General features: G+C 34.8%; 32 protein-coding genes and 1 non-coding gene across 53 annotated transcripts; 14 read left to right on the forward strand and 19 right to left on the reverse strand.

Annotated features, from left to right (window-relative positions):
• Positions 1-6,543: 6,543 nt before the first annotated feature.
• On the reverse strand, positions 6,544-8,864 carry LOC18052161. Its single transcript, XM_006449142.2, has one exon. The coding sequence runs from the start codon at positions 8,501-8,503 to the stop codon at positions 6,791-6,793; it is 1,713 nt and encodes a 570-aa protein (XP_006449205.1). The 5' UTR covers positions 8,504-8,864; the 3' UTR covers positions 6,544-6,790.
• A 6,023-nt stretch (positions 8,865-14,887) lies between these two features.
• LOC18052162 (protein TRANSPORT INHIBITOR RESPONSE 1) lies at positions 14,888-18,491 on the reverse strand. Its single transcript, XM_006449143.2, has 4 exons — positions 18,416-18,491; positions 17,139-17,799; positions 15,949-16,441; positions 14,888-15,843 (listed from the first exon to the last, which is right to left on the reverse strand). Exons 2-4 carry the CDS (start codon positions 17,627-17,629, stop codon positions 15,088-15,090), a joined length of 1,740 nt encoding a protein of 579 aa, XP_006449206.1. The 5' UTR covers positions 17,630-17,799; positions 18,416-18,491; the 3' UTR covers positions 14,888-15,087.
• LOC18052163 (protein TRANSPORT INHIBITOR RESPONSE 1) lies at positions 18,387-23,780 on the reverse strand. 2 transcript variants are annotated; one of them, XM_006449145.2, is made up of 4 exons: positions 23,059-23,780; positions 21,157-21,649; positions 19,917-20,690; positions 18,387-19,415 (listed from the first exon to the last, which is right to left on the reverse strand). In XM_006449145.2, the coding sequence occupies exons 1-3, from the start codon at positions 23,565-23,567 to the stop codon at positions 19,935-19,937; spliced, it is 1,758 nt and encodes a 585-aa protein (XP_006449208.1). In that variant the 5' UTR covers positions 23,568-23,780; the 3' UTR covers positions 18,387-19,415; positions 19,917-19,934. The 2 variants fall into 2 exon arrangements, with proteins under 2 accessions (XP_006449208.1, XP_024045949.1); XM_024190181.1 differs by lacking the exon at positions 18,387-19,415 and adding an exon at positions 19,422-19,725.
• Positions 23,781-32,428: 8,648 nt separating this feature from the next.
• LOC18052164 (external alternative NAD(P)H-ubiquinone oxidoreductase B2, mitochondrial) lies at positions 32,429-38,228 on the reverse strand. Its single transcript, XM_006449146.2, has 10 exons — positions 37,841-38,228; positions 36,726-37,002; positions 36,359-36,565; positions 35,941-36,191; positions 35,214-35,433; positions 34,938-35,042; positions 34,529-34,801; positions 34,285-34,406; positions 33,031-33,150; positions 32,429-32,915 (listed from the first exon to the last, which is right to left on the reverse strand). The coding sequence occupies exons 1-10, from the start codon at positions 37,927-37,929 to the stop codon at positions 32,828-32,830; spliced, it is 1,752 nt and encodes a 583-aa protein (XP_006449209.1). The 5' UTR covers positions 37,930-38,228; the 3' UTR covers positions 32,429-32,827.
• A 7,528-nt stretch (positions 38,229-45,756) lies between these two features.
• Positions 45,757-46,994, reverse strand: LOC18052166. The gene has a single exon (XM_006449147.2). The coding sequence runs from the start codon at positions 46,737-46,739 to the stop codon at positions 45,936-45,938; it is 804 nt and encodes a 267-aa protein (XP_006449210.1). The 5' UTR covers positions 46,740-46,994; the 3' UTR covers positions 45,757-45,935.
• A 2,943-nt stretch (positions 46,995-49,937) lies between these two features.
• On the reverse strand, positions 49,938-54,532 carry LOC18052167 (heterogeneous nuclear ribonucleoprotein U-like protein 1). 3 transcript variants are annotated; one of them, XM_024191570.1, is made up of 10 exons: positions 54,321-54,532; positions 53,102-53,865; positions 52,810-52,998; positions 52,600-52,708; positions 52,419-52,477; positions 52,168-52,342; positions 51,984-52,081; positions 51,393-51,798; positions 50,921-51,014; positions 49,938-50,468 (listed from the first exon to the last, which is right to left on the reverse strand). In XM_024191570.1, the coding sequence occupies exons 1-10, from the start codon at positions 54,478-54,480 to the stop codon at positions 50,435-50,437; spliced, it is 2,088 nt and encodes a 695-aa protein (XP_024047338.1). In that variant the 5' UTR covers positions 54,481-54,532; the 3' UTR covers positions 49,938-50,434. The 3 variants fall into 3 exon arrangements, with proteins under 3 accessions (XP_024047338.1, XP_006449211.2, XP_024047339.1); XM_006449148.2 differs by having other exon boundaries at positions 49,938-50,471; XM_024191571.1 differs by having other exon boundaries at positions 50,464-50,500.
• A 1,243-nt stretch (positions 54,533-55,775) lies between these two features.
• LOC18052168 (F-box protein At1g61340) lies at positions 55,776-57,148 on the reverse strand. The gene is made up of 3 exons (XM_006449149.2): positions 56,589-57,148; positions 56,418-56,492; positions 55,776-56,330 (listed from the first exon to the last, which is right to left on the reverse strand). Exons 1-3 carry the CDS (start codon positions 56,844-56,846, stop codon positions 56,091-56,093), a joined length of 573 nt encoding a protein of 190 aa, XP_006449212.1. The 5' UTR covers positions 56,847-57,148; the 3' UTR covers positions 55,776-56,090.
• Positions 57,149-61,773: 4,625 nt separating this feature from the next.
• LOC18052169 (telomerase Cajal body protein 1) lies at positions 61,774-67,127 on the reverse strand. The gene is made up of 14 exons (XM_006449151.2): positions 66,791-67,127; positions 66,626-66,688; positions 66,383-66,438; positions 66,076-66,156; positions 65,850-65,923; positions 65,500-65,582; positions 65,064-65,170; positions 64,831-64,973; positions 64,703-64,750; positions 63,930-63,982; positions 63,005-63,089; positions 62,813-62,879; positions 62,567-62,671; positions 61,774-62,077 (listed from the first exon to the last, which is right to left on the reverse strand). Exons 1-14 carry the CDS (start codon positions 66,991-66,993, stop codon positions 61,953-61,955), a joined length of 1,293 nt encoding a protein of 430 aa, XP_006449214.1. The 5' UTR covers positions 66,994-67,127; the 3' UTR covers positions 61,774-61,952.
• Positions 67,128-67,848: 721 nt separating this feature from the next.
• On the reverse strand, positions 67,849-71,624 carry LOC18052170 (bifunctional riboflavin kinase/FMN phosphatase). Its single transcript, XM_006449155.2, has 10 exons — positions 71,291-71,624; positions 71,010-71,196; positions 70,466-70,596; positions 70,264-70,333; positions 70,084-70,149; positions 69,193-69,347; positions 69,017-69,112; positions 68,601-68,752; positions 68,402-68,485; positions 67,849-68,297 (listed from the first exon to the last, which is right to left on the reverse strand). Exons 1-10 carry the CDS (start codon positions 71,358-71,360, stop codon positions 68,157-68,159), a joined length of 1,152 nt encoding a protein of 383 aa, XP_006449218.1. The 5' UTR covers positions 71,361-71,624; the 3' UTR covers positions 67,849-68,156.
• Positions 71,625-91,766: 20,142 nt separating this feature from the next.
• On the forward strand, positions 91,767-91,838 carry TRNAD-GUC. The gene has a single exon. It is a non-coding gene; the product is annotated as a tRNA-Asp (tRNA).
• Positions 91,839-91,906: 68 nt separating this feature from the next.
• Positions 91,907-99,442, forward strand: LOC18052172 (anaphase-promoting complex subunit 4). Of its 2 annotated transcripts, XM_006449157.2 has the most exons (19): positions 91,907-92,097; positions 92,227-92,338; positions 92,440-92,531; positions 93,088-93,171; positions 93,409-93,648; positions 93,824-93,904; positions 94,043-94,173; positions 94,368-94,528; positions 94,617-94,717; positions 94,809-94,883; positions 95,302-95,481; positions 96,102-96,184; positions 96,264-96,362; positions 96,921-97,025; positions 97,621-97,753; positions 97,934-98,152; positions 98,239-98,391; positions 98,768-98,849; positions 99,188-99,442. In XM_006449157.2, exons 1-19 carry the CDS (start codon positions 92,029-92,031, stop codon positions 99,280-99,282), a joined length of 2,295 nt encoding a protein of 764 aa, XP_006449220.1. In that variant the 5' UTR covers positions 91,907-92,028; the 3' UTR covers positions 99,283-99,442. The 2 variants fall into 2 exon arrangements, with proteins under 2 accessions (XP_006449220.1, XP_024047395.1); XM_024191627.1 differs by lacking the exon at positions 98,768-98,849.
• A 275-nt stretch (positions 99,443-99,717) lies between these two features.
• On the reverse strand, positions 99,718-104,920 carry LOC18052173 (calmodulin-binding protein 60 D). The gene is made up of 8 exons (XM_006449159.2): positions 104,286-104,920; positions 103,362-103,437; positions 103,153-103,211; positions 102,310-102,803; positions 102,047-102,207; positions 101,760-101,963; positions 101,123-101,360; positions 99,718-100,928 (listed from the first exon to the last, which is right to left on the reverse strand). The coding sequence occupies exons 1-8, from the start codon at positions 104,384-104,386 to the stop codon at positions 100,375-100,377; spliced, it is 1,887 nt and encodes a 628-aa protein (XP_006449222.1). The 5' UTR covers positions 104,387-104,920; the 3' UTR covers positions 99,718-100,374.
• A 1,427-nt stretch (positions 104,921-106,347) lies between these two features.
• Positions 106,348-108,862, reverse strand: LOC18052174 (ribosomal RNA-processing protein 17). Its single transcript, XM_006449160.2, has 4 exons — positions 108,471-108,862; positions 108,265-108,370; positions 107,293-107,416; positions 106,348-106,785 (listed from the first exon to the last, which is right to left on the reverse strand). Exons 1-4 carry the CDS (start codon positions 108,587-108,589, stop codon positions 106,535-106,537), a joined length of 600 nt encoding a protein of 199 aa, XP_006449223.1. The 5' UTR covers positions 108,590-108,862; the 3' UTR covers positions 106,348-106,534.
• Positions 108,863-118,153: 9,291 nt separating this feature from the next.
• Positions 118,154-123,819, forward strand: LOC18052655 (sphingosine kinase 1). 3 transcript variants are annotated; one of them, XM_006449163.2, is made up of 10 exons: positions 118,154-118,753; positions 119,337-119,459; positions 119,566-119,666; positions 120,298-120,370; positions 121,106-121,192; positions 121,343-121,420; positions 121,593-121,663; positions 122,059-122,346; positions 122,998-123,120; positions 123,479-123,819. In XM_006449163.2, the coding sequence occupies exons 1-10, from the start codon at positions 118,435-118,437 to the stop codon at positions 123,668-123,670; spliced, it is 1,455 nt and encodes a 484-aa protein (XP_006449226.1). In that variant the 5' UTR covers positions 118,154-118,434; the 3' UTR covers positions 123,671-123,819. The 3 variants fall into 3 exon arrangements, with proteins under 3 accessions (XP_006449226.1, XP_006449224.1, XP_024046906.1); XM_006449161.2 differs by lacking the exon at positions 121,343-121,420; XM_024191138.1 differs by lacking the exons at positions 118,154-118,753; positions 119,337-119,459; positions 119,566-119,666; positions 120,298-120,370 and adding an exon at positions 120,379-120,667.
• A 5,210-nt stretch (positions 123,820-129,029) lies between these two features.
• LOC18052656 (B3 domain-containing protein Os07g0563300) lies at positions 129,030-140,594 on the forward strand. 2 transcript variants are annotated; one of them, XM_006449164.2, is made up of 14 exons: positions 129,030-129,492; positions 131,010-131,091; positions 131,223-131,321; positions 132,009-132,348; positions 132,503-132,845; positions 133,058-133,154; positions 133,815-133,989; positions 134,290-134,369; positions 134,798-134,845; positions 134,942-135,205; positions 136,189-136,238; positions 137,025-137,138; positions 139,106-139,176; positions 139,349-140,594. In XM_006449164.2, the coding sequence occupies exons 1-14, from the start codon at positions 129,374-129,376 to the stop codon at positions 140,125-140,127; spliced, it is 2,661 nt and encodes an 886-aa protein (XP_006449227.1). In that variant the 5' UTR covers positions 129,030-129,373; the 3' UTR covers positions 140,128-140,594. The 2 variants fall into 2 exon arrangements, with proteins under 2 accessions (XP_006449227.1, XP_024046942.1); XM_024191174.1 differs by having other exon boundaries at positions 129,403-129,492; positions 131,010-131,086.
• Positions 140,595-142,926: 2,332 nt separating this feature from the next.
• On the forward strand, positions 142,927-144,080 carry LOC18052657 (syntaxin-124). Its single transcript, XM_006449165.2, has one exon. The coding sequence runs from the start codon at positions 143,142-143,144 to the stop codon at positions 144,057-144,059; it is 918 nt and encodes a 305-aa protein (XP_006449228.1). The 5' UTR covers positions 142,927-143,141; the 3' UTR covers positions 144,060-144,080.
• Positions 144,081-146,322: 2,242 nt separating this feature from the next.
• On the reverse strand, positions 146,323-147,912 carry LOC18052658 (vacuolar protein sorting-associated protein 28 homolog 2). Of its 2 annotated transcripts, none has more exons than XM_006449167.2 (2): positions 147,710-147,912; positions 146,323-147,267 (listed from the first exon to the last, which is right to left on the reverse strand). In XM_006449167.2, the coding sequence occupies exon 2, from the start codon at positions 147,112-147,114 to the stop codon at positions 146,485-146,487; it is 630 nt and encodes a 209-aa protein (XP_006449230.1). In that variant the 5' UTR covers positions 147,115-147,267; positions 147,710-147,912; the 3' UTR covers positions 146,323-146,484. The 2 variants fall into 2 exon arrangements, with proteins under 2 accessions (XP_006449230.1, XP_024047591.1); XM_024191823.1 differs by lacking the exon at positions 147,710-147,912 and adding an exon at positions 147,625-147,698.
• Positions 147,913-151,783: 3,871 nt separating this feature from the next.
• LOC18052659 (pre-mRNA-splicing factor SYF1) lies at positions 151,784-158,149 on the forward strand. Its single transcript, XM_006449169.2, has 5 exons — positions 151,784-153,798; positions 154,361-154,545; positions 154,642-154,812; positions 156,358-156,810; positions 157,518-158,149. The coding sequence occupies exons 1-5, from the start codon at positions 152,307-152,309 to the stop codon at positions 157,965-157,967; spliced, it is 2,751 nt and encodes a 916-aa protein (XP_006449232.1). The 5' UTR covers positions 151,784-152,306; the 3' UTR covers positions 157,968-158,149.
• A 2,400-nt stretch (positions 158,150-160,549) lies between these two features.
• Positions 160,550-162,017, reverse strand: LOC18052660. Its single transcript, XM_006449170.2, has 2 exons — positions 161,390-162,017; positions 160,550-160,962 (listed from the first exon to the last, which is right to left on the reverse strand). Exons 1-2 carry the CDS (start codon positions 161,931-161,933, stop codon positions 160,580-160,582), a joined length of 927 nt encoding a protein of 308 aa, XP_006449233.1. The 5' UTR covers positions 161,934-162,017; the 3' UTR covers positions 160,550-160,579.
• Positions 162,018-166,783: 4,766 nt separating this feature from the next.
• Positions 166,784-172,370, reverse strand: LOC18052661 (probable ADP-ribosylation factor GTPase-activating protein AGD5). Of its 3 annotated transcripts, XM_006449171.2 has the most exons (11): positions 171,935-172,370; positions 170,464-170,522; positions 170,230-170,320; positions 170,051-170,105; positions 169,856-169,946; positions 169,520-169,751; positions 168,740-169,028; positions 168,408-168,580; positions 167,788-168,024; positions 167,650-167,708; positions 166,784-167,175 (listed from the first exon to the last, which is right to left on the reverse strand). In XM_006449171.2, exons 1-11 carry the CDS (start codon positions 171,983-171,985, stop codon positions 167,010-167,012), a joined length of 1,503 nt encoding a protein of 500 aa, XP_006449234.2. In that variant the 5' UTR covers positions 171,986-172,370; the 3' UTR covers positions 166,784-167,009. The 3 variants fall into 3 exon arrangements, with proteins under 3 accessions (XP_006449234.2, XP_024047123.1, XP_024047122.1); XM_024191355.1 differs by lacking the exon at positions 171,935-172,370 and having other exon boundaries at positions 170,460-170,526; XM_024191354.1 differs by lacking the exon at positions 171,935-172,370 and having other exon boundaries at positions 170,441-170,524.
• A 1,771-nt stretch (positions 172,371-174,141) lies between these two features.
• On the reverse strand, positions 174,142-177,441 carry LOC18052662 (transmembrane protein 184C). Its single transcript, XM_006449173.2, has 4 exons — positions 176,839-177,441; positions 176,631-176,753; positions 175,747-176,037; positions 174,142-174,704 (listed from the first exon to the last, which is right to left on the reverse strand). The coding sequence occupies exons 1-4, from the start codon at positions 177,100-177,102 to the stop codon at positions 174,495-174,497; spliced, it is 888 nt and encodes a 295-aa protein (XP_006449236.1). The 5' UTR covers positions 177,103-177,441; the 3' UTR covers positions 174,142-174,494.
• LOC18052664 (beta-galactosidase 8) lies at positions 177,129-183,625 on the forward strand. Its single transcript, XM_024190979.1, has 21 exons — positions 177,129-177,185; positions 177,700-177,739; positions 178,255-178,409; positions 178,506-178,601; positions 178,877-178,989; positions 179,148-179,214; positions 179,331-179,423; positions 179,517-179,660; positions 179,758-179,846; positions 179,944-180,049; positions 180,173-180,260; positions 180,446-180,564; positions 180,699-180,863; positions 181,139-181,338; positions 181,430-181,524; positions 181,773-181,882; positions 182,189-182,296; positions 182,413-182,523; positions 182,652-182,863; positions 182,941-183,268; positions 183,434-183,625. The coding sequence occupies exons 1-21, from the start codon at positions 177,129-177,131 to the stop codon at positions 183,551-183,553; spliced, it is 2,616 nt and encodes an 871-aa protein (XP_024046747.1). The 3' UTR covers positions 183,554-183,625.
• Positions 183,626-183,816: 191 nt separating this feature from the next.
• On the reverse strand, positions 183,817-186,840 carry LOC112100767 (quinone oxidoreductase PIG3-like). Of its 2 annotated transcripts, XM_024190268.1 has the most exons (6): positions 186,475-186,840; positions 186,051-186,230; positions 185,336-185,417; positions 185,153-185,260; positions 184,867-185,025; positions 183,817-184,233 (listed from the first exon to the last, which is right to left on the reverse strand). In XM_024190268.1, the coding sequence occupies exons 1-6, from the start codon at positions 186,724-186,726 to the stop codon at positions 184,037-184,039; spliced, it is 978 nt and encodes a 325-aa protein (XP_024046036.1). In that variant the 5' UTR covers positions 186,727-186,840; the 3' UTR covers positions 183,817-184,036. The 2 variants fall into 2 exon arrangements, with proteins under 2 accessions (XP_024046036.1, XP_024046037.1); XM_024190269.1 differs by lacking the exon at positions 184,867-185,025.
• Positions 186,841-187,962: 1,122 nt separating this feature from the next.
• On the forward strand, positions 187,963-191,749 carry LOC18052663 (endonuclease 4). 2 transcript variants are annotated; one of them, XM_006449176.2, is made up of 10 exons: positions 187,963-188,052; positions 188,246-188,361; positions 188,963-189,137; positions 189,257-189,367; positions 189,470-189,525; positions 189,602-189,685; positions 190,250-190,342; positions 190,499-190,566; positions 190,949-191,022; positions 191,273-191,749. In XM_006449176.2, the coding sequence occupies exons 2-10, from the start codon at positions 188,266-188,268 to the stop codon at positions 191,389-191,391; spliced, it is 876 nt and encodes a 291-aa protein (XP_006449239.1). In that variant the 5' UTR covers positions 187,963-188,052; positions 188,246-188,265; the 3' UTR covers positions 191,392-191,749. The 2 variants fall into 2 exon arrangements, with proteins under 2 accessions (XP_006449239.1, XP_006449238.1); XM_006449175.2 differs by lacking the exon at positions 190,949-191,022 and having other exon boundaries at positions 191,273-191,360.
• Positions 191,750-192,635: 886 nt separating this feature from the next.
• Positions 192,636-193,407, forward strand: LOC18052665 (beta-galactosidase 8). The gene is made up of 2 exons (XM_006449177.2): positions 192,636-192,971; positions 193,137-193,407. The coding sequence occupies exons 1-2, from the start codon at positions 192,636-192,638 to the stop codon at positions 193,254-193,256; spliced, it is 456 nt and encodes a 151-aa protein (XP_006449240.1). The 3' UTR covers positions 193,257-193,407.
• A 138-nt stretch (positions 193,408-193,545) lies between these two features.
• On the reverse strand, positions 193,546-196,525 carry LOC18052666 (quinone oxidoreductase PIG3). Of its 2 annotated transcripts, XM_006449178.2 has the most exons (6): positions 196,160-196,525; positions 195,732-195,911; positions 195,018-195,099; positions 194,835-194,942; positions 194,549-194,707; positions 193,546-193,949 (listed from the first exon to the last, which is right to left on the reverse strand). In XM_006449178.2, exons 1-6 carry the CDS (start codon positions 196,409-196,411, stop codon positions 193,753-193,755), a joined length of 978 nt encoding a protein of 325 aa, XP_006449241.1. In that variant the 5' UTR covers positions 196,412-196,525; the 3' UTR covers positions 193,546-193,752. The 2 variants fall into 2 exon arrangements, with proteins under 2 accessions (XP_006449241.1, XP_024046038.1); XM_024190270.1 differs by lacking the exon at positions 194,549-194,707.
• Positions 196,526-197,645: 1,120 nt separating this feature from the next.
• Positions 197,646-201,425, forward strand: LOC18052667 (endonuclease 4). 3 transcript variants are annotated; one of them, XM_006449183.2, is made up of 10 exons: positions 197,646-197,731; positions 197,926-198,041; positions 198,642-198,816; positions 198,936-199,046; positions 199,149-199,204; positions 199,281-199,364; positions 199,877-199,969; positions 200,126-200,193; positions 200,647-200,720; positions 200,971-201,425. In XM_006449183.2, the coding sequence occupies exons 2-10, from the start codon at positions 197,946-197,948 to the stop codon at positions 201,087-201,089; spliced, it is 876 nt and encodes a 291-aa protein (XP_006449246.1). In that variant the 5' UTR covers positions 197,646-197,731; positions 197,926-197,945; the 3' UTR covers positions 201,090-201,425. The 3 variants fall into 3 exon arrangements, with proteins under 3 accessions (XP_006449246.1, XP_006449245.1, XP_024046039.1); XM_006449182.2 differs by lacking the exon at positions 197,646-197,731 and adding an exon at positions 197,736-197,815; XM_024190271.1 differs by lacking the exons at positions 197,646-197,731; positions 200,647-200,720 and adding an exon at positions 197,736-197,815 and having other exon boundaries at positions 200,971-201,058.
• A 100-nt stretch (positions 201,426-201,525) lies between these two features.
• Positions 201,526-204,250, forward strand: LOC18052668 (endonuclease 1). Its single transcript, XM_006449184.2, has 9 exons — positions 201,526-201,736; positions 202,527-202,707; positions 202,793-202,900; positions 202,994-203,049; positions 203,157-203,240; positions 203,366-203,461; positions 203,573-203,637; positions 203,732-203,805; positions 203,913-204,250. The coding sequence occupies exons 1-9, from the start codon at positions 201,620-201,622 to the stop codon at positions 204,035-204,037; spliced, it is 906 nt and encodes a 301-aa protein (XP_006449247.2). The 5' UTR covers positions 201,526-201,619; the 3' UTR covers positions 204,038-204,250.
• Positions 204,251-206,471: 2,221 nt separating this feature from the next.
• Positions 206,472-210,842, forward strand: LOC18052669 (internal alternative NAD(P)H-ubiquinone oxidoreductase A1, mitochondrial). 2 transcript variants are annotated; one of them, XM_024190522.1, is made up of 9 exons: positions 206,472-206,808; positions 207,873-208,523; positions 208,890-209,103; positions 209,363-209,523; positions 209,615-209,680; positions 209,760-209,923; positions 210,061-210,175; positions 210,278-210,460; positions 210,554-210,842. In XM_024190522.1, exons 2-9 carry the CDS (start codon positions 207,936-207,938, stop codon positions 210,704-210,706), a joined length of 1,644 nt encoding a protein of 547 aa, XP_024046290.1. In that variant the 5' UTR covers positions 206,472-206,808; positions 207,873-207,935; the 3' UTR covers positions 210,707-210,842. The 2 variants fall into 2 exon arrangements, with proteins under 2 accessions (XP_024046290.1, XP_006449248.1); XM_006449185.2 differs by lacking the exon at positions 206,472-206,808 and having other exon boundaries at positions 207,642-208,523.
• A 6,229-nt stretch (positions 210,843-217,071) lies between these two features.
• Positions 217,072-220,257, forward strand: LOC18052557 (PAP-specific phosphatase HAL2-like). Its single transcript, XM_006449188.2, has 3 exons — positions 217,072-217,621; positions 218,909-219,596; positions 219,703-220,257. The coding sequence occupies exons 1-3, from the start codon at positions 217,192-217,194 to the stop codon at positions 220,004-220,006; spliced, it is 1,422 nt and encodes a 473-aa protein (XP_006449251.1). The 5' UTR covers positions 217,072-217,191; the 3' UTR covers positions 220,007-220,257.
• A 2,740-nt stretch (positions 220,258-222,997) lies between these two features.
• Positions 222,998-223,754, forward strand: LOC18052558 (ctenidin-3). Its single transcript, XM_006449190.2, has one exon. The coding sequence runs from the start codon at positions 223,061-223,063 to the stop codon at positions 223,517-223,519; it is 459 nt and encodes a 152-aa protein (XP_006449253.1). The 5' UTR covers positions 222,998-223,060; the 3' UTR covers positions 223,520-223,754.
• A 572-nt stretch (positions 223,755-224,326) lies between these two features.
• On the reverse strand, positions 224,327-229,644 carry LOC18052559 (secretory carrier-associated membrane protein 3). Of its 3 annotated transcripts, none has more exons than XM_006449193.2 (14): positions 229,497-229,643; positions 229,290-229,361; positions 228,431-228,496; positions 227,958-228,074; positions 227,791-227,853; positions 227,500-227,533; positions 227,097-227,219; positions 226,795-226,857; positions 226,591-226,684; positions 225,598-225,643; positions 225,440-225,507; positions 225,071-225,119; positions 224,836-224,901; positions 224,327-224,693 (listed from the first exon to the last, which is right to left on the reverse strand). In XM_006449193.2, the coding sequence occupies exons 2-14, from the start codon at positions 229,344-229,346 to the stop codon at positions 224,607-224,609; spliced, it is 933 nt and encodes a 310-aa protein (XP_006449256.1). In that variant the 5' UTR covers positions 229,347-229,361; positions 229,497-229,643; the 3' UTR covers positions 224,327-224,606. The 3 variants fall into 3 exon arrangements, with proteins under 3 accessions (XP_006449256.1, XP_006449257.1, XP_024046808.1); XM_006449194.2 differs by having other exon boundaries at positions 229,290-229,366; XM_024191040.1 differs by lacking the exons at positions 224,327-224,693; positions 224,836-224,901; positions 225,071-225,119 and having other exon boundaries at positions 225,436-225,507; positions 229,290-229,366; positions 229,497-229,644.
• A 946-nt stretch (positions 229,645-230,590) lies between these two features.
• LOC18052560 lies at positions 230,591-237,048 on the reverse strand. 3 transcript variants are annotated; one of them, XM_006449199.2, is made up of 16 exons: positions 236,705-237,047; positions 236,159-236,248; positions 235,968-236,075; positions 235,536-235,571; positions 235,161-235,271; positions 234,841-234,924; positions 234,645-234,763; positions 234,249-234,350; positions 233,439-233,555; positions 233,287-233,352; positions 232,938-233,004; positions 232,600-232,653; positions 232,175-232,267; positions 231,408-231,434; positions 231,278-231,313; positions 230,591-231,057 (listed from the first exon to the last, which is right to left on the reverse strand). In XM_006449199.2, exons 2-16 carry the CDS (start codon positions 236,210-236,212, stop codon positions 230,923-230,925), a joined length of 1,209 nt encoding a protein of 402 aa, XP_006449262.1. In that variant the 5' UTR covers positions 236,213-236,248; positions 236,705-237,047; the 3' UTR covers positions 230,591-230,922. The 3 variants fall into 3 exon arrangements, with proteins under 3 accessions (XP_006449262.1, XP_006449263.1, XP_006449261.1); XM_006449200.2 differs by having other exon boundaries at positions 231,408-231,443; XM_006449198.2 differs by lacking the exon at positions 233,287-233,352 and having other exon boundaries at positions 231,408-231,443; positions 236,705-237,048.
• Between the last annotated feature and the right edge of the window lie 1,662 nt (positions 237,049-238,710).

Here is a 238,710-nt window from a genome sequence, read left to right on the forward strand (position 1 = left end):
ATATATAAAATAATAATAAAAGATTAATATTGCAGCTCAATTTCCTGTCAATCATGAGATGAGTCGGTGACCATAATCACTGAACTCTGCAAAGAATAACTAAATAGTGGTCATTGTCTCATTGAGTGTTGACACTTAAAATGGACATTTCAGGGAGAAAAGTTGAACAAAGAATCAAACAGACGGTCCATGCAGAAGACATTAATCTTCATTACTCAAGTGGTCCATCTCTTTATTTGAACCCATATCTGGGAAATTTCTTTGATTCTCCTCCTTTTCACAACTTTATTTTTACATTTCACACATCTAGTAACAATGAGTAAAAATTTAGTAGAGGCGAGTGATAGTAATACTATTTAATTAATCTACAATTTAAACACTAGTTTTAAGAAGTCATTAATTTATGTTAGTGTCCAAGTATTCACTATATAGAAGGTATTGGTATTTACTAATCATCTTCAATTAATCAATTATGTCCACTTTGTGCGGCTCCTATTCTTTACCGTTCGAATACAAATTTTTACCGCCGCTTGAACTGTCAACACTGTTACCGTAAGTCCGTAACATTAATTTTGGTTCCTAGTAACCAAGTTGTCTAGTTGGGGTTAGTTTTTGAATTACCAAACAAGTCGCCAACTTGTAAATATTCTATAAACATGCAGTAGAAACCGTGTATAGCAAGTGGTAAAGATGCATATAACAATAGAAATTGAAATTAATGATTGAAAATTAGACCAAAGAAGAGTACTTTTCTCTGCTGTATAGAATAAAAAAATCCAGAAGAATCTACACTTTCTCATCTTTATGCTTTTTCTTGGACACATTATGAAACCTTAGAAAATTGAACTAAAAATATTCAACAAGATATAGATGACCCCATCAATTGTGATTATAGGGCAGGTTAGTCAAGAACTTGGTGATATTGTAATGAATATGACCTTTGATTTTGAAGGTTTGTTTTTTTATTTTCTATTTTTTTAAGTGAATGATGCAACGATTGCTCCCCACCCACCAATAGAAAGAAAAAGGACTTTCCATCTCAATACCTACAATTCCACATGCTAAGACCATCGATTGATGGTTCCATTGAAGTTGAAGTTAAATAAACCAATAATAGATTAGATTATACGTTTACACAGCTCCAACTTTTCTACGGAATTTAAAGCAAGTTGGACCTATGATTATAATTTTCAGGTATTTCATTTATTTATTTTTGTTCACCAATTGTTCTCGCTGGCACTTAGATTAGCCACTGATGATATGCTGCTGCAGCAGTTTGAGCAATTTGTTTAATCGCATGAATTGAAGTTGTTCGGTTAGAGGAAGTAAATTTGTTTAGCTCGAACGTGTAAGCATGAGCAGACTTAATTCCAACAGTACATAAATGCCACTGCCAGACCGGACAGGGTTATGAGGAGAAGCACGTTTTGAACAGGCTGTGATATTGTTATTTATTATCCAATTTATAAGATCCACATTTTAATATTTTAATATTCACATTTCTATGTGAATTAAAATATTCACATTTTAATATTTTCTAACTCACCCATATTATATATTTAAAGTTTTAAATCCTTTTAACCTAAATTTTAAAGCCCAGCTTGAGCCGGAGATTTTGCCCAACTCCAGTTATGTGTTGGCAGTCCTATCTTTTGGACATATTATGTAATGCGTAGAAATGGAATTAAAGGATAGGGAATTGCATGCCTTGATTGGGTTCTGGGCCCGATGTGAAATAAGAAAGCCCAAATACTTTCATATGATGACTGGTTGATGCCGTAAGTAGTGATTTTAACACTCCTTCAATGCAAATGTACAATGATAGAACCTCTTATTCCATAGACACTAACTATGTTCAAGGACAAATACAAATCTAATGAATCCCATACATATTTTCTCTCTTCCATCTCCTTTGCGTGCACAACGTATGTCTTTTTTTTTTTTTTTCTCTCTGTTGCTGCAAAGTGCAAACTCTTCAGATTTACAATTGATCTATTTTCTTTATTTTTTATTTAATTTGTAACTCTCAAGTCTCATCTATTCAATTGGTTTACAAAAGTCTAAAACAACCCATTTCTCTTTTTCTTTATCTTTTAGTTAGATTAATTATATCTATTCTTGAGAAGATAGTACTTTTTAAGTTTGTCGAGAGAGAAAGTTTAAAGAGAAGAATAAGGATAACAATACTTTAAAAAATCTATCACCCATCAAATTATTTTTTTTAGATTAATTATACACACACAGAGATATATAGGGAGAGAGTCATTAAACAACAAAAAGTTAAAGATAAATATAAAAAAAAATAATTAGTTTAGAGAGAAAAGGGTGTTTTCGGTATTGAAAGAAATATAAATGAAAAAAGGGGGTTCTAAATTCTAAAAGGATAGATTAATGATATTCGACCTACTCAAATTGTCTCTATAACCCCCACTTTTTAATTTATTTTATTACTTTTCAGAATTTCTCTTATTAACTCAAAAAAATTATTGTTTTATTTTATTCTCTCTCTACCTCCTCTCACTCTCTTTCTAGTATAACTATATAACCATTAGCCCCATCGTTTTATCAACAATAAGTCCATCATTAGTACCGTCGTCACTTATGTTTTTCGGTCATTAATCTATCACCTCTACTACGATATGATGAGTTTCAATATTAAGTTTTACTAAATTTTATGAACAAGGGGTGAGTTTTGTCATTATTGATGATATTGATTTTGATTTTGTAAGAAAATCTTTGATTTTGTTTCATTTCAATTTGGGATTTGATTAGGAGTTAATATTTGATTCAAATTGTCAATCAATTAAAAGATTATAGAAATGAGAATTTAATTGAGAATGTAAGAGAGATTAAAAATATTTATGTTTTAATGATTTTTATTTTTCAATAAGAATAATTTTAAAATAAATAATATTAATTAAAAAATAGTAGCTAATGAAATAAATTGAAGAGATCAATATCACCACTCAAAAAGATAATTGAGAGGTGTTTACTCTTATGTCGCAGGCCCATTACATTTTTCCAATAAGCGGAGCTTAACAGCACATTACATTTTAATAAGCTCATAAAAGTTAATGCATTAACGGCCCGCGTTAAGTTTTAAACGAAAAAGAGCATGTGATTCACATTTACTTATTTGTTTTATTTCCTTAATGCTCTATTTGCTTTCTAAATTCGGAATCGAAATCTAGAATGAATCATTGATAATATTTACTTTATAAATTAAGATTTAAAATTGGAATCGAATGGTGAGCCCCATCTAAATTTGGGATTAAAAATGAAAGACTGATTCCCAGTTTAAGAAGATCAAATTTGCCTCTATTAAAATTTCAAAATGCCAAAGATATCTTCCATTCAATTAAAAAAATATAAATATAAAATGGAAACAATTTGAACCCTTGAAGCCACTATCACAACTAAGAGGAAGCCTCCATCGAATCCTCACAAAACAAGCCTCCATTGTAGCCAAGAGGTAGCCTCCATCAAACCCCTGCAACAAGCCTCTATCACAGCCAACCAAACATTTTTCACCGTCATCGCTGGTTACATCGTTGGAGGTCACTGTATCACAGCTTCGGATCAAGATCTAGTTCCATTGTCGCCTCTATTTGGGCATGTCTTCACCGTCACTGGCATCTCTTCATCGTTTGTCTACCCCCATTTTGTTGTTGTCGCTGTTGTTGCAATGATGATGATTTTGATTATTATTATTTGATTATTATCTTTTTAAAAATGGATTATTATTATTATTATTTAATTAAATAACATATTAATGTGAATAATAATAATAATAATATTATTATTAATAAAAATAATAAATATTATTATTCACATGAATATATTAATTATAATAGTTTTGGAGTAATAAAAAATACAATAATGAAAAAAAAAATAAATTATAATAATAGGTAATTAAAGATTTTATTAATTTGTAATGATCAAATTCGTTTCGATTATGATTCCAAGATAAAGTAAATATATCATTGGTAATATAGTTCATTTTAATTATGATTTTTATAGTTAAAGTAAATAATTTATTCTAATTTTTATTTCTTATTTCGATTCCAGCCTATTTTAATTTCCATCTAGTTAAGGCACCATAAATCTCAATGAACAAACAAGCAAGCTGGTAATAGTAATTTTCATCAACTTACCAAAATCTTTGAACTTGAATGAATTGAATACAAATAGTTTTGAAGTAGTTTTATTTTTGTAACCTGTGTTAAAAGATTGAATACTAAAAAAATCGATTTGCCCATCCCCCTTTATTGGGACCCAAAAAAAAAAAAAAAAAAAAAGACATTGAACAATGCACAAAAGATGATATGCTACCAGATGAAAATGATAAAAGGAATAAGAATGAACCGGATACAATGAAAACAGATAACACAGAAGGAAGGGACCAAGCATGAGTAAAAATATATCCAAGTACGGATTAAGATGGCAACAATGGATTGGTGGGTCATAGTAACTTAAATCTGGGTAACATGTAATTTGAAAGAGACGAGACAAATAAAAGCATATAATTAAATGCACAGAAGGACAGATATGGCATAAAATAAAACATTTACTCCTCCCATCATAGCATTTTCCGCATTCGCACCGATATCTTTCTTTATCCTCAATATATTTGATCAGATTCATATAACTTCCGTATCCATAAATCTGGTATAGTCCAGACTCCAGATACACTCAACGAGAACCATGGCACAGTTTGACAGATCATATCATGTGAAAATGATCATTTCATTAAACAATTAAATCATTTCACAGACACCTTCGCTGAAAAAATGGGGGGGGGGGGGGGGGGGGGAAAAAAAAACTTACAACAAGCTCGCTGATTGATGGGCTTTTGAAGTTTGGACTATCCTTTGGTCGAAATGTTATTTAGTGTTCACTTGGGCCAAACAAAGGTCCAACTCTCTCACTCACTGCAGTCATTTATAGAGCTTTTTTGAATCCTACAAGGTAGTGCTTAACATGCGGCTAAATTTCGCAGGTCATGCAAATCATCAATAGAAAAATGTGGTTTCATGATCGTATGGTGTCCTGCAATTATATATGTTTGCACCCACACACACACTAATACCAGTGGTATTATTTGAAAGCCCCCAAGCCTTGTGTGAAAGAATATAGCAATTGAAAGGGGAAAAGTGAGAGCTGAAGGTAGCCTATTCAATAATATCCACTTGTCATTTGATTCAGTTTCCTCCAGCATCTCATTCACTAATTTCTTTAATCCAGTTAAAACCACCTTTTAAAAGTTATTTGTTAAGTATGAATTGAGTACAAGTTTTCCATTTTCAACGTCGAATGTAAGAATTGGAGGAACCTAAATAGATTAGACAAGTGCACTCTATTTAGTTTCCTCCAACATCTTATCCCGGGCTTATAAATTCAAATGCAACGTATTTTCTCTACTCTTACAACTCATTAATAGAATTGTCTTTACTGTATTTGGGTCCCAGTTCCTTTCTAAATTCTCCAGCCGGTAAATCTTAAGAGTCTCAGAGCTAGGGATAGGCAGGCCTTCATGTAATTTTCCATTTAAGCCAATTCTACCGAAAATCATTTAACTGTACATTCGAATTCGGATTTAGTACTATAATTTTTGGCCTGCTACCTGTGAACTTCTGATGGTCCTAGGCTGAAATAGGAAGTGTAGATACTCATGCCACAGCCTCGAAAAGAAAGTAGCTAGAAGACGAGTATCACTCTTTTGGCACAGAATTATGGCTACTGTAGAATTGCTCTCTCTTTCACTCTCACATAATTATACAAGTCCTCAACTAAAAAGAAACTTGGTAAAAAGAAAAAAAAAAAAGGGTCCAGACCCACAAAGAATTCATTGTTAACAAGGATGCAGAACATATGGGTGCCATCTCTGGTTCACAACAGCAACAACCTGTCAAGAATTAAAATGAGACTTCATGGTCCACATACTGTCCTTGGCTTGTAATAATGAAGTTTTGCGTACCCTACAAAAGAATGGCCAGGCTTGCACCAATAAGCAAACTGGGAATCACTCTCTTTCTGCCTAGCTGTCAATTAGCATAAGTCAATTGATTATAGTCACTATTTTGAAGTCCCGTTATGCCCAAACTCTGTTTCTCAAAGTGCTTGTTTTAGGAGCTGTGATTATTTTGCAACTTCAAAGACTGATGACAATGCAGCATAATATGAATGAATCAAATCACATCCTTATTAAGAGTATGGGAAATGCCATTAAAATTGAACAGACAGAGTTTTGCTAAAAGACAAGCAAAAACACAAGCAACTTTCTTCTGTCAATATCTTCTCTGTCCATAATGTTAGGTATACAAAAGCTTGATTGCCACTACTCACATGCTCATCTCTGTTACATGCCTCTACCCATGTGCTACCTTCCAAATGCATCCAAAATACTATTATAATAGCACACTTTTATCTCAAATTGAATTTAATTAATTGTAATAAACTCTCTTATATAACTACTTAATTTGTTCAATACACACAAAGTCACTGTGGTTCCAATCAGCAATATAATGCCACAATATCACAAGGGAAATCTACAATGAGTGGCAACAGCTTTTATTAGATATCTTTTTTTTTTTTCCGGATAGAGCTTTATTAGATATCTATTCTGGTTTACATTAAACAAAAAGCTGTTCTAAAACTGTTCTTACAAAGTGGAAAAAAGTGAAAACAAAAGGAAAATTAGAAAGAGAAAGAGATTAACATTTTGAGTGTGAGAGAACTTGGAATACACTTCTGTAGAAGATATACAAGTGGGAATATTTAAAGATTACATTCAAGAATGCCAGATTCCACTTAACATGATACGGAATCTGTTTGTCGACAGTTTCCTCACAAGTCTCTTGGCATCAGAAACTTCTGCTTCTGCAAGTTTCTCTATGATTTTCAGATACCCAGAATTTGCAATCTTTCTTCTTGCGCTATTGCAACTGGTCAATGACATCAATATAGAAAGCAAGAACTCTTTGTTACCTGAATTTGCCGCTTCTTTGTCGAGCAGCTGTAGAATAAATCCGATGTTGCGGTCATCTTGGATAAATCTTTTTCGATTTTTAGGAATTGAAACCATTCTGTATAGTGCCTCAGCCGCCATTTCACGTATTTCATATGATTTTGCGTCAAGAAATCTCACAAACTCTGGCATAAACCCAGCATCCCCCATTGCCTTTTTAGCTTCCTCTGAGGTTCCACAAAGCTTAAATGCTGCCTTCAATGCCAATTCTTGAACCGAAACCTCTCCCTTGCGAAGAAAGTAAAGTAGTTCATCCGTAAACCCACACTTCATCAAAATATTTATAGCATTTGATGAAGTGAAACATAATTTTTCAATAGCTCTTAATGCTGTTTCTCTTGATTTCGAAGAGAATGACGATTTAGGATCCAAAACACGCACTAATGCCCGAATTCCTCCCTCTTTAATCACCATTTGCCTAATTGATTCATCCCCAGAAGCTATATTTTGAAGAAACTCAATTGAATTTATCTGCACAACCTCGTCTTTAGACCTTACAAGCTTGATAAAAGTGGAAATTGCATCTTCTTCAATCATAAATCTCTTTATTTCTTCAACACCAACTAGATTTCTCAACACCCCACAAGCCGGACCAAAAATCTCTCCTCTGAATTCATCACCAGAACAAATTTTCAATAGGGCTGTGACACCACCATAAGCCGAAACTGACCATGCATTATCAGAATTCTCGGTCAACTTCTGCAAACTCCTTGCAGCTGCTTCTTTACCGAATCCATTGCCACTTTCCAAAACCCGAATAAGAGGTCCAATAACCCCAGCTCCAATCAAAACACTCTTACAGAAATCAAACCCAGAAATCACACAAACCACCTTAGCCGCTGATTCTTGAATTTCAATAACCAGAGAATCAAGAAACTTTACCAGTATATTCACAATCTCATTGACTTCAAGTACAACTATTTTGACATACTTTTCATCTTCAATTACCACCTCATGCAGATTGAACAAAGCCTGCTTTTTCATTTGTGTATCGCCAATCTTCATTCTTGTTAACAAATCCCTTAAGTAAAACCTCATATCATCTTTGCAAGCATTAACACCAGGCCTTGACACAACAATTGCAAAACCTTGAGTCAGAACACCCGCTGTGTAAATCCCAGATAGATTCTTTATATGTTGATCAAATTTTGATGACAAAACATCCAAATCACTCTGCATCAACAACTTGCCACCGTAACAAAGATCCACACATCTTCTTGCAAGAACATTACATTCATTCACAGTGAACAAAATAGCCTGAACCAGGCTAGAAAGACCTGAGCTTTCGGAAGAATCGCAGTTTTCAACAGCGATCAAGCCAGAATTCAACTCTTCAAGCTTGTTTCGAATCAGCTGCCATTTGACAGTAAAGACTTTGATAGAATGAGAAAGAGAAATCAAAGAAGATATAACTTCAATGGCTTGTCTGAGACTGCTGGCTGAGTTTTGATCTTGTGGATATTTTGCTTCTCCCATTTTCGGCTAATCCTTAAGTTTGGACCAAGCTCATTCTTTTTTTTTTTTTAATTTTATTTCGTCCTAGATGAAGAGATGAGGCAAAGGCGAGGCAACTGACTGCTGCACTTCGTGTTTTCGATGGTTATCTTCTCTTTGTTGCTGAAACAGAATTGGGCACTATTATTGTGCATTTACAGGTCTGACCTTTTGGGAGGTTGTGTAATAGTGACAAGTCAATGGAGTGAAGATAAGGGTAATTATGTCATATTGAATGAAGGATGTAATTAAATGAAAACTGAAAAGGAGTAGCTAACCAAGCTAAAGACTGTTGGATGTTGGAAGTACATTAAAGTCACAGATTGTTTAAAGGACAAGGTGAGTTGGGTGCAAGGACAACTGGTGACTGGAGGTTGAAATTTTGGGATTTTATCTCTTCTCTAACGAGATTGTTTGCATGTACGTGAAAGAATTTATAATGGAAGCTCTCTCGTTTGAATATTGAAAATGTTAACGGGGGGGAACACGAGTGTGGTAAAAGAAATGCACACATCATAGTGGGTATTAACTAGTTTATTCTCACTTTATGGCACTTTTTGTGGGGAGTTAATAATTAACTGTACATTAATTACAAAATATGGAGGCAGCAGATGCTGATAACCCTCCTTCACTGTCCATAATTGATATCTAATTATCGATAATTTGTCAGTTCAATGATGGTGAGCATATTAGGATTGAGTGATTGTAAAACTAAACTTCGGAGATCAAGTAATTTACTTTTTATTTATTTTTTCAGATAATAAAGTCAACTTGGCATGCATACATGTAACGATCTAATTTCATTTTATATAAAAAAAAAAAAAGTTGCGTGTAGCGTTTTGTTCAAGATTTGGAGAATGTTAAAACAATCTTCGAATATTTTTATTATTATTACTATTATTTTTTACTTTTATCAAAGCATGTACTTTTAACTTTTAAGGCTCGCTTGAAAATCACTCTTGCGAAATAAAACAAACGGTTTCTACAGATGATGTGGGAAATGGGATTTAAGGGTATTGAGTGAAAGACAAAAGCTTTGATGATGGGATCATGGACCACAACTTAATAAGGAGTGAGGACACTCGTTTCAATTAGATGAAAAAGATGAGAAAAGGTTTAAGCTTTCAAAATTTACTAGCATGGAGATGACACAACACCCCCCACCATGTGAAGGGCTTTCTTTGTTGGATGCCTTGAGCTAGCAGTCACCTTTCTAAATTGCAAGTTGGAGATGAACCTCCACAGCAGTAATTAATAGAAAAGTTGCTCTGTCTTTTCTTTTCTCTCTATTTTCTTCTCTTAACCTTTAGTGAGTTAAAGGGGTTTAAAGTGAGATGCTTAAACAAAAGCCAAAAGCTGCTCATACGTCAAAACCATGTATGCGTAAAGGCAGCATAAAGCTTTTTGACATTCCCTTCACATTAACTTATTTAATTAAGAGGATAAACTCTACAGGATTCTATGGAAAAATTTGATGGCAAGAGCATCATTTACATTAAAATTAACCTGGAAACTGGGACAAATGAGATGAGATTGTACAAAAACCAAATGACCCATGATACGATTAGTTGTCTTATTAGCACATGACAATTTAACCTTATTGTTCTGCTTGTCACGGACTCACGGATGGTTTATTTTATAATCTTGCTTCAATGAGTATGCTTTATACCCATTTCAAGGATGATCTGGTTTATGTTTTTTTCCTAGATAAGAAAAGAGAACTTTAAGTAGTGGGGAATCGATCGTTACATTTTGCTTATCTCCACTATTGAAACTTTTTTTCCCAGGCCACGCATACACACAGCAGCATGCTGGCAAAATGGCATTTTCAGAAAACTTGTTTGTTGCATCCAATACCGATCCCTTCTTCACTTCTCAGCATAATCGTATGCTGCTCCTGCACATGGACACTCCATCCATCATCAGGGGCCGCATAGTATATTTCAACATTTTTCTTACAAATTCGCCAGCATATCTTTTGTGGGTCTTGCTCTATTTCCATTTACATGTATGTATCTAGTGAGCAGCTCAATTAATTACCACAGAGCGATTGGAGTGGTGTAGTTTTAACTTAAAACTTTTGTGATTTGAAAATTGTTGACCAGATAAATCTTTCTTTTGTTAGTTGATATAAGCTTTCACCCATTTCAGGAAATATAAAAGCGATTTGTCGCTAGGTTTGTCGTGGCTTAAGTGTTAGGTGCAATTTAATTCTGTGCAAGAATAAGAAAGTACTGATGATACGGGGCACCTTTGAGTAAGGAAGAAGGGAAATTAAACACACAACTCACAAGCATGGGAACAAAATACCTTCGCTTCGAAGAGAAAGGTACATATAACAATATTTTCTTGCTCGTCTACTTCCAATAAGAGGCAATATTGACAAAATAATGAGAAAAATATCATATAAAGAACAAAGAGAAATTGAGATTGCTTGATGCGGACATCTGGTTTTGGTGTTTATCAAATCTACATCTTCGATTTTTGAATTGATCGTACAATTCGATATTAAAGTAGTATCATATATCTCATAATGGTCAGAGAAAGAAGTAATATTTTTATAGTTTTAGCAAGCAAATTGATTAAGCTATTAAAAAGAGAAAACTTCAGCATCTTAACCACCTTATTATACGAGCCATTAAATTAAGCTCATTGATGATGAATAAAAGATGATAATACAATTTTCAAATGGAGCTTATGCTAAATTTAAGTAAAAATATTTGAAATCTGCTAGATTTTGACCTTGATGTGATGTAATAGACAATAGTGCTGATAATGGCTTTGCAAAAATATTAAAGTCCTTCCAATCTTGTGTTAGCCAACTAGGCTCGACTCTTACAAAATTTGATCAGATATAAGTATAATGGAAGGAGGGCCTGCAGAGTGCGATGTGCCAAAATTTTATTGGTTCGGCGTTTTAATTTGGCTATCTTAATCATGGGCCAGTGGACCATTAATCGTGACTAGTCTATGACTACGAGAGGAAAACATATCACTATCTAACATATGAAATACGAAAACATATGATTATATGTATCTCAGCCCAAAATCACAATGACTAAATCCCTAAACGACTCAATGTTGCTTTTCATTAATCCTTATACTCTCGAAAACGAAATTCGCGGAATCTTTAATACTCTTATTTAAAAGTTTTTTATAGAGTGATTTTATGTTTATTTAATTAGGATCCTTAGAAGGTAATTGGAATTGTTAGAGGGTGTTTGTTGATTGGACTTAATTTATTATATTAATTAGAGGTGTTTGTTTTTATAACTTAATGGTTAGATAATTTTGACTTTACAAGGTTTTTTACTAAATGAAAAAATTTGAATAAGCCACCCAATTTCTAATATAAAAAATATATCTACTTTATAATTTATTTTTCATGTTTATCCCAACACCCCCATACATGTTTATCCCTAATAATCTCATCTTATATTATGTACTATTATTGATAATTTGTGATAAAAATTAAAAATTATTGTATTTTATATATTATAATTCTAAAATCATTATGTTTTTTTCTTGAATGTGGTTTTGCTTTATATATATATATATTATATTTCATATTCAAATTTAATAAAAAATATAAGTGTAAAAATACATGTCACCATTTGAATTAGAAATGATAAAACTTAATAATTAATTATCACTTAAGTAAATTAAATAGTGACATATTATTTACCGCATCATTTAAGATACAAACTAAATCTCAAGTATAGCATTATTCTTTCTTATATTTTTCAATCATAATCTCGACATTATGTACTGCATAGAGTGTAATTATTGAAAACAATAATTAAACAATAATTCACATTCTTAATTTTTATCTAAAATGATGTGACATGATATGTCCGTGTCATTCATTAGATAGATTTTCATAATTTTAAAACACATTGAAAATATATTTTATACAATTAATAAATAATTTCTAACATTAACTGTTGAATGATTAACGATAGTTTGAATCTGCAATGGCATGCAGCTCTTCACTATGCCTAACATCTCATCAATCTCTCGTAATTATCATGAATCATTATCATGATATAGTTGAAATAACACTAGCTTAGTTTTCACAACTTAACGTCACAGCTGGAAAAGGATGTGCTCGTGCTAGCTAGCCAGGACATGTGCCCTTGCCTAAAAACTGATATAATTATTGATGGCTTCAAATTTTGAATCGGACAGCTCACCAATAAAACCCTAATTGCATACAAATTGTGATTTCACTTTAAAAATGTACAATGTTTATAGAGTTGGACAACTAACCCACGTCTAGACAGCAAGAAGAAGAGATTTTTAAATGTAAAACAAGAACAGACCCTTTACCAGAACCTAACCCTCAAAGTTGTAAGTATTACAATCACAAATGTTTTCGGGTATGAAACGGAATCATGCATGTTGATACAGCCATTGTGTGAACCATTAGTAACCCTATTAAATTATGACAATTATCGTATCAAACCTGAAAATGTGATAAAATTAAGCATTCAAAAGCATCAAGCAATTTACCAACTCATCCTCAACTTGATTATGATGTGTTGTTGTTAGTACGCCGAAATCTTTATAAATGAAGAGGGACCAAACAGTCTAAAGTTCCATGGGAACATATGATTTTAGTTGCATGTAGTTTAGTTGGTCAAGTGTAAAGATTAGAAAAGAATGACCGGTTCACGGATTCCCTGCTCGAAGCATAATGCATTAGGACTGATCATATTGATAATATTCTTAATTTCATTACCGATGTGACGCCTGTGGCATAGAATCATTTTCATAAAATATATATGATTTTACCTTCTTATTTTTTCCCTTTTTTAAAGAAGATAATTAATTAATCTGTCCATATTGTTGCTATTGGGTTACATGTGAAGCCTTCTCATAGGTCGAAAAGTGGGACAACTGAAGGTGGGCCATCGACAGACAAGATAAAGTGAAGGAGCTAGTGCGGACTAAAAATTATGAGGAATCAATCGAAAGAAGAAGAAACCAAAATGATGAAATGTGAATATGTGATTACTTGCGAAGTGAAGTCTTAGAAGCAACTCCAGAACTGCCAATGGCGTTGATGTTCTTTTGAAGACCTGTGACACCACAGTGATTTGTCTTATAGCTAAAAGCATGAATTAAGGACAGCTAGCTAGGATTCTTTATTTTTCATTTTTCTAGAGCACGTAATGACGTAATAAAGAAAGTGGCCTTTCCGGGCCTCTTCGAAAGAAGCCCACTCTTTCCAGGACGAACGAGTAACGCCATTTAGCACGCATCCATATTCTAACTATAACTAAAACCTTTCAGTTGATTTCAAGTTCCAAAGCAACAGGCATCTTCGATTTCCAGTCTGTTTCAAAAACTAAGAATCCCAGCTGCAGCTTATAATTGGGTGAGGTTATTTACACTCTTAAAATTACTTTGAACACTCTTATTTTAATAAATTATTTTATTATAAAAATACCCGTCATATGAATTACTATTAAGCACTCTCTCTGATAAATTAACATAATACTCAATATATAATTCTCTTGCGATAAATCATACAAATTTCAAATCCAATCTCTTAACAATATTTAGTTAAACAAGGAGCAAATATCGATTCATATACTTGGCAAATTCAATAGGTAGCTCGGCTTTTGCTTCTTGTATCAACTTCACCATATCAACATTCGACGCCTGTGTAAGCCAATCACCTGTTGTAGTAATAGTCACAGGAAAGAAGCAATTGCCGTAGAAGCCTTTAGGCAACGGAGTGTTCAAAGGTAAGGCAATTTGCAAAGAAAACGTTCAAACAAGCTTGAGTTGGGTGTTTGGCCCAAAGGTATTGCTCTTGTTCTGTGCCTTCAGAAACAGACGGCTACAATTTCCCAGGCAGAGCATTTTAGATTTTTAGGCCTGTTGAGTCGTAAAATTGTTGCTTGAGCTGGTTGATTTTATCCATTCGAATGACGATGTCGGCATGCTCTAGCCGGTAACTGGGCATTGGTGGTTGTAAGGAATTAAGCAGTAGTCTGCCATTTTCCAATTGAGTTTGAGGTGTTCGTGGAAAAAAGACCTGTGCCATACTAGTGCTACGTTGGGATGTTAAATATTGGGGTGTAACATTCAATATTGAAATTTGAACATATTCTTTAATAGAGAAAAACTAACAACTAAAATTTATGTTAAAGAATTTGTTTAGAATATAATTTGATTCCATTGTTGTATATATTAAATTGTTATTAATTCATTTTGAATGTGCTAAATAGTTTGATTGGTGTTTTGAGTAAATTAGTTTAATTAATTTAATTAAGGTTTTTTTTAGTATTTTAAAGAGTGTAAAAAATAAAATTTAATTTTTTAAATTTAGTATTTGAGTGTATAGAGTAATAGAGTACTCAGAGTATTTTTTAGAGTGCAAATAGCTCCACCGCTTATAATTTTATCGAAATCGAATAAACTAAACTATCATCAATGACGAGTCTAGTGGAAAATTATACCCCAACTAGCCAGTGCACTGAACAGAAATCTACTAAACCATGCTAATTTATTTAGTTTTAGTTTATGAGGGAGAGAGATTATCAATTAATTCTCTATTACAGGGTGATTACAGAAGGCGGGGCATCCTTTCTTGGTCCAGCAACAGTGCGGTAAACATAAACCTTGTCAGCTTGATTGTCATCACTCTCGGCTTCCTTAATCACCTCAACATTCAACCTTGGCTTTTTGCTTGCCAATAACTTACAACCATCCATTGTCACATTGCATGCTGACATCCAAAGTGACCTCATTGATTCATACTTGTCCAATCCTGAGAGTAGAGCTGCGTCCCCAAATGGGCAATCCCTAATCTCAAATTTCCTCAGCTTTGGACAACCTCTTAGCACACATTGCATACCCCAATCACTGCTCCCAGCAAAAGCTACCGATAGGAGTTCCAAATTTTTGGCATACTGGCCAATGTACTCAAATGTAAGGTCTGTTAAGAAGCCTGAAAGTGAAAGCCTTTGAAGGTTGGTACAAGTCTTCACCACCGCACCAAAGGCCTCATCCATGGGTTCATTTGTCACGTAATCTGGCTGTCCCGGATTCATTATACAAAGGCGGAAGCAGGTGAAATTGGGGCAGTTCCGCACAATTGTTGCCACAGCAGCATTGGTCATCGCCTGACAAAAGTACAGAACGTACTGAAGTCTCGGACAGCCATGGGACACGGCTAAAAACCCTGCTTCTGTAACCCCGTAAGTAATTTCCTCATCAAAGGGATCAGCGGGGAAAACGCGGAGTTCTTCAAGCAATGGACAACTGGAACCTACTGCCTCCAGTCCTTTGTCTTCTACTGTGTCCAGGACCTGTTTCAGTGTCGATAAAATGATCATGAGATTGAACATTGAAAATTTGAAGTCAACAAGCAGTGTTGAAATTATGTGAAAGGAAAAGATACTAGCGGTTCTTACCCAGAGCCGCTTAAGAAGAGGGCAATGCATAAGAAGCTTGACAAGTTCACTACTCCCCAAAGTCGCATAGCTCAAATTCAAGAATGTCAAATTTGCACAAACAGGAGATAAAGCTGGAAAATACAATGCCGTTGCTTGCCATAAACCTGAGAGCTTATGTATATTCTTGCACTTATTGAATGCACTCTCCAGCTCAGCGCGCTGGTCGTCAGTTAGTTCTTGCGAGAATGAACCGGTACCAAGGTCTACTAGTTGAGGAGCAAGAACAAGTAGCTTTTGTAATTGCTCCAAGGAAATACTTTTGTTGACTTTCAAATCTTTCAATGACTTGCACCTGCTTACGAGTTTCTCAAGTGCATCAAAATCAACTTCAGAGTTCACATTGGCAAAGTTGAGTACTTCCAATGATGTGAAGCTTTCAGGGAAGCAGCTCAGCCAGCTTCCGCTTATATCCTCAATACCATTCTCCTGAATGTCAAGCTCAGTCAAATTCCTGTATACAAATTGAGTTCAGAAGTTTACAGTACACGATGGGCAAAATCCCGCATGAGAAATAATGAGAAAGCCAAAAACAGTAGTCCTTCTACGGTGCAGTTGCGGGGATCACTATTGGGTCCGTATTGGGTTTTACGTTAATTTTAGTGATTTTGATAATTTCTTGAAAAGAGAACTGTTGGGAGTTTCAACCATCAAGATAACCATGTGGGTGCAATGTTGGGATGTGTTGTACTGGCGTACATGAACTTCACAGGAATAAATTAAAAAATAAAAAAGAAAATTACAATAATATACCAAATGAGATATGAAGTAGTAAACTAATTCTTCAGAGTGTTTTTTGATCCAACAAGATGAGATGTGGATAAACTTTTGGGATGGAGGATTTTGGATAGAGTAGTGATATTTGAATTGAAATTTCTGACGTAATAAAGATAAAATAAAGATATACTATCTGTAAAACTATATATATGATGTTATAGTATTATTTTTTAATTAACACCGCATGGTTTACAGTTATTTTTTTAATTTTTATTTTTTTACCAAATAAGTGAATAATCCTATGTTATTCAGTACTTGGAATCAGAATCCGAAATTATGCATTTTAGGAAAAGTAAAGAAAGCTACTAAGAAAAAATCTCAAAGAATTTTGGAAAAAAATTAACGTAGGGAGGGGACGAGCGAGAGGAACCTACTTGCAGTTAGTAGCAATAGCAGCAAGACCATCAGTACTGAATCCATCACAACTGGAAAGCGAAAGAACCTTGAAATTGGGAAAACTGACAGCCAAGAACTCCAAACTCTCATCACTGACACTCATTCTCTTCAGCCTCAACTCCTCAAGCGACGGATACCTGTCAGCAAACGCTACCAGCCATGGGTGAATATCGGCGCCCCAGTCTTGTGGAACCAAATTGAAATCCGAGAATCTCGGCTTCCCTTTCAGCGTCACGCTCAGAATGTTAGGAAACCGGCGCGTTAGAATCTCGGGTGAGACCGCATAGCAGTTCCCGATGAATACGTGAGTTCTCGACAACCGTTCTGCCTCGTACCAATCTTTGCAGACCAGGGAGGCGGAGTTGTGATCTTTATGGGAAGTCAAGAGTGCCAGTACTTTTGTAATGGCTTGCTTGACACTGTCTACTTCTGATGTGTTTTGGTCTTTTCTATGTCTTTCTTCTTCCATCTCTGCTGGTTGTTAACTTACCCTGGATTATGCTTTCTCTGAAGCAAAGGCAAATTCTTTTGACTCTCTTTGATGGGAGAAGAATGAAGCAATCAACTCGGATGCAGATCTGTTTTGTTTGCGGATGAAACAAGAGTTGGTTGCTTTGAAACTTGATGCATGTGATGCTGCTGCATTAATTAAAGGGTGCATGTTAGGGGGACAAGGGTTGACCGTACACATTAAATTTTCAGTATTACTGCCCACCAGCTCAGGGATGGATCCAAATAATTCATTTAATAATAATATAAGATAAGAGATCTAATCTAGAGATCTAGTTTTTTTTTTAAAAAATACATCTAAATGTCTAGTTCGTACAAGATTAATGTGGCTGGGATATACAAGTACGAGTATGTAATCTTAATATTAGTAGGATAACAATATTTTCCAACACAGACGTTCAAAATTAGTGAAATCTATGGTTCTATGCCTACATAGATACTGAGTCATTCGCCTGGGTACACTAACAAACTAGTCTGATGGGACAGTTGCGTCTCTTCATACAGGAACGATTGCGGGCGGGGTAATTGAGCAAATAATGTAGAATATTTGCATGCTCAATCAATCATTTCATGGCAAATTCTTTCAAATCGTTTTCTCACTGCAACAATAATTTAGAAGTATAAATTAGCAAGTGCTGAACATTCAATAGACCAATTAGTGCAAGGAGCCAAAGGTCTTCGAATCAAATAGAAAGAAGATAAAATATGCAAAAGCATAATCGCAAAAAGACAATTCATTATCAACCTTAAAACATCCACCGGGAAATTCGGGGCATAATAGAAGTCTTAACAGCTAGAGCCACAAACATCCCACACCCCCAAGATAGGTCGGACCCATTGTCGTTTATGCTATCACCACAAGGCACCCATTGATCTAGATCCATTTGCGCACGCATCAGTCACCTCCAATCACATGGGTCCTAGCTGCTTGCATAGGCCCCGCAGACACCCTGCCTTTATCCATTAAATTTGAAACTGTTTGATGACGCCATCTGAACTCAAGCCTACTGATCTGACCAGAAACCACCCATTTATGCACTTCCGGTATACAAAAACCAACCACCGCAGCCTTCAATCCTCACTGCATGCACCCTCATCATCAAAGGCCGTTTCCATCTATGCTAGAAGGCAAAGCAGTTATAGGCAATACACATGCTTCAAAAAATGCAGCAGGATGTACTTAATTTGGCTGCAAGGACTCTTGATCTCTTTGATGTCACAGTCTACTGATGTAGCCCGCTTCATAAAAACAGTGACAATCTGGATGAATCTGGGTCTCCAATCCTCAAAGAAAAACATGTCTGAAAGTTCACCTCTTCTAAAATCCGTATTGTTTATTTCTTCTAATGCAGGTTTGACAGGGTTTGTGGACATGGGTGGCAATGCATAAAAGGGACTGAACATGGTTCATTTGTGACCCACAGCCATGGAATGCTTCACTTACTTTGGAATTGGCAGTCCCGTAAAGTTGCTTTCCAAGGGTGTGGTGAATCAAGCAGATGAAGCTAACTTGATTCTAGCCTTGGAGACTATAAATGCATAAGCATTGTTTCTTGTATCTTTTTAGCTTTTCTTGTTCAACCTTGGCTGCATTAAGAAAATAAACTGTAGTTGAAAAACCAACTAGCAAGCTTTGCAGTCCCCGTCTTTTCCTTTTCCTCACCCTCATCATATATTCAATAGTATGAACTTGACCCCGCGTCTGGATGAGGGAAACTTGTACTCCGCAAAAGCTGGAAAGCCGACTGTATGAAGTTCATTATGAAAGATAGCATTAACATGACAGAAATGTACATAGATAAATTACTAGCATGTTATAGAAATGTTCAATTGACAAATTTTAGACAGCATAACCTTTGGTTGAAAGTAAAGTAACACACAGAACACCCTAAGACACTGTACGAATGATTCCGTGCTCAGACTATGTAAAGCAAATGCTAAACATCAAATAACACATTACTGTCTGTGAGGAAAGAGCAATGGTTGCCCAGTAGACAATGTGCCTAAACCATTAAACTTTGTCAAGATGCAGGAACCTGCTAAAGCTTGCCCCTTCTGCAAATTCAAAACAAATGCCCAAAGTTCACTGCACAACATTTGAAGTCCCCGATGGAAAGGCTAGTATTAACCTAAGCCACATTTTAGTCAGGATCCTACCAGTTGAAGGAATCTATGCATGGCCACATTTGTGAGTGTGTGAGAAAGAGGGAGGGAGGGAGTGAGTCATGGTAAAAGAGAGAAATTACCTTATTATTTCTGATACATCAGAGAGTGAGCACAGATGGAGGGGCATCCCTTCTTGGCCCAGCAACAGTTCGATATATGTAAACCTTATCAGCTTGACTGTCATCACTTCCATCTTCCTTCATCACCTCAACATTCAACCTGGGCATCTGCTTTGCCAATCGCCTACAAGCATTCATCGTCACATTGCAGGCTGACATCCAAAGTGATCTCATAGATTCGTACTTCTCCAAACCTGACAGCAGTGCTTCATTCCCAAATGGGCAATCCCTTATCTCAAGTTTCCTTAGCTTTGGACAGCCTTCCAGCACACACTGCATCCCCCTATCACTCCTCCCAGCAAAAGCTACTGAAAGGGTTTCCAAATTTTTGGCATACTTTCCAATGTACTCAAATGTCAGGTCAGTTAAGAGACCTGAAACTGAAAGTCGTTGGAGTTTACTGCAAGTCTTCACCACTGCACCAAAAGCCTCATCCATGGGTTCATTGGTCAGGTAATCAGGTAGTCCTGGAGTCATTATGCAGAGACGGAAGTGGGTGAAATTGGGGCAATTCTGCACAATTGTTGCCACAGCAGCATTGGTCATCTGCCAACAAAAGTAAAGAACATAGTGGAGTCTCCGACAGCCAAAAGAAACAGCAACAAACCCTTCTTCAGTAACCCCATGGATGATTTCCTCGTCAAAGGGATCAGCAGGGAAAACACGGAGTTCCTCAAGCAAGGGACAATTAGAACCAACAGCTTCTAGCCCTTTGTCTTCGACTGTGTCCAGGACCTGTAATAAGGGAATAATCATGAGATTAAGCAATGAAATGATGAAGTTATCAGGAGCAATGTGTTAAAGTTCATAATCAACATATGCATAGTGTCACAAAAGTTTTTGAAGACATTCCTAGTGCTGTTCAATAACTTTGATCAAGTATGATTAATGCATGACAGCAATCAAATATTTTCCCATAAAACTTTTTCGAGAGGTACAGCAGAGAACCATTAAGGCGGCAATAGAAGTAATCTGCCAGAAAATTCGGCATGTTTTGGCCATTAGTAAATGGTGATTAAGTTATAAATATAGTCCTACACAAATTTCGACCAAAACAATTGAATTAAGTCCTAGAATTTCTGTAACACTGAAAAGATTAAAAGAACTAACACACTTCTTCTGATCCACCTTGTCTAAGTACAAAATGATTTTCCAGAACATAATAGGAATGGAAAATAGGGAAAAAATGAAAGAAACTTACCCAAAGGCGCCTAAGACGGGGACAGTGCACAACGAGCTTGGCAAATTCACCACTTTGCAATGCAGTGTAGCTTAAGTTCAAGAACGTCAAATTTGCACAAGAATTGTATAGAGCTGGGAGATATAATGGTACTGCTTCCCACAAGCCAGAGAGGGTATGTATATTTTTGCAATTGTTAAATGCACTCTCTAAATCTGCATACGGGCGAGCAGTGAGATCTTGCAAGAATGAGCCAGTACCAAGCTCCTCTAATTGAGGAGCACGAAAAAGGAGCCTTTGCAATTGTTCCAAAGAAATGCTTTTGTTAACCTTCAACACCTTCAATGATTTGCACCTGCTTACAAGTCTCTCAAGTGCATCAGTATTAACTTCGCTAGTAAGATTGGCAAAATTCAGTACTTCCAATGATGTAAAGCTTTCGGGGAAACAGCTTAACCAACTTCCACTGCTATCTTCTATACCGTTCTCTTGGATGTCAAGCTCAGTCAAATTCCTGTAAACAAATTAGAACTTAAGCAATTACATTTGTAATTTACACCCAATATGGGAAGTAAATTTTTAAACAACACTGGACTAATTTATATAGTTTTAAAAAGTATGAAACAGCAAGAACTAAGAATATATAGAACTCCAACCTACAGGAAAAAAATAAAATGCATAAATAAACTAACGAAAGTCAATCTGTGAATAAGTCATTGAAAATTCTTCTGCAACATTTCACAAATATTTTCATAAAGCAATTTTGTTTCAAAGCTCCACGGAAGAGGATGAAGTTACACCTAATTGATTACACATATGAAGTAGGAAACTGGTAGAACTATTTGTTATACTTCACTGTCAGAGACAACTTGATGTTGAATTAATAATTGCCTTGAGGAATTGATTTAAGGAATCAACTTTTAGAAAGAGTACATGTAAAGGGAGGGATTCTCCAGGTTTTCGTAGTAAAATAATGTCATCTCACAATATTCTCAAATCTCAAGCGAGGGAACCTTATCAGTAAATATCTATTCATTTTCTTTCCAGCCAGAAAATAATCAAACATGATTCTCCAAGGATTAACCATAAAAGACTACAGAAATATATATATATGAAGTCCACAAACTAAAAAAGAAAATGAAGAAGTAGAAGAAGAAGAAGAAAAGGGGAATGAATTTGGAAAAAGTGGCACTTCCATTTCCACTAAATCCACAGTTCAAACAGTAGAAGAAAGAAAAAAAGAAAAAGAAATATCAAAGTCAATTCTCTTATTCAATATACACATATTACTGAATTGACTACATAAGTCATAATCGTGCATAAAATTAAAATAGTACCAAGAAAACAAAAAGCCATTAAAACCAACAAAAGTCGAAAGTCTACCTTCAAAATGAATTAGTTAATTGTTCAAGTATCAAAACAACAACAAAAAAGAAAAGGGCTAAAGTTCAGCTATCCACCTCAAAAGCAATTCTATTTTCTATTTTGTTAAGACCTGTATGGAATCTACTAATTGAAAAACAGTTACTCATTTATGTCGTCAGATGAAATTACTCCCACCTAAAAAGTTAGTAAATGAACTTGTTTTCTAATAAATAGGTGTTTTTTTTTTGCGTGGGATGACATCAAGAATATGCGATCCAATTTAAATGCGACTAACAGGCCGTAAGTCACATCTAGCAATTTGAAAAAAAAAAATTACTTTTAACTAAGAAAATAACGAAACAATGAAACTAAGAAGTTGATATTATAACCTCAAAACATAGCAAGTTCTGAGCTTTTTAATGAAAGAACTGTGCGGATCTCCTCTGAGCAGAAGGCCCCATCTTATTAAATAAATAAATAAACAAACAAACACGAAGGAATGAATAATAATTAAAACAGAAAATTAAAAAAATTAAGAAAAAAGGGGAAAAACCTTACTTGCAATGCGTAGCAATCGCAGCAAGACCATCAGTACTGAAGCCATCGCAGCTCAAAAGCGAAAGAAGCTTGAAATTGGGAAAATTAGAAGCCAAGAATTCCAAACTCTCATCACTAACAGCCATTCTCTTCAGCCTCAGCTCTTCAAGAAAAGGATACTTAGCAGCAAACGCCACAAGCCAAGCGTGAATATCGGCGCCCCAATTAGGTGGAACCAAATTGAAATCCGAGAATCTCGGCTTCCCCTTCAACGTCACGCTCCGAATATTAGGGAACCGGCGCGTGAGAATCTCCGGGGAAACAGAGTAGCAGTTGCCGATAAATACTTGAGTCCTTGACCACCGTTCCGCGTGGTACCAGTCCTTGCAAACTAAAGAGACGGAGCTCCGATCTCTGTGCGAAGTTAAGAGAGACAGCACTATCTCCAGTACTTCGTCCGGAAACGACGCCGTCACGGCTAACTCGGCCGTGTTTGGAGATTCCTTTTTCCGTTTCGATTCGGACTCCATAAAAAAAAAAAAACTAAAAATAACTGATAATGTGAGAATGAAAACAAATTTTGCTAAATATAACGGTAGATTCAGGCTATTGAAAAATTGGATCTACCGTGGGAGAGGAATCTCCAAAGCAGAGAGCTTTCTCATTCACTCTCTCTCTTGAGCTGGAAAAGCTTGCAGCGCCAAAGAAGAAGGAAATAGAAGAGCTTGAGTACTTGCAATCATTTAAAATTCATTATTTGTTAATATTTTTATTTATATATACTTTATTATTATTATATTATTATTGTTGTCTGAAGTTCGGTCCACCTTCGCTGAGGCTGACATGGACATGGCAATTTAGAGAGTGAGAGAAGCCGAGAAGGTCGTATAGCCCACCACCACACCCAACCTGTGCCTGAGTGCGCAGTAAGCACACCCTCTTATCTTGCGACACGTAACCAGATTTTCACAAAACTGAAGGGGGTGCGCAACGCGCGCAGGGTGCAGGCTAGAGTTAATACGTGAGATTATTAAACCTAAAACGGTAAATAGGAATAACAATAATATTCATTTAGTTAATTACTGTTACCGACGCGACGGTTCCTTCGATCAAATGATTTTATTTTGTTGAACCCGCCGTGAATGAACGAGATGAGCCGTACAACCTCCACATCATCATTTCGAGATTTCCCCGTTTTTATTTTATGTTCTCGTTTACATTTTTTGACCTTCTAGTCTCTCTGTAAACATATAAATTTATTTCGTAAATTCAAATTTTGATTGTTACCACAGATTACCGGTAGGGTGCCTTAAAATTACTCGGAAGCAAATCAATGCTAAAAGCTCATATTATGGCCATAACTTAATCAAGCACAAATTGAAGCTTATCATCTCCCACAAGATGAGTCAAATCTTCATAATTCAGAAATCAAACCTCTTTTGTTTGTTTGTATGTTTTAAGACTTTTCTGGGGCCGTATCTCTCTCACTCTTAGCCAGAACTTTCTTCTACATTCTAACACGTCAAAATAACTTTATTTCAATTAAAGTCTGACTTGTGTCTCGATATACTTTACAAACAGGGTAAAGCCTGAATTTTCTGTCAGCTAGCTTTACGTGCAAAAAGAAGATGTTACATTACATGCTTGTTTGGACCAAATTTTCCAGAAATGGTTTCTAAGCAACACCCAATTTTCCCATTTTGACGGCGAGAAATGGTGCGAAAGTCTCTTGAGCTTTTGTTTTGACATTGGCGTTTGACGAGGATCCAAACCACCTTATCATCAGATATCTGAAACATGACTCATCATCTCACCGCCATCAATGAATCACCTGACCAATCAGCTTTTTTACTGAAAACAACGTCCGTTTTTTCTTCAGAGACTTTGCTACCCTAGGTGATTATATGTCAACGAGATATCCGATGGGGGGAAAGAAAAAAAAAAATTTTAGACCCTACTGGAGTTTTTGTCTTCCAGTTTATTTCGTTGCCTATTTGCACAAATCGGTGGGACAAAGGAGAGGGTGGTCAATTAGACATGTAACTTTATTTATTTGCATTAATGCCACTGACCCGGATGCTGTAGATCTGCTAGGTAACCTGAGGCTGAGAGACTGTATTCACTGAGATAAAGCGATCACTGAATAAAGGAGAGCCACGTGAGAGTTTCAGCTTTTGTCAGGAAAGACTTGCCTTGGTTTCTGCGATCAATTATCATCCCATTTGTTCAGGGTTTTTTTTGTAATTATAATGAAAAATGAGGCTTTTTACTTTTCAAAAAGTTAATTGACACATTTGCCCCTGTTTCGTTTTTCATGATTGGATAATTGGATTTAAGCCAAAGTTGGAAAAAGATCGAAGATGAGAGCATGATGTGATGCGAGTAGTCTACAAAAAACCAATCGCGGCACCCCGGATTGTGAGATTAGTTGAAGGTTGTTTCGCATTGTCAATTTTACTACAGTGATGCCCCATGAACTATTCAGAATGGCAGAAAACTCCCCCGCATTCTTAATGTTCAATTAGTAACTTAATATACAATGAATTATTTGTTTGTAAATTGATACTTACTTAGAAGTTTGAATTATTTAGAAGGCAATGACTCTTATGACCTATTAACTTTTCACTAAAAAGCATCATCTATTGGCATTGATTTTTCAAGTTCAAAGGTGTTTTTATTTAAACTTCATTTGTATAAATAAAATTAAGTACCATTCATTTTTTAAATTTGATTGGAAATATTGAAAAGTAGAAATATTGAGATTGAGAGTATAAAGTGAGAATGAGAGTATGTTCTTTACTTACAATAAAATGGAAGTATGAAATAGAAATTAAAATCTCATTTATGTGTTTGCTTAGTTTTAGATTGTGAGTAAATTATTTTAAATTATAGTTTTACCCTTAATTAAGGAATTGTAGTTTTTAACTACAAAGTGAATAAAAATAGATATTTCTAAAATAAACTTTTTATTTTATTATTAATTTTAATCAAATAAGTTAATAATAATAATTATTATTATTCTTAATTATGTAAATCACTAGTTTTTAATTAATTTTAATTTTAATTATGTAAATTAAAAATTATTAATAAGAGAAATAAAAATGAAACAAAATTATTAATAATATAGTACAAAATTAATATTTTCTTAGATTGAACTATTTATTATTATTAATTATTAACATTAAATAAACATTCTACTATTAAAAAATAAATATTATAATATTATAATTTCAAATTAAATATATTATATAGTAATATTATTTAATTCTTTGTTACTATAATAATTTTATTTTAAGTAATTTTAACTAAGAATAAAAATATATTATTATTTAATAAATGCGATATTATTATTTTAAAAAATATAATAATATTTTATTTTAATAAAAAATAATTATAGTATATTTAAATGAAAAGATAAAAAAAGACCCACTCCCACCTCTCATGGGAGTGGGTATTCTACTCCTCACTCCGAAAGTAGATGGAATCCATTAAGCTGTATTTTTACTCTCACATTTTAAATAAGTATGTTAATACTAGAGTGAGAGGACTCTGCACTTCTCACTCCACTCTAGTAAGTGAACACATCCTTAAAAGTGCAATATGATACAAATATCATATTTGCAGTTGCATAATTTAGGTGCGTTGTTTGTATTCAAGCAAAAACACTTAATGACGTAATTGATTTGAAGAAATGAAATGAGAGGAGAAGAGAGAAAAGGAGGAAATGAATAAAAGAAGAAATGACGATTTGATGTCAAATTAAACAAATAAAATTAAGATGAACTCTCTTTTTTTTTTTCCATTTTCTCTTCCTCTCTCTTATTTTTATTCCTCTTCTCTTCTCTTATTTCTTCTAACCAAACATACACTTGCAACTAAGTGTCGTAAAATTAGCACATTAATGATGAACAATAAAATTAAATTATTTATTTTACAAATTAAAATTTAAGTATTGAAAACATATCAATTAAAATATAAACTATAAGTTTTAACTACTTAACTGTGGCAACATATCACTTAGAGAATAAACGATATATATTAATGCTGCATTTACCTTTTAGATTGGAGTAGGAATCCTAAGGAGTGGGAATCTTTGGATTAGAAGTGTGGAGTGGGAGTGAGAGTAGAGTGTTTACTTAAACTAAATGAAAGTATGGATTGTCAATCAGAATCCCAATTATTTGTTTACTTTGTTTTGGATTGGGAGTAAATTGTTTTAAATTACAATTTTATCCTTATGTAAAGAATTATAATTTGTAATTAAAAAATAATAAAAAATATATTTGGAAAATAAAATAAATATTTTATTATATTTATAAATTAATAATAATTAATAATATTCTTAATTATGTAAATCATAATTTTTTATTAATTTAAATTTAAATTATGTGAATAAAAATTATTAATAATAGCAACACAAATGAAACATTATTATTGATAATATAGTACAAAATTAATATTTTTTTAGAATAAAATATTTAATATTAATCAAATAATTAATATTTATTATTAATTAAATAATTAATATTTATTATTAATTAAATAATTAATATTTATTATTAATTAAATAATTAATATTTATTATTAATTAAATAATTAATATTTATTAAAATTAATGTTTAATATTATTATTTTAAATATAATATTTATTTATTTCTATTTTATTAAATTTAATAAAATAAATATGTTATAATTATTATTTTTAATAAATATGATATTATTTATTTTATTTATTTATTTTAATTATGAGGGTAAAAAAGGAAGAGGGGGAGTGGATTCCCACTCCCACCTCCCCCCATGGGAGTGGGAATCCTACTCCCCACTCCAAAATTAGGTGAGACTTATGGAGTGGGAATCCCACTCACTCCTTAAAAATGGTAAGTAAATACTAGAGTTGGAGGAATTCACACTCCACACTCCCAGTGCAGAAAGTAAACACTACCTAAAACTATTTCAATGTAGTAGTATTGATATTTTCACAGCTAAAAATATTTTACAGTTTATTTTAAGAAGAAAAATTAATACATGGAAAAAAAATTGTTTTATAAGTTTCAAAAAAGTGAAAAGCAACTTTTAACTAATTTAGTCATTTTTATATAAAAGTTAAATGTAAACCAAACATAAAAAACATAATTTGTAAAATATGTTTTCTTTTTCTTTGGCAGATTTTGCTTTGTCCGAGCGAAGTTGTCGAAATTTACCTGGGAAAAGCAAATTCAAAATGACACCTGATGATGTCGTTTTGAAATTTGCCGCGTCCGAAATTTATTCGGACAGTTCGCTCAAGCGGAGCATCTTTTTCCCTTTTTTTTTTTTCTCAATTTTCTGTGTGTTTTAAAATGAAAATGGTTTTTGCCAAAAACAAAACCAAACGACATCTCGCTGACGTCAACTTTTAATCAATATTCAGCATTATTTGCACTATTCAACAAACAAGGTGACTAAATGTACTTGAACGCTAACATGAACATCTACTCCTTGGTAATAGATTGTGAAAGTGATGTCAGAAGTAGATAAGTTTGATTACCGACCGACGGATCGCGTGACATGACAGGAGCCAACAACGTGCCCAGCATAACACGGTGAGGATAAATCGGAGCAGCATCTAATCATCACTGCCGCGTACATAGTTAATGTCCTCATATCTCTATGAATGAAAAAAGATAATGATGGAATGATTAACTTGGTAATATTTATAAATTAATTGCATTAATAATTACTACTTTGAAATATGCTGGGGGTAAAAAGTTTATCCAATCATGAATGCTCATGCACTAAGAGATGCTCACTAAAAATTACACGGTAGGTGTTAGTGTTGTTGTTCTCTCATAGCATGGAGTGCTTAAAATTTTGTCTCCAAAGTCGGAAGAATCACTTCTAAATGCATTATTTAAGAAAAATCTTCTTCACATGATGATTGGAGGATCTTTAACCCTAAATCCCTAGTATGTACACAGTATTTTCTCCAGCAACAGAAAAATGCACTGACACTTGCTCATCTAGTCAAATATCTATTTTCTCCAAAAGATTTACTAATTTTATTCTTCAAATATCTATTTACTTACCTATACGATAAATAGTAGAGTGAAAAAAATGTTATATTTCAAATAATAATAAATTAATATTATTTTAATCAAATATCTATTTTTATTTTGAATGAAAAAATTAAATAGTAATTAAAACACTTCTCTCCCTCTCCAATACAAAGTAATAAAATATAAATTGAAAAGGGAGAAAACACTCAACAAAATTAAAGAAAGAAAAGCATTTTCTTATTTAAAAAATCTTAATTGGATTTTTTTTTAATCTTAAATGCTCATGCGACTCTTCAAATAAGAAATATCATTTTATTTGAAGAGTTTTTTAGTAATGTTCTCATATTTTGGTTTTGATTGCTCACTGTCATTGAGCGGCTCAATGGGTTAGGTTAGAGATTAAACTTGTTGCCTACTCTAACTATAATTGGTTGAGCTTATTGAATAAACAACATCGGAGTGTAGTTTTTTTTCTAAAAAAAGAGTTATTTTTTTAAGTAGAGCTTCTAATAAAACTTTTTTGGGTGTTTAATTGTTAATTAATTTTAAAAAAATCATTAGGTTGTTTGGTACTACAGCACCAATAGCATTTTGAAGTTGTTAAATCACGACAAATAATATTAAAAAAATTTAACTTCATAATCAAGATCAAGCTACGGTACCACAGTGGTACTGTATCACTGTTTTTGTCTTTTGTGCCAGTACAATTGTAAATTTTCATAGAACCCCTTTTTCTCAATTTTATTTAATCTTTGCTTTACAAATATTAAGTTAATTTCTACTGCATCCATATGAACATTTTAGTTAGCACCTTAAACTATTTACTATTTACACATTTTTATTCTATATTGCACATACATCACAATACCCACGAACCCGACCTGGATTTCGTTTCCGTTTCTGGCCACTCCTCCGACCAAGGTTGGTACCGATCGGAAGCTCGTGCGACGCCGGTCATCTTCATGTCATCTTTGTCGCAAAAAGAACTAGTTCGACTCAAACCCTCGAACTCGACCTGGATTTCGTTTCCTTTTCCGGCCACTATACCGGGCGAAGGTTGGTATCGATAGGAAGCTCGTACAACGCCGGTCATGTCCATGCCATCCTTATCGTAGGAAACCGTTTGGAAAGCTGCCTATCGAAGCCTTGAAAGGCCGCGGAATCGCCGCTTCAATTCACCGCGATTTCACCGATTTCCGGTGACGGAACCACTTGGGTTTTGTTCCCCACAATTCCCTGTCTTTTCCGACCAACCATAGCCACCGGGAGAGCCGATTTGTTGTTGATCGGCCGTTGAAGGATTCACGAGTTTGGGAGAAATTAACTTAATATTTGTGAAGCAAAGTTAAAATAAAAATGAGTAAAAGGGGTTCTATGAAAATTTACAGCAGTGCTAGTACAAAAGACAAAAGCAGTGATACGGTACCACTGTGGTATCGTAGGTGAATCCTCATAATCATATAACTTTTTACTTAATACACTCAAACTATTAATTTATAAAAAAAAATTATATACTTTTTCAGTGGTAAAATTCAACAAACAAGTGGTTTATACACGCACAATATACGTGGGTATTTTGAAATTAACAAAATTATGTAGGACATTTTGGATATTATATACAAAATAAAAAAAGTTATTCTATCTCTACTTTTAAACTTTTGAAAAAAGAGGCAAAGTAACTTTGGAAATCCAAAAAGTTTATTCTCCATTTTTATCCAAACACCACTAAAAACTTTAATAAGTACTTTGAGATTAAAAAAAAATATTATAATCTTTTCAAAAGTCATACTAAACACACTTAAACTTTTTTTGACATAATTTTTTAAATATAATTTATTTAAATAGAATTTTTGTTAGTTAAATGGTAACAAATAGAGCTTTTAATAAAAATTATAAATTTTTTTAAAGTTATAAAATGAATGAAATAAAATTGTTAAATAAGTAAATAATGTTTTAATATTTTAACATTTTAAAAAGACTTTTAAACCTCTACTCTAAAAAACCCTTTTACTAACAGAAGTAAACTAACTTATTCAATTAAAAACCTCTATTAAAAAAAATCAACAACAAAAGATTTAAAATGATATAAATAAATACTTATAGCAATTAGATAAGCTATGCCAAATAATTAGTTTTACCTTCCTCTATTGTACTTTTGTTGAAAAACCAAATTGATAATTTTTTTTCCATACCCTGCCGTAGTCTAGAACTAAATAGAACTGAATTTAAATCTTAAAGAAATAGGAGACTAAAAAATAAATTTATGTTTTACCCACTTTCTTATTTTAAAATAATAATAATAATTGAATTAACAAAAATCCAAGTAGTACAGAAGAAAAACAAAATTAGCCACTAAATTTGACCCACTAAATTAGCCACTACAGCTGCATCATTATTGCAATCTTCCAACATGGTTTTGTATGTTATCAAATTTTTTTGTTTTCCTAACTTGTATCACTCCAACCACTTTGAAATTTGAGCTTATTATCTTGACCTAAAATTACCAAATATTTTGGATGATAGAAACCAACTCCCAATTAGTCTAACCACTACGAAATATAAAATTACGGTCTTTTTGGACTACTAATATTTTGTGGAATAACAATTGAGATTTAAATTTGCTCAATCTTTTATAATGGAGTTATACAATTTCATTGAAAAGATGTTTAAAACTTATCTCATATTGAAATAGACAACCCTCACCGTTTTGTCCCCCAAAAAGCAAGAACTCCATGTTCAACTTCAACCATAAATACATATTTTTTTCCCTTATTGTCTGTATCATCATCTGATGACCGCACCCATCAATCCATTTACCCAATCCTTCAAAGCGCATTTTCACGAGAAAAGCTTTGTGGGGGTATTTACACGTGGCAGCCAGGCTTCATGACAATATCGTTGGCCCTCGATCTTTGATCCCTTCTGGTTCAGACACGTCTCACTTGATCCCTTCTGGTTCAGACAGGCTTCATGACAATATCGCATGAAAATAAATTTGAGGTTTCTTTTCCCTTCCTAACAAATTTGAATTCAGTCGAGCAGGTGAAAAGAAAAGCAAGACAAAATTAAAGATAAACGGAAGAACCCTTTTCTTTCTTAGTTATCTGATTAAAAGCATAAAAAGAAAGAGAAAGAAGAGTCACCGCCATTGTCAAATATTCGGTATAATTATAGAGGAGACGAAAAGGATAAAAGATCGTTGCAGATAAATTCAGTTTTTTCAAGGGACAAAATAGAAAATTCCAACAGAAAACAAGCAAATAATTAAATTCTATGAACAAACAAGAAAATTATAATTGAAGGAATTTGAAACTTAAAACGATGATTTAAATTTATTATTCTTTATTTCTTTTTGCGGATAAAAATTTAACTGGTACCTTCTCTCTTACTTTTAGTCTAACAGAACAAATCCTTCTGTTTCCCAAAAAAATAAAGATAAAAAATAAAAAAAATCCTTCTGGGTCATTTTCACTTCGGCCCAGCCCATCTAGAATAACCCCACCAATTCCCCAAAATTCCGTGAACACCAGCCAGAGACTATATATTATATCATTATATGGAAGTTATCAGAACGGGATGAAAGAATTAACCCCCTTGTGTCGTGCAGTCGTGGTAAACAGCAAAACTACCAAGGAGTTACATGCGTGAATTATTTTTTAATCCAAAAAAGAAAAATAAACGATATATATTTGTAATCGCTGTTGAGAAAACGAGCTTTCATTCAGCCAGTGAAAATGCGATCATAAGAACCTGCCTCAAATTCCACTTGAATCTCTCCCGAAGATGAAACGCCTCGTCCAATCCGATACAACCAAAGCCCTTGTACGCCAGCTCACTAGCTTGCTGAATATCCCAAAGTAGAAGAGAATCAAACAATTGAAATGAAGTTTCAAAAACCTGACCTGCCAAGACTTGAGTTTTGTTGATGCGATATCACATTTGAGGAGAGAAAAATTACCTTGTGTAGACAGAATACCATAGCCATTGTGAGCTCCTGCCAATTGAAACCCAATCCCAAGGAAGTTGTGCCGCAGTTTGCTCTCCTCCAAGTGGAGCAAATTGTCCCAAGTGCTGATACCTGGTTGCGTTATTTCGTCCAACCATACAAGTCATATACATTTCTCAAATTGTCATCAACAAGCAAAATCAAGCTCAAAAATTACACTTCAATTGAGCAACCATTAGTGGTGAGATATCATTTAATACTTTAATGCCGTGTTTACTTTTTGGATTGGAGTGAGAATCCTGAGGAGTGAGAATCCTTGGATTAGGAGTGTGGAGTCGGAGTGGGAGTAGGGTATTTACTTAGACTAAATAAAAGTATGGATTATCAATCAAAATCCTAATTATTTGTTTACTTTATCTTGGATTGGGAGTAAATTGTTTTAAATTACAATTTTATCCTTATGTACAGAATTATAATTTGTAATTAAAAAATTAATAAAAAATATATTTGGAAAATAAAATAAATATTTTATTATATTTATAAATTAATAATAATTACTAATATTCTTAATTATGTAAATCATAATTTTTTATTAATTTTAATTTAAATTATGTGAATAAAAATGATTAATAATAGCAACACAAATGAAATATTATTATTGATAATATAGTACAAAATTAATATTTTTTTAGAATAAAATATTTATTATTATTAATTAAATAAATAATTAATATTTATTAAAATTAATGTTTAATATTATTAATTTAAATATAATATTTATTTATTTTTATTTTATTAAATTTAATAAAATAAATATGATATAATTATTTATTTTATTAAATATTATTTATTTATTTATTTTTATAAGGATAAAATGGGAAGAGGGGGGAATGGATTCTCACTCCCACCTCCCCCCATGGGAGTGAGAATCTCACTCCCCACTCCAAAATTAAGTGGGACCCACGGATTCCCACCCCCACTCCCCCCTTTTTTAAGATAAGTAAACACTTGAGTGGGAGGAATCCACACTCCACACTCCCACTCCAGAAAGTAAACACTACCTAAAAATGAATTACAATTGCACTCTGTACAGACTCCAAAACTATTTGTAATAGACAAAACCAGAAACCTATTTTCTTTTTTGAAAAAAAAATAATGGTCATCCATTTCTTTGTTATATGAATCCAATTGTTTACAGAGGTAACGTATTCATTTTTATAGCATATATTAACATTTGATGCAGAGAGAAGAGAGAATCAACGTTACCTAAATGGCTGAAACCGATGGCGACCTGTTCCCCTGAACCTGAGAGGACCTTCTGGATTCTTTTCAGCTTCTTCCATGCGGTTGAAACACTTGGCAAGATATTTGCCTTGCTGAGCTGCAACCTGAATTGTAAGCCGATGAAGAATAGGTAAGTACATGTGTATGATAAAATGAGAAATGCTTAAGCAGTTATGTTTGGAAGATTTCATTAGAAGATCATGATGTACAGAAATCGGTGTAACACCTGTGCTGTTGCCGGGAGATTTTTCATCTGAGAATCCACTGCAGAAAGAGCTTTCTTAAATTCTTCAATGTTCAACTCGACAGCATCTTGGGCAACATCCCCTTTGGCCTCTTTCAATAAATCACCAAAATCACCCATCTTCTTATTCTTCAAATACAGCTCCACTTGAGGGTACCGCTCACAAATGTCGTTAATGACTTCTTGAAATTCTTTGACAGTAAGCGTTCCAGAATTGTCCTTGTCTGCCTTGCTAAATATAGCTGCAATATCTTCCTGAAAGTGTTAAAATGAAAGTGTTATTTGGAGCAAAAAAAAAAAAAAAAAATTATTCAAGAAGAACTATTATATATTTGTAAGCATAATTATGCTACTTGAAACTGTAATAATAAAGGTAAAAGATTAGAAGTACCATGACTCTGCGCTGGTTAACTGTTGCACAATCACCAAGTGCATAAATGCTATCACATCCCTCAACCCGCAGCCATTCATCAGTTGCCAAAGCACGCCTATTAGTCTGTATTAGCAGAAGCAGATGATTTGCACAGTGAATGTAAAGAATACCCCAACAGAAAATCACTTCAAATGAGCAAACTCTAAAATCACAATTGAATATATAGAGAAGTCAAGATAGTGAAGTTAGTGACAAAGTGTTAAGTTCACAGCAAATACTCTTAATACTACACACCTGACCAACTTGCTTCATAAAATCCTTTATAATAGCATGAGGTGCAATGCCAGTTGACCAGACAACCATTCCATATGGCATAGAAGAAGTTTCTCCATTTCCTCGTACTTTGGTGAAAATTTCTTTGTCAGTCACTTTCACGACCATTGATCCTAGTTTTACGTCAATTCCATCTCTGGAGAACTTCTCTTCAGCAAAAGCTGTGATTCTTTTGTCAAACCTGCAAAACAAGTATGTCTACAGGCATGAGCAGACTTTAATTTAAAAAAAGAAAAAAAGAAAAGAAAAGAAACTAAGATTCATATCTCTTATGCTTAACTTGCACATTCATATCATATCTCTTATGCTTAACTTGCACATTCATAAAAGAAGAGATGACTGCTTGTGACTGGAACTAAGATTTGTATCTCTTATGCTTAACTTGCACATCCGTAAAAGGAGAGATGACTGCTTGTGAATCAGTGGGCATTCCAGTTACAGTTAAGACACCAAAGGCGTAAAAGATATCACTCACTTGTCAATGGAAAGCTTGGAAAGCTTGTTTAGAGTGGGAAAAAAAAAGAAAAAAAAATCCTTGACTTGATTCAATTTTACAAATGATAGACTGATAGACAGGAACTCTTGATCTTTTATTTAGACAAAAATAGCAATAATCTTAGAGGAATTTAGCGTTATGTAAAACAAAGTAAAATTTGATGAAAAAGGATTTTAGAATTCACATTCTTACATGTTGAGGATATGGTCTGCTGCCTCCAGAAGTGTTATTTTCACTGAATCCTTGACCTTAGGATAGAGCTTAAATAAATCCTCATCTACAAAATCATGAAGCTCCGCAGCAAACTCCACACCTGTTGGGCCACCACCAACAATCACAAAATGAAGAATCCTCTTTCTCTCTTCGTCACTTAGGTTAGGGAGGCTAGCCTTCTCAAAGGATTCAATGACATTCCTACGTATTCTCTGGGCATCTTCAACTTCCTGCATGAATCAAATGCATTTCCTTGAGGGTAAAAGTAATAACAGCAAAGAGTCCATTGTGGTTCACCGAATTTCTCAATTATCAGCGACAAAGCATAATGAAAATTTTAAAGGAATGTGCCAATGTAGCTAAGCGCATACACTAACAAGAATGCCAGGAAAATTACCTTCAAGAAGTTACAATTCTCCTCTACTCCAGGTGTATTGAATGTGTTAGCACGAGCACCCATGGCTATTACAAGGTAGTCATAGTCCATACAAAATTCTTCTTTGCCATTCAGATTGGTATTTTGACTAGATCGACAATATACTTTCTTATTTTCTGCATCAATCTTGAAACATTCAGCTTCCCAGAAACAAATGTCAACATTTTTCTGGCCAAACAATAAGGGGAAACGAGTCACAAATAGTCCTTAAAATAACCAAAAACTTACACAAATGATCAAAGCACTTAGAATCAAACATATAATTGTAACTACAACTTCACAGTCACATCTAACAGTTATTAATGTGATAATGCTATGAGTTCATTACCTTCCTAACAATGTTACGAACTGGTTCAACAATACTGCGAGCTTCCACAGTGCCACAGGTAACACTGGGAAGCAAAGGGGTAAATGCAAAGTAATTACGAGGTGATATCACTTGAACATCATACGAAGGATTGTTGAGATTCTTCAAGAAACTTGTTCCAGCCCAGCCAGTGCCAAGCACCACAACCTTCTTTTTCTTAATTCCCATCTCAGGTGGAGCAACAGAATATGCATCACTGGATGCATTTGCCTCAGAATAAGCAATAAGGCTGCCGCCACTGAAACAATCAATAATAAGCATCAGCCAGAGGAAAATGAAAATTTAGAAGAAAACATAATTCCATCTCCGGGAACACTGTTAATTCAAAATTCTTGACTAAACTCATACTTAGCTTCTGCTACATATATAACTAAGCAATGACAAAATTCAGAAAATACTATGCTTCAGCAATTGATCCTTGTGTTGAATCTAGTTTTATCAATTAATCTTAGATCTCTACAGATTGCCGAAACCACATTATAAAAACATGCACAGTAGATGAAAATGAAGAAACAGAACAGAGTCGAGACAAAAAAAAAATCCAAAACCCCATCATAAAAACATGCTTAATAGATGAAAATTGAAGCAACAGAATAAAACAGAGAGAAGAAAAGGTAAATACTCCGGAAACACGCAAAATCATTCATGTATGAACTTTTGAAACATCAGATATGCAACTGTAAGATTAAAATCAAACAGTATGAACCAGCCCACGAAATTTGCAGACTCAAATTTGAGCTTACACAACTAAACATTATAAAATTTTCAAAATTACAATCTACACTTATTAATTGTTATCATTTAAATAAGATATGCTCTGTTTTCTTATCAAAAAAGAAAAAAGATATGCTTTGTTTTGCTTTGCACATGCTCCCCTTACATGATGAAATTTAAACCAAAAAAAAGATAAATTCATAAAAAAAAAAACAGATCAAGCATTAGATGCAGAGAACAAATCTAAGAGAAAAACCGAAGCTAAAAGTAACTGGCAAAGCTTAATTAACGAAAAAATAGATAGGAATTAGTTTGATTCATCCAAAAAAGAAGGGGAAAAAAGTAGCTCAAGCAGAGTATACCCGACGGTGGAAATCACAATCAACTTAGAAAGTGAAGAATAATCATGGAAAGCTCTCGAAACTCTTTCGTAGAACGTATAGCCTCGCATTTTGTCGCAGAAAAAATTTGAAAAAAAAAATTATTACGATTCTCCAAAATATGAAGAGCGATTTTTGTTAATGTAACAGAGAGGTGTATCGTTGGTTCTAATATGTACTAGAAGAAGAGTCAACGAAGGAAGGAAGGAAGGAACAGAAGAGAAATATAAATAAATAGAATAATGAACTGAAGAATCCAAAGAAGTCGGAGGGAGAAAAAGAAAACGCTATTTGTGTGTATGTGTCTCGCCCTCGCTGTCACGCTGGGTTGGGTTACGGTTTTCATGCGGTGATTTGGCGCACAAAGAGACGGCGGCACGTGTTTGGTTCTTTTCTAGTACGGCTGTCTATGTTGTACTATATTTTATTTAGGGTTTTGCTGTTAGACTGCGTTGCCGTAGGGGTCACAAAGGGTACACTGGTAAATAACTATATACCTGCAGTAGATTTGTGATTGTTAAATTTACACTGGTAAATAATTTAAATTATTAAATTCATCTACATCCCGTCCGGGGTTTTTAGGTTTTTTTAAAAGGGTTAATTCTGTCCTCTAAATGTTTTAACATTTTTCACCGCGTCCCAAAATGTTTCAACAATGCTCACTCCACACCTAAATCTGTTATTTTGACTGTTTATTCTAACGGTCAAAGTGTAAATTTGGAAGTTCATACCATAAATATTATTTGATGATGATAAATTAAATTTATTTGATAATTTAATTGATGAGATGATTATTAATTACCTTTAAATAAATTTTTTAATATAAAGATTAATTATTAAATTAACATTTTATCTCATTTTATTCTTCTCTAATTCAAGATAAGGGGTATTTCGGATATTTATTTAAATTTCAAATAACTCCGTTAAACATAACGGTCAAATTAACGAAATTGGGTGTGGAGTGCTTATTGTCGAAACATTTGGGTGTGCGGCGAAACTTATCAAAACATTTGAGGACGGGGTGGAAATAGCCCTTTTTAAAAATCTACCCACTAGCAATTATTGGGTATACTTGGGAGTAAGATACTGTAGCTTTTAAGCTGCAGCTGCTGTGGAGTTAAAGTTGGGAAAAAAATTTACTAAACTGTCAAAGTCCAGCTATAAATATTACTGAACACCTTAATAATTGGATTTTGGCAGTCCAACTACCTCACCACACTCCCAAACAGGCTAATTAAATCCACCCGCGACCTACAAACTACAGTAGGTTTTGTCCGTAATTCATAGTGACGGCAACAACATCATATTTATTTTAAATACTAACACCGCATATAAAATCATGATATTGATACCACATATAAAAGATTAGATTTATCTAAACATTTTAATAAAAATATACTCTTACTACTGCATACAAATATACAATTGATTCTACGCTAAAAGCTATCATTATGGTTGAGCTTTTGATTAAATTGGTAGCCAAGTTTAGGTGGATTTTTAGTTGAAATTGACAAATCTAAGACATACCAATTTCAACTGATATGGTTGTCTTTTTCATTGATAGCTATATAAATGTCTTTAAAAAATATAGCATACGTACTCTGAAAAGAACGATGTGAATCAAGCCAGCAACAATAGTTATGCATTTTTATAATTAAATATTTTTATTATTAAGAATATTAGATTAGGTCTTAAACAATAAATAACAGTCAATAACTTAATTTGTGTATTTTATAATTAAATATTTTTAATGCATTTTTAATCTACAAAACTTATAAAAAATAATTAAAATAAAATTGTGCGTTGACATGAGTACCCGTTGGATTTTTTGTTAATACCAAACTCATCCGTCAGCTGCAACAGCTTTAAATTTGTAAAACTTACACCACTTGCAATCCATAAATTATCCACAGCAAATAGTTTTTACCAAGCGAGTTTGTACGAATTTGTAGGATTGTGGGTACTACTGTTGAACTCTTGTGACCGTTTGATCAAATCATCCACCGGTTGTGATGGGGTTTACCATACCAAACTTTATAATTGTTTTTTCAAAAAAAAAAATCAATTTTTTTTAAAATAAATAAAGAAAAGTTAAAAAGTGACTAAGGAGGTCACGTGGGGCCGACTGTGAGTTACAACTTACAATACATCACATGAATTGACCAACATGCCAAGTTGGAAACAAGGGCTTGCCAATAAAATTGGAGAGTTTAAATCGTAATCAAATTAGCAAATCGAAGCCAAGTTGGTTTGGTACACCGGTCGCCATTTCTAGAAGAATGCCAGTCTGTTGACGCTCTCAACAGCCTGGTTTAATCGAATCTTCATAAACATTTTTCCACATGACTTTTGAAGTTTGAACGTGGAGCTAGAATGCCGCATTATTAACAAACTCACATGCGCATTTTAGTTTTGCCTTTTTTAGAATATTAAAAGGGCATGTTTATAGGGTCTAGTTATGTTGTATTAGTGGTACGGTACCACTGTTACTTTCAGTTATTGAATCTAATTAATAGAACTGTACATTTATAAATTCAATGATTGATTGTAATATAATTTTGCCCGATGTTTATAACAATCTTTTTTGTACTAATTTTTATTTCGATTATGTTTAAATGTTTTCTTTATTATTTTCTCTTTTTGTGGTGCTTGGTCAAAGTTAGTGTACTTGATTTTTTAGGTGGGGTTAGTTTGGTAGCTGTCAGTAGAGAATTTCATAAATAAAGAATATACATAATTTTCTTGAATTTACATATATACATATACACGTATTTCCATTTTTAGGTTAATGTCAGTATGGATTTCGAAAATAGCATATTTTTCCAAGTAAGGGATGAAGATGAAGCATTCCAGGATTGGAATTGCTGTTAGTGACCGTGAAAATGAATGATGATGATGATGATCGATGAGCAGTTATTATTGCATTAGGGGTATTTTAAGATACCCTTTCTTTATGGATGGATTATTTCAATTTGCTAAAACACTCTCCACTTCCATTTACTTAAAATACCAATTGGATGTTCAAGTGAATTTCTAAGTGTAGGGCTGTACATAATACTTTTTCGATAAATAAAAAATAAAAAATTATGAACAATAATTCTAAGCTTTCCTCTTATGCGTAGAGAAAACCCTAAGAAGGGTCCCTAGGGTGCCGCCGCTGCTGCTGCTGCCTTCCGCCTTCCGCCTTCCGCAGTTCCGCTGCCCAGCAAGCCGCAAGCAAGTCAAACAACTCTCGGGTCTCGGCTGGGTTCGCCACCGCGAGGTTGGGTTCGCTGTCGGAGCAACTCGCAAGGAATGCTCGAGGACTGGCAGGCAAAGGAGAAGTAATTGCATTTTGGGCATCCTGAAAAGAGCTGTGCTTGTGAGCTTTTATTATTGGCTTTGCTAAAGGGGCAGTGTTCCGGGGTTAGTTTAGATGGGCTTGCACGGAAAGTGTTTGTTAAATTGACTGTGAGAAAGCTTTTGTTTCTCGCTGGGGCAGGGGAAGAGTTGTCGTTGCAGTCATAAAGTGCATTGGTTTAAAGGGTAGTGTCTTGTCTTTTGGCAAGTTTGGTTTTGTCTTGTCCTTTGGCAAGTTTGGTTTCGTCTTGTCTCTCTGACAAGTTTGTTTTGGCTCAAAGTTGGCTCTGTCGATGCAGCTATAACTAGCTCAAGGGGAATGTTTAGTCTGGGGGCTGTTATCCGGTCTGCTCAGTGTGACTTCATTGCGGCAAAAAGTGACTTTTTTCCGGGAAGGGTTGAAGCTAGAGAGGCTGAAGCGATCGAAGTTAGGAAAGCCCTTAGCTGGCTTAAGAAGTTTGCTTTCCATTCTGTAATTCTAGATATGGATAGTTTACAAGTTTTCAATGCTTTACATGATAAGACTAGCTATCCTAATGGTTTTGGTTCAATTATTGATGATTGTAGAGCCTTGGTTCGCTTTCTAGGAGAAGTAGCTTTCTCTTTTGTTCGTAGATCTGCGAACTCTGCTGCCTTCACTGTAGCTCAGGTGGGGAGTTCTATGTCAGATTCGGGTGAGTGGAGGTTTGTTCCACCCCTTGGTTGTTGAGACTTTGGCTGTTTAATGAATTCCTTATTTTCCTCAAAAAAAAAAAAAATACCCTTTCTTTTTTTTGTAACATGGTAAAAATTTTATAAAATAAAATTATTGGGACTAACAAAAAATTATTATCTTAGTAAGAATATGGGTTTAACAATAAATGAATAATTTATTAATTTATTAATAAATAAGTATTTATTAATTTATTAATAAATAAGTATTTATTAATTTATTAATAAATAAGTATTTATTAATTTATTAATAAATAAGTATTTATTAATTTATTAATAAATAAGTATTTATTAATTTATTAATAAATAAGTATTTATTAATTTAAGAAGATTTTTTTATTTTAATTACTTGTATCATCTTGGTACATGTTCGACTTATTTGACCAAGAGTCATCTATGGATTTCAAAAGATATTATGTAAATACAAAAAAAAAAAAAAAATTTATTAATAACTGCTAGAACATCTACATTGTATATAGATGTAAAATTGATGCACGGACTTTTCAAATTTAACATCTTAGGAGATAAAGTATTTCAAATGTTTCAAGTACATACAATCCAAACTCTATAAATACATTGATTATTAGTCCTATTGTTAGTCTCAAATGATTGGATGCATATTTTAGAAAAGAGTTGAATTGAGAAACTTGAAGCTTTCAAAAAAAAAAAAAGCTCCTTAATAATATGAATTTTATATGTTATGCATTGTTATTATTTGTATTTCACTAATTATTAATTTATAGTTTCATCGGGAAAAAAATATTATCATATGCATTTAGCGAGATTTTTAATTTAGCACAATGGCTCAAGTCAAATCTGGAAGATTTTATTATTTAATTTAAGTTATTAACTTATCGAATATTTATTTATCAAGGTTTTACTATATATATCCATCACAACTTTGGTTTGATGGTGGGTTGGTGTTTTAGTCTTTTAGACAATGTTGAAGAGATCAGTTGCGACTCAACAAAACTCTTGTCCCACAAATATGTATATCATAAAGATATATTTCCTAAGAGTTGGTCTCTTGACATCCATCTAATCTCCTCATAAAACCCCCTTTTCAGTTATTCTTACTTAATTTAAAAAATGTCCTTCAAAAAATAAAAGAGTCTTCTATTTTTTTAACTTAACTTTCTTTAAAGTTTAAAATAATATTCTATATTTTTTCTTTTCTTTTACGATCTTATTGCCACCCTACGTACAAATAAAAAACTTTTACGAGTAAAGAATTTTTTAATGTCGACTTAAATTAATATATTTAAGATAATAATTTAGAAGCAATTGTAAGTACAAAAATATTGAATAAGTAAGAAATAAAAAATAAATTATTCCAAATTTGTTCAATTTAATTTTTATTAGATAACAAGTAGCAGGTAAAATAAGAACAACGGATTTATTGTGAGTAATTTGCACGGAAAAAAAATGTAAGTGTGTTTAATTAGATTCATATTAAAAAGAAAAAAAAAAGAAAAAAAAGAAAAGAGAGAGACCACTCTTGCACATTACTGCACGGCAAAAGGACTTTAAATCTTGTGTCCAAAATAGATTCTCTAAGTGAAGATCAAGCCCAACCCGGACGCGTAAATCTGTCCACGAAAGCGGACAATAATTGGCCCGTTCAATCTCTTACGTTTCGCGATGGTTCGGTGATGGATGATCTTTTTATTTTGAAAGCTTTGAAATTTAAAGCCAAGTCTGAAATGTCTAGTTTATTAAAAAGCTTGTCAAAATGTTATGTAAAAAATTTTAAAAGATAGAAATGATAGAAGGGCAAATGAGGAATTTTAAATTCTTATTAAAAACTGTTGAAAGGCTGCAATTTCTGGTACTGTTACTTAAATATTTGCTAACCACTAACTAACCAGCCATGCTAGGTGATAAAAAGATTGGTATTTCATTGTTTCCTTCAATGGCCCTTCGGCTTCATTCAATATAATAAGATTACACGGGCTTTGCTTCATGTTATGTTGGCAGGTTGACAACTTGCAGCTACAAAACGTTCACTCCTTGGTGAGTACTTGTAGTCAGTACCTTCTTTTCGTCCTCATATTTTGCTGATTTACACCTCCTAAATAGAGATGGCAAAACCCCGGGCCGGGTCCGGGTATTGCCATGACCGGACCCTGCCCGGATGCAATCGGTCCGGGTCCGGGTCCAGGTCGGGTTTTAATCCGGGTACCCGGATTTTATATTTTTTAATATTTTATGTGTATATATTTTTTATTTTTTGGTAATTTTATAAGTTTTAAATTTATTTCAATAAAATTTGACATGAAAATATAAACTTTAAGTGTTTAAAACTTTATATATGTATAATAAATAAGTCAAATAAATATAAAATATTTAAAATAATATATATTTTATAATTTTTTTTAATAAAATTCGGGTTCCGGGTTTATCATGTGATGTCCAAGACCGACCCAGCTTCATACCCGAACCGAATATTACCCGACCCGCAACGTCCGGATACGATCTGGATCCGGACCGAACGGATATTTTTGCTACCTCTACTCCTAAACCCCATAAAACATTTGTGTATAAATCTTATTAAAAAAATCTATCAGATAAATAGCCCCCACAAATTTACGAATTCTCGCCGAGATTTTCATTATTAATTTGCCCGACTTTTGAAGGGTCAAATCAATCAATTGACTCTTATTTTGTCTTCATTAATTAAAACAAAAGAAGTGGGAGAGGCCAAGGCAGGGATGTAAAATTAAAAAAATACCCACTCGAACCGAACCATGTCTAGGATAATGTGACCCGGCGTTACTTGGTCCAGGAATGAGGCTGGACCGGATTTTGACTTCACCTAATAATAAGCTTGGGATCTGGTTTGGAATCCAAAATTTTATGAAAAAATAAAATATATATTAATTTAAAATTTTATCTTTACTTGGTCCACCCATTATATATATTTAAAATTTTAAATATTTAAAGTCTACATTTTCAAGCCTAATTTCATTAAGATAAAATTTAAAATTATTTAAACATACAAACTAAATTTTTTAGGCCCGAATAGAAAAGCATGCTCAGGTTTTTTGCAGGAGGTACAACATTTGAACGATAGTTTCTTGCAGGTAAGCGAAGCAAAAGTGTAAGAGAAGAGAAATGCCATTCAGCTAACAAGAAGAGAGAAGGAAGACAAAAATGATAGCATAACAATAAAAAAATAATAAAAGAAAAGAAAAAATCCCAATAAAATTCCACTTTTCCCCTTTTCAACCATTAGCAACACGATTAAAAAAAAAAAAAAAACTCCTTCCATCACGGCAGTGTGCTGGAATAATTTTCTTCCTTTTTCTTATTATTGGCTACATAACTTTTTCATAAGAGAAATATTTCTCTTATTTTACAGAAATTGTCGCCAAACTTATATGTAACATCAAAGCACATTACAAGATTAGAATTATATTTCTACAATGCATCATTTTTAACCTACAGTAATGTTGATGTGTTCATGTACGGTACCTTATGCAACTAACTGTCAATTCCGGAACATCAGTTAACATATAACACTATTACGAGAAACCCAAAAAAAGTAAGAAAAATGTTCAGAAAACAAACAGCTAGAGACATGATCTTTCAATATGCATATGATTCGCCACGCAACAGATGCACTGAATGAAATAAAGATAGAAAGAATACGCTACAATTATGCTACATATTCATCTTTTTGGTATGTCACTTCCCCATCGACCCAAATGTTCATGAACTGTGTGTGGGGGTGGGGAGTAAGAGGCCGCTGATACGACTTTCAACCCAATTGGAAAACCTCACTTTCACTCCACCCATAATGCCACGTGTCCCCCAACATTGGTGAACTCTCTCAGAAAGAAGGTATATTAGTCAATACACACCACACATTCAAATCTTTGGGTTTAGTGATTAATTGCACTTTGAACATTGGTATAATACAAGGGTTAAGCAAAACCAAAGCCGAAACCCCAAATCCAACACTTTATCCAAAAATATTTACCCATAACAACTTCTAACTTTTAATTAACCCCAATTTCTCCGAGCCCTAACACTCACCGGGAAATCTAAATTTCTCTCCATCTCTCGCCGGAGAAATATCAATTTCTATCAAATTATTCTCTTCTTCGCCATGAAAATTCTCAAAATCCAACCTTTCTCTCTTGTGGTTACGACTGTTGTTATTGTCAAGAGCTATCTCTATTAGCCCTTCTCTATCTTCATCTTCCCATCTATAGCAAACGCTCTCCGGCGATCCCCGGTCTCGGTCACAGCCGTCCGATGAAGTATCAGAATCGGTCTCCGGGTAATACAAAGACAAAGATGCGTACTTGTCAACACAAAACGGACCCTTGTTACCTGGATCCTTGACAGTCTCTTCGTCGTCTTCTTCGCCTTCGTATGCTTCGTATATTACTTCCAATGGAGCCCTCACGTTCCATTCAACAAATGAGTTTTCAAAAAACGGGTTCGGGCCAAAGTTGGAATCGGTGCATGTGACCCCTTTGTGATCTTGGTGTGGAATATAAGAAGAAGTACTCGATGTGGTCTCGTGATCAGCTGCTTCTGAATTATTATCAGTGCAATTGCTTTCAGTATTTTCTGCTCTTTCGTTTCTTTGTGTTGCACCAAGACGGAGGAGTGTGAGCAGGAGAGTGAAAGTGATTATGAGAACCGGCGAGAGGATGATTTTCGAGAAAATTATGTGGGGAGAATAGAGGAGAATTAGAATGTACAAAGTTACAATGCTTGAAAATAGAGGATCTGCATGGGAAGACATGATGATTTTCATTGAAATGGGATTCAGCTTGCGTGAATTTTCATTTTCATTTTCGTTTTCGTTTTCTTCCATGGAATCAGCTGCAGAAATCCAAAGGAAATTTTAGAAGGAGAGATTGGAAGTAAAAGGGCGATTTGGGTCAAGAAAGTGGAGGAGCAAAATAAGAGATGGGGCTAGACGCCTTTTAAAAGGGAAATATAAAGAGAGGTTTTGGTGAGATTTTTGGATGTGCGGTTTATAGGCTTTTTATGACTTCTGGTTTTTAGGGATGCGTAAGTGCAAGGCTTGGAATAATGATTGTAATTTTGGAACGGTTCGTTTATCCATTTGGCTGAAGAACCCAAGGCCTATTTAATGTGAAATTATTATTTGGATAAATCCAGACATAAATGAATTAATACATTAATTACTAGATCATAAATGGTAACAAAATTTAGGTAAATTGAATTTTTTATTTTTTATTTTTTTCCCTTTGAAAACATTATTTCATTAAATATACGTGGACAAAGAAATAATAGTTGGAGTTTTCTGCTGAAAATTTTCAGTCATAATTGAAAGAAACGGAAGATGCAAAAGTAGGCGCGTATTACGTAAATTATTCTCTAGTTGAATGATGGACATATTCTTATTCATGCTACATTAACTTTTAAGTTAATATTGTTCCAATAATAGCTCCAAAGAGACTACAAGTCTCCCATGAGTGACTTGAGAGATACACACACATACTCACTTTTCATCATTCAACTAATTAATAAATACCAACAAAGTATTGGCTCCACTGGCAATGGAATCCCCTTAAGTGGCTTGACTGAGTTTACTCCTCAGTTCGAGTCGCAGGAAAGTCACATTTGTTGGAAGAACATGTACCTCCCGGTTCGAGCGGGGACTTCTAGTCTGGGCTCCACTGGTAATGGAGTCCCTTTAAGTGGCTTGACTGAGTTTGCTCTTCAGTTCGAGTCGCAGGAAAGTCACCTTTGTTAGGAGAACCTGTGCCTCCTGGTTCGAGCGGGGACTTCTAATCTGGGTTGTGGTACGAGTTTAAAGGTGTCTTCCATAGTTAGTGTCCTCCCCGGGACACCTCGTGGTTAAGACAAAAAAAAACTAATTAATAAATGATTAAATTTGAGTGACAAAAGATACTGAAAAAATTTAGTAAATTTGAAGTATACAATGATCCGCAACAATGTGTTTTTGTTCCTAATCTCGCAAAAGGTTACGTTTTCAAAAGTCCTCAAAATTTTGTAACTTCGTTCAACTTTATCAATAACCATATTGACATAAGTCTAAAATGGCTGCACAAAATCACCGACATGTTAATTCATTGGACTAAATTGTAGCTCAAAGCAGTAATTAATAGCCCAAGATATGCAAACTCGGGTCTGTAGAAGATACACAGCAAAAGGTCAAAAAAATTGATGAGTTTTCCGATTGAAATTATGAGGAATTGATTTGATGCTTTTAGAACAACATGGCAATAAACCTTGATTAGTTTCCACGAAAATTATCTAAAAATATCTGGAAATCATTTCAAGAAGATATCTTTATATATATCGGCAGGCAAACATAGCTTTCGCCAGTTACGCCTCTAAATTAAAGCTCGAAATGACTAACGCAAACAGACAAGTCATAGCCTAATGTAATAGCAAGTACTGATAGAAAATGTTGCAAACAAAAGCACTGGTGAGGAGATATTGGTTCTGGGGTCACCATCGATCGTCTCTAATCTGTCAGAATTATTATTTCTTCCTTTCCTTTTATTTCTCTCTTCTCTTTAATTTTTCACTTTTTTGCTACACAAATTCCTTTTCTTGGCCATCTCTCTTTTTCATTTGCTTGGAGTTAGAGCTATCATTTCTTTTTGAGTGTCATAAAACATGGCTTTGTGATGCTGTGAAATGTTACCTTTTTTTTCCTCTGTCGATGGCATTAACATGTGGTGATCCGGTAAGTCACTAATCTTTTCGTGTACTATCTGATACGTCACAGAAATATATAAAAGGATTGTAACAATCATAAGAAGTAGCATCGTTGTAAACACCACACACACCCCACCAGCGGACCATACTTCACTTTACTAAGAGAAAATTATGGACAATTTTATCATTATTTTAAATTTTAAGACTATTTATTAAAATAATTTAATTTATATTTGGTCTTTACGTAAAATTGGGGTAGAATCGGTTGGAGGTGGCTCTATATCCTTATTCATTCGAATAAATATCTATATCTCCATTGGATGAAGTCTGTTACTTGCTCGACACAGATTGAATTAGAAGATAATGGATTTTTCTTTTTTTTGGTGACATTAACTCGGTCAACAAGCGGAATGAGTGAATAAAATTTCGAACGTTGCAAAGAAAGCAGCAGCACTGGAGGGTACATGGGCCATTCAAGATCAAGTTCTCAATGCAAAATGTCTCATGACTTATCTTTATATTTATGGTTCATATGCTTCATACAAGCCTTCATAAAAACTTCACTGATTGTCACCGACACGACTTGAAATCATTAGATACAATTTTTAAAAGGTCTATATATAACTAAAAAGAAACCCATTTCTCTTTTTATTTAATTTTAGAAATCATTTTCAAATTGATCGAAGCCAAGAGAAAGAAAATGTACGGGACTTATTGCTCCTGGATACAATTAATGGGTAGTTCATAAAAGCGGTGCCGCACGCCTAGTTGCCCACAACAATTAAAATAAGCACAACAAATTAGCTAGTTGGACCAACAAGCAGCATATTAAACAGGGATGTGATACGTAGCATTCATCTCCTCTTTTGCTTCCCCATGCACGTGCTCTGTATGAAAACAGTGTCCCATCAGAAGCATTCTCTTCAAAAGTTCAGTTGAAAACGAGTAAATAAAAATGCAAAGCACTTGCTTTTCGATTCGTTAACTTCCTCCTCCTCCGAGTTTGGTATGATGATACTGAGCGACCAGTGATTTTAGCAAGGAAGCAAATTACAAACAAAAGCTAGCTTCCTTCTTCTCTCTCCCCAATTATAGAATTTTAAATTTTTTCGGGCCCACCATTGCTTGTTTGCTTCATTTCCAAGAAATTAGTGCAGAGGTATGATTGAATATATGTGAACGAACATTGGACTTTAACGAGAGGTTCTTGATATGTATATTGAGCTCTCTCTTGTCCTTTTCAGATCTTTTAAATTATATACATGCATACGTATGGGTTAAAGCAGAATTTTTCAATCTTGATAAGATAAAACGATAGGACTTGTCGAATTTCACAAAAAAGTGAGAATAGTCAAAACTATCAAAGGGTGGTTTGGATGAATACTCTGAACTCACACTCACACATTCCTAGTGGTAGCGGCACTTCATCATGCATGCATGCATTGCACTGTTTACTAGCTTTCTGTTCGATCGAATTCTCTTGTTTATTCTAAATACATTTGCACCGTAATGCAGAATTAATTGAAATGGACGCATCAGCTGTTTGATGGCGGGAAACGATGCGCGCTATAAAGATTGGGTGGATGATCGGCGTTATTTATATAGTTGTGGCGGACAACCAATCTGGACCGTCCATTCAATGTCTGACCTAAAATTCACTTTATATATCATGCTAGAGAAACAGAGAAGGTGGGAGATGTTGGTGGGGATCAAACTGAAAGCCACGACGTGTTGATTGGTAAAGGGAAACTTTCTGTTGCTCATCACGTGGCTGGGCAAACCTAATTAGTAATTACGTTATCAAACCGCCACCCAGACAATTGGGTCGGGCCCTCACGATCGACTCGAAGTCTAGTAGCAGCAGAATTTGCGGACGAGGATGGTACTGCTACACATCAAGATTTGTGACAGAGTTTACTAAATGCAAACAATTATTCCAATTTAATTCATATACAAGAGAAATAGCATGAGATGATCCAAACGTAAAAATCAACACAGCAAGAAAGGAAAATTGACAAGAATACCAATTACAAACCACTCTTCCTTTTTTCATTTCTCTTTCTGATGTTACATCAAAGTTCTCTATTACCCTCCCCCGCCCCCAAAAACAAACAAAAAAAAAAAAGAGGGAGGAGGAGGAGAAGATCATGTTAATTTTCATTTTCGTCAGTGGAAGATCATATTAGCAATAGATAATTTAACCTGAATATGCCTTCAGTTGTGGTCATGAAAGCAGTTCATAAAAACCTTAGTTCTGATTTCATCAAGTCCACTTTTACCACTCCCACATGGATGAAATCAGAACTTCATTTATAGAGATTGAACAATCAGTGGTACCTGGTATAAGGGGTGGCATTTCTTCCAGGATGCTGCATATAGGTAGGAAAATTCTCATGTGAAGGTCTCGCCATTGGAGTCTGATAAGGCAAACCTGAATTGTAGAACAACGGAGTGCACACACAATCAGTTGATTATATAATAAACATCAATATTTGCCTCTCTGAACAACAATTTTAAAAAGGGATGTCTTATTAATTAAAACGATAAATTGATTTCAACACAGCAGTGGTGCACAACCATGCTGTCACTGCCAGCAGCAGGCCGTACATGATAAATACATCTAAAGAATCTTCTCAGCTACTGGTGGACATATCAACAGAGTGTCAAATTTAATGCAACTAACCATTACCTCTATTTAGTGGAAATAGGTAAGTAGAAGATCTAACATTAGGAAGCCACCAACTTCAATATTTGAAATTATGCTGTTACAGATACACGTATCCATGAGCTAATGAGTCAGAGTACCTACCATGTGTGAAAGGAAGAGGACTTGGAGGAAGCATGGGTGCTCTTGGAGCCTGAAGGTCATTTTGCGGACCTCTAGCTGGCCTAAATTGTCCAGCAGAAGCATTGTGTGTGAACGAAGTCCTGGCACTTCCCGTTGGAGATGGTTCAACCATACCAGTCCTATGAGGATCAGTGAGAGGAACAGGTCTACCGTAAGGTTCAACAACTCCATAGCCTTGATAAGGGTTAATTCTACCTCCAGTTGAGGGACCATAACTCTCACAGTAATGACTGTTGTCTACAGGTACAGAATCTGTTTCATTACTTAAATAAGTTCCAGAAGGAGCGGAAGCTCTAGGTATCAGAGAATTTTGATACCCTTGATATGCCTGTGAATAAGATCCAGATGCCTGATACGCTGCGTTCACCTGCATATTTTTACCAGTCAACTACTGATCACCAGCTTATTATTTCCCCAATAGGTAAAAAGAAATTTAAACAAATGCAAAAAGACAAGAACCATACAAGAGCTGACAGCAACTTTTGCAGAAACAATGATAAATTGTGGATGTCGATAAATATACAAATCCAGGATAAAACAGGCAAGACTCACTCGGTTAGGCATTTGATAGCCATAGTTCACTTGTTGGGGAGGTAGATAAGTGCTTTGCCAATGTCCAGCGCAGTTCACTTGTGGGGAAAGTCCACCAACTGGATCAAGAGGAAACATAGGATCAAATCAAAGACATAAGCGAACGCTATCTCATTTCAAACTCACATAAGACTAGATGCAAAACCTGATAAAGGTTCCTGGTTATTCAGCGGAGGTGTGCATAATGACTTGACAAAATTTTTGTGAGAATAAGGTGCATAATTGGCCTGTAAATTTGGATTAGAAACAGAACCAAGAGTACCCTTCATCTCATCCAAATGCCGCTGAGCCTCTTCTCTGCCAAGCTCAACAAACATAACCTTATAAAGGAGTCCAAAGCATTAGATATTTTGACCAATAAGGCCTGTAATGAGGTATGAGTTCCTGAAGAATTACCTGATCAAAAAGTTCATCTGAACCAGGAGTATCCTTATTCACAGGCAAAACATAATTTGCTGCCACATAGATAACAAAAGCCATGAGAGCACCATAGATTATGAGCATGAGAAGTCTAAAGCAATTTGTAAAAACAAAAACCAGATAACAAATTTAAATGAAAGTTGATGTAGAGGAAAACCTAACATATTGTTCACTGCATCAGCTGGTACCTCCTTTCCCATTTCTTTAAATCTTTTGACAGACCGAATCTTTAGGTCTTCAGGTTTTGGAAATACTACAACAGCAATCTGATTTTGAGACAAATCATCTAATGATAAATTAATGACACTTCAGAATGGTTTTAGAGCGTATAAGTCTCTCATAGACAAAGACAACAGTGTGCAACTACCTTGCGAAAGTTTACAAACAGCCTCAATTTACGTTTGCGTGCACTTTTGAAAACATTTGTTTGATCAATAATAAAATTGCGAGGTGTCCTCGACGCCCTAGATAATAGGACATCAAATATCGCATTAGCACGACCCATAAGGCACTGGAATCTTTCACTATAATTATGCTTTCGCAGGAGCCCAGGAACCTGTAAAATAATATTGCTTCTGTAAAGGAGAATTACACACAGTGAAGAGCACCATTTTAAAATCCAAACAAAATTGTTAAAATGGGCTGGAGAAAACAAAAACCTTCATCTGCTCAAGGATCAGATTTGTGCCAAGCAATATATAACACTTCTCAGGATGGTCTTTCACCCATTTCTCTGCCCAAGTAGTCTTCCCTGAAGCAGGTAAACCCACCATCATCATTACTTCACAGTCCTTCATGTTACAAAAAGTAGGCCCCAATACTGAATTGCCATCATCAAGAGCTGCAACCCAAGACTTATAGCCTTCTACGGGAATTAGTCCCTGTTCAACACTAAACTGCATGACAACCACAACATTTTTCAATAGAATATGAGGAAACACAGCTGATTCACATTGCCGTTCCTTCACTGCTGAATCCACCACTCCAAGACCATTGGAACCTGCATCAAATTGCTTTGCAGTTCCCAACCATTTCCCATTCTTGGCAAGTCCTATTGTAGCCATTGGCTTACTTTCAAGATCTATAGCACATATTATTGTATCTCCAACTCCAAATTTTTCTCCAAAATTTAAAAAATTCCCACCATGAGAAAATTTTCCTGTGCCCCCAAACCCAAAGCTCTGTTCGGTTTCTCCTAGTTTTCCCACTGGATCATCCCCTCTCGAGGTGCCAACACGGCAAACATGCTGCTGGTCAGGGGGAGTGCCTTCCATGTCAACTGGCTGGGTTGAAACGATCTTGCAGCCAAAACAATACTTGCCTCCATTGATTCCAACATTGGCACGAGCACCAGACCAACAATATGCGAATCCCTCTTGATGAAGTCCAGAACCTTTCAGACCATTGTCTTCAATGTCAAAATCTGGAAAAACAAGTTATCAGCAATGTATGCAACCATAAGAGGATAAGGATATCCGCACCAAAGTTGTGACATGTAAACCAATACTTTCAACCCTTTTTGTTCAACTAAAACAACGGATTGCAAGATCCATACACACAAATGACATGCATATGCACACTAAGAAAAAACAGGGGAGACGATCAAAGAAAGGCATGAACAAGATTCCATTTTGATTCTATTTTTACCTGACATTCACAAGTTTAAATATTTATTTCCTGTCTTGTACTTGCAATTTCTCAGCACATAACACTCAATTGCACAACTATGAATCCCATTATAATCAAAGCTTTTACACATCATCAATGTCTGACACACTTGCTATACGCTCAATTGCACAACTATTACAAACAATTATTAGCTTTAAGCAATGTTTCTTAATTATTAGTGGATTTATAGAATTTAGAAACGAAAGATACCTAAGCCGCAGTCAGCAGGATTGAGCACCACGCGCTGCTTCTGTGAATGGGGTCCTGAGGCTGAGGAATCCGAAACCGGATCATCGACTTTTGCCTGCTTCACCACTGACTCGGGTTTGTCTCCATCTGGGAGCTCAAACTCGCGTTTTGCAGTCGCCATTGTATCGTCTTGAGTGAATTTCAGCTACAAAATGAGAGCGCGAATTCCAGTTAGCCAGGCAAATATTTTTTTATTTGGAAATAAAGTGAGTTTGTTAACATTTAATTTACGCCGACTCCAGAACTGAGCTGGGCTAGTCTAATGCTCTATAGGCCCAGGTCTGCGATAATTGATTACTAAAAGCACACCTAAATATTCTTTTAGCACTACCTACAAGTGTCAAGAGGTGGCCCAAGGCGCATATATCCTTACTCTTGGATTAAAATTAAAAGACCTCGATGATGATTGATGAACCATTTGAATAATAAAATCATTATCTTAAGTGAAATATTTGTTTAATGAAATATCATTTTCTGTTAAAATATTCAAGAACAAAATATTTTTATTTTTCAATGGATGATCAAAGATATTATATGATTGCTGAGAATTGATTAGTTTATAATTTTTTTAAATCTCTTATTTGAGGTGGGAAACGAAGTTTTTTTTTTTTTAAAAAAAAAAAAGATAAGAAGATTCCTAGATTTTGAAGCTATTTAAAAATTAAGATAAAAGAAGACTTAAAATCATGTAACACATTCATAATGATATCCCATGTAATTCCCATCACTTAAATAGTTTTTCTCTTGAAAGAAATTATTCATCCCGTTTTGTAATGGAAATGTCAAAATTAGTCGCTTCTAATTTATAATTATTAAAATTCCCCACACAATCAAATCTCAATCAACACACTGCTCACTGTAACTGCCAACCATGAATTCAATCAATGAGAATAACCGGAAACTGAAAATATATAATCATTTTAACAAAGATTTGCCTAGAATATATATATGGAAAATCCATGAGAGCTTTCCTTTCGAGGGTACACAATCTTAAAAGCACTTTTTAACAAGCTGAAATTAAGGCTAATCTTGTGCACAGCTGGTGTTACAACTCACAACCACTTCCCATAGCTAACAGAAACGGGAAAGCCTGGCACATTTGCAATCAAAGACACAACGCAGCTCATTAATAGCTGTTCCTAATTGGGACCTTACTTGGATTCAGTTTCCTCACCCCGCAGCTCAATTAAACTAACTTTCCAAACATTCCCCCATTGTAATGCCAGCTAAATTTTCTCAATCCCTTCAATGATCCCATTTGTTATTGCGATAGTCACGCCACAATTGCTTCAGAAATAATAAGTCGTCATCACCACCAGGCACACAAACAATACATTCTCTTCTTCAACTGCCAAACAAGTCACTTGTTCCCTTCAAGCAATTCAGCAAATAAACAAACAAAGAAACATTTCCAAGAAGTAAACGAGGAACAATTATATTATATTATTATGGAGTAAATTCAACTGTGCACTGCTAAAAATCATCTCAATTTATCAAATCTCAGAGGGCCGGTATTGCCCTTAAAAGTAAAAACCTCTAATGTACACTAAAAAATACAAAACAAGCCAAACCCAATCTTCAATCCAAGCTTTGAAGAAACTTGGCCTGTAAAGATTCTCCCCATGTACAACAGATCCGTAATCATTTGCCAAACTATGCATCTAAATCTACAACAACAAATCCAATCTATATACAACAAAGAACTCCATAAAGAGAAAACTATTATTATTATTATTCTTCTTCTTCTTCTTCCATGAAAAGATTTTTCTTCGGTGAAGCAAATAAAGCCACTGAAATATCAGCAAGCTTTTGGCTAGTCAGCCGTGACTTGTAAGCACGCATTTGCCTCGGAGCATTGGGTGCTTCGACTTCAGCATTCTCGATTGGATCCTCATAATCAATCGATGTTTTAAACACCCGAGTCTTTCTTGGTGTATTGTACGCGAAGTGCCATTGCTTTGCAATCAGAGTCTGTTAATCACAAATCAGAATCGATCAGCCATCAAAACAAAAGCTTTAAATCCCTAAAAAAGAAAAATTGTTAATCATTATACTTACAGCTTCTCTGATTGGCCTAGATACATGAAAAAGCTGCTTCAAATCTTCGTGATTAACACCGCAAAGAATCCTAATCTGCAAATATAAAAACCGAAACTGTGATTAATAAACCAGAAAAGTTACTAAATATGCTTTAATGCAAATCCAAAAAGCTTGCATTTTTATACTTACAAGGATATCTTGAGGCAAGGCTTCAAGTCGTGACTTTTCATCACAGTTAAAATCAATCATTTTCTCACTGCATTGCCTCTTCAACGACGAAGACTTGGTTGCTGAATCAAACGACGACGTTTCCTCACCATTCGCAATCAAAATCCTCTTCCTCCCCAACCCTCGAGTGTACCTCACAAACCCCAACCCTAATCCCTCTCCAGTACCGGCAACACCTCGCCTTGATTTCAATGAACTGCAGTTTTGCCCCAGTGCCATACTTCTTTTAGTTGTTAACACTCTGCTTCCCCGGAAAGTGAAAAAAAATATTGATTGTTTCAAGGGATCAAAGACACAGTTTTGAAAAACAGATATATGGTAAGATGAGATATGACAAAACTTTTGAATTGGATTGTGAATCCTAAATTTGAGGTAACTGTTACTGCTGCTGTTTCTGTTTATGGCCTAAATGGAAACAAGAACCGACTTTCAACTACAGAGTTCTTTAAAATGTGAAACATCTCTAATCTCTTTTTTATATATATTGTGAAAAAAAAAAATTATTTAAAAAGAAAAAAAAGCAGTAAAAAAAAAAGAGAAAAATAATAATAAATATCCACGCTGATAACGCGAGAAATTACTGGAAATCTCTTAGAAAAGAGCTTTGTTTCATCCACTCGTGTGTTTTATTTAATTGTTTATCTGATGGCGGTTAAATTAGTGGGAGCAAAACTAGCCGTTTGAATGAACACGTGGCGGTAAATGAGACGAGTAGGAAGCAACTTGTGGGTTGCACAGTGGTGATGATATGGTGATGGTCGGTCAAGTCGGCTTTTGCCCGTCTGCTTCCTGAACACGTCTTCCTTTTTTAGCGCGTGGCTGAGGTGCTAGAGTGACGGTGCGGTGACTTTCACGAGTCACTGGTATTTGGGAGTGAACAACACGCAGGAGAAGGAGAGGCGTTGATCTAATGCCGGCCCATGCATCGTTTGACCGAAGATTCTAAATAGACGGCTGACGGCTGTTAGTGGTATTTTCCTTGTTGTTGATGTTGGACGCTTTGATGGTTTTTACACGATGTCAATCCATTCACTGGTCAACAACACGTCAACACCACGGCAAAAATTTTTAATAAATAAATTAATTTCCTTTTTGCGTGTTTTATTTGACTTCGTTGTTTCACATTCTTGTCTTTAATTTTAATTTAATTTTTTTTTCTTTATTTTGTAGTTGAACAACTTAGAAGGTTTGAACTTGCAAGCAATTACCTTCATACAAGTCTAGAAATTATATAATCCATCATTGATCGTACAAAAAAATAAAAAAAATTGAAGAGGTTATAATTGTTAGGTAAATCTTGGATCTTGTATTGGCACATTGCATTAAATTGTTTAAAAGGTGGTAACATGATTTGTGAAATTGTTTTATCTCATAGTTACATTATTGATGGTCACTGTATTGAAAATATTATTTTCAAATTGCAGCATTTATCTTCCATACTTAATTGATGATTATCCTATCTTGTTTGGGTCAATTTCAATCCTGTAATCTTCAAGAAGATAGAATCACGTAAGAGTAAGGAATCCTTTGAATATTTAAAAGTAATTATTAGTTGAATTGAATTAATTACTATTAAGACTTGCTAGTTGAGATCAATGTCAGTCTTAAAGAACAAATATATTTATACATACAAATGTGGAATCCAATGGATTTAGGGTGACTGGGCAGTGGGCACCGGTAATCTTGTTGATGATAATTGTTAAATTAATACAAATTTATTATTACTGGCTTGTCTAATGCCATGAATTAAGTGGTAATCTTCAAAATAGAACAACTAATTATTATTGCATACTTTGTTGTCCCATGTGGGCGGTGGGCCATAAATGTCATGTTCAAGTTAAACAGAATACTTCTCTCAGATTAAATAGCTTGTAAAGTATGTCTAATTACAATTAACTGAAAGCTAGATGACGAAAGAAGAGAGTTTAATTAAGGAGACACAAATCGACAACTCAGTGAAGGAGAAATGTATCACGTCTGAATTTAATGACATCTATCCAAGGAAATAAACTTTATCATAAATAGTTTAATAAATTTCATCCCTTTGTCCCCAATGAATGGTGCAACATGGCATGTGATCCAAAACCGAACGTATGTACATCCCTGTGAACATTCTTTAATATGATGATATTTGTGCAACTCGTCTTTTTCTAGATCATGTGGAGAATGCTTTAAGAGGTTTCAGTACTGAATCCACAAGCTTAAAATGATTTTCATCAGAACCAAATAATCTTAGGATGCTACTCTTGTCATCGAGATAGTCAAACAATTTGATTTGGGCATTCGCAGAAGCTTTCAAGGAATAAAAGATCCGGTCGTAACGTTAAACATCAGCGTTATAATCATTTAGAGGGCCATTATTGTTTGGAGTGACTAGAACTAAAAGTGTCCAAGAATTTTGCTTTTTGTAGAAGATATTTCACCAACTCAAGTTCATGCTTCTGGAACTTGAAACCTGTTAATTTGATCAACTTAAGGGTAATTACAGTGTGTTGGCGTAATTGCTTTTCTAGAAGTTCTTAGTGATGTGATTCCCAACAGTGTCTACTTGCAAAAGCAAATTCGTTCAGCTGCAATTAGCATTAAGCCCTTTAGAAATACTCACACACCCACCAAGTGAAGGAAAGCTGTCTGCTTAAAGGAGCTGGCTAAGTTACAGCATCTGTACCTTAGAGATGCTGCGTCAGCCAACCCCCTAACCTTGCATTTGCATTGCTTTCTCTCTGTAAGTCAGGACACGTGTGCTATTTGCTTTGGGTGTGTATGTTACAGATGCTGTATCTACGAAAAAGCTTTGATTAGTACGTGCATAAAGTCTAAAAGAATGCGTTGACACTTTTTTCAGAACTCGATGCATTAGAGATACTGTCAAAATTTTAATATGTTACCTTAAAACACAAGTTAACATAACCCGTGCCAACATTTTAATGTATGTCAGTTGCAATATAGAATATTTAAGGTAAAATTGAATTGCACGTATACCTCGAGAAATGTAGAAGAAGAAAAATAAAGAGATTCTTGAAGTGCCAAATTGTCCAGCATATTGCCACCATTAATTCCAAATCTATGATATTTCTTGTATTTGTCAATACATGTAACAAGCTCAACATGTCTTGATTGGCAAGGTGTTTCACATTTTCTTTAAATTTTGTAAGTTTCCACACCTTTTGTGATGCTCTGCACTCCATCAAAAATATTTTCTCCTTTACAACCACATCTCCGATACCATGGGTCATGTTTCACTTTTTTCTTCCATAAATTCTCAGCTGTTGGCAATAGATTTTGAGCTGCTCTCCAAAAATAATAGTTGTAAGGTAACAGCCTCCATAAGTTAAATGAAAAAACATAATTGGATTAATTAAAAAAATATAGAAATTAAATTAAATTAAATTAAGAAATTATTGGGATCCGTTTTATTTTTAATTAAATTATTTATTAAATTAAAATTAAATGAGAAAATATATAAGTTAAATGAAAAAAACATAATAGGATTAAGTAATGAAAAAATTGACATTAAAGAGTTCATAGACCCGTACAGGATTTTCCCTTCGAATGATTCTAAAAGATAAGAAATTAAGAATCACACCATTAAGTTGCAAAAACATGCACGAGTTTGCAGAAAACTGTGTGTCCACAGTAATGAAATAATCGAAGAGTCGGAGCATCGGTACTTATCCGAGAAATGAAAGCGCAGTCTTCCACTCTTAAAGCCCTAGAACTTGTTTCGATTTTGAGCATAAATCTTCAAATGGGTCATTGCACGACATTTAGTTATGTCCATAGACTCAAGAAGCAAGTAATTGTTAAACAGTACTGTTTCTATAGCTGCTGATGTAATGTCAAGTATTTAAGAACGAGAGTGTTCAAGAGATTCAAACCTTGAAGCTTTGCTGGAAGATGAAATGTACAGTAACATAGCTTTAGGATTCAATGCTAAGAAGATGTGAAGAAAGCTCAAATGGGTTACTGGCTTGAACAAAATCCAAATTAAGCTATTCAACTCCTTTTGTAGTTAAGTTTTCGATCCATTTTTCGACAGCATCTCCTACTCCAGTTGGATCAAAATACAATCGAAAACTTTGAATGACTGGAGCTGCATGGCGTTTGATAATATCATTAATAACTATTTTGAAATCGTTTGGCTGCCGCGCCTGGCAAAATCTTGATCGACATGCAGTTTCGTACGGAGCGTCCAAGAATTTTGGAATCTCGATGACAAAATTCCCAGTTGTGCAATTGCTTTCATGGGCAAGAAAGAGAAAATATAATCAAGAACGTAATATGGAAGATTCGCAATTGGTTTAATTTTCACAATCTTGATTCTCTCTTGGGATGATAGTAACAGTGCTTGCTTCTATGAGTATCCATGCGATTAAGAGAGGAGGCTTTAGGGTTTTAATGGTTTATTTATTTATTTTTATTTTTGGTGTTAATTTGTTGTTTATTATCCAGGTTTAATCTGGCTTGGATTAATTTCAAGCCTTTCTAAAACAAATAATGAAGCGTTTGAGTAGAAGTGTAAGGAGGGTTGAGGTAGCGTTTATGTTGAAACCGCTTTAAGGTGGAACACATTTTCTTGATCTTGACCGCATGATCAAAATTATAATGAGTTTTTTACTATTTATTACTTTACACGTGTGGCTGTAATTTATACTCTATCTTCCAACAGTTCTAAAATAGTCATAACCTTAATTATAATGTTAAGTCAATTCGTACCTTTAAGTTTGTTTCACTCTAAGTAACATTTTAAACACTCTTTCTTTTCCCATTTATCTGTTCAGATTTTGTTTCAAATGAAAAGTGTTGGACGAGTGAATTTAATTTACGAATTTAAAAGCTTGCAACTAATTCAGGATTTTTAGAGGGAAATCAGCGAAGTGGAAAGAATGCACTTTAAAATTGATTCAAAATTGATTCCCTTACTAACTGTCCAAAACGGCAGAGAGAATGGCTAATGTAACTCATTCATATTCCCGCTAAATTTTATTTTTAACTTGTCCTTCCGTGACTGCATATATTGTTTGCTTTGACAGCCGATGAATGTTGTTTCAGCCATTCGGTTTTAGTTTCAGTCCAAAACCCAAAATAATCTATTCAGGACAGAACAAGACCATTATAACGAACACTGGAGGTTCAAGCCTCCAAATAGAATTAACTAGATACCGGATTTACAATTTCTATTTAATTTCAGCTCAATGGACGGTTGGCAACTGATAAAACGAGACAATATACAAAGTGCAGAACAATAAGGTTAAAAATGAAGCTCAATTAATAAGAAAAAATCATGCAAAGAATGTCTACTTCATTGTACATGTTGTGATTGACTCAAGAATCCTGGTTGAGATTTTCATGTTCAGATTGACAGTTGAACTCACACCCATTGATGCCATCAGCATTCTCCATCATTGAAGCATACAAGAAACTCCATACAGACACACAATTTTCATCACCTACACAATATAGAAGAAAATATTGATCAGATAATCTACCGATGCAAAAAACAATCAGTTATGGACATCATATAAAACAGGTGTTTAACGCAATGAACATATTTTAAATTCCGTGATTCTAGGACAGAATTTCTGCAATTCAATAACAAGATATGCAGCTTTTCACCAACCCGGTTCTGCAAATCACCAAAGTATGAACTTGAAACTTCCGTAAGTCATACTAGGCTATTTCATCAATTTTGACTGTTTCAAAAATACTATCTCAATCCTATTATTTAATGCTTTCATATATGTAAAACCTAAGGCACCACCGAGTCCTTGTAGAGAGGAAGGGAGATGTATATAGAATGGAATACGCTATACAATCAAATGAGAACTAAAGCACTATATAATATTGTTGTTTAGTCTGTGTGTATGTTGTTTTGTCCAAGTCACCTTTTGGACCAAAAAAAAAAAAAAAACACGATCAAGACTGACATAAGGCAATACCACTCAAATGCAAATCCTCAAAATCATCAACAGGAAATCTTCGATGTCCTGATGAAGAGGCAGCCATTGGTAGAAAAGGATGAAATGAGAAACCATTAACAGTATCTGCAAGGTGGTAAAAATGGAAGAAAACAGATTAGCAATCGAAGAAATTGAAGACATAAGCAACTGAGAATTAAGCTATCATTAAATGAAGACATAAGCAACTGAGAATTAACCTAAAATTAAATGATAAGGTTCCAATACCTGCTGCAGCCTGAAAGCCTGATATCCACTTTCCGGTTTGTAGATCATATATATGAACTAAACCATCCTGGAACATAGAGATGTAAAACAAAAAGTCAATCAATCATTGTTGATAGCTGACACAGCCTGAAAGCCTGATATGGGCTACTCTTCTACTCCACCACAGAAAATAAATAGAAGCAAAATTTATACCTGACCACCTGTCCCAAGATGTCTGCCAGAGGGCTCAATATCAAACAATATACGCTGGTTAGTATGTTCTGATGATCTGTATAGCCTGATCCCAAGGTACATGAAAATTAGAAGATACATACAAAATTTGGGGGCGCTTAAATATCATCTTTTTTGATAACATCAAAATTGCACTAAGGGAAACTGTCAGCTACTTATGGAAGACAGAAGCATTCACACTAAGGAAGTGAAGGGCCAATGCCTTCTTACTCATTTGATAAATATTAAGAGATTATACCAAATCATTTTAGAGTGATTATGTTAAGGACATAAAATTATCTTGATTTACTGTCATTAATGCTTTATGCATCCAAGTCCAATTTATATCTGCTATTGTATTGTGTGCTTCCATTTGCACAACTTCTATAATCTATTGCAAGTTGCTTCAGTTATCCTTGAGGATGCTCTTTGGGTGGGAGGTTAAAACCGCAGCAAAAAGCATTTGGAGTGTCAGTCGCCTCACATGCACTTTCTCCTTACAGGGGTGGTTGTGCTTCATTCACATTTGAAAGAAAAGAACTAAAAGCATATATGAGTATATAATTTTCCTATTGTAAAAGTGAAAACGATGAGGTGCTCTGTATTGTTTCACGTATTCATACGCCCTACCCCACCTTCCTCAAATTTAAATCAAACTGCATTCCAACCTTTGTGTGAGCAGGATTAGATCTTATGGCTTTTGGCATCTGCCCTAAAAGAACTACTGGTCAAACAAACAAGTCCAAGTGAGGTGCTTTACTAACCAGGGATATCAGTTGCAATAACGAATGAATTTCTAACTGCTTATGTTTTAAAATTCAGTTTTTAGATATTCTTAAAGTTGTGACTATTCTTCAGTTGCTTCTGTATAACCTATCCTTTTTAAAAAATAAGAACAACTACTTACTTATATACAACTTGAACAGCTTTTCGCAGATCCCAGCACAGTATGTAAGGATCCTTCAAAAAGTTCAGATATAGAGTATTGTCAATTGCAAGTATAGAAGAAAATCCATATAATCGATACCTAAGCATATTTAAAGTGCCTAGTTTAAGAGAAAAGGCATCAGGATTAAGCTATCCAATAGCTCATGAAAGAAAATGCCAACAAAGGGAGCAGCATGGGTGCACCCTAATAAAGATAAGACCCTTAAAGATCAATGGCAATGATTGCTTTGAATGTTGGGGAGGATCATGTTTTACTGCAGCTATATGTACTAAAATTTGGAGTAATCACAACATATGTGAAAAACTAGGTAAAGTTACTCAACCTTCTATGGAAAATTCTACCAGTCCTGGACTAAATGAAACTATCACATAAGATAAATTTCCCATTTTAAAGATCATTGCCAGACAACATCCAACTTTCCTTGGCACAACTGTGAATTTACTTAATTGCAGCATATTATCTATCGTCCTACATTGTTTATCAGTAACCAAAGTTCTCATTCTTCAAACATTTTTCATCAGTCTAGTTTCAACAGGCGATTCAAGACATGAATGTAGAGTGAGAATTTATCATATAATTCTAGTGAAAGTGTATCTAAGAGAAAATCCTATGATCAACTTGAATCCCTTCTACCCAAACCAAAAGTTAGGAAAATGGAATAAAAGAGCAGATCTTTCCTTGTTACACTGATTCTACATAACCTGCATAGAAATGATGAATTTGGGTAATACCTTTCGGCCTCCAGTGTAAAGATAATTTCCATCTCTTGAGAACTGGACCTGGAAAGTAAAAAAATCTTTCATTACTGTTAATTAGAGGGTAGTCAGAATCAAGTGTATGCAGATGAAAGCTTACTTACATGTGTAACCCCACCTTCTTGACCATGTAAAACATATAAGAGTTCCATGTTGTCTTCCCTGTAAATTGCTGAAGTCTGGCTATAGGAACCGATAGCAAGCATCCCGGTATGGGTTGGACTGAAAGCAATTGCAGACATTATACCTGTATATAATATATAAAATATGGACAATACACTTAGCCACTAAGACTTGTCCAATGACCCAGCTTAGGTACATAACCACAGAATATTACCTGCTTGGCCTTCTTTATTTCCTTTAAGTGTTGAATACTTTTCGAAATCCCTACCAGGGCGGTGTACATCAAATACTCGGACAGATTTGTTGTATCCAGCAAATATCCTGCAAGTCAAAACAAGAATACAGCTAAACAGTAAATTTATTGGATAGTCAATTAATGAGGACCTTGGAACAATGTTTATGTTAATGAGTAATCTAATTAAGCACAAGGTTAATACAAAGCACAGACATTACAACTGAAGAAATCAATAGTTATTGTTGCATCTCATCACAGTTCATCTTTAAAATATTGAAAGATTGATTAAAACAGAACAGGCTTCTGCATGCTGCTTATGTAAGGGTCTAAAACATAAAAAGTTTATGATTTAAAAAAAAAATGGAATAGTTGCTATCAAGAAAATTATGGCCTTTCAACAGAATTTTTCACTTACTTAGTACCAGTGGGATTGAATGCAACTGAAAAGGCAGCAGTGATTTCATCTACAGCATCATAAGCCCGGTATGTGCAACGTAACTGTCAGCCCGTGACCAAGTATAGTAACACATCAATCATAAATATAGCAACAAAGCAATCTACAATATTCATGATAATCATGTGAAGACTTGGAAAATGACCATTCACCATATACAAATGGTGAGAACTATAATGCCGTCATAATGATAGAACCAGTGTAGCCTTTAGGTACTACAATGTCATTGCCTAGCTTTACAAAGAGTGCAAAAAACCACAAATATCATTTATAGAAAGCATACAAATAGGTTGAAATAAAAAAATCAATACCAGACCAGTAGTAGCATCCCAAAGATGAATTGGGTGGTCACGAGTGGTGGAAGCAAACACACAACTAGTTGGATCTGAAATGCCAACCAATTCTGATGTTAATATCCACTACAACAAATCTCATCAACAGATTCAAATCACTTCCAGCATAATCAAAAGCCCAATGTACAAGGCACACAGATGCACATTTGTGCAAATCGTCCTTCCATGGATATAGTTAAACCACCTGAAGCAGACATGTGTGGGAACCAACAGAAGTCATAAACAGACTCTCCTTCCGTCACAACAAGGCTTGCCTCATAAGAATCTGAAGCAGTAGAGTAACACCATAAGTAAAATTATAACTTGAAAATATATCACCAGAGGTGAGGCTGAACAAACTTAAGCACAACAGAGTATATCAGCCTGAAATTAGCACAATTTCAGCTTCAATTAGACAAGATTCTCATTTCTCTCAAATATAGATCAAGAGACTGTAATATTCAAGTACTCTGTTGTCCCATTCGTGGTAGGTTTTTGAGGAACAAACTAACCTTGATCTTTAGCCAAAGAACAGGCATTAACGTCATAGCTGATTCCATTTTCTGGCCTAATTACAAAAAAAAAAAAAAAAATAGTTATCCATTATAACTCAGTCAAATATAACACCATCAAAACATACAATTTGTTACGTAGTATCATTTTAGTAATAATTATCAATTTTATTAACATTGAAAGCAAAAACTGTACTGAATTTTTTATGAAACTGTAAGCACCTAGAGTAAAGAAAAGCTTACAATGAGAAAATGCGAAGCGTTTTGTCTTCAGAACTCGTAAGGAAACTTGAACCATCCGGCGACCTACCAAAAGTAAGCAAGTAAATAAATAAATAAATTCATTACGCAAAGTTAATAAAATAATACAAATTAAAGAAAGCAATGAGGAAAAGCAGAAACATGTACCATTTGATGCCTTTGAGGAAATTGTTAGGGATTGAAGAGGTCCTGAACTGGTTATAGAAATGGTAGGTTCTGTGTGGAGGAACATCGAACCTAATTAAAGGCCACGTGTACTCTTGCTGGTTCTCTTGTGCAGCTTCTGTAACTTCAGTATCTGAATATATCTGCTGCTGCTGCAGTGTTTGTTGTTGTTCTTCTTCTCCCATTCGTGTTTTGAGATTGCGATGTTAGCGCCAAAAGTCTAGTCGTGCGTGTATTTGCGCTATGGAGGCTATGACCGAATATATTCCTCCACCCCCACACACACCCCCTCCCCTCAAGTAAGGTTTCTATTATGACCTTTCAGTTCAGAACAATTACAGATGGTGCCTACATCTTTCACCATTTAAGATTAAGTCTTATTTTTCTGAAATTAAGGTACTGTAATTTAGAGTTGCCATGAAAAATATTGTAATTATAAAATAAAAATTAATAAAATATAATAAATATAAATTTGATAAAATTATTAAAAATATAATATGTTTTCTATTATACAAATGAAAAATCATATTAACACATTTTTTAAATTACAGCAGCTAGTCTTTACCAAACACTTGAGTGTTGTAGCTTACCCAACCTTAATACCAAACGCACCTTATGTCCTCTAAATTGCAAATATATTAACACAAGCCATATTTATTTTGTTCCTTTTTATTCAAATCACCTAGTTCACTTTCCGTGTGAGAAACGTAGTATTCTAATTCCCAATGGAGAAAAAAAAATTATTTTTTTAATATATATATATATATATAAACGTAGTATTCTAATTCCCAATGGGAAAAAATATTTATTTTTTTAATATATATATATATATAACAAAGTATTTAATTGTCAAGGAAAAATGCTTATATTTAAAAATATCCCAAGGAAAAGAAAATAAAATCTGAAACATTTACTTCATTTTTTTAATATATTAATCAAAATGTAACCTGAAAAAAATAAACTGAAAAAATTAAAGTATAAAAGGATATTAATAGACTGATAATATTGATGGAGAAAGCAGAGTCTCTTAAAGTTCAGTCTGGTTCAAGACAATAATTTTATATTTTTTTAATGCCAAATGACATTTCCTGTCTTATCAAGATGAATGGAACCACCAAACAGTAATCAATGAATAAACTCACATTAATTGCTTTCTTAGTTCCTCGAATAGGAGTATGATTAAAGAAACTTGAGTGATTACAACTAATTTGCTTTTCCAGGGATTGTTGATGGGACTGGCATTAGATCTTCTGAAAATGGTTCTCAAATTCTGGCACTCTCAATGGTCGGTACTCGGTCATGCCTCAAATGAGCAACCGCTCCCAGAGAGGATCATCCACATCACTGATCACTGGCCTTTTGACGAAGTGATTTTCAAATATGGGTCATCCCTGTACTTCGAGTACAAAGGCAGATCAAGTGCTCTCTCCGCAACTTTTCTGTCCTCATGAATCTTTGTTATCAAGGTCTCAAGAGAAGGGAAGTTAGCCTGTTACATTCCAAGCAAATTGTTTAAAGATAGAATGGCACGGACAGGATTATGAGCTAGGGGCAAAAGGTTGTAAAATGTACTGCGATCATTGTCGATGATACCTCAGGACGAATATAGCCAACAATAACAAGATGCAATTCCTCATCATAGAAATCTTCATCAAATTCATGAAGCAACCATGGCTCCTGCATTACAAACAGATTTAGGAATAAAAATGGTGTGGGGAAGAAGGATGGGGGAGCATGGGAGGTTTGGTGGGGGAACTTGTAAATGCTACTATCCAAGTCATGTTAAACTTACTATAGTCTTTTCAGCATTGTCGAAATATGGATTCCAGCCAATACTCATAACCATTTTATAAACACCTCGTGTTGATAATCCAGCCCAACCAAAATAGACCCCCGAGGGATGTTCTGAAAGAACATCTGAATAACCCTCTGTAGACAAATTAGCTGACAACACATAATCCACTTGTTAGAAATTGAAATGCAGTAAAAGAATCAAGAGGAAAAATAGGAGAAAAGAAGAATGAAACAAAAGCAATCATAAGAGGAACCCCAAGGTCACATTAAGAGCAACTACAACTGATGTACATGAATTAGAACTGATGGATCTATTTACAAGCTTTAGCTACATAAAGGATAATGAGAATTCGTTCCAAAAGATGTTCTAAGGTCTAGGCAATAGAAAATGAGATCTAGCTGATTCTCACACACCTGTAGGGATACCAAGTACCTTTGAGCCACGGCCAAGTCCCTTAACTACAGGACCACCGACATACCATGGTTCTGATGGTAGGGTTCCTTCTATCCCTGCATTTACCAATCAATGTTATTTACAATTTCAAGCAAAATACTGAATAGAATTTGAAAATATTTAGGGCAGGGTTTACAATCTTGAAATGGGGGTAAGCCCCACTTTTCAGGTTGCAAATCAAGTAGAGAGTTGATCACTTCATCTGCTGATGTGTAACGATGAGTTTGCTTTGGGAGTGAAGGTACAGCTACCACTTCCATTCCAGCAGCCTTACCGGCCATTACACCTATCCTGAGAAGGCCAAAGCCTATGCAATATCAATAACTGAATTCTGTCTATGTGTGGGTGGGTCTTAACCAGAGAAAAAGATTTTGCTGCATTTTTTATCATATTTATTTATTTTGAGAAAGCAACAAATGACTGGTATAAATTGTATGGAGTTTACAAAACATTATCTGTCAATCAATCACAGCAAAAAGTAACATAGAAATTTAATGGTATATATGAAAACAGGAAAAAGAAAGCTTCACAGATGTCATGGAAAGTTGAGGCTGAATTGATTATGGTTTCAGACAGTAATCATTTCTCCGTGCTATCTTCTAACTTATAAATGCAACCTAACATAAGAGTCCTTGTCTTTCAAGAGAAGAGCAAATAAAAATTCCAAACTGTAGCTGCCAATCACCTGTATTGTGATTTTGCAACTTTAAAAATATAACCTATGTGTTCCTATAGCCGTGTTAGTAAGAATCCACAACTTTTCAAGCAACAGTAGGTATGTCAACAGAATATAAGAAAGCAGCATTTCACAGTTGTTTGGCTGTAGATTCCCAAGAGCCATCTTATATTTATATCGACGTAACAGGTAGAAATGGTATTTTCCTGTCTCTTAAGCAAATAAAAATTAAGCATGCCAGGCTAGTGAACAATCAAAAGGTTAAATTTCATTCTTTGAAGAGCATTAGACAGAGGCCCAATGCTTGAATAAACAAAGAAATCTGATCTTAGGACTTAAAGACTCACTTACACAGAATCTTCAATAACCAGAGAGCTGGAAGGTTCCATATTAAGCCTTTTAGCAGCTTCCAGGAATCTTAAATAGAAAAAATAAAAATGTTAAGAGTTTGAGAAGCACATGGACATTTTCAATTTCGATAAAAGATATACAGAAGATGGCAAGAACAAAGTATATGCTGATAAAACTCACATATCAGGTGATGGTTTTCCTGTTCTTACTTCATCACTGCCGACAATGACAGAGAAGGATTCCTTCCAGCCTGAGGACAGGAATACTATGAGCATACAAGATCATACATGACAAACAAAAAACAACATACTTATGCCTGCTGGACAACCTGATAATTATAAATGTTAGAAATAAATACATATAGAATTTCTAAGAAACCTACCATGCTGATAAGAAATTTTGGATTCTATGGTTGCCCGATGAGAGTTTGAAGCCAATGCCATAGGCACACCATGACAGCTCAAATGTTTGATCAACCGATTGGCACCTGGAAGAGCTTTAACCTTGCACAAGCTATAAGGATCATTGTAAAAAAGACATTTAAAAGGCTTCGACAAAATAAATAAATTGTTAGAGCAGCAAATTAAAAGCTAACTTCACTTCCCTTCCCTATCAGTAAATCTCCGCCATTTGTGAATGCGTCATTGATTATAAAATTTTCTAGACAAGCTAGATGTCTCAAACACTGCAGCTTTTGCAGAGTGTTTTTGGAAAACACTTACATTTACTTGATAGCTAAAGATTATCAATAAATCATTCACCACTTATACTTGACTACAGAAGCAGCTGTGGATTAAAAGCCACAACACCACAAATCTCAAACACACCCTTAATACTAAGGAAAGAAAAGTTTATAAAACAACTCAACAAATGATCAAGACAACAGAAAACGCTAGAAAAATCAAGGCTAAGGATTAGTTAATTACTGATCACTGAACATGGAGTAAACCTCATTGACAAATTCATGCTTGGCACAAGGCAGCCCATAATCTTCCACAATAATAGCTGCCTCTTCCAAAGGCGTTTTCCCCACTATTTTATGCTTTTCTCTTCCATCCCACTCTTTCCCATACTTCACCAAAAACGTTTTCAAAACCTCACTAAACATGCCATCTGTCATCAAAATTGGAAACAAATTAACAGTAAAATAAACAGATAAATAAAATTATTACGTAATCGAATTGGAGTTGGAGGAGCAGAAACTGACCCGTGTTAAGAAGTGTACCATCCAAATCAAGAATTACACATGACATCAACTTCTTTAAAGGTTGCGCCATTGAAATTTTTTAGCTAATTTACAGATTCTGATAGGAAGATAAAAATGGTGGAAGAAATCGAATTCGATATTAAAATTTAAATGTAAAGAAGCATACGAGACGTGAAAGTAGCAGAAAAATTACAGTTAGAAAGAGAATCTAGAACTGCAATGGGTGTTGGAGCTCGTGTATTCTCGTAACGAAATTGTTGGTTTTTTTTCTTTTTTGAGTCTTTGGCTTTTATACTTGCGTCGGATTTAGAGGCCACAGCGGGTTGACGGTTTACTTAACGTGCTGTGCTTTCTTTGCCCCTTTTTTTGTCCTCTAAAACAGAGCCACGTCAGGCACTCCGTTCGTGCTGAAGCGCTGGCCCTAAATCATTATCATTTTTAAAAGGACGAATATACCTAATAAACAATTTATAAAAGCTTTTAAGAAATTCCATCTAACAATTGAATTTTGAATTTTAATTTCTAATATTTCTTTTAGTTTAATTTTTTTGAATTATCTTTTATTTTAAATTAAAATTAAAGCTATGTATCTTCAAAAAAAAAAATTAAAAACATTTCTTAACTTTTTTATTTTTCTACCATGTTAAACTTGTAGAGTGGTGGTTTAAAAGATAACCAGCCAAGAAAGGACCAATATATTAAATATATAAAACAAGGAGTATATAATGATGTCAACAAGTTCAAGAGAATTAGTTCGATGCCTATTGTATTTTAGTAACAAATTCTATGCAACTAGCTTATTGCCTAATGATAACATTTCTCGACATATATATATTTGGGTAGATTTTTAAGTTAATGTTCGATAAATTTTTGAATCGTATATAGTATAAATTACATGTATTTAGGCTTACGTGCTATAAATTTTATGTATTTAAACTCTCAATAAATTTGCGAGAGTGTATATCTATAGATCGTAACATTTATTTTCTTTGAAAAAGAAAATGTATGGAAACTAAGAACTGGGTGCCGACAACTAGTTGGCATATTCCATTCGTTTATATGCCTTCAATACAGTAGTTGTGACTTTTGGCAGTGGATAAATCAACCAATGGGATCAATCAACCACGCATCCAATTGGGCAATAATATTGCTCAAGGAATACTTCACATTTTTCCTTTTTTTTCGAATATATAAATTTCCTTCCTGATCTAGAGCAAATAAATTGAACTTCAAATTTAATTTATGAACAAGCCTCCAGGAGTGCAGGCTTCGTCGTCCATGCTTTGTGAATTTATTAAGTAGTCAAAGTATCAGATCCTTGTTCCTTGTGAAAGACAACGAAAATCAGATAAATAGAAGTACAATCAACGGCCTGTTTTTGGATTTACGTTACTTTCAAGCAATGCTAATCTTATTTTCGGTAATTTAATTGAAAATGCTGATACCGTACTAATAATAATAAGTAATATCATTAATTGTATATTCTCTGTTGTCCCATTTCTTTGTTTTATATTAAGAAGAGTTGTGCCAGACTGCCAACGATCGTAGTTATAAACAAAAGCATTTCGACATTTGTTATATTTATCAATATTTATGTCGTTAATAAGCTCAAAGAATACTACTCTTGCCGATTTTAGCTGTACTATAAACATAATTAATTATAAAGAGAATTATATAAATTGTATTGTTTGATTAATCTTATTGTTAAATTATTTTAAGAATGTAAATGACCATATTAGACCGAATGAAAATTAAGTGCGTGTATAAACAAACATATAAATATATATAGTAGTATTTATTATGTATATAATAACTAGTAAATAAAAAATAATATTTGTATTGTATTATTTATTTCATAATTGAATAAAGATAATTTTGAGTTTACGTAAAATATGCGAGGATATATATGGGGTTATAAAATTGATAGTTTTTTATAGGGCTGGGTATCAAACCATATTTGAATAGATTCGATTCGATCCAAATGCCCAATATCTGATCAAATAGAATTTGTGCCATTGATTGGATTTGCTTTAGATCAGATTGGATCTGAGTTAATCCAAACAATCTGATCGGATTGCACTACCTACTAAAGAGATAAATAAAATTTAAATCTAAATAATTAAATAAAATTTAAATCTAAATAATTAAATAAAATTTAAATCTAAATAATTAAATATAAAATCAGTTATACATTTCATGATTTTTATGTGAAAATTGCCAAAAAGATCTCAAATCAGAATTCAATCCAAATTAGAAATACCATCCAAATTGAACCCATCCAAACCTGAATTCATTTGATCCCAATTCAATCATTTATGTTAGGATCGAGTTTGGGCCTAATTTTATCTCATTTTATAAAAGATTGGATACGAGTATAACTTTTTATATCTATTGATTCGACAGGTCGAGTATAGGTATAAAACACTAATACTTGTACCCACTCACTAAAACCATTTGAATATTGACTAATTATTTTTTTTAATGTTCTTGAAGTTAAAATGAACAGTTAAATCAAATAAATATTAAAGTAAAAAATTAAAACTCTAAAATGTAAACATTAGCACTTAGCACCCTATTAGTAAAAAGAACCAGGCAATATGATATTTTCTTAGACATTTACTTGGAGATTTTAGTCACCTGATGGACTAGACGTTTACTTGACTATATAAAATCTTACCCTAATCAGAAACAAATGACAATAGAATAATGTTCAAATTAGGGTCAGTTGAAAGGAATGAAAGATGGATAAGGAAATGCCAAAGTAGATATTTTTGTTTTCAATCCAAATATTTAGTAATACATTGATTAAAATTAAATTAAATAATCATCAAATTGTAATTAATATTCACCTAAAATTGAAAATAAATTTTAAAAAATTTTATAATAAAATGTTGCATGTTTATCTAGAGCTAAATAGTTAATATCATTTTCTTTTTTAATTTATGCAAATATTAAAAAGTAAAAGGGAACATAGGAAGTAGGGGAAGAGGGCTGGTAGTTCTAAATTTTATTATCGACCTTCACCCGTTCAAGCCCTCTATAAGGGTCAGTGACTGAGATGTCCTCTATCAAACATATATGGGTTGGGGTATTGGCATCTCCACTCCACACAATACTCAGCCCATTGCCATCTCTTGCCATCTCTAATTCGGATGATTTTTTCGCCAATCCGAACAATACGAATCCAAAGTTGCCTAGCCTTAGTTTTTGAAAAACTTTATAGATTTTAAATAGTTTTATTTAGTTGATCACCTAAATTCAAATCATAAAAAAGGTACGGACTAAAAAAAAATTTACTAAACACTAAAATTAACCGTTAACTACTTCAAAAAACAAAAAATCAAAATCCATTTTAAACCTTCCACCAACAATCTAAAATGGAGACATAAGTAAAGAACGAATTGTTTGATTAAGCCACTACATGCATAAAAAACCGAATTGTTTGCTTTTCAGAATCCATTTTTAACCTCCCAATAGCAATCTCATAAGTCTAAACATTCAATGTCTTTCTCTTGGAAGATACTTACTGTCCTGAAAATGGTTTAAGCCACTACATACATAAAACTAAACCATTCTGCGTCATAACATGAAAACCACACCAAACCAGTATCCTTGGCACACCTAACGGAGATAACAAGGCGTAAGCAGAGCAACTAGAGATCATGGTTTTACCCGGCGAAATTTCTGAATCGTACGTGTATAATATATACTGATTTATCATACACATAACAGAAAGAACCAAACGGAAGGATACATAATACACAGAAAATATATGTTTAAGTTGGATGGAGTTATAAAACAACACAGAAGGTTTAGAGAGCCACCACAATGATCTAGCTGTGAACATTCCAGCAGACTTGCAATCGCATATAGATCCCCTTCACAATCAATGCTTGAGCAACTGTCAAACTCTTTAGATTGCGCAATTGGAGATTGCCCTTGCATAAGGATAGAACCTAAGCGCATCAAGAATGAAAAAACAAAAGCTTATTCCCCAAATAACGACAGTTCATAGATTAATTTCTAAATTTACATTTATCTACGGTGGCATAAAAAGTGCATGTGCGATGTAATTATGAAAAAAGAAAAAAAAAACTAAAAGCACCAAGTACCAAGACTAAGTTTGTGAACAAGACCAAGTTGAATCTCAAAGTTGAGATTAGCTTCTATATATTGTGAATGGTATATCAATCAAACTGGATTTGCTTTTGGAAAAAGTCTTGGGTGCTTCGAGCACTGCTTCTTTCGTATTCCCAAATAAGTTAGTAGAACCAATATTAATTAGGAGTCAAAATTGCCATCACAAACCAAGTTGACGAAAACCTTTCCCTGGGACCGTCTATCAGTAATTCTTTAACGTTCGAAGAAATAACAATAAGCGGATTAATCCCATTGCAACGCTGCAATCTCAAGAATTCAAGCATGGGACTGCCTGATAAACTTTGTGCAATGATTTCATTGCTTTGGTTGACATAACCTATAGTTAAAACATTGAGTTTAGGCCAAGAAGCACACACAACTGGCTGAAAATCACAGAATTTCAAATCCAATATCCTTAGCGCAAATGGTTGGACTAATTTTATCATTGACATGTGATATTGTAGGATCAATAAAATCCAGAGGAATTTCTCCACGTGGGTGGGGTCTTATGGCGAAACGGATCCACTCATCTGGCTGCACTGAACTGAAAGAGTTATAATATCTGAAACTAACATCGAACTTTTCCAGTTTGGAACCAGTATAAAGACTTACGGTTTTATCGACAAAAGAGGTAAAAGCTTGAGGGAAGTCCAAGAAAAACAAGAGTGTCATATTCAAACGTTAACGATTGACGGGAACATTAGATATATGGATACAAAAGCAGTAGTCCATGACAAAAACCTTGAATGAAGTCCAAGAAACAGTGTCGTATTCAATATCCTCAGTGATGATCAACTGGATTATTATTATACATTTTGATGCATCTGATAGCTTTAACAAACGGGAGTTGCTACCTTATGTTTAACGTAAGGTACAACCCTCTCTACTGTTGGGAAAATATGCTCTTTAAAAGCATATGTGTTTATTTAATTGTAATAAACTATTTTTCTGATTAATAAAATAAATGAGGTATTTTATTCAAATATCTTAATTGCATTAATACTTGTATTAAAGTCCATTTAATCATATTATATGTATTTATGTGATCACCATGTGGATTCACAGAAGACATAAATACAAGTTATCTTATGATTAAATAAATTTAGTTCGCAGTTGATAAATAAAGTTGGGTACTTTATTTAGGTATAGACTGTAATAAATTCATTGAATGATTTGTCTTAATCATGTATGAATTTATTGATGTAGTACGACTACATTGAACAGGATCACATATGAGATTTAATTAACTTTGTAATAACTGTCAGACTTATTAAATCTCATAGGCGTTGATTTTACTGTAATCTTAATCTTGAGTTAATTATGATTTCATGATTGTAATTGTTATTCCATTTGAGTTACCAATGGGCACGACACATCCTTGTGGTCAAGATTACCCGGTATCTTGGTGGGAGCAATTATGAGTATTGGAGTTATGGATTAACAATATAGAATTTGTACAACACATCTCTTGATGGGTTTTCGGCACTTGATCATAGAATTCTCTGGCCAGAGTGTGTCAACATATTTAGTATGTTGAAAATGATCATTAGAGAAAACCAGTAAGGATCAAGGAATAAGATGTTATTAAATTGATTGGACAGTTGAGATATCAATTTAATTAACGATGTGGTACAAAGGATTGTGCAGTAAAGAAATCAATGTGGCTTGGGACGAATTATTATTCGAGCATACAATTATGGAAGTCAGTTCCAATCTTTTAGTGGAGTAGATTTGGAATTAAATAATTGGGCTAGTTTAATTACAGGCCTAATTATTGTAGCCACTATTGTATGTTCCCAAATGATCCCCGGGTTAGCTCATTTAATTGACTGCACCACTACTGGACTAATAAGTAAGATAACTAGCTATTTGGGTCAAAAGTCTAAATATATCATTTAGTGAGAGGCTCCATTTAATTAGCTTTTGTATAAGGGGCCTTATGTTATTTTACAAGGTGGGTCCCCTATTGAAAAAGAAAATAACGTGAGTTTTATTTAGAGCATTATTTGGAGCCTAGGGTTTTCACTAAAGGGTGATATAAAAGGCTTATTTTTCCCAAAAGAAAAGACGGAAGCCACTTTATACAAATCGGAGAATAAGATTTTTCTCTCCATTGTTGAGAGAAAAATTTTCTCGTGCTAGTTGCTTTGATAGTGATAAAGGCGCCCACACGTCAAGTGCAGATCGAACCTGAGTCATAACCTGGAAGATCATTGGTGACAGTTCGTGATCTAACAAGCATGGTGGTGACGGATCGTGATCTAACAGGAGTGGTGGTGGCAGATCGTGATCTAGGAGCCTAAATCACTTCAGCGGAAAAAGCCAACTCGGATTTTCAAGGTACGATTTCTGGATTACGTATTCCTATATATTATATGAGAGCGGTCCTTAAAAGGTTTTATAAAAAATTTTAAAAACCTGATTTTTCCCCAACATCTACAACAATGGATTCCACTAGGACCCACTTTTCAGCTGTGTGAGAGGGTTGTACCTTACATTAAACGTGAGGTAGGCAAACCCTTAACATAATGATATAAAAGGTTTTCCTAAACTGATCGTGGCATAACCTTACACCATTACTAAAAGTCTTAGACACAGCTCCTTGTCTGAAAGAGGAAAAATCATACTAACAACTAGTTTCCTGTTTAGTATCTGCATTTTGAATTATTCTACTGCTACTTTTTCTTCACTTGATTTTATGCTAAACAGTCTTTTATTTAAAAAATTAACGCTCAATTCTCAACGATGCATGAAAGCTCCGAAAATATCGGACGTGGAAAAAACCCTATTTTCGGAGGTACTTTTCCGCCGCCGTTTAGGGAGGCTAGAACAACGAAAAAGGCACGGTTTCGTGATGAGGAAGGAGCTGGTGATCACCCCATGCAGGTCTCATACAAAGAAACACTGGTGAACTCTTCGCCAGCAGGGGAGAATGGTTATGGAGACGGAACTTTGGACTGGGATTTTGAGGAAGGAGATGTAATCGAGGAGAACGATGGACCCATGCCATCAATAGCTTTCTCGGCTAGGATCCACGAGAAGTTGAGTGAACCGTGGAAAAATTCAGTCGTAGTGAAACTTCTCGGCCGAAAAATCGGCTATAGGACTCTCTGCACAAGGTTGAACGTAATGTGGAAAACTACCATGAGCTTTTCAGTGATTGACTTAGAGAATAATTATTTTTTGATTCGCTTTCGTTCAAGTAATGATGCTGTTGAGGCTTTAACTAAGGGGCCTTGGATCATTATGGGGCATTACTTAACGGTACAGCCATGGACACCCAATTTCGACTTCAGCAAAACGGATTTTGATCAAGTCACTGTATGGATTCGTTTACCTGGTCTTGCTGTCCACCTTTATGATCGAAAAATTCTGCAAAAGCTTGGACAATTGGTGGGGACGGTGATCAAAATCGATGCAAATACAGCTTCTTCTATACGGGGACGATTTGCCCGTGTTGCAGTCACAATTTCATTGGAGAAGCCGCTGGTATCTCAGTTTGTTCTGGATGGAAAGGTCCAGAAGGTGGAATATGAAGGATTGCCGGTGATTTGCTTTAAGTGTGGAAGGTATGGTCATAATAGCTCTAATTGTAAGGATGCTGGTGCAGCGAATGAAACTGAAAATGGCCCTCAGCCTACTGTGCATCGTCAAGAAGATCATGGACATCAGGAGTTTGGTTATCATGATGCTAGTAAAGGGGATCCCTTTGGCCCTTGGATGATCGCTACGAGAAAGGGCAGAAGATCCAACACTGGCATGGAGAATAATAGTGACCTTCACCGGAACCGTGAGCCGTTTAGGGCTAGCAACACAAGATTCCACGTTCTGGCTCAAGCCACAGATGAGCATGAGGAACCTGTTGCTGCAATGGGTAAGGATATCCCCTCCACCTCACGCCAACCACCCATGCCTATCCTGAACCCTACGTTTACAGCCCATCAAGAAACCATAACAAGGAACGGAACAAAGAGTAAGCCTCGCAAAAAGGCTGTGTTTACAAAACCACAAGGGAGGAAAATGGCCACCTCAACGATTCCTTTTCAAAACCCTTTCCCGTCAAGTGCTCATACCATAAGCGCGAAGGATGTAAATTCCACGTACCATGCAAACCGTCACCCCACCTATTTTGGTACGTCACAAGCTGCTCCAGATCATCAACAAGTCTCTCATATTGCTACCACCTTAGACCCAACGAAGCATACTGTGATATTTTGTTCACCTCAAACAGTCCATCCGAGGGAGGGCAAGGATGTGTTCATTGAGCATCGAGCTCGGCAAGGACCAGACCCTCAGCATACCTCCGACCCGCCAGATGATCGAAACACAGCATGTGATAATGTAGTTGAGAAGACTTATACTCACCCGGAGCAGTCTATGAGTGGAGCCGAGGAGGCTGGAATGTCGGAGGAAGAAGAATCGATGGTTTAAGAAACGCCTTTGGCGTTGATGGCTGATATTAATGATCAGCAAAACTAAGGTTCCTCTCATCCCCTACGGAAATTTTATGTCAATTAGCATCATGTTTTGGAATGTTCAAGGGGCGGCTTCGAATACGTTTCGCCGTGCTTTTAAGACTATTGTCAAGAATTATAATCCCTCTTTGGTGGTATTAATGGAACCTCGTATTAGTGGGTGTCAAGCAGATGGTTTTATTAAGAAAAATGGATTTGCCAATTCTCATCGTGTGGAGGCAGTAGGCTTTTCAGGAGGTATTTGGTTGCTTTGGCAGGATGCTATAGAGGTGGAGGTGCTGATAAATCACAAACAATTTATTCATTTCAAGATAAACATGAATAAGATGTTTATGTCTTTGGTAACGGCTGTCTATGCTAGCCCAAATCCTATGTTGAGGAAACAGCTTTGGCAACATATGGATAGCCTCGCCCTTGTTATTCAAGAACCTTGGTTGATTGGTGGGGACTTCAATTCTATCTTGTACGCGGCAGAAAAACAGGGGGGAGCTGCAGGTCAATCAGGAGTGTGTGGCTTGTTTCGACAGTGGTTTAATGGCCACCAAATCTTCGATTTAAAGTTCAAAGGCCCTCGATTTACATGGTCTCGTGGTTTCCTCCTTAAAAGGCTAGACCGAGCTATATGTAATAATGCGTGGCTTTCAAAGTTTTCAGATAACTTAGTTCTCCATCTTCCGAAAGTTGCTTCGGATCACAGACCGGTGCTAGTTCGGTTTGAGAAAACTGTTCGGGGGCATCATGGTAACAAGCCTTTTCGATTTTTGGCTTCTTGGTTAACTAATGATCATTTTCATAATTTTGTTAAGCAGACGTGGGATCCTCAAGCTTCTTATAGTGATGCGGCTTCTACTTTCGTCAAAGAGATTCAAGTCTGGAATCGAGAGGTGTTTGGGAATATTTTTCAGAGAAAACGTACCTTAATGGCTCGAATTAACGGGATTCAGGAAGCCTTGGAGAAATATAGATCGAGGGGGTTAATGCGCCTAGAGGCCCGGTTGCGGAATGAGTTGGAGATGGTAATGGGGCAGGAGGAGATCCTTTGGTGGCAAAAATCAAGAAAGGATTGGATTATGCATGGGGACATGAATACTAGTTTCTTTCATAAAAAAACTATTGTTCGCAGACGACGGAATAGAATTGAAGCCATCCAAGACAATTCGGGTAATTGGCTGTATAATGAGGAAGAAATCCGAAATCATGCAGTGGGGTATTTTTCGACGTTATTTACAAGTGAGGTTGCAAATTCCCGCAATTATCTTGTTCCGAATTATTTCCCAAATTCGGAAGCTTTTGATATAGATTGTGCCGCTAACCCAGTTCTGGAAGCAGAGATCAAGAAAGCCGTCTTTAATATGAAACCGCTAAAGGCTCCAGGTACGGATGGGTTGCATGCTATTTTCTACCAGTCTCAATGGGCAGTGGTTGGGCCTTCCTTCTGTAAGTTTATTGCTGATATTTTTATCTCTGGTAAGATTCCTAAAGAGGTCAATACTACTCTTCTAGTGTTGATCCCTAAAGTGGAGCATCCTACTAGCTTAAAAATGTTTAGACCTATCAGCTAATGTACAGTAGCATATAAAACTGTGACAAAAATAATTGATAATCGCTTGCAAGCTTTGCTGCCTGATATTATAGGCCCCCACCAAACAAGTTTTGTTCCTGGCCGCCACATCATAGATAACATTGTTGTAGCCCAAGAAGTGGTTCATTCTATGCGATGGAAGACAGGTAAACGAGGGCTTATGGCTATCAAGGTCGATCTTGAGAAGGCGTACGATCGGCTCAATTGGTCGTTTATTTTCGAAACTCTTCAGCTAGCTGGCATTCCGATTCAGTTATCTAGACTCATCATGGAATGTGTTACTACAGTTACAATGAGCATTTTGTGGAATGGAGAGATTACGGAGGAGTTTTCTCCGGGGAGAGGAGTTCGGCAGGGAGATCCTTTGTCTCCTTATATTTTTGTGCTCTGTATTGAGCGTTTGAGTCATGGTATTTCCCAAGCTGTGAGGGAAGGCTGTTGGAAACCAATCCGTCTGGTAAAACGAGGAACTCCTTTAACGCATCTTTTTTTCGCTGATGACTTACTCTTATTTGCGGAAGCCTCAATTGATCAAGCCTACATCATCGATGCTGTCCTGGAGAATTACTGTCGAAGCTCTGAAGCAAAGGTTAATAAATCGAAAACCAAAGTTTTTTTCTCAAAAAATGTACTATCTAGAGATGCTCAGCTCATTGGCGATGCCTTGGGATTTTCGGCTACTAAGGATCTGGGCTGTTACCTTGGCATGCCTTTAATCCATTCGCGGGTAAATAAAGTTACTTACCAGTCCATTTTGGATAAGGTAGACATGAGGCTTATTGGCTGGAATGCGGCTCATTTGTCTTTTGCTGGAAGAGTAACGTTGGCTCAATCGGTGATTCAAGCTATGCCCATGTATGCAATGCAAACAACATTGCTTCCCTCCCCGGTGCGGCAGAAAATTGATACGGCTTGTCGCCGTTTTATTTGGGACGGGAAATCGAAGAGACACAAGCTTAGTATGGTGGGCTGGGACAGAATTTGTACGCCAAAGACTCATGGGGGGCTGGGGTTCAAAAAGTTAGATGCGATGAACCATGCGCTGTTGATGAAGTTAACCTGGGAAGTTGTTTCGAATTCGGGAAAATTGTGGGTGAAGGTGTTTTGTTCTAAATATGGACTGGACCCTGGAAACTTACAGCTCTCTTTACCGGAAAAACAAGGGTCCCGTATTTGGATGGCTATCAGGAAAACGTGGAAAGACACCATGCTTGGAGCCCGCTGGTCAGTTTGTGATGGAGTGAGAACTCGGTTTTGGCTTGATTGTTGGGTAACGAAGCATGAACCCTTGATAAACCTTGCCCTCCAACCGATCTCGCAGGAGATTATTAATGCTTCTGTGAGTGAGTTTGTAACAGAAAATGAGGGCTGGAACTGGCTGAGTTTTGAACATTTGCTGCCTAGTTATATCCTCTTGCAAATTGCATCAGTTATGCCTCCCGCGTCTCAGCTTGGCAAGGATAAAATCTACTGGAGTCTTGATCCCAGAGGTGCTTTTACTGTCCGATCAGCTTACGATTCCATCTGTCGTCACAACTTTGTCGTTAAAGATGAAACATAGAGCTTAGCATGGACGTGGAAGGGACCCCAATCTGTTCGTCTTTTTCTTTGGCAGCTTATGCATGGGAAGTTAAAGACGCATGGTGAGCTGGCTCGACGTCATATTCCAGTATCAATGGCTTGTGATAGGTGCGGGATACCAGTCGAAGACATTCTACATGCATTAAGAGATTGCCCTTGTATTAAACAAGTTTGGCTGCGACTTTTTGCAGGGGGTGATTATCATGTTTTTTTTCACGCTAATCTACGGGAATGGCTTGTAGCTAATCTACAGAACAAGTCAAATTTAGTTTCTTGCATTCCGTGGGAGTGCATATTTGGGGTGGTCGTTTGGAGACTATGGTTTTGGAGAAACCACTTCATGGTCGAAGGAAAATTGGTGGACAGCTCAAAAATCATTATGGATGTTATGGCCAGAGCCAATGAAATACATAAAGTAAATATTTCTCCCATGAGTCAGCAATCGAGGAGAAAAGAGATGCTCATCGGCTGGCAACCCCCTCCATGGCCTTGGTGTAAGTTAAATACGGATGGATCCGTTAGAAATTCATGGGATGCAGGGGCTGGTGGTGTTATTCGTGATTCGGATGGGCACTGGATTTCGAGATTTTGTATGAATATTGGGGAGTGTCCGGTGGTTATGGCTGAACTATGGGGTTTATATCAAGGCTTAATACTGGCGTGGGATGCTGGCATAAAACGTCTGTTGGTGGAAGTGGATAGCCTGTGTGTGTCACAGATGATTTCTAAGCAGGTGGTTGTGCCTAATGTTTTCTATGCTCTAGTTGTTGCTGTTCGGGATCTTCTAAGCAGGAATTGGCAAGTTTCGCTTTCTCACATCTTTCGTGAAGCGAATTCAGCTGCAGATTTCATGGTCAGTATGGCTCATTCAGTCCCTTATGGGTTACATGTTTTTGATAGCCCGCCTGTGGGTATTTATTCAATTATTTTACAAGACATATTTGGGGTTGCTAAACCCCGTATGGTTCTGTCTTAGCTCGTTTTATTGAGCCCATTTTAATAAAAAAAAAAACAGTCTTTTATTTCCTATAATAAGAGAATATAAGTTATTCTTTTATTTTTTTTAATTCTGTAAAAAAAGAATTAGTAATTGTTTCTGCTGTATAATTTTTTGCTGCTTCCTGTGGCTGTGTTTTCTGTGAAAAGCTAGATTTAAACAAAATAAATATCATAAGATATTTCGAAAGACATATAACATACCATATTCAACATTTACTTTTCAAGACAAATATTGGACATAAATGCTAATAAGATAATTGAAATTTATCTACAGAAGTTATACAATCAAAATAAATTGATACATTTAAAAAAAACATTGCAATCTCATAAACTAAGTAAACAAAAGTAAATATAAGGATTAGCCATGAAAAATTTCAACAAAGATTTTTAAGTGAGACAATAGCATTACAATTAATTGAAAAATATGAAATTTACTTGAAAGGATTTTTTAAGAGAAACAAAACATTTGGAGATGCTCTAGGATAATTTGACAACTGATGGTTCATATCAAACAAGTCACTTAATTTCTGCTTCATTGTAATAGATTTTCCCAGGAACCGTCAAAATAATCGTTTCCTACATGAATAGCCATCTTTTCAAGCACCTTTGCATTCTTGAGCAGAAACTCCACCAACGAACAAAAGAAATTTAATCCTGCGAATCTTGGTTGAGATTCAATGATCTCTATATTCTTTGGATGAAAAGACAAGCACTTACAAAATCTCTCTTTTGATGTCCAGGACTTCACTATGTGATGTGGGGCACGCTCAAACTACAAATAGAGAATCAATTAACCAAGTTAAAAAACGAGGTGCAAAAACTCATATTTTATTAAATGTGGAAATGGGGTAGCTGGTTTTATGTCGGACGTAATACTTAATCTGATCAAGTTCAATTAATGTACTCATGGAAAATATAGCAAAGATAAAGAAATATAAAAGATTAGAAACCCACCCTACGGATGTCGGAGGGCTTCACGATTAAAGTCAATTTCTCCAGCACAGGTGAACTTTCCAGGAGACATGTAATCGCAGGTAGGTCCCGCCCGTCGGTAATCATTGGTTCAATTGCTAAACACTTAGGGCCTGTTTGGTATTGTTTTCAACCCTTTATTTTCGTTTTTGTTTTATAAATTCAATTGAAAAACACGTTTGGTGGGCTAAACTCAGAAACATATTATAAAACAAAAAATTCGGATTCAGTTTTCCAGTTGTAAAGTTGAAAACATGTTTAATGTGTTTTTAAATGAATTTACAATTCACACTAAAGAACAAACTACAGAACAAATCTCAAAGGCTCGTGTTCTCTTCATCAACAGCTCCCAAAGTCTCCGATCTAAACTCTACGCACTCATTATCACTCTCTTCTTCCTTTTTCTCTAGATCTACATTTGCTGCTCTTCCAATTCGTTGCTGCTGTTGCTGCTCTTCCACTCACTTGCTGCTGCTGCTAGATCCTATTGCTGCTGCTGCTGCTCTTCCACTCGCTTGCTGCTGCTGCTAGATCCTGCTGCTGCTGCTCTTCCTCTCGCTTGCTGCTGCTAGATCCTGCTGCTGTCTTTCTTCCACTCGCTTGCTGCTGCTGCTAGATCCTGCTGCTGCTGCTCTTCCACTCGCTTGCTGCAACCACTTACTGGTATATTTCTTTATTTTTTCTATTTGGCTGCATTTTGAGTGTAATTCTTTTTGTTTAGCTTGGACCCATATCATGTTCAATTGGGCAAATTGGATGTTGTTATGTTCAATTAGTTTTTTAGGCAAATTAATTGGGTGTAGTTCTTGATTATCTTGTGCAATATTTGCTCTGGTTTTAAGTGGCATGTTCAATTCAGCAAATTGGAAACTGTTCTTGATTATTTTCTTTGGATTGTTTCAGATTCTAGGTCGTAGCAATGAGCTTATTTAAATTGTTTCATTTCATACCAAAAAAGCCTATGTATATGAATAAGGATTAATTTTACTTCTTCGCTAGCTATAGTTGCTTTTGTGGAGCTTTTTGATTATTTGAATTCTATGAATTCTTTGTTTTATTTCCCAAATGATTCCACTCTATAAAATATATATTGTGCTTGGCTAGAATTTTCTTTTAGATAATTGCATCTTGTACATTGGCTTAACATGTCAAGAATGAGAATGATGGAAGATGCCTATCTTGGAAATAATATATTGAGTTACATAGTACCGGTTCCAAATAGAGAGGCTTATGCTTTTTTTTTTCATTTCTTTGTTTCTTTTACATGTTATCCAGCTTTAATTTAACAATTTTGAATTTTGATGGGTTATTTAGGGACTTTGATGTGCAAGATTTGGTTACCAACGATGAAGGAGACACTAGTAGGCCACTTACTAATATTGATTTATTTCCAGCAAGTGTCGCAGAGATGAATGCTACAAGAGATGGAATTGCAGCTTTTATGTGGCATGATTACATACGTAATGCATAATGTGTATCATGTAGTTTTTTTATAATTATTTTGTTTAAATCATGTGTTGTAATATATATCTTAATTATATAGTGTAAAAACAATGACAATGTCAAATTTTTTTTAATTAATGTTAATTCTTGAACTTTATTATCATGTAATTTTTTTTATATTAAATTTGGTTAAATTATTTTGTTGTATTTGTGTGTATTAGCTAAATAATTATTTTATGACTATAAATATAATGTAAATGATTAGTAAAAACTGTTTTTGAAAAAAGCATTACCAAACACATATTCTCTGTTTTTATCATTTTCAACTGTGTCTACCAAACGCATATTACTGTTTTCAGTTTTAAAATATAGGATACAGAAAATGATACCAGACGCATATTTAAATTCGAAATACAGTAACTGCAAAACACCATTTTCATTTTCGTTTTTATTCTCATAAAATACAGATTCAAAAACAATACCAAACATGCCCTTAAACTCTTTAAATTTTGAGAATGGAGATTGCTCCTCACATTTTGATAGAATCTAAGCACATATCAAGTAAAGAAATTAACCATAAAGAATACACAAACAAGAAACTCAAAGCAGGCAAAAAGATTTATAATGTCTCAATGTATATACAAAGTGCACGCTTGTTTTCCAAGCCATGCCCAGTACAATTACAGTGTAGCTAAGAATCTAATGGCTAGTATCAATTGTATCTAAGGGTTGATATCAACTGTCCTTTCATTTTGACAGTTGCAGTTTGTCTTATGCAAATGCCTTAATATTCTTAACCCTTGGCCATCTAGAGCTGTCTTGAGAGAGCTGCTGAATCATCACAACGACTCAGCAAAGCTGCTGACTTTGATTACACGTCATTGCGTTGCTGGATCATGTTCTGAATCTCTGATTCTTGCTGAAAGTGTTCACTGTGGCATTCCCAAACGCTTAACACACTACATCCAACTCCTTCATCGATCTAATAATGCTCAAACCTAGCTTACTGGTGCAAACATATATACTGCCATACTGGCCTCATAATAATTAGTAACTTTATTCAATCCAAGGTATTAAAAAAAAGAATGGAAAGCAGTTACTCCAGTCTCTAATGGCTTCAATCAACATTTTTTTTTTTAATCATTATTCCCGTTCAAGAACAATGCTCTAAATCTTTTGTAAAACATTTTAATCTAAGAGAGACAATAAAATATTTATTATTTCTTCTTAGGTAATTCAACAAAATCGATATAGTATATAGAGACAAAACTTATACAGTATGCTCATTGTTTAAGGGAAAAAAAAACCAAAAAAAAAAAAATTGTGCATATGGTGTGCAAGAATGTAACATAGAGTTGCAAAAGTACCCGAAGGCATCAAGTGCCAATGGTAAGTTCGGAAACATGATGAAGATTTTCAAGAAGTTCCTTTAACATGTTGCAATTCCTTTTGCAGAATTTGTTCCCGCATTCATCCACCAGTGTGAAAACGACATTACCTTCCACTAGGGATGACATACCAATCAACTTGTATATCCTCCTGCAAGCATACCCAAATAAGGTAATACGATGAATATTAGGAGCTGAAATCACGAACGTATTCTCGAAATTCTCTTTCACTTTCTGATACCCATCTATCACTATTTCTATCAAAAGTTGGAAGAATTAACAATAATCTCGTTAACCCCATCACAGGATTGCAATTTCAAGGATTCAAGCAAGGAACTCTCTAGTAGAGCTTCTGCTATGATTTCATTACTTAACGCTGCATGGCCAATTGATAAAACTTTGAATTGAGTCCAAGAAACGCCCCCAATTGGCCGAAACTCACAGTACATTGTACTCAAAATCCTAAACGATGAAGTAGAATATGCATATTGAGGCAAATGGTAGGGTCACCACCGTGTGATTTAACAGAATAACTAAAATCTAGACTTAGTTCCTCCACGTGTGCCGAAACTGATCTAGCCCTCTACCTCCGAACTGAATGTCTCTACCTGCCAACTGAATGTCTCATTGTAACTGAAAGTAAGGACGGACTTTTTAACTTTAGAACCAGTGAAGCGTCTTAGGGTTTTGTTGATAAAAGACTTCAATTGAGAAGCGCATTTGTCCGTGGCAGAAGCTGAGACTAGGAACTGCAACCCAAACGCAGCGTCATCGTTTAGATAAAACGCAGGTTCTTAATTTCTTATGATCTCTTCGATGGGTAAAAATGAGAGGACGTATAAGATGATATGATCTGAAAAAGTAATGATAGTATCTTTGTTTTTAGTCTTCTTTTTCAATTTCAGTGTCTCTTCTAAGAGCCCACTCATGTTTTTGCTTTGACGTTTGACCTAAGTTTACCTTAACTGCTTTTAATGGGAGAATTGCGTGGGATATACCCCATTTCCTTCAAAATATCTAATATATACCTACAATTATAACACTCTTAAATTTTACACATATATATAGGGATGACAAAAGTCCCCATGTGGACGGGTACCCTCGGAGATTTTCCCCATTCGGGGAGGGTATGAGGATAATTTCATACCCAATTTTTTATTCGGAGAGGGGACGGGAAAATTTTTTTACTCAATTTCTTATTCGGGGAGGGGACGGGGATAAGGTGGAATCCCCATCCCCTACCCATTTCCCCATTTTAATTTTTTAAAATTACTAGTAAATAAATAATAAAATTTAAATTATAAAATTATAAATATTGGTAAAAATAAAAAAATCAAAATATTTATATTATTAAATTTTTAGGCCTAATTAATTAATTAAAGTCCTAAATTTTTATTTAGGACATTAAAAAGACTGAGTACATTCTAATAGCCAAACATTTTTTTTAATTTTAATATTCTTTTAATATTTTAAACTTAAATCTATTTTTTATTTATTTATTTATAGATGTTATAATTGCCCACAACGAATCACAATTTTAATATCTAATCTAATCTAATCTAATATTTGCTTTTAATTTGCTCTGATTTAACTATTGTGTTGTAAAGGGAATAGTTCACATTTATAAAGTGTCCACGCCACCATTGAAAAAGTTAATTTTGAATCTAAATTCGATTTTATTTGTAACAATTTTGTATTAAACTATTAATTTATTCATGATAGTTTGTAAAAGAAGTTTATATCCCTTGCATGTTGCGTTACTTACTAATTTAATGTATGTGACTTTTGTAATGGATATTAATATAAGATATATTTTGAACTTTACTTTTATTTGAATTTTTTATTTTAATATGATTAACTCAAAATCGAAAAAAAATTGTATTAGTTATTCGGGGATCGGGGACCCTCGGGGATCCCCTGTTATTATTCGGGGAGGGGATGAGGATTCCCTCAAGTAATTCTGACGGGGACGGGGACATACGCAAAATATCGGGGATGGGTACGGGGAGATCGGTCCCCTCCCCTCCCCTCCCCATTGCCATCCCTACATATATACTCTAAAAAGCTAGAGAAAGTATAAAAATAACTACAACTAAATCCTCATAAAACTAAACCCAACTCCTCGAAGTCGGGTAAATAGTCGAAAATACTCTACTTCAACCAAACCATACACAATTAGTAATTCAGCATAAATTCTCGACTTTTTCATGTTAGTCGGATAAATAGTTGAGAATACTCGACTTAATTGAAATAAAAAATTATTTGAAATTTTTTTGATTTTTTTCAAGTAAGTCGAGTAAATCGTCAAGAATACTCGACTATTTAACCAAACCATACACAACTAGTAATTCAGCATAAATTCTCGACTTTTTCATGTTAGTCGGGTAAATAGTCGAGAATACTCGACTTCAATTGAAATAAAAAATTATCTGAAATTTTTTTATTTTTTCAAGTAAGTCGAGGAAAGAGTCGAGAATACCCGACTTTAATTAAGCCTTATTCAATATTCATTCAGCAAAAATTCTTGACTTTTCATTGAAGTTCGATAATTAGTTGAGAATACTCAACTTAAATTGAAATGAAAATTTTCCTTTTAATTAAGTCAGGTAAAAAGTCGAGTATACTCGACTTTGGTTGTGTTATTATGTAGAAGTCATGAGAGAGGAAGTAAACGTAAATAGATGATTTTTTAAGGTTATTTTTTACTTTTTACACTTTCACGAGATATATATATGTAATGGGGTATAAATTTGGTATTTAAGCACAAATGGGGCATATTTAAATAAAAAACCCACTTTTAATGAAGGCTTTAACGAATATTCTCTTCTAATTGCATTTAAACATCTTGTGTCATGTATTTTTAATAATTTTAATGATAATATGCGAATAAGATTAAATTACGTTTATTTTTTATTTATTAATTATATTAAAAATGTATCACCTTAAACCGTTGAATTTAAATAAAAAAAGAAAAATATTAAAAAGATTGATCAGTTAACATAATTATAACAAAAATAGTGATAAACCCATGCATATTTTCTTACGAAAACCGATGTTCATGTACTGTCCCTAACTTTTTTATTTTAAAACTATTACTCATTTAAAAAAAAAGAAAAAGAAAAATAACCTTCAACAAAAAACTTGGTTCATATAACATGAAGAAGAACACTCGGAATCATAAGGATCATTAATGGTTTCAGAGTTAGAGGGGCTATATATATAGTACTGCTTGGCTTAGGGCGCAAGAACAAGTTCAAGAAAGACAAACAAATAAAGGGTCACTGTAAGATGCCGTGAATTTTTTTTTTTATGGCATCAATAATGTAATGAAGGTGCATCGGTAGATTTAATCACCTTAAGGCACAAGATCTCACTCATGTGTTGTTGGATTGGGATAGTTACAGTTCTTAGTCTGAATTAATTTCGACTTTTTCAGATTCCTTCGGCCCCCAAATGTGTCTTTTTTATCGATAAATATTTTGACAAAAGATAATACATATCAAGTTGACAAGTTCATTTAGTAGAAATCGTTTTTGGCAAACTTTTCAAGCTGTACAAATACAATAAAATAAGGGGGGCGGGGGGTAAGAGAACAGTGGCATGCAATAATACTTTCACGCATTTCTTTATTCATCGGTTAGAATAAAGGGAAAACAAAGCAAATTGCAAAAGATATCATGTTTATAATAGAGCATAGAATTAGATACGAGGATTATCCATTATTTAATTGAAAAGATTTTCTAACAGAACCACAACATTTAGAGATGCTCTAGCATTATTTTTTTATTGATTATGTTTTTTTAATTAAAAAAAAGGCTTTTCTCAAATTTAGTTTGCATTAAATTAAAACATATTATACAATATAGATTATTTTATAAAATAACCTTCACAAGCAAGTCGTTGTAGTATAGTGGTGAGTATTCCCGCCTGTCACGCGGGTGACCCGGGTTCGATCCCCGGCAACGGCGCTCTTTTTTATTTACTTTTAACAAAAAAGCCCGCCCTCTGCCCTTATTTTCATTCGCCAAATCTCCAGCGAACCTTTCACTCAATACTCCTCCTACCCTTCTTCTTGCTCGGCTACTTCCCTATAACGGTGTGCTTTTCCTCTTACTGTGTTCATAACTATTTGTGTGTTTTATTTGTAAAATTTCAGCCATGGAAACCGACGAGGCCATGCGCGTGCTTCCGTTTCAGCTTCAATTCGACAAACCGGTCGCCTCTCAGGTCTTTTTCTCTATTTATTTATATTTTGCTTTTTGCTTTGTGCTTTTTTTAGAAAAATAAAATAAAAAAAAGAAGAACCATTTACATTCTGTTACCTATTTATTTATGTTTTGTTTTCTAACTATATAGATCAAAATAGCGGAATGGAATCCCGAGAAGGATTTGTTAGCCATGGCTACTGAAGACTCGAAAATTTTGTTACACCGATTCAATTGGCAAAGATTATGGACTATTTCACCTGGTAATTCATTGTCCGTATTTTCATTTCCGTACAACTTGTATTAGTTGTACATATTTAATATAGGCAATCATTTCATATGTGACTATCTAATTTAATTTTAGGAAAGTCCGTTACGTCTTTGTGTTGGCGTCCTGATGGTAAAGCAATAGCTGTTGGGCTGGAAGATGGAACCATCACATTGCATGATGTCGAAGTGAGTAGAATAGCGCGGGCACTGATTTCTAATTTATGCATTGACTTAAAACTATACATAACTAAGCTAGCCTGAATGTTTTACAAATTGTTCAGTTTGTTGTATAGCTAAAACTTGTTCATTTTAATTAAATAATCATTTTCTTGGTTGGAGCATTGATTAATGTTTGCTGCAGCTAATTTATATACATTACCGTGCTGATTATTTTGACTATGCAAAAAAAAAAATCAATAGATTCCTCATAAATTCCTCATTAGTTTCTGGTAGTACGTAGTGGTAATATTTGTTCTAAATTTAGTACAGTAAGATATCTTCTAAGGGAAATAATTCATGTAGTTATATGTCTAAGTTTTGCGTTCAACTTCTTAGGCACTGTCTCAGAATTATTAATAACCATAATGATCTATCTCATTGATATGATGAAGTAAAAAATATGCTTTAAGTCAGTTACATATTCGCAATTTGTTTGTTTCTGTGCAGAAGTGAAATCTATAGTTATCTGGTCTGTTTTTGTTATCACTTGTTTTAAACCTCCGGTCTTTGCTATGTTAAGCAGAATGGAAAGCTATTGAGAAGCTTGAAGTCCCATACCGTTGCTGTTGTGTGCCTTAACTGGGAGGAGGATGCACATCTCAGTAAGGTTTGTTTTTATCTTTCTACCTGCAATTTGTATTTTCAGCTAACTGCATGAATTGGCTTTGATTTTTTTTTTTTCTCAATTGTATTGCATTTTTAAACATTTCCTAAGGACTCTGACTAAGCTTGTATCTTTTTTCATAAGACATCCATCTTTTCGTAACCGATCAATAGCTTATTTCACTTCTTTCGATGGCAAATTCATTTCATTTCCATTCCCTTTTTTAATTTTTGTTGTCAGAATGATTTTGGTAACATCCCAACATATGAAGACCGCACTTCTCGTTTCTTCCCTCCTGCTCCAAGAATTCCTCAGATGCCTGGGCTGGTGTCTGGAGATACTGGCTTCACGGATGATAGTGAAGATTCATTCCGGGAGCTGGCAAATTCGTCGCACCAACGTTTTAGCATTCTGTGCAGTGGAGACAAAGATGGAAGCATAAGCTTTAATATTTTTGGAATATTTCCAATTGGGAAAATTGTAAGTAATAACCTAATGACGATGTGATCTATTATTTGCTGATGTATTCAATTTCCTTGTTTTTATTTCCTTTGGCAGAAATCCTTTTTTTTTTTTTTCAGTTTTATGTTTTCAGTTTCACCTAATTACCTCTGTTCTTCTATGTTAATTTTTTCGCTCTCTAAAATAATGTCAGAATATACACAAATTTCATGTTGCTATTCCCAATGCGGATGAGCAGGGTACTTGCCGCCTTCTGAATGCTTCCATTTATAAGGTATTTTAATCATTCATATGGATGGCCTTTCAAACTTGCTGTATAAATGTTACAAAATGGTGTTGATAACAATTGCAATGGTTAACATTCAACTCTTCCTGATGCTAGCTTATGTTGTTTTGTGTTTGCTGTTATTAGGTCGCTTTGTCAAAGGACCTTTTTCATTTGACAGTCCTGTGTTCAGGACAACTCAGTCAAGAGGAGTTGGGCAGACATGGTATGCATGGCTTGCATTGCTTAGTGCTTGATACATCTATATTTTCGAAGAGGTAACATTTCTTGGGAAAGATATCTAATTTTTTTAGTATCAGATTATGTTGTGTTAAAACTATGTTTGTTTCAATATTTTCTCATTAAATTTAAACCTTACATGCTGCCTGCTTATCAAATGCCGCTAGAGATTAGAAGGTGTAAGGTTAAATTTGAAAAGACATGCTCTGCAATGCATTTCCCCACATTGCAGGAAAGATGAGCTCTATCAGGTTGCCCTGCAAGCCTCTAACATTGAAGATTTGACTGAGGTTATTCGGGAATCACTGACAGTTATGTGTAAGCAATGGACAGATGCCACACATACTTTTCGTGAGAAGTTTGATTCTCTCTCTACCTTGATTGTTGACAATGGTAACTTCAGATTGTGACACTAACTTGGAGTTTACTGGTGGTATTTTTATATCTTTCCTCATTTGATTGAATCACCTTTTCCATATAGGTCTTGACTCATCTCCCCAAGAGGAGTTTTTAAGCCTTTTAGGCGGTGCTCGTACAAGTCCACCAATTCATCAGTTTCTAGCTAACTCTCTCGGTGAAGCAGTATGCTCAGTCTTCCTTGGATTTTCTCATGAAAGAATTCAGAAGATATTGTGACTGTATATTTCATTTGTCAAATTTTATTACATGACAGGGTGTCAAGCGTGTGTCAAAAGCAGTTTGTGGTGCTGGGAAAGAACTTCAGCTTATCGTCCTCAATCATCTTCAGGTATTCTCATATCTTTCTCTTCTATTAAAATGATGCTATCTGAGAACTACTAATAAGCTAGTTCTATAAATCTGAAAGATCCTATTTAATTGAGTGGAATAGTTAATAGATTGACTATATGTGTATGTACCCCCAACTAGAGGATGAAGGGTCACAATTAAATGCATTTTCTTAAACACATTTATACACATTCAAACACATACTTAAGACACAAAAGTGTAGGTCTATATACCTTTGTGTTTGCTTTAAGAGTTGGAGCTTTGCACATGATTGCTCATCAAAATTTTGGTCTGTTTCTATGTGTATTCCTGGCATGCTGTCTCTCAGTTATTTTGTGTGACTGATATGTTTTTGTTTTACTGTGTACCTTATATCAAGGGCTTGAGTGGAATCTAAAAGATAAATATCCATTTCCCAGCCTGCTGCAGAAATTATTGGATTTAGGATGGGAGAACTAAGGGGCCTCTCAAGATGGCGAGCACGCTTTCATGGTATTGGGTTGGACGAGAAACTAATAAATAATGCAACAGAAAATTCTGGTATGTTTCTAGTACAAGTCGAACGGTTTATGAGGGTGCTTTCATCTGTGGTGCAGCAGGTATGCTAAGTTTAATGTCCGATATTTTATTTGGATTTGGTAGTCAAATCTATTCTCACATTCATACACGTTTCAATGTGCATTTCTTTTTTATGTATAAACATTTTAAAGACTCTTTCTGTTGTCGTGCTCCATTGAATATTGGCGTCCAATATATCTAATTTTTTAGTTGGGGAATCAGCCTTATGTTTGGACTAGTAATAACACAAATGATTAAGTTTAACGGATTCATATTATGTCTTGTCGCTATAAATATAGGTTCAAATATGAATTCTTGATTTTCTTGATGGATACCTTTGCAGTCTTTCTTTTTGGAATTATGGAAACTTTCATTATAAATAGCATAATTTTTTGGTTTCGTAACTCAGTATAATCCCAGTCATTATGACACATCTAGCGAATGAATAACTGAAAGAGATTGGCTCAAAGTGGTGGAGACAGTTTTAGCATATTCTAGTGCAGTCTTTTTGTATTTCTTGACCAACAGAAACATGCATTGCTTGTTGGATGTGTGCTAGTAAACATTAATGAAAATCTTGACACTGGCTAAAATGAAAAAGTGTTTCTCCCCTTGGAATTTTGTGAATCTGAATCTCTAATATTTGTCTTTTTTTTTTCAGTTTTCAAATTTCTTCAACTGGCTTCTAAAATGCATAAAACTACTTATGCAAGAACCAAGTGATCAGCTTCCAAGATACAATAGGTTTGTTTTATTAGGTTTTCTTGATGTTCCATCTCCTTATTGACATTTATATTCTCTTTACTCTTTCCTGCTTTTGCAGTGAACTTGTTGTCATCTTCTTGAAGTTTTTATATGATCAAGATCCTGTTAGGCAATTACTAGAGCCTTCTGAAGTCGATCACGACGTTGACGTTGATCTGTGAGTGTTTTCATTTGTTACAAGCATCCTACCGTCATTCTACTTGTTTCACCTTATGTATTAGATGACCGTGGAAAGGTTCTTGCTGGCATCTTGAATTGAAAGTTGGGATTAATGTAGAGTAGAGGACCGGGAGCTCGTGCCAAACCTGGCTAGACCTTTACGTTCCTATGTTGGAGATAGCTATTATGAAACCTATTTAGATTTTAATCCATAACTTCCTGGTGAGGCTGTCGAGAGAAAGCTGTCAACTATAATTTATAATGCTCTGATATTGGTCAATCTGACTAGAAGGTTTGATTTGCCTTGACAGATCTAATGAAATACAGAACAAGCTACACATTTGCTTTTTTATTTTTGACCTTGACAAATTGGAGATTAACTGTCTTAGGATCCTATTTCTTGGGGTTACATATGCCCTCATATCTTAATGCACGCACTAATTTGTGTATCAGTATTTTGGTCGATGTAACTTATAAGTGCATATGCACACAAATATTTATACAACTGTGAACTTGTTATTCATCCTTTGAATAGTTTATGTCACTCAATCCTTAGGGAAACAATGCAAAGAGTTAGAGATCTAGTTAATTTTGGGGGATTTTCGGACTGCAACTATCTGCGAAGGACACTACTGAAGGAGTTTCAACTTTTGGAGTCCAGGTATCGCTTTTCCTCTCCTTCTCTCTCATCTATTTTAGAGTGCAATTGACCTAGTATAGAGATGTTATCACAGTGAACTCATCAATGTACTTCTGAGGCTCCAAACACAAAGAATGATGGAATTACTGTTAAGGTGTAATCAAGATTTTGTTATGGTTTATCCTATGTAGATACTATGTATTCTGGGGTTGTTAACACCATAGTCAACAAATTTTGGTGAATTATATGATAATATTTTGCACTTTACAGTCAACCAGTTAACTCACCACCCTTGTTATAGGATTTGTTGTTCTTCGGCTTGAGGATAATTTTTGTCTTTTGTGGACTTCCTGTCCCTCTATTTACATTTCCTACATCTAATATACTTATTTTGTTTCTGAGCCATAAAAAAAGAAAAAAGGTATATTAATATAAAAAAGGTATATTAAGTGCCTTTCATTTGCAATTTTTATTGTTGAACACTGACCCCTATCCCCGAAAAGCTGCTCCTTTGAATGTGGAAAAATAAGTTAATCTGCAATTGTAGTTTTTATTAAAAGTTTTTGCCTCATTTTAGTTTTAATTCTTTTTCTTATTAATGACTGGACAATTTCAGCTTCAAGGAAGCTTTCCTGATGCCCTTTACTACGATTTCAACGAAGATACTTTGCGAGGATTTTCTGCCACTCTTCCCCCTCCCATCTTCACCAACGTCTGTCTTTATTCCTATGTCAGTGTCATACTACAAGGTACTTCATCTTGACTAGGTTCTTTCTCTAACTTTACTCATTAACTCCTACTTTTGCTTGGTCAGCAGATGATTTATACATATTGTTGTTAAGAATGTTTGGGTAAATGTTTTATATTTTATATCTTCAATCTTGATTATGCGTCCTGCATTCTAATGGTTTTTTTCCATTTTGGTGCAGGGCATCTCCCAACCACACCAGGCTTCTGACCATGATTTTATTGATTACGTATCTTTCCAAGTACCCAATGAGCCTTTCTCAGATATCGCAAATTGTATAGGCATATTAAGGGGATTTATGCATGACATGAGCAGTATAAAGAAGGGCTACACTTCATTGGAGGCTGTGTTGTTATCTGTTCCTTCAGGTTATCATTGTGTGGACCTGTCTCTATATAAGGTAGGACCTAAGACATACCATACAGCAATGCAGTCCTTCAGTTCCAATTTTTTGGGATGTCCTGTAACCTTTTATGCCTAAAACAGGAGGGTCAAATTGTTTTACTATTAAATGAAGCATGCACCTCTTCTGAAAATTCGGGAGAAGCTTGTATGATGATTGTACGAACTAGCGACCTTCCATTTGTATCTGTCTCAAGATCACCTTATCTAGATCACTGGGAGTTGCATCAACTAAAGGTAAATATGATGTTTGGTTTTCATTTTCCATTTGTCTTGGTGTAAATAACTTATTATAAGGGGGTGTGTATTTTTAATGGTTTTAATACCCTGAATCATTTACTGCTTGACGTTAGTGCAACTATATACTTTGGCATGTCCTTCCTCTACATTTTTAAGCCCTGAGCTTCTTCTCATGGTTGGACTACTTCTCTTGTGCCTGGCCTCTCTTTCTCGGAAATCTTTATTTATGCTATTGCTTTTGAAAATCCTCATCATGTGTTTGTTTTGCATTTTTCTGTAAGTATGGAATCTTCGCAAGTTTTTTTACCTGCTGCCTGTATATTTCCAAGTTTTTCCCGTTCAAATACTTACAGTTGGAAATATTTACCATTAGGACTCTGTCTTTTATCTGCAAATGGGAAATGCAAAAGTTCGCATTATTCCTCACTCTGTAGTTGCTCCCTTGGCGGTTAGTGGTAAGTGTAACATAATCTTTTTTTTATTAGTTCCTTATAATCATTTCTGGGGACAGTTTGTCCTATGAGGTACAGTTTAGATAAAAAAACCACAATACTGTACATGCTGTGCTGACCGATGGCAATAAGTAAATAATAAATCATGATATTCTTGATCTTGCTGTTCCTTGCTCTCAATGCATCATCAGTATCTTAAAGATATATAATTCCAGTCCTTGTAGAACCAAATTGTCTCAAATGTTGCCCAGCCTGTTAAACAAAGAGAACTGTTGTAAATTCATGTAAACAAAGCTGTTTTGCAAATATTTTGACAACTTCTGTGGATATTATGGTTACAGCATCCAGAGGTGTTGCTTCTGTTTACGCCACAAGGAAGCGAGCCTTGGTATACATCCTGGAGGAAGATGAAGATGAAGTTTCAGACACAGAATGATAGCTAATTTTTATTTTTTGTTGCTTTATGAGTCGTTTTTATGAGATTTTATTACTCTGACAAAAGGTTTGGTTGATTGTAACTTATGCTTGGTATTTAATGAGCTAATCAGTGGTAAATGCTAGAATCATTAGTTATTCAAAGCATTTATTTGCAATCACTTCATTTTCATGGCATTTAATTAGGATTAAGTATTGCTTTAGTATTGTTATCGGCCACCTCCTGTTCAATTAATAATTGCAAGTTTGCTTGAAGAAAAGGTCGGTTCTCCTACTGCTGTCGTAAGAACTTTTTCTCTAGGCACTAGAACATCATCTGCACGATAGGGCGGATTTTTTTAAAATGCAACGAAGGTACGGTAATTAGATTTGGAGAACGAAATGACTGGAACGTTGTAGAAGATCCATTGCTCGATTCTGAACAAATACAAAGTAGTTAAGCAACTTGAAAGCAGTATCTTATTGTCAATGGATGGGAAGTCATATTACAAGAAATTCTAGAATAACTCTAGAATACTGCTGTACCACAACCTTTTTGAGGGTAGTGAAAGTCGAGAGCAGTCAACTTAATACAATTTCATAACGGAAGCAAGATAAGCACTACCACTAACCATTATTTGTCTATGTTACAAGGCCAAAGCACTGAGATTTATTGTTTTGGCTATGGCCTCGCACAATGCAATAAGGAAAAACAGATACAATAGATTATTAGCCAAATTTAGAAGTGAAACGGACTCAATTCCACCCAGTTGGCTTCATGAGGTAGACCCATGCCAAGTTTTCCTGCTTTTGGAAAGGCTTTCCCCTTTAAAGCACCATGCTATAGATCTTCAATTGAAAGAGCACAACTTTATCGGTCTTGTGAACTTCCCAATAAGATGTTCGTGGGAAGCGAACTTGATAAAGCTGTTAGTAGAAGATACAATCTTAATATACAGGCACGAACTGTACAACCAGAACGATGCCAAGATGTCAGGATTATAATCCAACTCCATGACCATTGTCCTTACTCTGATTGGACTAGAATTGAGCAGGGCAGAGGAGGAAGCCTATTAACACCAAAACCAGATTAACTTTGCTGCAAATGCCAGGGCTAAGAATCATCCAACTCCACAAGTTGCGCCCGCCTCTCAGCAGCTTTCTTCCTGATGAAAATACCCCACCTCAGGGCTGCCTTCAGCTTCAGCCACCCAACAACAGCTTTGCCAGAGGAACGAGAACTATCATCATCAAAACTGTAGTTTGGAGACGGATTGGCCATGAATGGAGAGGAATAAGGGTATGCATCTTCTGCAACATTGAAGGAGGGATGCCCTTGACCTCCCATGTTGAAAATACGAAGCAGATGCTGCTGCATATCTTCATTTTCAAGCATCTCATGACTCCTCATACGAATTTCCTCCTCTGAGAAAAAGTCCTCAATTCCCCTATAAGGAGCAGGATTTGATGTACCAATAGTCTGGGAGACCAATGAGGATGATTGTGGTGGACCAAGGGCCAAAACATTTTCACTTCTTGGAATATGTGCTTCCTGTGGAACACTGACCAGTGGGTTCTGTTGAGGGAATGAAGTGCCATCAAATTGAGAATTGATATTTACATTCTGTGACTGCAGTGAGAATCTGGAAGGAATGCCATCATTATAACCTACATGGAGAAAGAGCAGTCACCAATTTAGTGATCAAACAAGTGAACAGACGCAAGCTCAGCCTTAGAAAAACAAATTGGAAAGCTTCAAAATAACTACCACATTATAATCAATTTTCTCTTCCCATCACAAACAAATTTCAAGTAATGTTGGTGCTACATTTAACAATTTTTTTCCCCTTAAAATATAGTACCTCCAACTGTTAAACCTGAATCCATAGAAGGCTGCTCTGGAGGAACCGGAACTGACAGGGTTGGTAGAGCGAGCTGTTGGCTAAATGGATTTGTATAATTTGGTGGACCTGTTTGAAAATCAGTTGGAGGAGCATCTACACTCTTATTCTGTGTAAAGCCTAACAGAGACTTGCCATCATACTCTATTACATGCATCCAATTGTCGTATGCCTTCTTGACTAAGGTATCCACGTGGACCTGCAAGAACCAAATCATTCATAGATTTTTCAAGTTATCATCCTTCTAATAGAACACAAACATATCTTTAACAGAAGTTTACACTTTGACGGAACAGAAGATGATGTAGTTCAGAACTTCAGCATTTAACGAAATCATCAACGTATGCAACATATAATATTCATTTATGTTTTTTAATATTTGAGTTACTTTTTATCAATGTTAATATAACAGACAAGCTTGAGAACAGTCACATAGACGAGTAAATAATCCTGATTTACAGCTTGGTGGTTTAACGAGCCAGAAAAACAAAAGTAGCTGACCGTAGCAGACTCATTTTTAAAGTATGAACCAAAAGTGAGTTACAACAACATATCAGACGCAAGGTAACTTATGAATATAAACCACAAGATTATATACCTTCTGACTTTCTGATAGAGAATCAGCTGAATGATATTGTCCATCAGCAATAAGACCACAGAACTCATAGATATTGTTAAAAACAACACCAACGTTCCTTGGATCATCAGGATAATACACATAAAGTTTCCCACTGAGCACACAAGTCTTCGCATGATCCACAAGAACATCCCACATCTTATTGGACATGCCGCTTCCAAGGATCTACAAAAAATGGATAGTAAAACAATTACAAACAGGAAATGCAGATTTCATCACTGATTTGACAACCGAAACTACATTCTTACATTTCGCAATCTCTGTGAATCCCTAACTACAAGTCGTAAGAAGTCTTCAACTGTGAAAATTCCAGCTTTATTGAGCCTCTTGTGAAACGATCCATCTTTACCAATCTTCTCCAATCTCCAAACCTCATCATTAAGCGCAGGTGGGTAGTGTTTCTTATACACTGTAAAGGGGAAAAAATGCAGATTTATCATCTTCATCAAAAAATAAAAATAGAATAGACAATAAATGAAAAATCTAGAATAGGCTGTAATTAGGAATTCACATTCTCCTCGATGGTCCTTAACAGTGAAGGCATCTGTTTTTGCTTCACGAATGTGAATGCCTTCACAATAACCAGAGGCAACCTTCAGCCCTAGCCTAAACTTCCTGCTCCTTATCCAGCTTGAATTGTCAGTAAATGTGAGATCCCCTAATGTTCCTACTCCTTCCTTTAAAGTCACTTGCAGATCCCCAGAGAGAAGTGGCCTCTTTCCTTCACGCTCTTTAACCACATGACTCACAAATTCTTCTTGTGTCCAATTATCATCATCTTCATTGTTGAAATCACCTTCAAGAACCACAACATCTAGTTTCACCAAGGACTCTGGACCAGTTGTGACAACATGACCAGTGTTTGCATCAATCAAGACGATATGGATTGCGGTACCCTGTTCCCCTTCCACTTTCCCTCCAGTAAAGAGAGGAAGCGACAACCTAGTCCTGAAGTGCAGCTGTAAGTTTCTACCATCAGGTCCTTCGATACGTTTCGGGGAAGACCTGAATCAGAATACCAAGCATCACTTTAAGGGCAATAACAGCAAGCACAAGAATCAAAGAAGTTGTACACAAATGCTACTCTTTCATCGATCTAAGTCCTAGTTTGTTATCAGTCTCCGGTAATGGCTGATGTCTCAGCAAACTTAAATATCATGGTGTAGGACACTAGCATGTTTGGTGAGGTTTCATTGCACAGTTGAACTGGGATCAAGCCCCAATAACTAGGCACGGAAGAATTCAAGAAAAGGCCCCTTGGTTCCCCAATGGACTAAGAAAAGTCCAGGGATAGATAGAGACAGAATTTGGTTCTGATAATACGTTGTTATAGGCTGAGGAATAGATTTCATACCTCCCCGTAAGCATAGCAGGGCCTAATTTTGCCAGAGCACGTTCCACTTCTTCACTCACCTGTTCAAAGTCAAAGACAATAAAAGTGCAGAACCATCCAGCATTGTACACAAGCATCCCGATAAAAAATTGAGCACTTCATTAATGATGCATCTCTGACCAACTAGCACAGAAACTTCTCTACAAGTAGTATAAAGTATTCAATCTTACCACCCTCCGAAGAATAGGCTCCAATGACGAGCAAAGCTTCTGTAAACTATCCACCTTAAGAGCCTCAACAATTACGCTGCATATTAAACAATGTCTGACTTAGCCATCAAAACCACTAAGTAAATTAAGTTGAAATTCAGTAACTAAAGAACTAAAGAATGGAGCAGAAATATTCACAATTCAAATTTTACGTTCAAATATATTCTCTTTAGCTTGGCAACTAGAAATAATAAATTTGGGACCTACACAGTAACACCCTAAAACAAGTGGTCTTACCAAAAGTAAAACATAACAAAATCAGAAAGCCTTTTTGTTAAATAACTAATTTTAAGAAAAGCATGCACCTTAAGATAAGAAGTTGTTGGCCTTTTCATGCTTAAATTATGTTAAATTACCTAGTCAGCCATTTTGCACTGAATACAGCGACAACCACTGCAAGTGCAACCATCACCACAACAACAAGATTAGCAACAAAAACATTCTTAAAAGCTCCTCAGTTATTCCTAGTTATGCCAAACAAATGCAAAGGTCCTAGGTCATTTCATCACAGAATCAATATGACTGACACCAGAGTCAACCAATTACTCAAATTTACCTTTCTGTCTCTACAGGATCAGGTTTCAGAATACATCTAATCTGAATACGAACTTGAAAAAAAAAATGCTCATACTATTACTTCTTGTCCGTTAGAAGCCAAAATCAGTTCCTAGCTTTCGGTTCTCTCTGTAATTAAATTAAGAATATTCTCTTTCAAACTTGCATATTTTCAACCAAATTAAAAGTTACTTATATCCAAGTCAAGATTCAACGAACAAACTCAAACGAATTCTACTCGCTAATCGACTAATAAATTAACCAACCAAAGTTAATAAAAATGAATAAAAAATTTATTTATTAAGGAAAAATAATAGTAATAATAATTACCTGGCCAAAGCAGGTCGTTTCCTGTCCGGCTGGCCTTCTTCAGCCGAACTTGAATCCAAACCTCTCTTACTATTCGATCTCTCCATGTACCTCGTTTGCATCTTCCGAAACGATACTGTCTCAGAAACTCCAAGGAAACGAACTCAAAACAAATTCAGAAACCTTTCCTTCAAGATTTCAAGTGCTTTGATATTTGATTCGGCTTCAAAAAGAGAATAAAATTTAGAGGGAACAGGAAAAAATAAAGGAAAAGGGAAGGTGAAAAAGCGAGCGGGAAAGTAAAACCCGAGAGAGTGGAATTTTAATTTTTGAGTATGTAAGAAGTTTCGACGAAACGACTGCGAATTTTCGCTCCACTTTTCAGTTTTTAGTGTTTTTTCTTTTGTCGAGTTCTGTTATTGTGACGGTTTTGCACTGTAACGAATGGGTTTGTAACAAGATGGTCGTTGGACGCCTGGACGGTGGCTGTGATGATTTGAGATCCGGGACTGGTTGATCTGGACCGTTTGATATGATGAAGTTTGGGAATCTTCTGATTATTTTAAGGTTTTGACACGTGCGAGATTGGGCTTCGTGAATTATGAAGCGTGGGGCCTGACTGTGCCCTGGATTTTGTAGATTTTATGTTGATTAAAAATTATGAATTCAGTTTTATAGAAGAAAGCACTAGTTAATGACAAATAATCAATTTACTAAAAAAAAAAAAAGATTGATAATCAAATCTCAAACCCCGACTACCTAGATAATTCTTCAAACAGGAATTATATTTTTGTTAAGATAAGAAGGCTTTGACAAGTTTTATAATCCGTCTTACTAGTGACCGCCAACCAAATTTAGGATTAGCCTTAGAATTCAAGGGAGAGAAGACAAAAAAAAGGGGGACGGTTAGGATGGCCTCGACAAATCAATTTGTCAAAAGTGGGGGACTTCATGCCAGCATTGGTCCCGGAGAAAGGAGCCCAAATTGGTTTTCTCTTTTTCCTCTTATTTAAATTCCCATATTTTTTTGTTTTTTTTAAATAATTTTAATCCCAAGAGTTAAAGTCAAAAAACTACCAAAAGATTGTGATAAACCAATTTGCAATTAAAATAAAGGAATTAAAATATAGTATGCATAACGTAAATGTAATTATATTTATAGCAAGTTTAGTATAATTTATTTAAGGGTAAGAGCTTATTTAGTTCCTATATTTTAAGATTAGTGTCTATTTAGTCCCTGTATTTTTTAAAATACCTCGAAACATCTCTGCCATTAAAATATTGATACCCCTACCGTTACTTTTTATTAGTTTTTGGCTTATTTTTATAATATTACCCTTTTTATAATAACTTTTTTGTTTGGACATTAATAAAAAGAAAAATAAATTTATATTAATTTTTAATTATCAAAAATTAAATTGTCAAAAATTGTATGCAAACTATCAAGTGTGCAAATGGTGCTTACAAAAAAATTAATATAATTTTTTTAATTTTTTAGGGTTCAATTGGTAATTTAATTGTTTTCTTTTTATTAATATCCAAACAAAAAATTATTATAAAAGGCTAATATTGTAAAAGTAAGTCAAAAACTAATAAAAAGTAACGGTATGGGTATCAATACTTTAAAGTTTTATTTGAATGTTAGGGGTAGCAATACTTTTATTAATGTCCAAATAAATTATTTTGCCTCTATCAATAAAAATTCAAATGTTAAACAACAGAGGTTATAGAACTTATTTAAAGTATTAAATTATTTAAAATAATTTTAATTTATTTCACAATATTATTTTATTTCTTTCATCACATAATGTTAAAAAACTTATTTATTGAAGTAATTGTATAATATTTAATAAAAGCCCTCATTGATGATATATTTTTAAGTAAAAACTCTACTTGTATACACTCTACTAGACTACTAGTAAAAGCTCTATGAGAGCTTAAATAAGTTTTATTTAAAAAATTATACTAAATGGAACTGTAAAATTCAGCAACTGCAGGAAACTGAAAGCATATAAACAAGAAACCGTACAATAACTCGCAGCACTTGAACAAGAAACGATAGTAAGTCAAAGAAATCAAAAGGTTCCCAAGAAGAAACAATCCATTGACACGAAAATATATTTTTAAGTTAGCAACAACCAGTAACCAACTAAAACTCTACATGGCTATGCAGACATCTAACAAGGCTGCACTTGTTAATCTCTATAATACTTTCAGAACATTTCGACCCTGCAACTCAAATGACTTGTTGAAGCAAAGAAAGCTACCGCCTACCGCCTTTTCTGGTTCTTTTTCTTCCCTTTCATTTTGTTTCTCTTCCTTTGTGGCTTCCGTGATTTTTGTTTTGCAACTTTCTTGAATGATTTACATTTACTTACGGGTATGTGGTGCTTTTTATCAACTCCAATAAAATGTGGAACAGCTGCAGGTGTCTCTTCAGTAGGAAGGTTTTCTGCTTCGCGAGAGATCTCACTAGTCGTTACTGTGACTTTCAAGTCCCCATTGTCATACATTGTTGTTCCTTTGACCAATAAACAAATACAAGAGCCAATTATTAGCTAAGTGTAAAGCTTAAGCTCATCATGCAAGAATGTATGCCAGATCAACATGAGCAACCAAATTGTCCAGATCAACATATGCAGCACCCAGAATAACAGAACATACAATTAAAATTTATAAGATGCAGAAAACATCCAGCACCCGGTAAATCTGTGAATAATGCTACTGCTATTTCTAGTAACGCTTACAGAAGGCAGAAAGAAACAAGATGCCAGTATCAACGTTGCAGTGATGCTAAAACAGTATGACAAGAATATACAACGGGGATATTCCAATCAAGTAGGCTGCTGATTGTTTAGCAACTTCATAAATAAGCTCATCCAATAAAACAGAAGATCTTTATTTGCATGGTACATTGATCGGTAAGTGGAGTGAACAGACAGTGACTGCGATATCTGGCCAATATAGGTGATTTTAAATGAAGATTGACGTCTTGGAATACAACACTTTTGAAGTTTGTGAAAAGTACCTGTAATAGGAGTAACTGGCTCTCTTTCTTCATCATCCTCACTGTACTCCTCACCTTCATCAGGTGCCGAGTCAGTGGGTGTCGGAGCTCCGCCATATAGCACAATCTCTCTCTCCAATCTCCTCTGTCACAAAGATGTGACGAAGCCGTTAATATTTAAGGGAATCATACCTTGGAAATGTTTGTCAAACTACACATGAATCCAATATAGATAGGTAATTGCTTTTGATGTCCAACAGCATTTAGTCCTAAAGTAAAAGGACAAGTTTAATTGACTTAAGGATGTTATAACTAGAAATGTAAAGGTATATTGGTTATTTGCAAAATTTACACTATTTAAACCAAACCCTTATTGCTGTCCAGGTCTAACCCGGGCCAAGACATGTTTAGGCTATTTGCAAAGAAACACAAACTTAGGAATATAGAACGAAGTTCAATTGAGGTCATGGGAGAAGCTCAGACCACAGTCAACATAAGTTATCATAAGTTCAATTTTTATCTCAAACCACTAGCATAGGTAGTCTACATTGTATATTCCAGTGTGTAGATTCATTTCAGGGGCTGGACGTCCAGTAACACATCACAAGGGGGGGAAAAAGAAAAGAATAGCTTGGTATGATACTAGCAAGTAACCAATACTCAACAACCTTCAAACTCAAATCAAGGCAACATCTAATAAAGACACACCAATAGATCACAGGATATCAATTGAAACCAAAACGACCCATTGAATTTTGCAAATTGCAACATCATGCAAACTAACTACTTCCCTCTTACTCCTAGGATATGCAGACTGCAGAGTGAAAAAGATAGAAATAGGAAAACATATTACTTGGAACAAATGGTCCATTTGTTGGTCCGAAACCGTTCTTATGAGTTAAGAGAGTGTTAGCTTCAACCACAAACTTAGTATCACTGCGTCGAAATAAGCGGGAGACATTCAAAGGGAAACAAGAGAAATAAAAATCGAACCTTCTTGCGTTCTTCAAGACGCTTACGCCTTTGTGCCTCCTCTTGATTCTTCTCAGCTTCTTTTCTCCTCTTCTTCTTTCTCTTGTGAAACCCAGTCACGTAGTCCCTGATCGAAGCAATATAAATTAATAATACTTGTAACAGAACTAGCTCTTCCTTTTCAGCTAAAAATAAATGGAAAGAAAAAGCAGGGATCGCGCTAGTACTTGAGGTCCTTCTCGTCGAAAGAAACGGAGAGAGCTTTGTTTTTGAGAGCCCTTTTCTTTATGTGACGGCCACGAACTTTTGGGACCTGCAGCGTTTCCTCTTCAATGTGTTCTTCCATCGCAGCTCAGCTTTCAGTGTATTGCTTGTCTAAGGTCTCGGTTAAACAATTAGGTTCGGGTTATTTGGGTCATTGAGGCTGGTCAAATTTCTGTAAGGGCGTTCGCTTACAGGGAACTATTTTGGACTAATCAAGTTTGGAATTTGCAGGCTGCTAAATATTTTCTAAATACACCTCCCATCAAGTAATGCGAAATTGGGCTTAACCAGATTCCCATGAACGATTATTGAGAATGCGCTTTTCGCACTCGAAAGTTGCGGAGTTAAAGCTTTAATATTCGCTGATTAAGGAGAAAAATTAAATGGGATTAAAGTTCGGGTTAATTTCCGTCAGCCCCCACATGTTTCAACAAAAGTTGGTGTGCACCCAAATGTTTCAACACCCATCACCACACCCCCAAATCAACATATCCAACCGTTATCTTTCACGGTAGGAGGGCAAAATTGAGATTTGACATCAAATATCTGACAAAAACCCAAAAAAACAAATAGAAGCTAAACGCACCGATTAACAAAGGTGCAGAGAACATTGATATCCGAAACTCTGCACTCATGTAATGTTTCATCCCAACCACTCTGCAATTTCAGCTAAGATTACGCAAAAAATATGGGATTTTGGAGGGAAAAGCACGTATGTAGAGATCAATTTCCCTCCAAACAGTTGTTAGTTTAGTTATTGTAGCTTGTTTTTCGATAAGCAAGTTGTAAAGAGTATATAGAATGGATATGCTGTCATTTGTAGTGAGCGAGTGTGTGATGGTTATCTCCATCTACGGTGTTGAAGATACTAAGGTGAGTTCATTTACTTTTGAATAACTTGATACTGCTATTATTTTTCTGTAATTCTTAGCGCAAAAAATGAATGTCCAAGCTCTGTAAATGTTGATTTTGATGAAACCACGGGCCTGGGTTTCATGCTATTGATGTTGTTCTCACAATTAAGTTGACAAAATTTTTAGATGATCCTTGCATATCTCTTTGTCTGCATTTACTATTTATGAAATCATATTTTTGCTCTTCATTTATATATAGCTACTTTTTTTTTGCCGTAGTAATTGCTTATGCTTTTGCTCTGCTCTATCAGTAGGTGTTTAGGAAATTGTTACACATGATTGGGTATTTTAGATAAAACTAGTTGTGAGTCAGTTTTATTGTCAATTATAAATAAATTAAATGTTACTTTTATGGTTATTCATGTTGTTCTTATGCCACATGTGTTTGATTGCTGGAAAAAGTGTTGACTGTTGTTTATTATGCTTTGTTTTATGCATGATTTCATTTGTCTATGGTAGAAAAAAATGGATGATGATAGATCAACAACATTCTCTGTATCATTTATGGGCCAAAACCATTTTATGGGTATGGTTGACCGAGATAAAGTGAGCACAATTGTTCTGGTAAACAAAGTCATGAAATTGGTATATAAGAGAAAGATGACCTGGGATGAGAGATTCAAGCTGACTGTTACACAGCCATGGGATAATCTGTTGGTTAAGATCATTAATGATGATGGGTGTTGTGAAAATTTTAATATACTCGCAAGCGCACGAATCTAGAAATAGAATAGTGGTAACGAGGTCGATCCCACAGGGATTGTTATAAATTAAAAAGTCTAATTTAAATCTAAAATTAATATTAATTCTAACCTAGTTGAGCAAATTGAGTTTTTAAGAAAATTAAACCAATTAAACTAAGGAAGCAATTAAAATAAAGGAGAATTCAATAAGATAAGAATTACCAAGGTTTCAGAATCCACCACTATTCAACTAGTAATTATCTAATTATTAATTAATCCCCAATTTTAGAGTGACAACTCGAAATCAATCTATGTCATCTCATGGATATAACAATTAAGCTCAAGTAATTAAATCTAATGTAGGTTCTTTTTCTGCTTAATAATATGACATCTAAGAATCTCATGTAAACATATTGAATAACAAAGAGTCAAAGTTTTCCTAAGCACTCTATGTAAACAATTTAATGAAAGACATAGAATCAAAGATAATCATGTATAAACTTTATAAATCCAAGCATAGATTTAATTGAATATTAATCCTAACAATCAATAATGCATGACAGAATTGATGAAAAGATTTTATTAACATCTAATTAATCATATGAAATAAAAACCATAATCATCAAAGAACATATATAGGAAATTAATTAAATAAAAAGATAATTATTTCATTGAATATGGTTTCATCCTTAACCTTAGTATAAGAAAATTAGTTAGACATACTTGAATTGTGAGCAACAAAATAAATAAATTCAGCCATGGGGAAGCCGAATTGCTGCAGATTTTCTTCTCTGTCTTGAATCCTTGCGTCTCCAGTTCTCTCTCCTCCCGTGGCCCTCTTGCCTTTATATAATGTTATTGACTTGCTTAATCCTTATTGGATTCTAATTGCATTAATTCTTCTCCACCGACTTATAAAGCCCACTCACCAAGGCCTTTTAAAATTATTTCCTTACTAAACTTTGAAAGCAAAGCACACGTTTGACCACAAAAGCAAAAGGCCAATTAATGATTTCTTCTTTTAATGCCCAGCACATGCATTCCAAATTGCCAAATCTTTGCTTTCCAAATGCATGCCCACCGTTCATCCTTTGAAGAGATTGACTTCCAATTTTGGTCTTCTTGACTTCCATTAATTTTTGGTTGCATTTTTGTCTTCCAATTTAATCTTTATTCCTTCTCAATTTGAAGTGTTTTCATGCCCTTTTTATCAACAATCTCCAATTAATTCCCTATTCAATAAAACAATTCAATTAATTAAAAATAACAAATAAATATAACTAGCAATTATATTATTAAGGGTAAAATATGTATATAAATTATGCTCATCAATGGGCTATTCAATTTGTGGTCACGATATAGCCATGAGGGCCTCTACCATATAGATTTTGACCTAGAGATAATATCATCACCTGTTGGTTCAGTAAAAAAATCTCTTTTCAGTCAGACAAGTGAAAACACTACCACCATTAACCTAAACATTCCAATTACCTCACCAAACCCTTCTCCAAATGACAATTATACATTACCCAAATTATCATCAAATCTCCCCTCAAATGCTGTAATGATGAAACTAGTACCTCCTAACTCATCACAGTCCCATACCAAGCAAAATCTTATCCCTGGAAATGATACCAATATACAAACTGGAGTGTCAGATGATAAGGCATCTAATTCATCACTCTATGAAGACTTTTTGGACACTTATTTCAGATCACCATCTTGTTATGAAAAGTCAGGCCTTTGTAGTGGTAATAGAACTAAGCAACCAACCGTTGATTTGGCTGCTAATGATGAAAATGAGCAACTGTATCATACTCATTCTGATCAGTAGAGACAACCCTTCCTTAATTCTCAGTGTTTGTCCCCACTGTTACATCAAATATTACCTCCATATGTTCCCACCACCCATGATGAAATACCAATATCCCAACCACAAATACCATCCCAACCAAACACTCAAAAACCCACTGAACCTAGCCATGACTGTGATGACAGTGTCTATAGTCTTTCTGCTAGTGATGATGATGTTTATAACCAACCCACTGAACTTGGCCAAATTGCAAATGAGGTTGAACTATTTCGATCCGATGATGGTGATGTTGATGAGCTGTTATCTTCTTATTCTAGTGATGATAATGAATTTGGTGCATGTTCTGATGAAGATGGTAATAGAGTGATAGATCAAATGGATTCCAAAATGAGGGCCGATATGTATATTCCTAGAGATGATCAGGCTGTGGAGTTCTTTGTAGGGCAATACTTTAAAAATTTCACAGAGCTTACCATAGCTTTAAGAAAATTTACTGTTAAAGAAAGGTTTAAGACTTCGAAACAACACTTTGAGAGAACTAGGATCAGTGTTGGGTGTGAAGGGGTTGGATGTCCTTGGTATTTGCATGCTTCTAGGACTAGATTTGGAGATATATTTATGGTTAGGTCATACTACAATGTGCATACTTGTCAGAGATTGTGGAAGAACCCCGAATGCACTGCCCAGTTTATAGCATCTCAATTTCATGACACAATACTTGCAAATCCTGAAACTAATGTCAGCTTCATTCAGAGTGAGCTTTACAGGATGTATGGCTGCAGAGTTGATAAACAGAAGGTTTACAGGGCCAAGAAGATTGCTTTTCACTCTGGTGGGGCTGATTATGAGTCAAGCTACAAGCTTATAAGGTCATATGCGCAGATGATTTTGAATAGAATGCCAGATGCATTGGCAATAGTTCATGTGATCAGATTACATGGAAATCAGCCTAAGGCCCACTTTGATAGATGTATTCTTTCTTTTCCAGCACTTAGAGAGGGTTTTAAAAGGGGTTGTAGACCATTCATTGGCATTGATGGATGCCATTTAAAGGGACCATACAAAGGGGTTCTTCTATCAGCAGTTGCTCTAGATGCCAACACAGGAATTTATCATATTGTTGTCTGTGTGTGCACTGTTAAGAGCACAAGTACGTGGACTTGGTTTTTGGGACATTTAAAAGACTATATTAAAGATTCATGGCAACTAACATTCATGTGTGATAGGCAAAAAGGCATTCAAAATGCCTTAGGACTTGAGTTTCCTAATGCAAATGTGAGATATTGTGCAAGACACATCTTAGCAAATCTAAAGGCCAAGCATCCAAGAACTGACTTCAAGAAAGGATTCTGGGAAGCTTCAAGGGCTGCTACTGTGATTGACTTTAAAAAAAGAATGGAGAAAGTGAGGGCTGTAGATCCTGCATACTATGAGACTCTTAGAAGGATTCATCCAAGATTTTGGTCAAGACATGCATTTGACAGGGTTTCAAAGTCTGATCATTGTACAAATAACATGATTGAATCATTTAATGCGTGGATTGGGATGCATAGGAAATTGCCTTTACTTACTTTGTTAGAGTTCATAAGAAAGAAGATGATGAAAAGAATGATAAATAGAAGAAGAAAAGCTGAGGCATAGGGCTCTGAAATTGCAAGAAAAGTATACGGAAAGATGCAAAAGAACCTATAATTGTCAAGAGGCTGTGCTATCATGCCAGCAAGCGAGTGGATGTACGAAGTTGATGACCATGGCAGAACATGCATAGTTGATCTGGAGCATCATTCATGTGATTGTGGTTTCTGAGATGTCAGTGGGTATCCATGTATTCATGCTATGCCCTGCATTATTTACAGTCAAAAGAGCCAAGAAGATTTTGTGAGCCAATGTTTCAAGAAAGAGGCATACCTTAAATCTTATTCTGGAATGATTCAGCCCATTCTAAATAAAACAAGCTGGCCAGAAGTTCATGGCGATGAAATACTTCCACCATTACTGAAGAGACCTCCTGGAAGGCCAAAGCTGAACAGAATAAGGGAGCTTGATGAGGTACCCCCAGAGAAAAAGAGGTATAAGATGTGCTGCAAGTGTTGTGGTCAATTTGGACACAATAAGAGAGCTTGTCCTGTGAACCCTGCTAATGTCAATAAAAAGACAAGGCATTACAAGGTAATTTACTTAAAACTCATTTATGTGACTAATGCTTATTGGTGATGCTTTAATGTTAATCCTTTTTTTTTTAATGTATAGAACAATGTAAAAGCCTACAGTAAGTCCACTGCAAGAGCATCCGAGGCTGATTTTGGTAACATATATGTTAGACTTATTTAAATTTTATAATTATTTGGTAAGAGTGTATTATAATTTAATCATAACCTTAATTAAATTTGTACTTGCTTATCGTGGAAGCTTTACTGTGAATTGTTAGGCTGTCATGTGAAGATATTTTGAGTTGTCATTATTTCACATATGCAGGACCACAGAAAAGGAGCATTCAACAAGATCACAACAAGTTAAAAGCCAAAAGACCAACCAATCAACCTTATTGTCAGGGCGTTAATGTACCTCAACAGGCCATGTATTGCCAACAACAACTCTTTGATTTGAGTGTTCACTCACAAAAGCACATTGGTAGCTCCAATGGCACTGTTAGGATGCTTGAATCAAGTGAAACTTGGCTGGGAGTGCAAGGGAAAAGAATCATGCAAGATTGTACAGCTTTTCACAGTGGAAGTCTGGTGGTGAATGACAAGGCAAAAACAAAAGCATTGGACAAAGGGAAAGCACCAGTCTTCCCACCATCCGCAGTAAGTTATCTTCATCATTCAGTAGACACAAATAGGCCTGTCATAAATGCAAAATATTAATGTATATGTAATTTGTTTTTTGCAGTAACGAATCATATAAGTTGCAAGCATTGACAGCATGCATATAAGTAAACAATGGAAGTATCTAAAGAACTTAGCACCTTCTGGAATGCCACAACAGACCCTACACTGCATTTTGTATTTTATTCTAGCAAGTAAATGGCAGTTTGTATTTTGTATTTTTGTTGTAGTTGTTTAAGGCCTTATAGGCAATGTTGGTGTAAAATGAGTACATAGACACTGTATCTGAGATATTAAGGCCTAACTTATGGTTAAGCTTAGGGTCTTTTGGTATTTTAAAAGTTGTTGGGTGGCTTATACAGTTATGCTGAGCAGAGTAACCAATACCTTATTTTTTTTTATTTTTTGATCACTGTAACAATTTCGCTTGTACCAAAACTATTAGATGTGCTGTCAATGATATTAATATTATTTCAAGTAAGTTTATTAGATCTGTTATTGGCCTGCAGAGCTTGTATGTTAAATAAATTGTAATGCTTATACTAGAAATGCTTCTCATACATTACCATTACTTACTTCATAGTACATACAAAGAAGGATTACATTCTACTTGATATTCAACTTTTAATCCCTACCTATGCATTCATGTATTAGTAGTAATTTTGTTCATCTTACATACAAGGACATAAAACATAACTAGAAGTATGATTATAATCATGTTGACAGGTCTCTTTATACCGCTGATCATGCATTCAATTTTATTGAATCTACCACTAAATTCATCTCCAACATTCTCCTGATTTCTCCAGTCATGTTCGCCATATACATCATATAGATCCTGTCTTTGTAGTATCTCATTGGCTTCATTGTTTATTGGTGACCACCACTGGAAAAATGTGCATCTATTACTAAAACATTTGTAGAATAGTCTATGTGGATTGTCTGCTGTCATGGAGATTAAGATTACTGCCCTACGCCCACAATAACACCTTTTGTTGTAGAACTTGATGACACCACCATTTATACCCGTGGCATCTGGAGTTTCATTACTGTGTGATGCATTTAGATTGCCATCACTGCTTGAATTTTGATTGTCATGACTGCTGGAAGCACAAGATGAAGTAGGCACTGTTTTTGTTCCCTTTGATTTCATGGTTTGAAGGTTGGGTGTTTATTTGAATTAGAATGTATGATTGATGAAATAAACAAGAGACATGGATTGTGCTCCAATTTTCTGCTATTTCGTGGGTTTTATATTGGGGTTATTTGTTACCGTTATGTTACCGTTGTTATCAACTGTGTCTGCAGTGTTTATAGATTAAGGGTAATGCCGTCATTTCATTTTTCTGTACTTCCATGTAGTGAACAACAGAACCCGATCTATTTTTTGCATTTTTAATGCTTAGTTTTCAAATCAAGGGCAAACAAGTCTTTTTACCCACTCAAGTTAGCTACCGTGAAAGATAACGGTTGAATATGCTGATTTGGGGGCGTGGTGATGACTGTTGAAACATTTGGGTGCATACCAACTTTTGTCGAAAGATGTGGGGGCTGACAGAAATTAACCCTTAAAGTTATTGCTTTTAGTCTGTCTGATTGAGACAATGAGACTTGAGAGGATGAAACGATAACACATCACACAATCGTTCTCTAGCTTAAATTATCTCAAAATTGATATCAACCCCTTTTAGTAAATAAATAAAGAAAATACTACACAATCATAATTACAGAATATAATCATTTTGTCATACTTCGGAAAAAAAAATTAAATTATATAAAATTATTTTACAAAGTATAATACGAAATTAGTTCGACCGGGGGGCGGAGGCAGCCAACTGGCGCACTGGCCTTGGCCCGTGAAGGCCCAAAAGGAATATCTACATATATAATAATATAAATTTAGATTCATTTTAATCTTAATTTTGTATTAATCTTTTTACAATTTTATAATTAATAGTTATTGAATAAGAAAAATGAGTTAATCATTCTTATTTATATTGTCTTGTTATAAATGCATGTATAATATGAAATCTTTGGAAGATCGGGATAACTTAGATCAATACCAAAATTATAAATTTCCAAATGATTAATCTCATATAACATGTTATGTTTCTTTTCATTATATTTATCAATGTTAAGAATAGTCAATATAAAATTGTTCTTTGAATTTCTATTGAGTTTGGCCTCTTTATATCATGTCATATTATTGATATGGTGGTCATATCCCTCTTTAGTAAGAGAGAACTATAATTATTTTCCTAAATAGGACGCACCTAGGACACAATACACATGCTCTCAGTAGCATATAGTGTTGTAAATTCCTAAGGCACACTATAATAAAATGTACACGATGTATTAACGTGAAAAATAATAATCCCATCTCATATATTGAAGTGGTGTGTTTAGCCCGTACAAACATTTTTTTCCTAAAAAAAAGTAATCATTTAGTGTAAAAAAAACACAATTCATACTAAATAAATAATCCTTCATCGAAAGTCAATACTATTTATTGTCGATAAATTGAAATGCTGGCATGATTGATTCGTTTCAATAGAAGAGTATTGTATTCAAGGAGTTGATGTGCTTTGTCGAAGGTTTTTTTTTTTTTTGAATTAGTAAAAAGAATAATGTTGCTTTGATTAATTCAATTAAAATTGCATCTTCTTATTTTTAATTTATTTTTAATAATGCCATCACAAATCATTCTTGATTTTCTAGAGATCCTATCATTGCGCTGCATTTGGAATTAATGTTGGAACATTGTAAGCACATTATTTCATGAGTTTTGATAAAATGGCGTTTGGTTAATTTTTTAAAAGTTGTTTATTCATAATTTTTTTTTTAATGGTAACCTTAAAAGCTAGGTAGGTATGGGATTACTTCTTGTAAATAACTTATTAAATAAGTTACCATAAATTTTTTAATTTTTTATTACAACCTTCAAAAGAAAATTATATCTTATTTTCATAAATCTTAATACACAAATAAAAGAAATTTAAACTTTTCTCCACTTTTTGTCATTATATAATAAAAAATATTTTCATAATAAAATTTACCAAACATATATATATATATATATATATATATATATAATGTTATTATATTATCAAACTAGATGACTTAATAACTTTATCAAATTTTAAGAAAGTCTAAAATTATATATATGTGTGTGTAAATGTATCGATATCTCACAAAACAAAAAGCTCTAATGTATTTATATTTTTTTTGTGGTTTTATTTATTTATTTATTTGCATTGATTTTTTTAGTTAGTTCCAAATTATATATCTGTTCAGGTTTCTCAAATTTAGCATATAAAGAGGACAAACTTGGCATGTGTGTATATATAACTATATATATATATATATACACATTCCGTTCAGGTTTCTCTCATTTGGCATATAAAGAGGACAAACTTAACAGAAATTCAAAATCCTTTAACAAAGAAACCATCGAAAAGTCATCTCCTTCGCCTTTGTAGACGCCAACGCCGTCAAGGCGCGTGGCGTTTACGCATCAACTAAGCTTCGTAATTAATTATTATATGAAACAATCAAACCAACCGACTCCTCTTCTTATACAGCGTGAGAGTCAAAGCAACGGAAAAGAATACAAATTTTAAAATAAAATGATCTTAAACACGCGATAAAATCGAAGCTCGAAACGGAACTGAACTCTTTTTCTCGTTCTCATGGATCAAATAGTTCAAGACATACTATCGGACCGGGTCCGTGTTAGCGGCGGGATAACGGCGATGACGTTGACTGGAGACGGGAGGCTTCGGTGGACGGATGGACCTCAACGGAGTTTGACTCTGGAGAAGCAGGTTCTCGGTTTTGTTGTGGAGGGTAATAAAATCAGAATCAGGGCGGTTGTTGATGGAAGAGATGAAATCTGCTGCGGCGGGAGCGCGGGAAGCATCGTGAGGAAAGATTTTGTTTTCGAGCCTTTGTCTGAGGATTCTAAAAGACTCTGGTGCGAAAAACTTCGTGATTTTATTGATTCTTTTGGTAAGTTCATGTTATTGTTGTTGTTATTCTGTACGTTGTTTAATATGTTAATGTGGTATTGAGTATCATGCTGTTTTTTTTTTGTTGGTGAAATTTGTTTGTTGGATTTGATTTGAAAAACAGAGGAAATTAACTGCAATGGTATTTGTTTCTAAACTTAGCAGTTCAATGTGTTTACATATATATGGTAATAATATTATGTCCAATATACTAGGCAAATGTAGGGTGGTTTAGGGAGCGTACAGACTAGATATTGCTTTTGAAAAACACGGAAACGCCTGAAATTAATTCTTGTAAGAAGTTTACTTGATTAAAAGCGCTTGAAGTATTTATATCATTCAGATATCTCATTTTGGCTCTTCTAAAGAGGGCTGTGATGGTTTTATTTATTTCTCTAAAGGACTTTTGGTTATTTTGAGAGCATTTAGTGACTGTCTAATAGCTCCTCCATTGCAATAGTAACATTCTCTTCTATTGCAGTGAAAATAGGGAAAGATAAAAGCATAGAGAATTAAAGATAGTTGAGAATCTATTGGTTATTTGGACTCCATCATGTTATGCACTTTTTCATTATGTTATATAGGTCGTCCGAAGAGGCTATACATTTTTGTGAATCCATTTGGTGGGAAGAAAATTGCGTCCAAGATTTTTCTTGATGATGTGAAACCACTCTTGGAGGATGCCAACATCCAATTTACAGTGCAAGGTTTGGGACTTTGCTTTCTATGTGATATGAATTGATACTGAGTTGAGACATTTACTTAGATTTGGACTGCAGCTCATACTTTTTTAATATGCTAACTTATGCTTAGAAACTACGCAACAACTGCATGCCAAGGAGATTGTCAAAGGGCTGGATCTTTCCAAGTATGATGGCATAGTTTGTGTCAGTGGTGATGGTATACTTGTTGAGGTTAGTTAGATATGTTTAGCTGCGACATCCATTTCACTTGGATGCTTCTATTTCAATGTCTATTCCTTTATGTTTAACGAGCTTTCTTATGTAGTTTATACAAAAATGGTAATAACTTGTATACTCTGTATTAAGAAAAATTAAAATATCAACGATTCTCATTTTTATGTCTCCCTCTGATTTGTGGTACCCTCAGAGATTAAGCACAATTTTCTGTTTAAAAAAAACATTAGTCTTTATGAATTTGGCTGCAGATTGTATTCTTCATTTATCCCGTCTTGAGACTTGGGTTGTCAGGCCAAAAGATCAACATAAAATCGTTACCATACTGTTGTATTTTCCTTTTATTCCAGAGAACCTGTGGGTTTTGTTCTTATTTTTGTTTGTTATATTACCAAAAGGCCTGAATGGATTTTACATCACTTAAAGAGTGTGGCGCAGAGCATATTATTGAGTGACTTTTCTTACCTAAGTAGTTATAGCATCTCTGACTTTATTATATGATGGCCATTTTGGGATAATATTCTTTTGTCTGCCTTGAAGAATCGGTATCACATTTTCTGAAGTATGGTAGTTTTTTCTTCATTTTAATTCCTTTGTCATTCTAATAAGTGTTGGCACATTTTAGTAGGTAGTGAATGGACTACTTGAGAGAGAGGATTGGAATGATGCAATTAAAGTGCCCCTTGGAGTGGTTCCTGCAGGTTTGCTTTCTTCATTTTTAATTCTAATTTGGTGCTATTTCTTCTCAAAGTGGGAATGTTTGATGAGTCTGGAAAGTATGTGGAGTTAATCTGAATTGAATGGAACAGAGCACCATGTTCATTGCCAATTTGACTATGATTTTGTCGACTCTAGGCCTATAAAGGCAATCGAAGCAAAAGCTAAACAGGTTTTATCTTTCTTAGATAAACATTCATGATTATAGTATGAGACAATGAGTAAAAAGCTGGAAGCTTGCTCCTTTTCTGGTTGGAAAGAATTGGTTTGTGCTCCTCAAGGTGTGATCAATATTTAAAATACTAACATTAGATTTTGCGGTGTTGCAATTGAGGATCTCTTCAATAATGGAAAACACACTTTTGGTCGCTGATTGCTGCCATATATAGCATTGGTTCTTCTTATGTGTGAAACACTCACTTCTTGTCTAGATCTTTGCTTGAAATATTTTTTAATCATTTTCGGGAGCCATTTACCTGGCAAATATATTTGTTCATTGAAGTCATTACTTCCTATTCACTCAGTCCAACCCTTTCTACCATTTCCTGCTTGCTTGTATGATTATGGATGACTTTGAATTTCTTTTCTTAAGCATGCTGTGTTTAATTATTGGAGTTCTTCTTCTTCTTCTTTTTTCCCCCTTTCATCATGTACATTAGGCATTTTGCTGACGTATATACTATATTTTGATCTATGACACCTAGATTTTCTGGATGCAGGCACGGGAAATGGCATGATCAAATCACTACTGGATTTGGTTGGTGAACCGTGTAAAGCTTCCAATGCCATTCTAGCTGTTATTCGAGGTTACAGATGGCGTCTATTTGTATTTTTTCATTCTAAGATTTTTTCCCCGTCTTCCTGAGTTTAAATGCATTTAAATGTGCCTATTTATATTTAATAGTTGGTGGTTTATCATGATCAAATGTTATTAATTTCGAGCTGATTACTGGCAGGTCATAAGCGTCTTCTAGATGTAACTACTATCTTGCAAGGCAAGACCAGATTTCATAGTGTCCTGATGCTTGCATGGGGTACACAAATAATTACTCATATTGCAGCTAGATATGTAGTTGAACAGCTTCTTCATATATTATCTACCTTAATTCTATTGCAGGCTTAAGTTTTAGGGCTAACTATTCAGGTTTTAACCATAGCAGTGAGCTTTAGTATTCACTTTCTCACAAATTCTCTCTCTCTTTTTAGGTCTTGTGGCAGACATTGATATTGAGTCTGAGAAATATAGATGGATGGGGAGTGCTCGCATTGATTTCTATGTATGTTCTTACTCCTCTCTTGTATTTACCTATATGCATGCTCAGACACATATATACATATGTCTGTGTGTGCATGCTATGTTCTATATTAGTATTAATTTTATCATTGAACCTAACATTTTGCTTGTCAGTTGCAAATACTGAAGTAAGTGTGGAAATTTTTAATTGTTAGTACTGAATCATCCTAATCCCGATAAATGTTGCTGAAACATGAGTGAATGGGAATTTGGTGCATATAATTCTTTAGGATAAGGTACTTTTGAAATGCTAGTATTGCATGATTTTCTTCCCAATTATCTTGTTGGACAAGATGTGAAAGAAAAGACAAAATTTACTTTGCTACTAACTGTTGTTAAGGAACCAATATCAAATCACTTATGTCCCTTCTGGTTTAGGCTCTACAAAGGATATTGTATCTGAGGCAATATAACGGACGGGTTTCTTTTGTGCCTGCACCTGGCTTTGAGAATCACGGGGAACCATCCACTTATAGTGAACAGAATATCTGCAATCCAATTCCAAGCCAACAGCAGCCCATTAAGATTTTGCAGCAGGGCTACCAGGGACCTGATGTTGATTTGAAAAATCTAGAATGGAGGATAATTAATGGACCATTTGTTGCAGTGTGGCTTCATAATGTACCATGGGGCAGCGAAAACACCATGGCTGCTCCGGACGCTAAGGTTAGTTCATTTGCATTCCTTCTGGGATACACTACCTTTTGAAATACAGTCCTTCCCTCTTTTCCTTTTTTTTTTTTTTTCATTTCTTCATTGGTTTAATTTCTGTAAATGTTGTAAACCTGCAAGCTAATCTTGTTTACATGGTACATGTATTAGGATGATTGGAAATTTTTAGTGAAACTTGAGGCTTGACTGGATTTCAATCCTTCTTTACTACTATTTTTTCTGAGAACACTATTTTTCTTGAGATAATTCTTTCTTTATTTTTTTTATACACACACATGCATACATATGTTTATGCTTATTTAATTAATTTAGTTTGAGAAAAAGATAAAATTGGATTGCTGGAGATAGTGAATGGGCAACTGTCAAGCTGAATATATCATTTCTCCTCTTATGTTTTTGCCTTCTATGTTGATGAGATTTGGAGAATTGGTCTTGCGCTTCCATAGGTGGTACAGTTTGAGCATTTTTTAAACCTGTTTTCCCTTGTGTCGTTCTTGGCTTGCATTACGTCCACGAGCACTGGTGCACCTGTTGCACAATAAGTTTGACTGACCACTGTGATATTTATTGTCATTGATGTCATTGTATAATATTGTGCCTGTTAGCTAGGAATATCTAATAATATTTTTACTGGTTGATGTGCAGTTCTCAGATGGGTATCTGGACCTGATTATTATCAAGGTCTGCCCAAAGTTAGCTTTGTTGAGTTTGCTGTCGAACTTGAACAAAGGAGGTCATGTCAAATCACCGTATGTTGCATATCTTAAGGTGAGCTCATAGCAATGATGAATGTTGACTCAAGTCGCAGCACCTTTTCTTGTTATTCTATTAAATATTTAAGCTCATAAAGAAATCCCCATATCACTTACTGGTGCCTGGTGGAGAAGATTGCTCATCACAGCAAAAAATATAAAGATTGATAACAATAAGAGAAACAGGGATTACATTCTTTTAACAAGATGAAACTGTTTGTCTTTTGGTTTATGCTCACGAGTCAAGATTTATCAACCTTCACCATTCGAAGGAGATCTTTCTCTGCTTCATTAGTCACAAGGTCTAAAGAATCCTCTATTCTCACTGTTCATGAATCTCATTGCATTTTCTAAACTATGCAAATGAACAACAGGTTAAAGCATTCATCTTGGAGCCTGGTGCATTGACTCAGGAACCAAACAGGGAAGGGATCATAGACTGTGATGGTGAGGTCCTGGCCAGAGGAAAAGGCACGTACCAGTGTGATCAGAAGTCCCTGATGTCCTATGATAAGCTACAAATAACTGTGGATCAAGGTTTAGCTACTCTATTTTCCCCAGTATAGAAATTAACCTACGTATGTATTCAAGTTTGTAGTTACATGCATATCAAACATGCAGGAGAAATGTTAATGGGTTGTTTATTTAAAATTTGCCTGTACAGAAATAAGGGAATTGAAAAGGGAGAAAAATTATGGAAAGTTACTTGCTGAAAGGGCTTTGCAAATGTGAATTACTCACTATACTTTCAACAAAAGTTATTGTGCATTCTTTTCTCTTGGTCCATTAAATTCATTTTTGTTTTTTTGGGAAGTCGGTTCTGATAATAATTTGATATGATGCTGGATGATTGTTGAAGCTTAGCTCAAGCCTTACGGGCAAAATGCTCAGGTTGTTTGCCTCCATGAATCTAAAAAGTCAGATTTCAATTGAGCTTAAATGCACTCTTAGCTCAATCTGGTACTTCGAAGCTCAAAAGTTGATCCCGTGTGCGCGTAGTGTTAATTCAATCCATTGTTAAATAGAATTTAGTGGTTTGCTGAAGGTATATTATTTGTCGGGCGACATGTGAACCTTACGTTATTCTCCTCATACTTTGTTCCTGCTACTATTCATCCTCCAAGACGACGCATGACAGGATCAACTCACTTTCTGGGCTGACTTGTCTTATCGTCGGAATACGGAAACGACAAATATCTTATGATTAATAAGTTAGGGGTAGGGATTGACGAGTGCCGAGTACGCTTCCTTGTGAACGAATGAAGCTATGAAATTGGACCGGCAACGCGTAGCAACAACACGTGCTTTGGCCCGCTTCTAAAAGATTCTTGACCTTTCTGATTGTTGACGAGTTTCGAGGCTCTTTGTTTGTCGTAAGTTACGAAGTCACACAACCCAATTATACACGTTTTAGAGGCCAGGTCAGCAACAAAAATATTGCTGTCGTGATGCTATAAAGGGCGAAAGAAACTTGCGCATTACGTTCGAATCCCTTGGGCCTTGACTATTGTGTGCTTTTTTTTTAAATTTTTATGAGAGTTTTCTATCTATTTTTATTAGGCTATTTGTCTGTCCTTCTCGTGAGGATTTTTTTTCCTACTTTGAATCTTTGATAGATTTATTTGTCGGGGATCGTGTTTTCACTTATATTGCTTAGGTTGGTTTCTTTCTTCTAGCCGAAATCTTTCATGACAACCCTGCTCTTTTAAATTAAAGGTCTTGTTACCTATGAGTAGGGATGGCAAAATCCGGGTCCGGGTCCGGGTTTAGCCTTTCCGGATCCGGACCCGGATACTATTTTCTTTTCCCGGACCTGGATTTTAACCCGTATTTTTTCACCCGGGTCCGGGTTCAACCCGGAAAAATCCGGGTTTCCGGATTCCGGGTTCAAAACCCGGATCAATGAATCAATATTAATTTCTAAAATTCTAAAAATAAAAAATTAATACATTTATAAACAATAACACATTTAGATTAATCAATAAAATTAATTAAAAAAATAATATTAAAATTAAATATCCGGGTCCGGGTTCCGGATGTCCGGGTTAACCTAAACCCGGACCCGGACCCGGATATATCCGGGTTATTAAAATTTATTCCGGACCCGGATTTTTTTATATTCCGGTGCGGGTTCAACCCGGCCCGGATTATCCGGGTTCGTCCGGGTCCGGGCCGGGTCCGGGTTATTTTGCCATCCCTACCTATGAGAGGACCCATGAAAATGGCTCGTAAAGTGTAACTATGTGAACATCATTATTAGAGTTAGGTTGTATTTGAAATTGAGGTTGAATAGCTGCAATAAAATACTTAGTAAATATTAATTGATGTGTCTTGAAAATTATGTTAATATAATTTTTTACTTGTATTATGAGAAATTTATTATATTTTTAATAATTTTATCAAAGTTATTATTTAAAATTTATATTTACCATAAATTATTAACTTTTATTTTATAATTATAGTTTCTTTTTCTATATTTAAGTTACAGCATCTTAATCTAAAAAAAAAATCTCAATGTTTTAGTTTGTATCATTTAAAAATACATAAAATTAATGGGGCAATTTTATAAACTATTAATGTAATCTTATACATTTTCTTTTTAAACATTATAACAAATACATATTTAATAAGAAAAATTTTCTGACTTATGTAGTTAATTGCCCACTCACCCAGTCACCCTTATGAGTAGATCTGGCCTTCTTGTTACCTGTGAGCGATTTTCTTTGCTCACCTGTATGTTTCACCGGATTTAAAGATTTTGAATTTTTTTTGTCTCTATGGCTTTGAGTTATTTTATTTTAATTTTTGTATGACATGAAATATGTCTCATTATAAATCTCACGTTTAGGAAAAAGTGGAAAGAAATTGAAGCGCCCCGTATTAACTTATATGATATAATGATTAATGTGGTAGATACACAACATGGATGTATGTCATTAAGATTACTTATGAGCAAATTAACTAATTGATTACCATGCTAAATTGATACTTTAATTTAAACATCCAGATAAGAACGTATTCGAGCTGAAGCTTAAGCGTCGTGACTCATGATCATCGATTCATCTTATCTTATTCTTGTTTATCGTCTCAACACCAATAAAAACTTCCTATGAACATCCAAATAATATAAACATTACTCAAAATAACCAAATGTATTCTTCAAGACAAACAAGAATCATACTTGGATTCTAATTATCTTCCAAGAATATCACCGACACCATGCCGTAAAGAGCCATGCGTGAGATTCCCCATCGATCTCTTAAGTCTTAATTATGCTATTTGTGGCAATATCATTATGAGAATAATTAACTACATGTGGCTTTCCGTCCAAGATCGCTACATTTTAAAGTTGTTAGCTTTCTCCTAGGAAATCAAATCAAGTCAAACAGTAGTTACAAGAAATAATGCATAGTTATTGTATAGGTATATCTAGTTAATGATGTATATGTATAGATGTGGCCGAGACTCAATGCTACCCAGTTTTTGAGTTATCAACAAGTTTAGAAGTTTTCATTTATGCCCTAAATATCTTCAATCTATGCCTTTCTTGTTTTGTCTCTACAATTTTCTCTAGAGTTTTCCTACCTCTTACGTTCTTCTCCATAAGTGATATATCCTGCCATATTTTTCTATGTCATTTTCTTTAATTTTTTTTTTCTTGTGTTTAGATACATGCAAGAGCGAGGTTACTTTTATATACACAGTATCATATATTGCACAATTTTATTAATTTGAATTTAATTTAATTTAGATCTTTAAGGAGTTTTCATAGTCGAGTAGCTCCATTGCGTTCAAACGTAAATGTCACATCTTGCATGAAATTTATCTTAAAATGAAGTATAACAATTAGCAAATAAACAGACCTCATGATGGACGATACATAAGTGCTCGAAACTAAAGTTTACCCGCCATGATCTAATAATTCTATACTCTTGTTTGAAATTACTTATGCGAGATTCAAAAGTGATTTTGAGTTATAAGCTAATTTTGGTGTTTCATAATTTTTTCTTATAAATTAGATTCGTTAGAATCACCTCATCCTCTAGCAAATTTTAAAAAGCAAGGAAGTAATAGTTTTTTAAAATTGGATTTTGAAAATCAATTTTATAATTAATAAAATTTCATATATATCCTTATGTGTATAATAAAAATTTAAAATTATACTTATTAATTAGGAAATTAAATCATTATTTTTAAAGAGATAATTATTATTACAAATTATATTGAGATAACAAAATAAAAGATAAAATTAATAATATAAACTATTTACTTTAATTATCAATTATTATATATGCACAATAAAAGTATATTTAAAATTATTTTATTCAACATTTTGTCGAATTCAGACATTTACATTTTTGCAGCAGTTTAATAATAAGATTTACTAAACATGTGCGTCTATTTTTAAAACTTACAGTGCCTTTAAAAGTAAATTTTATAAAACGTTTAATCGATTCTCTTCATATATGATTATTTTTAAAGAAAAGCTAACAATAATTATTTTAAAAACTACAATACTTCATATTTAGACTTATTATGAAAATTGTGGCGGTGGACGTACCCAGCCACATGGCTAGATTTGTACGTCACACAATTATTTAATAGCAATCCATGCATTTTCGCTAACCCAATAACCTTAATTACCCGATTCTCTTCAGAATTCAGAACAAATTTTTTTTTTATCATTAACAAATCCCTTATTTAATCATTACCTTCTACAATTAATTTATCTAACGGTCATATATACGATGAATGACGTTTCATGTAGAAAATAATTAAAGAGAATTTGACTTTTTTTTAAACACTAATTAATATGTTTATTAGAAGACAAATATTTATTGATATTGATGATTATGAAGTAAATAAATAGAAAAATTTTGGACTAAAAACAAAGGTATTATATTTATACCTTATAAATGACTTTTATCTAAACCTTAAAATTTATTGATTTTTATTTCTTTTATGATAATCATCTTAATACATAATACACATATCTAGTATAGGTTAAACAAGAGGAGGAAATGCTAAATTTTTGTCTCAACAAATAAGTAAAACCATCATTTACAACATATTAAAATATTAAAATATATTGGGACTATCTTAGATAGAATGAATGTCTACTTCAATCTAAATATTTAATTAATAAAAGAATAAAATCATTAAATATACTGTAGCTGAAGCATATACCTTACAAATTTGAAAGCAAGCCAGTTGTCGATGGGCTGCAAGTCCAGTACAAGTCCAGTGTTCGAATTCTCAGTTCTCACCGCTTTTTGACCCCCACGAGGGCCACGACAAGAATCCTTAAAACCGCAAATCTGCAATTCTTCCTAAGGCAGGCAATTCGAAAAATCTTTCCATACCGTAAATCATCGCAAAATCTCATCCGTCAATCACGCATCAAAGATCATACTCTATGGCCCCAACAACCTTCCCACACGTGACCACAAAATCTCTTTTTTTTTTTTTTAAGAAAGCGTAAGTAATGTAGTTGTTATGTAGACAAGTTCATACTTGCATTAAACGCTGGTTACAGTACAGTGCTCTTGTGAGTAGCGAGTCACATCATAAAAGTAAGTACTGCGAACTAAACTAAAAAAACCAGAAAAAGAAAATTAAAAAAAAAAAATTCATGACGCGCGTCTTTAAAATTATGCGTTACGTGTTTGCATGACCTCCGCAGCGGGGCCATGCATGATTATCACATTACCTTCGAGGGATTCGCAAATTTTCCCTACTCGCGACTGTACGCAAGTTATTCTACTCGCTTCTGTTTTCCCACGTGTGGCATTTTTCTAAAATCACGATAAGTATACTTCAAGTCAAACTACAATGAAATGACCAAAGCCCCCTTTGCCTTGTTTGCTCAGTGGACTACACATTTATCGTTTTCTCGGATAAATTACTAATTAGGATTATCTTCAACCAATTAAATTGAACAACAGCAAGGACAAAAAAGACAACAAAATTGTAAAGCATGACTCACGCACGCACGTATATATAAATAACCAACTTATTTCGACGCCTGTTATTAATCTCTCTCTCGTTGTTTGGAAAGAGAAGGGGATAAAAATAAATAAATAAAAAAAGAAAAATACTAAACCAAAAACCCCTTCGAAAGCCGTTATTTTGTAAGATTATTTTCACAGATCAGGCCATAACAGCCATTTTGACAAGCTTCCTACTTCCTCTTACTCTTTCGACGGTTTCAAAACGCAAGGATTTTGGGATTTTATGCGTCGTTTTTGGTGCTTTTAAGGTTGTTGCCGATGTCGTCTTCGTCCAAGATTTGCTTTAACAAAGAGTGTAAGGAGTTGAAATCGGAGCGTCCCAGAAAAGGCTGGCTTTTACGTGGCGGGGAGTTCGCCGAGCTCTGTGATCGTTGCGGGTCAGCTTTAATTTTTACTTTTTGTTGACTGTTTTATTCTAAGTTGAATTTTGTTTGAAATTATAGGTTTTGGACTTTGGTGAAGTGTATACAGTCTGTTGTGGCTTTTTGTTAATTTGTGAAACTTGGGTTTCGAATCAAATTGTGTTTGCTTTCAGAGTTAATTGGGATTTTGGTTTGTATATGTTTTGTGGTGTCAATTTCAAGTGTTGTATTGTTTTGAATGTTTGCATGTGTATGCTCATTTCTGGTAGAAGAGTAAAATAATGGAGTAAAGAAATATTTTTTGAACAAATTTTTTCAATTTATTGGAGGTTTCTACTTTCTGATGTAATTCTCCTTGTCACATGCAGAAGTTTATTTATTGATGTCTATGTCTTTTGAGATTAATTAATACTGTTGAATTTGGGGTCTTTGTGGTTTGGAAGTCAGACTGTTATTTGTGAATCGGTTTGTTGAGAGGTAGTAAGGCCTTAACCAAACAAGGGCTGAGCTTAAAGTCAGCCAAGTTCACATTGAAGTTAGGAAAATCATAATCCATGAGAAATGAAATTTCATTCAAGTTTGTCACTTTCCAAAACATGGGTCACATCCTCTACAAGCAGGTTTGGTTACAAATTCTACTTAAGAGTAGCCATAAAGACTCGTACTTTTAAGGAAAATTCTTCCCTTCTAAAATGTTAATTTGTGTTAGATTTGTTCTCAATCAGCTTCTAACTTACAGCAAAACTAGAATATACTCCTTTCCAAAGTTTTCATGAGTGGAGTTACCAGTCTGTCATCTGATTGACTATGCACTGCCTTTGTCCGACTGAAAAACTCTTTATACTTATTGTTTGGAATCTGCAGCTAAAATTCAATGGTTGAATTTGATGAATCCGGTGAGAGTCAATGCATAGTGCATGTTAGCTGAAGCATAACTCTTGGAACTACTTTTGGCTTATCTTTCTATTACAATTAGAGATTGCTTGGTATTATCCCGGCATTGGCTATTCCTTTTTTTTTTTCTGCAGAAATTCCAGGAGCCATTACCTATAATCTGTCTGTTCATTGTGAAGCAATACTTATTTGGAATTATTATTATTATTATGATGATGATGATGGTGATGTTTGTGTTTTATTCTGTTCTAATCATGCCTGCTTGCTGTTTTATGTTTCTCCATGTTTTATGATTTTTTAAATTGGTATTAATGGGATTCTACTTAAGAATATTGTAATTAGGCTAACCAAGGAAACACGAAAAAGATGAATTTTTGTCTGCAAATTCCATGCATGGAATTGGAATTGTTTTAGAGAGGGGATGCATTTTCTAGATTGTTTTCATTATGAAACACAAAACACATCCTTGTAATCCAGTGGCACTCTCTTTTATTTCTGTTTCTGCTTTTATTTTCAATCTAGATCTAACTTGTCTGTCATGTAATTATTGCTATCTTGTATTGCAAATATTAAATATCCGCTGTTTTGTGTTTTGTGTTTTGTGCTGCAATTCTGACACTGATTCTTTATGTTTATAGATCTATTTATGAGGAGGGAAGATTCTGTGATACTTTTCATGTGAATGCTTCTGGTTGGAGGTGTTGTGAGTCATGCGGTAAGGTGAGCAGAGAATTATCTGATTTGTTTATTTGGTTTTTCAGTGATGGATATCAAATTTGTTGCTGAAATCTTTAAATTTCAGGGTTGGATCTATAATGATTTCTCATTTGGTTTTTGCAATTACTTTGCAGAGGGTTCATTGCGGATGTATTACTTCAGTTCATGCATTTACATTGTTGGATGCTGGGGGAATTGAGTGCATGACATGTGCAAGGAAAAATGTTCTTGTGGTATGGAATATTTTGGTTGTTTCTCATTTTCTGCATCTTCTATTTTTCTCTATGATTATGTATGGGTTTGAATATGGAGCAGAGGATGCTTAGGATGCCATTTCTGGATATTGGCCTGCCATTTTTCTCAGTTATATTGAACATGCTAAGCAATTTGTTTCCCCATTATACTGAACTTGTTTCAAAGTTTGGAACTTTTTATCTGTACACGAATTTGCATTTTTTGCTAGGCAATGTTTATTTTTGTTTCCTGTGCAAAGGAAGTTGGGAATCCTAAGATGCTAAATGACTTTGGTTACCTTTATTAATGAGGTTTTAATTGAGGCATAGGGAGCTGCTTCGTCAATAATTCGTGGGGACAGTTTAGAGTGTAAGGAGCCATCTTGCACAGTTGCAGTATTTGTTGACTGCTCTTTTACATGCTTTGACTCTGATGATCGACTTTCTCCTCTACTATCGTCCTCGCACATGTCAAAACATTATTAAATTAGTTTCTGCATCTTTGTAATCTGAGTTTTCACATGCGGAGAAGAAAACATTTTGTCGATTTATTTATCTGCAATTTTCCAATTCTAATCATTTGAAGTTATTTTGGCTGATTGAACCGAATGACATTATTAATTATGTTCAGTTGGATGTGAGGTAACTAATACAACTCTGTTTTTCATATTATATTCTATTTTACAGGCCCCAACACCTTCATGGCCACCTTCTTTGTTTTATCAAACGCCCTTTCCTGAGAGAATTAAAGATCTTTCTGTCAAAAATTGGACTCAGTTAGCTGGTTCAGGCCCTGTACCATGGCGACAAGCGCCCAGTCTGTTCAATTCTTCTATTCCTCAGCCTGAACTGCGTCCAAGGTTACCCTATGAAGTTGACTTATCTGCTGGCATTGACAGAATCAATGCCAGTGAAAGATTATCTGTCCCTTCCCTGGAAAAAAGAAAACTTGAGGATTTTTCTGAAAGACTGATGAATGGAGGATTGAAGAGTGGTTCAAGGGATATACCTGAGAATGCGAATGCAGGTTGGAATCAGTTCCATGCATCCAGTATGTTAATATTAAAATAAAAAATGTATACTTGTGACTGTCAATGCTTCTTCTGCCATGCTGGAGAAATTGTTGGCAGAAACAACAGATGAAAGTGGTTTCTAAACCTGGTCTGATGATTTTGTTGCAGGAAGTAACTGCGATATGCAACCTAGTTCGTGTTTAAATAAACCTCAGCAGTCTTCCACTTTGAAGGACGATTCATCCACTCCACATTTTGGTTTGGCTGTATCTTATGCATCTCCAAGTGAAACAAATAGTCAAATTGGGGTTTCTGGAAGTCATTTGCGACCAGTCGTTCAGCCACCACTTGTGAAGCAGTTTCATGGTAATTTACCTAATGGAGCTGATTCGTTGGGTGAAACTCAGGTTCGCAATGGAAGGCCTCGAGTAGATGCCCGTGGAAGAAGTCAATTACTTCCTCGGTACTGGCCTAGATTCACCGATCAAGATCTACAGCAGATTTCTGGAGAGTATCCTTTGATTCTGGAAGTTTTATTTTTAAGCTTGAAAAATGCATAAATATTATTAACTATAACATTCATTGTGCAGGAAGCTTGGAATTATGAATTCTTATTTCTTGCCCCATATTTCTTTTCATTATATAATCTAGAAGACCTTTGCGCCTTCCGTTCTTTTTATTACTTAGAGGCTCCTATAAGCATTCACCTTAACCATATTTAAGTTCAAATTCTGTAATCACTCCGTTGTTTGAGAAAATGTTGAGTGCTAGTGATGCGGGGCGAATTGGGCGCTTGGTGCTTCCCAAAAAATGTGCAGAGGTGGGTCCTTCGGCCTCTTACCCAATTTCTCTATTTGTTCATCATATCCATTCTTTAATCTCTCTATCCTAGAAGAGATTATCTGTTAGACAATTGTTATTGAGGTGATCATTGTAGTTGACATGTAAAACCGGATTACAAATGTGGTCCATTTTTTAACTTTGGGTCCTTGATGCTTAATCTGAAATGATAGAATCAACTTGCATATTTTCTTGATTACATTATTCTTTGATCTTGTGTTGCTTTCTTTTTATATATATTGACGAATCTCTCTAGAATGGATAGACTCTGGCATGTTTGCAAGAGTTGGTGGTTCCAGTAGTCTACTGAATTGTGTCTTGCAATTTTGGCGTGCTGGTCTCATGTCAACCTCTTCAGTAGATGTGGAGGTTTTCAGTTGGAAGATCATAATTTTTCCTGCTTTCAATTTTGTTACTGTTCGGTTTGTCTGAAGATATCTTCTGTTTATGTTCTTCTTTCTCTTGTGAACTCATATTTGACATGATAGTTGTAGCGCTAGTTAAGTTATTAGGACTGCTAGTTGGCCATTAACTCATTTTTTATTCTAGAAGATCCTTATCAATTAGGCTTAAATTTGGTACTTCTTCTCAAATTTGCATCCAAACATTGCACTTTAAAATGCATTTACCAATGATGCAGGCCTACTTTCCGCCAATTTCTCAGCCTGAAGGTTTACCTCTTAAAGTCCAGGATTCGAAAGGCAAGGAATGGATATTTCAGTTTCGCTTCTGGCCAAATAATAATAGCAGAATGTATGTTTTGGAGGGGGTTACACCTTGCATACAGAACATGCAATTGCAAGCTGGTGACATAGGTAATCAATCAAAATCACAGGAAAGCTACGAAATGTTCTCTTTCATGTGGAAGGTGCATGTTCATGCTTTAAATTAATGTGTACATTACCTACTAAGTGTCTGTTCTATTCTTGGAATTTTTTCGGGCTTGATATATTTGCTGCTTTGGGTTACTGGATTTTTACACGTGGTTTTAAGAACCTGTCAAACATCTAGATATTTCCTCTCGTGAGTGGCATGATGTTCATGCATTTTGGTGCATCATGGTTGCTGTGTTATCTGTTTATGGAACTCAGATTCTGTTGTACTTCTCTTCTCAGTAACATTTAGCCGGTTAGAACCTGAAGGAAAATTGGTTATGGGATTCAGAAAGGCTTCAAGTGCTTCAGCATCTGATCAGGTGTGGCCTTGAACAATAGCCAATTATCTTTCTTAAAATTCCATACTTTGTAATAAGTGCTAGATGGTGATGGCAACATATAATGCTATTGGCTAGTATAATTATTTACTGTTCTCATTCTTTTTGACATCTAGAGGTGCAGCGAGGAGCATATGTGCTGCTTTTATGCAATTTGATGTTGGTTGTACTTTAGTATTGTCGTCTCACCACTTAACACTGCTTGATCTTTTAGCTAGCAGAAACTGTTTATTTAGAATCCACGTAAACTGGCTTGTCCTAATTGTCCTTGTTAAGATTCATTAATTGTACATGGATTTATCTGATAAATGGTGCAATTGTTACTATTACACAAGTACTAGTATAATTTGAGTTTGACAATTAGTTACACAGGCTAGAATTCACATTTTCTTGGATTTGTTCCTCGGCAGGACAATGAAGCAAATAAGGCTGGTACTGGAATTCCTGCGAATGGACATGTTAGTATTACAAAAACTGAAAGTGGTTTTTGTTTGAACTTATTTATCACTTAAAAAAGATAGCCCAGCTCACCTAGTTTTATATCAATTGATCAGGCTGAACTGGCAGATCCTAGTTCATGGTCAAAGGTGGATAAGTCAGGATATATAGCAACAGAAGCACTCGGAGCCAAATCATCGATCTCTAGAAAGAGGAAGAACACCACATTGGGTTCAAAGAGTAAGCGCCTAAAAATTGAAAATGAGGATGTGATAGAGCTGAAGCTAACATGGGAAGAAGCTCAGGGACTTCTCCGTCCACCTCCTAACAATGTTCCCAGTGTTGTGGTGATTGAAGGGTATGAGTTTGAGGAATATGAGGTACCATATTTGACTCGGTCTTTCTTTTGTTCAAAGCACACTTAAGCGATCATTTTATTTTCTTTGTTACATGTAATATGTCTATGTGTTTATTCTTGCCTGTCCTTGTAGCGAGTGAAGATTAAGGTTAATTGTATTTGTGACTCTGGTTTTGTTAAATGTAAGTATGTTCCTTTTCATGTGGCTAGGATGGCTTGAAAGCACATTGTGCTTCTATCATGTTTTATTGACCAACCACGATGGACCTAATAAACTGTAAGCTATGAAAATTAGAGCCATGCAAGACTTACAAAGTTGGGATACAAAGTGTTTCGCCCAAATGATGTGGCAGTTTATGTGAAAAGTTACTTGTTACCATACATGTGGCGGTCATTGATTGGTGAAACGTGATTTGGATACAATTTGTATCCCAACTTTATAACCTAGCATTATTGTTAAGACTACTGTAGTTAGGCTGTGTGGGTTATTGACAATTGGATGTTTTCCTCTTGTAAATTTTTCTGATGTCAATTAATCCCGAATTGGTATGATACTTTATACTTCCTGCCGTAGTTTATGACGTTTAGCAAGTTTGTTGTCTCTTTTTTCCCTTTTTAGCCACAGCTCAATGTCAACTTTGGTATTGAATCTCCAAATTAATTGTTCTGATAGGTACATAATTATGACAGTGTTAGGTTATTTTGAATTTATGCACCTTGCATGGCTAATAATTACTAACTGCGTTTTACCGTCAGCTCGTCAATGCCAGCAAAATTGTATGTCTGTACTAGTAAACTGATAGTTCTGCAGATAATCCTTGCTGCGCCATTGATTAGACATTTTATTTTCTATGGATGCAAAAATATTTGTCCTCATCTTATTGCACTCTATCGCTGGGACTGCTTATATTTGACTTTTCTTCTGTATGTTTATGCTTCGTTGGTGTTATATTTCATTTTTTGTGGACTCAAAACTATTCTGAAATTTTTTGTCTGCTACAACAGGACGCACCAATCCTTGGGAAGCCAACAATATTTGCAACTGATAATGTGGGGTAAATTACTAATCTAATTAATTAACATACATTATTTCTGCTGGTAAACATAAAGCGTATAAAGTCTTCTGTTGTGTGGATCTTTTAAGTGATTGTGAAAGAAATATAGTTCTTTTGGTTTAAGATTATGGGAATGTTTGTGTAATATGTTTCTACATCCCGGAACTCCTTCAAATTTTTAAACAGCTACCTTTACTAGTAGAATTGTCCACATTCATTGGATTTATTTTCTTGAAACTACAGGACACTCCTAAACTTCTAATATCTGTAGTTCCATTTGTAGGGTTTCAGCATGACGAAAACCCATTCTGCCAAATGGCACTACAATTTTAAATATCTTTACCAGCATTCCAAAATTGTGAATTTTTGACATTGCTTTTCTCGGCTGACTTAAGCTGATACCAGGGTTCAGAAGTAAAGCTAACATGAAAAATTTGAATTCTTTCCATCATAGAGACTGGATGTAGGTATCAGTCAGCAACATAACCATAAGAAAGACATCTGTGCTGTTAGGAAATAGATCATGATTGTAATGGGTAATGTTCTTACATATACTGATGTACACGGTTTCTTTAATTCGCTGTCATTTGGTTTACCACCATAAATCATGCTTCATTCTCTTCTTTTCATTCTATATTGGGACTGAGTAATTAGCTCTTTCCTTTTAGTTTGCCTTAAAATTTTGCTGTATTTTTTTGTTGAAGTGGATTGTGATAATTGTTTAACACCAAGCCAACAAAGCCTAATTTCTTTCATTTTTATTTTTTTTGTGTCCCTTTGTGTCAGTGAAAAGATCCAATGGGTTCAGTGTGAGGATTGCTCAAAGTGGCGCAAAGTGCCTGCCAATGCTCGTCTTCCATCCAAATGGACTTGTTCTGGTAACTTGTGGGATCCAGAAAGGTACAATCAGCACCTTGTTACATGTTTAAACCGTGACATTTTCATCTATCTACCACGTTTGCGGATTTTTTATTTTTTGATAAGAAACTCAAAAATGTATTAGTAAAGAACATGGAAATATGGATAGTGGACTTGCTGTCCACTCAAAAAACAAACACTAGCACTATTTGTGCTATGCAAACATATATCCAACAACCCCTATACAAGGTTAGAATCAGTTATAACTCCCTATTTCAAAACCCCATCCCAAGTTTAGATGTACGAAGAAAAAGGACGAATCTTGAAACTTAGAAACTAAAGCCCAAAGTGAAGCAAGGAGATGAACTCTATCCCACAATTCTTCAGCATTATCCACGCTTTTTCCCTCAAAAATGTGAACATTTCTTTCCTTATTACCCAAAACAGTGCTGTCACTGCGCATTTCCAAACAGTTTTAGAAGAAATTAGCCTCTTTGCATAACTTATATCACAACTTTGAAACCACAAAAAGTGAAGAAAAAGATGATTTGAAGTTTCTCACTCTTACACATTGTACACCAAGGAGGAGAGAGACAAAAATTAGGAAATTTTTTTTGCTTCACTTCTCCAGAATTTAATTTTCCTTGTGCCAACGTCCATAAGAAGACTTGAATTTTAGGGGGGATGCTAGCCTTCCAAATCATTTTGAAAGGTAAAAAAACTCTAGCAGAATCATAATTGCATGGCTTCTCAAAATACGACTTGCAAGTATATTGTCCAGAGGCTTTCAGCTTCCATTTGCTCTTGTCCTTCTCCAATTCATCATATTGATATTTTTAGTACTCGACATTAGTGTTGCATGTTTTTCGACCTCTCTATCATTCAAGTTTCTTTGGAAATTGAACTTCCAATTCCAATTCATAGTAAGTGGAGAGAAAGCCATGCTAGAGAAAAATCGAGATATCCTTAGAAAGCCATAACCAGTACAAGTGGAGGAATTTCTCACACAACAAAACATTGCCCCTCCATTTATCCTCCCAAAAGACGAATAGCTTTCTCATTACCCACTTCTAAGGCAACAAAACTAAGGGAAGTGGGGTACTCTTTAGATATAGCTTTCTTGGGGCTTCTATTGGACCCATTCCTAACCGTGTTTCCATCCCATCTATTTGGATGAATTCCATACCTGCTGCGGATAACGAGTACCAAAGAGAGGAGGTCCTCACCAAGGGAAACCTCCAAAGCTGTTTGACTAACAGCTCCATTTTTCTTTTCCACATTGCCAATTCCTAAACCACCTCAAGTTTTAGGCCCTGCAGCCTTATCCCTCTTCCTATGATGAGATCCATTGCCATTTTCATAACCTTTGCAAAGACGGGCTTTTTTCCATCCACCAAGTCTCTTTTCAATTTTTTCAACCACCAGTCCCAAAAACTTTGAGTTCTAGGATTATCACCCAAAAGACCTAGGTACTTCAAAGGCCAACTTCCCACTGTAAGTCCAAACTTATTTGCTAAGATTTTGACTTTATCCTCAACTGAATTTATTCCCACTATTGTATTTTTGGCCGTGTGGATTTTTTGTGGCCCACTTTATCTCATTTTTGAGGTATAATATCTTAGAAAAGCTGCCCATTTAATCTCCCTAGCAATCTGCAAATATACAATTTGAAGAGATTTCTCACTACACCAGAACTACTTCGTTTGGGCAATCCATCTCATCAAACTGCTGCTCCCCTGATGTGCAGTATAAGGATAATTTTTCATGGATATTAGGGACTAGTTGTGATTTCAAAAGTGCATTTGTTACTCCTTTACTTTTTTGGCTTCTTGAACAGGATGGAGTCATTTTGGCACTTGTTAAAGTAAAATCTCTCATAGGATTGAAGGGGTGTGCCCCTTCATATGATCTAATGACATAGCTGGTGCTCTTAATTTTTATCTACAACTGGGAGTGTATTTTTCTGTACTTCCATTTGATTAATATTTATGAATCCTCTCTGCTGCCAGATCTGTGTGTTCAGCAGCTCAAGAATTGAGAGAAGAGCAGCTTGAAGATCTGATAGCTCCAAATAATCCAGGTAAACTATTGCCTGAGACAAACTTGCATTGTACACACCTTACTGGCCCATATGCGGTTAGGTGGAAGACGAGCTTTATTCTACTCAAATTTACTAGTTTTATGATAATATATTTGTTTAATGCTTGCAATTTACCAATTGTCTAATTGCATTTGGTTCTGTTACATGACAGCTTCTTCGAAGAAACTGAAAACCGCAAAGCAGGAACCTGATTGTGTTGAAGCTTTGGAGGGACTTGACACTCTTGCCAATCTAGCTATCTTGGGTGAGGGTGAGGGACTTACTGCATCATCCCAGGCCACTACTAAGCACCCCCGCCATAGACCTGGCTGTTCATGCATTGTGTGTATTCAGCCTCCAAGTGGGAAGGGTCCTAAACACAAGCAAACATGTACATGTAATGTCTGCTTAACGGTGAAGCGTCGTTTCCACACTCTAATGCTGCGACGTGAGAAGAAACAATCAGAGAAGGATGCAGAAACTTCACGGAAGAAGCAGCAGCAGCAGAAGCTGCCAGTGCCTGAAAAATCAGCTGATGATGACCCTCTTTCATGTAGCAAGACAGGAAATAACAGTCCGAATGAGAAAAAGGTAGTTAGTGAGGGTTCTGATGATGATTCTAGCAGGATAAAATCCTCTACTTCCCCCTTTAAAGGCCAAATTGACCTTAATATTCAGCCAGAGCGGGAAGAGGAGCTATCACCTGGTTCAGATTCTGGCAGCATGATAAGGCTGCTCCAAGATGCCACTGAGAAGTACCTGAGACAGCAGAGACTGTCTAGCTCAGGTGTCAATACTAGTTCAGTTGAAAATGAGGGGCTTCAAGGGGGAGTAACAGGTGAAAAAATCAGCAATGGTATCACCCTAGACGGCAGTCATCAAGATACTGATGAGGACCATCATGGTAGTTTATCTGTGAAAGCCTCTGCATCCATATCTGCCACTGGATAGACCACTGTAATCATGCGTACAAACAGTAGGGATATTCAGGGCTGTTTATGCTGTATGGTGGGGACTGTCTCAGACAGACATTCATCCATATTGTCATTTTGCTGCTTCAGGTCTGTACATAAAGAAGAGGGCGTAGGAAGCCAGCTGACATGGTTAGGAAAACCGATAGTCTTACTGATTTACACGCTATGAAATTGCCTACATGAACATTAGCGCACCTTTGGAGTATTAAAACATCGGAATTTATGAAAATGTGACAACGGAAGGTGGTAGGTTGAAGTTCTAGTTTCCTTTTAGGAGCTCACCTTCTGCCTTCATTGAGGATGTAACTAACCTGTGCAAATTTTACCCGTGAAATGAGAAATTGTTTTTGGAAATTAAACTGTACCCATCTGGTGCAAGTATAACAGTATTGTGCCTGGATTAAAACAACAGGCAGTGGAGAAAGCACCCATCATTTTCTTTTATTTGGTTTCAGATTACATAATTACTCTATGGTTAAATTGTTTGGGCCACTGTAAGCATCGACGAAATTTAGTGGATATGAGGCAAAAATTGGCTGTGATTATGTTTTCTTGGAGAATCATGCATATCAAAAACTGTGATTCGTTACCGTTTTTGAAATTTATATGGCATTTTTCTTTATTACCAGTAAAATCTTAAATTTTAAAGCCGTCGTTAGGACGTGTAGGATTCGAACCTTCAATAGCGGGCTGATTAAGGCCCATTTAGGATTAATTTTGGAATGTTCAAAAGGGTTAAGGGCCTGTGATTATCTTTTAGAGCAAAAAAAAAAGTGATTTTAAAAAGGTGAAAATTAATTTTGATGTTTAATAAATTTTTTTTTATAAATCATTTTGGTAAAATTACTTTATACTACAATAGTTTTTAAAAAAGTAGGGAATGAGAAGTTTTTTAAAATTTGATTTTAATAATCATTTTTATATTCAGGGTCGATTTGGTAAAGTTGTATTTTTTAAAATAATTGTTGTTAACTGTATTGTAGAAATTTTCAGTTGTGAATAGAACTAATTAAACATTTAGTAAAGTTTATTTTTAAAAGTATTGTGAGTTTTAAAAGCAGTCGTATGTATTTAGCAAATTTTTACTATTAAAACGTTGTAAGAATATAAATGACTAAATTCAACATAATGTTGAGTAACGTTTGTTTACAATTTATAAACATGTATATAAAATATTTTTAATTGTGTACACATAATAATTGATTAACTAAACTAAATATTTTATATTATTAATTTATTATTTATTTTGTTATCTCAATATAATTGATAACAATAATAATAATCTCTTTGAAGTGAATGATATTTTTTTCTAATTAATAAGGATAATTTTAGATTTTTATAATATATATGAGGATATATGTGGAATTATATTAAATATAAAAGTGATTCTTAAAATTAAATTTTAAAAAGCTTCCCTGCTTTTAAAAATATATTGTGCTATGGATGATTTTACCAAAATGGATTTCTAAAAAATTTTCAAAACACCAAAATTAGTTTTTAGTTGTTGTGAAATCACTTTTAAACCTCCGACAAGCAATCTCAAATGGGCCTTTAATATAATTCCATAAACATTTTCATAGATATTATAAGAAATCAAAATTACCCTCATTAATTAGAAACTAAAATCATCAACTTTAAAAAGATTATTATTATTATCAATTATATTGAAATAATAAAAAATATTTATTTTAGTAATCAATTATCATATATACAAATTTAAAAATATTTTATATGCATGTTTGTAAATATGCAAATAAATTTTGTTCACTATTATGCTCAATTTAATTATTTATATTCTGACAACAATTTAACAGTAAGATCTACCACATATATACAATGCACTTTTAAAAATACTTTTAAAATCTACAATACTTTTAAAAATAATTTTTACCAAATGTTTAACTGATTATCTTCACGATTGATTATTTTTATAATACAACAAACAATAATTATTTTTTAAAAATATAATATTACCAAACTTGTCCTAATTATTATAGAAATACTACGCTTACGAATGTGAACTTTATTATTGTACATAATTAACACAATAAAAATGATATAAAAATCATAATTATCTAGCATGTGACATTCATTGCATATTGCCGCACTATTTGTGGGATACAAATTGCATCACAATTTTGTGAGCTGAACATTGCATATTAGGGTACAATAATTATCAAAAAGATAATAGGGTATCTGCCTATTTTCGATATCAAAACTTCATAAGTGAAGTAGAATGGTAAAATAATCTCTTTTAGAGAAATGCTGGGTTTATTTATTATAGAAGCAGCATCCAGGAACAACTTCAAGTGTTATGAGGATGCATTTAGAAGTGAGGTATTGTAACATTTAAGCTGCAGCTGTTGTGCCTAACTACCACACATCACTCGCAAACGCACTCTCAAGGATGGATAATAGAGCAGAACTTGCTAGAAAAACAGTTAAGTGCGTCGAGCCCTTGACGAAGTAAAAAAGTAAAAAAAAAAAAAAACATTTGTCTGTTACATGTCTGTCTGTTGAGAATGTGTGTTTGTTCTAGAAATGGCTAGTATTTCTCTACGGTCAGCTAGCTTCTGTGGTTTGGAGGAAAGAAAAAGAAACGACTGAGTCAACCAAACAATCGAATAAAGGCCAGTTATGACAAATGGTATTTTAGATAAGAGCTTAGTTGGTCCTGATTCCCAAATAAGCCTAAGCCTCACATACATTCCAATCCAATCATGCACACTAAAAATAAGGGAACGTGGCCCTTACGTCCATTTGTTGGTGACACTTTTGCTTTTGTCACCTCCCCTCTCTTCCTCCCATCCTCATTACGTACTACTGGTTCCATTCATGTTGATTTTGAATGCATGAAGCATTAATTAAGCTCTTAGTTTGCATGCACGGTTTTTGACAACAGTTTTCACTTGGACTTCACTAATCTAAAAGACAAGAGCCGACCCCGGCCGGCTTCCATTAATATTAATTTGCTTTTGAAAGTCATTCAAGATGAATGATCTGTTCTCAAATTCGTTCAAAAAGTACACCGATCTGAAGACGCAGGCATATCAAGATGATATGGAGGCAGGGAGAGAGCGTGACAATCTCGATAAATTTTTTGAAGATGTTGAGAATGTGAAGGCAGAGATGAAAACTGTTGAGAAACTTTACAAGAGATTACAAGAAGCCAATGAGGAAAGCAAAATTGTTCATAATGCCAGGACAATGAAAGAGCTCCGTGCTCGAATGGACGCTGACGTTCAGCAAGTCTTGAAGCGTGTCAAGATCATTAAAGGAAAGCTTGAAGCCTTGGAACGGTCCAATGCAGCCAGCCGCAACATCCCTGGGTGCGGTCCCGGTTCATCATCTGATCGAACCAGGACCTCTGTTGTTAGCGGGTTGGGGAAAAAACTGAAGGATTTGATGGATGATTTCCAGAATTTTAGAAACAAAATGCAATATGAGTATAAGGAAACAGTGGAACGGAGATATTTTACAGTTACAGGACAGAAAGCGGACGAAGAAACGATTGAGAATTTGATTGCTAGCGGTGAAAGTGAAAGTTTCTTGCAAAAGGCCATTCAGGAACAGGGGAGAGGTCAAATTCTTGATACCATATCAGAAATTCAAGAGAGACATGATGCTATAAAAGAGATAGAGAAGAATTTGCTGGAGCTTCATCAGGTGTTCCTGGATATGGCTGCTCTTGTGGAAGCACAAGGCCACCAGCTTAATGACATTGAAAGTCATGTTGCACATGCAAATTCATTTGTTCGAAGGGGGACTGAGCAGCTTCAAGAGGCCAGGGAATTACAGAAAGGCTCGAGAAAATGGACATGCTATGCTATCATTGCGGTTATTATCCTCATTATTGTTATCCTGTTGCCATTCTTTCCACATATTATGATGATCATCAGGGAGCATTAGGAGTAGTAGTAATAATAATAATAATAATGGGGATAATTCTTTATTCAGAACTTGCAAAACAAGGATTCTGATGATTTCCATTCGAACAAACATTTTAATCCAAGTAATATGGAGAAGTTATGTTTCCTTTCTGAAGGAAGCATGCATCTCCAATGGGAGTATGGGAAGTTCCTGCACATTTTTGTAATTTCTTGTTTGCGCCAGAAAAGAGGGATCCAAGTCCAAGCGGCGTGGCATCATGTAAATGCTCCATTGAAAAAGAATAGGAATTAAAAAGGGAAAAGCCGCTTTTTGGTTGGATCAAACAACAGCTCCATGGAACAGAGAAGAAATCAAGGCAATGAACATTAATGTAAAATTAGCTTGAAACCCATTTGATGAATGCGTTTCTGCATTTCAACCTATCTTTTACCCTCCTTTTAGCATTGTTCTTTTGAATCATATCGTGTGAATTTGAGTTTCTGGAATTCACACGAAATGCAGAAACGCATTGTTGGCTTTGCACAAATCTGGAATTCTTCTTTTTGAATCATATCGTGTGAATTTGAGTTTCTTGTCACAACAATCTTCTGATTTTGTATTCTCATGTTCCGCGCTCAACATTAAGTACAAGCAAAATACTGGAGGATGAACTTAATGTGGTTCACATTACAACAGTGCAAGTGATATTGAGTATATATGTAAGTATCTAACCTCAACCATAGACAATTATTCTCCAAATTTCAATGATACTACTTTTGCAAGCACAGTCCAAACTGAGAAATTAACCAGTCGCACATATGCTTTCCAGAGGATTCTTGAAGAACAATTCTCATTTCCTTAATGAAGGCAGATGATCCACCCGCACCATATTGATCATCTACAAACTATTCTTCTAATGTGGGTTAAGATAATTTTACTATTTGAAATGAGTGTTTTTTATACCAATTAAAAGTTGATATAGCTAATATAAAATTGTCTTCCAGAGGTATACCAAAAAGGAAAAGCAATATGTGTGTCAATTTATAATTCTAAGATATCAAGTGTTTTAATTCAAAAAAGAATAGGCAAAAATTCAAGTAGTAGAAAAATTTGAAAATGCTGCACTAAGCATTTCCAGTTCTACTAGAGTGCAGCCTGGCACCCACAGTGTCACAACACATAAATTCCCTATTTACTTCTTATCCACCAAAACCACACATATCATAGTCTGGGGGTGGTGGCGAGGCTTCAGGTGAGTCCAGTTGATTGAGAGATTAAAAGAAATAAGAAGAAATAAAAAGTAATAAAAGTAAGGTATTAACCAAGAGCGTACAATTACAATACAATCTCGGAAAGCAATCCTAACAAGGCAAAATGACACCATTAGAAGAAGTTTTATAACACCCTCTTACCTAGTTTTCTTGTATCCAAGATCCCAGGAACAAAATGAAAAATGAAAAGAAACACAAAAATAGAGTGAGTTCCGTTTTTGAAAGACACTATATCTTTTTCTAACACTTAAATCTCAATTCCTTGAACTAAATCACTGAACTCAAATTAATATTTAGCTTCACAAATTGAAGCCATATGCCCCACATGTCCATCAACACATAGATGCTGATATCTAATCAGCCTCTTTAGAAATCAGTGAATATTTTGCAAATGATAGCTTTGACAAGGTCAAATTTCTTTTAGGAATTAAGCTTATTTTGGGGAGGAAAATCTCCTGGATAGATTTCACAGGTTTCAAGACCATCAGCAATCAACTGAACTATAAAAAAAAAAAAAAAGTAAATAACGACTTGCAGTTGTGATTCATGCCTTTGTACAGATTTTTCACAATGCTCAAAAAAAATTGATGACAGTGTCAGTATTAGATGAAATAACAGTAAAAAGTATTCATCCATGTTAATAATAAACCATACAAAAGACTTGTTTGGAATTGAGGTTGGACAACTGTAATTTAAAAACTATATCACTAAAATGTTTGATAAACACTAACTATGTAATTTAAAAGCTATATCACTAAAATGTTTGATAAACACTAACTGGTGTAGCTTGGAAGCTAAGTTGATATGATTTTACACTTTTATAATAAAAAATGTATTATATCTTTACTAAATTTGTTAAAATTATTATTTAAAAATTGTATTTACTACATAATATTAACATTTATTTCATGGTTATAACTTTTTTTCCACAACAACTGCAGCTTGAAAGTTAGAGCAACTCGATCCCAAACAGGGCCATAATAATCTCTTTCGAGATCAGCACAAACAATCAATTTTTCAGTACAATAATGCAGTCATACCCCCAAATTTATAAGCAATTACAAAATTAATAAGAATCCTTGCAAGTTATCACTCATCAATGAGGTTCAAACAACAAACTATCTTATATATGAAATCAACAAAACAAAACAACTATGCTTGATAATCTTTACAAGCTTACCTAGATCATCAATTTAAGTACCAGCATTAGGAAGAGCTGCCATGAATGAGTTGTATGAGGATTCAAGGTCAAAGTGAAGTTGCCGGGACTGCTGCTCGGTCAACTCATCTGCAGCACCCATCTTTGACAACCTTGAAATCCAGTCCTTCATTTTTGTTTTCCCCTCAAAATCCGGTGGCAGAATAGTCAGCTTATTGAGTGAACCCAGCAAATCTGATAACAGAGGATGCACCTGATCAACTGCCACCATATTCAATTTTAAAGAGTCCATGGCAGTAATAAAGTTCTGGACACACTCTGCCACAATGGCAGCAGAGGTGGTGGTTGAGGCAACTGCAGCCGCTCTATGCTCCACCGTAGCAGGCACCCCAGAGGTGACCAAGCGATTCAGAGCAGCCGGACAGTCCATTTTATATGTATCAGCAAACCGTTCAATGCTCGGAACAATATCTTTCAAGGTCGAAGATAAGGTTTTAAAATGGGCAATGAGCTTTTGACATTCTGTTTCATACTCAGAGGAACTAATAATATCACGAACATATGCTTTTTCAAGCTTTTCTGTGGCTTTTATTATAGCATAAAGCTCAGCAAAGTTTTCATACATTTCTCTCTCGCGCTTGTCGTTCCATAGCTTGACCTCCATTGGGGTATTTAGATGTATTAATCTATTTATAAGTATATACTGTTTGAGGGGTTGGATAAATTTTGGTTTTTTTAATTTTTTTTCCTTTTTTAAGCAATAGTGGAGGATTGGAGAAGAGAACGGGACACGCGCAAAGAGAACTAATCTTCTTCACTGCAAGAAAAAATGCAACAGAATAAAGGCAAGAAAATGAGATAAAATCAATCAAATCCCCTTAATCTTCTCAATATACAAAATTATACGGAGTATTCTAGGATAACAAATGCATAAATTCAATTAAACACAATAAAAGTAATTCTTAGATTACAGCCAGAAATTAAAATGCAAATATATTACGATAGATAATAAGCAAAGACAAAAACGTAGCAGATGCTTCTGTTAAATTGCGGTACATGAAAAGATAAAATGACGAGACTAGCAAAGAAACAGGTCATAAAAATACATAAAACTAAAAGTAAAGTAACCCAGAATTACAAATCAAAATATCAAATGCAGCGACTAATCTTTCACCTCAGATCATGGCTAAATCGATGAAAAGAAAAGGCCCCAGAGAGGAAAGGAGAGAAGAAAGACTTGAAAGAAAGAAAAGACTTACGAGAGTAGTTGAAACGCGGCTTTGATTGTCGTGAACCTTTCTGTTTTGCAGGGGGGAGAGAGAGGGATACAGAGAGAGATGATATGATGAAGGGAACAGAGGGTTGCGTGTGGGCTCGATTTGATTATTATTGCTTACGGCATCTACGTGTAGCAGTTGGGATGATCAGTCATTCTGTAAGAAAATCTGTTCTGTTTTTTTCGCTGGGTGAGGGTGCATCGTACTTCATGGTTTTGTTCGATGATTGGAATTAATTTGGTTGCGGACTTTTGATCATTGGGCTCATTTGAGGCCTATGGAGGGAGTAAATGGGCTTAAGAGATTGTCGTTAGCGCTACATCTCACTTATTTCCGCTGATAACACCCCACATTAATGGGCTAAATAAGTCCATTTGTTCCATTACATGGAAAGTTCAAACAAAAACAGGTCGGTTTGATTCCCTAACTGCGCCCCACGGGCTGCCGTGTTACTCGGCCCTTTATTGTAGTTGCCAGGTGTACCGCACCCTCGTTGTACCGGTAAGGAGAAAACCAGCCGTCGATGTCTTTTGTTCTAAATTATTTTTTTTCTCTCTTGATATAAGATTGATCATTTTTAAATAAACTTGATGTTTCGAAATTTACCATAATCCTAGCAGCATAATTCGCCTTGTCTCCTAATAATATAACCGGGTAGTTTTCATACAATTTTTTTAATTAGCTACTCAAATTTAAATTTTAAAAATAGTAAGAAATTAAAAAATAAATTTATACTTTATCAATCCTCCAATACATATTTTCGTTAATATCGTACATGTTTGACCTAAATTATATGCATTTCGCTAATGAACCTTTATTTGGTAGTGTATAAATCATTCATTACTCGACAAAAGTTCATTTTATATCCTAACTACTTCTTTCTTTTCTTTTTCCTCTTCTTCATGTCAATGAGTGGGGCCTCACAATCACTAGGCAATATGTTTTTTTTTTGTATGCTTTTCTTCGTTTATGGCTCGATATTCTGGTGTCTTAGGCATAGAGGAACCACACCAATCCATCTCGAACTAACTTTTTTTTAGGAAAATTATTATTGCATCACTTTTATTTTGCCTTATGTTTATCCAACCACTACAAAATTTTAACATGTACTTTGCACCACCTTTCTTTTCACGTTTGTATCAACTAGTCACTTTTGCATTAAAGTAATGATATAGCCACAAACTCTTGTATAAATTTATTTTGTACAAACTGACGTGGCATGATAAAATGAGTTAAATTAAATATCACTTGACCTACTTAATTTATTTATATTATTTTATATTTTTATTCAACCAATGAATTAATAACATATTAGTTTGTACAAGATAAGTTTATACAAGAGTTTGTGGCTGTATTGTCACTCTTTACATTAACACTATTAAATAATTTTAATAAAATAACAATTTTACCCCCAAATAAATTGAAAGACTATTTTATCTTATAAAAACTTTTAAAATTAAAAATTATAATCATAAAAATATCCCTAAATTTAATAAAAAATAAATTCCAAATAGAGGTGCTCAACTGATTTTTACTAAATTTAGATTTTACAAAATTTTAATAATTATTTTTATTAAAAAATATAATTTCACAAAATTTTAATAAAAATAAATGAATTTATTTATTGAAAATTTATAATTTTGTAAAATTTTATTAAAATAACTTAATTTATTTATTAAAAATTTATAATTTTGTAAAATTTTATTAAAATAACTTAATTTATTTCTTAAAAGAATAAATCCTAAAATTTTAATAATTTAGGGGATTTTTATTAAATCCCAAAATTTTGCAGTTATTTTTATTATTATAATTTTATATTAAAATAATTTGTATTAAAAATAAAAATTATAATTTTGGGATTTATTTTTATTAAATTTAGGGATATTTTTATCATTATATATATATTTTTTAAAGTTTTTATAAAATAAAATAGGCTTTTAATTTATTTGGCGATAAAATTATCATTTTATTAAAATTATTTAATAGTGTTAATGCAAAAATGGCTAATTGATATAAATGTGAAAAGAAAGGTGGTGCAAAGTACATGTTAAAATTTTGTAGTAGTTGGATGAATATAAGGCAAAATAAAAGTGGTGCAATGATAATTTCCCTTTTTTTTTTTTATTTGGTAGTATATGTGAAACGTGCAGAAACAAAACATGAGAAGCTTAATAAGTCTTTAAGTAGCTAATATAATGTCAGCTAATGATGTCGCAAGTCAATTATCCGCCTCAATTTAATGTATAAATGAATCAGTAGTTACTTGTTACATGTAGATGTTTCCATAAATTTATACAGCTATTACAAATACAAAGTGCAACCATTTTCTTAAGCGAGTGTGATATTAATAACAAATTAGTTTCCAGATTGTTCTTTTAACTTTCTCTCGTATTTCCTATTACTTGCCTTGTTACCAAACACTATATACACTTTTGTAAAATGATATAAGAGTTGATGGTTAACTCAAATAAAAAATCACACTTATATGACTTTGTGGCTCCTGTGAAATTAGATTAAAATAACTCTATGGTGTGGATAAGTCGAGTTCTTGCTTCAGTCAAAGGTAATAGGCTGGAAGGTTTCATCACTAGTATTAATTAGCATCTAGATCAATACTTTTTTTTTACTATCTAGGTAATAGGTTGGAATGTTTGGATAGTATCTTAGCTAATTTACTATCCAAACATGATAAGAAAACATGCAGTCCAATTCTACCTTTAGTGGAAGCTTCTTGTTACCTCACCGATGATTCAAGAATAGTCATTTATAATGTTTTACAATACAAAAGAATCATTGGAGCTTTACAATATGTGACTTTAACAAGGCTAGAAATTACCTTTTCAGTGAACAAATTAAGTCAACTCTTGTTAGCTCCATCTGATGAACTTTGGCAAGCCTGTAAGAGGTTACTAAGGTCTATCAAAGAGACAATTCATTATGGTATTTAATTTTACTATTATGGCAATATGCGAGATAATTGTTTCAATAATTTTGATTGGGCATGTTATAAAGATGATAGGAAATCAGTAGTTGGATATGTATAATATCTTAGCCCAATTTTAGTCTATTAGTTTTCAAAAAAACAACATATTGTCTCAAGATCAAGCACATAATCAAAATATAGAGCATTGGCCTTACCTACAACTGAAGTATTGTTAATTCGAGCCTTACTATCAAATTTGAAGATTCATACTCGCTGTACCAGTCATGTGGTGGGACAACCAAAGAGTTATTGCTTTGGCAGCCAATCCAGCGTATTATGCTAAAACCAAAATACACTGACCTTGATATACACATCTTCGAAAGAACGTGCAAAATAATCAAACGGCAGTATATTTTGTTCCCTACGAAGACAAAATTGCTGACGTGCTTACTAAAGGTTCGACCGATGCCCAATTTCATTCTCTTAGAAACAAGTTAAATGTTCTTCCTAGACTATATAGCTTGCGGGTGGATGTTAACAGAGCATGCAAAAGCAGAACATGAGAAGCTTAATGAGTCTTCGAATAGCTAATACAGTCCCAGCCAATGAGGTGGTGCAAGGCCGTTATCCACTTCGGCTTAGTGTATAAAAAAATCAATAGTTACTTGCTGTGTGTGGATATATCGAGTAGTTTAGTTTTTTTTTTTTTTTAAAGAACTAATGAGCTGCTATAAATGCAAATGTGCAATAATTTTCTTAATGAATGTGATATTAATAACAAATCAATTTATTTTAAATAACAAAACTTTCTTTCATATATTTTTATTACTTGTTTTGTTTTCAAACATCTACACACACTCTTCTAAAATAAATCCACCAAATTTATTTTAAAATCATGCAATTTTTCTTTTTCTTCAAGATGCACTGTAGCAACACAAAAAAGTTTTTAACAAAACGTCATTTTATAGTGTCAAAAATTATTATCGGTTTCAAGTTTCAACGTATATTGTCTGAAATTATTAAGTACTGAGTTTTCAGTGGACCGACCGTTATTAAGAATCAAAATCACTAGACATGGATCCGCATCCGGAATGTGCGGATCCGGATCGGATCCGGAATGTGCCAATTCCGTCCGAATTTTACGTCCCACATCTTTTTAAAAAATTGAGATGCGGGTTAGGATCAGGATTTGCTTAAAAAAAGAAAAAGAAAATGGAAAATCGAAATCAAACGAAAGCGTAGCAGAGCAGATACCAAACCCCAAAACCAAAATTACCAAAACACAAAACCCTAACCATAAAAAACGCTGCCACAGTTTGCTCCACAGCAAATCCCACCGGCGCAACATCGTTTCCGGACGTTTTATTGAAGTGGCTACATCGCCACCGTTCCTGCTGCTGCGTGAATCGACCCCTACTGCTGCTTGCTTGCACGCCGCCGGTCATTGCCGCTGCTCGCTCCATACGGCACCCTTTATTGAATCAAGTTTCTTGGAACTGGAAATTGCAGCCTTTAGTGTATAAAAATTATACTTTGTTGGTAAGCAGTCTGCAAGCCTTGTTTCAGTGTCTTAAAATTTGGATTAAAATTTGGGATTCACTCCAGTATCTAGTTTTCTAGAAGTCGGGCAACTATTCATTCTGTTCGCTTATACTAATGGCTATATCAAAAGAATTATACCCTTCAGAAGACGACCTCTTATATGAAGAAGAGCTTTTGCGAAACCCTTTTAGTCTTAAGCTCTGGTGGCGCTATTTGGTAGCGAAACGTGAAGCTCCTTTTAAGAAGCGTTTCGTGATTTATGAGCGAGCTCTAAAAGCATTGCCGGGAAGCTACAAGCTGTGGCATGCATACTTAATTGAGCGCTTGAGCATAGTAAAGAACTTACCCATCACTCACCCGGAGTATGAAACCCTTAATAATACTTTTGAAAGGGCTCTTGTGACTATGCACAAGATGCCCAGGATTTGGATTATGTATCTGGAGACATTAACTAGTCAAAAGTTTATTACTAAGACACGCAGAACTTTTGATAGGGCGCTTTGTGCATTGCCTGTGACACAGCATGATAGGATTTGGGAGATCTATTTGAGGTTTGTGGAGCAAGAGGGAATTCCAATAGAGACTTCACTTAGGGTTTACAGAAGGTACTTGAAGTATGATCCAAGCCATATTGAGGATTTTATTGAGTTTTTGGTGAAGTCAAAGCTTTGGCAAGAAGCGGCAGAGAGGTTAGCTTCAGTTTTGAATGATGATCAGTTTTATTCAATAAAGGGGAAGACTAAACACAGGTTGTGGTTAGAGTTGTGTGATTTATTAACCACACATGCGACTGAGATTTCGGGGCTTAATGTGGATGCCATAATTAGGGGTGGGATTAGGAAGTTCACGGATGAGGTGGGGAGGCTGTGGACTTCATTGGCTGATTATTATATTAGGAGAGAGTTGTTTGAGAAGGCGAGGGATATCTTTGAGGAAGGGATGATGACAGTGGTTACTGTGAGGGACTTTAGTGTGATTTTTGATTCATACTCACAGTTTGAGGAGATTATGGTTAGTGCTAAGATGGCGAAACCAGATTTGAGCGTTGAGGAGGAAGAAGATGATGAGGAGCATGGTTCAGCAGAAGATGAAGATATTCGATTGGATGTGAATTTATCAATGGCTGAGTTTGAGAAGGTTCTTAATGGATTTTGGTTGCATGATGTCAAGGATGTGGATTTGAGGTTGGCCCGATTGGAGCATCTGATGAATAGAAGACCAGAACTAGCTAATAGTGTTCTCTTGAGGCAAAATCCGCATAATGTGGAACAGTGGCATCGAAGGGTCAAGATATTTGAGGGTAACCCAACTAAGCAGATTTTGACATATACAGAGGCAGTGCGGACTGTTGATCCCATGAAAGCAGTGGGGAAGCCCCACACTCTATGGGTTGCTTTTGCTAAGTTGTATGAGACTTACAAGGATATTGCCAATGCAAGAGTTATTTTTGACAAAGCTGTGCAAGTTAATTATAAAACTGTGGACCACCTGGCCAGCATTTGGTGTGAGTGGGCAGAAATGGAGTTAAGGCATAAAAATTTCAAAGGAGCATTGGAGCTGATGAGGCGTGCCACAGCAGAGCCATCAGTTGAGGTCAGACGAAGAGGTAACCCTTACTTATCCTCATCTGTTGTTTATTTGCTTGAACTACTTGCCATCATCTCCTCTTTGTGCTCTCTAATTCTGTCAATTGAATGTATTTGTGCTTAAATGTTATCAAATGTGTCATTACATGCTTTCCATGTTTAAAGCAGAGGTTATAAAGTGTAGTATAAACTGATGGGTTTCAAAATGCATGAAACCTCATATAACCAATTAGCACTTTGTATGTTACCATATATACTTTGAGGCTGGGTATTGTGGATTCTATACCATTAATAGCATCTTCAATTTTTGTATACTATGTTACCATTTCAGAAATACAAACACAGTGATTCTGCTGTGTTTTACATGGCATTTGAAATTGCTTATCAACGGTTGTCTGGAAAACACAATTTGATTTGTAACCTTAGAACTTGATATTTATTATGTTATTGATCATTTGGTGTTTCAGAATCTAGAATTGACTCTTTTTTTTTTTTGGGTTCTCTTGCAGCATTAAGTTTCAACAGAAAAAAGGTTGAATCATTACTAACCTTTGAGCCATTTACTTACGTTTTCATATGCAGTGGCTGCTGATGGAAATGAACCTGTTCAGATGAAGCTGCATAAATCCTTGAGGCTTTGGACCTTTTATGTTGACTTGGAGGAGAGCCTGGGTAACTTGGAGTCAACACGTGCTGTTTATGAGCGCATACTAGATTTAAGGATTGCCACGCCTCAGATTATCATCAACTATGCACTGCTTCTGGAAGTATGGACATTGCTTCATGTATTCCTTCTATCATGTTCCTTTTACCTTTAGTGGACTTTGTATGTTCACATGTTTTTACTGTTTCATGTTGTACAGGAGCATAAATACTTTGAAGATGCATTCAGAGTATACGAAAGAGGTGTCAAGATTTTTAAGTACCCTCATGTTAAAGATATATGGGTCACATACCTCTCAAAGTTCGTTAAGAGATATGGGAAGACAAAACTTGAACGGGCAAGAGAGTTGTTTGAAAATGCCGTTGAAACGGTATGCACTTCCTTAGCCTTCTTATCTATGCTTATAGTTACTTGCATGTCCTGTATTTCTGTTTGGCAATTGAGTGCTTATGAGTTTGGTTAATGGAGTTTGCAAGCTTTAGCCTATTGAGTTTTGTTTGTGTGTTTCGTTCATATTTTTTAATTGCTTGTGGAAATTCTTAATTGTATAATTTCTTTGCTTTGGCCGAGGCTCCTTGAACCCCGAAAAATGATCTTTAAACCCACTTTTCAGTATAAAATATTTTCCTGAAATATCCACATGAAAATTTACCATTAAGGACAAATTGTTACTAACTAAATAAAACATTTCACCCTCTACACCCATCTAATATTCTTATCTTGAAACCCTAAATTTTTGATTCAGTATCACCTATAGTGGATATTAAAGCGTGGATATTAATTCAGTATCAAACATAATGTGGATTAATAGTTGTTTTTTTCTATTACAAAATTAGTATTTATTACGATTGCTTGGGGTTGGTACTAAAATGCTTCTACATGTGAGCCTTTGGCATAGCTAAAAAATTGTCATACTTTTGATTGGATTGGAATTCAATGAATCATAAACAGATTTTTTAAGACCATTGTGCCATTTTAATTTAATTGCAGTTCCTTAAATGTTGTCCAAATGTGCTATTAATTTTGCATATTTCTTACCAATAAATTAAATATCTGAAATTTGATTAACTGGAGAAGTTTTTGGGTTTATGTTAAATTGCAAAGTGTCCCATGCCTTGAATGTTCCTAACTGGGGTAGTTCCGCACTTTGGGTACAGTGTGGGTAGCTCTGATGACTGAGAAAGAAAGGAAGTAGATAAAAATAAAATAAAACAAATTAAAGACCTTGGGAAGCTTTTGTGTAATGTGCACAGGAAAAAAAGAAAGAAGACATATTAATTCCAGAAAATTTTTCAATTGTGGAATTTCATATCTAGAGTTAAGTGATTTGCTCTTAGCCTATTTTACATATTAAATAATTTGAGTTGTAGATCTGTTAATTAGTTAACGGGCTTATTTAGTAGTATAATAGTTAGGATGAAATTGAGTGAGGATATTTTTTGGCATATAATTGGGTGTATAGAGTAAATTTTTAATTTCCAATTTTTTTATGGGTTATTTAGTAAATGGGTATGAAGAGAAATTCTGTGGGCTCAAGCATTTTACATCTTAATGAATTTTAATTTCATTGAGATTTGCATGAAAGTTGCATGATTGTGCCAATCTCATGTGAAAGTTCATAGGGAGATTTCCAATTTACTCTTGCCTTTTGCTGTACCATGAGAAATCTTGTACCAATTATTGGAACATCCGTTCAGAAAGTCAAGGGGGCAACTAGGGGTAGTAGGGAGGTCTGCCTAGAAAGACATTACCTTAGATTTATTTAATCATATGCTTTCTTGAGGGATATTTATCTCTTACCACAATTATGATATAGAATTGATTATTTCATGCATGTATACTGTGCACTATTATTGGTTGTTATTTGGATTGAATGATTCTGACCTTATCATGTTTCTTTTCTTATGTTTGTCAGGCCCCTGCTGATGTAGTTAAACCTTTATACCTTCAATATGCTAAGCTAGAGGAGGATTATGGTCTAGCTAAGCGAGCTATGAAGGTCTATGATCAGGCAACTAAGGCAGTTCCAAACCATGAAAAATTGGGCATGTATGAAATATACATTGCTCGAGCAGCTGAAATTTTTGGTGTCCCGAAAACAAGGGAAATTTATGAGCAAGCAATAGAATCCGGACTTCCAGACAAGGATGTGAAGGCGATGTGCTTGAAGTATGCTGAATTAGAAAAGAGCTTGGGAGAAATTGACAGGGCCCGTGGGATATATGTATTCGCATCTCAATTTGCCGATCCAAGATCTGATACTGAATTCTGGAATAGATGGCATGAGTTTGAGGTGAACCATGGAAATGAAGACACCTTCAGAGAAATGTTGCGTATTAAGCGAAGTGTTTCAGCAAGCTATAGCCAGGTAATTTATTTTTCCTTTTTGTTGTTACTCGGGATTTTTTTGCCCGGTAAAGAGTGATTTTTGTGTTAAGAAATTGTATTTTAGTAGGGAACATGCTTTTGTGGGCTTCTTTCTCTCGAAGGACTAGAAATAAATCGTAATACTAGTGGAAAAGAATATCGCCTGTGGTCTGTGAATTGATTGCTAAAATTTTCTATAGTGTGATTTCTTGCTGCTGTCAGGCAGACTTCCATTTGGTATTGAGGTGCTGCGGCATAAAAGCCATGTGAAAAAATATTGCTCTAGTTGTGATATAAAAGTTTATTGTATTTGGTAAATATAACATTAAATAATATTTTTGACAAAACTAGTAAAGATATTTAAGTTTTTTAATTGAACAATTGTTTGATAAAATCGCTTTGGCTTGAAAGTCACAGTTGGTTTTTACCAAACACTTTACAGTTGTGGCTTTTAAGCTATTGCTCCTCAACAGCAGTACCAAACGGACCCTTAGAATTGCCATTTCAATTGGTGTAATAACTGAAAGAAGGGTTTTGGATTTAGAATGGAGTAACTATGGAACACGTAAAGGAATGTCCTGAAGTGTTATTGGATCAAGATGTTTGAAATTTCTTTTTCAGCTTCTTGTGTATTTTTCAATATTCTGATTTATATTTAGCATTTTTGAATTGATTCTAATTTTCTCCCCTTTTACCCCCCCTTTTCAGACGCATTTTATTCTTCCAGAGTATCTGATGCAGAAAGATCAAAGATTATCCATCGATGATGCAAAGGACAAATTGAAACAGGCCGGGGTGCATGAAGATGAAATGGCTGCTCTGGAAAGGCAATTAGCCCCTGCAGCCAACAATGGTAATGCCGAGGATAGCAGCAGAAAAGTGGGATTTGTGAGTGCTGGAGTGGAGTCCCAAACTGATGGAGGTATAAAAACCACAGCAAATCATGAAGACATTGAACTCCCAGATGAAAGCGATTCAGAAGAGGAAGAGAAAGTGGAAATTGCTCAAAAAGATGTTCCATCAGCAGTATATGGAGGTCTAGCCCGAAAGAGGGAAGGAAGTGAAGAGGATGGAGATAATTCTGCTGATGCTAATGGAAAAGATGGTGAGAGTCGCCTTGGTGCATTGGCAAGATTAAAGAGACTGAAACAAGCTTGATGATTATCAGACGTTACTTCAGAGAGAGATTGTCTCTGGAGGTAAAATTTTGAAGCATCATATTGTGTTCTAACTGCCTAAACTTGGTTTTCCACAAAGATGTGTTTACTGTACTCTGAATTTGTATATATTTCTATCAAATGTGCCGAGATATGATGTTTTTACCCTTTGTTATCTTAATATTTTTTCTGATGTGTTTGAGAATTAACAATGAAATAATAGTTATCATGTTTACCTAGAGCCATACCAGAAGTTTTACACCTTTCTCTCATGTCCTGTTATGTAACTATCTGCATGATTACAATCAGAACTTGTCTCGGGTGTGGAGCATTTCAATATAACGGTCTAGAGCTATTCAGATTTTTTTTTTTTTTTGATATTTCAAAGAACATCTTTTAAATATGAAGTGTGGACTATACTTGAAACTTTATAACAAAATCTCACATTATTGATTGACTGTGAGTTACAACTTGAATTCATAGTCTCCATTTATAATTTTGTACGGGACCAATCGATTTTGAATATTCTGATTTGTCCATTTGCAATTTTGTATGTGTTCAGTCCCTTTGAATATTCTGATTTGTCCATATTGATGATATCACTCCGGATAGGGCTAGGTAGTGGTAGCAATAATTTACGCGACGACCACGTCACTGTTCTGTTCGTCGGTGGAAAGCGACAAAGCTCTGCCGGGGCACTGGGGAATGAGAGGAAATCCCGCAGTACGGCCATGTTTGCTCGGGGGTTGAGGAGTGGGGGGAGGAAAAAAATTTAATTTGTTTTTCATTTCCCAATATTTGGTTAATTTATTTTTCATTTTCTAATATTTGCTTGGACCAAATTTAACGGAATTGAATTTCCATTAAAATTCAATTTCTATCAAATTGAAAAATTTGTATTCCTTATTAATGGGTAATGATTTCAAATTTCCTCATCTATTGGAATATAAAATTCCATTATTATCCTCTAATAAAATTAATTTTAAATAAGTTAAAGTACAAATAATTTATATTTATTTTCTTAAATTAATAGGATAATTTATTTGAAAAAAGAAAAAGCATTAAGGTGAATCGTCGGACCGTCACCGGAGACTCACCGGAGATACATGAGCCGATCTACAACTCTATGGAACTAGAAATGATAATACACATTGTTATTTACCTCAAATCTTGTTTAAATGTTTGGGAAAATTTTAACTCTCATATTTCCAACTATACAGTGTATTTTTTTTTTATAAAAATTAATACTTCCAATAAGTAAATCGTTTATTTATTATTATTATTATGTATTTAACGGGACAAAAGATGGTTGTGAACGCCGATCAACAGCAGTGGTTAACGACGGTCAACGGTGGCATAATTTTTATTTTGAAAAATAAAATTCTCTATGTAACTAGGTAATTTCAATAGCCTAAACATATTATTGTTTTCAATAATTATAAATAGTTAGAAACTAAATTAAACATATAACCTAACTATGCAATGTTACTTATTTTGATTATAAAATAATAACGAATTAATTAAAAATATAATATAAAATTAAATGTTTTGTTATTAAGTTATTTTCTATATTAAATTAATTCATAATTTAATTATTTTTTTATTTGTTAACAATATTAAAATTAAAGATAATGGATATATTTATCCAAATAAAAAATATATAATTTATTTTCCTTTCAAATTTAATGTGAAACCAAACAATAACAATTAATTTTTTAAAAGTCTCTCCTCTCATCCCCTCTTCTCTCCTCTCCTTTCTTAAAACCAAACCAAACCAAACACCACCTGAGCATGTAATAAGAAAGAAAGAAGCAATCGTCAAACACTTCAATAAAAGATTATAGATAAAATGGGGTCCATTGTCTCCTTCATTTGCTGTCCAAGTTTTCTTCGCACCAACACAGGTTTTTGGGCGCCTTCAAATCTTTTTCTTTTTTCCACTCTTTTATCTTCCATCTCAACATTCTTTGAAGTTGCTTTTGGCACTTGGGGGACAAACACAAACAATCACTTTCTGGATGCCCCATCAACTCATCATTGTTTACGATGTCCAATTAGCATAAATCCACACACAAACAAACACATTTCATGTTACGCACCGCATGAATATGATGAATCATCCAAAATATTACACAGAAAAAATCACCAAAATTTTCAGCCAACGGGCATGACTGTAATTTTTTTGCCAAAAATGAATACACAAAAAGAAGTAGACATACATTTTTTTTGGGGGGGGGGGGGGGATAAAGAAGGAGAAATACTTGTTAGTTGTGACTACTAGTAATAAATGCATCAGTCATTCATTAAATACTTGAATGAAAAAGAACACTTATAAGTCTTACACTGCCTTAGTTTTTTCCTTTACAGACCCATTTTCTATCATGGCTTAAACGCACATCAAAATCACATCTGTATATAACACCAAAATCATCATTTTAACCCCAACCTTCAACCTATCGGAGAAAAAAAATAAAATAAAGAAAAAATACATTTTCCTAATACTAAATAAACCCATTTCTTTTTGCTTTTCTTTTTCTTTTTTAAAGAAAAAACAATAGTTCGGCTTATATATATATATATATATATATATAAACAGAATAAAATAAAATTAACCTATATCCCACGGCTGATCATTTCTTGATACTGTCTCAAGCTCTCTTGTCTCTGCAACCTCATCTCGTCGTTAAACTTCTTGATAAACGCCTCGACTCGGCGGTTCAACTCGTCCTGACTCAGCGATGGCTCTTTCCTCAGCTTCCCTGCACAACCGGGAGAGTTGTTGACAGGTGGCAACTGGAAATTGGTCCTGTCCTTGAACGTCTCCGATTTCTTAACCGGCGACGGATCCACGTTGACTTGACGGCCGTGATTCTCCCACGTGTCCGATTTCTTCATGTGCCTCGTCAACGGCATTGCTCTCCCTTCCGTTATCGTTTTCCACGTGTTCTCCAACGTTTCATGTCGTCCTGGCTTCGTCACCCTCAGCTTCTTACCATCTTCAAAATTTAAAATTTTTACCACTGTTAAGTAAATCACCATGCATTTTCCCCCAAAAAAAAAATTCTTTCAAAATTAAAGAAGGACAGTTTTGGACTTCTAAAACTTGTGCGTAACCTAGACGCCATCTTTGAAATTCAGCGTTCTTCCGTGCCCAAAAGCAAGTAAAACGACAGTTGTCACAACTAAACCAGCGTCGTTTTGACTCAAATTTTTAGATTTAAATTTAAAATTTTTCAAAAACGTACTAAAGATAGTAATAAAACAGTCAAACGAAAGAGATCGTCAACGCCGCCGCAAACTCCTCGTTGCCGCCGACCAAAAAAACCTTTTACGTTTAAATTATCCAACATAGAGTGATATACGATAAAATCACATCTAAATATTTTAAGAAATTAAAAAAATAAAAATTTAAATAAGAAATACCTTCAGGACTGGATTTAATCCGTTTCCGGCGACCGAACCGAGCGGAAACAAGAGGTTTCTCTTCCTCCGCCAGCAAATCAAAGTCCGTCAGAATCTCCAACGATCCCGTTCTTTGTGGCGGCGTCCACGGGGCAGCATCTCCATAATTACCAACCTCCACCTGAGCATCATCACCACTAACCACAACACTCTGCTCCTCAAAAACCGGGGCTTTATTCTCCTCCTCCGCCATCACTATCATTTGCTGCTGCTCGTACTTCATCTCGTACTCCACATCTGACGGTGTCGAGTCAGTGCTGGATACGTGATCGTTTTGATACAAACGCGAAGAAGCAGCAATAATGATGATGATAGCGTTGATTGTAATGTAAAGATAGGGAGGTTTGAGCCAAGAAACAAACGAGCTCCATATAACTGGAGCTCGAGAGACTGAAAAATCCATAACAAATGGAACTGAACTCTTGCAAAACAAAGCTATGGATAAAACGCCAGTTGAAATGAAGAAAACTTTTAGAGGGAGAATCCAGGAATTTGAAAACACCATTTTAGTTTTTGTTGTGCGCGTGTGTGTGTTTGTGCTTTTGCAGTGAAAACAGTATGTGGTGAGAGTGTTGGGTGACGAGTGTGCCGGAGCGGAGGGAGATATATATAGAGCGAGTGTAGGGACGCGGTTTATGATGGGTTTTGAACCGTTGGATTTCGAGTGGGGGGTGGGTGGACGGTTGGGATTTTAAAGTGGATTTTGAGTCTTTTTTTTTTTTCTTTCAGTTTTGCAGTGGCCCACGTAATAAAGGATATTTTTAAAAGAAAATGGTAAAGGTTAAAAGGTGTGGTGGTGGACCTGGTGGTAATTGTTGAGGTTAGTTTAATTCAATTTAACCTTTGTTATTTATAGTAATTAGTGAAAGAGTAAAGCGGGGGCGAGCGTAGCTTCTTGTATGGAGTCTTGTTTAACAAGTTGTCTTCGAGTCAAGTGGGAATGAATGATGTGGCGGATGATGCTTCTTAAATCAAATCAATTCATCGATATTGATTAAATGAATTTTTTTTATATTGTTCGCTAATTAAATTAAATTTAATAACGCCTTCTCTAATCAATTTACTTGATTGTTATATTTAAAATTTCTTGAAGTACAAGTGATGCAGAGTTTCAATCTCATTCAACTGTTGATGAAGGATTTGATTTTATATTTACATGCAGTATTCTTGCAACTTTGCCAAAACTTGTTAATTTAAAATTGATATATTTACTTCAGGACTTTTTTTTTTTCAACAGAAAAAAAAATACTTTTATATATCGAACAGTAATATTTGTTTACACAAATTAAAGCAAAGACAAAAGATAATTAATAAATAAAAAATTGAAGCTCCGGCGGAATGGAAACATTAGCCAAGAAGAACGGAGTGTTCCATTGCTATTTGCTAGTATTTGATAAAATAAAGAAGGGCCCGCTCATAATTAATGTAGAGGATTCAAGAAGTAAGATAAGATTAATATTTTCTTAAATGAGTTTCACGCAGTTTGTAATCTTTCTAGAGGCTGTAAAGTGTAAAGCAAAAACTGCTAATTCGGGCATAATCAGAAGTTCTATAAATATTTTTTTTTAAAAAATGGTCACTCGCCCCCCAACGGTCATATAATTGACCGTTACACACGGAGCATGTACCGAGATCCTGCAGCGCTGGTCCGGTCCAGTTGGTACGCCGCGTGCGGGAGAGGCTCTCCCTTGGCACGTGCCAACCAGCTTTGTGGGTGTACCACGTCCCCCACACTGACCGACTTTACCCCTTTCTGCACTGAATATATTTTTATGTATAGTACCTTGCTTCTTTTAAGGAAAAAAAAAAAAGTTTTAAAGGCAAATATAAATAGTAATGAAAAATCATGTGAAAATGTGGTCGTGCCCCCACACTGGTGAAAATTTTGATTTCAACAAAATAAAAACTAGCTCCCATCAGATTCGACCCTACATATATTATCAAGTATCTGTTTATTATTATAATTTCTGATTCAAGTATTCAACTATGCTTTTCTTTAAAGTTTTTCACTTATAAAGTTTGATTTTTCTTTTTTTAAGTATATACGTGTAGGTGTTTTTATTTATTTTTACCCACCACCTAACCTTAGGTACGAACAAGAAATAATAAATCGATTTGTCTTTATAATTAGTAGCAAAGATTTTATCCATAAATTTTTTATTGATTGCGAGAAGTATAGTTAAATCTACAGAAGATATTTTTATATATTTATATGAATATAATCTTTTATATATTTTAATGATTTGTTTAAGATTAACTGAGAAATACCTTAACTCAAAAAAAAAAAAAAAACTTCAAGTAGAAGGAACATCGAAACCTCAAATCACTCATAATTTTAATCGTAAATTAGTGGAAAATTGCAAGAAACACTTGCTGTGTGTCGTGTGCGAACCACGTAAGTCTCACGTGATATTGATGTGAAGTCACGTGATCTGGGGCCTACGGGTATGGAGCCTACTGGGTCCGTGTTATGGGCTTACAAACTTAAAGTCGACACAATACAATTATGGCTGCAGCTGAACGCACCATCCCGGCAATGATGGAAAAATAAATTTATGAATTAGAAATAAAGTTTCATATCATAAAATCTCAGTCGAAGAATCGTGCAAATAAATAGATTCATGAATTTACAAGTTTTTTGAAAAGATATTATTGATATTGCTCAAACAAAGTCCAACTTGGAAGAACTGAAAAAAAAAAAAAAATTTGTGCTTGCAAGTGTACGCTTAATGCGTCACCACCACCTTGCATTATTTTTCAACTCTAAATTTTTTTTCTGTTTTATGAATTTTTTAATTAAAGAATGAATTATGGAACGAATTTATGTAAGATAAGTTAAAGAGATTCTCATTCTCATCACGGTTACTTCGTATTTACTAGTAACTTTAAAATAAACAAAATTTATTAAAAGAATCCAACGAATAAGAGAATATACACAAAGCACCTAAGACTATTTTTGAAAAAATAGTCCATATAACCTTGTCAAAATTTTAATGTGATTAATAATTTTCACAATACTACGTGTGGGCTAATTTCATTGGCCAAGAATATTAAGTCAATAATATTAGCTTAAATTAGGAGAGTGCATGTGTATACAAGTAGGGTAACCATCCTAATCAAAACAGTTATCAAGATTCTATTATATAAATAAATTAATAAAATTAACCATTCAGACAAAAAATAAAAAATAAAAATTGTACACCCCAAAAGATTCAAAAACTAGGGCGCCACTTTGGCTCATCTCGTACGTTAGTTTTGAGATAAAGAAACAAGGTAATTTAATGAACTGATTACGACGGTAAGCAAGTAGATTTAGTAGCTCTTTCTAGATGATGAACGTTATCTTATCAAGATTTCAAAACTTGGAATTTTTTTTTTTTAATTTCTTAATGTGAATATTCTCCAAATGTATGAAGATACTGCAACTATGACTCAATGGAATAAAGCTCGCTTTTCGGCTACCGCGTGTTGGAGCATAGTATCACAACTGTGGTCGGCCGTGTAAAGCCAAGAAATTAAGGGCCAAAGACTTCTTTTAAATATAAACACGATAAAATTGACTAGTTGAATTATCTTAATTACTGGGAACAAGAAAGTGCAAGGCAATTGCATTGAAAAATGAAATTCAATTTTGATCCTGCAAGCCGTAAATTAATGGATATTATTATTCGCTGGATTGTTGTAGCTCTTGTTTTAAAAGATAATAATAACAAAGTATATGCATGGCATACATGGCCCGCGTCCAAACGGAGAGTCAATTTGTCCATAATTTGTGGGAACGTCCAGATTTTTACAAGATTTAAAGATAATAATAAGATGAATTTATCAACTACTAAGGGAGGTGGGTCCCATTTAATGGATTGGCATTTGGCAGTTATCCGTTATATACAGATCATCATCTTCTTCAGTTGAACTAACAAAATCCACCAGTCTTTTTAGATTGCTTCACATGAGAAGTAGTTTTGCCTGAAAAAGTGGCGTTACTTTTTTTTGACAATTACAAATAAATAAATAAATCCAAATAAACCTTAAAGGATAGAAGCAGGTAAGCAGTAGAAAGCGACAGAGAGTTACGGTGTCGGTGTGTGGCTGTTACCAAAGCCAGCCAAGCAAGATGAAACGAAACATCCTGGAAACGTCTTAAACGATAACGTTGTTGACTGTCTTGACCTGCTATTGCCGTTCCTATATTGTTGGATAATGGCGACCGTTTTGGTGCAACTTTCAGTTTTTCTTTTTTTTGGGACTGGACGCCTGGACGGTGGTAGAAGAGCCAAAAAAGGTCGACAAAAATTGAACGTTTCTGATAGGCTTCCCTCTTTCACACGAAACGGGTCAAGATAGAAGAAAAAGAGTGAATAGCGGTGACGTAGTAGCCTTGGCCCCTTGAAGAAGGTAAGATAATATTTAAATTAATGCCGTTTGTATAGTAAGTGAAGTTTTGGTGAGTCCACCATGTCCGTAGAAAAGACAAGGAAATATGTTAAGGTACTTTTTCAGGTCAATAGTCCGCAGTCAACAGACGTTAACCTCCACCGTCCCTTTCTCAGCCGACCGCCAGATGTTCACTCTTGCATGGCGATTTTTCGTGTGTATTTTTTTTGCTTTCACCGATTTACTAACTAATAATTACTATAGGGATATAAGAAATTAAATTTCATCTTGAGATTGTTAATTATTTTTTTAGTGTAATATAAACGTAACGCTCTCTCGTCTTCTCATTATGTCACCCAACGGAAACCACCGTAGGGGTAGGGTAATAAGATAGCTACCTATTATCCAAATACGAATAACGGTACACGTGTATGCACGTGGAATCATCATCTGGTCTCAATATTTTTGATAGTTGACTAGTGGATCCTTTACCAATAAAAATGGTCCAAGCGTATAAAAACTGTAAATTATAAATATTAATACGGATCGGGACTTGGCCGCAGGCAGGTCAAGCTCATTCTTTTTCAGAACAACAAATTCTTCAGTTGCTTCTGGATTAACACTAAGATGTTGCTTTCCCAAAGACAAAGAAGACAAGTGTAATACCTTTGGTTGTACCATGTGGGAGATAAATGAACGGTTAGGCCCACATCAGGACTCAGAATCCTTTTGAGAGTATTTTTATGAAAAGAGCAAAAATGTTTTCATTCGATGATTATTTTTTACTGTGTTCGTTTGAAAAAAAGAAAAAAAAAAGTGATTTAATTAAAATTTACTAAGCATTTCTCCGTCACCCAAACAACAATAACCATGGAAAACAAAAAGCCGCTTTCGATTGCTCACCAGCTGGAAAACAGTTTTTGACACTTTTTTGATGATGATGATGATTGAAGGACAAGTACAAGCAAGCTAAGCTATATGATGAACTCAACTTTATCATTACATTGTGTATAAAACCTTGTGATACAAATGAATGCCATAATAGTTCAATAGAATAAAATATAAATAACCCAAAATAAATAGGAAAAATAATAAAGGCTATCTAACGAAAATAACAAAGAATGCACTTATTTATTTATTTATTTAAAAAAAAAAAAACCTATTTCTGTCATACGAAAGAAAAACAAAGCATCCTCTTGACTATGAGCTACTGTTTTGTAAACATCCCTCGAGTTAGAGATGAAAAATCATGATCTTTTCCATTTCCTAGTTGAGTATGAGTGACTGAGGAAACTGCAGATGCTGGAGGACGCCTCATAGCTCCGATATTCATTGCACCGTTAATTGGAGCCATTGGCCGTTGTGTATACACGCTGCAACAGGAATTGAAGAAAATGATCGTAAGTCTTTTTTTTCTTTTTCTTTTTTTGTGGGGGTGTTGGGGGGTGGGGGGGGGGTGTTGTTGGGAAATGGGGTCTCAAGTACAAATGAGTCAGAGCGGGGAGGGTGCTTGTAGGGCGTGACTTGCATTAGGCCAAATCAATGTATAATTGATTTTACATTGATTTTTGGCATGAATGTGTGTGCACACTCTCCTTAATACCAAAGCAAGCTTAAGTTAGCTTAAGTTAGTGAACTTCGCAAGCCTATGATCCTTCATCAGTCCTCACTCATTGTAGCCAATACACTTAAGAATCTTTTGAAGCCATTTGAAGCATAACTAACGCGAAATAATTAAGTAAGCTGTAGGGTGCTTCCCTGATGACCTCTCTTAGACTGAATGATTATGATATACTAAATGCATACATATCAAAAACAAAAATATGAAGAAAGCCGCATCTGTGTACCTGGATGTCGGAAAATTAACAAAATTCCCAGCCGGATACAAAAGTTGGCTATTTCTCATCTGGAAAAGCAAACAATAACAAGATCAGAGAGGGTCTCAACCTGAAAACACTCATTTAGAAGCATTTTACGAGGTCAACCTGCACATATTTCTGTTGATCAGCAATGGGCATCATCATTCCAGGAACTTGATGGCCAACAACTCCCCAGCTCTGAATGGGTACGTGAATGCCATTAGAACCGGGTTGATGTACATTGACCGGAAAGGATTGAGATCCACCATTAGATTTTACAGAAGCAGCTGCAAGGAAAGACTGTTGTTGCGAGAGCATAGCTAGCTGTTGTTGATCGATAGAAAATGGAGACACCATTTCAGACTGCACAAAGTTCCCAATAAAAGGGTTAATAGCTATCTTTCCACATGTTTTCTCCAACAAATAGAAGCATTTAATCTGTTACACTTAAACTTTAGTTAGCATCCCATGTATAGAACATCTACTTGACACTTCTACCGAACCAGTCAAGGCAAATAATTGTTTACATCGGCATCTTTGTTCACATTATCAAATATTAAACCACCACTAAGATAAGCATCAAGTCAATTTCATGCTAAATAGGTAGTACCTTTCATAAACAACCAGTCTTAATTGGTAAAGAATGGTATTAACAACAGTGAGTCCATAGATAGATCCTCTGTAGAACTGCCAATACATGCCTAAATAGTTTCCATAATTTCAGCATAAAATTTTGAAACATTTACCTTTCCGAAGAGGTTCATAACATCATTCTTTACATCTTTCTGGGATTTCTCTGAAACAGATGGTATGACTGATGGTGAACCCATAAATAGATCCTCAATTCCGTATCTCGTTTGTACCTTGCTTTCAGTTGCCTTTGACGAATTAATTGGCTCAGCAGTTGAAGCATTGGTAGCTGCAAGGTGAAAACGACAGTAGTTATGGGTGACAACAAAATTAATTCACCCTAATTACTATTAACCAGAAAACATTGAAGTGACAAGCCAAGCAAATGGGAAAAATATAAAGAAAGTAGCAATATGAGCTCAACGAATTATTAACAAAAAAGACATACATTGTAAATTGGCACATGATTTCTCATCAGTAGAAGTCTTGGAATCATTTTCTCTTGAATCATCCATGCAAAGCAAATTAAAAAGATCAGTGGCATAATCCACTTTGCGTTGTGGAGTGGTACTAGCTTCCTGCTTTGGTGGCTCATACTTTGGTACTGCAGGTTCTGAATTCTGCTTTTTGTGCTGTATTACAGCTGTAGTAATAGCTTCCTGCTTTGCTGGTTCAGACTTCGGGACAGTAGGCTCTGAATTCTGCACCGGTTCCTGGATTTTTAGACTGGGCGTGACCTGCCCAGCAAGTTCATTAGTTTTTTAGTATCTTAAAAATCTGAAGAAAGAGGGAAAAAAATGAAAGGCAAAGAGAAGGCCCCTGGCCAACGGAATATATGCACAGAAATCGCTTGAAAAAGACCGTTGAATGGTTCCCAACTAATTTCTCTAAAACAAATATGTTTTGCAAATCTAATTAGTTTACTGTTAGGCATTTCCAAGCAGTTGGATATTTCATGCTATTTACAAACTCTGTTTTCAGTTGTTTTTGCCTCCCAGATAAAGACAATATTAAATAACTTTCATTGCTTTTAATATTCAAACATGCATTGAAACAAAGGTAAAGAAAACTAAAAACACTTCCTGATTTCTATGATAAGATTTTCCTACATCTAATGCAGAGATAAATCATAACATATATACTAAGAGATAAGGTAACTACAGCAGCCAGAGGAAATGAAGATGTTGATGATCATTTAGAGAGACCAAATCGGAGAAATTCTACGTGCCTGTTGAACTACTGTAACAGTCGCTGGAAAACTATGTTTCGGAGCAGCAATGTCATTGCTTGAATTAGGTGGGTGAGCAATATTCCTCACCTCAGGAACACGATTTATATTATTTGTATATCTATGCCCACTACTGCTGGGTAGAGGTCTGTGAAATGAAGCCTTCTCTTCACTCACCCTTGAAGGAGATTTTGTATTCCCACCCCTAGGAACCCATCTCTTCTCTTCATACCTAACAAACAATGTAAGCTCCCTTTAGCCTGTGTCAGGTCATCATTATAATTGCAGTAAAACAGAAACAAGCAAATAATTACTATTTCAAGCTTATGATTGTACTTTGCGCGAATGAAATTCTCGATTCCAACTCTATCATAATTAGGAGGCAACTCTGCTTCCCAGTAGCTATTTGATTTCTCATTCCCCATTGCTGCAACCAATAAACATACCAAGATTAATGAAACAGCATTTTATATCTTAAACTTAGAAGTGATTTGATACCAGTTAAATCAGATCCAAATCAGAGAAATATACATTGAATAACTGCGACCTGCTCTGGAAGCCATGTGTCTAAAGTAGCAGATCTCACCTGCATCAAACCACACAAATTACTAAATCTGTGAACCTCTAATAGCAAAAACATAATGGCCGTACCATCTTACTTAGATACCAGACAAAACATGTAGACAAACAAGACAAAATGGCATATGAACCTTGGAAATGTGCACTCCAAGACTTCTGTGGATCCCAGAACATTGCATGCATATGAAAATTCCCAAATTCACACTTGCCCATCGCGGGCCTCTACATGACAAGCCCATATTACAAGTTAGAACTTCTCAACATAATTAGAAAAGAGAGTATTAATGATCAAGCTTGAATGTTTGATTGCTCATCTTGTATGCTGAAATATAAACAACTAACTCTATCTTTTGCCAGATACCTACTTGGCTTTGCAATCAGCACACTCCCTATTTTCAGGTAGTTTTAAGAGGCCATCCAGGATCTGCATAGACAGCACCAAAGAAGACGAAATTACTAGAAATCACGGAGACAAAGCAAGCAGAAAAGGAAATAGAAAGGTCAAAAGAAAGAAATCATTTTGATCAACATCCACTATTCAGACATGCAAACTCTAAGAAGCAGCAAATCCCAATATGCACAAACTATAGGGACAAGAAACATTCCTAACTTGAATTATTTCTCAGCATAGTATACATAATGCCAGGGAAATGAAAAAAAAAATTTGACTTAAAAGATGGAGATATACAAAATATTGCTATAAATTAACTTTGCAATATCTAATTATAAACTTTAACTTGAAGAAAATAAAGTCAAATAAGTGAGTATCACTTGAATTGAGCTTACAAATAACTATGATTAAAGAAAGCAAGTGTAAGGACAGATGACACATTCGCAACAAAAATATGGTAGATGTGAGACAGATGTAAAATGTAAATAACAGCTTCAAAATACAGGCTGCCGACTGTTATTGAAGTAGGTTCATTTTCAGGCCAAGCACAGATCAATAATGGAAAATTGATGATATCAGACCCAAATTCACTGTATTGATGATATGAAAAATTAATTTTCTAAAAGCAACAATCTACAGGATATCTTTTCTCATATACCTTGCAAACATTATATACTGCTAACAAGGGGAAAGAAATGGGGTAAAGATATCATCGTCAACTTATCAGAGGTGCTTGGAATTCAAATGAACTTAAAACAATTCATAAAATGCAGACCTAAGACATATAAGTATTCCCTAACCTATCAGACAATACAGAATCTTGGATAGTGTACAGCTGTATCATTTTGAGCCCAAAAGCCATATAACCACCACCGGGTTATTAATGAGTTCCAACTCATAAGGTGGGTCTCCGTTTTCAAACAACTTGTTATCGCCAAGCACTTTAGACAGCTATATAATGAACAGCAGCCAACTTTCTTAACTGGTTTATCAACAAAAGACAAATATCTGCAGGTTTACTTATGGTCATGGCTTTCCAATTACAAGGGATAGCCCAGCTGAGCAAAAGTAATCATTTGAAGAGCAATAATTGTTAATTGTAAAAGTAATAACTATTCTGAATAGAATCCAAATCTGCCGAGGAACTAATCTCAACCCATAATAGAACTGACTCAAAACTGTAATATAAACAAACGTGTATACAAATAACGAGACAAACAGATTGAACATGGCCAAACTCTAATGATTTTTGAACAATGAAATTGATATCTATTTATAACTACTGAAACTCAACAAATACAAACATGAAAATAAGTTTAAAAACATAAAACTTTGCAACCATATAACATGAATCGTATTCATCAAACAAATGAAATTTCAAAACCAACAATCAAACCCAGATAGAATAATAAAGCATAAGCATCAAATGAACATAAAAGAGAAACCTTTCTGTGCTTAGCATTAAGCTCTTTGGAAACGTTAGCCTTCTCGTTCATGTTGCAAACTTTTTCTTTCACAGCAAAACGATTTTTTTTTTTGTTTCCCTCTGAAAAGAATCTACCTTTCTTTCTTATTTTATCTCAGCATAGAAGCAGAAACCGTACAGACAAAGAAAGGGGAGAGGAAGACGAAGAGGAAATGGCAAAGTTCAAAGTGGGTTTCTTTTCTTTGAGTGTTTGTCATTTGTTCTGTCATGCACCTTTTTGTAGGCTTGGACTTTGATTTGATGACTCGCGTGTACACACACGCATGCTCAGCTGACTTATGATTCTAGGCTTTTTTTAATGAGTGGAAGTGGCCTTTGAACCGCATGGGCGATGGCCAGTCTTCTGTTTGGTCGCTCAGAAATATAGGAGAAAATCCAAAAGGGAATTCTTGATTTTAAGGCTTCTTTGGCTTTTTGAGTAAATGAAATGCTACATACATCGAGGTACTCACACTGTTGCCTAAAGGAGTTTCTTTCTTTTTTCTTTTTTTTTCTTTTTAAATAATATAAAGTTCTTATCTTTTGGCTAATATATAGAAATCATAATCAAAGGGAATATTAGGTCATATAATTTTCTTTTTTATTCGTTATTATTATTATTATATCAACATCTACTAACTATTTAATTAACTTTTTGCGTGAGAGTCCATAGAGAGATACAATAAATAACAATAATAATTTCGATTGTGCATGTTTCATAACATATCTTGAGGACTACTCTAGTTAATGTGTTTACTCAATTATAAATTTTTATAATACAATTATTGTAAAATAACCGTGGTCGTAATATGGTACCAAGGAATCTTTGGATAAAAACATGTCTTGTCAATTAGAATTAGATGTTTAATTATGTGGGTTTATAAGAATTTTACCTATACAATTGGATGGCCAATTTTTTTTTAATTACATGATATTATTTTTTAGATTACAACTCATATTTTATAAGATTAGTACATTAATATTTACAATAAGATAATTACTGAAATTAATTTACAAATTTTACATAATACAATTTAAATTTTTATTTAAATTTTTAGACTCTTTAATATTCGAGAATTATATACACACTTCAGATTTTTATACTTCACTCACATTTAAAAAAAAAAAATTGTGTTCAATCAAATTAAGGAAAGAAAATAAATCTCTATAATGCGTTGTGGGACTCGAAATGGGTTCTAACGCCTAGTGGCTATTGGATGGCCAAACTAGTAGTAATGATTGTGGTAATTTTATATGAGGTCGTAGGGGAAGGGAGAATAGGCCAATAATGTAGTGACATACTTTTAAGTTATGCCAAATTTGCAAACGACAAATGGTGGCATAGTATTGCCAACGGTGTTCTGCCAACATGTCAAAATATTATTCGTTTGTCTGTAATAAAATCATTTGTGCTGCTATCATCACTTCCCGGAAATCAGAGTCTCTTTATGTCAAAATCATTTGGACGAATTGCTAACAGCCATGTGTTTTACTGTAATTGGACTCTCTCCCTGATCCTTACACGCGCTTATATGGGATTCCGTCTCGAGCCTCGAACCGTTTGGTAGTTCGTAGATTAAACAAAAACAAATCATTCTTATTTTACACAGTACAATAATATGTTACGAAAGAATCCAAATTCAACGTTTAGATGATCGTTTAAGATTTTCCCTCTTTCAATGCCATTTTCCAGCACCTTTAATTGGTGGTGGTCCTAATCCGGCCATTGCACCATTTTTCGTGATTTGTTGTTTTCATAATAGTTTGAGATCTATTAATCGATCGGATCGATAATCCATCATATGTGTGTGCGCGCGTGTTACACTTTAGTGCTTGACCATTAGCTTAGTGGTCTCTTTCAGCAGCATGCTCTCCAATTGGAGGACTAACTGGATTTTAGTCGGCACCCAACTAAAGGCCGAACAAGAAATTACAAGCTGAGGCCATTGGGGTTGTTAATGGTTCAGTGGGTTGACGTACAACGCCACTATAGGTAGCTACCATACTATTATTACTACAGAACAGAGGAATGATCCACAAGAATGATATAATACTAGTATGTGTCTTTGGTATTGGTTCAACAAAACCATCATTCTAAAGTCAGAGTAGAAGCTGACCCATGAGTTGTATTATGTAATTTTATAGAACATAATTAAGCTGTACTGATATGGGTTTCCGAGTTAGGCCATAAAATCCAAGGACAATATATATTGCATTTTTACGTTATAAAATCTCTTAAAAAATACAAGGTTTCGATAAGAAAATACAAACTCCAAAGTCCCATATACAGCGGCAATACTGAACTGATAGATAACATAACTTTCAATCTCCAAAAATGTCACAACGGATCTTATATCTAATAACCAATAGCCATTAAACAACCAACTAGACATAATATAATACAGCCGCCTGTATGTCTAATATATCACATTCTTCACTCCATCCGATAAAAAATATCAAACAACAAAATATGGCAGTCCTTGAAGATGTGCTCCGGCCAGTACACGTAGAGTCTCATGATCAGTTTTTGGGTTCAAGTCTTATTCGGTCTTCTTGTTCAACTTCAGCTTAGCCTCCACATCTCCACTGTAAGGTGTGGCAGGGTATGCATACTGCTGGATAATAGAGAAGACAACCATCTCTAGACAAACCAAGACATTTTGAATAGCTTCATTGATGTGCTCCACATCCAACCAAAAATGATGAGATCGGATGATGCCCATGCCAGCTAGTATTTCAAGCACCACATCCTGCATGTGATCAAAGATTGACATTTACTGTTATTCATTAGAAGAAACAGATAAGAAAGATGAAAAGATGAAACAGAAACATTATAGAGAAGAAAGCGGCAAAGAAGACGTTTAAGGCACAACTGCAACTAACATTGCCAAAGGCAAATATCACCCCCCTGTTCTGATGATGCATACACCACCCATCATTCAAATAAGAAGTACAATTATCTGTGATTACTTAATTAAGGAACATATTAATGAACTCTAGGAATTCCATATGATTTAGGTAAGGCTTCATCAAATTAACGTTCTTCTCCAAAGTCAAAATGCAAGCCAATAAAATAATGAGGTCTTTGTCCGAACTGCAAAATAGCTAAACTTGACCTGAATTAAGAAGTAGCAGTCAGGACTATCTAGCCCAATTCAACATGCCAAATGGTCCACCAAATTTTGTTTCATCAATTCACATCTGCTTAAGTCGGTAGTGAACATTAGGAGTCTGGTTGATGGGGTCAAACAAATTAGATTTCCATGTTTTTGGTCTAATGTAACAGTCCTCAAGTACAAGAGTTATTAATGCTAAAGAAGAAGAGCTCTTCTGAGAGAGCCTCAAACTCTTGAGTTGATATGATAAATCTACTGCCTTTTGCCTTTCCTGTCGGGAACTGATAGGCTGATTTCATTTGTTTCTTTGCTGGTGCTATTTTCATTGCATTTTTAAGTTCCGTTTGGTATTGAGTTGCTACTGTTAAAAAAAAACTGTAAATTGAAGTAAAAAATGATAGTGTGTGTGCCATATATGACTTTAAATAATTATACTAAAACAGTAAAAATATTATATATTTTTCATTATACAAGTATGCGACAAAATCAACTTAGCTTCTAGTCATAGTAGTAAGTGTATCAAACACTTTAGTGATGTAGCTTTTAAGCTACAATTGCCCAACCATGATACCAAACGGGACTCTTCCTGTCTTCCAGCTTAATATTTCAGCTTGTCTTTGTGAATAATGAATTAAGGTTATGCATAATAAAGAGAAAGAAGACAAGATCTTTATACCTGCCAAAAGCAGAAGAAAACAATCCCCTTGATGCACATGAACTTTGCGAGCGGTTTGTGGGGTCCCAACTCTTTTGCAAAAACATGGTAGAAGACCACCAAAGAGTACAATGCCAATGAAACTGAAACGTTTAGAATGATTGTAAATGTCCAGCTCAACCAAGAGGGATATATCCGAAGAAGTTGCAGTGTAATCATCAATATGGAACATATTGGGCGGATAACAACAAACTGCCACGTCCAGTATTTGAGGAGCTTCAATGTATGGTGATCCAGGCGGACAGTGCGTGGCTGCAATGTTTGAAAACAATGTGTTCAGTTCATAAACATAAACATAAAGCTGAAAGATCATATTAAAAACAATTATTTTACTAGTGGATGCCAATTATTTTAACAGTCCAAAATTAGTATTTGCATTCAGATCAGAATTCCATCACACCAACAAGTACTTCATGTTGAACAACAACAATAAACACATTAAAAGAGTGATTTGCCATATTACCTCGCAAATTTGTTTTATACACCTTTACAGTAAATTGAAGTTCTTGTCTACACTTACGCGCCAAGAAATGAGAGGGAATTCACTTAAATCTTCTTGCTTATCACCTTCTTGACATATTTATATTACCATTAATCCTACTATTGCTTCTGTTTCAGGTACTAAAGTCATTTTCAATTAATTTTGAAGAGACTCAAATGCTCTCCTTTATTTAATAAGTTCATTATTAGTCATCTTCTGTTTCAGCATTTCAATGATTGATGATTGACAAACAAATTGCTAATAACTATGTAACTAATAAGAAGCAAACTAGGCAATAATAAACAATAGTTGCAAAGCAAAGGCTCTGAATGGAAAGAAATTAGAAAATGATAGTCTTACAAACCTGGAAAAGAGTCATGGGAAAGGAATGATGAAACTCTCTTCCTTTAATTTCATCCGGCACAATGTTCTTACTAATCGAAATCTTCAAATAACTGTACATTAAAGCCATGAACTTAGCAATAACCTGCACATTAGAAAATTAAAGAGTGTGTAAAAACAAAATTAGGAAGCCAAGAGGAAGAAGCGGAAGAGAAAGAAACAGAACTCACCAGAGCCTCGTAGCATTCCTTGACGGAGTCCAAAAAGGTGAAGAAGGGTTTGCTACCCTTGATATCCAACAAACCTACAAAAGAATCAACAGCGTAAATGGGAGCCATAAGGATTATGATAATGATAGCCTTCTGCTCCTTCGGATTCTTCCAGTAAAAGAGATGCTGTTGCAAGAGCCGCATCGTGAAATTCATTGTCAGCATCACGCACAATCCCGATCCCATCAATGTGATTTGCGCCCGACTCATCGTGCTCAGATCCATCGCTCACGACGACGACGACGACGACGATGATGATGGTGATTCAAACTGTGTCTCTCGTGACTGACTCTTGTATCTGCGTCTTTGTATTTGTGATTGATTGTCTGATTGATTGATCTTTTTCTTTTGCCAGTTGCTATACTGTGGTGTTATGCTGTGTGTCCCCCATCCCATTCGTACAAGGAAATTTTGTGGAAGCAGATTGTATTACGTGGGACCACTGGACACGTTTTTTCATCCTCTTCGTCCTCCGCTGTTCGTGTTGACCTGGCGGGAAAGTTTAACACGTCTGGCTGTTGGATACAAATTATACAATTATTGAATGGGGGATTGATTGATTATCTACCCTACTCGTTCGTGTTTTTTTCCCCCTTTTTTTTTTGCGTTAAATTGAGCACTTCATATGATTAAGAATTCTCAATCCAAATTTTAAATTCTTTTAAGCAGGCCAAAAATTCTCATTTTGGGCAAGAATTAGTTTTTTTAAATGAAAATTTCTCGTTTAGTAGAATCCCATGAGGAGGATAAAAATTCGACCTGCATTTCACTAGTAATTTACTCATGCCATTGATGAAAGAGCCGTGACACTTAACATGATAGTATGATAAGAAAGTGGTCGTTCCTTGGAGAATGATGCAGGGTCATGTAATGCATGTAATACTTGGATAAAAATTACGGCTCAAATTTGATGTTATTTGACAACAAAAGTTAGTTTAATGTTTTCGGATTGTTTCCCTGTAATCATATACATGTCTTAAACGTTAAGTAACAGACACAAAAACCTACAAAACCTTCAAAGTTTTATTCTGAAGCTGTCTGCTTCCTCTGTGGCCCTGAACGATGAATCTATTCCTCCTCCTAATTTATCAATCATTGACTACATTCTCGAACGCAAACCAAATCTCATTCTTCTTATACAACCCCACCGGATGATCAAGTAAGTCCATTTTCTCCATTTTAAAATTCTTCACTTATTCCACAGTTTTGGTCCAAACAAACAGGACATAACCAATGTTTGAAATTAAATTTGTCTCTTACTGATTCACTTGACCTAAACAATTGCCATAATGTTCTTGATAAATAGCTAATATCTCTCACACTCACCATTGTCAACTTATCTTTACTGTGTAATGGGGATGATAAAAAATTTTATAGCATGTGTTCTACTTGTTGTTTTATTTCTTCAGAATTCTTGTTTTGAAGCGGGACTCTCAGCTAATGTGACGTATGATCACAGAGCGCTTGTTATTGATGGAAAGAGGCGGGTTTTGCAGTCAGGTTCTATTCATTATCCTCGAAGCACTCCCGAGGTTGGTTTGATTTTTAACATGCACACGCAAATATGCGTCATATATTGAAGAAATTTTGTGCTAATGTAGTACTGTGGTTCTGCAATAAACTTTCAGGTGTGGCCAGAACTTATTAGGAAATCAAAGGAAGGGGGACTGGAAGTGATCGAGACGTACGTTTTCTGGAATTATCATGAGCCTATAAGAGGACAGGTATATAGAAATGAACTTCAAGTAAGAAGTTGATTTTCAGTATGAGTTTCTCTAGCAGTATTGAGTTTAGCATGGTTCAATCTTTAGAAATTAGCAATTTGTTTGTCTTTATGAATAAAAATGCCCTTTTGGGATTAGTTTAACTGATCAGAAGAAATTCTCTTGGTGTCATGTGCATTCGGCATTCCCAATGATAAACTACATTGTGCATGTCATGTAAAGTTTTTTACATCAGTTTGTTGATGATGTTAAAATTTTCTCGGAAACTCATGCAGTATTATTTTGAAGGAAGGTTTGATCTTGTGAGGTTTGTGAAAACGGTTCAGGAAGCTGGCCTTTTTCTTCATTTGAGGATCGGCCCATATGCCTGCGCTGAATGGAACTATGGGTATCTTTTAGTCACAGTTTCTCTTCTTCACAACTTTAAGAAAATGTCAATCTACTTTTTGTCCATATCTCCAATTTTTAGTTCCCTAGTTGCAGACTTAGTTACAACTTAAAAGTGTAGATCTCCAATTTTTAAATTCTTTCTCTGACTTGTGACAGGGGATTCCCTGTTTGGTTACATTTCATTCCTGGGATTCAGTTTCGAACAACAAATAACCCTTTTAAGGTACTTTCTGATGTCAAAGGTGGTTATTTAACTGATTCCTTTCTTTTACATTTATTTTCACAGTATTGATAGTTGAAAATTTTAAATTTCAATGTTCTGTCTTATTGTCGTTGCAGGAGGAAATGAAGCGTTTTCTTGCAAAAATTGTAGATTTAATGAAGCAGGAAAATCTCTTTGCTTCACAAGGAGGGCCAATCATTCTCGCACAGGTTATTTACCAACATGTTTTAAAATGTATATATACAGAATTTGACCATCAGACTCTAATGAAAAGTTAATCCCTGTCTATTGTACTCTTGCAGGTTGAGAATGAATATGGAAATGTTGAATGGGCATACGGGGTTGGTGGAGAGTTATATGTCAAATGGGCTGCGGACACTGCTGTTAATCTTAACACGTCAGTGCCTTGGGTTATGTGTCAACAAGAAGATGCACCTGATCCAATTGTAAGTATTTGCCATATCATATGCGCTCACTTATGTTTCCTCTACATCTGCATCCAGATTTCATCTGTTTTCTCTTGCGAGAGTTAACTAAGTGCAGATAAATACGTGCAATGGATTTTACTGCGATGGATTTACCCCAAATTCACCTTCCAAACCAATAATGTGGACTGAGAACTACAGTGGATGGTAACGACCTGTAGCCGATGCTGCATTAGATATCGAGGACTGTTCTAGGTTTCGGTATTCATATGCGAAGTGCTAAATCTCCTATTTGATACTATAGGTTTCTTTCATTCGGCTATGCCGTTCCTTTTAGGCCTGTTGAGGATCTTGCTTTTGCTGTGGCACGCTTTTTCGAAACCGGTGGCACTTTTCAAAACTATTATATGGTAAACCTTGCAACGAGTTCTGTTTCTGCTATTTTACTGCTAACTTGGAAATCATGTGAACATTAGAACTATGACAGAGTTCTAGAAATATTTAGTATCAACTTAATGATAATTTTCTTACAGTATTTTGGGGGAACAAACTTTGGACGAACTGCTGGTGGCCCTTTGGTTGCAACGAGTTACGATTACGACGCTCCGATTGATGAATATGGTAAAGCTTATCCAACAAGCTATCATTGATGAGAACGATTCTATGTGCCATGACAATGAAAGCATTAGTCATCTAGATTCATTAATGAAGTTAGGCTGCAATTTCACTTTTGCCAAGATCAATATTCGAAAACCTCATTTAGGACTAAGGAAAGAAAATTGCTAACTTCGGAAATTTCAATGTAGGTTTTATTAGGCAGCCAAAATGGGGTCACTTGCGTGAGTTGCACAAGGCAATAAAGCTTTGTGAGGAATATTTGATCAGCTCAGACCCAACTCACCAGAAACTTGGTGCTAATTTAGAGGTAAATGATCCATCATTTTGTACAATTAAAATATCTCCACATTTGTTCTTGAGGGGTACGCACCTATGTTGACTCGGCCATTATCCTTTTCATCCATTTTCGCTAATAACTTTGTTTCTTTCTTTTTTGCTCAGGCACATATCTACTATAAATCTTCCAATGACTGTGCAGCCTTTCTTGCCAATTACGACAGCAGTTCAGACGCAAATGTCACATTTAATGGAAATGTATACTTCCTTCCAGCCTGGTCTGTAAGCATCCTCCCGGATTGTAAGAATGTCGTTTTCAACACAGCCAAGGTATTTGCTCTTTTTGCATTTTCTTTACATAAAAAAGTGATTACAACACCCAATGTCCTCTTGCGATTGCTTTAGGATTCATTTTGTCATAAATGAGATACGCACACACATTTTCATTATCTAAACATGACATATAATCGATGCCAATTATTTAATCAGATCTTTTAAATCGATGTTTCAGTACAATAGTTTTATCAATTTTCTTTACATTTACTCATATTTTATTCACTAGTTCATGAGTTAATCTCTGTTGAACTGCTTTTTGACATTTGAAGGTTATTTCACAAAGAAATATTGGTGATCATCCTTTCGCACAACAAAAAAATGTTAATGAACTGCTATTGGCATCATCGGCATTCAGCTGGTATGAAGAAAAAGTGGGTATATCAGGCAACAGATCGTTTGTAAGGCCTGATTTAGTGGAGCAGATTAATACAACAAAAGACACAAGTGATTACTTATGGTACACAGCAAGGTAATTCATTCATTTTAAGCCATTTTTGAAGACCCACATTTGGAATTTAGCCTGACAATTGCATCTGGCTGTGCTTCAATGATACTGGCAGTATTCATGTGATGCCTGGTCAAGGGAAAGAAGTCTTTCTGAATATTGAGAGTTTGGGACATGCAGCATTAGTTTTTGTAAACAAAAAACTCGTAGGTAGGTAATATGGAATTGCACTGTATTTTTATAAGTTTCATCTTAATTGATTCACTTAAAATCAAATGCTTGCTTATTCTTCAGTCTTCACACAAAAGAAGGAATAAAAAGAAGGAAAAAATCCTTTCTCCATCTTACCACTTTCCAATTCAGATTGGTTCGAATGATCGATATCCTGGATTTGCTACTAGGATTGTATTTGTGTATATTTAGTGGAGTTGATGTCCCTTCTGTGTGGTCTTTCACAGCGTTTGGGTATGGTAACCATGACTTTGCAAACTTCTCGATCAATAAGAAAATTGAGCTGAACGAAGGAATTAATACACTCGATATATTGAGCATGATGGTTGGGCTACAGGTAACAAAGTTTTTTTCTTTTTTTTTCCCCCTCCCTTTAAATTAACCTGACTGCATCGTTTTTACAATGGCACCATCGATATTGGGGATAATTTTGTGTTTAATTTATTAAGCATTGATATTGAAGTAACCAAGGTAGCACAATTTCTTGGCGAGTTAAAACTCAATTTTTCTGAAAATTCAACACCATAAACTCTGCAACATTACACTGCATGATCATAGAGCGATTACAAACTACTTGTCCACAAATAAGAATCAAGCATTAAAGGTTACTAATTGTTCGATCCTTTCCGCTAATTTATTCTAGAACTATGGAGCATGGTTCGATGTTGCTGGAGCAGGACTTTTTTCTGTTATTCTTATTGACCTGAAGAATGGCAAGAGAGATCTTTCTTCAGGAGAATGGATCTATCAGGTTTGATTCAAAATTAGTAGTCTAGATAAATAAGATTAAACAAGTAATAAGAGCTTTTTCAAACAATTCACTAAGAACTCAGTTGTATTAAGCCACTTATTTGTCTCTCCTTTCAGGTAGGGGTCGAAGGAGAATACATCGGTCTGGATAAAATAAGTCTTGCAAACAGTTCATTTTGGAAACAAGGAAGCACTCTTCCTGTTAATAAGAGCTTGATATGGTACAAGGCAAGTTTTAACAGAATGATAATGTGTCAAATTGTGATGGCACAAGTTTTTGGTGGCAGCTAGCCGCGCTTTTGCCATGGAGAGCATGCTTTTAGTTTGTTGTTTTATTTTCAAATTTTCATCCTCAGACCACATTCCTTGCTCCAGAAGGAAAGGGCCCCTTAGCCTTGAACCTTGCTAGCATGGGAAAGGGTCAAGCTTGGGTCAACGGGCAGAGCATAGGGCGGTATTGGTCTGCGTATCTCGCGCCATCAACGGGTTGCACAAAGAAATGTGATTACAGAGGATCATATGATGCATCTAAATGTCAAAAACACTGTGGTCAGCCTGCTCAAACATTGTAAGGGCCAATAGATATCTTGCCTATCAATCACAATTTTTACGCTTATTGCATTAAATGATGTAACAAATGTCCAGGTATCATATTCCGCGGACTTGGGTACATCCTGGAGAAAACCTACTAGTCATCCATGAAGAGCTTGGCGGTGACCCGTCAAAGATTTCTTTGCTTACAAAAACTGGCCAAGATATTTGTTCATTTGTATCAGAGGCTGATCCTCCGCCAGTTGATTCCTGGAAACCAAACCTAGGAGTCGTGTCTAGCAGCCCTCAAGTTCAACTGGCCTGTGAAAGAGGATGGCACATTGCTGCCATTAATTTTGCCAGCTATGGCATTCCTGAAGGAAACTGTGGCTCTTTCAGACCAGGAGCTTGTCATATGGACGTTTTACCAATTGTTCAGAAGGTAACTCTGTTTTTACCAATGCGGACATGTAGATATGTCAATTGTCACCTCACTAGCATATGTCATTTGCGGAAAGATTTTTGAATGAAGAGATAGGGTATTAGTAGTAAATGAGGTTTTACTTTGTCATTGATTCTTAGGTTTTGATTTGGATGGAAATTTCAGGCTTGCGTCGCCCAAGTTGAATGTTCACTCCCTGTTTCCTCGGCTTACCTTGGTGTTGCTGCTGGCGCCTGCCCTGGCTTGTTAAAAGCCCTTGCCGTTGAAGCTCATTGCAGCATATGAAATCGGAATTCGCTCCCACGGTAAAAGATCAAAGATAGAATAACACTGACAACTCATTGTCAACGACGTGACGTTTGCTGCTTTTTCTTTTTCTTTCCTTTTTTTTTCAACATTCTTGAATAGTTGTGTGAGATGTATTTTAAAATTTAAATAACATATCTTTTCTTAATTTGTTGCTGGTGTAAATGAAAAAAAAAATTATAGAATTATGAATTTTATTGTTATTGAATGAATTATGAATTATGTAACTTTTCAAGTCGTCATTACAACATAAATGTTTTAAGCAAGAAGTTGCCATATTTATTTATTCACGAAGGTTTAACCAGAAGGAAGTAATTCAAGAAAGCTTAACAAACTGATTCCGTGCTCTCAATTGTCTTCCTAACGAAAATATTTTCATTCGATAACCTTATCTCACCAAGTATTTAGAGCATTTTACGAACAACATGAACTTACAGAACTGTATGCACAATGACACAAGGTTCATGGAACAAGCATAATCTTCCCGATATGCTGGCTACTTTCCATGAGCTGGTGAGCTTCGGCTGCTTCACACAGAGGAAGATACTTGTAGATCACAGGCTTCACCTTCCCCACTGCTATTGCAGGCCAAACATTCTTCTCCACCTCCGATACAATTAATGCTTTGTTTTCTGTACTTCTGCTTCGCAAGCCAGCCGCTGTGCATTAAACACCAATTATATAGACCCATTAATCATACATCTCTCTCAAATAATAACTCTAGTAAACACACCCCAAAAGAAGAACAAAGAAAATGTTATATCACAGATGTGTTGAGAGTCCCAGAAGAAATTCAATTTAGAAGTAACTTTGTATATTTTTGCATATCCAACCAGATATTTCAGTTTAATTGCCATCTGATAGCTGATATACAAGGCATAAAAATCACAAAGCTGCTGTTAAAGAATAAGAGGAAACTCATTAAGAAAAAACCATGACAGAAATTAGATTCAGAAACTAGGTTATCAATTGATTCCCCAAAAAATTTTGTTAGAATCAAAAGCTACGAACCTTTCAAGGGTTAAGTCAACCCAATTGATTATAATTAATTATTATGCTAAATACAACTAACATGTGACCATAAGGGGAACTTCACATGGACTTCTTTACTATTGGTTGTGTAAAAATTCATCCAATTGAAGAAGTTGAATTCCAATATAGATACTATGTTTAATTGTAAAAAAGAAGGGGAAAAAAAGCACCTTGGATGGAAAAAAAAAAAAAAAAAAAAAAAAAAAACAAGTTCATTGATTTTGAAGAACACCAGGGCCCACTAATCAAGGGCACAATACCTTGCACAGTGAGGCGCTTAGCAAACAGAGAAGTTATATTTAATTCTGTTTTAGCTCCACCCTGGGTTCCAATTATGAAAAGCCTCCCATCAATGTTCAAGCTGTCTAGGTTACGCTGAAAGTAGGATGCTCCCATGCAATCTAGAATTACGTCAACACCTAGGCACAAACATTAATACATATGCAGCAGTCATAAACAGAAAGAGACAGAAGGATCTTTATACAGAAGTACAACTTCCAGGTTAAAACAAAATGCATTCATAATGCTATTAAACGCTAAACACACCTTTACCACCAGTTTCTTCCTTCACTCGTGCAACAAAATCCTCAGTCTTGTAATTGATGCACACATCCGCACCAAGATCCTTGCAAACAGCCAGCTTTTCCTCACTTCCTGTAGATCAATAGCTAAAACCTATGAACACACGAATATTGAACGGTTGACATAAGATGAACCTTGTGGCCAGACCTGCTGTAACAAAGACTCTCACTCCTTGGCATTTTCCCATCTGAATCGCAAATGTACCAATTCCACTAGAGCCCCCATGAACCTGATAGTTTAAGAGCCATTAGTTCATGGATTGAGCTCCATAACATATATATTTCAATGGCTTAGCAGACAAAGAGATGGAATATCCCTTGCATCATGTATTGCATATATTTTTTAGGTATCAGACAGAAATTTGAACCCTCAGATACCTGTACACTAGACTAGGGATCTTCAGCTTTAAAGCAATTGTTATCTGCCAGTCAATGTTTACTGCCCAATGGAGTGGCTGCAGAGGTGTTGGACAAATATACAATACAGGATTTGAACTCTAATTAAGTTTTAACCAAGTAAGGATGAGATTACAAGTCACACCCATGTTGATAACATATTGAAGGTAAAACTTAAAAAGAAAAGTTTCTAAGCAGTAATATCTATTCAAGCACAACGATAAATCGTTCCAATTTGAAGAATTAGAACCTATTTCCACCATGTTTTGGATATCAAATATTCATCTTTACTGGGTAACTAAGCCATAATGCAGACTTTGGGAATTATAGTCATACATAACAAGCCGGACAATTAAACTATTTCAGAACATCAACAGGAACATAGTAATCATCATAATATTTGCTCCGATAAATCAAAATTAAACTTAAAATCGTACATCAGAATACGAGATAGAGCAAAAATCTACCAGAAATGACTCCCCTGGGGATAGGTGACTGGTCATGAAAACCGTTGACCAAACAGTGCAAGCCACCTCCGGAAACGCAGCAGCATCTTTGAGTGAGACACCAGATGGAACGGGAAGAACTTGTCCAGCTGGAACAGCCACTTTCTCAGCATACCCTCCTCCACCAAGCAGAGCACACACCTATTCAACAAAATTTATCACGACCCACAGTGAGCAGCTTCAAAGTTCATATCCCCATTAATATTAAAAATATGATTAAATTACACATAACTGTGTCTAAAAAAATGTAGAGTTCTGCATACAAAAAGTTCACAACTTTTGAATTGTTGAGTAAAACAAAGAAGAACGCACTTCAAAAAAAAAAAATGTAATTTTACACTAAACGAGAAATTTACGAAGTAATAGAAATGAAAAATTAAGCAACCTGGTCGCCGACTTTCCATCTAGAGACGTTTTTACCAACGGACAGGATGGTTCCGGAACATTCGAGACCCGGGTGAGGGCTGGCGCCTTTGGGTGGAGGGTAGGAGCCTTTTCGTTGAAGAGTGTCGGCCCGGTTCAGGGCAGTAGCTTCGACTTTGATCAACACTTCGTCGTCTTTGATTTGAGGGTCTTCTACTTCTTGCAACTGCAGCACTTCTGGGCTACCGGGTTGAGTTATCACTATTGCCTTCATTGTGCCTACACTTTCCAGAGTAGAAGTAAATGATTCCAAAATATTTATTTATACAATTCTAATGCAAATGATGATGTTTTTCCCATTTCCCATTTCCCCTTTTGTCTTCATGAAAAATTGAAAGCTGAAATACCAGGATACACAAATCCGCTGTCTATACGGAAAATAGGACAAATTTACATCCAGCCCCTTGTAATTAGCATTAAGTATATTTGTTTCTCATAAGTTTTGATTTATAACACAAGTTGAATCTTTAAAAATACTCTTAGCATTTTTTTTGAGAAAAAAATTATTTCAAATTTATACTTACACAAATTTTACTTAAGAACTATTGTTTTCTTCTTCGTCTCTCTTATTTAAAAAATTATGACTTTAGTGCTTTCTTTCTTATGAAATAGATGAAATAAAATATTAATTTGTACTAACTAAAAGCAATCCTATTTTATAAGTTTTATACTAAAATCTAATTTAAAATGCTCTACTGCATTCATAGAAAAAAAAAAATCCATCATATTACCATATCATAAGTTTTTATTAGTTTTACTTTAAATAATCGTCACAATTAATTTATATAATTTTAGAAGTCTATCATTATTAATTCTTAATATTAATATTTTAATATATTTTTAATTAATTAAATTAATTACTATATTTATGTGGAATGTTAATTCAAAAGAGTTTACACGATCTAACAGAAAAATAAAAGTGGAAAGGAAAAAAAAACAACTGCTGATATTCTAAGCAAAACAAAGTACCAAGTACCAACTACCAAGCCATACCATCACGGGGACTTAACTGTCATAAAATGAAACTCGACGGATCTTACCATAGATTTATGAAAAAAGAGAAAAAAAAATTATGTCGTCTAATATACGTTTTAATTTATTTTGTAGGAATACCCGTTCTAAATCTAAGTCTAGTAAATAATTATAAAAAAATTATATAATTTTTAAAAATTTCAAAAATTGTTAAGAATTAATTAACTAAATTTATCTTAAATTATTTTTTGTAACCTAATTTTTTTATTATATTTAACCGTTAAAATTATTTTAGTTTAAATTTAAATTGATTATTTTATTCTTAAAAGATAAAAGTAACTTTAATTTTTTAATTTTTATAAAAAAAATTATTATTTCAAATTGATGTGTCAAAAAAATTTCAAATAGTAAATTATAAACATAGAATTACAGTAAAAAACGTTATCTCTTATAATTTTTTTATTCAACTATTTTTCATCCTTTCGTTTTTTAATCTCCTTCCAAGCACACAGTTAGGTAAGAGCGTAAGACAGTTAAAACAGTACCAGCGTCTTGTTGATAAAATCTGGTATGTATAATTTTCTTTTTCAATTATTGTTTATACAAGCGAGTCAATATCATTTACATTTACAAGTTTTTTATGTCCGTTTGGGTGAGAAAATTTAGAAAAATATTAATAATAAAGCATTGTCAGTTCAGTTATCTTTTTCGATATATAATTCAAAAAAATCAATTTCCCTAGTAATGTTTTGTTAAAACAGGTACGGGTGGGTCTGGGCTCATGTGGATTTGGAGAGCACTAATTCTTCTCCAACTGGTTAATGGAGTTCTGGGTTGGGGAAAGGAAGGTCATTTTGCTATTTGCAAGATCGCAGAGGTTAGGATTTTTTTTCTCTGGTTTTTGTACTTTTTCTTAAGCTGGTTATTTTGCTAATCATGCTCTTTAGTAGTTCATAATTAATAGATTTGTAAGGATGTTGAGGGTATTCAATTTTATGACTTGATGTGATGAGTAAGTAGAAATTATTAGTTACACTGATAACTATTTCATTTTTAAAATGGAAATTTTAAAACTAAAAATGATCAAATATTTTATTTTAAACATGTAATCGAAATGGATGGAGGTTGTTCGGTAAATGGAATGTTTTATTTTTAAGTTTTTTAATTTTAAAGAAATAGTCGAATGATTAGATTTCTCACCTAGTTGATATTTGCCTTAATGAGATGCCAGCTATAAGGAGTTGTTCAAGTAGTGCTTCAGTTCAAATGTGCATTCTACTATTCTTATAATTACTCGAGTAAGGTGGGCTCCTAGTCAGTGTCTGTGAAATTTTAGCTGTATTGGCCTTGATAAGTGTAGTTCGAATGACTCTGGCAGATGTGAGAAGATAGAGACAGAATTGGTACTGAAGTCAGGCAGGACTTGTCCTGGAAAAATATGTCATCCATGTTTAATGTTTCACTTTTTGGTCTATTAGGGATATCTCACTGAAGATGCCTTGGCTGCTGTAAAAGAATTGCTTCCAGATTCAGCTGAAGGTGATCTTGCAAATGTTTGCTCCTGGGCTGATGAAGTTCGATTCCACATGCGCTGGAGTAGTCCTTTACACTATGTTGATACACCAGATTTCATGTGTAACTACAAATACTGCAGTAAGTTTGCTTAGTGAATCCATTCTGTGGTTTAGCGACGTGAACTCTTTTTTCTCTAATGAGTTTTTCCATGAGCTTCATGAAACTATTTCTTCTGTTAATATACATCTTTCTTACAGGAGACTGTCATGACTCTGTTGGGCGCAAGAACAGATGTGTAACTGGAGCAATATACAACTACACCATGCAACTCAAATCTGGCTATCAGGACTCTATTTCAGTGGAAAAATGTAAGCTTATCACTAACGGATATTACATTTTCAGGTGCTATAATATAACTTTTCCTATCTTAAATGGCAATAACATGGGCTGTTTCCCTTTATTGATTATAGACAATTTAACAGAGGCGCTTATGTTTTTATCCCATTTTATTGGAGACGTGCATCAGGTATGCTCTTTTTACTGGGAAATTGAAACACACACTGTAATTCACTTTTCTTTTAAGTTTCTTTTTCTTGTGCCAGCCTCTACATGTTGGTTTCATTGGAGATGAAGGTGGGAACACAATAACAGTCCGTTGGTACCGTCGAAAGACAAACCTACACCATGTATGTTGTCTTTAGTCTCTTGTACATTCTCAACCATATGATCCACAAATTTAGTAAAAAAGAAGAAATTTGTGCATTTTAAAAAACAGCAGGTTGCTTTTGGCAGATCAAGGATCCAAACTTGTAAATTTTCTTAGAGAGAATGATGAATTCCATAAATAAAATGATGTTCAAAACCTTAGGTTCTTGTGCAAAGCTTGAGAATGTGTCTGAAAGAATAACATATCGACAATGTTATAATAAGTTCATGTGATGTAGGTCATATTTATTCAAGATATTAATCCATTAAGAAAAACAGGTTCTATTATCCATGATAAGTGCTTCAGTGTGATTGCATTGATTATCCCCTGACCTTACATCAGACTTTGAAGTATTCTTTTGCCTCTACTTTCTTGTCTCCTGATGGTTTTGCAAAGTAGAGTGATGATTTTCAAATTGGGCCTGATCAGTTTCAACCTTGTTTCTAGGATAGCAGATGATTTTCAAATTGTGCCTGTTCTGGAATCTTGTGTTACTTGTTTGCATATCTTTCTTGAATGTCATTCAAGAATTATTCCGTTTCAGGTATGGGATACCATGATAATTGATTCTGCTCTGAAGACCTATTATGATTCTGATATTGCAGTCATGATTCAATCCATTCAGAGGAATATTACGGTATGCTTTTCCTTCCTTCACAGAAATTTGCTGTTTTATGGTCTTGCATAGATTTGTTTACTGTCATTCATTTCTCCGAATGCATGGCTTTGAACATGGCTATTTAAAGTTGATATTAACTATTTTCTTTTTGTCTTGTTTGATATTTGTCTGCAGGATGGTTGGTCCAATGATGTGTCATCATGGGAAAATTGTGCAAATAATCAAACAGTTTGTCCTAATGGGTATGCACACAGCATTCAATTTCCTCTTCATTGTTGTGTGGATTCATCTGGTTGATTGCTTTTAAGCTGCTTGGTTTGCTAAATAACTAGAAAAGTGCAGCTAGAATTCACCATCATGATAGATAATTAACGAGCTGAGGTTGTAGTATATATTGCCCATATTAATTTACATAATTAGATGATCAAATACATGGATTCTAAAGGTGTTTCCAGGTTTTATGTCGGCTGAAACTGCTGTAGCAAATGTATGAACAGCTTAAATGCTTAAAATGTATGAACAAAAAATTGATTCCCCCTCTCATCATCACAAGCTGAAACTCCATGTATTTGTTACATGGAATGGGGATCAGTGGACATCATTGGATTCCTTTTCATCTTGCAGATACGCTTCTGAAAGTGTAAGTTTGGCATGCAAGTTTGCATACAGGAATGCCACACCAGGAACCACTTTGGAAGGTAGTTTTCTAATTAAATGAAAATTCCATCTAAATAATTTAGAAGAGTATTCTTTGAGTCTTTCTGATCATGTACATGGCCAACTCAATCCTGCATGTTAAAATCTGTCACAATTGTTGCCAAGGCATACGAATTTGCCGTTAAGGCGCTAAATGTCATGTAACATATCATTGCTTTCCATGCACAGCAACTAGCTAGCAGTAGTTCCGTTTTCTATCTTATTTTAATTCCTTGTTTTGATTTGCTCTAGATGATTACTTCCTGACTCGATTGCCTATTGTGGAGAAAAGGCTTGCTCAAAGTGGCATCCGCTTAGCTGCTACCTTAAACCGCATATTTTCTTCTCAAATAAAAATTGCTCAACTATGAAGATAGAAGGAATATAAGCACAAATTCGGAGGGATGGGCCCAGTACACCGTGTATATAGCTTGAATTTCTTCAGCCAGAGATTTCATATACAATATTAACATTCCTTTATCTTGCTGTCAACTCTTTCAAAACGAGCAAGGAACTGTACTTTATGATCACCCACCGAACCCATTGCTCCATTCAAGTGAGACTGTTATGTGTCAGTATATTCCCGAATATGCCCATCTTGCTTTTACCGTCGGCAACTTACACCTGAAAATATAGACATATTTTAAACTTGTACTCGGTGATGACCACTTATGTTTATATATACACGCATCTTGCGTTGTGCCGTAGAGTCAACTTTTAGGTACTTAATATGAAACTTGCACTCCATGACAACCTCTTATGATGTGTTTATATTATCATATGTATGCGTGACAAATACATTTTACTGGGCTCATTGTGTTTGCTGGCTGATGTCAATATTGGAAAGACGAAGCAAGAATTGAATTAAGTATTCATAGAGAACGAGAGAGAATATGAGCCGATGGGGGATTGTGCCCTTTAAAATTTGTTTTGTTTGTGAGTTTGGCTTTGGTTTTAGTGCCTGGGGCCTGGGGATGGAGCAAGGAGGGTCATATTATGACATGTAGGATCGCACAGGTAATGCTAATTTTATTTTTCAGATGAAAGTTAAAAATGGTTATTAAAAAATGTAGATAGATATCAACTTCTTTTAGCATTTGATGTGTTTTTTAGTCATTTTATTTTTATTTTTTTGTTATTTTCAATTAAACCGTATGTTTATTATAAGATAAATGCAATAAAACCCTTTGAGGATGCTTAAGCGCTCTCTTTGTCTAAGTTAATTTTTGATTTTGTGATCCAGTCATTTTGTTTTGAATAATTTTTTTTTTTTTTCGTTCTATCTTTTTCTTCCTATACTTTTAAAAAAGAGATGAGCCATATTTGCAGTTTGTTCAATAGGATGATAGGGGCCCTTGCAGTCGACGAAAAGTTAACATGTAACTAAATGATCATCTAATTGAAGGAGTTTGGGGGATTTAGATGCAGATCATGCCCCAGAAATTATGCTTAAAGTCAGGATAGATAATTTCTTTTTTTTGAAAAAAAAAAAAAGTTTCTTCAAAGAAAGTGAGAAACATTAACACGATCAAGATATTTGCTAGTTGCTACTCTGAATAGATATCTTGCCTATCAATCACAATTTTTACGCTTATTGCATTAAATGATGTAACAAATGTCCAGGTATCATATTCCGCGGACTTGGGTACATCCTGGAGAAAACCTACTAGTCATCCATGAAGAGCTTGGCGGTGACCCTTCAAAGATTTCTTTGCTTACGAAAACTGGCCAAGATATTTGTTCATTTGTATCAGAGGCTGATCCTCCGCCAGTTGATTCCTGGAAACCAAACCTAGGAGTCGTGTCTAGCAGCCCTCAAGTTCGACTGGCCTGTGAAAGAGGATGGCACATTGCTGCCATTAATTTTGCCAGCTATGGCATTCCTGAAGGAAACTGTGGCTCTTTCAGACCAGGAGCTTGTCATATGGACGCTTTACCAATTGTTCAGAAGGTAACTCTGTTTTTACCAATACGGACATGTAGATATGTCAATTGTCACCTCACTAGCATATGTCATTTGCGGAAAGATTTTTCAATGAAGAGATAGGGTATTAGTAGTAAATGAGGTTTTACTTTGTCATTGATTCTTAGGTTTTGATTTGGATGGAAATTTCAGGCTTGCGTCGGCCAAGTTGAATGTTCACTCCCTGTTTCCTGGGCTTACCTTGGTGTTAGTGCTGGCGCCTGCCCTGGCTTGTTAAAAGCCCTTGCCGTTGAAGCTCATTGCAGCATATGAAATCGGAATTCGCTCCCACAGTAAAAGATCAAAGGTAGAATAACACTGACAACTCATTGCCAACGACGTGACGTTCGCTGCTTTTCTTTTTTGTTCCTTTTTTTTGAAAAAAAACATTCTTGAATAGTTGTGTGAGATGTATTTTAAAATTTAAATAATATATCTTTTCTTAATTCGTTGCTGGTGTAAATGAAAAAAAATATATTATAGAATTATGAATTTTATTGTTGTTGAATGAATTATGAATTATGTAACTTTTCAAGCCATCATTACAACATAAATGTTTCAAGAAAGTAGTTGCCATATTTATTTATTTACGAAGGTTTAACCAGAAGGAAGTAATTCAAGAAAGCTTAACAAACTGATGCCGCGCTCTCAATTGTCTTCTTAACGAAAATATGTTCATTCCATAAACCTTATGCAATTCTCACCAAGTATTTAGAGCATTTTACAAACAACATGAACTTACATAACTGTATGCACAATGACACAAGGTTCATGGAACAAGCATAATCTTCCCGTTATGCTGGCTACTTTCCATGAGCTGGTGAGCTTCGGCTGCTTCACACAGCGGAAGATACTTGTAGATCACAGGCTTCACCTTCCCCACTGCTATTGCAGGCCAAACATTCTTCTCCACCTCCGATACAATTAATGCTTTGTTTTCTGTACTTCTGCTTCGCAAGCCAGCCGCTGTGCATTAAACACCAATTATATAGACCCATTAATCATACATCTCTCTCAAATAACTCTAGTAAACACACCCCGAAAGAAGAATAAAGAAAATGGTATATCAGAGATGTGTTGAGAGTCCCAGAAGAAATTCAGTTTAGAAGTAACTTCGTATATTTTTGCATATCCAATCAGATATTTCAGTTTAATTGCTATCTGAAAGCTGATATACAAGGCATAAAAATCACAAAGCTTCTGTTAAAGAATAAAAGGAAACTCATTAAGGAAAAACCATGACAGAAATTAGATTCAGAAACTAGGTTATCAATTGATTCCCCAAAAAATTTTGCTGGAATCAAAACCTACGAACCTTTTAAGGGTTAAGTCAACCCAATTTCTTAAAATTAATTACTATGCTAAATACAACTAACATGTGACCGTAAGGGGAACTTCACATGGACTTCTTTACCATTGCTAGCGTAAAAATTCATCCAATTGAAAAAGTTGGATTCCAATATAGATACTATGTTTAATTGTAAAAAAGAAGGGGAAAAAAAGCACCTTGGATTGGGAAAAAAAAAAAAAGGAACACCAAGGCCCAGTAATCAAGGGCACAATACCTTGTACAGTGAGGCGCTTGGCAAACAGAGAAGTTATGTTTAATTCTGTTTTAGCTCCACCCTGGGTTCCAATTATGAAAAGCCTCCCATCAATGTTCAAGCTGTCGAGGTTACGCTGAAAGTAGGATGCTCCTATGCAATCTAGAATTACGTCAACACCTAGGCACAAGCATTAATACATATCCATCAGTCGTGAACAGAAAGAGACAGAATGATCTTTATCCAGGAGTACAACTTCCAGGTTAAAACAAAATGCATTCATAATGCTATTAAACACTAAACACACCTTTACCACCAGTTTCTTCCTTCACTCGTGCAACAAAATCCTCAGTCTTGTAATTGATGCACACATCCGCACCAAGATCCTTGCAAAAAGCCAGTTTTTCCTCACTCCCTGTAGATCAATAGCTAAAACCTATGAACACACAAATATTGAATGGTGGACATAAGATGAGCCTTGTGGCCAAACCTGCTGTAACAAAGACTCTCACTCCTTGGCATTTTCCCATCTGAATCGCAAATGTACCAATTCCACTAGAGCCCCCATGAACCTGATAGTTTAATAGCCATTAGTTCATGCATTAAGCTTCATAACATATATATTTCAGTGGCTTAGCAGACAAAGAGATTGAATATCCTTTGCATCACGTATATCATACATTTTTTATGTATCAGACAGAAATTTGAACCCTCAGATACTTGTACACTAGACTAGGGATCTTCAGCTTTAAAGCAATTGTTATCTGCCAGTCAATGTTTACTGCCCAACATAGTGGCTGCAGAGGTGTTGGACAAATATACAATACAGGATTTGGACTCTAATTAAGTTTTAACCAAGTAAGGATGAGATTACAAGTCACACCCGTGTTGATAACATATTGAAGGTAAAACTTAAAAAGAAAGTTTCTAAGCAGTAATATCTATTCAAGCGCAACAATAAATCGTTCCAATTTGAAGAATTAGAACCTATTTCCACCATGTTTTGGATATCAAATATTCATCTTTACTGGGCAACTAAGCCATAATGCAGACTTTGGGAATTACAGTCATACATAACAAGCCGGACAATTAAACTATTTCAGAACGTCAACAGGAACATAGCAATCATCACAATATTTGCTCCGATAAATCAAAATTAAACTTAAAATCGTACATCAGAATACGAGATAGAGCAAAAATCTACCAGAAATGACTCCCCTGGGGATAGGTGACTGGTCATGAAAACCGTTGACCAAACAGTGCAGGCCACCTCCGGAAACGCAGCAGCATCTTTGAGTGAGACACCAGATGGAACGGGAAGAACTTGTCCAGCTGGAACAGCCACTTTCTCAGCATACCCTCCTCCACCAAGCAGAGCACACACCTATTCAACAAAATTTATCACGACCCACAGTGAGCAGCTTCAAAGTTCATATCCCCTTTAATATTAAAAATATGATTCAATTACACATAACTGCGTCTAAAAAAATATAGAGTTCAGTATACAAAAAGTTCACAACTTTTGAATTGTTGAGAAAAAGAAAGAAGAACCCACTTCAAAAAAAAAAAAAATCTGTAATTTTACACTAAACGAGAAAATTACTAAGTAATAGAAATGAAAAATTAAGCAACCTGGTCGCCGACTTTCCATCTAGAGACGTTTTTACCAACGGACAGGATGGTTCCGGAACATTCGAGACCCAGGTGAGGGCTGGCGCCTTTGGGTGGAGGGTAGGAGCCTTTTCGTTGAAGAGTGTCGGCCCGGTTCAGGGCAGTAGCTTCGACTTTGATCAACACTTCGTCATCTTTGATTTGAGGGTCTTCTACTTCTTGCAACTGCAGCACTTCTGGGCTACCGGGTTGAGTTATCACTATTGCCTTCATTGTGCCTACACTTTCCAGAGTAGAAGTAAATGATTCCAAAATATTTATTTATACAATTCTAATGCAAATGATGATGTTTTTCCCATTTCCCATTTCCCCTTTTGTCTTCATGAAAAATTGAAAGCTGAAATACCAGGTTACACAAATCCGCTTTTACAGAAAATAGGACAAATTTACATCCAGCCCCTTGTAATTAGCATTAAGTATATTTGTTTCTCATAAGTTTTGATTTATAACACAAGTTGAATCTTTAAAAACACTCTTAGCATTTTTTTTTTTGAGAAAAAAATTATTTCAAATTTTATACTTACACAAATTTTACTTAAGAACTATTGTTTTCTTCTTCGTCTCTCTTATTTCAAAAATTATGACTTTAGTGCTTTCTTTCTTATGAAATAGATGAAATAAAATATTAATTTGTACTAACTAAAAACAATCATATCTTATAACTTTATACTAAAATCTAGTTTAAAATGATCTACTGCATTCATTAAAAAAAAAAATCCATCCTATTACCATATCATAAATTTTTATTAGTTTTACTTTAAATAATCGTCACAATTAATTTATATAAATTTTAGAAGTCTATCATTATTAATTCTTAATATTAATATTTTAATATATTTTTAATTAATCAAATTAATTACTATATTTATATAGAATGGTAATTCAAAAGAGTTTACACGATCTAACAGAAAAATATAAGTGGAAAGGAAAAACAAACAACACTGCTGATATTTTAAGCAAAACAAAGTACCAAGTACCAACTACCAAGCCATACCATCACGGGGACTTAACTGTCATAAAATGAAACTCGACGGATCTTACCATAGATTTATGAAAAAAGAGAAAAAAAAATTATGTCGTCTAATATACGTTTTAATTTATTTTGTAGGAATACCCGTTCTAAATCTAAGTCTAGTAAATAATTATAAAAAAATTATATAATTTTTAAAAATTTCAAAAATTGTTAAGAATTAATTAACTAAATTTATCTTAAATTATTTTTTGTAACCTAATTTTTTTATTATATTTAACCGTTAAAATTATTTTAGTTTAAATTTAAATTGATTATTTTATTCTTAAAAGATAAAAGTAACTTTAATTTTTTAATTTTTATAAAAAAAATTATTATTTCAAATTGATGTGTCAAAAAAATTTCAAATAGTAAATTATAAACATAGAATTACAGTAAAAAACGTAATCTCTTATAATTTTTTTATTCAACTATTTTTCATCCTTTCGTTTTTTAATCTCCTTCCAAGCACACAGTTAGGTACGACAGTTAAAACAGTACCAGCGTCTTGTTGATAAAATCTGGTGTGTATAATTTTCTTTTTCAATTATTGTTTATACAAGCGAGTCAAGATCGTTTACATTAACAAGTTTTTTATGTCCGTTTAGGTGAGAAAATTTAGAAAAAATATTAATAATAACGCATTGTCAGTTCAGTTATCTTTTTCGATATATAATTCAAAAAAATCAATTTCCCTTTTAATGTTTTGTTAAAACAGCTACGGGTGGGTCTAGGCTCATGTGGATTTGGAGAGCACTAATTCTTCTGCAACTGGTTAATGGAGTTCTGGGTTGGGGAAAGGAAGGTCATTTTGCTATTTGCAAGATCGCAGAGGTTAGGATTTTTTTTTCTTTAGTTTTTGTACTTTTTCTTCAGCTGATTCTTTTGCTAATCATGCTCTCTAGTAGTTCATAATTAATAGATTTGTAAGGATGTTGAGGGTATTCAATTTTATGACTTGATGTGATGAGTAAGTAGAAATTATTAGTTACACTGATAACTATTTCATTTTTAAAATGGAAATTTTAAAACTAAAAATGATCAAATATTTTATTTTAAACATGTAATCGAAATGGATGGAGGTTGTTCGGTAAATGGAATGTTTTATTTTTAAGTTTTTTAATTTTAAAGAAATAGTCGAATGATTAGATTTCTCACCTAGTTGATATTTGCCTTAATGAGATGCCAGCTATAAGGAGTTGTTCAAGTAGTGCTTCAGGTCAAATGTGCATTATACTATTCTTATAATTACTCGAGTAAGGTGGGCTCCTAGTCAGTGTCTGTGAAATTTTAGCTGTATTGGCCTTGATAAGTGTAGTTCGAATGACTCTGGCAGATGTGAGAAGATAGAGACAGAATTGGTACTGAAGTCAGGCAGGACTTGTCCTGGAAAAATGTCATACATGTTTAATGTGGCACTTTTTGGTCTATTAGGGATATCTCACTGAAGATGCCTTGGCTGCTGTAAAAGAATTGCTTCCAGATTCAGCTGAAGGTGATCTTGCAAATGTTTGCTCCTGGGCTGATGAAGTTCGATTCCACATGCGCTGGAGTAGTCCTTTACACTATGTTGATACACCAGATTTCATGTGTAACTACAAATACTGCAGTAAGTTTGCTTAGTGAATCCATTCTGTGGTTTAGCGACGTGAACTCTTTTTTCTCTAATGAGTTTTTCCATGAGCTTCATGAAACTATTTCTTCTGTTAATATACATCTTTCTTACAGGAGACTGTCATGACTCTGTTGGGCGCAAGAACAGATGTGTAACTGGAGCAATATACAACTACACCATGCAACTCAAATCTGGCTATCAGGACTCTATTTCAGTGGAAAAATGTAAGCTTATCACTAACGGATATTACATTTTCAGGTGCTATAATATAACTTTTCCTATCTTAAATGGCAATAACATGGGCTGTTTCCCTTTATTGATTATAGACAATTTAACAGAGGCGCTTATGTTTTTATCCCATTTTATTGGAGACGTGCATCAGGTATGCTCTTTTTACTGGGAAATTGAAACACACACTGTAATTCACTTTTCTTTTAAGTTTCTTTTTCTTGTGCCAGCCTCTACATGTTGGTTTCATTGGAGATGAAGGTGGGAACACAATAACAGTCCGTTGGTACCGTCGAAAGACAAACCTACACCATGTACGTTGTCTTTAGTCTCTTGTACATTCTCAACCATATGATCCACAAATTTAGTAAAAAAGAAGAAATTTGTGCATTTTAAAAAACAGCAGGTTGCTTTTGGCAGATCAAGGATCTAAACTTGTAAAGTTTCTAAGAGAGAATGATGAATTCCATAAATAAAATGATGTTCAAAACCTTAGGTTCTTGTGCAAAGCTTGAGAATGTGTCTGAAAGAATAACATGTCGACAATGTTATAATAAGTTCATGTGATGTAGGTCATATTAATTCAAGATATTAATCCATTAAGAAAAACCGGTTCTATTATCCATGATAAGTGCTTCAGTGTGATTGCATTGATTATCCCCTAACCTTACGTCAGACTTTGAAGTATTCTTTTGCCTCTGCTTTCTTGTCTCCTAATGGTTTTGCAAAGTAGAGTGATGATTTTCAAATTGGGCCTGTTCTGGAATCTTGTGTTACTTGTTTGCATATCTTTCTTGAATGTCATTCAAGAATTATTCTGTTTCAGGTATGGGATACCATGATAATTGATTCTGCTCTGAAGACCTATTATGATTCTGATATTGCAGTCATGATTCAATCCATTCAGAGGAATATTACGGTATGCTTTTCCTTCCTTCACAGAAATTTGCTGTTTTATGGTCTTGCATAGATTTGTTTACTGTCATGCATTTCTCCGAATGCATGGCTTTGAACATGGCTATTTAAAGTTGATATTAACTATTTCCTTTTTGTCTTGTTTGATATTTGTCTGCAGGATGGTTGGTCCAATGATGTATCATCATGGGAAAATTGTGCAAATAATCAAACAGTTTGTCCTAATGGGTACGCACACAGCATTCAATTTCCTCTTCATTGTTGTGTGGATTCATCTGGTTGATTGCTTTTAAGCTGCTTGGTTTGCTAAATAACTAGAAAAGTGCAGCTAGAATTCACCATCATGATAGATAATTAACGAGCTGAGATTTGGTAGAATATCACATTGAAATTGAGGTAACCTACCCTGCTTTTGATCCATACCTGGTGCCCCAAGAGGTTGTAGTATATATTGCCCATATTAATTTACATAATTAGATGATCAAATACATGGATTCTAAAAGTGGTTCCAGGTTTTATGTCGGCTGAAACTGCTGTAGCAAATGTATGAACAGCTTAAATGCTTAAAATGTATGAACAAAAAATTGATTCCCCCTCTCATCATCACAAGCTGAAACTCCATGTATTTGTTACATGGAATGGGGATCAGTGGACATCATTGGATTCCTTTTCATCTTGCAGATACGCTTCTGAAAGTGTAAGTTTGGCATGCAAGTTTGCATACAGGAATGCCACACCAGGAACCACTTTGGAAGGTAGTTTTCTAATTAAATGAAAATTCCATCTAAATAATTTAGAAGAGTATTCTTTGAGTCTTTCTGATCATGTACATGGCCAACTCAATCCTGCATGTTAAAATCTGTCACAATTGTTGCCAAGGCATACGAATTTGCCGTTAAGGCGCTAAATGTCATGTAACATATCATTGCTTTCCATGCACAGCAACTAGCTAGCAGTAGTTCCGTTTTCTATCTTATTTTAATTCCTTGTTTTGATTTGCTCTAGATGATTACTTCCTGACTCGATTGCCTATTGTGGAGAAAAGGCTTGCTCAAAGTGGCATCCGCTTAGCTGCTACCTTAAACCGCATATTTTCTTCTCAAATAAAAATTGCTCAACTATGAAGATAGAAGGAATATAAGCACAAATTCGGAGGGATGGGCCCAGTACACCGTGTATATAGCTTGAATTTCTTCAGCCAGAGATTTCATATACAATATTAACATTCCTTTATCTTGCTGTCAACTCTTTCAAAACGAGCAAGGAACTGTACTTTATGATCACCCACCGAACCCATTGCTCCATTCAAGTGAGACTGTTATGTGTCAGTATATTCCCGAATATGCCCATCTTGCTTTTACCGTCGGCAACTTACACCTGAAAATATAGACATATTTTAAACTTGTACTCGGTGATGACCACTTATGTTTATATATACACGCATCTTGCGTTGTGCCGTAGAGTCAACTTTTAGGTACTTAATATGAAACTTGCACTCCATGACAACCTCTTATGATGTGTTTATATTATCATATGTATGCGTGACAAATACATTTTACTGGGCTCATTGTGTTTGCTGGCTGATGTCAATTTTGGAAAGACGAAGCAAGAATTGAATTAAGTATTCAGAGAGAACGAGAGAGAATCTGAGCAGATGGGGGGATTGTGCCGTTTAAAATTTGTTTTGTTTGTGAGTTTGGCTTCGGTTTTAGTGCCTGGGGCCTGGGGATGGAGCAAGGAGGGTCATATTATGACATGTAGGATCGCACAGGTAATGCTAATTTTATTTTTCCGATGAAAGTTAAAAATGGTTATTAAAAAATGTAGATAGATATCAACTTCTTTTAGCATTTGATGTGTTTTTTAGTCATTTTATTTTTATTTTTTTGTTATTTTCAATTAAACCGTATGTTTATTATAAGATAAATGCAATAAAACCCTTTGAGGATACTTAAGCGCTCTCTTTGTCTAAGTTAATTTTTGATTTTGTGATCCAGTCATTTTGTTTTGAATTTTTTTTTTCGTTTTATCTTTTTCTTCCTATATTTTTAAAAAAGAGAGGAGCCATATTTGCAGTTTGTTCAATAGGATAATAGGGGCCCTTGCAGTCGACGAAAAGTCACTATGTAACTAAATGATCATCTAATTGAAGGAGTTCGGGGGATTTAGATGCAAATCATGCCCCAGAAATTATGCTTAAAGTCAGGATAGATAATTTCTTTTTTTTTAAAAAAAAAAAAAAAAAGTCCCTTCAAAGAAAGTGAGAAACATTAACACGATCAAGATATTTGCTAGTTGCTACTCTGAATCTTTCTTGGGTTTGAAGCAACGCAAATACGATATAACTGCAACAAAATGAAATTGTTTACCTTTTGACATCTGAAATTTCTGTTGGGATCCATCTGTGCACACAATATAGCTTCCGAAATGTGAAATATGCAGCCAGAGTTTTTAAAATCTAAATCTTGAAATTCTGTATTTCAAGGCCACACTATTTCCTAATGTAGCTGCGTAATTTTGTACTTTTAATGATCTACTCTTCCTTGCTTTTGAATTTACAGAGTCTTCTAGAGCCCGACGCAGCACATGCTGTGGAAAATTTGTTACCTCAGCATGTCAATGGTGACCTATCAGCCCTCTGCGTATGGCCTGATCAAGTCCGGCATTGGTATAGATATCGCTGGACAAGCCCACTTCACTTCATCGATACACCTGATGATGCTTGCACCTACGAATTTTCAAGTAAATTCTTGTCCGTAATCCATTTTTGGTCATGAGAATCTAATTCAGACACTGCAGTAACATTGTGCTTTGTAACTTGGTGTAGGGGATTGCCATGATACCCATGGCAAGAAAAATATGTGTATTGTTGGTGCCATCCGAAATTTCACCTCTCAGCTTTTGCACTACAGAGAGGGAAGCTCAGATCGCCGACGTAAGAAACCTCTGCTGTCCAAAAATCCATCATTATTGTTAATTAGCCAATATTTTGCTTCCAATATTGTGGTTTCTTTATGTATGTACGCAGATAATATGACAGAGGCATTGTTATTTTTATCACACTTCATGGGGGATGTGCATCAGGTGTGTTGATTGATTTTGAAGCGTTTGATTACTTACGTGTCTCTTAGCTAACTGATTAGAAATATAAAGTAAAATAGTTTTGATCATATTTCTTCTCATTGTTTCAGCCGATGCATGTGGGATTCACAAGTGATGAAGGAGGAAACACTATAGAGTTGCGCTGGTTCAGGCACAAATCTAATCTACATCACGTAAGTTTAAACAATCTTCGGTTTTAATAGCCTAATTAAGACTTGGAAATCACATCTAACTAAACAAATAGCAGCATGCTTGCAGAAACCCTTTAATGTTCAACAAAATTTATATATACTTGCAGGTATGGGATAGGGAGATCATTCTGACAGCATTAGCGGATTACTATGATAAGGACACGGAGCTACTTCTACAAGACATAGTAGCAAACTTCACTGACGTAAGAACAAGACATGTTATTCCGGAAATTCAGAAAAAGAGATTCTTTCAATTTTCAGACCATTGAAATGCAGCTCTTATTAATATGTCAAATTGTTATGGTGATGATCAGGGAGTCTGGCATGATGATGTATCGTCGTGGAAAGACTGCGATAATCTCATGAAGTGTCCAAACAAGTGAGCTTCGCTAACTCAATCTCTCACCAAAACCAAGAAAATCATTTTAACATCAGCCTTAAGTAGACTCTTGTTCTCTTTTTCCCATATGCAGATATGCAACCGAGAGTATAAATATGGCTTGCAAATGGGGTTACAAAGGCGTTACGCCTGGTGAAACTCTAGCAGGTATCACAACTTAGACACAGAGCCTAAATTAAGATTTTCTCGACTCCATTAAGAGTGATCAACAAGCAATTAATAATGTGCTTACGTACTCCTTTTGTGCTATGCAGACGACTACTTCAATTCAAGAATGCCAATTGTCATGAAACGTATAGCTCAAGGAGGAATCCGATTGGCCATGTTTTTGAACCGGATTTTTGGTGATTCTGATGAAGAATTTGCAGCAGCTACATGAGAAAAGACTACAAAATTCGACACTACTAACCGCCACAAAATTATAATCCAACTTTTATTCTTTTATGTCCAAATCAATATAGACAATTTATTATTGTATGTTCATCCTTCGTTGATCATCACAACATAATTAAGATACTTACCATAATCAAGAATTTAATTTTTTTTTTGGGTATCAGTCACCCCAATTCAACTTAGGCGTATGGACTGCTTTTAACAATACATAATAATAAAAAATCATTGTCTTCTATTTTGACAAATACAATTCTCGTTCGTGCAAAACGTAATGTGGCTCCAATTGTAATTGAAAAGGAGAATCAGCAGAAATCAACAATGATAGCCAATCAAGCAGAAGCATTGTATGGAGTTTTATTCTCTTTCTAATCTATAATTATGTGTAGTAGATAACTTTACATCCTTAATCATTGTGTGGGGAAAATATGTCATTCCACATATTGACAAAGTAAAATACACCTAGGGATGTTAATGGGGCTCTAGGGGTGGGAGCCTGGGAGGCCTCCTGCACTGCATTCCCTACTTTATTTATAATGTGTTTATTTGTTAGAGTGGAAGTGAGAAGTGTGAGGAATTTACACTTCAGTGTTTATTTACACATTTAAGAAAGAAGTGATAGTCTCATTTTATGAGTCTCACTCATTTTTGTAGTGAGAAGTGAAATTCTCCTTGTCACGGGAGGAGGTGGGAGTGGAAATCCATTCCTTACTCTTTATTTTTTATCACTCCTTTTATTAAATATAAAATAATTATATTATTAAACTAAAATAATGATACGTTTATTTAAAAAGTAATAATATTATATTTATTTAAATAATATAATCATATTATTTAATATTATTATATTCATAGGAATTTATAATAATATTATTATATACTATCTTTATTTGAAAATATAATATTATTATATTTATTTAATATTAATGATTAATTATAAGAAAATGTTAATTTTATACTATATTATCTATAATGATGTTTCATTTGTGTTGCTCTTATCAATAATTTTTTATTTACATAATTAAAATTAAAATTAAAAAAATTATGATTTACATAATTAAGAATATTGATAATAATTATTAATTTACATAATTAAATTTAATAATAAAAGAAATAGTTTATTTTACAATTTTTTTACTTTGTTATTAAAAGATACAACTTTTTAAATAAAGGTAAAATTATAATTTAAAATAATTCACTCTCAATTTAAGACAAAGTAAACACATGAATATAATTTTGATTCCTATTAAACACTCCTATTCCAGTATAAATAAACAACATACTCCCAATCACACTTAACACTCCAAATCCGAGGATTCTAACTTCTTATAATTCTCACTCCAATATGAAAATATGAAAAATAAACGTTACCTTTAGAATTTGACCCTCATTTCCCAATAAATTTAATGGGGCTGGGAGTAGTTTACTAATCTTATTTTGTACTAGATATTCTATATATAATTTTAATGAAATAAAAATTAAAATAACTAAAAAAAAGTCATTATTAAAATATTGTAAAGTATATAAATTATTAAAAAGATAAAAAAATCTCCAACATATTGAAATAATATCTTCAATCATACAAAAATATAAAGTATTTAGACAAATAATAACTAAAAATATACTTTATATATATATATGGGTATTAGGGTGGGGTGAGAAGTATAAAATTAAACGACACCCATTGAAAGTTTGAGAATTTTTTTCTCCTTCCTTTCAGTCTCATTCCCTAAAAACTCATCAAAATTACCCTATTTAAAAATGAATTCCGTAGAACCTCAAACTATGAAGAAGGATTCTGTCATCCTAAAATATACCCTTATATGCATGTATGTATTTTATTTTTTAAAACTAAAATAAAAAATATCGACGGTGACAAATCACTCCATGATTTTTATGTGAGGATCATAAAAGGCCGCCCCGAGATTCCGGGGGGACAAAGAATGACCACGAATCGGATTTCGACACGTGGTTAAAAGTAGCTCCGTTGAAACGTGAGAAGAAAGGTCTCACTTTTCTTTTGGTGGTTGAACGTTAGAGCCGTGTCAAATCAAATGTGTACGGCGACATGGCAAACGCTGTCTCGTGAAGACTTGGACTTTCGTTTTCCCAGATTCACTGTCCTTGTGGCCCACAGCAGTAGCACTAGCACCGCCACCAACCAGATCGCTGCCGTTCAACTTACATACCCTTTCAGTCTTTGATCAAGATTACTAGAAACTAGGTTATATGAAGGGATCTTCTACAAACTCAAAACTACCCCTTCTGAATACCCATCAAGAAATTATTATTCAGGGATATGACTGTCCTTACACCCTCAGACGTCGCCGCACTTGCCCGTTAAAAACATGGACCGAATCTTACAAAAGAATATACGGAAAGTCGGAAACACGCTTCTTTCCTCGGTCTCTGTTAATCGTTTTCTTTCTCCAACCGTCACGTGAAAATTGAAATGAATATTTTTATTTTTTTTGATATGGAAAATTGAAATGAATATACAAAGGAAACAAATGAGAATTCCCACATGTTTCTTGTTCCCAAAGGCGGCTATAAGATCTCTTCGTTATGCGTTGAGCGGGCCACACTTAAAACAGTTTGAGCCAAACTAATGCAAAACAAAACATAACGCATCTACTCTGCTTATTGTTGTTATTTGTAGTCTATAAAGCCGCAATCTTTTGTGTTTAAAATTAAGGTGCTCCAGAAATTTTGGAAACCTCCAGAAATTTCGGACACGATTCACTCTTTTTCATCCTTCGAGTAATGTTCTTTAAACTTCTTCTTTGAATTACCATTTTTGTTGTTTGTGACTATGTAACCTTTCACATTCTATTATGTATATTATGTAAAAGTTTGGATCTTTTCAGCTGATTTCACATTTTTCTTTCTGGGTATTTGTTAAGATCTGTGGATTAGTTGGATTTTATTTTCTTTGTTTTGTTTTTCTTTTTTGGGACATAATGCCCGTGACTTGGTTTTCTCTAAGATTCGAGCTCTAGGTTTGGACGAGGGTGCCACTGTGTTAACTTTTGTTCTAGTGATCTTTCATAGATGCCTTAAACCTTGTGTGTTGTTTTACAAGTTTATTACTTTAAAAATTATTTAACTTCTCCCTAATAAAACTTTTAGACTTTGTAATACCATATGAACTGCAACATTATATAAAAACTTGTTTTTTGTCTTTCGTTTTGATCTTTTAACAGAAAGTATATTCTTAATAGAGATGCCACACTTTTTGCCTATCACATAACTGAGTTAATTTCTTACGTAACCTATGCTTTTGATGCCACCTATCTTCTGAAATTTAGTTCTTTTCCTATAAAACATAGGTTCACTTCGCCGTCGCAGTACTAAAAAAATGGCTGCCTAATTTTTAGGTTCACCTGTGAATTTCGTTAACAGTATTTGTTTCATTATATGAATCGTTGCACCAAAACACATTTCAAATTGCGTGTGTTGTGTGTTTAGGTCAGAACTCCTCAAATGTGTTTGGCAGTGTAGGAATGCCGGCTTTCAATGTTTGTCAGTGCATTCTAGAATTTTACCAGAATTTCCGGCCTTGTATCTGCCCTCACCCGACGAGGAAGGCAGAGTATCCCATTTGTTCTTTTGTCAAGCAGTCTTGTAAACAATCTTTGTCAAACCTCAACAAGTTATTTTTCTTGATTTGGACTAGACTTCTTGTTTTCTGTCGCCAGTTGTCTTGTCTCGTCCATATTAGTTGGAGTTTTTGAATTGGCTTCCTTTATTTAATTTGACCCTCAGCTCTTCATTTCGCACCACTTGCATTTGGCATAACTGCTTCTCTAATCTTCCTCTTGCAGGTTTAACAGTTTAAAGCTTTGGTTACAACATAGGGGTTTGCATTTAGAGCGGTCAGTCTCAACATGGCATTAGCAAGGTTAGCCAGGAGTGGTTTGAGAAGATCGGGAGGTGCTACCAGCTGTTACTCACGTCAGAAGGATATAGGCATTGAGGGATTACCGACCAACAAATGTTTCTCACCTTCCCTTGAAAATGTCTCACGAAATAGTAGTTTATCATACTTACCCAGCAGCATCAGGATGACAACTCATATGAGTTCTTGGAGCAGGGGAATAAGGACAACCCCGCACCATCAATATCACAATGCAGAGAGAATTGTGGAGGAGTCTGAATCAGAATATCAGGAACTAAGTTATCCAGGACTGGAAGCGACCAAGCCAGGTGAAAAGCCAAGGGTGGTCGTCCTTGGTACCGGTTGGGGTGCATGTCGCTTCCTTAAAGGAATTGACACAAAGATTTATGATGCTGTTTGCATATCCCCAAGGAATCACATGGTCTTCACACCTTTGCTTGCTTCAACTTGTGTTGGCACCCTGGAATTCCGCTCTGTAGCTGAGCCTGTTAGTCGAATACAGACTTCATTGTCTTCAGATCCCAATTCATACTTCTACTTGGCTTCCTGCATTGGCATTGACACTGATAAACATGAAGTAAGTGAATTATCAAACACTTCCATGCTATTAACGTAGATAATATATACCCATACCGTTTTGTTTGATTATTGTTACATGGTTATGAAACATAACGTCACCAATTATTTGCATTAGGAAATACAGATGCCCGTTGTTGCATGCATTTTGTAAATTTGATATGTAATTGATAGTGATTTCTATCTTGTTCATCCTGAATGTCCAATGAAGCGCTTCAAAATGCCTTCGAAACACCAATATATTGATTAACACATGATTAGAAGAATAAGATATTCTGTTCTGTGGACGTCACTTTATGGGATCAATGTATTCTCTTAGTTATTTAGATTCTTAAGTCAAGAAACTTAATCGTTTGTTTTCATGTAGGTTTATTGTGAGACGGTCAACAGTGGCAAATTGTCCCATGAGCCTCACCAATTTAAAGTTGCGTATGACAAGCTCGTCATTGCTGCTGGAGCAGAGCCTTTAACTTTTGGCATCAAGGGGGTGAAGGAAAATGCATATTTCCTTCGTGAAGTAAATCATGCCCAAGAAATAAGGAAGAAGCTTCTCTTAAACCTCATGCTTTCTGAAAATCCAGGTGAGATTGTTTACTATCTTGGGATTTAATTTGTAATCCTGAAGTTTCTATTTACGCAGACCTCCTCACCATTAAATGGTTATAAATACTTGAGGCCTGGTGATATATATGTTCTTTACCACTTGTTCTATTTCTTTGTCTAGGAGACACTGTGCTGCTATTCTCCAAGTATTTTGTCCAAGTATTTTGTCATTACTATAACTCTTAGCTATCTTGTATGACTGTCTCAGTAATCTTGAATTTCAATTGATTATGACAGGCATATCAGAAGAAGAGAGGAAACGGCTTTTACATTGTGTTGTCATTGGAGGTGGCCCTACTGGTGTGGAGTTTAGCGGTGAATTGAGTGATTTCATCATGAGAGATGTCCGTGAGCAGTATGCTCACGTTAAAGACTGCGTAAAAGTTACCCTCATTGAGGTAATATGTAACTCCATTTAGTTTTGTTATCATCATTTATGAAGGAATTTAAATGTCATTAACTAATAGCCAAATGCTTTTCTTTGAATAGGCGAATGAAATTCTGTCATCCTTTGACATTGGGCTACGGCTATATGCAACAAATCACTTAAATAAGGTAATGTGATTTGCTTCTCATATTCTGGATGTTTCTTTACATTTCTTGATTGTTTCTAACAAATGCGATTTTCTGCCAGTCTGGTGTCTGCCTCAAGCGAGGTGTTGTGAAAGAAGTACATCCCGAAAAGATCGTTCTCAATGATGGGACTGATGTGCCGTATGGGCTCTTGGTCTGGTCTACGGGAGTTGGTCCCTCTCAGTTTGTGAAAACACTAAATCTCCCCAAGTCACCCGGTGGAAGGTACCCGACGCATCATTTTTTTTCTTTTTTTCGTCTGTTTCGTTGAGGAGGGAGAGAAACATTCTTCCCATCTCTTCTTTTCCCTACCTTTGTATTGATTATGGATTGCATTAATTAATCTCATCTGATTGTCTCAGGATTGGTGTTGATGAATGGTTGAGGGCACCTTCTGTAGAAGATGTTTTTGCACTAGGAGATTGCGCAGGTTTTCTTGAACAAACAGGGAAGCCAGTGCTGCCTGCTCTAGCACAGGTAAAGAGTTATACTGAGAATGGGATTGATATTGGTGAATCGGAAAATGATAAAATGATGGCTTTGATATACTTATATGTTTGTCTAAACTTATCAAAACAGGTAGCAGAAAGGCAGGGGAAATACTTGGCGGAACTGTTTAACAAAAAGATAGGTGAGCAAGATGGAGGCAAGGCACTAAGCGCAAAAGACATCAATCTAGGAGACCAATTTGTGTACAAGCATCTTGGAAGCATGGCAACAGTTGGTCGCTACAAGGCATTGGTGGATCTACGCCAGTCTAAGGTAAAATCCCAGGCTCAGCTGCTTAGAAATTGAATCCTCTGGCATTTGGCAAAATTGGTGACTAATTAAATTAATGCCGAATATTTTTGTCAGGATGAGAAGGGGATATCACTTGCTGGATTTCTGAGCTGGCTAATTTGGCGCTCAGCTTATCTAACGCGAGTTTTGAGTTGGAGGAATAGGTTTTATGTTGCAGTGAACTGGGCTACCACGTTCGTATTTGGAAGAGACATCTCCAGGATATGATAGGTCACGGGTTGATGAAAACAAGGTCATAATATATCATTGGATTTGCTTCGTGTTGGATTTGATTCATATATTATAGATTGTAAGTTGGATTTTGCAGACCAATTCTTGTAACGGATAAAAATGTCTTCTTATACGAAGCAGTTTCATTTTTTGGAAAATATTACTTTGTAGACCCGTATGTGTAGATGTGTTGCAAGTTGAGAACCCACAGTTGATTTAAATAAGAATGAAAACTCAAGAAACTGGTGCTTAATTCTTCATCATATTCCAAAAACAAATCAAGAAACAAGCCATTAAGCCAACAGCAACAGAATTGCAAAACTCCATCTCCATTTGTTTACAAAGATTAAGTTAGAAACTTTGTACAAACTCAAAATTTACTACACTAGAAGAAGAACAAGAACACATGAGACGACTAAGAGAATGAAGAAGAGACTAGGAAAAGTGAGGAGATGCAGATGCTGGGCGATTGCTGTGACTGTGAGAGAAGATTGAGGCAACAGAATGAGCCAAACCCACCAAGATTGCCATTTTCACCTGGCCTCTCTTGGGTATCGGACGGCCGGTGCCACCGCCGGCAGTCAACCTCCGAGAGATATTTCCACCGTTGATCATACCCCTTCTTGCATAAGCCATTATATTTCAAGATTGATTAATTTCAAAGGAAAAAGATTGTAGAAGAGTTGTAGATAGAGAGACTCAGAAAATTGCATAAGCCACTTCTCTTGCTTTGTTCATATATATAGGCTGGAGTAAGGGCAAAGGTGAGATGGCTGAAATGCGATTTATTTATTTATTTATTATTATTTATTTTAAGCCAAGGCCCACGTGTGCGTGCACACAGTGTTTGACTATTAGTTTGACGATCTTGACCTTGCCTTTCTTAGTTTTTAGTTGCACCCAATTCTCTCACTCTGCGCACAGACACATACATATTCATTTAATTTTTTTTTAATATAATTGTTTACCAAAATTTCCCATATCATTGAGACTTTAAAAAAATTATAGGTCGATACTATCTTAAGGTAACATAAAGTATTTGATATTAGAAATTAATTCACAAAATCAAATCACATTAAGATTGTTTTTGAAAAAAAAAAAAAACAAATTTTGTGGTTACCAATCCCCAGGGGTCTATGCCATATCTAAAGAATCACACAGTTTCAAGAGTTTTCAATTGATTAGAAATAACTTCTTTTCAATGCGGTGTTCTTATTTTTCACAAATGATTTGAGAGAGGATAGAAATAGTATGTTGAGGAAGGGATAATTTTGTCAAATTAAAAAAAAAAGGTTGGTTTGGTAACTTTGGGAGATGCAATGAAAGGGACCAAAAGATGTTGCTTTAGACAAAAAGATAAGTCGCACTTATTTAATCCCATGTTGCATAAAAATCACGTGGCCATTTCTTTCCCACTAACAAGTAACAACAAAAGAGATAATATTCTTTTTTTTGTGTGGAAATCGAAAGGGATCATAATTGCGTTTTTGTATCAACTTTATCTTTTTCATTATTTAACCCAATTTGGAGTTAAGGATGAATTAGTGTCCCTCCTCAAACTCAGCCGTTTGTTGAAAATGACTAAGTTAAGATCTTTCTCATTTAAAATTTAAAAATGGAATTTTTTTTTTTTATAAGGAAATCACAAAGCCACCGCAGCCCTTTTCTGCCTTTGGATTGGAATATGATCAATTCATTGACACTTCCACTCTACTATAAATTATTGCCAAACAGTTCTCATTCACTGAATATTGGAGTGGGATTGCCTTAATTCAGTGCACTTGCTGTGTAATCCCCTTTACATTTTACATTTTTAACTTGAGGCCTGTGTCTTTGGATTTGATGTTTCAGCTTTTTTGTTGAAGAGGAAATAGATTCGGATCTAACTATTAGCCCATTAGTTAACGTATCATTATTAATACTTCATTAGAGTTGAAAAAAATTCAAGTAATGAATTACCGATACCGCACGGCTTTGCCTTTTGTTATGGCAAAAACCATTTTGTCAAAGATCCAAAGCACAAAAATGGGACCGGGTATCTGGTCTGCACAATTACTGACATAAGCTGGGTTTTCTTCTTTTTGTTCATTTAATTGACTTCCCCTAATGGAACAATAAGGAGAAAACCGGTGCACGAATATACTGATCAAATCCTGAACCCCAGACTTTATCACACTAAAATTTTGGTTATTTTTCATGATAGCTCCAAGTAGGTGAATTGAACATCTTTTCATGTGCCAGCTATAGTGAAATCTTTTGGCCATATGAAATACCATCTTACTCATACAATAATTTAATGGTGGTGTCTAGCCGTATGTATAATTATATTGAACATTTTCCATACAAATTGGCAGTTACAATGTATTAAGCTGCACTCTGTCCCATTATTATTGATTAGTTATATTACTTTCAATGTATAATTAGACGTCATTACCGATATTCCATCGTAACAGACTGTTTAAAACTTGGAAGTAGTTTAAGAAGAAACGAGATATAATTAAACAAAAGAAGTGGAGAATTTCATTAGACTTGAAAACTTTTCTAAGCTGTACAAACAGCACAATTCGTATGTTTCTCAGATTACATGATCGACCAAAACAAACAGCTCATGTAACTTTTACAGAGAAGAACAAATCAAGCAGCAACTGTCTCGTCTCTAGTTATAGATACGCGGAGAATAATCACACTCAGAATTAACAAAATTTAGGCTTTAACTATTGTAGGTCCGGTGAGAAAGCCGGGTGCTGCTCGCACGCTTGTTGCTACTGGGAGAGAATATAGAAGCAAAAGAATTAGCCAACCCCAAGACTATCCCCAGCTTCACTTGACCTCTCTTTGGAATCAAACGTCCCGAAGCATATCTCTTGGAACAACCACCGCCGTTGATCATCGTACCGTTCCTAGTACCTGTCGCAGCCATCTTTAACGAATTCGTCGGCTTAAAGCAGCACTTTCGATGTGCGTTTGTGTTTGCTGGCACACTTCAAGTTGCTTTTATATATATATATATATAGAGGAAGTTGGAATCCAAATGCCCTTCCTTTGTCTGCTTAAAGTAAAATTTCCAGTTAACTAAACAAGGGCAGTCAAGGCATTTACAAGTGCAAGAATAATGGTAAAATATGTCACGTTGCATATTTGGTCACATGGGTTTTTAATTTTTGAATGATTTGAGTTGAACCTAACAGCCTTCCTTCTCGATCAATCTTGACCGCCACTGGATGCCCTGCTTACATGAGTTTTGCTGACACAAGGAAGCTGAGTCGTTGAAAGGGAATTCAGAAAAATGCATTGAATGGAGACCAACAATTAATTAATAACAATATATATATTGTACTACTTTAGTTTATATATATATTTTTTTTAAAAACATGTGTAGATAGATATGACAATAACTCGATTTCAATAATCACCTTAAAGATTATCTTTATTTCGTTTAATTATGCATTTTCAGGCTTGGGGTCACATTCTTTCACTTTCGAATTTGAAATAATCCTCCACTTAGAGGAAAAGAATGATTGATAATTTTGACAAACTTTTCAAGATTCAAGCACTTGGGCGACCTTTATTTTTTAGTCTGTCTTTAAGATGACACTAGATGGGCCCATATTCTATATATGGGAAAGAGACATGTTACATCGCAGCCACTGACTTATTGGGGTTCTGTTTGTTGGGCTCCTCCTAAGATTTGGCTCATCACATTTCTAACGGCAACTTTAATCGTTTCATTCAAATTAAAGTAACAGGAGTTGGTCCCCGGCAATATCATGATTCATTGAATTGGGATGAAGAGATAAATATTTTAAGTAAGTTAATATATATTAAATGAAAAATTTTAAATGCTCGACACAGCTATGTTCACTGGGTTTATGGCTAAGAATTAATAACAACGTGCGTCGTTTGTAATCTGACTGCACTAATTAATCGAAAAAAATAATTGTTTTTTTTTTCTTTTTATAATGAAATTCTTTGCGTAAATTTGAATGGATGAACAGAACCAAATCTGATCTCTTTGCAGTTTGCTTCAAGAGCAAACTTACAGGAAAGCGTTGTGGATATAAATCAATACATAACCAACCACCAGAAAAGCGTTGTGGATGCCACATGTCAAATTGTAAACTAGCCACCGTCTACGACCGTGGGTTGAAAGGAAAGAGGATTATGTTTTCATTTGCTTTGTTTCTGTTTTTGGGAATACGAGTGGATTGGGTCCTAAAATAACCCATTCTGAATTGGGCCCATGTTTTTTTGGTTATAAAGCGCCCATTAACTTCTAATTTATGTAAATTTGATGGGTTAGTCTCATTTCAGCCGAACAAGAAGCCCATCAGTTCTCAATTAGGCCCCTTTTTTCTTTTCAGAATACTCAATTAGTTTTTTTTTTTTTTTTTTTGGGATAAGTCTGTTTGAAGGAAGGGGGGATATTGTCAATAAACCCTAAGTTGGATTAATCATATTCATACCTCTCCCTCTTAATTCTAATGTGAAAGTCTAATGTGAAAGGTTTGAATCTTCTCAATAGATGTGAAAGTTTATTATTATATTGAGCTTCAATTATATTTCACATTAATGTGTTGGCTCAATTATATACATATTTAAGTGGGCTTCAATCATATTCGACTTTTCAATTGAATTGTATCTATTTTTTTTTTTAAAAAGATATTCTTTAATTTTGTTGAAAATTGTTCACGGTTATAATTTTCTAATTCTTCAAGTCCTATTTAAAAGGGGAAAAAGAAGAAGAAGAAAACTCAATTTCTTTTTTTTTTTCCAAATACAATAATTGAATTTACAATTGCAAATCCGTAAAACTTAAAAAATGATTGTTTTAAAACGATTTATAAAACAAAAAATAAAAAATAATGATATTGAGAAACGAAAACTCATTACATTTGCCACGTCATCGTGACGAATGATGAAGTATGAATAAAAGGCAGGGGCCAAGTGTTACAAGTATAACTGCGAGTCTCGTTGAAATTAAATTTCATGCAATGATAAGGAGGGGATCACAATTCAAAAAGCCAGCGTCCTCCCTTATCTACAATGAATGCACTCCTGAAAGAGACAACAGAACTAAAAAACAAATAGCGGCGATTCATTTTGCACAGCACGGTCGTGTTTTGCTTTCCGAATTGCGGCATTCAATGATGCCTCCAGGCTGCCATCTTTGAAACTGAAAAGCAAGCAGATGCAGTGCAAGGAATTTGTTATTAAGAGGGTTGGTTTTGGGGACTTGATTGGATCAAGTTTAGAGAAATTGAATTCCACAATTAAACTAATTTCTCCCGGAATCAATCGAGTGCAAGTTTGTAAGAACAAGATAACCCAATCTAGAATTTTGTATCTTTTCAGAATTCTACTACTGTCTTATCCATGCCGCCCCCCCCCAAATGTAAGGTATGATTAGCGTCATGAAAACTAAACCAAAATCAATCAATTTAACAAATTGAAAGTCACTTAAAACAGATTTCACATTTAGAAGCTACTAATTGATAGAATATCAACATCGAGAGCCTGATCGTTAAAAAGATTTCACACTTAAAAAAAGCTACTAAATGATAGAACATCAATATCAAGAGCCTGATCATCAAATGTGCACACACCTCCATTGTCCCGGAAACGTATTCATGAACTCATCATGACCTAAGTACTACTAATTCATACATCCATTATTTTGCTCTTTATAAAGAAATAACAAAAATAATAATTGTTATTATTATCCAAAAACAATTCACATGCTGCTGAGTTGTGTGTCGTCAAATGAAGTGAAGTAGAAGGTTTTTCTTTCTTCTTTATTTTTGCAAAAGGTAAAAGAAAAGCTTGCACGTAAGACTTTATGTAGTCATCCCTTCTACTACCATAGCTTAGAAATTATTTACTTTTAATTTTTTTTTGAAGTACTCTCTACTCCTACTACAAATTAAGAATATAGGATAGACAGATATTTATTTTTTTTTAAAAAAAAGGCGTTCCTGAAAGATTATCTTTTGCTTTTTTACTTATCTTCTAATTTAATCTTATTTATTAATTATTTATATTAAGGGTGCGTTTAGAATTGATGTTAGATAATTATAGTTTAAAAGATACAATACTAAAATATTTAATAAACACTAACAGCCGTAAATTAAAAGATATATTGATATAATTTTTTTATTTATATGATAAAAAAACTATTATATCTTTAATAATTTTATTAAAATTATTATTTTAATTAAATTTTTTTATTTAATATATTATTAACTTTTATTTTATAATTATAATTTTTGTCCAGGACAGCATTTCAGTACCAAACAACACTTAATTATATTATATTATATAAAAGGCGATTTCCCTTCACAACGTAAGAAAACACAGCAATGCCAAGTAATAGCTAGCCACAGAAGGAGAACGCAGCAAACCGTTTTGAGTCATTTTAAGCTAAACCCATTGGCAATCACAGTCGCAGTCACATTCACATTCACATTCACATTACTAGTTACAAAATGCCTATAAATTTTTCATTATCAACAACAACCCAAGGCCAACAAGCTCCATGTCCATGCATCTTTGGACACAGAACGAGTTACTTCAGCAAGTTGCCGGTGTCACAAAACCATGTAAAATTCAAAGCCTTGTTCTGTCTAAAACATAGCAACAAACGACGCCATAACAAAGCTCCCCACAACAGTATTGATTCTCTACCAAAGTTTGACACTAGCTGCTGCTACTCTGCTTATTCGAAAATGGAGGGCGTTCGAAAATTGGATATTGTTGGTTCTGTGGAATCCAATGAGTACTCGAAAGAATTGGATGTAGCTGTGAGAGCTGTACAGATGGCTTGTTTTCTTTGTCAGAAAGTGCAAGAAAGTTTGATTTCAAAGAGCAGCAGCCAGGTTCAGTCCAAGGACGACAATTCTCCTGTCACCGTTGCCGGTAATTTTATCTTATTCTTTTAATCTCAATCTTTCTTTCTTTTCTTTTTTCTTAACTGTTTTATTTTTTAACTGGGTTCGTCTTTCTTGTCGACTTTTTCACATTATTTTGTTCTGAGTTTGCTGCAGGATTTATGGTTCAATAATTTGTTTTATTGGGCATGAGTCGCTAAATTGCTATTAGCTTAATTATCCTTATTATTATTATGATTATTTTTACTTCCTAATAGGCAGGCTTTTGTTCTTTGAGTTAGCTATTTTGATAGTAATTAGATATATGTTGCTAATAATGAGCACATTGAGCAAAGCATATTGCATATATGCTATTGTTTATTCTACCGAATTATTAAAGTCTTTTTGGGTGGGGAATGAGGATAACTGTAGCAGCTGTTGAGTTGAATGCAGGGGCAAACATGCATAAACAGCCCATGTTTGTGTAGTTACTAGAAAGACTCAATTGCATCCACTCATGCATGGATATGCATCGCAACTTGTTTCTTCTCCATTCAGAAAGGGAAGGGCTAGGCCTAGTAGTAGGACACTTGGATAAAGGAGCTGAAATTGCACTCAAAATTGCTAAGAGTTCTCTCATTTTTCAAACATCTCATTTTTGCTGCATGAGCTTTATATAATTCAAGCTTGAAATAAAGGACCAAATGCAGATAAAGAGGAAATTTTTCTTAGAGCCTTTTTACCTCAGTATGTGAGAATATTATTTTGTAGTTTAAGGGAAAAAAAAATAAAAGAAAGGAAAATTCTCCTATAAGCCGCATCAGCTGTTCATCTGGAAATGGTTTAGAGCTCTCTAATATCTCTGTTTATAAGCTGCTTCATTTGTTCATCTTTGTTTATGGGACAACCATTCTCTTTCCATGGACATGTCGAGTATTCCTCTATTTCAAGGGAGAGCATGTGGAGTTTCCTCTTTATTCTCAATCATTTGTTTACTTATTAAAACTGACTGATGCTGTAATTTTGCCTCTGAAGTGATGAAGCCGATGTCAAAATGCGTAGAATAAATTACCACTATCAGAGAATATAAATTTTAAATGTTATACCTGATCTGGTAGTTAACACAATCATTGATTTTTGTAAACCTTCTCTTGTGCGATGGCTTTTTCAGCATTTTAATTTATGGATGGGGTTTGGATTAAGGTTTCAGTTTATGTTTCTAATACATAAAACTAGCTAAGAGTAGATCTCTCATTACAATGAATGATTCTGAAAGTAAGCAATATAATAGTAACAATGGTTATGGCTGGTTTTCATGCTCACACCATGTAAACAGATTGGAGTGTTCAGGCAACTGTTAGCTGGCTACTTTCTCAGTCATTTGGGAGTGAAAATGTGTCAATTGTCGCTGAAGAAGATGTTGTCAGTCTCTCCAAGGCTGATGCAGCTGGCCTGTTGAAGGCTGTGGTGAATACCGTGAATGACTGTCTAGCAGAAGCACCTCGGTTTGGGCTCCAGGGTCCAGCAATGGCCCTTGGGGCCTCAGAGGTTATTGAAGCCATCAGTCGTTGCAACTCAAGTGGGGGCCCTACTGGAAGATTTTGGGCACTTGACCCTGTTGATGGCACGTTAGGGTTTGTTCGCGGGGATCAATATGCCGTGGCATTAGCATTGATAGAAAATGGAGAAGCAGTGCTCGGAGTTCTTGGGTGCCCCAATTATCCAATGAGAAAGGAATGGCTAAGTTATCAACATCGCTACCACAGAATTATATCCAAATTAACCCCACCTACATCTGAATCTTGGGACAAGGGGTGTGTGATGTATGCCTGGAAAGGCAGCGGTGAGGCTTGGATGCAGCCTCTAATCCAGGGAGATAAGAAGCTGGTTTGGCCAAACTCTGCAAGGCCAGTTCAAGTGTCATCCATTGAGAATCCAGCATTGGCAACATTTTGTGAACCTGTTGAGAAGTCAAATTCAAGCCACTCCTTCACAGCAGGACTAGCTCACAGCGTTGGCCTTAGGTGCATAAATATCTGTGTGTGTGTGTGTGTGTGTGACTAAAAGTGAAATTGAAGTGTAATTTTCAGTGGTGACAAGAAGCTTTACTTGAATTTTTTTTTACTACAGAAAGCAACCATTACGTGTATACAGCATGGTGAAGTACGCAACCATAGCGCGTGGGGATGCAGAAGTATTTATGAAGTTTGCAAGGGCTGGATACAAGGAGAAGATATGGGATCATGCCGCTGGTGTTGTTATCATAGAAGAAGCTGGAGGTGTGGTCAGCGATGCTGGTGGGCAGCGGCTGGACTTTTCAAAGGGTATATACTTAGAAGGGCTTGATAGGGGTATAATTGCTTGTGCTGGAGCCAGGTTACATGAAAAAATCATCAGGGCTGTTGATGCCAGTTGGAGTTCCTCTAGTCTATAATTATAAGTTTCTTCTTTATAGCATCAATAAGAAGAAAGCAGTATGCAATGTGCATTACCAGATGGTGTGAAAAAAAATTAGTAATGAATTATTTTTCTAATTTTCATTTGTTTGTCCGTGGCATTCCTCTTTGTATATTCTTTAATGAAGTCAGTCCGCTTAGGCTCAGAGATGAGTTTGTTCTATATTGTATTGTATTAAAAACAAAACTCTTCTGTAAATTGATATTTGTTTCATTATATTTTCTGAGACACTAGTAATTCCAATTTGCAGACGCCGCCTTGAATCTCCAATAAATAAATAAAGTCTAACTTGTAGAGTTCATCACAGCTCGACATTTTGCCAACACAGAACGGCTTCGCAAGCGGGTGTGTGTTATTTTCGGGGAACAAATTTAAATTTATTGGGTCCTGAAATCCACTTTTGGCCCATTGTATCATGTTGCAATTTGAAGCCCAGGCTCGTCAAAATGTCGTTGGGTTTGATTGGGCTGGCTGATATGCCAATTACACCCATAACCTCGCCCTTTCTGTAGATATCATACATAATAAATCATATGACAAAGATTTCAAAGATTGTGATATTTATTTATTATCCATACGGATTTGTGCAGCTATCTACAGCGTCTTGGCAGAACTGAAGGCCACCGCTGCATGGGGAATAATGGGAACTGACCTGCCACCCACCCACCATAACAAAAACGCGTTGAATTACTTGAACGCTCTTAAATTGAATTGTAGGAATTCTTGGCCTATTAATTAATTAAAGCCAAACCACAATTTTCAAATGTTAAAATTTGTGTAATCAATTAAGATGAGATGCTTTGCTTTTAATTCAAAGTAGTGATGTCGTGATGAATAAGGCCGTCAATTGATGATTTTGTTGAGATGACCGCACAGATAATGAAGTTTAAGCATGTGTACTTATCTGTGGATTCAAACGTCGAGTTAGGGTTTAGCTACAGTATAACAGTAGTATCATACTATTTTTTTTTTTATCTTTTGTGACAGTACTATTATAAATTTTCATATAACTCATTTTTATTTAAACTTTACTTCATAAATATTCTACTGCATCTATATAAAGTATAAACATTTTAGCTAGCACCTTATACTATTTACTATTTACATATTTTTATCCTATATTACACATATATCACAATACCCCATCTCTTTACTATTTTGAGATTAAATAGTTAACATGTTTAATTTAGAACTTTACGCTTTTTTTAAATATTAAGATTTTTTTAAATTCATTATCAAATTTCATTTAACACTACACTCTTTCTATTATAACTTTTTTTTAATAAATATTATAATACTTTTTATTTACATGCACAATAAATTATGTAATCTCAATAGTCCTATTACAAAAAGTATTATAATTTTTCGTACTCTTATTTTTATCATGTTATTTAATTCAAGTGTTCTTATCTTATGGGTGCATTAGGTTCATCATTATTTGTTGTATTAGGTTATATTGCATTTTTTTTTTTATCACATTAGGGCATATTAAACTATAATTTAGTAAAAAAGTTTTATCCTTCATATATAGTAATAAAATTTTTAATAATATAATATCAATCCATGCTACATAAAATTACTTTAGCACTAATTTAAAGATGATGAACTATTGTTTACAACAATAAATTAAAGGAGAAAAAATTTTACAACAGTAAATAAAATGAGTGCTAAATTATAATATTTTTTTGTAATAGGACTATTGAGATTACATAATTTATTATGCATGTAGGTAAAATGTACTATATATTTATTAAAAAATTTATAAAAGAAAGAGTATAGAGTGTTAAATGAAATTTGATAATGGATTTAAAAATATATATAGATAATATTAAAAAAAGTGTAAGGTTCTAAATTAAACATTTTAATTATTTAATCTCAAAATAATAAAGAGAGGGGGTATTATGATACTGGTGCAATATAAAAAGCAATTTGTAAATATTAAATAGTATAACATGCTAATTAAAATATTTATATGGATACATTAGAAATTAATTTAATATTTATGAAATAAAGGTTAAATAAAAATGAATAAAAAAAGTTATATGAAAATTTACAGGAGCCACAAAAGACCAAAGAAGTGGTACAGTAGCACCGTTGTTTCCGTCAAATTAAGATTAAAAAAAATGGTCGGGCCTGCGCTTTAAATTCAGTAGCTTCTCTTGTCAACTACTTGCACGTCGGTGGGGTTAGTCTTGCCGTACTCTATTGATTCTTGGGACCCGAGTTTGAAGTTTTATTTATTTCTTTTGTCAAATGTTTACAACGAAGATTATCCCTTTCGTTTTGTTAAAAGGGGAATTGCACGACACCTGTTCCGAGATGGAAAATTTTTTTTTTTTCCCACGAGACCCCCCCATCGTAATAGGAAATTGAAAATATCATGGGGGGGGGGACCTATCCAGCACAGTAGCAATAGCACGCGTGTGTGTGTGTATATATATATATATATATTTATGTGACAACATCGTTTTTGATATGGTGCACGTGTACGCTGTCCGCGCTAATTAATTGCCAACACATGATGTTAATGTGCAGTGGCATCATCAAGTAACAGTATTCATCTCTAATGAATTTGCAGATGGGAAGTTAGCCTCATTGATGTCATCATGTTGGCAATTAATCCTCTTTATTTCTCTTGGTACCCTCCCTTAAATCTCCTCACTGTTTACCAGTAGTTAATTAATTAGAAGCACATTAACTAAGCACTTGTGATGTGGCACCAAATTAATTATCGCAAATTCGCAATAGGACTTGATTTTATGAGATTGTTTGTGCAAGCGAGTCTCGCGGGCTTTATAATTTGTTTGATGAATCACCGGCACAGCAGTAAACTATATTTAAAAAAAAAAAAAAGAAAAAAAAGTGCCATAATTGCATCCAACCTACTCAACATTATTTCAAAGTGGGCCCCTCTCCTTTTAATTGAAAGTCATCCAACTCTCTGTTTAATAATCTGTCTATAAATAATGCATATTCCCCCTCTCTCAATCTCATTTCCTCATCGCACTCCCAAAAAACACTACTCACAAAAATGAACTCTTTCGCTAGCTATGTCTTCGTCATCTTGCTCATCACATCAACTTCGTCACTTTGCGTGGCTGCCCGACCCGGAGCATCAGCTGAGCTCAACAACGACGACAAGCTCTCTGAAGGCAAAACCACCAACCAAAACACCAAGGGTGGAAACGGGTATGACGCCGGGATGGATGGATTCTTTGGACCCGGATCGGGTATACCCGGGTTCGGAAATGGGATAGTGGGTGGCGGGTACGGAGCCGGGTACGGAGGTCCGAATGGAGGGTACTCAAGAGGTGGTGTAATTAGGCCCAGTGTGGTGTGTAAGGAGAGAGGTCCTTGTTACATGAAGAAACTGACGTGTCCGAAAAAGTGCTTCACCTCTTACAGCCGTTCAGGGAAGGGCTACGGCGGTGGTGGCGGAGGCGGTGGATGCACCATGGATTGTAAGAAGAAATGTGTCGCTTACTGTTAGAGAATGAGCCGAGCCTTGGTCTTAGTTTCTAATATTTCTTACGTAATGTAATCTACTGTTATATTCATATATAAGTCATGTATGTGCTGCAAGGTTTATTATGGCTTTGCCTTGTGGCTTGAGCCCCCTTTTTTCTTTTTCTTTTTCTCCTTCTTCGGTTGAGCTACTACTTATAATATAATATAATATATATGGAGATATGAATAAAAATGGTATGGCACGTCTTCTTAGTAGCTAAAAGGTTTTAATGGCCTGTTCACTGCTTGCCCACTGAATGTTATGAACGTCTTAACAAGATTGTTTTGTTGAAGTGGTACTGTGTGGTAGAGACTAGGATTTGGGCCATAGGGTTCCTTGGTGCATCTTTGATTGAAAGGAATGGATGGACTCTTTAATAACGGATGTTTAATATGGAAGAAATAAGAGAAGAGGAATTTTGATTGCTTAGTTGGAAGAAATGAAAGAAGAGACGGAAGAGAAAACTAGAAAAAAAAAATGAAAATCTCTCTTTAATTTCATTATTTAATTTGATATGAAATCATATTTTTTTTATTACTTTTCTCTTCTCTCAATTTTTATCTTTTCGCATTTCGTCATATGGAACATAGCCATTGATCCATATTTAATCCCATAATATTTTGTCTCAGAATATCAATGCCTGTCGAATTATGATTGTGCTTTTTAAGATCTTTTTTGGCGTGAAATAAAAATTTGATTCAGAATATAATGATGAAAGCATATGATTCCAAGAAGTGGAGAATATCCTTCACGAAGTCCGACGATCTTATTTGTATGGTCTACTCAAAATTGACAAAGAAATAATCATGAAATAAACTCAACACAGAACGAATTCATCATACATGGAAATGGTTGTAGAGAGTCTCAACAAGGCGAAGCCTATACTCTCTAGTAACCAACATATACAAAACAGAGCACTCGAAATAAGTCAAAAAGAAAAAGAACTGATGTAAGCCAGGCCAGTCTCCGAACATATCATCTCCGAGAGCATTTTCCATGGCTTTAAGTGCATGTACAACCTAAATCATACAGAAGGTTATCACAGTGTTCTATCCTCTACTGAAGTATATTATAAAGCTGCCCTCATAGCCCCTCGTGCAGCCTCACGCTTCATCTCTGCAGCTTTACCACTTCCTCGGAAATACATGTACACTTGCTGTACATAAACAAAAACAAGGGTGTTAATGGGAAAAATAAGAGAGGGGGAGGAGGTGAAGAATTAATGGATTATGCATGCTGGGCAAATGACATAATTTTCATGAAATGTTGGTGAACAAGAATCAAGGTGCAAAGCAGACCTGAATAACCCAGATGCTGACCAATGATTCCAGGCAGAATAATCCAAATCCAATGAAGTAGAATATCTGTATCACCAAAGAAATTACAATCAATATATTTAATCCTTCAGTGATACAAGCAACATTTCGTATATAATAATCATGTTGAGTTTAGCACATCCACATGCTATAGATTTATGCAAATGAATCAGAGAATTCACTCCAAAAAGGTAAGGTTAGGTTGAAGAATTCTTACCCCAACCAGTGCATCGTCACCCATAACATCCACCGCAGGCAAAACGCCACTATTCCAAGAGTTCAAAACACAAAACCGTTAGCAGCTACTAACGAAAAGAAAAAATTGATGGCATACACCAAATAAATTTTAGTCCTTGACAGCCCTATGAAGTCCAACAGGTGATCGCATGCCTACCCATCCACCCAGCCCAACAATCAGCCCAGTTCCCATTCTTAAAATAAATATAACAACAAAAGAGATAAATAATATCCTTCTTATGGCTGACAATAGGCTTAGAAAAGAAAGCATATAATTGCCAAGAATAAGTTAGTTATTGTCAAATACAAATTTGCAGCAAAGACCGGTCAAAATTTTGAATTAACTTACGTGAGTGACTTTCCTTTGAAAATTATTGGAGGAGCAACTGAGGCAAATATGCAAAAGCCAATGTGGAGCTGAGGCAGAATAAATAAAATAAAAGAATAAGAAATTGACCAGGTTTTGAACTTAATAGCAAATTAATGATTATAAATAGAAAGATTTACCAAGTAAAACAAGAAAAACCATCCAAACTTCATTGCACTTTCAGTCCTGCAAGAAGGCTTATAATGTGATAAGAAAACCAAGAAAGAAACCAAATTAAGAGCAAGCTGATCAGCAAACACTCTGTCACTGCAATCTCTTTTAAAGCTTCAGGCAAACATGTGAGTTTAGTCTATTTTCACTCATTCTGACAGATAGAAAACAAGATAAACAGTAACACTGTTGACAGATTTGTTAATTTTCATACCAATATCCAGAAAATACCCAAAAGTACAGCCACTGAATCAGATTTATTTCTGTGACTGAACAATATCTTAAAGTAAACATGCGCCATCGTAAAGTAAACATGCGCCATCCCAATTATATGGTATTAGAAAAACACGATGGAGGATTGTCACCCCTAAAAATCCAGCTGGGCTCAGCGTTGACTCTTCTGACATGATCCCCAATCTTCAGACAACAAACTTTGACATGTAGTCAGGCAACAAATTTTTTAGAAGAAACTTAGTATATTAAAGGAGGATAAAAATTGCCATTGGGTTACAATTGGTGCCCTCAAGTCTCAAAAATGTTAGGGGGCACTAATTCGAGCACCCATAGGGCCCATTTATCCCCTTGTAAAAAATGTGGAAGAGGGGTAGATATATCCGGCAATAATTAAAAAAATGAAGAGTAAAAATTACAAGGGTGTATCAAGTGTCCACAGATATAATCAAAAAGAGAGAAAAGGGCGAAGGGAAATAATCTACAAAGCCCATCCAATAACCCCAAAGATTATTACATCCTTCCCTTATCCAAAATCAATCTACACAAAGGGAAATAATCTACAAAGCCCATCCAATAACCCCAAAGATTATTACATCCTTCCCTTATCCAAAATCAATCTACACAAAATTAACCCAAGACCACTGTACTCAGGCAACAATTTGCCCACCTTGATTTTTCAGGCATAAATAAATGAAAAGCCAACTTGAAGAAGATACAAAACAAATTACCTGAAAGCACGATAGAGTGGACGATACCACAGCCCATAAGCACCTGGAACTCCTGCTATGAAGTAAATAATGGCGAGAAACCAGATTTTTACACCTACAACAACAAATAAGCACAACCCAATGTACATAGTATCAGAGAATCATATATATGATAGAGAAAGCTCTAGTACTTAGAAAACAAACAAAGGAGATATGTAAATGAACCTTCGCCTTTGATCCATGCTGTGGTAACAGCTACGATGTTCCACAGGAGACACACAAACAATCCTGCATGAAATAAGCAAGAACATTATGATGACTATGATGATAATAGTTACAACCACAAAGAACATGTATCATACAAACAAATCTGCAATGACATTTCTAGGGACAGTCACAAAAGTAGAAGCTACAACTGCAGTGTAGGGCCTAACACTACTAACATATTTTATATACAACCTAAAAGTTTTGCCATGCACATAGTAAAAGCATCATATTTTCAATCCAAACAAATACGAAAAACATACCTAAATATGTTGCAAATGCAACATATTGCAGCCTTTGTAGATGAATTGGTATTTCGTTTGCAATGTCATGATGAATAATGGGGAAAAATGGTGGCCAGTTTTTCTCCTCAAGAACAATTCCAGCTGCAAAATGAACATTGCAGAACATGATGGATAAAAATTTGACATTTCCATATCAAATTGAAGTGTTATGCAATATCAAAGCACCACCACAGCAGTTACTCCTGCTGGAATCTTTCATTTCAATCAGTCACAATAACAAAAGATTGACTCCTTGTAATACCACCCGATAAAAAGTAGACATTTCATCACGGAGGAGGAAAATAACCAATTCAATCTCCATTCAGAGAATCAGAGGTCCAAATCCCAAAGCTATTCAAAATATACAGTCAATTTGAGTTACCTCGTGCTGCAGCTTCTTCTTTCCTTCTTACATCCTGCAAAATAAAAAATATTGGAGATCAGATAGATACTAAGTCAACCAGAGTGTGGAGTATGCTTTTTTTCCCCTCTACTCTAAAAATGAAGACACCATCTAGCATGGACAATTTTCTCCAACATGTTTAGTTTGGCAATTTTATTATTTAGGTAATACCCCCATTTGAAAAACAATAATGACACTTTGTAGGTCCATGACTCTGTCAACTGTGCCTAACTTCAAGAATTAACAATCCACTAATAAATCAAAACAGACCTGCTCCCGCCTTCTTAATTCAGCCTCCTTAGCTTGAAGTTCCTTCTCTTTCTTCTTCAAATCCTACATTCAAAATAGACCGTAATCAGAGAAACTATGATAATGTTTACTGGGAGTAAATATACGTTCGATATGGACTCCCTTAAGTATTGAGAATTTCATCGTACCGCAGCTGTATCAAGAGGAATGTCAATAGGCGCATCACGTTCAAAATTGAAACCAGCTGGTTCATGAGGAAGAGGTGAAAGCCTTGAATTAGTTGCAGGTGGAACACTTGCACTGTTCTGGAGTATGACAAAATCATGTTTTAGAGCTCAAGTAACAAAAATGAAAAACTAGTTACTTGTGAGCGCAAAGATCTCTTGGAACCAGATGCAATTAGCAGGAAGAGAAGGAGAGATAACGAGAGAAAGCATGACAAAATGCAAAGAAATATTGAGTGTTTAATCATTCTCCACATGACAAAAAAGACAAATTAAATGAAAAATTATTAAAGAATGATCACCATTCCAGAGGACTAAATTTCATCTTATCCTATTCATGTTACTACTCTTAAAAAAAATCTAATATGATATTAATTATTAAATGTCATTCTAAGCACAAACATACATAACAATTTTATATGAAAAGTTTAGCTTACTGTTGTAAAAAATCCACCTCCACCAAACCTTGATTGGCCCGAGCTTTTCCCCCTAACAGCTGGGTCCTGTTAGTGAAACATGAAATCAAAGAACATTTAATCAGTTATTTGTCAGATTGTATTAAGCACTATTGAACACTAAGAACCAAAATATAAAATTGAAAAAAAAAATCAATATAGTCAAGCATCTAACTTTACAACATTACTATTCGAAAAGTCAAAAACATCATCACATGAACTCTCATTTTGTTTAAGTTGCAAGTGAACCTGATAATGTAATTTGGTCCATGTCAAGCAATGTACTCGCAATTGTTAACTAAGGTACACCACTAGTAATGCAGTGTCCATATATCGTGATGATAAGGTCAAGGTTAGAAAGAAAGAGCTCAAAAACAATAAACAAGATAAACCAAAAGACCAAAAAAAAATTCCGGCCGTAATATAAAAGTGCACCAGTAATTAAACAACAAAACCATCAAGAACTAACAATGAAATTGAGAGGCACCTATTCATAACTAGGGAAAAGAAAAGATCCCTCAAAAACATATTAAAATCAAAGTGGAGAAACTTAAGTACAAAGAAATTAACAGATCCAGCTGAAAATTTAAAACCTTAACAACCATAATCAAGGAACAAAACTAAAGAAGCTCAAAACTAGAATGTAAAAGCATCAGTTTCACATTCAGTATAGAGTTGACTTTTGCACACAAAGCCACAAAAACAGAGCGGATCTAGCGAATTAAATCAAACCAAATTACTTTCACTAACTTCATCAATCAACTAAAATAAATCCCTAGACTTTCAGAATGTCAATAAACCACACAAAATCAGCAACCGAACTTGAAAAGAAGGAACTTACGGAGAAAGGATTCACTTCCTCTTCATCGAAGGGATTGCTGTCGTAACGGCCGGCCATCACAAGCGGTTATAACTTAACTTCAGCAAAAAAATGAACTCAGAAAAAGTTCGGGGCAGGTGATTTATAATTAAAAAAAAAGAAAAAAAGCTTAATTCAAAAACTGGAAAGACAAAAAGCTTGCAGAGGAAGTGATTTGCAATTGCTTACCTTTTTCACCAAATCTTGAGAGAAATCGGAGAACGATTTAAAGAGAGAGAGATGATATGAAAGTTGTTGGACTCGTCTTCAGTCAGCGTTTATGCCTCGTCTTCAGTCAGCGTTTATGCGCGTGCTTTAGAATTTTAGAATTTTAGAAGGACAAAAATTGGGGGAATTTATTACGAACAGCGGGAAGGGTGTTTTTGTAATTTCATGACTCAAAAATTTTTAATTTTTGATTTTTGAATTGAATAAAAACAAGCAAAGAAGAAGCTTCTTCAAAGTAATCTTGAGCATTGTTAGTTCGATGGATGATAATCGAAGGAATTTATCGTATCCTGCTCCGCTATCCTCTCCTTGTGAGAAAAACTACCAAGAAGAAAACAATAATAGTAAATTTATCATATTAAGCTCTAATTTTCATAAATATTACAAGGTGACCTAAAATTTGGCCAAATATGATTGTCTTGTCCTGTATGCCATTGTCATCGGGCACATCGCAATGTAAGCAATGTTCAAACAATGGCGCACGAAGTTGTTGACATTGTCCGTTGAGGAGTCCATGAAATTAAATAAGGTAGGCCAACCCATAAACAAATGAATAAAGCTGCTCGTGCAACGCGTTGTTTCATTTACCGAATAGACCGACGTGTTTTTTTTCTTATATTGAAATTTCTCAAGAACTTAATTTTTTTTTATTTATGTGTATAAAAAAAAAAATTGGTCAAACTTTTATGTTGATATTAACTAACTAGTAATACGTTTCTTTCATAAATTGATGTCATCTCAAGTCTCGTTACTTTATAATTTTTCTTGTTTTAACTTGCTGGCACCGTAACGCTACCTGGACCAATAAATTGCATCAAACAATTCCCTATAATTTGTTTAGTAAAAAATAAATAAAATTTGATAGGGAAGATGTTCTCATCATAAACCCACTAAAAACGAAAGCCAACTCAAATAAATAAAATTACTTTTTCTTTTAATGCAATTTTCCGACGCACAATTATTTCATGTCATTCTAGACTTGGTACTGAAGGAACCTCATCTAAAAAGCAGAGGCTAAAAAGGTAGAGCTGAGGCTTAAATTGCGAAAGATCATGTGAAACGTAAGTGACATCGCCCTGAAAATGCTCAATCATTCAACTATGAATTAATATAAGTCAAGATCAACATGTGAGGGGTGAGAAAAAGGGTGAGCCAAGGGGAGAGGGGGGAAAGAAAGAAAAAACAAAATCTCTATATAGGTAAACTGAGAGATGAGAACTGAATTGCAATAGCAAAATTATGAAACTTAAATAATGAAAAAATTACAAGCATCTGAGGAAGGCTACAGTAACTATAGTACAAGTATTGATGAGCCTGTATGTGTGGATTGAAGCCAAAACTAACCGGACTAACGTATCAGCTTTGATGTCTAAAGAGTTCAAGAGACTCAGTGGTCTTGGCGTCTTTCTTTTTTGCGTCTTTGCTTTCTTGGAAATGGATCGACCCAGGATTTGTCTTGTTCTATAGCCTCATTCCAGCGTTTTTTAAATATCTGAAGCTCCATCGTTGATTGCCTCCTAATCTGCTCACATCATTTTAAGGAGGTTAGAATCAGAATATAAGTATTGGTCGAAAAATAATTTTAACCATTATTCAATTCCTCCAGTAAAAATGATTTACTTATTTCTTTCATGATATATTGGATGGCTTAACCTAGATTTTGCCTACTTGTAAGAGATTATTCTAGATTGCATGTAAACTTGTGGCCGGTAAACAGCGAATTTTAAACCTCAGATTCCTACCTCAGCTCGCAGATCAACAGGTGCAGGACCATGTCTCTGAATATTATTAACAACCAAAAAGGTGAATTTTAGAGTAAGCACAGTAAGATGATAAAATGATTGGAAAAGACATCCAATGCTTGAAGTTTACCTTTGCTAACTCTTCGCGTTTAGTAGACTGCAAAGACTGAGAAAACAAGTCATGCATGCGAAATGATGAGCATAATAACAGCAATAGCAATTGAGATAATAATTAGAACTTTTTTGTATCTATAGCTATTAAATTACTCAAAAGTAGGTAGTTTTAAGATGACATCATCTACTGCTTCAACTCAGTAACTAGGTTGGCATTATTAATTAACAAATTTAGACATCAAATAACATAATTTGATGAAAAATGGGTTTTGAGGTATTTTCCACCTGAAAGGTGGATTTAGTGAGTAGCAAATTAGATATACACTGAACACAGCAACTCAACGAAAAGCAGAACACAACATTTCGATTGATACTGTCATACATACGTTCATGTGAAATGCACACTGAGAAACCCCTCAATCTTAGTTCTCAGATGTACTTTTTATACTTTCCTTAGTAACATTACCATAGACATAGGAATCTGAATGTTACCAGTTCAATGCAATTTTAGTGGTTGCAAACAAGGGGAAAAATAGAATAGATTATTCAATTAATAAACAAAAAAAATTGAGGCTGCCAGCTAGTTCAGTTTGTAAATTCTCTTGGGTTTAACAAGAGGTCTGGGGTTCAAAGCCCACTCGCAAGGCTGCAAAGGGATTTAGTAATTACCAGCCATCCTGCGCTTAAATTTGAAAAATAAACAATAAACATAAAATTTCAACAAATATGGAAAAAGACAAGTTAATAAACATTAAAGCATAAGAGAAAAGGAATGCAAATAACCTTTCTTGTTGGTCGCTGCCCACCCAGAGTCTGTATTCCCTGATGAACCACATACTCACTATCGATAATTCCTACATTCTTTGTGCGATCACCCTGCACAGTGACATTATCATTCACAAATTATCTGACTGTGGTTGTTAATTGTTAAAATGTATTTAGCTTTTCCATTCCCTTAGGGAAATAAATGACAATAAGAACACAGAAAAGTTTGCTTAGAACAGGTATGTCCATTTGTTTTAGCATAACAAAAATCAGGGGATACAAATCACCTGACAAACCTAGAGCCAAACCAAAAAGCATCACAAAAAATAGCATATAAAAGAGATGCCAAGAGATTCAAAAAAGGAAAAAAAAAAAAAAAAAGTGCATCGGAAAAAAATCAACAGTTGGTAAACCTTGTCCAAAACACATCGAAGGAGTCTCACCTGCGCACAATATCCGAGTTTCATATCCATTCCCCATCCATGGACAAGATCATTCTGCGGGAAAAAAAAAGAAGAAAGAGGCAACTAAGTGACCCAAAAAAAAAAATATATGTACTCAAAAGAATGGTGATGCTTGCTCTAGAAAGCAGGTATATCAGAAGTTAGACTTAGCTCAAATCTAGTCAGATCAAGATTTACTCAAAATGTAAAGTCTCAAGGGTAAACAAGAACTAATAATAGTACATGCTCTAAAGAAAAGCATTATTTGCTTCAAGAACCGCTCAAAGATGTTTGTTCAGGACCATGGCATCTTGATAAGGGCACAGATATATAATTACCTGTATAAGATGCCAAGCACAATACCAAGCAGATCTTGAAAAAACTGGAGCCATGCCTTCCACAAATCTTCAAATGAAATAGAAAGGGAACAAATCCAGAATTAAACACATCTTTATGATACTGATTAAAAGCATCTTCTAACTCGTCACCATCAACGTGTAAATATCACAAAACTTGATGCTAGAATGATCATGTAAGTACATCGTCATAAATGAAACTTCGATAGAAATAAACAATTGTTTATTCATGCCAACTTAGCCCACAAAGGAAGCTATCCCACCGATGACAAAAAACTTAACAGAAGACCAAAAAAAAGGCATCTTCAGTGTACCAGTTCAAATGACATACCCAGTGCAAGGTGGCCCCTCACTGGTATTTGTACACTTCACACTGCCTCTCAAGTCATACACTCGTCTGCATTTCAAAAATATGTTTCATTTAAGCATAAAAGATCTTAAATGTAGATTCTAAGCAGTAGTTCCAAGCATCACTCTGTTCACCTATGAAACTTCTTTGTTCTTGCACGGATGGTAAATTTGTGATGTATCTCTGTTGAGTTTGGGTCCAAAGCTGGCTGTGATATCTCAAATCCTTCGGACTTTACAATTTCTAGGTATCTGAGTGAGAATGCCACTAATCAATCAATTTGTTGTGTGTAGGCATACAAAATAGTAATCAACCAAATAAATGAAGTCTTATATAAAACAACTAGAAACCAAGCGAATTTATTACAAAATTGAATTTTTCTTTTCCACAGTCCTAATAAGAGTGACAAAATTTTTCACCATGCTAGTGAATTTTTATCCTAATAATAGCAATTTCTAAGTCACTAGACAGAGTAAGGACTTTTTTTTGTGGGGTGGGGGGGAAGGGAATAGATCTGAAGGAAGGAAATAGACAGCAAAGGTATTGGATTCCATGATTTAATTTGAATGAGATAGTGGATATAAGGACATCAGTCAATCACGGTAACAAAAGTTCGAATTATTTAGACAAGAAGATGCTCAAGAATTTGAAAACAAGGGGTTTCACCATCACAAGATCATGTAAGTTGCAGCTTCCAACCTTCAGATATAAGATATTAAAATCTCCTGAAAGCCTTTATTTTTTAAGGAACAAACCACTAAATTTTCAAAGACAACATTTAAAGGGTCTATGCCTTTAATTAACATTTATCCCTTTTAACACTATAAATTTTTGTGCATCTATAAAAATGATTGTTAGAACATGCACAAACACACACCAAAAAAGAAAAAAGATACATATATTTCAGGCTGACAACAAGAATACTGTAAGCCCGTCGACAGTACCTTCGTGGATCAAAATTTTCCACCCCCAAATCTTCGTCCCAAAGAAATATGTAGTCATAATTGGACACGACATCTGGATGCAGAAAGCGTTTTGCAAACCACCTGGAAAGATAGAGAGAGCATCCCCAAAAGGGAAAAAGAAAAGAAACACAAGAATAGGATTAGTACCATTCTTGGTGCAACATATTAGACAGACTAACAGATCCCATCCGATAAGCAGCAATGTGATATCCACATAAACAGAATATGGACACAATAAAATTATAAGTACCATTCATCTAAAGATCTAAGCCATCATCTAAGATCTAAATCACAAATTGGTGGTTGAAGGCCTATAATTTCCTCAGTCAGACAACTAATACTAGAAAACCTTTTGGCACTATTAATCAACCTTACCATTTTGTTTGGTTCTGAGCAGCTATGTGAATTGCCTTGTTACTCCAGTCAAGACCCCGCCATGCATTTACATCGCCATCATAATGGAATAGAATAACTGTAAAATTCTCAGGAAGAAACTGAATCCAACAAAATTAGGAAAATAATGTTAGAAGTCCATGGCATTTCAAATATTTGAATACCAAAAATGCAATACCTTTCGAACAATAGCATCCACGTTATCCTTTTGCTTAATACCAGCTGGAATTGCCAGCAAGTTACGGTTACTGTAAACACCGAACTGCCATTTAAACACCACCTCATGTCAGAAATAGTAGAGAATTATATGATAATTTTGTATGACCAACACAACTTCATCAGAATGAACACGTGATTATTAGATCAACTAGCGGGTTATCAATCATCTATTGGTTTCTGACATTCTGTCCTACCAAAATTTAAAAAAAAAAAATTCTGTGCAATATTCACATATAGACCTCAAATTTATACCAGAGCATTAGAGGATAGAAACCGAACCTTTTTCCTTGAGCTACTTGTAGACCACAGAGGCCTCAGCTCCAAATCTGATCTAGCTTGTACAATTCCACGAGGCAAACTTTTTAACCTCCCAGAAAAAAATCTAGACCCCTAGGGTAGAAGCATAAAAAGTAATTCAGTATAACGAGGACAATAAGGAACAAACATCTAAATCAGAACATTCAATCCCATGCAAGAAAAGAGAAAATAAGGCAGATAAATTTCAGAAATTTTTATGCATGATGCATCAATGATTAAATGCAAATCACAAGCAAAACCAAGAAAATTAGTTTCAGGAATCAGGACATAACAAATCAGACCAAGGGAAGATAAGAAAACCATACAAGAAATTACATGCAGTGCCAAAAATTTTACCTTTGATATATCGAAGGGACTGAATTTTGCTTCCATCTGGCAAGAGAAACAGAAATTAGTGAACTCAACAGCCAGAGATACGAAAAAAGGTCATCACACCATACAAACAGCTGAACTGAATACAAATACCCAACGAGGATGTTATAACTTTTTAACATGATCCATTAACATGACTGATGACTGATGATTAATATAAGTTTGTTCCACTTCCAAAATGCCCATGTTGATCATAAGTAAAGCCAACTGCACTATCATCACGGTAGATTTAATTTATGTCTTCCTAAACCACTAGACAAGTAACTGAAATAATCACATGGCATCAGCAAGGACACTACATGCGAGTTCTGCAGAAAAAATATCAAGTTTACAGCAGCTGGTTGGTCTTTATAATTAGGAGTCTATGATATCTAATAACCGAGTAAAATTTAGTACCTCTGTTTGTTTGTATTGATAATATGTGGTTCTATATACAACGAACAACATTACTGTACACATAATCGCCATAAATTGCAGCTGCTTCATCTTGACTCCAAATTTTACCTGCACAACAGAGAGTTGGAAATTTAGAAAACAAAACAATAACCAGAACCCGTATTCTAGAGAAAAAACCCCTTCGATCATACCCCATCAGAGAAAGAATTCCGTTTCAGCAATCTCCAAGTCTTAATGGACTTCATAGACAACCAAGGCTTCTATATCATTCTCATAACAAGCTGCATGAGAGCAAATAACATTAACCCAAAGCAATGCTTAGCAACAACTAACTCCATCTAAACCATTGAAGGATTAATTTTTTCCGCTCTATTAACAAACAAACAGCTTATTTACACTTTAAAATGGACATTTCAGATCTTCAGCGACAGCTTTGATTTTTTTTTTTTTTTTTTTTAATGTACTGAAGAAGTTCCATATTATTTATAAAAAAATGCAAAAAAGGAAATAACAGTTGTAAGAAAAAAACATGCCAAAAAAGGAGAAGAAGAAAATCTCTAGTCCATTGCGTTAGATCTGTAACTCATTTTTTTTTATTTAAAAAGAAAACACAAATAATAACGGTTAACAAGGACTAGTTAAGTTGTAAATCTGAACCGACAAAACTTCAAAGCTGTCACAGCAACAACACAAACACAATCACGCCATAAGTTAATACAATTTCCGAAAACAGATACCTTCCAGAAAAGAAAAGAACAGAAAAAAACTGGAAATGAGCTTGTGAGAGTTCGCTGAGACTGAATAACGACCGTCCGATTTGAGGACCGGAAGTTGATGGCTAAGCAAGTTTTAATGGCTGATCAAAATTTGAAGATACAATAATAATAATAATAATAGAGCCAAAACGGAAATTGGAAAAAAAAAAGAAAGAAGGAAAAAGAAACAGTGAATGGAGAGAGAAGAGAGTGTGTTTGTATTGTATTTATACAAAAGCTGAAGAGCTGGTCGAAAGACGAGTGTATGGGAGGCGCCACGTTTTATGGGAAGATCACTGAATAGTTCTGTTTACTTTTCTGTTTTTTTTTTTCCTTTGATATTTTTATATTCGGGGTTTTTCTTATTGGGCAATGTTATTATTATTATTATTATTATTATTATTATTATCTTTTTGGTCACAAACTCACAATAGCCGACGAAGACGAGTAAACGGAGACGAGACACTGAGTTTTTTAATAGAACTTTTCAGACCAAAGTGAGTCTACATCTCTCTCTCCCCGGTGTTTTTAAAAATTATGTTTTATGGGCCGATAACATTTGAGTCCTCCAATTTTTTAAGCTTTCTCAAATAAAGAAACTATTTGTTTATATAATTCAGTGCGTCCATGAATCAGAATCCAAATCATCTCGAGATGACCAAAATATCAAATTGTGACGAACGTAATATCATTAAATACACCGCGTTTAACTTGATGTCCCATGAGGGTTGGACCTATTTGATACAGATAGACAAACTATATCCTACTTGAGAAATTATAATAATACAACACGGTATACGACTACGGGGGTGAAAATATCAACAACACTGTCGCCGTCTGTCTTACTCAACTTTTTAATGTTTTTTAAAATAATAATAATTTTTTTTTAATGTATTTATCTAATATGCGCACTCGGTAAAGGCGAGGATTTGTTTTGCTGTCACTTATGCCTTTTTCAATTTAGTGCCGGAATCTTTGTTCGCGTTGTTACCGTCCCTAGATAAAGTAGAATCTCATCAAAGTTGTTGATTTTATTAATTTACTGTATTTTACATATTTAATATCCTCTTAATAAAATAAAATAATTCATCTTAATTAATTGTTGTGGGCGCCCAAATAAGAAAAAGAATCCAGCCTTTTGTTTTGTATCTTTAATTTGGCCTAGATATAATAATTTTATATAATTATTTAAGGGTGGGCAAAACCCATATTAATCCAACTTCGAGTGCTTATTCTATGATTTTAGACAACTAGGTAATAAATTATTTAACATCGTAAAACAATATTCCACACAACAATTTTTTTTTTTTGAAACCAATAAAAAGGTTCGTTGTTGGGAATGGGAATCATTTTGTTATCCCTTCTTTATTGATGCCAATAAGCATTTTAAAAAATAAAAATGCGAAAATCAGGTACTTTGATTTATTAAATTTAGAACTTGGACATCGTATTTGATTTTATGTAGTTTGAAAAAAATAAATAAAAACACTGTTTAATTTATTAAATTTAGAATTTGGACATTGTATTTGATTTCATGTAGTTTGAAAAAATAAAAATAAAAATACTGCTTGATTTATTAAATTTAGAATTTGGACATTGTATTTGATTTTATGTAGCTTGAAAATAAATAAATAAAACACTGTTTGAAAAGAAGAAAAATTGAAAACATGAAAGACTTCGCTGTCATATGAGCTGTTGATTGGCTGTAAATCTGTACTAGTTCATGGTTTCTTAGAGTTGGTTTCGAATATCTCCTTTAATTGATATTGGTCCGACATTTATTTATAAACAATAACTTTTCCTAAATAAATCCAAACTTTATTACCCAAGCATATATGGTCCTTTTATTAGTCAATATTTACAGTACGGAAATCAGTATCTAGTCCCTATATTGCCCAAACAAAAGAATTCGAGCTCAATTCCGTTTAATTGGATTTCGGATCAAATATTATTATTTTTTTATCTGAAATAATTACAAATTTTATGTC

This window comes from Citrus clementina, unplaced genomic scaffold (assembly GCF_000493195.1).
Source record: "Citrus clementina cultivar Clemenules unplaced genomic scaffold, Citrus_clementina_v1.0 scaffold_2, whole genome shotgun sequence".
NCBI lineage: Eukaryota > Viridiplantae > Streptophyta > Magnoliopsida > Sapindales > Rutaceae > Citrus > Citrus x clementina.

Bases quoted from the DNA above. Each gene is read 5' to 3' on its own strand.
- LOC18052161 (XM_006449142.2), bottom strand. From the start codon at position 8,503: ATGGGAGAAGCAAAATATCCACAAGATCAAAACTCAGCCAGCAGTCTC.
- LOC18052162 (XM_006449143.2), bottom strand. From the start codon at position 17,629: ATGGAAGAAGAAAGACATAGAAAAGACCAAAACACATCAGAAGTAGAC. The intron at 16,442-17,138 runs GTAGGTTCCTCT...ATTTGTATACAG, and splicing joins GCTATTGCTACTAACTGCAA to GAATTTGACTGAGCTTGACA. The intron at 15,844-15,948 runs GTAAGAACCGCT...ACACTGAAACAG, and splicing joins CTCTTCTTAAGCGGCTCTGG to GTCCTGGACACAGTAGAAGA.
- LOC18052163 (XM_006449145.2), bottom strand. From the start codon at position 23,567: ATGGAGTCCGAATCGAAACGGAAAAAGGAATCTCCAAACACGGCCGAG. The intron at 21,650-23,058 runs GTAAGGTTTTTC...ATTTGTTTACAG, and splicing joins GCGATTGCTACGCATTGCAA to GAATTTGACTGAGCTTGACA. The intron at 20,691-21,156 runs GTAAGTTTCTTT...CCCTTATTACAG, and splicing joins CCCGTCTTAGGCGCCTTTGG to GTCCTGGACACAGTCGAAGA.
- LOC18052164 (XM_006449146.2), bottom strand. From the start codon at position 37,929: ATGCGAGGCTATACGTTCTACGAAAGAGTTTCGAGAGCTTTCCATGAT. The intron at 35,434-35,940 runs GTAAGAATGTGA...CTTGTTTTGCAG, and splicing joins GCAGACCATATCCTCAACAT to GTTTGACAAAAGAATCACAG. The intron at 34,802-34,937 runs GTACTTCTAATC...TAACACTTTCAG, and splicing joins TTAACCAGCGCAGAGTCATG to GAAGATATTGCAGCTATATT.
- LOC18052166 (XM_006449147.2), bottom strand. From the start codon at position 46,739: ATGGAAGAAAACGAAAACGAAAATGAAAATGAAAATTCACGCAAGCTG.
- LOC18052167 (XM_006449148.2), bottom strand. From the start codon at position 54,480: ATGGCGACTGCAAAACGCGAGTTTGAGCTCCCAGATGGAGACAAACCC. The intron at 53,866-54,320 runs GTATCTTTCGTT...TTGTTTTTCCAG, and splicing joins TCCTGCTGACTGCGGCTTAG to ATTTTGACATTGAAGACAAT. The intron at 52,999-53,101 runs GTTTTTGTTTTC...ATTATTTTACAG, and splicing joins TGATCCTTGAGCAGATGAAG to GTTCCTGGGCTCCTGCGAAA.
- LOC18052168 (XM_006449149.2), bottom strand. From the start codon at position 56,846: ATGGCACTGGGGCAAAACTGCAGTTCATTGAAATCAAGGCGAGGTGTT. The intron at 56,493-56,588 runs GTAAGTATAAAA...TTATATTTGCAG, and splicing joins CCTTGCCTCAAGATATCCTT to ATTAGGATTCTTTGCGGTGT. The intron at 56,331-56,417 runs GTAAGTATAATG...TGTGATTAACAG, and splicing joins CTAGGCCAATCAGAGAAGCT to ACTCTGATTGCAAAGCAATG.
- LOC18052169 (XM_006449151.2), bottom strand. From the start codon at position 66,993: ATGGGAGAAGAAGAACAACAACAAACACTGCAGCAGCAGCAGATATAT. The intron at 63,983-64,702 runs GTATTACCCAAA...AACTTTTTGAAG, and splicing joins TTTACACTGGAGGCCGAAAG to GATCCTTACATACTGTGCTG. The intron at 62,672-62,812 runs GTATTGGAACCT...ACCACCTTGCAG, and splicing joins AGGCTTTCAGGCTGCAGCAG to ATACTGTTAATGGTTTCTCA.
- LOC18052170 (XM_006449155.2), bottom strand. From the start codon at position 71,360: ATGGCGCAACCTTTAAAGAAGTTGATGTCATGTGTAATTCTTGATTTG. The intron at 70,334-70,465 runs GTAGGTTTCTTA...TCCTGTCCTCAG, and splicing joins CAAAATTTCTTATCAGCATG to GCTGGAAGGAATCCTTCTCT. The intron at 70,150-70,263 runs GTGAGTTTTATC...TTTCTATTTAAG, and splicing joins GGAAAACCATCACCTGATAT to ATTCCTGGAAGCTGCTAAAA.
- LOC18052172 (XM_006449157.2), top strand. From the start codon at position 92,029: ATGGAAACCGACGAGGCCATGCGCGTGCTTCCGTTTCAGCTTCAATTC. The intron at 94,529-94,616 runs GTAACTTCAGAT...TTTTCCATATAG, and splicing joins TACCTTGATTGTTGACAATG to GTCTTGACTCATCTCCCCAA. The intron at 94,884-95,301 runs GTATTCTCATAT...TCCATTTCCCAG, and splicing joins TCGTCCTCAATCATCTTCAG to CCTGCTGCAGAAATTATTGG.
- LOC18052173 (XM_006449159.2), bottom strand. From the start codon at position 104,386: ATGCAAACGAGGTACATGGAGAGATCGAATAGTAAGAGAGGTTTGGAT. The intron at 102,804-103,152 runs GTATGAAATCTA...ATTCTGATTCAG, and splicing joins CCTGCTATGCTTACGGGGAG to GTCTTCCCCGAAACGTATCG. The intron at 100,929-101,122 runs GTACTATATTTT...TTCTCCATGTAG, and splicing joins TTCAGGTTTAACAGTTGGAG to GTTATAATGATGGCATTCCT.
- LOC18052174 (XM_006449160.2), bottom strand. From the start codon at position 108,589: ATGGAAGAACACATTGAAGAGGAAACGCTGCAGGTCCCAAAAGTTCGT. The intron at 108,371-108,470 runs GTACTAGCGCGA...TGCTTCGATCAG, and splicing joins TTCGACGAGAAGGACCTCAA to GGACTACGTGACTGGGTTTC. The intron at 106,786-107,292 runs GTACTTTTCACA...TATTGGTCAAAG, and splicing joins GCCAGTTACTCCTATTACAG to GAACAACAATGTATGACAAT.
- LOC18052655 (XM_006449163.2), top strand. From the start codon at position 118,435: ATGGATCAAATAGTTCAAGACATACTATCGGACCGGGTCCGTGTTAGC. The intron at 119,667-120,297 runs GTTAGTTAGATA...ACATTTTAGTAG, and splicing joins GTGATGGTATACTTGTTGAG to GTAGTGAATGGACTACTTGA. The intron at 122,347-122,997 runs GTTAGTTCATTT...GTTGATGTGCAG, and splicing joins TGGCTGCTCCGGACGCTAAG to TTCTCAGATGGGTATCTGGA.
- LOC18052656 (XM_006449164.2), top strand. From the start codon at position 129,374: ATGTCGTCTTCGTCCAAGATTTGCTTTAACAAAGAGTGTAAGGAGTTG. The intron at 129,493-131,009 runs GTCAGCTTTAAT...TTATGTTTATAG, and splicing joins GAGCTCTGTGATCGTTGCGG to ATCTATTTATGAGGAGGGAA. The intron at 135,206-136,188 runs GTACCATATTTG...CTGCTACAACAG, and splicing joins ATGAGTTTGAGGAATATGAG to GACGCACCAATCCTTGGGAA.
- LOC18052657 (XM_006449165.2), top strand. From the start codon at position 143,142: ATGAATGATCTGTTCTCAAATTCGTTCAAAAAGTACACCGATCTGAAG.
- LOC18052658 (XM_006449167.2), bottom strand. From the start codon at position 147,114: ATGGAGGTCAAGCTATGGAACGACAAGCGCGAGAGAGAAATGTATGAA.
- LOC18052659 (XM_006449169.2), top strand. From the start codon at position 152,307: ATGGCTATATCAAAAGAATTATACCCTTCAGAAGACGACCTCTTATAT. The intron at 154,546-154,641 runs GTATGGACATTG...CATGTTGTACAG, and splicing joins ACTATGCACTGCTTCTGGAA to GAGCATAAATACTTTGAAGA. The intron at 154,813-156,357 runs GTATGCACTTCC...TATGTTTGTCAG, and splicing joins TTGAAAATGCCGTTGAAACG to GCCCCTGCTGATGTAGTTAA.
- LOC18052660 (XM_006449170.2), bottom strand. From the start codon at position 161,933: ATGGTGTTTTCAAATTCCTGGATTCTCCCTCTAAAAGTTTTCTTCATT. The intron at 160,963-161,389 runs GTATTTCTTATT...TAAATTTTGAAG, and splicing joins GATTAAATCCAGTCCTGAAG to ATGGTAAGAAGCTGAGGGTG.
- LOC18052661 (XM_006449171.2), bottom strand. From the start codon at position 171,985: ATGAACGAGAAGGCTAACGTTTCCAAAGAGCTTAATGCTAAGCACAGA. The intron at 169,752-169,855 runs GTACAATCATAA...ATTGTTTGTTAG, and splicing joins GAGAATTTCATTCGCGCAAA to GTATGAAGAGAAGAGATGGG. The intron at 169,029-169,519 runs GCACGTAGAATT...CTTGCTGGGCAG, and splicing joins CTGTTACAGTAGTTCAACAG to GTCACGCCCAGTCTAAAAAT.
- LOC18052662 (XM_006449173.2), bottom strand. From the start codon at position 177,102: ATGGATCTGAGCACGATGAGTCGGGCGCAAATCACATTGATGGGATCG. The intron at 176,038-176,630 runs GTTTGTAAGACT...CAAACATTGCAG, and splicing joins TTCCCATGACTCTTTTCCAG to CCACGCACTGTCCGCCTGGA. The intron at 174,705-175,746 runs GTATAAAGATCT...GATCACATGCAG, and splicing joins TTTTCTTCTGCTTTTGGCAG to GATGTGGTGCTTGAAATACT.
- LOC18052664 (XM_024190979.1), top strand. From the start codon at position 177,129: ATGATGATGGTGATTCAAACTGTGTCTCTCGTGACTGACTCTTGTATC. The intron at 179,847-179,943 runs GTAACGACCTGT...TTGATACTATAG, and splicing joins ACTGAGAACTACAGTGGATG to GTTTCTTTCATTCGGCTATG. The intron at 181,339-181,429 runs GTAATTCATTCA...TGATACTGGCAG, and splicing joins TACTTATGGTACACAGCAAG to TATTCATGTGATGCCTGGTC.
- LOC112100767 (XM_024190268.1), bottom strand. From the start codon at position 186,726: ATGAAGGCAATAGTGATAACTCAACCCGGTAGCCCAGAAGTGCTGCAG. The intron at 185,418-186,050 runs GTAGATTTTTGC...TTAAACTATCAG, and splicing joins CCCCAGGGGAGTCATTTCTG to GTTCATGGGGGCTCTAGTGG. The intron at 185,261-185,335 runs GTCTGGCCACAA...ATTGATCTACAG, and splicing joins GAGAGTCTTTGTTACAGCAG to GAAGTGAGGAAAAGCTGGCT.
- LOC18052663 (XM_006449176.2), top strand. From the start codon at position 188,266: ATGTGGATTTGGAGAGCACTAATTCTTCTCCAACTGGTTAATGGAGTT. The intron at 189,368-189,469 runs GTAAGCTTATCA...TATTGATTATAG, and splicing joins CTCTATTTCAGTGGAAAAAT to ACAATTTAACAGAGGCGCTT. The intron at 189,686-190,249 runs GTATGTTGTCTT...ATTCCGTTTCAG, and splicing joins GAAAGACAAACCTACACCAT to GTATGGGATACCATGATAAT.
- LOC18052665 (XM_006449177.2), top strand. From the start codon at position 192,636: ATGTCCAGGTATCATATTCCGCGGACTTGGGTACATCCTGGAGAAAAC. The intron at 192,972-193,136 runs GTAACTCTGTTT...TGGAAATTTCAG, and splicing joins CTTTACCAATTGTTCAGAAG to GCTTGCGTCGGCCAAGTTGA.
- LOC18052666 (XM_006449178.2), bottom strand. From the start codon at position 196,411: ATGAAGGCAATAGTGATAACTCAACCCGGTAGCCCAGAAGTGCTGCAG. The intron at 194,943-195,017 runs GTTTGGCCACAA...ATTGATCTACAG, and splicing joins GAGAGTCTTTGTTACAGCAG to GGAGTGAGGAAAAACTGGCT. The intron at 193,950-194,548 runs GTATTGTGCCCT...TTTAATGCACAG, and splicing joins CAAGCGCCTCACTGTACAAG to CGGCTGGCTTGCGAAGCAGA.
- LOC18052667 (XM_006449183.2), top strand. From the start codon at position 197,946: ATGTGGATTTGGAGAGCACTAATTCTTCTGCAACTGGTTAATGGAGTT. The intron at 198,042-198,641 runs GTTAGGATTTTT...TTGGTCTATTAG, and splicing joins CTATTTGCAAGATCGCAGAG to GGATATCTCACTGAAGATGC. The intron at 199,205-199,280 runs GTATGCTCTTTT...TTCTTGTGCCAG, and splicing joins TTATTGGAGACGTGCATCAG to CCTCTACATGTTGGTTTCAT.
- LOC18052668 (XM_006449184.2), top strand. From the start codon at position 201,620: ATGGGGGGATTGTGCCGTTTAAAATTTGTTTTGTTTGTGAGTTTGGCT. The intron at 201,737-202,526 runs GTAATGCTAATT...TTGAATTTACAG, and splicing joins TGACATGTAGGATCGCACAG to AGTCTTCTAGAGCCCGACGC. The intron at 203,462-203,572 runs GTAAGAACAAGA...GGTGATGATCAG, and splicing joins TAGTAGCAAACTTCACTGAC to GGAGTCTGGCATGATGATGT.
- LOC18052669 (XM_024190522.1), top strand. From the start codon at position 207,936: ATGGCATTAGCAAGGTTAGCCAGGAGTGGTTTGAGAAGATCGGGAGGT. The intron at 209,104-209,362 runs GTGAGATTGTTT...TGATTATGACAG, and splicing joins CATGCTTTCTGAAAATCCAG to GCATATCAGAAGAAGAGAGG. The intron at 210,461-210,553 runs GTAAAATCCCAG...TATTTTTGTCAG, and splicing joins TGGATCTACGCCAGTCTAAG to GATGAGAAGGGGATATCACT.
- LOC18052557 (XM_006449188.2), top strand. From the start codon at position 217,192: ATGCCTATAAATTTTTCATTATCAACAACAACCCAAGGCCAACAAGCT. The intron at 217,622-218,908 runs GTAATTTTATCT...CCATGTAAACAG, and splicing joins TTCTCCTGTCACCGTTGCCG to ATTGGAGTGTTCAGGCAACT. The intron at 219,597-219,702 runs GTGCATAAATAT...TTTTTACTACAG, and splicing joins GCTCACAGCGTTGGCCTTAG to AAAGCAACCATTACGTGTAT.
- LOC18052558 (XM_006449190.2), top strand. From the start codon at position 223,061: ATGAACTCTTTCGCTAGCTATGTCTTCGTCATCTTGCTCATCACATCA.
- LOC18052559 (XM_006449193.2), bottom strand. From the start codon at position 229,346: ATGGCCGGCCGTTACGACAGCAATCCCTTCGATGAAGAGGAAGTGAAT. The intron at 225,644-226,590 runs GTAATTTGTTTT...GCCTTCTTGCAG, and splicing joins CCACTCTATCGTGCTTTCAG to GACTGAAAGTGCAATGAAGT. The intron at 225,508-225,597 runs GTAAATCTTTCT...ATTCTGCCTCAG, and splicing joins GGTTTTTCTTGTTTTACTTG to CTCCACATTGGCTTTTGCAT.
- LOC18052560 (XM_006449200.2), bottom strand. From the start codon at position 236,212: ATGAAGTCCATTAAGACTTGGAGATTGCTGAAACGGAATTCTTTCTCT. The intron at 232,268-232,599 runs GTGAGACTCCTT...GTCACTGTGCAG, and splicing joins AACTCGGATATTGTGCGCAG to GGTGATCGCACAAAGAATGT. The intron at 231,314-231,407 runs GTAAACTTCAAG...AATAATATTCAG, and splicing joins AACGCGAAGAGTTAGCAAAG to AGACATGGTCCTGCACCTGT.